General features: G+C 45.1%; 5 protein-coding genes and 1 long non-coding RNA gene across 16 annotated transcripts; 3 read left to right on the forward strand and 3 right to left on the reverse strand.

Moving 5' to 3' along the window:
- Positions 1 to 669: 669 nt before the first annotated feature.
- On the forward strand, positions 670 to 24,364 carry TMEM272 (transmembrane protein 272). Of its 2 annotated transcripts, XM_033000229.2 has the most exons (6): positions 670 to 913; positions 1,895 to 2,041; positions 4,615 to 4,694; positions 13,136 to 13,195; positions 19,599 to 19,681; positions 23,551 to 24,364. In XM_033000229.2, the coding sequence occupies exons 3-6, from the start codon at positions 4,637 to 4,639 to the stop codon at positions 23,911 to 23,913; spliced, it is 564 nt and encodes a 187-aa protein (XP_032856120.1). In that variant the 5' UTR covers positions 670 to 913; positions 1,895 to 2,041; positions 4,615 to 4,636; the 3' UTR covers positions 23,914 to 24,364. The 2 variants fall into 2 exon arrangements, with proteins under 2 accessions (XP_032856120.1, XP_032856119.1); XM_033000228.2 differs by lacking the exon at positions 1,895 to 2,041.
- A 10,781-nt stretch (positions 24,365 to 35,145) lies between these two features.
- On the forward strand, positions 35,146 to 60,144 carry DHRS12 (dehydrogenase/reductase 12). The gene is given in 10 exon segments (XM_042805830.1): positions 35,146 to 35,201; positions 35,266 to 35,399; positions 39,122 to 39,204; positions 43,418 to 43,664; positions 52,291 to 52,352; positions 53,069 to 53,176; positions 53,710 to 53,800; positions 55,577 to 55,675; positions 55,678 to 55,707; positions 59,311 to 60,144. Coding segments are annotated over 10 exon segments (1,233 nt in total). The 3' UTR covers positions 59,634 to 60,144.
- An 8,811-nt stretch (positions 60,145 to 68,955) lies between these two features.
- Positions 68,956 to 138,857, reverse strand: WDFY2 (WD repeat and FYVE domain containing 2). 3 transcript variants are annotated; one of them, XM_042806082.1, is made up of 12 exons: positions 138,600 to 138,857; positions 103,628 to 103,695; positions 98,226 to 98,299; positions 90,275 to 90,329; positions 83,364 to 83,514; positions 80,388 to 80,500; positions 79,330 to 79,456; positions 77,392 to 77,497; positions 73,006 to 73,107; positions 71,254 to 71,384; positions 70,678 to 70,786; positions 68,956 to 70,041 (listed from the first exon to the last, which is right to left on the reverse strand). In XM_042806082.1, the coding sequence occupies exons 1-12, from the start codon at positions 138,734 to 138,736 to the stop codon at positions 70,012 to 70,014; spliced, it is 1,203 nt and encodes a 400-aa protein (XP_042662016.1). In that variant the 5' UTR covers positions 138,737 to 138,857; the 3' UTR covers positions 68,956 to 70,011. The 3 variants fall into 3 exon arrangements, 2 of the variants coding, with proteins under 2 accessions (XP_042662016.1, XP_042662017.1); XM_042806083.1 differs by lacking the exons at positions 103,628 to 103,695; positions 138,600 to 138,857 and adding an exon at positions 99,712 to 99,781; XR_006166789.1 differs by lacking the exons at positions 68,956 to 70,041; positions 70,678 to 70,786 and having other exon boundaries at positions 71,273 to 71,384; positions 71,929 to 73,107.
- A 14,807-nt stretch (positions 138,858 to 153,664) lies between these two features.
- Positions 153,665 to 158,866, reverse strand: LOC116965039. Of its 2 annotated transcripts, none has more exons than XR_006166771.1 (3): positions 158,752 to 158,866; positions 158,400 to 158,506; positions 153,665 to 156,558 (listed from the first exon to the last, which is right to left on the reverse strand). It is a non-coding gene; the product is annotated as an uncharacterized LOC116965039 (long non-coding RNA). The 2 variants fall into 2 exon arrangements; XR_006166770.1 differs by having other exon boundaries at positions 158,400 to 158,510; positions 158,752 to 158,848.
- INTS6 (integrator complex subunit 6) lies at positions 157,837 to 205,078 on the forward strand. 3 transcript variants are annotated; one of them, XM_042805866.1, is made up of 19 exons: positions 157,837 to 158,014; positions 158,360 to 158,497; positions 158,778 to 158,855; positions 159,692 to 159,841; positions 178,685 to 178,774; positions 186,859 to 187,042; positions 188,067 to 188,192; positions 189,041 to 189,195; positions 192,100 to 192,252; positions 192,392 to 192,524; positions 193,042 to 193,136; positions 193,554 to 193,664; positions 195,297 to 195,512; positions 195,621 to 195,747; positions 197,039 to 197,181; positions 197,842 to 198,076; positions 198,806 to 199,177; positions 199,642 to 199,735; positions 203,851 to 205,078. In XM_042805866.1, the coding sequence occupies exons 2-19, from the start codon at positions 158,387 to 158,389 to the stop codon at positions 203,942 to 203,944; spliced, it is 2,667 nt and encodes an 888-aa protein (XP_042661800.1). In that variant the 5' UTR covers positions 157,837 to 158,014; positions 158,360 to 158,386; the 3' UTR covers positions 203,945 to 205,078. The 3 variants fall into 3 exon arrangements, with proteins under 3 accessions (XP_042661800.1, XP_042661801.1, XP_032862551.1); XM_042805867.1 differs by lacking the exons at positions 157,837 to 158,014; positions 195,297 to 195,512 and having other exon boundaries at positions 158,029 to 158,497; XM_033006660.2 differs by lacking the exons at positions 157,837 to 158,014; positions 158,360 to 158,497; positions 158,778 to 158,855 and adding an exon at positions 159,301 to 159,400.
- SERPINE3 (serpin family E member 3) lies at positions 204,407 to 228,178 on the reverse strand. Of its 5 annotated transcripts, XM_033006665.2 has the most exons (10): positions 227,922 to 228,178; positions 226,802 to 227,099; positions 222,103 to 222,336; positions 220,641 to 220,838; positions 215,251 to 215,449; positions 214,085 to 214,185; positions 210,690 to 210,776; positions 207,646 to 207,729; positions 205,133 to 205,212; positions 204,407 to 204,659 (listed from the first exon to the last, which is right to left on the reverse strand). In XM_033006665.2, the coding sequence occupies exons 1-9, from the start codon at positions 228,045 to 228,047 to the stop codon at positions 205,172 to 205,174; spliced, it is 1,368 nt and encodes a 455-aa protein (XP_032862556.1). In that variant the 5' UTR covers positions 228,048 to 228,178; the 3' UTR covers positions 204,407 to 204,659; positions 205,133 to 205,171. The 5 variants fall into 5 exon arrangements, with proteins under 5 accessions (XP_032862556.1, XP_032862555.1, XP_032862553.1 ...); XM_033006664.2 differs by having other exon boundaries at positions 204,407 to 205,212; XM_033006662.2 differs by lacking the exons at positions 204,407 to 204,659; positions 205,133 to 205,212 and having other exon boundaries at positions 205,219 to 207,729.
- Between the last annotated feature and the right edge of the window lie 27,858 nt (positions 228,179 to 256,036).

Genomic DNA, 256,036 nt, shown 5'->3' on the forward strand with positions numbered 1-256,036 from the left:
TGGGGGAAGCTGGACCTCTTTTTTGATCCATGGCTTTCAGTGCTGATATTTCTCACCATTTTATCAAAAAGTTCTAATACTATTTGGTGGCCTTCCCACGGTGCCATGCCCTGCAGCTGGTCTCCTGGAACCTGACGTTGTGTGTGAAAGATGTGACTTAAAGAGCCAAAACAGAAAAGCAAAGGCTTCGACTGCGCTGTATTTTATATATTAAAATGCTTCCACACCTGTAATTAGACCTGTGATACCAAATTGTCACCTGCTGATGGGAAGGCAACCTAGCAAGTAACCACAACAGACCTCTGCCAGGGTGACACAAGACATATAAACTACCCAACAGTTAAGGTTAAATATGTGGCAGTTTGCAAAGAGCTCTGTCAACTGTATCAATAGGAAGGGGGCGAAACTGCATGAAGAACAAACCCCAAGTACTTAACGCTCAGTACTGATTTCTGGATAATTTTTTTTTTTTTTTCTAAAATAGAAGACTGCAATTTTTTTTTTTTTTTTTTTTTTCCTCCAGCACAGTTATAGATGTGTGGGGCCCTTTGGTTCCCCCTGCTGACACCCTGAAACGACGCAGGGTGGGCTGTGGCTCCAGGCTGCCGTGGGAGTGGGGGAAACTAATGAGAATGGGCTCTGCCGGCAATCGCTCCTGCATCCCACAGCTCCCACGGTGCTGCCGCTGAGAGGCGTGTGAGCGGGCAGCCAGACAGAATAAAAACAACTGAGCCCCCCCCCGCGAACCTCACTGCCCGCTGGCAGGGTCCCGGGGAGCCGAGCACGGCTCTGGGGTCCCACTGGAGAGGACTCTCCGAGTGGAGACTTCTCACTGAAGGCTGGATTTTGCAGTTCCTCTGCCCGGTCTCCCACCCACGCAGGTGAACGGATTTGGCACCCACGGCACTCTCAGGTAAAGAGGGATTTGCTGGGAAGCGGGTGATGTGCTGCGATAAAGGGCAGCGTGGGGCTTCGTGGTTTGGTAGGAAGAAATCGGCTCTGGAGGCGGACTTGGCTCTGAGTTATTTCAGAAAAATAAAAAGAAATCATTTCCTCTAGCCGTCTTTAGAGAAAAGACCTTTCTGCGGAGGGGCTCGCTGGCCCGGGCGCACCCGCCGTGTCCCAGCAGGACACCCCAGCAGTGGGGGGCCGCTGAGAGAGAACCGGGGTCTGAGGAAGTCCCGGTGACTCCCCACGCCGCGTTCACCAGCGTGGACTGGGGCACCTGAAGCTGGGAGAGGGCAGAGCTCAGTTTGAGAAGACTGAAGGCTGGAGGACAAGCGCGGCGGTGGCTCTTGTTTGGGCTGATGTGTGGTGCTGCCTTTTGGCTTCGCTGCGGGTCAGGGACGAGCCAGTCAGTCAGTGCTCCTCTTCTTTCGACTCACGTTACCTAAACGTTTAGGGGGAGAGCAATGGCCAGGGAAAAAAAAAAAAAAAAAAAAAAGTTCAAAGCTAAAACTGGATGAAATAACAAACGAACCGGGATGCAGGGTTTGTGCTGCAAACAGATCACCGGTGCTTGGCGGGGACAAGGAGCTGAGTTACGCCAAGAAGGCAGCGGGGCACAGCGTGGGTGGCAGGAGGGCAGCAGATGTGGGGAGGGCACTGAGTGGGCAAGTGCTGGACAGGCCGGGGGAGGCACAGGGATGCCGCGGCTTTGCTGTGGCTGGGCTGCAACCTGCCACCCCGAAAAGCACCTCTGTGGAGAGGCCCCAGCCTGCTGCAAGGAGCTCAGAATCTTGCTCCCCCGCCGCCTTTGCTGGCCCTCGTAACACAAGAGCAGCTCCTCTCACCTCAGGGGAATGACCCCGGGGAAAGAGTAATGGGAGGACGTCCAGAAGTTGGTTTTGGTCTTTAGATTTTTTTTTTTTTTTTTTTTTTTTTTTTTCCCTAGTTGTGGCTGAGTTTTCCATTTTGCATGTGACTCTCCCAACTCACCAGCAAAGCGGGAGCGGGCAGGGTGCAGCAGGACACCCACGCTGCCTTTGCATGCCACCAGCCTTCGTGCTGCATTCCCGTGAGTTGCAGCGATCGCTTCCCCGTTTCAGCTGGGGAACAAAACTCTTCCCCGGCTGCCTGGCTGCTGAATTGCGCTTTAGCACCCTCATGCATCGGCACACAGGAAAATACTCACCTCTAACACCCACAGCAGCTCCTGGGGAGGAGCTGGGGGAAAGGGGCAACACCTATTTACCCAGCAAACATAATGATTTCTCTGAGGGATTTCTCAGCCCTGTAGGAGTCAAAGCCGATGCCTGAGGGAGGACTGAAACCACCGCCCGGTGCTTCTGTGTGCTGTGTCCTTGTGTGAACACTTGTGAGTCCTTGTTTTGTGCGCAGCCATCACGAATCTGCTTTCTTTATCTCACCCGTTAAAACTGCACACACAGAGCTCTGATTCACAGTCGTTTCTGGGCTCCATCACTAGATGGTGACACGCTCCCAAATACTGAGTCCTCCTTCAGTTTGTCTTTTTTCCTTTAGTGTAAAATAACAGCAAATTTAGACAAAACGTGTGTTTTACCCTCTGCTTATGGAAATACAGCATTCCCAGCCACATGCAATTCTGCTTAAGATAATTTGGTGTTCAACCAATTTTTAATATGACATCGGTTTTGTTAACAGGGTCTCTGTAAGAACTACCGCTATAAAAGTTATTCTAGCCACGAACACTTATATAAAGACTAATATTACTGATCTCTGCATAATTTGGAACGTATTTGTCAGCAGCCAGCGGCAAAATGAATGCACATTTGTGCACTTTCTAGGAACAGATCTGCACCAAAAGTTTTAAAGTTTAAAATTAATGTGTCGTTGGGTTGTGGAAACTACTAGTTTCCCTTCCTCCTGCCTGTTTTCCCTGAGCATGCAACGGTGCTCATTTCCTTCCTTAAAATGTTGGTCAATCGTTTCAGCCCAAAGGCACCGGATTTGCTCTTCTGAAGGAGGTTTGGTGGCCGGGACGAGGAGCGTGCACTCCCTGGGGGTCAGGCACTCACATGTCGTCTCCATTCCAGTCCATTGCTCGGTCTTGATGGAAATGCCCACTGGGATTTGCAAGGCTTATTACAGCAGTAACACCCACCAAATGAGGCTTGTGGCATAGCATGAAGATGCGGGCTGGAGCGGGAGAGCTAAAATTCATGGGACACCCGATGTGATGATGCACAGTAGAAACCTGGACAGGTGTATGTTGGTGGCTGGCTGCCACACGCAAGTGTTCCAGCATGGGCTACTGACCTGATGAGAGGTCTGCAAAAGCCTCAGTCCCTGCTACTTGCTCGGCTGCTCACGAACAGGTAAAGCCAGGAAATGGCTCTTCCACTGCAGTCACTGCCAGGAAATAGAAACTGCAAGGCCAAGGTGAGAAGAGCCAGCCCCAGCCCGTTCCCCACGGCAGCAGAGGATGCTGTGCTGCTGCAGCTCACGGGTCTCTGGGCTTGCGGGAGAAATCAGCCTGCCAGGAGACAGCCAGCTCTGCTCAGCCCCGTTTGGTAGGGCTCAGACAGGCTGAGGAGGGGGGGGGGATGGCCACATATTGGCTGGGTGGTACAAATCTGTATCTTCAACAGAGCTCTGGGGCCCTGTGGCCCCCAGTAGGCACTGGGCCAGGTTGGGACCAGCATTGTCTGATGAGAAATCCCCCCGGGGCGGGTTTCACATCAGCTGAGAACAGAATGAGGCTCAGCCTAAAATATTGCTCTTGAATCATTAGGAAATGCAAAGAGGCTAATTTGAGGTACGTGCGGAAATGCAGCTTCCCCCCCGCCGGCCTCCTCCGTGCACACCTCCATCGAGCACACCGCTGGTGCTGGTGGCAGACCTGTGGTGACACTGGCCAGGGGCTGAGGCTGGGAACGTGTGTGTGTGTGTGTGTGTGTGTGTTCGATGCCTAGCTGCTTGCTCATCCCTCACCCCACCTTGTAAAAACCCTTCTTGACAAAGAGCTACTTTCTAATCCAGCTACTTTTTTTTATCAAAGGCATCCTGTTCTGGGCTCCCTGTGGTTTGCAGTTTTTATTCTATATTCCTCTTCAGAATCCTTCCCGATCTTAAAGCTATTTTCGTCCTCTCTCCTCCTCTTTCCTGTAATTTATTTTCGCTCACTAAATAATTTTTGCAGTGGTCTGTGTAGTGAACCTTGCCCGTTTCACTGAGTTTTCTCACTGCAGTTAAATACACTTTGTCCTGCCCCAACCCCAATCAAAGTCAAGATAGAACCTTTTATAGATCTTAGGAAGACAGCATTAATACTTCTCCCCCAGCTTTCCCGTGACCCCAAAGCTCTACCATCATCAGCAGGCAAGCCCAAAGGTGCCTGAAGGCAAACTTGACTCTAGATATGCCACACTGATGGCTGGTGTCTGGATTTGTGGATGCTTTGAGTTTTTTAAGGGTAGTGAAAGCTTCCTGAGGGATGTGAGTGACTCTGAGTCAAGATATTTCACAGAATCATAGAACGTTCTGGGTTGGAAGGGACCTTAAAGACCATCTAGTTCCAACCCTCCTGCCGTGGGCAGGGACTCCTTCCACTACATCAGGTTGCTCAAGGTCCCATATTTAGTAAGTTAAGGGACACTTCACATAACTGTATTCATTTCTGTATCCCCACAGACACCCCAAAAGGCTCTTCACAATGACTGCCGGCCTGGAGAAAGCCTGCCACCGGTGCATATCTAAAATTGCCAGCAATGGTAAGGCAGTTCTGGAGATAACCACTTCTGTGTTTGAGCAGCCCTGTCGCTAAGCCAGGTGTATCAAGGAATTAAGATGATGCCAAGTAGTCCCAACTGAATTTTCTATGGAAGTTTCCTTTCCTTCCCTCCTTTCTGAGGTGTTCCCTGCCCTAGGCAATTTTGGGCGCCGGCGGAGCGCACCATAGTAGCTCCACCCTGACGGTGCCTGCCTGCCGCAGTATTTGGATGAAAGCAGAGCAGTGTCCCATTTCGAACAAATACAACCCCCACCAAGTATCTAAATACGGGTCGCAGCAGGCAAGCTAAGCAATATGATGTGTTTGTCTCCTGTTCCAAGGGGTACTTCACGTGCCGTCCGGCAGAAGTACCCGCAGGAAAAACCACCGCTGCCAGCCTGCGGTGCTGGCACGGGGACAAGAAGGCTGGCGACAGAGCGTGGTCAGGAATTTCCCCCCCCCCCCCTTTCACTCAGAGATGTACGGAGCACGGGCCTTCTTCCCTCCGGCCGCTGCAGACGCGGGCAGCCCCCATCAGCGCCCGCGCACGGCGGGCAGGGACCATCGGGTACCCGAACGGAGGCGTTTCGCACGCCAGCTTGCTCTCGCTCAGCATTTAAAGCAACTGGCTTGTCCCGCCAAGGGTGGAGGACGCAGAGGGGGGTAGGGAGACGACAGCTCCCTGCCTGGGCGAGCAGGCTGGTTCTTGCTCTCCGAGGAGCGACGCGGAAGAAAACTGAGCCGGGCTGGGGGCACGTCCAGGCTGTGCGGAGAGGCACGGGAGAAACACGCGTCCGGGTGGGGGGTTTGGAAGACCAGGGGATCGGTGCCGTTGGCAGGAGGTTAAAAGCCAAGGGGTTTAAAGCGGCTCACCCCCCCTGACTGAATCTCCTCTTCACCCCAAGCTGCAAGTGCCTTTCGCTTTCACTTCGAGGCGGTAGCCATTTCTGTTTGCACTCATATGCAAGAAAACCCCTTGGCCGCTCGTCAGAATTGGTCCTTCACCCACACTAATTGCTGCATTTGCCAGCCCAGGGCTGTTACCTTGGGGTCTTTTATATTCCTGCTTTTGCCTTCACTTGAAAGGCTCTCAAAGTTCGGGATGAACTTTCATTAATGATTAAGCCCCTTAACTCCTTGACGCCTTACAACCCTTCGGAGAAAACCAAGCCAGGGGGACAGCCCGCCCTGGCCTGGGTTCAAGCCAGGCTCCCCCCCAGGAACCTGGCACGGGCAGGGAAGGAGAGAACGTTTTCTGGCCCGCTTGTTTGTCCTCCCCGTTGCCCCCGGGGGGAAGGAGGGCTGGGAAGTGCTGCGGAGTGATGTGCCCCAGGGCCCCGGAGCGTGTGGTGCTCTCACTGCACCCCAGCAACACGCCCCCCCCCCCCCCCGATGCGGAGCTGGGCCGGCTTGGGCTCCCTCGCAGCCCGCAGAGAGGGCGTGCAGCGGGGGGCCCGGGCTCGCTGCTGAAGATCACGATAAAAAAAGGCAAAAGTGGAGTTTTCTCCGATTTTTGTTCCTACTGGTTACAAGCAAAATGTCGCTGTTCCCTGTTGGTATTAAATTGCCACCGGGACTTTAACGACGACAGAGAAAATAAACGATCTTTTTGAAATTTTTTTGAAAGAAAGGGATTAGTTCTGATCTCATCTATGCTCTCTTACATCAACAGCACCCTCTCGGGTACTCACAAAGTTACCCATGAGTAAGGCAACTCAGAAATACCATTACAGGAAACTCATTCTCTTCAGGTTTTCATTACATTTAAGTTCAAAATAAGCTCAGCTTTAGCTATGGATCAGCTAGTGCATCCAAAATTGATTTTCTGTTCATTAAAATGCAAACCCTCCTGAAGTGCAGTGACAGTTAATTCCACTTTTTCTCATCATCCTGCGTATATTTTTCAAAGAGCATTTCAGCACAACCCCACACCTGCACCTAAGGTCTCCTGATATTTAAATGACTCCGAAGAGTCAACCTACCTGTGCAGCATCATCTAAATTCTTTTCATTCTTGGTACAGTGATTTAAGTTCAGAACATTAGGGCAGTCTTTAATTAACTGAGCAAAAAAAAAAAAAAAAAAAAAAAAAAGAAGGCTAATCCAATCCACTACCTTGGGTTTATTGCAAAGCAAACTGGTGGCTCTTTATGTCAGGCCTAAATCTTGTTTTAAAATTACATCTGGAAATGAATCACAAGGGGCCAAATCCAGAGCCCAGACCATGGCATGGGGAGAGGCATTCAGGCACGCCACTCTGCAACACTGCCCAACTCCCTAAGCACCTACCTCTACATCTGCATTTACATCTGCATTTACATCTGCATCTACATCTGCATCTACATCTGCAACTACATCCTCCCCGTACTGAAGGTTCCCAGATTACTGGCACCTCCTTATTCTACACTTCTGATGAGAGCAGCATTGCTGGTGTCAGTGTTAGGACCTGGAACTCAAGTTTTAGATGGTGTGATGCTGGCATAGCTTAACTGGGTACCAAAGTACTATTTCACAGCAACACAGCCGTGCCTAAGCAAACAGTGGCGGCATGCAGCAAACAGCTGGTGGCTCCGAGCTTGGATTTGTTCTGCAGCTCAGTCTTCTCACGCTTTCCCTGCCTCCTACGGTGGCTTTGCACTGGGACGGCAGACCTCCATGGGAATGGCTGCTCCCTGCACTGAATCCTCCAGCTGCTGAGTATCTAGTTTGGTCAAGGGATTAAATCACCCCGGGGTGGGATTCCTGACATTCGTCACAAGAATTTATTCCATCAATATAGCTCCTTGCTATGGCACTTAGCCTCCCGGACAGAGCCATCTTTGTTTCTGCTCAAGTTCATCTCATGTCTCTACCTTCGTAGCTCTTTGGGTCACTCACAGGTCCTTTTTTGAGTGCTCAAACCTTGCTGTTATTTTCTCTCTTTTGGCCATTGGCTAGCCAAGCTGAACAGATTTAATTATTTTCCTTCAAAGTTAATTCGCTCAAGTTTTTTTTTTTGCATATCTCATCTGATATAGTGACGTTTTCCTGTCACTCAGAAGCCCAGAAAGACACACGGTATCCACAGCTACCAAACCCATGGGTGAGGAGACTGACGACACGCACTCCGATGTCAAGATCAAAGACCCTTTATTATTCAGAAAGCTGCGTTTTTATCCCCCTACCAAGTTGTCAGTCCCCCCAACATAAGTGCTTATTGGTTAACACACATTACTCACACACCTATTCTAACATTTCATTGGCTAGCTTAACTACGCATGTCTTTTTTTTTCCCTTTGTCACAATAACTTTTTTGCTTCGGGCGTTCTTCCTAAGTCCTCTGTTGTTCACTGATAACGCTCTTATGTTTCTGTTATTCCAAAACCTTATTCTTCTGTTATTCCCAAACCTTCAAGGTCTGTTGTGACCTTATTTTTCTGTTATTCAGGGTCTGTTGCTACCTTATTTTTCTGTTATTCAGAAACCCTATTTTTCTGATATTCACAAACCTTCAAGGTCTGTTGTGACCTTATTTTTCTGTTATTCAGGGTCTGTTGCTACCTTATTTTTCTGTTATTCAGAAACCCTATTTTTCTGTTATTCCCAAACCTTCAAGGTCTGTTGTGACCTTATTTTTCTGTTATTCAAAGCCCTTATTTTTCTGCTATTCCAAAGCCTTCAAGAGCATCATGGCCTTCGTTGATGTAAAATGTCTCCACACATGGGCAGACTCATCCCTGGGCCATAAAACTTGAGCTGGTTTCCCAGTAAGATCCACCAAGATTCGCTTTGCCACCGCAGCACCCCCACACGCTGCACCCTTCCTTTTCTCCACGTCCCTTTCAGTACTGCAGGGGATGTGTGAAGATGCTGGGGAGGTATAAAATGTGGGTGAAATTATCCACCCCTTACACGGCCAGTGTCCGTGCACACCGTGACACCGCGTGCTAAGCATCTGCCTCAGGGCACGATCAGTCCCGGGGCTGGACGGACTGACCCGAATTTGCTCACACCCAGCCTGCTGGGAGTCAGCTCCCCTCAGAGCAGTGTTCCCCCCGGGGTGTCCGAAGGGACTCCTGTGAGTTTACACCCGCAGTTTTGCTCCTCAGCTTGCTCATGCAGACAAATCCCGGGCTAACTGCAGAATCTGTTCGGAAGCTGGCAGCATCTCATTTTAAAAAAATCATAAATTCCTTTTTTATCAGGAACCCGACAGGCTATAGAACAAACAGCATTTGGGAGTGATGGTAATGTACACAACACCTCATTTATTACTGTATTTATTATCAGAGAGCTTGTCACACACTCTACTGGGTAGGTTGCACTACAGCCGTATCAGCATACTACCTAAGAAGAGGGGGTAGGTTGAAATTTATACTCATAAATCACTGCTGAAAACCCCATGAGGATTCTTCTTACCTGAAAAGAAAGAAACTCCTCTGTGTCTTCGAGGTAAACAGGGACAGCCTGGGCGGATCTGAAACTTCCAAGCGCTTGGAGAAATCATGGCAGCAAAATAAAATCTGAGGAGCCCGCGGGTGGATTGGCGTCACGTCCAACACTGCCTCCAGAGCCGTGCCCCCCCACCCGAGGACAACTCACCACGGGGCACACAACGGCCAGGCACACGACGGGGGGCTGGAGGGCAAGGGGGGAGCAGAGGGAGGGGGGGAGAGCTGCGGCGCCGGGGCATGGCTGCGGGGGGGTGGAAGGCCGCAGGCGTCAGCGGAGAGGCCGTGACATCGATCGTGCTAACGGCGATTGCAAGTTCATTCGCTTCTGCGAGGAGACCCTCGCAAGGAGCAGCTCAGCCAGGCAGCAGGTTTAGATCGGCGGCCCGTCCCGCCGGGCAGAAGACGCAAAACCTGCACCCACCGCTCCGATTTTTTTCGCGCCCGTAAATTTCAGGGAATGTAGAAGGTATACAGCCACTTGCTCTCCTCTTCCTCTGTTGCGATCCCGGTGTTTTGCCGATTGACGGGGTTAACACAAAGGACACAGACACCAAGCTAAAGAAATAGGCTTATTTTACTTTAGTAGAAATAGAAATTTTACTAGAGTAGAAATAGCAGAAAGAATAAGCAAGGTAATGCACCTAGACATTACTATTTAAAGCTGGCTATAGTGATTAAGAAAGATCCATCACCAGTTGCCCTCCTCCTTTACCATCATCCAGACCCGTGCATCAGCCGGGGAGCCCCGTCCCAGCGAAGGGTCGCAGAGCCTTTCCCAGAAATTGGGAATTCCCACGCAGGGCGCCCGCTCGTAGGGGAGGTCTCTGTGCTGGGAGGGGGCCCGGCTTTTATACAGTTTAACAAACAAGTCTAAACAAAACGCACAGGAGATCTCTGGTAGATTGATGTGCCTCAGTCAGGTGTGTCCGGATCTGGCAGGATCCGGGCATGTCTGAGGAGTTTCTGTTTTGCTTTACATTTGGGATTTATAGTTACTTCCAATTGTTTACTTATAGTTCCCAGGGGTTGTTCCCAGGGTTGCATTTTCACGCTGATAAGACACTGGTTGCTTCAGTCTGCTGATGAGATGCTGGTTGCTGGTTGGGGAATTCACTCAGGAGTCAACTTTGGTTTGAGGCCGATTGTTTGGGCCCCTTTTTGTTCCACCCGGGCGCGAGCTCGCCCCTTCACCCCCGGCGCGCGAGGACTCTGGCGCTACCGCCTCCCAGAGCAGGGCCCCACCGGCGCCCCCCGCCCGGCTGGTGCAGGGGGGGGGCCCCGTCTGCCTCACGCCCTGACACCAGCGTCACCGAGCAGATGTCCTCCTGAGCCACATCCAGAGACACCACCCTCATCCTGCTGTGGTTTGTTTTTTTTTTGTTGTTTTTTTTTTTTTTTTATTAGAGACTACCAGCCCTTATTTATTCCTTTTTCCAGGAATGGGTCCGGGCGCTTCTCTGACTAGTGAGGTGATATCACTGCCTTAAAAATCCCACAAGTCCCAGCCGTGAAACTGCACAGATAGCGGCACCCCCTCCGCTAGAGCTGTGCTACCCTGCGGCCCGGACCATCCTCTTGAGCAATTTGTCTTCGGACCAGAACGGGGCAGCACAACCCAGACAAATCCAGGCAGAGCGTGTGCGTGTCCCAGCTGAACAGCATTTCTGTGAAAACCCCACGCCTTTCGGGGAAAACAGTCCTCAGTGCTGCTAGCGGCATTGCGAGCGGCCGCGGAGCCCTGCCAGTTGTGTAGAGAATTGTTGAGAGTCTCACTTTGTTAAACAGGGACCTGGAAGCCTTCCCAGACCGCGCATCTGCCCCTCCAATTCGAGCCCTAAGAGGCTGGAGCTGAACGGGGAGATAATGAGTAAATACATTCCCAGCGACTGCTTTGGGAGGGGAATCAGTGAACCGTTACCTTCTTCTCTTGAGCTCCCAGTGGTCCCTATCTCCCATTTCTCCCCTCCAAAATCAGGTAGAAGCGGGACACAAGCAAACACGGCCGCCTGTGTGCCAATATGCGCAGCCCCACATACACACAGGGCCCCCCCCCCCCCCCCCCCATGAGCCTGATACATGAGCTGCCCAGGCCATGGGCGTTATTTTCGGGTGACGTTCACGGGCATGCTGGAAGCCCAACTCCGCTACAGTACCACCGCTTCCAAATATGAAAATAATAGTCTAGATAACGTAACAACTTAGCACGAAATGTGACATGTGGTGAAAAGGGAGGCTCTAGGCTGAGTGGTTCCAATGAGAGACTGTCAGCATTTGAAAGAGCTTACTCGAGTGTAGGACACTATTCAAGCAGGGGAAGAGTTTCTCTACTGTACAGCGTTCAAGAGACAGGAGAGCCTGAGCAAAAATGTGTGTGAGAGAGAGAGACCGGCCAACAGGGAGAGGAGGAGGGGGTGGCACAAAGGAACAGAAGTGCTTTCTTCAGCTCAAAATATCTTCAGTCTCTACCAATTCACAGAGATAACAAACATGCTACTTCTGAGAAAGAAAGATGTCTCTCAAGCGCCGAAGTGCAAGGTCCTCGTTCTCTGCGGAGAAAACACAAGCAGCGTGTGGGGGACGGTGCGTTCCCAGGAAAAGGGTCTGCAAGTCAGAAAGCCTGGGGGATTTGCCCGGAATTTTGATGCCGCTCCTCTGTCCCCTGTCTCGGTTTCTCCTTCTGTAAAACGGAGGCAATGACGTTTCCCTTTTTGCCCCAAGGCACCCTGAGGGTGATGGTCTGGCAGCGCTTTAGAGCTGCTTGGGGTGGCACTGTACACCGGGGGCTGGCAGTGCCCCTGCTCCTGCGTGGCGAGGAGGGTGCCACTCGCCTTGCAGAGGCTGCAGCTCCCCGGCACGGGGAACTCTGTGACACAGCTTGCCTGGGGAAGGGCTGGTCCCAAACCAGCCCCAAACGCTTGCTCCAAGATTTTTTTCATGAGCCCCCAAGGAGACATCCTACTCTTTCTCCTTACCCATGCCCTTCTCAGCCCCTCTGCGATCGATGCCCCCCTCCACTCACCGCCCTTTTGCCTCCTTAGGCATCTGCTTGCAGATGGAGCCATTTGCAGAAGCGCTCTGCAGGGACACTCGCCACAGAATGTCCTCATTATGCTCTACTCTCCTTTTGCAGGGCAGCATTTCCCTTTAATATTGCCAAGTGTTCTCGATTAGGCTCAGAGGGGACAGCTCTTGTAAGACAGGCTGCTCGCACTGTTCTTGACGCTCTTGTTTTTCACTTTCTGCCAAGGTAAGCATTCGTCCTCTGCAGCATTAGGCTGTGCTGGGAAAATACCAGGGCTCAGATGCACCAGCAGCTCTCTGGAGAGTAACTAAGCACCTCAGATCCACTCATCTGCAGGAGCAGTGTATGTGCACCCCTAAGAGCATCCTTCCAGGCAGCTCAAGCTGCTCTAATCCCGATGACAAGTCCCGCTCCTTGCAGCGGGGCCGCTGCCTTCGTGTTCACGAGCCGAGTTGGGTCAGGTTGTTGGACCAGCCAGAAACCACTCACATCTGCAACAGAGACAGTTTATTTAGCTGTCGGTGAAAACGAACTGGAATGGCATTAAAGCCGCTATTTGTTTAGCAGATACGGCTCATCAGTTGCCCTGGATTAGCTGATGCAAAGTTACTTGTTACTGCACAGTCACCTGGCAGTGCCTCTGAAGCTGATGCAGGCTAAGACAGCAGTGGCTAAGTCCTTGCTCTTGCAATAAGACAGCTGGAAGTAGTAGCAACAAAAGCAGTTTGTGTCTCTTACTGCTTTTCCACCGATACAAGGATTAACAGTGTGTAAGTTTAAAAATGGAAGCTTGAGCTCGGGCAGAGTGAGAAACCGCTTGATGGTCCCACCACCTCAAATGTGGCACCATAAACGCGATGTTCCCACGCCAGCGAGGGCACCGCGTTTCTCCCTGCACAACTTTATGGATAAACAGCACCCCTAAAGCATCGGATGGAATTGCTGGTCTCTAAACTTAATAACCCTGCTTTTCTTTTCTCATCCACAGCGTGCTTTATATTTGGGCTCCTCGCTTTCCTTGCCTTACCACTATCCATGACTTTCATAGGTAAGTTGACTACTAACGCATTTTAAAAACAAGAACTTCCCAAGGCTGCGTGGCAGGTTAACACAACTGGGGGAAGAAAGGAGTTGGAAAACGTGAAGCTTCCAACTGTTACACCTGTGTGTTGGTACTTTAGCTTCAGGCAGAATTCCAGCCCACAGTGTGTGGTGAGGAGGAAGCAGTGCTTGAATTCTGACCCTCTTTGTCTTAAATAGCCCCGCAGCGTGTCTGACCTCAGCGCAGGGCTCTGTCTGTGGGAGGAAGCTCACAGTCTGACGCATGAAAAGATTTCATTAATCAGGATCCCTCCGTATTAACTGCACCACAAAAATCTTGGAAGCGTAGGGCTGGAAGGGAAGAAGAGATGATCTAGGCTGCTATTCCTCCACCTTTTTGAAAGTGAGACCTGGTTTTGTCTGATCTGTCGCTGTATCACCTCCCAAAGGCTGGATTTGTGAGTAGCATTTCAAGATCAAATATTTAAGAAAGGAAAGGAAAATCCTTTGAGCTGCAGAATTTTATACATTTTTAAACTGCATAAGGCTCTTCTTTTCTTAGGCATCACGTTTTCCTTACCATTAATATAGATTTTTTATTATTTTTTTTTTTTTAACTGAGAACTTTCTAACACTTCACTGCTCCCTTTGGGCCTTTCATATCCTCCACATGGGTTGCGACCTCCACTTGAGAAACATTGGTAGAGACACCAGCCCACCTCTGCTTTCAGACAGGCTCACATGCTCATGGCATCCCTGACAGATGTCTGACTTGCCCTTGCTCAAGGAAATTCCACGGCTTCCCAAGGAGCCTATTTCAGCATTTTATTGCTCTCGCAGACAAAATATTTTCCCCCATATCCAACCTAAATCTCCCCTATGGCAAATTAAACAGATTACAGCCTGTCCTACCCACTGTGGTCACAAAGACAGATTGGTCACCGTCCTACTGAACAGAACCTTTGAACTGTTTGAAAGTTGCTATTATAACCCCGCTCCATCTTCTCTTTTTTTTTTTTTTTCAGAGATCTCAAAACCCTAATTCTTTCATCCTGACCTCACAGGTCACCGTTTCTGTAGCTTTTTTTTATTTGCATTTTTGCCTCCCTCCTCTGGCCTCTGGCCAATGTAACTATTTTTTTTTCCCCTCAAAAAAGAAAAAACAAAACCAAAAAAACAAACAAAGATGGAACACAGGACTCCAGCTGAGACCTGTGGAATGAGCAGTGCAGAATAATTAGCTCTTCTGTTTAACATGCAGGATTCCTGTAAACACACCTCAAAATGAAAGATGCTCTCTCTGCACCAACTCATTGGTTCCAATTTAGTTTATGGTGCATTGCATGCCCAGATGGTTTTTGGCAGCACCGCTCCCCATCAGACATTTCCCATTTTTTAATTTACTTTGAAGTTTTCTCTCCGATACGTAGCGTTCAGTTTTACCTGCTGTCATCCCCGAGATTTCGGGTGTCTTTTTCCAGCGTATCCGGATCACTTTGAATTTTACAGGCCTGCCCCCAAGAGCCCTTAGGCCCATTCCAGATGGGTGTCCTGGAGAAGCCGCTCACCCTCTGCCCCGTTATTCACGAACGGTGCTGCAAGCGGATGCTACAGGCAGACGCTGCGGGCAGGATGCGTCCCACCCAGACTGTGCGCCCGCTGCATCGCCCACAAGCGAAGTGCTGCGTGTTGCTGCCCGTGCCGGCGGTGAAGGGAAGCGGGTGTCTCGGGCTCTGGAAGCCCCACACCCAATTTTGGGGTGTCTCCATCGAGATGAGACGACTGTTGAGGGAGCCGGGACACCTCGCCCGTTGGCATGTGCAGTTGGCCAAACCCACAAAAGTTCAGCTAAAGGCTTGTGCTGCTTCCTTTACCTGGGGCCTTCCGAGTACCGGTGATGACTCTGGCAGGATTCTGATTAGGAAGGACGTCCTAATTAGGAATTAGGGAGTTCTAACGAGGGATTAAAGAGCAATTAGGAAGTAGGGAAATGGATTGAACTGTTACATCTGAACACGTAGGCTCTTATGCTTATCCATGACTTAAAATTGCTATTTATCCTTTAAGAGGATTTCAGCTTTCGCTTTTCCCCAGGCTGACTATGTCTGTGGAACAGGGGTGGGAAGGTATAATTCAAAGTGTGGTACAGCTTGCGTGCATATTGACAGCGAGCCTTCTGGAAATGAATCCAGGGCTGGAATCTGACCACTTACAAATATCATTTCCTAGGAATATTTCATAATATCATTAAGGTCACTGAGAAGTATGAAGTGTATGGTATGATATTAGCCTGGAGCTCTGGGTATCTCCTGCATCAGATATAAAGCTTTTTATTCCCACAACTTACAGAAATTAAGAGATAATGTCACTGTAATATAGTGTTGTCAGAGGATATTGGTTTCCTGCAGCTACATATCTGCAAAGACATTTTTAGGAAAATGAAATGTCAAGGAAAATGCAGATATTTATTATCCAAGAAAAAGCCTCTGATTTTCTGATAACATTCTGTTACCATGAGCTCAGAGAATAACTTGCTGTTGTGCCTCCAGTCACTATGGCTCTCGCTTTCTGCAGAGGAAAGCTGTGAGATATTTTCGAGTGTTAACAAATAAATTGTAATAATATTTGTTAAAACTCAGAGATGAATAACTGGTAGCCCCAGTAATAATGACACACTAACATTATACACTTCTAAAATCTGGTAGTACTATAAATCACAGTATAAGTCAAGACACATGAAAAGGAGTCAGCAAATTTTCCAAGCTTCAGACTTCTGACATCATTTAAGCCACAGATTGTTTAGCAGCTTTCAAACTTCTACTGGTACTGATGATCCCCTTTTTTTCAGTAAACACTCCAAAAATAGAAGGAGCTACGGAAGGACCACATAAGACTTCTTTTGAGAATGTTTTTTTAGTTTCCAGAACAGTGAAGGACTGCTCCCAATAACACATACTTGTACTCTGTCCAGACCACCTTTATATACAGTGTTCCTCAGGGGCAGCTAAATCACATTTGAAAGCTGATGACATCGTTCCCTCAATCGGCAGTCTAAATTTCCCCCTGTTAAAATTTAACCCAGTCTCGTGCTCGTATCTACACCAAATAATTCCTCAGGTCTCAAGTGCTCCCAACAGTTGGCCGAAGCCTCTCCTCATACTCTGTACCTTTACACGGGAGCCAGTCCTGCTCTTTAGTGGTTGTTGTTGTTAACATAATCTTTCCTAGCATTTCAGTGCTTTAGCCATTCACCATTTCTGTGAGTTTCCCCTGATATGCCGATACGCTTTCTGATGAAACGGTGCCCAGAAGCACGCGCTTTGAGATAAACCCTCTGCAGCACCTGGATCCTCGGGTAAAGCCCAGAGCCCAGGGCCCAGCTGAGGTCTAGGCTAAGTGATGGCAGCTGCTGTCATACACTAGGGACACCTGAAAATGCCTTGGCATTGTGTCCTCTGCCTCCTGTTACAAGAGGTGGTGGGGAACGGGCACCAGGCACCAGATCAGCGCTGCTCCGCAGCATCCTTTACTGTGGGGTGCACTTCAGCCCCTTTTTAAGCTACCTGAGAAGAGCAAAGCTACTAAACCGAGGCCAATGCTGTATGGACTTTCACTCATCCTGACCCCTCATCTCATGGGATAATTGTGAGTCACAGGGTTAGTAGTCACCTGCTGTGGGCCACGCCACCACACTGCCCAAAACAACGGTGTCCTTAGAGAAACTCATATCCTGATCGCTCCTGAGTGCTCCTTCCCCTCGGCTGGACTTTGCGTCCTGGATCCCACTGCAGTGTTGGGCTGTGCTACCCAAGAGGTAAAATGTGCAAGTCCCCCTGCTTCCCCAAGCCTCCCATCTCTTTTTTTTTTTTTTTTCCTTTGGACACTGGGCAAGCTGTTGGACATCCTTGCCGTGTCTGATCTTGCAAAGGTCGCTGTTTTTTTCAGATGGACTCCTGCGCTGGTCTGTGTCGCGGTCAGGTTCAGCCGCTCTTCACTCTAAACCCACAGGGAGCACTGAACCAGCAGCAGAGCTTTTACCTCTCATGGCCCAAATATCCCACCATGAACAAAGGAAAACACACCTTGTGCTCATGGGAAAGAAGAGCTAGCCCTGATGCTACCCTGCTAGTTTTGGTGTTCCCAAATAAACCAGGCACGTGATGTGTGTGAATTGATCGGCACGTGATGTGTGTGCCTACATTTCACTGTAGCAAATATCACTACCCATCTGTCAACAGTGGGTCCATATTTCCTATTCACCCATAGGGCTGTATTTTTCAAGATACTACTGTATTACCCCCCCCTTTCACCTTCTCTTTTACTGTCATATCTGCCTGCAATATTCTCCCAAATTCTACAGAGTACCACTGCCTGTCATTCAAATCCTTCCCAAGACTGACTGCTGTCATGTTACATATGTGAAAGGACTCCATAATAGATTTGTCTGGGAAACAGAATCATAGCACCATGAAAAAAAATTGGCATGTTTTCTTGATTTTTTTTTTTTTTGGTCTCAAATCAAAATCTCAGTAGCACACTGGAAATAGCAATTGCCTAGGTTCCTAAACTGAAATATATTCTCTGAGATCCCTGGACAGCTGCTTTTGGCAGGCTATTACAGGGCCAAGGCCTCTGGAAACCCTGGCAGCTGCTTTCTCAAAATGATATAATTCCTGACCGTTTCCCTGCTGCCCACCCCTGTAAAGCCAGGAACCTGACCAGGTCTCAGTGTTACACGGTGGCAAAGCCAAAAAATTACAGCCTTGCAATAGAGGACAAAAGGGGAGAGAGACCAAATCCATTTAAGTCCAGCTCTTTTCAATTATGAGAAGTCTGGTAATAAATACTTAGTGTAGAAGAGTCCACTGGACTCCACGGCCCGTACACACAGCAGACCACAAACCACCACCCTGTACCCTATGACTAAGATCTGCAGCAAGCAACCACAATCCAGAACACCTGTATTATCCTGTGCAAAGAGCACAGGATAGGTCCAGGACATCAGCAATTCTCTGGACCGGCAATAGCAGTGGATTTGGTGGGCCAACTGACAAACTGAAGAAGGCAGCAAAAAAAAAAAAAAAAAAAAAAAAAAGCCCCTGGTACTTCTTTCTTGATCCCTCCCGTTTGGTGTAGTTCTGAACATGGAGGCAAACCATTCCGCCTGAGAGATGTTCAGCACTGAGACCAGCACAATGCTTTCAGTATCCTGCAATAAGATAACCCCAATTATTCATAGAAAAGTCAAAATTTCTCCTTGAAAAAGACTTATACAATAAGAAGACAATGGAAAATCCTTTTTGTCCTCTGCAACTGATCAGTATAAGCCCTGAAACGTGGGATCAAGAACAGTAAAATTATAGTGTAATGAACAGTTAAAAATTGACTAAAGATGCCACTGGGTAAAGAGGCTTGGGCAGAGGATTCATCCCAGCTAACTTTAGATATCTACAGCTGGCTGTCTAAGTTCCTTGCACAGCCATGGAGAAAGAGGCACTCTCCGGGCCCGAGTCATCTGACCTATTTTAAATGCCTATCTCAGGACGAGATGAATTGAATTTTACAAGTGTCTATTTCTCCCTATTGACTCTAAAGAGAGTCTAGGAAACTGGTTCAGCTATGGATGCCTGCATTGCAGACATCTATATTTGGACAGATGAGTCTCACTGCCACAGACCTGTATCACAAGCTTCAGTGTCTACTGCCAGCAACATCCTTATACTGCCATACACTCCCTTCCCTAAAATTTACCCAGCTTTCTCTTTCTAGCAGTAGATTTGAGGGTTGCCAGGATCCCAGGCTCCATAACAACCAACGCTTTTAGCCTCCAGCAACCCAAGCAGCCTGGGAACTTGAGCTTCTGTGTGGTTCCCTGTCAGCTGCCTGGGAAGCTAAAATGGTCCAGGGACTCCCATGGGCTCTGGCTCCCAATCTTGGAGGCATCTGACTCGGGGACGTGCCACACTCAGGGGAGCTAATGATCAGGAAAGGCCTGGGAGAAGCTTATCAGAATTCCTTCTCTTCACAAACAGTTTTGATTTTCAATGATTTTTTTACTGCCGATGAAAATTTCCTGTCCAGCTCAGTCAATCATTCATTTAACAAAGATGCAGTGGCTGAAGCCAATGACCTGTGTATGTGGCTCCGATCAGTCATGACAGAACAACAGTAATGCTGATGTTATCTTTGCTTTCTCTCTTCCTTCTCCTGCCTTTTGCTTGTTCATGGCCCTCACTCCTGCAGCAGGAGATGAAAACTCCCTTTAATTCAGCCCCCCATTTCAACAGACATTGGATATAAGCCTCGGGTCTAAGCACTACACTTTACTTACAGCATCTTTAGTTTTCAGTGTACAGCTCGTTGCACTATTTGATCACTTGAGATAACAAACATTAATTTTTGCTGTTCAGGAATGAAGTTTTTGGAAGATTGCCCAGTTCAGCCACTAATTCCATTATATCTGTTGGTGGGTGGCGTGATTGGCAGCTTAAAGGTAATGTGCCTTCTGTGTGTGAAAAACATTTTGTGTGACTAGACTTTGACTTGCTAGTTAAGATGTAATGATGGGTGCAGACAGCTCTGTGCATGCAGTACTGAAGAGAGCTATCGGGATTGAACTGTGCTTGTTCCAGCACCTAAAGCACCCATCAGTCAAGTGAGACCCCAATGAGTTCAGCATTCAGCATTGTCCCACACACTGTGGTGTGACTTTCTCCTACATCACAGCATCTGTGCCCCCATCCCTACTGAGGGAAACGATTGCCTAACACGGATGCCTGTAGTAAGTGGGGCCCTATTTCCACAAGCAGTCGTCCAAGCCCGCCAGACCTTTCTCCTTTGTTTTCAGACACACGGGCTGGACAAAAAGTGAAGTTACTCTTCTAGTTTTGGGGGATGCTATAAAACCACAGGTGATTTTACATAGTCCTTCACAAGCCCGGTTTACTTCCACTCTCACCTGGCCAGAAGCAATGACTATGCAAAAGCACGGGTTCCTTCCAGAGCAAATACATCCTTGCACCACAGCAGGGCTTATTGATCTAGGCACAGTCTTTTCTAACCACAGCTACCTCTTCTAGCAGACTGTGCTCACTTACATCTTTGCTGAGCCAAAGCCTGGCTGCTTGACAAGTAGAGATACCCCCACACCCGTGTTACACCCTGATCACTATAACTCTGTGTGGCTCTAGGGTAAAGGATCGCCCCAACCTGCCAGTCCCTTTGCAGACGGTATTAACTGCCTGCTGGGGGGCACGAAGAGGCTCGCCAGAACAAACGGAAGAGCTACTTTAAGGCTTCTCAGCAGGATTAAGCAAAACTGTTCATTTGCAGTCCCAGTGACGTTCCTGCCAAAGGAAGAAAAAGGGGTGGAGCTGAAGGAAAAGCTTTGGAACCCCATCGCTGGGGCATGAGGGGCTAAGAACAGCAAGTGCTGCTGCTGGAAGGCAGGTCTGTCCTGGCAGCATTGGCTGTCCTGCACAGCTAGCGGGGGCAGCAGCAACCTGGCACCCAGCCTCCCCTCCTAGGAGCCCAGCACCGGCAGAACTGACAGGGTAGACCTGACAGGTTGTAGCCTAATATTTCAGTACAGGCAGGCCGTCCCTTGAGAGGAAACCTGCTAGTCCCCAACCTGAGAGCACTGCCTATTGCAGCCAGCAGATGCTGCAGACCGGAGCTAGCTGTGTTCCCCCTTTGGTCATGTTTCTAGCCCTTTTTCTTTGCCAGGATCGAAAGAAGGGGGAAAGAATATCCCTCTGCAGGTGTCTGCATCCCCTGAACTCTTGCACAGTGATAACCAAACTGGAATACACCACTGGGATATGAATCATCCCCCCGAAGACCTCTGGTCAGTCAATAAGTAAATGGAGAAAAACAGAAAGCGCTTAATCTTGTTATAAGGAATTTGCTATGCTATGAGTTCTACTGGCAAATGCTTAGTCATTTGTTCACACCGGTGGATTTATCTGTATAATCAAAGGTTCTTTTAATGATCGTTTAGAGAAGATTAGACAAGAATTGAAAGGAAATCTTCATGCTAATGAATCAAAGCCTTCATCAAAAATGTTGACTGTTTCTTAGCTATTTCTGGTTTTTCTCACCCTTAATAATATGGTAAGTGGGTCAGTTAATATTCCTGCTGACGTCAAATAATGGCTTGAATTTGGCTTCAGCTGACAGCAGGACTGCCTATTTTTCAGTCTGGCAATACATTTGGTCAGAATTTGACTGGCCTAACTCATGTGCCACCTCATAGTGCTTGATCTGCAGCCAAATTCCACCCGTCTCAACCCTGCCCCGTTATGTTCATCAGTCTGCACCATCTGCACTCAGCAGTACCTCTGCTTGACCTCTGTGATGCAAAAGGTCAGAGAAGGGGCACAGGATGAAGTCTGAATGAACGCTGTCCTGTGATGGACATCATTTAACGGCAAGTCATTGTGGCCCAGATCTGTGTAGATCTGTATGCCCCTCATCTGTTTCTTTACCACCTTCAGTCTTTAAAAGGCAATGGTAACCTACAGATGTTCACCAAGGCAACTGAGCCATTCTACAGCATCCGGAGAGGCCTGCTGAATTCACCTCATGCTGCTTTATAAATGTATATTCAGCAGTTATTAACAATGCGAGCAACTGCCAGAATTTGCTTCAATTACAGCTGGGCGAGGCAACATCCCTAAGAACTAGATGCACTTTCCATGAGCTGGTTAGATGCAGTTGAGATCCATACATTCGACTGGGAGGCTTCTCTGACTTCCTAAACACCAATGCTCACCTGCCATTCCACCCCATTCCCACTTCTGAGCTTCTTGAAGCTTGAACACAGTCAGCTGCCTATGTGCTGAGCTCACCTCAAAGCTGCAGAACTGCACAGAGCTTCCCGTCCAGCCGCAGGCCCCCATGCAGAAACCTCAGACCCACTGGCCAGGGAGGTTTATTCCTCCTGTGTTTCACGAGCCTGCTTAACATAGATGATCACCTGCGAAGATGATGCTCTGCTGGTTTGAACAAGCCTACCAGTTTGAGTATTCAGCTGGCTGTGAGACATCCAGTGGAAGCATCATTTTTTTTTTGCCTATGTTGGTGCTGGGACTTTAATCTCTGTTTCTCACAAACCGGTACCAACATCTGGGCTAGAAAAACAGCAGGCTTTGTGAACAAATATTTAATTGCTTATACATAATTGAACAGTTTTACAGGGAAGAGCAAGAGAATCCTCTTCCCAGGATGTCCTGGATCCTCTTGGTGAGCCTTGCCTCTAGAAAACGGGGTACCTGAACTAAAATCTGAACCAGGCAGAGCATATACCCATACGGGTTTTCCTTAGCCAGTGTTCTCACCATTAATCACTGACTAATGGAGAAGAGAGAGTGTAAAACAATGGGTGCTCTCCTCTCATTTCAAGCAGAAAAATGAGCACAGAATGTAAATTTGGGAAAGAGAACATGGCAGAGAACCCCTGCTCGGACAGTATGTCCCTCCCCATAGCCACTTATAAATCCACAGCTTTTGCCTGTCCCTCTGAATTTCATTCCTGGTTGGCCAACACAGTTTTCACAACTTTTGGCCCAAATCCTTCTTAGGCCCTGTACGTACCTCTCCTATAAATTTACCAAAATTAAGTCATTTAGGGGACAAAAATTTGAAAGCTTCTCTACATTGCAGCCAACCTACCTACAGACTTTGTATTGCCAAGGCTAAACTAGAAATCTTTTCAGCACTGCTGATGAGTCCTACTACTGCATTTCCCTGTAGACCAGACCTTCCTAACCTCATGGTACCACGGTATTCTACCTATTTCTTTGCCAGTTCTGACTGAAGGCAGGAATGGAGCAATCTATCTGAGAATATTATGCTTAACTGAAGAAAACTTGACAGAATCATTCCAAGTACCTGAAGCAATTTATTTGGGGTTTAGGTCAAAGTCTAGAGCCTTCATGATTTTATTTAAGCTGATTCACCTACACAGCCATGGAAAATAGAGTTAGGAGAGACAAATCCACCCACTACAAAGCAGGAACTACTCCACTTAAGTCATTTAGCAGTTACACTCATCTGTTCTTAAAAGTCTCCAGTGTGGGAGCTGCTGTGATCTCCCTACACAATCTGTTCTCATGCCTTTCCATTCTTACCATTGTCAAGTTTTTTCCAATGTCTGGCCTAAATCTCACCGGTGAATAAACAGTAGGGAAAAATTGCATTATGTTCCAGCAGGATCTGGGTCCTTTGTAGCTCCTCATCCTTCTCTTACATGATTTTCCCACACCTAGTTTTAATTTGGCCCAAAGGCTGGCAGTGGCCAGAACATGTTCAGACTTTCTGCAGCCAATTTACTTATTCCCTTTTCTCCCCCAATGCCTCCAGGTGACTCTCCTGCTGTACGACTCAACAAGGATGAGGCAGCTGCTTTCCAAGTCTGTTGTGATCGATGATGATGATGATGACGAATATCCCTGGAGGCAGAATGCTCACAAGTACTACATCCATCTAACCCTCAGCCTTTTCCTCTTTCTCTGGTTCATTCTTGGGAACTACTGGGTTTTTTCTGTGTATCTGCCAAATTTCATCCCACCCTTCCATCAGCCTCAGGATTACTGTGACAAAACCTTGTACATTTTTGCTGTTGGTGTTCTCATTATTAGCCATACTGTTCTCTTTCTTCTTGTCTTTTGTAGCTGCTGCATATATTGTTTTTCCAGGCAAAGGTACTCTTCTGAGGAAGACTAAATGCCACATAAATAAAGCCCCAGATATTTGGGAAAGAGTGTACAACAAAGAACAGGCAATAATTCACCCTTGTGTACACCTCTGTTGTGCTATATATATGTATGATAGCAGCCAACTGCAGGAGGAAATTGTAAAATACAGTGACATCTGGCAATAGCTAGGTTGGAATACAGCACAGTCAATGTAAAATTGCTGCTACAGATGCCAGGGTGCACTCTTGCTAACTTATACATCCTTTTTTTAACTCTTGGACATTCTGCCTGGAGTAAGCTCTTGCAGTCAGCGAACTCCTCTAAAACCAGGTCCCCTCATGTTGTTTCAGCACAGTACATCTCTGCCTACAAAAGTAGCCATGTCGGCTTCTTCACTGGGATCTGAACACCTCCGTAGCCTTGCTGAGGTATGTTACTGTCCCTGCATTATAGATGAGGGAGCTGAAACAAAGAGATAAAGGGCTCTATTCAGACCACCTTGCACGGCGCGCAGACTTTGACAGTAACTTAGATGCTTACTAGGAAGCTGATCAGGCCACTGCTAGACCAGCCAGCAAGTAGCTGTGATAGCAATACAAGCATGTAAAACAGGCAGCCTGAATACGGCCCCCAGGTCTCTCCTGAACTTGGATTAGAAAGCATTGATATCTGACTTTGGTGCTAAAACAGATAGTCTGAATATATCCATTATATCCAATACATCCAAACTCCGCCAAGGCCACTTTGCAAGTCCTTGGCAGAACAAGGAACTGAGCTATCAAGTACCAGATCAGTGCTTTAACCAGGGCATGGCATTCCCTAATCTGAGGAGACTCCTCTTCTCCACTTTTTGTATAGCAGTAATTTGTCAGTACCACACCAACACAAAGATGGTTGTCAAACCATTGTGATCAAGTTCATAGAAAAAGCGATGACGTTATGTTGGTGTTTTAAATATAAAATATAGTAAGACATGGGCAGGGATGTGGGAATTTCAGACGGATGTGTTCACTACAGCAGTTCCCTGGTTGTGGTGTGAGTGTACATTTGATTTATTCACCCTGGTGCTGTACATATGGAAACCTATACTTAATGGACAGGTGTAACACAAACAGCTTCTAAGCGAACAGCAGTGTCAGCTTTAAAAGCACCAGCATGGCCAGATACAATTGTTTTGTGACATGTAATGGAACAAGCCTATAACTAGTCCCGGTAGACTGTTTTTTTTCATGTGTTGATGAATGCAGTGTAAAAGTGCTCTTTCTGCTTTCACTTTAATGCATTTCTGTTAATACAGTCAAAATGGACGGGCTCCCCTCTATACAAGCTTGAGGGTGGCCCCAGGCACAGGAAGAGGATGTGTGTTTTGGATATTTTTTCTATTAAAACCCAAGCAGCCGAAACCTATGCTTTAGAGAAACCTAAAAGAGTTGCACAATACCTGTGGAAGAGTGAGATCTGTAAAAGAACCTTGATATGCCCCAGGTGAGCAGGCTCTGTTCAACCATCCTTCCTGGGACTGAGGCTGATGACAGTGTAACACCCGTGGGAACCACCCATCTTCAAACACCAACATTTACCTCGTGGGCTGTTGTACAGATAACTAAGGGTGCATTTGGTCCATAAGGACTTTAATTCAGGCCCTGGCTTTAAGAATCGTTTATTTTCAGAAAACTAATCTTAGAAAGAAAGTAGGATAAAGGGTGAAGGAATCTGACAAGAGGGCAGCATCAGTGTAGCATTCCCCAGCTCTGCAGCAGCCACCCAGAAGTCACAGGCAGGCTGCCCTTCCTCAGAAATCCATGGAATGGGAATTACTGACACTGCTGGCTGACTTCGGCCGTACACGGTTTTATGTAGGGAGATATGGTCAATGGAAATCTTTCCTTTCATTTGTGGGCCTCAGGTTGTGTCTGGGAGAAATCACAGGCTGTGTTTGCCCAAGAGCTGCTCCACCCCACACTCTCCACTGCCCCTCTAAAGGTACTACACATTTCTGAAACATAACTGCTGCCAATGGTGGAATGCTAAAATTCCTCCTTCCCACACCAAATACTTCACTGGCTCAGCACTTGGGCTCCTGGATTTCAGTGATCAGTTCTGAACTGATCTAAGTGTTTTTACCTTCAGTGGAGAGCATCTTTCATTCATTAAGATGCCAAAGTGTTTAAGAAATTGCCTATCAGCAGGCATAACTCCATCCATCACTCAAATGCAGCAAAGCAGCTGTTTGTCATTACAGATGAACTTTACTCAAAAGCTTGGAACAGGCATAAAAAAGAAAATCATACTCAGTTGATAATGCAAAAGAAATTTAACAAGAAAGTAGCTACAAACTCTCCACCCACAGGACTCCAGTACAAACTTCCCTGTTCTTGCAAAACACTGCTAGAATCATTCTTGGACACAAATAATTAAGGGCTCATACTCCTGATTAAGTCTGAATCGATTCCCACGTCACCGTGCATCCAGTGACCTTGCGGCAAGTGATGATGTGCGCACTCCTATCTGAACAAATATGACACGATTTCAGTTCAGCCCGGAGGGGATGTAAGCTAAGTCACATTGCCTTGCATTTTCTGTGTGCCTGTGTGAGTATAGTTGCAAGAGCTCAGCAGATGCGCAACGATTTATCAAACTTCAGCCACACAGTGGTAAGTCCGAGGCCTAGGTCTCATTCACAGCAGGCTAAGACTGACTGATTCTCTACAGTCTACCATGGAGGCTTAATGCCTTTTTCTTTAAAGGTAGTATTTACCTTTACTTGTGTACATCAATAAGCTATGGCACATGCAGGTGTGAACATCAACACCTCCAAAATTGTTGGAGCCATCAATTCTGTATCCAGAGAGATCTGAGCATGCCTTCTGCACTTTTCACTGCTGCTGCCTCCTTCAGCAAGCTGGAGTCACGCAGGTGTGGAGCAGGGACACCTGGTTTTGGGCATATGATTAAATACAACTGAGTTACAGTGACTTATTAAGTTACCACTCTTCTCCTGGCCCACCGTTATCAGCATGGTTGCTCCAACAGCTAAATAAAGCACTCGGCTTAAACCCAGATGAAAGTAGTTTAATTGAAGGCACCTCACCTCACTTTGGACTAAGCTGGGAGCACGTGAATGGTCCAGAGCACCTGAACTTGCAAGCAGCAACTTTTTAAATTCCCACAAACTGATATTGTCCCAGACATATGCTCAATCCCTGTAGAAGTAGGCACATTTCCTCAGCAAACAGCCATGGGGGAAATAAGTCATTACAGCCCAAAGGTCAAATGGCTGAAAATACAATCTAGACCTCGGTATGAAAATGTTTAATATTTGCCACTAGACTAAAATTACAAATCGAAAATGGTCTTTTTTTTCTTTTTTTTCCCCCCCACATTAATATAAATGTCTTCTGGAAATTGAACAAATTACACCCTTAAGGTAATTATTATGAATTCAAAAATGTGTTGACTACAATGCAGGAAACCAGCTGCAACTGTTCCAATTAAATAGTCTACCCTTCTTGAGAAACAAAGGTCTATTTATAGCTTTTAAAGGAAAAAATATACATTATTTCAATGGGTTAGATGGCCTGCTCACTGCTAGTTGTGGGTATGACAGAAATCTAATAATATAAATACACAAAGACATTTCTGCATGCACACACAGACTCTGGACATATATATATCATAAATGCAATGGTAGCAGACATGAAATAAATCATACTTATTACAGTTTATTGCCCACAGTATATTCCCCCTCCCACTACTCCACCTTCTTTAGCAATGAGCATAATATTTCAAACCTCTAGGGAACAGCTTCCCACAGCTATTTTAAAAGCTGCAGCCAGACAGGCAAATGCTTTGTTCCTTCATTCCAAATGTTGAACACAGACAGCTCCTACCTGCTGACCCAAAGAAGAGAGGACAGATGAGCATCAGACACATCACAGACCTCATCTCCTCGGGAGCAGAAACGGGAACGTTGTGCTACTGGAGAAGAGAAGTAGGTTTCTCTCACACAGCACTTGTTCTGAGCTTTATGAGGTCCCAAGACATCAGACTTTAAAACTACAAGGTGACTGTGCAGAAAAAAAATAAAGAAGCAGAAGCTATCGTAGGTTATGTCAAGATCTGTTTTCAATGTCTCAGATTCTGAAATGTGAACAGTTGGTATAAATGAGCCTAAATGCTTTGACTTGACAGGCAAAGGGCTACAAAGATTAAGCCGGTGACAACTTGAATACATTGCACATCACTCCAAACTAGATCAGTTTCTGTAAGTTATCTTGAATCTCATCTCTGATTATTCCTCTTCTGTAGATTCTAGTTGATAGGGCTTCTCATCATCATTACGACCCCTGTACGTTCTACATATAATACAGAAAGGATTGTTAAACCAGGATTATAATCTGAAATTGTTGCTTCTTGGTTTATGTTTCTTGAGGTTCCTGTTCACTACTGGAGTACATGAAAGTCCCACAGGTTCTAGTCATAAGAGGAAAAAGAAAACGTTTTTAGAAAGTGTAGTATTTTGAGGGAAAATAAAAAAGGCTTGCAAGTGCCATCTGATATTGCACAGTACAAGAAAACAAAGTACAAAAACTGCTAAAAGGAACAATGTTATATTGCAAGAACAGGTTTCTGAGAAAATTTTATGAAGTTCTGAGAAATCACATATACCTGTTTGTAACACTGAATTTCTACCAAATGTCTCATTTGAATGAAAACGCGGGGAGGAGGCTATTACCAGTGTAAGTGCATGAGCCTATGTGATCAGTTTAAAGACTAAGGTATTTTACGTTTACTAGTCATGCTAATTATAACCAACCCTGCTCCAATTTCACTGAGATGATTAGTTATAGCAGCAACTGATTTCACCCACAGATTTGAATCTAAGCCATACTGACTCTTCTGTAAGATCATTAATACTCAAGCAAAGGGGGAATCTGTGATACCTTTCCCGGTGCTGCAGTATAGCAGCTCAAACGTGAGAGATGCTCTGAGATGCAAACTGTGGGCCTTTTTTAACAAGGTCCATGTGAGATAGGTACCTGCATATCTTATGGATTTAATTCTCAGTCCTTTGGATAAAAATATTTAGCCTTTCGGTATCAAACTAGTACACAGAGTGCAAAGAGTAGAGAAAAAAAATCTGCTATGCATACTTATTCACAAGTTACTATAGACAACGCTTTTTTATTATCATTGTTCATTTTTGCTCTTTGTATTGCTATTCTACTTCTACATGGATGTCACATTACTAGCTCATAAATTCTATTTATTTTCAGAATATATTAGAAAAAGAGTTGCTCCGTTATTTTTAATGGACTTCTGAAATATTTGTCTAACAACAAGTGAAATAAGACTTTTAATAAACAGGTCTGGTGGTTATTTGCAGGGGAGGGTTTGGCTCATAGATTTACATGGATGAACTTTACATATCCCTGTGAGTTCTTTTAGCACAGCACAGGGATTGCTCACAGACACAAAGCTTCAGTCCATTCCTTTGGCATTTGAACACAACATACAGCAACCATACAAGCTGAGGTGTGTCTGTTGCCCTGTCTGTAGATCTCTCTTGGTGGACACATACTAATAGGTAGTATCTGCAATTCAGTAACAACTGCGCTAGAATAAACAATGCTAATAAGCTGTAAGATTTGCAGAAGAATAAGAAAAATAAGAGAAGAGAGTGGAGTATAGCAGAACTCACCTGAGTCAGTAAAAGCCCATGAGCATCCCTGTCCCACAGCTGGTAATAAGAGCAGTAAGATCCAGTGTGAGAGCAACAAAGAAGAGAAACAGGTAGCTGAAGAAAATATCAATACAGATAGCTGCATTACTGTCACAGCCTACCAACCAACACGTGTGCATTCAAGTATGTTGCTTACTGTAAGGACATGGAGATACTTTTTTGGTGATGGGAATCATAAAATTGATCTTTTATTGACTAAAAATTTTATTTTCTAAGATGAAAATCAACTATAAAGCTCCTGTTATTTTTAAAACAGATATATCCTGAAGCATGCATAAACTATTTGATCCACAGGAGATTAATTAGGTTAGCAGCAGGTTTAGCTGCTGCTCCCAGTCAATTCTTTTCACTTTGGAAGGACGTTCAGCAGCACCTCTCCTCGCCAGGACATGCCTGTCCCTGGGAGGCCCCGCAGGCTCCCAGCAACCAGGACCCTCAGCAGCTGATGGAGCAAACCTATACTTCTGAGAAGGCAAAGTAATACATTCCTTTTACTGGCCCCCGAGTAAAACGGACTGATTGAGCTGGGCTGATGACATATTGCCACGTTCGTTTCTTGAGAACAAAAGGCTATTTGGTCTGGGGAAAGCCCGGCTATTCACTGGAAACAACACTGCCGATGACAGCGGTTGGCAAACTCAGTGATGACTTGGGTATAAGAGCACACAACGAAGAAAATACCCTACTGTTCATAAAAACACCACACACGCCAAAACTGTGACCACTCCCTCTGTTCAGGATGAGCAGCTTTCGCTTCTCTTGCCCTGCTACTAGCAGAAGCACTTAAGCCACGTCCCCGAGACCTCAGGGCCTGGATGTTCCTCTTTGACCACTTGCCAAACCCTCCGCTTCAGCCAGGCGAAAAGCAGAGCGCCGACTGCCTCTCCTCAGGCTGCTGACAGCTCTTAATTGCTATTACGCTCACAGGGGCAGTGATACTTTCTAAAGCTGGAGTTTTCAAGTGTTCTGCACCCAAAGCCGAGGCCAGCATGGCAAACGCAGGGTTGGGAATGGCTCCCACAGCAACAGTGCCTTGCACGTGGTTGCCATTTCCTTTGAAAACCTGGCCCCAATTATAGACGCCAAGCTTTTCTGCAAATCTGGCCCTTAAAGCCTGCTCCTTTTCCCGCTGCAATCAGTGGTGACGTTCTGATTGATTTAATGGGGACAGGCACAGAGACTTAATTAAAAAATTGGTAACTGCAAGAAAAGGAAGGAATGAACTACAGCCTGCCAGATCTCCAGTAGGAAGCAAGCAAAGGAACCAGTTGTCCTTAAGACAGAGATTTTAGCCTCTCCAAAAAAAAAAAAAAAAAAAAAAAGTAATAAAAGAGATTGGCAAAATGGCCTTGAAGCTGCTTTTAAACATCTTGTAAAATATATAATTGCTTTTCAGATCTTGAGTACTCTATCTACCTTTCAGATCTGTCCCCTGGGAAGAAAATGCGAAACATCCTGAAACAGACAGCCCTTAACAGCAATTGGTATTTTCAACTTTTCTTTTGTGTTGGAAGGCAATTAAAACTTTGCTTAAAACTCCTTGCTGTTTGACAGATAAGATGGATCAAGTCTAAGGTGTGTTTTTCATATTAGTCCAGTTGGGGGTCAGAGTGGCATTTTTAACCAGCTCTTGTGTTTTAAGAAAATACTAAGATTCTCAATTAATTTCTGTATGAAAAACCCTAATATCTGGAGGCTTACAGACACAACACTCCAGAATTTTTACTGGCTTTGAGGATTATCTCCATTCATGGAGGGCCCGCATAACAGACTCAGGGGCTATTTCTACACTGACAAATGCATCCACCTGAAGGCAGGATCACCAGTGCCAAGAGAAGCTGTGCAGTGTTAACCCTGGTGCAGTCTCATTGATAGTGCTTGGGAACGAATTATCCCCTGAGCAAACTATCCCCCATGACGATGTCTGAGCTTGTTTTGGACAGAAGTTTGTTTGGACATGCTATGAGTTATTTGATAGGGTAGATATGCTTGAAGTGTTGTAGTCCTCAAGGGGAACAGTTAACTTGGGTATATTTGATCAAGGCTGAACACTAGGTTGTGTTCAGACAGGGTGAAGCCATTTTTTTCTGTGCTCAAATCAGGGAAATGTCAGGAGCTCAACAGGCTCTCTTGATCCCCCCCCCTTCCAGAGGGGGAGCCAGGCTACACAGATGTATCAGTTGCTGGCTGTGGTAACTTATCTGAGACATTGGCTGCCAAACCATGAGAAGAATTCCTTGTTTAAAAAAATCCCTCACATTCAGAGCAGTGTCCTATCAGAGTTTAATGCTAAGCTAGTAGCAATCAGGAAAGAAACCAAAAGCTCTAACTTTCCAAATTCCCAAAGCTCCAGAATGGATTCTAATTCAGCTAACAAGGTATACCTACCTAGAATTCAGTACAAAAGGCATCATGCAGCCAACAGAAATCAGGCAGAAATTCTGCCTGTGAGAGTACTGTGAGGCAGGTGCTTTATTAGCACCAGCCAACTCTTGGCAAAACAATGTCTTGCCTTTCTCCTGGCACAAATCCGTTCCGCCTCACCACTGTGACGCTGGGTTAGCAGAGAGCACTCATGCAATCTCTACAATCTCCTGCCTCTGGATCAATACAAATGCAAAACATCACCAGGGTTGAAATGAGGTAGCAGAAATATCTAGGTGTCAGGACAGTGTGCAACAGCTCCCTTTTCATGTGAAAGCTGTTCAGAGTGCTGCAACGATTCTTTTCTGGGTGCAAGCTTAGGCCCTTGCTATGGAAAAAGCAAGTGTTTCTAAGCAGCAATCTCTCAGCTAAGCGTGCTAACGGATTGTTGCCCTCTGGTAAGGGTACCGTTCCTCAGCATTCACAAAATCTCCTGAAAATGGCATTTGTTAGAAGGGTATGGCTAACATCACAGTAGCGGTGCTATAGTATTTATATAATATCCTCAGAGAATTTTGTGTGTACAGCAGGGTGACACTGGTTCCCAACTCTACATTAAAACGTCTTCTTAACAATCTGACCTTCTCTAATGTTAATAAGAGGAATATGCTGTAATTGCCCATTACTGCTAAAACCCCAAAACATTATGAGCTGCTCCCGCTGCCTGGCTGTCGTAATATATTTTTGCATTTGACTCACTGACAGCTTCTACCATGCATACTCACATTGGTTAGTACCTCAGGGCTGAACCATCCAGCATCTTGCTGACTACAGTCCACATAGTTTAGCCTGCAAGGAATTCTGTGCATCTGCATATACCCCATTTACTTTCAGAGGTCAGCAGACTGCAGGGATTTATCCTCCAATTTATAAGCACAGACTGAAACTACCAACAAAACACATGAGAGCCATCATTCAGTTTTGCTTGTACTAAGCCACAGTCTCAGTGCTTAAGAAATAAACAGGGTAAACAAAAATGACAAGGGAATAAAGCACAATCTGACTTACTGCATTTACTCACAGGAGCTTCCACAGGGTTTCTGTTTTGTTTGGGGTTTGCTAGTGTTTTGCAAACCGAGACTGTATTTCCTGTAAAGAACAGAGCTGATTCTGTGGCGTAAGCAACCATGGAACATTATTCTCCTAACAGCAGGAGATGTTAGGATGAGATGCACCAAGGGTTACAAAGCCCAAGGTGAGACATTCTCTAACTAGCATAAACATGTGGGGCAGCTCTGCAGTTTTCTGCCTCGATGTTCGTAACAGCAGGCATGCTCACATAATTCTCTGGTTTTCCCCTGCTGTGTATTTTCCCTGAGCCAGTGCTCTAGGAAAGTAACTACGCAGACTTGTACAAGCTGTGAGGGAAAGGGAGAAGCTGAAGGGCTAGCAGGGCAAGGGACTGAAAGTAGGAAGAGGGGCCATTATCTCAGCCTGTACACAGGACTTGCACAAGCCTAGCAGCTGCTCTGTTCACAACAAGTGTGATTATCTAACATCATTATAGCAGTCTAGGCTGTACAGTTTTGGTTGCTAATTGCACGTTGTGGGTGATGATCACAGAACTATTTCCATACAGCTCACAATTATATACTTACAGACATCATAGTACATATCTGTAGCTCAGGCTGCCATTCATCTTCCATTATAGGAAATAATGTTCTGCCACTCACATTCTTGCCAAGCTGTTCCCTTCTGGGCCAGAAGTCTCCATTTCAAGCACCAGAATCAGGATGAATTGTTTAGGAACACTTCAGTCAAAAACTCCTAGCTATTTCCAAGAACAAAATCAGTTAAAACTGACTCAGGCTGCTGGTTCAAAATAAATTCTTTCAACTGTTTTAATAAGAACAAGCATTTTCAGATTTCATGCAAAGGTACAATATCTAGCTGGATGGTCTCTGAATGGAAGAAAATACTGTGTGAAAATGTGTCCTTTTGCCCTCTGAAAACTCACATTTCACACATAATACCTACTACAAGCAGACAGTGCCGAGTTCAAAAGTTTTAACTTCATGGTGGGAAGTACCTTTTCTGTGAGTCTAATACTCACAGAACATGCTGAGAAAGTAGAGGACTTTAGTATGGGGCCTTTGCCAGAGTGAAGACATTTAAAAAACCAGAAGTATCAGGCTATCACACAGATTCAAAAAAGACAGAATATTCCCATTCCTTCTCTATCTCTGCTATTGAAACCAGGTAACTTAAGCTCTTGAAAACTTGGATAGGGTTCCCAAAGTAGCTTCTCTGCATGTGGCCCTGCACACCACATGAAATATATGAATTTATCCTACTTACACACTGAACTTTGTAAGTGCATAGTCCTTTAATGTATCTAAAACCATAATCATACCTATGATGACAATCTCCTTATGGCTAACATGGGCTGTCCAGATGTGCAATACCAAGTGATTCTCTTGGGCTTCAAAGATCCAACACACATACCAAAGGAACAGAAAACACATTTTAAATTTCACTCTCCCCTTTGCAACCGCCACTTGTGTACCCTTTCCTACTGGTACACTTTACCCTGTTAGTATGAGCCAGGAATTTCACGGGTTTGATCCATAAAATGCTACTCGCTGTGGCGCAACACAGCTGTTTACAACAGCTTCCCAGCGCAGAGGATGCAGGCCCAGGTCCTGTAGCGCGGCTCCCCGCTCCCAAAACATAACACCCCCGTTTCCAGCCCCACTTTGGTTAACAGTGGCCTCTGTCCCGAGTGGGTGCCCTGGGAAACAATCCTTCCTCCCTCTGCCACCCCCTTCGCCAGGCCCAGCGCTCTCCAGCGCGGCGAGGGCTGGCGGGAGGCACGCAGGTGGCTCCGAGCAGCCCTCCTTTCCTCGCCGGCTAACGAAGAAGGGCTGAGGAAGGGATAAGAAAAAACAACCCACACAAACCGCCGTGGCGGGGGGGGGGGGAAGAGGGCACAACTCCCCCCCCTCACAGCCACGCACTACCCTCCCTCGAAGCCCTCGCCCGGCCTCCCGGTCGTGGCCGCCCCTTAGGCCCCGACCCGGCGCCGGGCGGGCCGGGCCGGGCCGGGCCGGGCCGGGCGCCTTGCGTAAGGGCACAGGCGGGGCCGGCCCCGCCATGTCCCGGTACCGCCGCGCCCCGTGGGTCGCGAAGGGGCTGCGGGAGTACCCGAGGTGCGGGGCGGCAGCGGCCAGGTACTCGCTTCTAGTGCCTCACAGGTGCCTCCGATTTGTTTAGGGGTGGCTACGAGTCAGCTTCCAAGCACCTCAGTCCAGCCGATGTGGGGGTGAACGTGGCTGGAAGGTCCTTTCTGGTCGCCGGTGCAAGCAGCGGCGTTGGCAAGGCCGCAGCCGAAGAGGTGGCGCGGCGAGGTGAGCCGGGCTGCGGCGGGGCAGGTGGAAGGAGGCAGGTTTGGCTTGCCAGCGCTCACACACACCCCACAGCTCCTCGGGATGAGGGGTCAGGCGTGTTATTTTACGGGACTGTTAGTGTGGGTTAGAGGTTTAATGCATGATCAGCGCTGTGAAAACTGGAATAATGAAAAAAAAATCATCGGAGAGGATCTGCAAAGCGTTTCTCAAGTACGTGTTTACCAGAACTATCTGTGTTACAGTGGCATCTAAGGATGTTGCTGATGCATCAAGGTTTGTTTAAGGCTGATTTAGGGTGAGCAGCAGCCTGGCTGAATTTGAACTGTTTTGAAGAACTTACAAACGTATCATCTGATGAAATAAAGCAGTTGGCTTTGCTAAGTTGAGATGGGAGAGTATAAAAGAAGCAACATAGTTGTACTTAATGAGAATAACCTGGAGCTTGTACCCTTTAACTGATTACATGCAACCATTTTTTCTGTTGCTTTCCGTAAGCAAGGAGATGGTATGTGCTGAAACTATCTCCTGTTGAAGGATAGGCCTAATCCCTTTCAGGGTTGTCGAAATAATTCCTGTTGTGCATGACTGATAGGAGTTTTGGCATGTAGAATAAAAGGGAGGAGCTCTTTGCTCTCTGTTTGCCTGCTTAGGTTTCATAACTATCTTACGAAGGAAAATGACAACTGTTAAATTAAGCTAATTCAAAATTATTAGCATCGAAGAGCCTTTGGGTTAAAGATCCCCATCAGTGCCAGTATGTGATTGATTTCAGGTTCCCACTACTGCCATTATGTATAATAGCCTTATGTAAGTATTACTTTGTCTGGTGACTGTTTTGCTCACAAATGGATATGCCTTCCAGGTTTTACAAGCTGTCAAGCTGACTGGATCTGCACAGGATTTGGTCACCATTTCTAATATTTGGAGCCCAAAGAACAACCTGGGGCTCAGACTGCTTGTCTGATAGCTTGCGTGGGTGTTTCTGTGCATGCGACTTAACAGTGTCTTCGTGATCCTATCCTTGCACATGTTGCTCTGAAACTCAGTGTCAGCTGTTGGAGCTCTGGCTTCTAGTTGAATGCTTTAACTACACCATGACAAGAAAATAAGGAGTTTGGACCCAGCAAAAGAATAACCAAGCTATGTTGGCTTTACCTTTGTAAATGATGATGGTCCTGACAGTTTCTTTAGCCTGAGTTCAGCTTTTCTCTGAATCAGTGTCTTGTGGGTATTGCAGATTTGGGCTTTCCTGAATGACTTGTGAAATGCACTTCCAGTTTGATGCAGTCTTCTCCCAACCACTTTGACAATTCCCGTGTGTTGAAGTTCAGATGATTTCAGTCTTCACCATGGAAAATACATTTAAATCCCTTTCCTAGCCCATGGGTCACACCAAAACTTCCCTCTCTCAACAGCAAAAAAAAAAAAAAAAAGTTTGTATTCAGGGCCCTTAACCCACCTCTGTTTTCGTTGAATGTTTTCCACAGTAAACTATGAGAATGCTCCTGATCACCTTGAAGACCAGCTACTTCTTCCATGCATTTAATTTGTACCTGCACATATTACTTGTGCTGTCCCCTGCCTTTTAGGAAGAGCTCCTTAAACATCTGCAAATGCACATCCTTAACTGCCTTAAGATCTGTAATTAAAGCCCTCCTTTGCAGGGAAGCCTGTAGTCACTGTGAGAATGGCCAAAGAAGCGAGCTTGGACACTGCCCCTTCTGCTTGCTTTTTCTCTCACTCGTGAAATCTGTTCTTCCTGGGGCAAAGACTGTCTTTCATGCTGATCTGTATTTATTCAGTGCCTGTCTATGCACCGTCCCTTCCATGCATGGTATATGTGTGACACAAACTGAAGATGAAACTGTAATAATTAATGTCATTTGTAAGATTATCCCAGATTCGGGAGTTTCCTGCTGCTGCCTGCAGTTGTGCACTTGGTAAAAGTAACCCAGCCAACTCTCGCAGTGCAAGGAAGAATCAGGCCCTGTTAGAAAATTTCAGAAGAACCTTGAGACTTGTTGCCTGCATCAGCTGCATGACAGGTATACTTGCTGTAGTTGCGCTTAGTGGAAAAACCTCGCTCGCAGACAGAAAATTTCATGATCAGACCCCCCCACTGGGCTGGGCAGTGTGTGACTGCTCTGTCACTGGGGTATACTTGCTGTCTTGCATTTGGGTTCTGGGCACTAGAAGAGTGACCTGGCACCGTTGTTTCTATTATCAATCCTTTGGGATTACATTGCTTGAGCCTTCTAGTGATGGACTGCTAGCAAGCCTTAAAACACCTTTAACAATGGGTAAAGAGCGCAGGTACTCCTGGGTCGGAGATTAACACACTACTTGTAGTGATCAGAGAATACCAAGCATAAAAATAAAAAAGAATTATGCCTACCTATACTTTAGTCCTCTTTTAGAAGGCTCTCTTTAATGTGGCTAAGTTATGAGGTCACGGTAAGTATCCAGGCCTTTGAGAGGAGCCTTGCCCTGTGTATTCTTTTCATAGAAATGTCAGTTGGAAGGGGTCTCTAGAAGTCATCTCGTCCAGCATCCTACCTGAAGCAAGACTGTTGCCAACACTAGATCAAACAAGCCATTGCATTGTCTCACTGGATCGTGAAACCTGCAAGGATGGAAATTATGCATCCTCTTGGGACAGCCTGCTCTATTTAGAAAATTGGTGAAAACTTTTTTTCTTAATGCCTGACCTGAGCCTCCTAAGCTGCAATTTGTGGCCATGGTCCTTGTTGTATCTCCCACTGCTGAGAGGAATTCTGATATCTGACATTTTTATTTCCTTTTCACAGAACAATTTCAATCACTTGTGTTGTTCAAGCCCTTTACAGAACTTTCTAAGGCACGTGTCAAAAGAAGCATTTGCAATAGAGATGCCTGAGCTTCAGTTCCCAGTGTAGCTCTGGCATTTTAGCAACCCTAAATGTGATATGCAGACTTGACAGAAAATGGTTGGAGGACACAGTACATAGAGTGCGGTGGCCTTTTGCGTATGTGCAGCCTTGTGTGAGGACCTTATTACAGCATGACACTTGCTCCTTCCTGCCTGCTTTCACTGGGACCAGAGCCAAGCAGAAATTTTCCAACCTTCTAATCATATCCACTCTTGGTGTCCTGAACCTTTTGTTTGGAGGACCTTTACCTTTGTCTTTTGACAGACCCTGTGGTGATTCTTGGTGTGCCCAGTCCGCCTGATGGTACTGCTGGGTTGGTGCCATTTGGGGGGGGGATTTGTCCCTGAGAATGGCCCGAGGCTGGTGGATCTGGGTCTGCTATGGGGTGCTATGGCTCTAACCAGCTTCCTGCGCCCAGCAAGTGTCATGGGAGCCCCACAGACCCACGAGCCCCACAGACCCGAGCTTCAGCAGCCTTGATGAAAAGCCACTGCTCAGCTCTTGGCAGCAGAGAAGTGGGACTTTTGGCTGTGCACAGCTCAGGAACATTCTGCCTGCTGAGAAGCTCCCATGATTATTTCAATGACTGTCTGACCAGTATTGGCACTGCTACTAGCAGGCTATATGTTTCCCACAAGCTGGAAAGTGATCACAAAAAGTTTTCTCTGTCATTCGGATTGTATCAAAAACTAACCCCAAACAAGAGCTGCAAATTGCACATCACTTTCTGGTCCTCCCTCTTTGATGCCCCCCCCCCCCCCCAACACAGTTAGTAATTAATTATCAAATGTGTTTCTTGTCGAAATCCACCAGGTGGCATGGTTCATCTGGTTTGCTGAAATAAGGAACCGGCTGAGGTTGCCAAAGGAGAAATAGTGACAGAAACGGGTAATCAAGTGAGTTGTTTTTCAGTCTTTTGTTTACCGTCGGAAAGATTGTTAATATTAAAGACCTCAGATGCCTTGAGATACTCTGATTTGTCATTTTGCTGTTGTGTTTTTAATAGTATTTTCATGTGGACACAGAAACATCTAGTAGTTTATCATCCATATGGTTTGAAGTGATTTAATTTCACTAGGTGATGTTTTCTGTGATTAATAACGTCACCAGCAGCATGCTGTTTTATTTAATGTTTGTTGTCAGTATGTTTTGTGATGTCCTACTTACTATTCCTACTATGTGGCTGAGGCTTTTAAAAGTTAATGCATTGCAACATTCTTGCAACAACATTTATGAGTTTACAGCATTGGATTTGAAGGTTTTATGTGTCTGAGTAACATGCTCCTGATTTGCTAAGGTTGGCTGCTCTGTGAAGTCCTGCGTGTGGTCCTAGTTTCATGATCTTCATACTTTTTCATCTCTTTTTCTTATAATATTTCTTCCTTACCTCTTCCCTTCTGTTGCATATTATTTTTGCATCTGTATATATCACTCTACAATATATCCCTGTAGCTGTTACTGTTGCTTTTGCTAATTGTTCAGGTGAGTGTGCTTATGGAGAGGTGCAGTCACTGTCTTTCTATCCTGGTGTACTGGTTTTGGCTGGGATAGAGTTAATTTTCTTTACGGCAGCTCCTGTGGTGCTATGTTTTGGATTTGTGACCAAAGCAGTGTTGACAACCCATGTTTCGGTTATTGCTGAGCAGTGCTTGCACAGCATCAAGGCCTTTTCTGGTTCTCATGATGCCCCCACCAGTGAGCAGAGGGGGGGTGCACAAGGAGTTGGGAGGGGACACACTGGGACAGCTGACCAAAGAGATATATCATACCATATGATGTGGTGCTCAGCAATAAAAGCTGGGGGAAGAAGGAGGGGCATTGGCAGTTATGGTGTTGGTCTTTCCAAATCACTGTTGCGTATGATGAAGCCCTGCTTTCCTGGGGATTGCTAAATGCCTGACAATGGGAAGTAGTGAATTAATTCCTTATTTTGCTTTTTTGCACACACAGCTCTGCTTCACTTATTAAACTGTCTTTATCTCAACCCACAAGTTTTGTCTGTTTTATCCTTCCGATTCTCTCCACCATCCCACTGGGAGGGGAGTGAGCAAGCGGTTGTATGGGGCTTAACTGCCTACTGGGGGTTAACCCAAAACACTTGGTTGGAGAGCTATCTTAATTTTAAATAGCGACTTGGCTCTTGAACACAGTATTTTGATTGCAGTAATAGTTTTTAATGTGGAACAAAAATTCTGAAGACTCTGTGGTTAGAGGTACCATATTGACTAAATTTCTGCTCTTTGGTTTCAGCTCCCTAGTGTGACACAACCAGCATCAAACTTCAGTTCTTTAATGGAGGTGAATTAGATCGGTCCTTATGTAGAAATAAATACTTTCCAGCTGTGTATAAGTGTGTAATCCCATGGCTGTAGTAAGACTGGTGCTTATCTGTTACCTCCTTTTCTAACTTCAGTCAGACAGCCTGGGAAGAGGGGTGAGTTTGGTGACCTCTGAAGGTTCCTTCATGTTCTGTTTTCTGTCATTTGGTGAAACGAAACTGGAGGCAAATAATGTTCTTCCTCTGGAAGCAGCACAATTGCTGCATTCCCACTTTTTGGTAGGCTGCAAACCTGTAGTTTCTCTAGTCACGAAAGAGTATGATGGCATTGCAGAACTTGTTTGTGACTCTGGGGACAGGGCACTTGTAGAGAAAGCAGCACTCAGTGAAGTGTTAGATGAGCTGTACAAGAGGCCCTGTGGGACATGCAACTGCAAGAGTCATTTTAATAAGGAGTCCACAAGAACATCCTTCTTTATAAGTACTCATTCAGAAGCAATCCAGGGAGATAATAAAATCCTTTATCTGCAACTTCACAAGCTGTATTCAGACTTACCTTTTTCTTCCTGATCATCTGGATGGAGATCCTGTTGTAGTATAGGCCAAAATTCTTTTCCATCTTCCACATCAACACAAGTCAGAGTTCAGTGCTGAAATGGAGTTACTGTTTGGCAGGCACCCGCACCTAGACCTGGGAACTGGGAAGTTCTAATCTGTTAAAGTCACTTTTATAGGGAACAGGCCAATGTGACAGTCTTCAGCTTTTCTGTACCAGTCGATAATGGTAGTAGCTTTAAAAGTGGAAAGCTTTTATAGAGGTATCTAGTTAGAAACAGTAGAGCAGTGTCAAGTTTTTGGTCAGAAATGAACATTACCTTGAGAAAATTCTGACCTAACTCAACTAAGGAGCTGAAATCTGGTTGCTGGACAGAAAAAGTCATGTGTTTTTTATCTTCAGGGAAGCAGAATTATAGGCAGGGAATAATGCCTTATGATTTTCTCAGCTTCTTCGCTTATCTCATTGGCTTGTATAATGAGTATTTAAAGAAACAACGTGGAAAGAGAGGAGGCCCTTTAATGATTATTTGTTGTTTTGCATGAGAACACGTCCTCTGCATAATTATTTTAGTCTTATGACGGGGATACGTCATAAGACTACCTGTTGTGCATCTTTGAGACTAAGTGCTATCTAGAAGAGTAGGAGCTGACATGCCTTTTGTATGTTGATAAATGCCACTGTGCTTGTACTAGGTAGAACACAAATCTGCAAAAAGCAAGAGAATTGCCTGTAACAAACAATAAAAGGTTTTTGATGCTTTGGAGAGAGGAAATACTCCTAGCTTTAGTGGTTTAGAAAATTATAACTTTGCTCTCTGTCAAGCTTTTCCTTTTTTTTTTTTTTTTTTTTTATTCTATTACATCCACATTCCTGGCCATAGTATTTCAAAACATCGCCAGGCTGTTGTGGCATGGGGTGGCTAACAAGGACTTAGCAGTTAATGAAACAGTTAAGATGGAAGGGGGTGCAGAAGGCACCCAACACTCTGAGACAGTTGAAGTGGGCGCAGTGATGCTCCTGAAAATGTGCTCTCCTGCCCTGGTTGGAGCGACTGTGCCTGGCATGTGGGAGCCTGGCCCAGGCAGAGCTCCAGAGGAATGATGTGGCAGATGTCAGGCTGCAGGGAGCGACTGGTATTTTTTCCTGAGGCTGGAGCAGAGCATGAAGGTGGCCTCATCTGTTGGGTCCTGCTGCGGTCAAGGTGCTGGGCTGCCACGTGAAGTGACGGCAGGTGAGCAGGCTGCATAACCATAGGCAACAGAAACAGGAGATTGACAGGGTCTTTTTGAGAGTCAGAGAGCACAAACTCCACAGTGCGTGGAAGGAGGGACAGCTGGAAGCTGTGCTTGAGTAGGTGGTGGATAGAGACTCCTAAGATGGGGAGGAATGGAAGCTTGTGACTGCTGGCAACAGAAGGCAAGCTCATTCTCTGCCTGCAGATGTGCATTTATAGGATAAGTATACTGCCATGGTAACAGATGAGGAAGAATGAGCTCTGTCAGGGGAGGTGTTGGAGACAGATGAGCCTGAACTGTTGTCAGCACGGGGAGGAAGTGGTGGGTGATACTGGCTAGAGGCTCCCTCCTGTGAGGGATGGAGGCACCCAGCTGCATTCTTGGATTGGTCTCTTGAGAGGTTTTTGACTTGCTGGGGACTCAGATCTAGGGTATTGTGGAGAGTCTGATGAGGCTTATCTGGACCTCAGACTAGTACCTCTTGTTGCCCAGCCACGTGGGCACCCGTGACGTTGTGAGGGGTGACCATGATTTCATCAAGGGTGCTTGCAGACAGTGAAGGACGTGAGGGCCCAAGCAGTGCTCTCCTAAAACCTACCAGTGAAAGGGAAGGGCTTGGATAGGAGCATATGCACCCTGCAGGGTCAACACCTGAATGTTCAGCTGGTGTCAGTTTGGCCTTTGTCACTTTGTCTTTGGCCTTTATTACCTCTGACCTTCTGTGAGAAATGAGCACTGCTGAGCAGGAATGATGAAGTGGAGCAAGAGTATCTTTACCAACAGGTTTGTTGAGTTAATGAGGAGGGCTTTAAACTGTTTTCGTTGGGGGATAGTGACCAAACCCAGAGGAGTGGTGGAGTCATGGGGACAGTGAGTACATGTCTAGGGGGACAGCAAAGTGGAGGAGTCTCTCACAGTTTTCACGTGAAAGCAACATGACTGGGAGCCCATCTCAGATGCCTGTACATAAATGCACGTGGCATAGGAAACACGGGAATTCATGCATGGTTGCAGAGCTGTGATCTCACTGGTATTAGAGAGATATGACTGGCATGCCTAGAGTGCTGGAATGGATGTATACAGGCCCTTTTAGAAAGGCAAGCTGGGAGGACAAGGAGGAGGAGTTGTGCTCTATGCAGGGAAGTGGCTTGAGTGCGTGGAGCCTTGCTCTGAAATGGATAGTGAGCCAGTCGAGAGCTTATGGGGTGAGGCACAGAGGTCGGATCGGTGTGGATGATATGGTGGATGTCTGCTACACACTGCCTGATGAAGTCGAGGAAGTAGGTAGGACATTTTTAGAGGGCAAGGTTAGGTCCATGTTCACAGGTCCTGGTACTCTTGGAGCACTTGAACCACCCTGACACCTGCTGGCAACACAGCAGGGCAAAAAAAATCCAGGGGATTTCTGGAGAGTATCGAGGACAATTGTTTGATATGAGTGTAGGACAAGCCAGGTAAGGGTGATCTCTGCTGGATCTGCTGTAAATAGCAGTCTTGGTGGAAGTGGCCACCAGATTGTGGAATTTAAGATCGAGACAGGCGAGAAGGATGAGTAGTAGAATTAAAACATTTGATATCAGGAAAGCAGATTTTTTTTTTTTTTACACAAATATAAGCAGTAAGGTCTGCTTTCGCAGCTCTTAATCAGCCTCACCAGAGGTATGCAGCAGCACAGAGGAAGCTGAATTATGATTGTAGTGAACTAGGAACATGCCTGTGTTATCGCTTATGAATGTTACATATAGACCTCTTATCCATTTACGTATCACTTGATGCATGACTGTCTTAGAAGGTCAAGGAGGTGACTGCACGTTTGAGCAGATGAGGTAAAACCGGTAAGGTCATCTTCTGTTGTCCAACTTCTGGAGAGTTCAGACAAGGACTGAGTTGTTTGCTCAGACTGGTTCTCTCTAGGCAACAGTAAGGATTACATTTTGAAGCTTTTAGAACAGAGTGGGACTTGGTTGAGCTGGAAGAGGCTGTCTGTGCAAGAGAAAGCTTCTATGCTTGCAGGTCAGACACATGAAGGACCAATGCTACCAACAGTGCAGGGTTTTTTTCTTCAAAGACAGAGATGAGGTAATAAATCATATCTGCTGGAGTCACAGTAGAGCTATTTGGAGAAATGCCTGCCAGAGTAGATGCTGCGTTAAGTCATTTTGCTAAGCACTAGGTACCTTTGTGTGTTCTTTACTTTGGGGAAGTTATTTGTGTATCAGTAACTATCTGTGGTTATAGGTTCCCAGAGAAAAACTCGGCTAAATTAGTTATGGCTGGCATATAGGTTGTCTGTAAACTAGAATGGGATCTGAGAGAATGAACTGAATTCCCCTCTCTGTTTCTTTCCCTCGAAAAGCTAAAGCCTGAAGGGTGACATGGACTCAGGGCCCCTGTTTTGAAAATCTGCAGTTGTGCCCCTCATCAGCAGCATGGAATCAGTAACTCCTGACTGCCTCATTTCTGCAGAAATAAGATAGAATAATTTTTTATTGTTGTTTTTTATTTTTATTTTCAGACTGTCACATGCAGGGTGTTCCTTCCATCTTTCTTTTACTGGTTGTTTCTACCTTGGATCTTGGCTGTCATATAGTGAAGGAGTGTGTAGGTTGTAACTATGTAAGAATGCAAGACTCTGAACCATAACCATCTTTAAATGCAGGGCAAAGTCTTTGAATTCTGTATCTGACACCTGATTAACATTTATGTAAGCTGTGGAATTGTTCATTTAGGTGTTTAAAATGCTGTGGAGCTTTTAAATCCAGGCTAGGAATATTTTCCTCTTGACTGACTAGTTAGTTTGGTTTTGAGCATAAAGGGTGTTAGAGTTCAGTTCTAATTGATCGCCTGAGTTGTGAAGCATGCTGTATATCTTGATCTTTTCTTGGGCATATGTGGGACAAAAATGAATGCGTAAGTCCTGTGGTAAAGAAGATGAAGATGAACAAAAATAATATTGTTTAGAATAGAAAGGAAACTACCCTTAATATGAAACACCTGACTGGCTGATTGAGGACAGCCCACTGAAATAGGAGGCGCAGAGTCCTCTGGTGGTGTCAGCATATACAGCTGAGTGAAGGTCATGAAAATTCAAAATGTAGGTTGATAGTTCAGGCTTTGTGTGGTTTGTCTGATATTCAAGTTCAAACTGTAAACTGGTTTGAGCAGGCGGCGGCAGCTCTGTCTGTGCTGGTGCCTAGCATCCTTAAAACAGGGCTCAGGCACAAATGCGCTGTGGCTTGTCCTGGTTCTGTTGTTGCTGTCACGTGAAATACCTTACGTTTTTTTCCTGCTGGATCCCCCGTGAGTTGTTGCTGTGATTGCTGGAGCTCAGTGGAGTTGTAGAGAGCAGAGGAACTGTGGGGCACTTAGACGGGGATGCGGGAGCGCTAGGCAGACGCGGGTCCGAACTGGCTCACCGCTCACCGAATCACTCCTTCGCTATGAAATGGAGTGACTGGCCTGGGGTGAGGTGGGCAGACTTCCCGGGGAGCTGCCAGCCCCGACGGGCAGGTTTTATTTGTCTGTCCTTCAGTTTGTGTGCTGGTGCCCTTCCGTTTCCTCCAGTGGGCTGGCCTTGTACTGGGGTTGTGTCCAGGAGCAAGGCAGTGGCAAGCAGTCACTTCTTCCGATGAGACTCGAAGACTTCTGAGTCAACACTTCTCTTTTTCTTTTTTTTTTTTTTTTTTTTTTAATTGAATTTAATTTTATGTTCAGTTATTTTGGGAAAAACCTGACAGCATTGGTAGGCAAGTGGAGACAACAGCAACATGTTCTTATTAAAGCATTAGGCACTTAGCTGAAACAACCCTTGTTCCTCTATTTTATAGTCTGCCTCACTTTACTTTTACTCAACACATGTTCTTGCTTGATGTGGAAAAATGGCATGTATGTTACATTTTTATTTCTACTTACCAGCCAAGGGGATGCTGAAACACACTCAGAGATAAATAAATGATGCTCCCAGTATACATCTTTTCTTCGGTCTAATGTGCTCTCATGTTTTAATAATATAGCCATATACATTTACTCTCTGCAGGAAGGGCTAGGACCAGAGGAAATAAGATGCTTTTCCACCACAGCAGCAGTACAGCCCATCTATGGCAAATTGCCTACCCTGCCTGGATACTTGTCAGTCTCTTCCCTACACATAAACCATATCTAACTGGTGTTTCACACAAGCCAGCATTCGCTGGTGGATTGTGCTCTGAACCACTCGGAAGTCAGGCAGCTTGGATACCAGCTGTCGGTCTGCCCTAAGATCAGTGCCTGGTCTTTGGCAAGACAGCTTTACCTGTGAAAAGGAGACTAGGGTACCACTTTTCTTTCTCCAGAGCTTTGCGACTTACGGATAAGAGGTGCTGTGTGAAAGGGTAAGGTTGAATATAATTGCAAATCAACTAGCTGTACTGAGGCCTACATTCCCAGGACACAGATGAACCCTTGTTGAGCTGAGCTTTGTAATTCAAGGGAGATGTAAACGTTTGTTTTGTCTTTCATGTTCATTAGCTCTTCCCATACACTCTCAGTTACTGCTCGTGTGGTGGAATTGGCTCTCAGAGACAGCACACTGAAATCTTCGTTCCTGATCATGTGCTCAGGAAACACTCGGGGATGTTTCTTACTCGGAGCTACATAAATTGAAGGCTTGAAAAGATAACCAGGTCAAGGAAGAATGTCAGTTTGTTTTTTGGTTTTGGTGTTTTGTTGTTTTTTTTTTTTTTCTTTGTTTGTTTGCTGTTTTTTTTTTTTTTAAGACTTAGACATAAGAAAAGCAAGCCAATTTAACTGATGTTTACCAGATGAATGAGCCATTGAAATCTGTACAATAAAAGTTTGTTGGATTTTTTTTTGTTCCCACTTTTTTCACAGTTGAAATAACACTGTTTCTAATAATACTGCAGAGCTTAGGCAGATGGAAAACTTCACTGAGTATGGTGCTGGCTGCCTGCCCTTATCTGAATGTTAGCAGATTAAAAACCTCACCAACGATTTACCGCTAATTGCCAGATAGAACATCAAGCAAAAACTATTCTAGAATCCACCAAGACACTACAGTCTGCAATAATTGCATCATCAATTAATTTGATGTTATAAACAGGTAGTGGCTTCACAATATTACTTCTGCTGAAACCATAATTTTCTTTATAAATCAATTTTCAAGTACAGGTTTTGGGGTCTCTTTAAATCTGTAAGGCAGCTAGGAGTTCGTGTTCATGTACTATTATTGTATGTGATATCCTGTGGATTTCCAAGTCTGAAATACATGAATCCTAAGGAGCCTTCCAGGTTTTAGCAGGCTAAAGCTGAGTTACACCACCAGCCTTTTGGAAATCTGTCTTTGCAGTGTTTGTTTATATTTTCTGTTAGGGCTGTTCTGTTTTGCTTAGTTTCGTATTCTAGTACAGAGCGAATTGTAGCCTTCTGTGGGAGAGAGCAGTGTCTAATGCACTGTAGACTTCCGTCCCTTGCTTGGGGACAGCTTTCACTTTGGTTGTGCTGTGGTAGAGATGGTGAGATCCCCGGGCAACTAACTGTTGCAAGAAAAAGGTAGCCTAATTTTATTTAGGAGTTTATGAAGCAGACAGGCTGATTTTTGCAGTTTTCGCTTCTTTGTTTTCTTTTTTTTTTTTTTTTGAAAAAGCCCCCCACTTAGTATGCTAGTTGAATGTTTATCTTCGTAACAGCTCCTCATTTTCTACAACTGCCTCATAAGGTATCACTCTGTAATTGTGAAACCTCTGCATTACCGCTCATTCAGGCTGACAGCGGAGCTCACTGTATGGAGTTAAAAATGGGAGTTACTCATCAGAGCACAATATCAGATTACTCAACTAAATTGAGAATATATCAGACCAAGTGGAGCAATTACAAAACAGGCCACAAGGGAGTGCGTGGTGATTTAATTCTATTACTTTTTTTTTAGCAAATAAACATGAAACTTAAAAAACCATTAATGTGATCAGCACTTGGGAGGGAGGGTGTATGAACAAAGTGTGCTCTCATTAAGTGCCACGCTCGTTGCTTTTACTGGAATTACCATGTATGATGCACAGACTGACAGCCCACACTGCCTAACCTACCACGCGGTAGAGTTGGTTGAATGGTGTGTAATGGCAGAGTCGCTGTATCCATATAGGAAGGGTTTAATTACACTGTACTGTACACTGCTTCCTATTATGTGAGCTCAGCTTCAAGACATAAAACTTACAGGAGTTTTTCGAAGGAAAAGCAAATGTTGAGAGGATGTTCTTCTTTAAAAGAAATCGTGCGTCAGTCCCAGGAGCCTCTTTAACTGGAGAAAGCATGGCCAGCAAGTGCTGTGTCAAGCCTCATTACACAGAGCAGGGCTGTAGCTTGTCCTGTAGGTTTCTCTAGTCAACTTTTGAGCTCAGCAGAGTTCAGCAAGGGCAAGATGAAATCCTGTACGTGGGGGTGACACACTGCGTGGTTACTTGCCCACTGCTGCATTCCTGCTGCTTCTGAGCAAGCTCCCAAATTCATCTTGCTGGGCTCCTTTGTGTCGTGGCAAATGCTCCTTTTCAAAGGGAAGTGCTGTGTAACATTTCGCTGCAATTTTATTTTTTTTTTTTTTTCCCCCACCGTTACACCAGTGGGATTCAAGCTTTCAGGCCATGTAGACAACATCCCTTCCAGTGGCAGGAAAAGGTGGTGTGTAAGAGTCTGGCCTGTCACAGCCATAAATGCAGGGAGTGCAGCTGTCTGTCCAGCAGTGCCGTGTAGGAGTACTCGTAGCTCCCTGCCTGCTGGGTCCGAGATGCGTGTGCGAGAGAGGCTGATGCTCAGATTTCTGCCCCGTGAGTCATTTCAGAGTAGCCTGCTCTTTTCCCCAGGCACTCAGACCTGTGGAAGACATGGGCCAGAGTCCAGGAGAGCTGTTCATACAGAAAAAAACATCCTGCTCCCAGTTGCCACGTGTCCCGGAGGGCTCTCTGCTCCTCTGTCGCGGACACAGCTGCTGGGGAACAGGCACTGGGAAACGGTGGCCTCGAGGCTGAGCATCTCCACTTACAGAGTGTCTGCTTGAGACAAGGACCTGCTTTCTCCAGAATCCCCCGGGAGTAGCAGCAGTTCTTGTTTTCTGGGGAAAAAGGTCTTCCTTTGTTTCTGGCAGAACCCTCCCTGGTCCTCTCAGAGGAGGGGCAGGATCACCGAGCTACCCTGTGCTTAATGCTTTCAGTGCAAGGCACATCACAGTTGGTCATCGCCTTGCCTCCCGTGCACCTTTGTGTTCTCTCTTGGTCTTTTTAAACAATTGAAAAAAAAAAAAAAAAAATCAAAAAAAATCTGGGCAGTTTGAACACAGTGACAATTAAGCGTTAATCACATTTGATGTGCTTTACCATTTTTAAGTAAGCTCTGTTGGAGGGGCTTTCTCCTTTAGCAGACAAAACTTACTTTTATGTCAAGAAAATGTACTGGAGTGCTGAAGTCTTCATTTTGGAAAAGCACATGTCCAGTACATTGATATTAATAATCAATTCTTAGCAAAAGGACATATGATTTGGATGTTGTCTGAAGTAGGGGGAGAGCGGAATGTAGTATTTTCTACCAAATCACTCCTGGCTTCCCTTGCAAAATTTTTTTTTACTAAAAATAAGAAAATTTTCCCTTTTTATTTTTATACTGTTAATACCTATCGTGTTTTTATAAGGACTGTGGCAGGACAGCATATTCATTTGCAGCTTCCCCTTTTACTTAGAAATTAATTAATATATTACTGCGTGCTGCGGTACAGCTGTGCTTGACGAACACACGCTAGGAGGTAGATGGCTGTGCCAGGCCTCTACATTGGCTGTACCTGGCATTCCTCCTTAGTTATTTGAACACAACTATCAAACTACGCGCTAGCTTTTACGTGAATAAAAAGGTAGAGGTTTCAGTTGGTGGTGGTGTGTTCCAGCCAACAATATAGCTTATTAATAAGGTACGTCTAATCTGCTGTTATTGTACGAAATTTCTTGTCAGACCAGCTCATGCAAATAAGAATGTGTAATATCCAAGTATATTTGTTAAAGTGCCGAGGAGCTTGTGCTCAAAGACTTAAAACAGGGGCAGTAGTTGGTGAAGTACCTGGTAGTGGGAGAAATGAAACGCTGCAGTCCTAACGCCCGACGCGTCGCATCTCTGCGTGTGTTTGGAGATTCTCATGCTTGCCGTAGGAAGAAGGGATGAAAAACTAATCTTTTTGTGCTCTGTCTCAAAGCAAATGAGCAAGTGGTTTTGTGGGGCAAGAAGATGGAATGCTCTGGCTCTGTGGGATTTACAGGATTCTTAATAAACTTGAGGAAGAGAGGAGATGCTGGCATTGCAGTTAGTTCGTGGTTTTAAATAAATGCATAAACTTCTGACAAGCTGTAGTTGCTGTAAGGAAGATTTTTGGCATTGAACATTTCTCTCATCCAGCTGGAAAACAAACCAAAACTCAGTTGTTAATGAGGCAATGCATTCATCTTTGCATCCCTTTAGAATTAACAGTCAACGTGAAGCCCCTTAAAAGTGTAAATTAATCCGTGGGACAGTAAAATAAAGCACAGTCACAGCTGGCGCATTGCAGCTCTGCCTTTAGGAGATGCAGCTTTTTTAACCAAGACACGATGCCGAATCCATAACAAATCAACATTTGGTCCAGGCTCTCAGCTTGTACTGACGTGATTTTTGTACGTGTTTCTGGGTTTTTTTTACCTGGCAGCAGCCTCCCGTGACAATCAGCAGTAGTTCTTGCCCTAATGATGTTATCGTTCAGTCTCCCTGACGCTACCAGGGGAGACGTACGGGCTCTCGCTGCTCACTGGCAACTGCCTTTGCTTGCGTTTTCTGCTGAAGGCAGGCGGCACTCGCTCATCTGCTGCGCCTTCGCTTTGTTTGGTTTGCCAGGGTTTAAAATATATCGTGTGCATATGGATGTCCCTGTGATTGTATGGAGCAAACGAAGACTGCTGTGACTGACGGCAGAACCGAACAGTTTGTTCACCAAGCATGTAACACGTTTGATTTTGGTAGCGTATTTATAAACGTGCCGTATTTTAACTGGGTGGTCTCATTGCCTCTGTGGAAGAGAGGTTATAAAGACACGTGGGGAAGTCTTGATGTCTAGTGAGAAACGTGGCCTCGGTAGCTCATGGAACAAAATACGTTTGTCACCATTTGTGAAGAGATGAGAGGGAGGTATACTTAATGCAGAAACAACAGACATTAAATGGAGCTAGAATAATTTTGAATTAAACAGCATTTTAAAAATACAGTTTAAAGGGGAAAAAATTAAAAATACATCTGAAGAGATAAACAAAAATCCCTGTGTTGCACTTGAGTGGGCGAAACGTCATTAGGTGTGCCTGAATCCAATACAGCAGCAGCTGAAGAATGTTTTGAATAGCAAACTTTGCTGGTCATGGAAACAGCTGTAGTGGAATATATTTGTGTGTTGTGTATGCATCTGTGCCAAATGGACCTGGTAAAAGTGGTGAAGGACACAGTTAAGTTTCTCCAAGTAAACCTAGCTCAGCCTTGGGCATGTAACATCAATATTTCCTGCCCCAAGGATTCCTGCTCTGTTTTCTCATGGGCATCACCTCACCCCCAAGGAAATCCATACCTGAGCCAGTTTGCCTCCCGAGTCACGGCTGAATGTGGTGAGCAGTTTGTTCTGCAGGTACAAGAATAAGTTTACAGAATAAGTGATGTGCCTTTTGAGAAGTATGCAGCAACACGGACCACTACAAGTTGAGCTGGCGTATTGCAAATAAAGCAGCAAAAAAAAAAATCATCATTAAATTCAGATCGAGTTTCCAAAATAAAGAGGCTTTGGGGCTTGGGTAGTTACAGAGGGTGGGGAGAGAAGAAAGCTTTTTCTTTGAAGAAAAGTTAATGTTGGTGCCTGTCTGTCTTTTAGGCACATACATTCTGAGAGCTGCCCTGCTGCCCCTCCTGGAAAAAGAAGCTGATGCCAGAGTGGTGAGTCTGCGATGCTGTTGAAAAGTGGTGTTTTACTCTTCTTCCCTTCTGGTTTGTGACAGTATTTCTTTGCCTGTGCTAGCAACGCAGGGTTAGTTAGGGAGCTGTAGGCATCTCTAGAATCCTCTTGAATTTTACTAACCGCCTCCTTCTCCAAGGCCCAGTTTGTGCTTGCTACTCTCAACCCTTCACTGGAAATCAGAGTAAAACACCTCCTTTGGAGACTTCCCCTTTTGCTTTCCCTGGGATAAGTTATCTCATGCAGCATAGTGCAAAACGCCTATAAAAGGAGTGTGGGCTTAAAAGAACCTTACAGATCTTGGGGTAAAATAGGACGGCAGGTGCATTTTTTTTAAATGAAATTTCCCAAGTTTTTTTACAGCCTCTTGTTTTTTAATTGGCTTCTATAAATGCTAAGCATAAAAACTTCAAATAGTGCTGTTTTCTTTCTCCCGATTACTTTTCCAAAGGAAGAAGCACAAAGTTCCCTGAAGGAGGCAACGCCACTTTGAATGAAAATCACTTTCTAAAAAAAAATTCCGTTTCTTCCACCTCATCTCCAGGTGTGCTCCACGCCTGAGCACAAGCACAGTGCAGGGAGTATGCAGAGGGATTCCTAAATATGGCCTGGAGACCACATTACGTGCACGAGTGCGACTGTGGGGAGTTCCTGGTTTTGTTTTTCACTCATTTGCTTTTCCTTCGTTTGAGCACAGATCACTGTCTCTTCTGGGGGCATGCCAGAAGTTCAAAAACTAAACATATCTGACTTGCAGTCGGAAAATGGGACGTTTGATGGCACTATGGTATATGCACAAAACAAGGTACAGTCCATGGTTTTGAAAACAAATCCCAGCACTTTCTGTTAGGCAGCTTATGACATCTGTCCTGCAAGAAGCCTGTTGTTCGCTGTCGCTTTCCCGTTCCACCCAGCCCCCAGAGAGACGCACAGGCGATAATCTTCAGGAGCACGTGCACCGCTGAGTGCGTGCCGTCTCGCACGGACAGCATGGCTAGACTTCCATTTGACTTGGTAGAAGTCTCAAGGGGGGAGAATTGCCTTTAGCTGACAAACCTTTTTCTGCCTGCTTCGTTCTTACCAGTAGATGTGGTCGCTAAAAGCAGCGTAACCACTTTTAGAGAAAGTCTGTGGCCAGGATATGGTTCGCAGCGGCCAGGGTGGTCTCTGGTAAAATTACCCAGTAAATCCGATCAGGGTGAGCAAGGGTGTATTTCTGCTGTACGTAAACGCCCTGGTATTCACAGCACATTTGATGTAGTTTATCTTCCTGGCACCTAACTGGGTGGGCAGGCTGTTGAACTTGATGCTAGTCTGGCTCTTTTTGCTCTATCCTAGAGACAGCAAGTTGTCTTGACAGAGCGATGGGCCAAAGCTCACAGAAACATCCATTGCTCTGCTATGCACCCTGGCTGGGCAGACACTCCAGGCAACATCTGCTTGACACTGACTGTATTTTTTTGTTTTCCTTCTCACAATTAGTCTAAAAGCAAAGAGAAATGAAGCTTTCTGGTAGGTTTCTCCAAGGGGTGCAGTGATTCCTTGGCTCCAAACTGGTGAGTGAAGTAGTTTTGTACCCCCTTGGTAGCTCTGTTCTGCACAGCGTCCGCTCCCTGTGCCTACCCAGAGAATAATAACGGGCAATGACCGGTCCCAGCCCCACGCCGACCCGCAGCAGAGCCCTAGTGCTTTCAGCTAACCTCTAAGTTACGTTTGTAGCGGGACTGTGAAACACAAGAGACAGAGCTTCTGCCTCTGGAAGCACCAAGGTGCAGAGGTCAACGTCCAAGGGTCGCCCGGCACGCACGGTGCATGCCGCAGTGTGATGCCAAGCCTGGGACGCAGGCTAGCAACCCGATCTCTAGGTCTTTTCGAGGGACACGGTTCCCCAGATTTGCTTCTGAGGACAGAACCATTTACCCTGTCTACTTTATGCTTGAAAACTGCCCTTTCCGACTAAATATCCTAGTATTTCTTTTTCTTTAAAATCCAATTATTTTTGCGCATCCTTTGTGGATTTCAAGCCTAATGGACCATAGTTATCCCACCTTAAAGCTCAAGGACTCTCCAGCACCCAAAAATAAACCGCTGCAGGGGATAGACCTTCAATCATCGCCTGTGTCCTGGTTTAGAGCGGGATGGGATAGACCTATATTTTTTTTTTTTTTGTCCTCCTTCTTAGTAGCTAGACTAGTGCTGTGTTTTGGGTTCAGTATGGGATTTGATCTAAGAAGAATGTTGCTAATGTACCGATGTTTTTAGCTGTTGCTAAGAACTCAAGGGCTTTTCAACTTCTGATGTCCTGCGAGCGCGCAGGTACACAAGAAGCTGGGAGGGAGCACAGCCAGAGCAATGGACCCAAATTAGCCAGTGGGATATTCCACATCATCTAACATCATGCTCAAAATATAGGTAAGGGTGGATCGGGAGGCTCATGCCGGCTTCCAGGATTGTGGTTTCAGGATTCTCTCTTCTCCGGGATCGCTAGCTGGGAACGGGCTGGGCATCCATCAGCGGGTAGTGACCAATCACACCCTGCATTGCCCATTTGTATTTTCTAGTATTAATATAATTACTATTTTATTTTATTTCAAGTATTAAATTGTTTTTATCTGGACTTACGAGTCTCCTTACCCTTACCCCTCCAACTCTCTCCCCCATTCCCTGGGGGTGAGGGAGGGTGAGTGAGTGGCTGCGTGGTGTTTGGCTGCTGGCCGGGTTTAAACCACGACAACGTGTTGGACAAAAGAAAAAGAAACCAGAGGAGTTGGTTATGGTAGTTAGTTTGTTGTCGGTTGAGGTACCGTTCACCACAGAGTTTCTAAATACAGTGCTGCAACTGATTTCTTAAAGCTGGTGAGAAAATAAGACCTAAAACTCCTGGTAGAATAGCTGGGGTTTGGTATTTCTGTTTCCCTCATGTCTCACTGCTGTGCAGTTTAGAGCAAAATTGGCTCCGGAACCTCTCACCAATCCCGTTCTCAGCTCCTGCTCGCTTTGCCCCAAACAAACAACGGGTGGATCACCTGGCAGTTCAGCACCCTTGCACCACAGGTCATCGTGCTCCTAGCTATTCTTGTTCTCTTTTGTAAACTCTGAGATGCCTTCTCTTCCTCCTACACGCGCAGTGGCAATTTTAAGCTGCTCTCTTTTTTTAAAGAAAGTCTTGCGTGGCAGACCATCATTCCATTGTTATCCTCCCTAGCTGTGAGATCATCCATGCCAGCCTTCTATCAGAAGATGAAGAACACCCTGCGCACCGAGGCCCAGGGAGCTGATACTGTTTTATGGTTGGCAGTATCACCACAAAGTTACCAAGCGGCTTGTTCTTCCAAGGTAAGGCAGCAACTGTTGTTCAAAGGATAAAATATTTCTCAAGATCATTCCAAGACTAAAGGTTCCGGCGAGCATTGTGCAACCAGAGAACAACTGTGTTAAGTTGTTCTGTTCCAGGTCTTGGCCTTTAAAGTAGCTGATAGAGACTCCAAAGCATGTCTTTAGGGAGGGTTGGTTTGTTGTTTTTTTTTTTTTTTTTTTTTGTGTTTTTTTTTTTTTTTTTTAATGAAAATGGCTGTATGCAGGACTGTGCCAAGGGAAGGTGAATCACAGCAGTCTAACAGCATCTTTTATGATGCTTGGAAACTAGCATCCTTCTCACAGGGCACCGGGGGTTGGCTTTGCTTTGACAGGCTCTTCTTCCTACTCTTCCCTGCTGGTTAAAACCGCCAGTTCCCCCTTTCTGTAATGCTGGGCAGAGACTCGGGCACAGTGGCATTTTTGGCACTGTGAGCACAGGGAAAGGAAAAGCAGGGCAGAGCCTTTCTTGTCTCCCGGGCAAACGACAGGCGTCTCAGTAGGAGCAGCTGGAAGCACAGTTGCCCGAGTGGTGATGCAGGTCAGTCCAGAAGGAGGAGAGCAAAGCTCAGGGTAATTGCTTGCAAAATTACTTTTGTTGGATGTGGCACCCAAATCCTGATGCACTGAATTCCCAGGTGGGGCACGCAAGAAGTTCAGACTTCTCGGGAGTCGGGTTGGCTTTGTCCCTTCTGTCCCCTCCCAGACCGTCGGTTAACAGATCTTGAACCAGACCTTTTCCCTGTCATTCTGTGGGGCATGCAGACGCACGCCGCAGCCCAGCTGGTTAGTCTGTTTAGAACCAGGCTTTGCCTTTTGCATGTTCCTGTCGCCTTCTTCCAGTCCCAATGCTTCTGCTCAGCTGTTCTTTCTCTAAATCAGAATTCCACCAGGCCCTTGCCTTTGGCTCTTGTCTGCCCCCAGCTTTAGTAAACAGGGAGCACGCCTTGGCTCTTTCGCTGTAGCTGCTGACTTTTGAGAGCTTTGGCCTTGGCACGACTGCACTTGAGGCTGCAAGAGAAGTCCCGTGATTATCAAATAGCGATGAAGTCAGTTATTTCTCTCTCCTACTGCCTTTTGGAAGCCACAGCTTAGTATGAGCCCTCTTCCTTTCAGTGAAGGGCTTTGTGTGCACAAGCACTTCACCACAGACTCTGCCCTTCTGGTCCTAGATGGCCATTTCCTGAATCAGTCACACCTTCCCTCAATTTCCTCAGTTCTCTTTTATTCTATTCCCTTCGAGTGCAAATCAAAGCCAGCATTTTTTTTTTTTTTTTCCTGAGGAAAAAAATTGGGAAGCAAGAACATGACTTGTACAACTAGAATTCTCTGCATCTACCAAAATAAATAAAAAACGTTTGCGAGAGTCCTGCTTTCCACAGACCAGAAGCATCTTCTCCGTGATGCTGAACTTGGCTTTCACCCATAGTTCCCAAACTGCAGCACAGGCTACTGGGAGAACTAACCCTGTAGGAAGCCATTCCTTTGCAGGGATGGAGAAGGGAACGTTCCTCTGCATGTTTCCCTCCCCTCAGTCTTCCATGAGCAGAGGCTATGTGGTGTGTGCGGCCGGGTACAACATTTGTTCTTAGCAGAACAAACGTCTCTGCTCCCCTGGGAAGCCCCGTAGGTTTTCAGAGAATTCTGCTGCCCAGTGTTGCACCAACTTGTTCCTTTAGTCTCAGCTGGCTACTGCAGAAGCTGGGCCTTCTAACTGGACTGAGAGAGCTCCAGCAGTGCTGTGACAGTTGTTCCACAGACATCCGAGAGCGCTGCCATAAGGTTCCGAGGCTCTAGATACCATGTTTTTGGAGAGAAAATTCCCTTAGAATGGATGGTGATACAGCTGTATTTACACAGAGTGAGTGAGGAGGACAAGGTTTGGAAAAACCACGCAAAGCGTCGAATTGAGCAAATCTGGTCAGACGCCTTTACGTAGGAAACATGTTACTTATGGCAGCTGAGCAATTAGCTTCAGTCCTTCAGCATTTAGAACTTAACCATTCTTTTTAAGGACGTAAGGACGCATTTTAAGATTGAAAATTATCCAAGCTGTGAAGTCCCCGCTGGGGAATTCGTGTAGCGCTTAGAAACGTTGTGCAGGAGGCAAGGCAGAGCCCTGCCTCGTGCTGCAGAAGCAACCTCTGCCCGCAGCAACAATCCCAAGTTCTTGGTCTTTGTCTACAGGAGGTGTGCTGCGGCGGGGTGTTGTGGTTTGGGCCTGGTTGGCAGCCAACCACAATGCAGCAGCTCTCTCTCCCTTCCCCTCCGGCAATGAGAAGGGACAGAGAGCCAGGCTTGGGGTCCGAGATAGGACTGGGATGGGGGAAAATCCCCCTTTATGATCATGAGCAAAAGGCAGACTCGTTAGGGGAAGGAAAAAAGAACATACATTTATTACAGACACTAACAACACATAACAGAGTAGGACAGTGAGAAGCATTGCCACATCTTGAGAACACCTTCCCCCCACCCCTCCCTTCTTCCCGGGCTCAGCTCTGCTCCCGATATCTCTACCTCCTCCCCCAGGGGCGCAGGGGCAGGGAATGGGGGGTGCAGGCAGTGCTGACACTTCCTTCATGTTCGGTGAGGGGAGTGTCCAAAACTTGTTCCCCCTGCTCCATCGTGGTCCCCCTCTCACAGCAGACAGTCCTCCACAAACTTTCTCTGACTTGAATCCCTCCCATGGGCCGCAGCGTTCCCCACACTGCTCCGTCATGGGTCACTAACTTCCTCCGACTGGATTCCCTCCCACGGCTGCAGCCCTTCCCGAGCTGCTCCGGCGTGGGACTCCCCCGCATGCTGCAATCCTCCCAGCACTGAATTACAGCAGCGGGGCTGCCTTTTCCCATGAGACCCCGGCCTTCTTCGGGCACAACACCTTGATCATCTGAGCAGGAACAACAGGCCATAAATCGGTGTCTGCTCCACCATAGATCTCCATGGGTGGCAGGGGGGGCCGCCCTGCCGTCTCCCCACAGGATACAGGGGGGTCTCTGCTCTGGCACACCTCCCCCCTCCTTTCTTCCTCCGTTCCCCCACTGACCTTGGTGTTCATGCAGCTGCAGTGACTCCTCTTCACCAGTCCCACTGCCCGTCACCACGTCCCTTCTTAAATACGTTATCGCAGAGGCGCAGCTGATGGGCTCAATTTCCCAAACAGAAGTGGAGCTGACGTGGAGCTGGGGGAGCTTCGAGAAGCTTCTCACAGGGGGCCGCCCCGATAGCCCCCTCCCCTGCCACCAAAAAACTCCACCACTCACTCAACCCAGGACACGGGGGAGCGGGCACAACCCCGCAGGGGGGCCATCCTCCCTCTGTACTGTCCCCCGGCTAAGGCACGCTGTGCTAGAGAACACCCATTCCAGTTCCAGCGTGCAAATTAGTTTGATTTCTGGTTCGGAAGATACGCTTGGCTAACATTGTTTAAAGATACCTAGAAGGTAAGTTTCCCGGCTTCAAGACCGTGGGGTATGTTTGGGTAGTATAGGGCCTAGCAGAAAAGTCTCCTTTGGGCTAGAAGAGGTAGTTAGATGTACCCATAAAGGATTTATTTTTTATTTTTTTTTTTTTTTGGTCTTCCAGACAGGCAGCCAGTCCCTACCCACTTACCCCTGGCAAGCACCCACAGTCCACCGGAGGATGAGGAGAAGCTAATGGAGGTGCTGGAAGAGTTCTCCCAGAAGTTTAAATCCGCTTTTCCAGGAACTCGGTGTCGCTGCTGGCACAGAGTAACCACGAAGCTGCTCATTACACGGTACCGGCACTGTCGTGCGCCCGCGGGTGAGGGGAAGCAGGACGCCGCGGGCCAGTTAAAAATAAATTGGGTTCAGGTGTTCTCATCATGGGGAAGAGGGGTGCCTGAAAAGGTTTTTTTTTTCTGCTGCGGAGCGTCTCTCCCATTGTGAACGTGCACCTGCTGTCTCAAGACACGGTCAGGTGGCTGTGCAATTTTGAGTTGGTGTTAAACCCCCAAATCATTTCAAACCCTCCGCGCAGGGAAGGGCGGAGCAGCGTTCCCTCGAGAGGGACTTCAGGAGGGGAGCAGGGGATGCTCTAAACCCTGTTTTAACCCCCGCAGCTGGCAGGCTGGCGGCTTCCTCCGCCGCGTGAGGGTGGCTGGGCTCCAGCCTCCAGCTGGGAACGCAGAACCGCTCTGGCAGCGCCTGCTTGGTTTAACTGCGAGGCTTCCTCACGGCCTTCAGGTTCTGTAGAGCAGTGCCGGTGCGCAGAAGCGATCTGCTTCCTCCTGGTTAAACAGCAAGGATTCCGGGACACTGCCAAGTGCCTTCCATGTTACTTTATGGGGCCAGGGCTGAATATAATCCCGCTCATGTCAAGACACCGTGGAGTAGGAGGTTTCAACACGTACCACGCCCAGACATGGCTGGAGCCGGCAAAGGAGTGGCTGCGTGGCTCTAGGCATGAAAAGAAACGACATGCTGAGCAGTACGTGCCTGCCCTTTCTGTGGAAGATAAAAGGGAATTGCTTTGTCAGCATGAGTGGGTCAGGAGGGGGAAGGGAACGCTGCAGGGCGCAGGTTTGAGGGGAATCCTCCCCCTCCGGGTGAGAGGGTTGTGTTTCGCCCCGGGGCTGTTTATTTCCAGACAGAGAGGATGGGATTTGTCTTACCTGACCTGTGGGCGGTTGAATTACTCATTGGGATTCTCACTGAACATCAGCAGAGAGAAAACAGGCGCTTTCTCTCCCAGGGATTTACTGGAGCTACTTTCAGAAACGCCACCTGCGCTCCTGCATCTCTCTGCTGCTGGTGAAGACAGTCGGCTCAGGCCGAGACATTCAGGTGCAGTTGATTCCGTTTTGCCTATTTCAGATTTACCGCAAAGCCACGACTATTAACAGCACTGGTGGTAACACACTTTCTCCCGCACGGAGTCTGTGTGGCAGCGAGGGGCACACAGAGCCCAGCCAAGTTTTCACAGGTGGCTGCGGGACAGGAGGCGTGGGCACAACACACCGAGGTGTTCCGGAGCGACTGGTAGCTAAAGGCCACGCTGACGGGCAGGGCAGAACTTGTTCTGTCTGCTTTACCTAATTCAGCTTCCCAGAGGGTACCCTGCTGCCTGACGGCACCTACTCGTTATTCAGAGACAGCCTGCTAAGTATCAGTTTAGCAAAAAGCCCACCTCTGTGCAGCATCTTCTCAGTCTCCTTGGAAATAAAGGCTTTGCTGGCGACGAGGCCCTGAAAGTTCTCCCGTGAGAAGCGGCGCTGAGAGAAGCCAGGCTGTCACAGCTCTTCCCGAAGAGGCTGGATCAGCGTTCAAACCCTTCACTGGAGAAACTTAACTCCTCCTTGCACCACAGGGAGAGAAAACAACAGCAGGGCTTGGGCAGATGTTTATTTCCCAGAAGTCTGGTAATACCCTTTGACACGGTTCAAACTGTTAAATACAGTTACTGAAAAAAAAAAGCATGGCTGGAAGCATATACAGTAACTACGTTTCTCAATCCAGGAGCTGCAAGGCTGATATAAACATTTGCATACTTGAGTGTTTAAGTCAAGTTGCTTCTCAGCTCTGCAGTGGAGAAAAGTTTAATGCCTGTCATTTAAATAGTTGATGAACCAAAAGTGCACTATATATCTCTCTCTATATATATCGATATCTAACACCGAGGTTTTAGTCCACATTCTGTACTGGTGTGTTTGAGTGGCCTGTATTTTGCCTTTTAGTTGCAGCTTAAAAACGAAACGAAAGGTATGAAATCTGCTTTGATCAAAGTTTGATCCCAGTGTGGAAGAGCCGGGTAGTGTGGGTGGCTTCAGAGCACCTGTGATTTAAGAAGACTTCAACCACGGAGCGGCACTGAGCAACAAAACCCCGAGGCTGCCGCAGGCGGGCGCTGCGGTCCCGGTGCTCTTTGCTTCAGCCCTTCTCCACCAGAGCCGAGGCAGGGCCCTGGAAACACTTCTCTGTCGTGGGGGAAAATTCTGGGTCAGTGTAACAGACACCAGATGATTTGTGTAAACTGCATTTCCTCTTGTCCTAAGATTCGTTTCTGGGCCATGTTTATTATTTGTAGGAAAAAAACAACCAACCAAACAAAACCAACCAACCGAAAAAAAAAAAAAAAAAAGACAATTTGTGGTTGATTAAAGGTATAAACAATTGCTTGTTGTCTGCCTCTGAGCAGCAGGGCGTTCCCCCCTCCATACCCCACTACTTTGGAGTCAGATACCAGCATACCTGCCAGGTTCTGTGCTGCCCTGACTCGCCACGCTTGCTGACGCTGTCCCACTCGCGGGGACCAGGATGCAGGCAGGGACCCCTCTTCCCCTTAACCAAGACTCGGGTGGGGTGTTGAACACACCCTCGGCCCGGAGGAGAGTCTTGCTGGAGACTTCAGTGTAGACAGACTGTGAGTCCGTGCTGAAAAACCCAAGGTAAACCATTTCTGTGGCGGGACAGAGCCCTGGGCCAGCCATTGCAATTTTCAGTCCGGTCGCTGATTGTGTGTTTGGAATAACGGAGCGTTTTCTAAAGCCACAGCAGTAGGAGCAGTGCTAGTTCCCATTAACCAACGCTTAACTTGGTGAGTAGAGAGTGAACAGGGAGTTAACCCTTCCAGAGAACAACCAGTGAAGGAGGGCAGCTACAAACCAGTTCAGAAGTTCTTTTACCCGTGCCCTTCTTCCTTCCCTCTGTGTGTTGTGCTCTCACGCCCCTTCTCGTGACACCAGGTCCCACTTATCTAGAATTAGTGCTGCTCAGCGTCCACCCCCAGTCGCCTTAAGCAAGCTGTTCCCACTCTGACTCCCATCTCTCCTGGCTCAGCTCAGGCTTTTTCCCTGTTTGCCTGCCAAGCAGGCTCACGCCGCTGGTTTGGCTGGGAGAGGCAGTTCTGGGTGCCCGTGGGCAGACCCGGGGACTGCTTACAAGAGGTAATTTTGAAATGCAGGTGAGATGACTTGAAAACTCTCCATTGCTGCAGTGCCCCTAACAGCACCAATCTGGGCAGTGGGAGAAAGAAGGCATTGAGGCGTGATGGGGAGCAAGTGTAACCAAAACACACTTCTGGGGCTAAAAGTGACCAAATCCAAGAGCTTCAGTTCGCGAAGTAGGTCACTGTTTATGTTCCTCTCCCTAGAGGGAGCCATCAGATAAACGTTAGGGGGAAACGATGTATTCTCCTGACGGAAACTTGTCCTCTCTGAAGACAAAAGCTGGTGCCCAGCCTCACAGGGACGCGGTGTCAGCCTGGCCAGAGGCCTTCAGCAGGCCGCGTTTTCAGCCTGCCGTTGGGAGAAACAACTGAAAGCTTTGCTGTGCCCGCGGCGGTCCGCAAAGAGACTGTCAGGACGGAAGAAAAGGGGTAAAACTACCCCTGGTGCAAACTTCAGGGAGGGAGCCCCCAGGACGTGGCATTTTCCTGGGTGGCTAAAACCCATCTTCAGCATCTTCCCCTTCCGTTCCAGCTGAGGAACCTCAGGGAGCTTTGGGGCAACGCGGGAAACTCCGCGGTCCCTTCCCTGGGCGGCCGCCCCGCGCGGGCTGCCAGGCGGCGGGAGGGAGCGCCCGTCGTGGCAGAGGGATGGGCCCCGCGCGCCCGCGGAACGGCCCTCGGCTTTGTGCCAGCTCACAGGGCGGGCGGGTGGACGGGTCCAGCCAAAACTCGGCAACCCAAATCCCTCGTTGCAAGTCAACACAGGCAGAGAGAAGGAAAAGTCACAGCCAGAAGCTGGTGGAAATTAATTTGGTGAGGTTCACTAGCACGATTCATCACTGTGCTGGAGACGCTCACTAACAGGACGGAACAGAACTAGAAGATGTTACGCTACAATTGGCAGACAAGACGGTCAAATTGCTGAGCAGTATTCCTGGAAAACACTGACCAGAACAAAACCCAGGAAGAGATTTTTTAATGTAAATTCCTCTGTTCTGAAAGACAACAGAGCCCCCGAGACACTGCTGAGTATGGTGAAGCTAACTTACCAAGCAGAGAGTCGGAAGCAATGCTCAGCCTTTGGAAATCTAAATCACACCCGAATCTAGTGGTAACAACAAAGACAAATCAAGTTTCTGTAACTGATTTTTTTTCTGAAACTTCCGTGATTACTCGGTGGTGGCAACGCGGCCGAATGCTCTCGGGGCAGGAAAACACGGAGGTGTTAATGCTGGGCCGTTCAGGTCTGAGGGAGGCCCTGACCCGTCACTAAAGGTCTGCGCTCGGTTAGTTTCTGCAAAGGTGCTGAATTCCGTGAGCAGGGATGAAAAAAATTGTGTAAATAAGCCTGGAAAGCACAAAGGTGATAAAACCTTCAATGAATTCAGATTATTTAATGTCTAGGGAACCAATATCTGAAGAGAGACAAACCCCCTATCTTCATAAGGCCCGCCGCCTCCTCTGCACCGTCAGCAGTGATGGGTCTTCCCCCCCCCCCCAGGTTTAAGGTCAAAGTCCTCGCGCGTTTAACGCATTTCTCACAGCGCTACTTGAGGTGGATAAATACTATCGGGTAATTACACCAAAAACCCAAAATTTACAGTCAGATCTAGCACAGACACAGTCGACCACCCCATCACTAGAACAGCTCTGCATTTCTCGTGGCTTCTGGATCCTAACGAGGGCTTGGTGCTGGGGCAGGGCAAGGTTCAGCCCTGTACAGCTCGGAGGAATATTCATTTCTACGCTACCGGCTCTTTTTGTATGCTGATGACCTTCTCTCTTGGCATCTCTTATTGCGAAGACTTTGCCAGTAAACTCTGCTCCCTTGTTTACGTTTGGTTTTGAGTTCCATGTCCCCACACGGCACCAATTTCAAGCCCTTTAAACTCACCCACTTTCTGCTCTTAGCAGCACAATGTTGACCTGCAGCAAACAAAATTTCAGAGATGGCCCAAGACTGGTCACCAGGGAAAATCCTGCAAACTGGGAAAACACACTGAAAAGTCCTATGTGACCACACGGAGTTAACCTTAAATTCCAGAACTTCAGGTTACTGTCAAACTAGGGACCACTTTTTTCTTCTGAGGAGCAAAGACTTGCTGCCAAATCTCACATGCAATTTTGAAGAGAAAAATCTGTTTCTTCCTCCGTATTACACAAGAGGCCAACGCTGAAGAGATTTAGCTCATTAATCCATCCTGAAAGAAGGATCAAGTTTGTTGTCATTGTTGCATACTATTGTCACATATAGAAACAAAGTCTCCCAGCTCTTAATTGAAAACATGCCCTGTACTCAATGAGGTCTCCTGGAAAGGACATAAGCCTGTAAAAACACACACTGCAGACCTACTTTCCATGGGCTGTTCTTACCCAAATCCTAGTGGGCACACTGAGGACAGACATATGTAGCATTTGTTAATTTGTCAGTAGCCCTAGTATTTTCGATTTAAAGAGACATGATTTTTTTTTTTTTTTTTTAAATTTTAATAACTTTTATAAAGCACGCAGTAGACTCTAAATGACAGAATGGTTGAGGCCACGTAGAACCAATTGCGCAGGACCGTGTCCAGTCAGTTTTTTAATATCTCCAGGGATGGAGACTCCACAGCCTCCCTGGGCAACCTGTGCCAGTGCTTGGCCATCCTCACAGTGAAAAAGTGTTCCCTGATGCTCAGAGGGACCCTCCTGTGGTTCAGTTTGTGCCCATTGCCTCTGGTCCTGGCACTGGGCACCACCTATAGCGCCTGGCCCTGTCCTCTTTGCACCCTTACTTGGGGTATTTATATACACTGATGAGAGCCCCCTGAGCCTTCTTTTCTCGAGGCTGACCAGTGCCTTTACGCGTAAGAGAGATGCTCCAGTACCTTCAGCATCTTAGTGGCCTGGACTTGACGTAGTAGCTTCATCTCTCATACTAGGGAGCCCCGAACTGGACACAGTTGGGGAAAAAAAGTTGCCGTTTCCTCTAACAGTGATTTCCTCAGCAAGCATAAAGTAAACTCTTTTTTTCTTTTTCCTCTACATCTGTTTTGGATCACGCCCAACCTTTTTTGCACGTCCAACCATCCACCTCCCCGTCAGCTCCCAGCCCCAGGCGGAGGGAACGCATTCCCTCCCGCCCCGGTACCGCGGGCGCTCGCGCCGTCCTCTCGGGCAAAGCGCCGCCGTCGCTCCCGACGCTCGGCTCGATCTTCCTTCGGCCGCCCGGAAGGCAAGTGGCTCCCGCCCAACTGCGACCCACGCCGTTCCTTTTAAAGCCAAGAAGGGCAGGGGGGGGGCCGCGCTGGAGAACATCGCTTCTCCCTCCCCAACCCCCCCCCCCCCGAGGAAACACCGGCGAAGAGAAAAATGAAAATCCGTTTTTCTGAAGAGCTGAGGAAGAGCCGGTGTGGTGGGTGCGGCCCTTGGCGCAGCGGGAGAGCTCACGGAACGGCCCGGTGCTGCGCCTGGGCAGCCCGGGGAGAAAGGGGCTTCGGTGCGCTTGGGGGGGGCGGGGGGTGCTCCATAGTTTACATCTGTACCCTCCCCTCCCCGCCCCCCAGTAACGAAATTCGTAAAACCAGCTCAGCTTTGTGGTTCGGCAACTAAAATGGAAAGCAAAGGACCAGGCAACGGGGCTCCCTTTTTGTGAAGATCTAGAAGACACTGAGATTGTTGCCGTAACACGGCAGAACAGGGAGGCAGCCGTTCTAACCCTCCCAACGTCAAATTTCACTTGGGAGGCAAAGGAATTATTGTTTTAGAGACACCTATTTTCCCTTCCCGCCTCTACATTATAGCTCTTAAGGTCACAGTAAAGGGACAAACTTCCCTCCCCTGCTCAGCTTCACTTTCAGCTTCGGTAATTTTCTAAGCCAAGACCAGTTTGTCCCCAGACTGCAAGGTAAGGGGATGCTCGGCTCAAACGCAGACGGCCCCGCAGGTACTTTAGTCAGAAAGAACGGCAAGGGGAGTGGTGGTGGAGTTTTTTGGTGGCAGGGGAGGGGGCTATCGGGGCGGCCCCCTGTGAGAAGTTTCTCGAAGCTCCCCCAGCTCCACGTCAGCTCCACTTCTGTTTGGGAAATTGAGCCCATCAGCTGCGCCTCTGCGATAACGTATTTAAGAAGGGACGTGGTGACGGGCAGTGGGACTGAGGAGGAGGAGTTGCTGCAGCTGCATGAACACCAAGGTCAGTGGGGGAACGGAGGAAGAAAGGAGGGGGGAGGTGTGCCGGAGCAGAGACCCCCCTGTATCCTGTGGTGAGACGGCAGGGCGGCCCCCCTGCCACCCATGGAGATCTGCGGTGGAGCAGACATTGATTTGTAGCCTGTTGTTCCCGCTCAGATGATCAAGGGTCTGTGCCCGAAGAAGGCCGGGGTCTCATGGGAAAAGGCAGCCCCGCTGCTGTAATTCAGCGCTGGGAGGATTGCAGCATGCGGGGGAGTCCCACGCTGGAGCAGCTCGGGAAGGGCTGCAGCCGTGGGAGGGAATCCAGTCGGAGGGAGTTAGTGACCCATGACGGAGCAGTGTGGGGAACGCTGCGGCCCGTGGGAGGAACTCAAGTCAGAGAAAGTTTGTGGAGGACTGTCTCCTGTGAGAGGGGGACCACGATGGAGCAGGGGGAACAAGTTTTGGACACTCCCCTCACCGAAGATGAAGGAAGTGGCAGCACTGCCTGCACCCCCCATTCCCTGCCCCTGCGCCACTGGGGGAGGAGGTAGAGATATCGGGAGCAGAGCTGAGCCCGGGAAGAAGGGAGGGGTGGGGGGAAGGTGTTCTCAAGATGTGGCAATGCTTCTCACTGTCCTACTCTGTTAGGTGTTGTTAGTGTCTGTAATAAATGTATGTTCTTTTTTTCTTCCCCTAACGAGTCTGCCTTTTGCTCGTGATCATAAAAGGGGGATTTTCCCCCATCCCAGTCCTATCTCGGACCCCAAGCCTGGCTCTCTGTCCCTTCTCATTGCCGGAGGGGAAGGGAGAGAGAGCTGCTGCGTTGTGGTTGGCTGCCAACCAGGCCCAAACCACGACAACTGCAAAATGGATTTGTGTGCCCAGCAGCCACCCAGACGCAACGCCGACACCACGACTCCTCGGCACAGGCAGGGGGGTGGCCAGGAGCTCACTGCGGGGCCATCCAAGCGCTGCCAAGTTCAGTCTCCCCCGGAGTCAGTCCCTCACCTTTGTTCGAGCGTCACCCGCCCGGCAGCAGCAGGCAGGGAGTCCCAGGCTTGGTGCAACTGCTCCATCTCCTCAGGGACCGAGCGCTGAACTGGGATTGAAATTCGCTTTGGTGCTCCCGTGTTTCTCGACGCCGGGGGAGATAATTCCTGCAAGGAAAAGCAAGGCAGGTCTTCGGCCAAAAAAGCCCTGAGCCCAACGTAACGTGGAACAGCAGAGTCCAGCGAAGTCTCATACACCATCTTCAGCTGGAATGAAATAGTGGCAGGCGAGTTGCTCATCTGGCACGGCCTCCTCAGCCAAGAACACTTCAGCCATCAGAAAACGTGCACAAGGTGTAATGAAAAGCCTTCTGAGAGGAAACGAGCATCAAGCTTCCAGGAGAAAAAGTGGGAAGACTTAGAAAACGATCAACACTCAAGCTGGAAAAAGAGTCTTTTTGGTGCTGTGCGAATTACGTTTGAAAATATGCTTTAAAATATGCTGCCTAGAGGGGAAGCAACCCCAGGCTATAGGACCAGGAAACCGAGGGGGCATCATTTCAGAGAACACGACTGCAAAAAGCTAAAGCACAGTTTACAGGATGTTTGAAAAGAGTTTTCCCTGAAAATACGTATCAGTCCTGCAACATGCACGTGGAAGCCCACTGCCCTTTTACGGCGGCAATGCACCAGTCTGGAATTAATGCCATGGGCTGTGTTAACGTTTTTGTTTCCTCTAAAGTGAATTACTGCCGGACAAACAAAGGAGAAGGTTTATTTTCTTCCGGCGTTACCACTCCAGCAAAAGCACAAAGCTTCTCTAGGTAGCAAGGGGCTCTGTAGCAGGAAACATGACGGCCTCCCCGCTTCAGAGGGGAAAAGTAAAGTCCAAAATGGGGCAAGACCGAGCACCCCGGGCACGTGCTGGCACAGCAGCCACACGCCACGAGGCCTGCTTAAATAAGAGCTGAAGGAAAGCCCTAGGTCTGGTCTGCAGTTCTGTTCTCCACTCCAGTTTCTTCGCAGTGCATCGTCAGCGGCATGCTAAAAACTGAAATGGATTAAGGGAAAAGAGAATGGACTCTACAGAGAAGATCTCTTTGGAAAAAAGGGCTTTTTTTTTTTTTTTTTTTCCTTTATTTATCTTGACAGTGTCCTTCTACGGAGGTAATATGGGTCGATCCAGGTTTTTAAATACTTTTTATTTTTAAAAGAATCTGTAAAACGTGACAACAGGACAATGGGCATCATTCAGCAATACCAGTTTCTGGTCTATAGAGGAAATTAATAAAAACCATCAGCATTTTAAAAAATAAATATGACTAACCGTATGGAAAACAGGAGGAGTCAAATTCATCTTCAACACCACAGACAGGTATAAATGCTGAAATGTTGCTGCGCAAAGTAGAGGTAGAGGTAAACCAGACTTTTCAGACCTCGACCAGTCTCAGATCTGCGCCCCCCGCCCCAGCATGCACACGCTCCCAAAAGTTCCTCTTGCCAACGGTTTCATCTGAATCAGCCTGCCAGCCTCATCAAAGGTAAGCAGGCCTGTGTGCTCCCTGTACCGCTCTGAGCTGGAAAACTCTTGCAGTTTTTGTAGGAATTAGTTGCTAAGCAACCTGGCCCCCTGGCTTTGCAGCTTGTGCAACAAGGGAAGAGGCAGGCAGCTGGATTTTAGCTACTACAACCCAATAAAACGCTCTCCAGGTGCTGTCCGCTGGGATAAGTAGGTGGTAGAGCCCTCTGAGGAATCGCAACAGCGCGTCAGCTCCTCGGCGACGCGCCCGGGGAACACGCCTGGGGCTCCTCTGCCGGGGAGAGCGGGGCCAGCAGGGACATCCCAAACCAAACGTCGCTACCGAAAACTCGCACGGTTAAGACACAACCCAAGAACCCCCTGTACAAAGCAGCAAGTATCCTTGACGTGATGAAGTAAGAGAACTAAAAATTGCACCACAGACGGGTTTCCCGAACAACCTCAAGACAACCGGAGGCAGATTGTACAAACCACTGGTTAAAAAAATACCTTCTCGTGTATTTCGAGCGTAAGTGGAAAGAGTCTTCGTGCAAATGTTCAGCCTTGATCAAGCAGAGGATGCAAAAATCACTGTAAACGCATTAGTTCCTTTCTCATCTGCTGTATGCACCCCGCGTTACCTATCTTCTGCAGTATGATTGGGGTTAGGATAGCTGGTTCCTCCATAAATATCACCTTTCCAGCTCCACTGACGTACCATCAAGACACTACTGGTGTCATATCCCACAACTGTGAATGTAACAAAATATAACAACATGGTGAATAACGGCAAAATATATTCAAATATAGTATATAACGTTATCTCTAAATAATTTGCATCGTCTGGGTTTTTTTTTGTTTGTTTAAGAGAGGCTATGTAGTTAGAGGTGGATGCAGCAAGTCTGAAGAAGTTTAATTTGATTTTCCAGCACTCGTGTCAGACTTGTGGAGGGTTGACCAAATGACCCTCTCTGTATGTCACCACGCTTTAGCCTTACGAGCCAGGTTCACAGCTGGCCTGAAGAGAAAGCAAAAACCCCAAACTACCTTGCTAACTGGAACGATTAGCAGAATCATAACATGTTTCGAGGGTTTATTTTTTTTTTAATATTCAAGCTTTTTTTGAAACTTATTCTTTATTTTCGCTACTTCTTTATCGAGCCAAACAGAGTTTGAAATCAGTTTGTCTTCCCGGAGGGAAAGCTACAGTGAGCCCTGGTCCCAGCCCCTTCAGGCAGCAACTGCTCAGACCAAGACCTCCTTGGTCCTCCCTGGGCAGAAGCCCAGCAGCGAGTGGTCTCTTGGAGGTGGGGGGGGGGCGAGGAAAGCAGGTAGGACATCCCTGCAACCACACGGGAGAGGAAGGAGCAACCTCCTCGCTCCTACCTTAATAACCTTGTCTGTCCCTGAGGTCAACAGCCATCCCCTGGTGGCATCAAAGTGTACGTGAACGATGTTGTGCTTACTGTCGTGGAAAGTAGCTGTGGGGGCCCGCCTGAAGAAAGAAGTCCAAAAATCACCAAGGACTGCGACTACAAGGTTTCCCCCCCCCAAAAAAAAAAAAAAAAACGTTCTCCATCAAGGAAAGAAGTATTTGGATGCTGCCGTAAGCCACGAACTCGGCGACCTCTCCGCTTTGAGACCTTGGTGGCACGAGAGGAGCAGGGGTGGCAGCCCCCTCCGGCCCTCCCGGTGTGGCAGGCGCCGCGGGGGGCTCATCCTGCTGGAGGACCCCCGGGGACCACCCCCCCCCCCGGGGACCACCCCCCCCCCCCGGGCACCACCCCCCCCCCCCGGGCACCATTCCCCCCCCCCCCCCCGGGACCACCCCCCCCGGGGACCACCCCCCCCCCCGGGGACCACCCCCCCCCCGGGGACCACCCCCCCCCGGAGCCTCGCCTCTGCCCAGGACCCCCCCCAGACGCAGGAGCGGAAGGCCAGCTCAGCGCCCACACACTCAACTCTTCCTCCGTTATGGACTCGTGGCAGCTGTCGCAGACCCTCACTTCGAACTCGAAGCCCATCAGCGGGATGGAGGAGCGCTTGGAGCTGCATTTGCCGCACACGGCCTTCCCGCACTTCCGACAGTGATGCTGGTAGGAGACAACAGGCGGAAAGACATTTTCAGCCACAAACCCGCCTCACTGCTCAGGTCGCCCCCAGCTCCACCGTCTCACTTCAGCAAGACCCAGCTGGGGCTGCAGCAAACGGGAAAGTGACTCTTCCTGGGAAGGGGAAGGAAAACAGGCAAGGACTTCAGAATAAATGGCAGGGGGTGGAGAGGTGGGGGAATCTTATTTTTTTTTTTTTTTTTTTCCCCTCCTCCAGCACCTGGGGCAAGCAGCAGCTGCTCACTAGCACTGGGAAGCGGCAGGTAAATCACTGCCAAGGCCAGGCGGACTCTACCCCTCTCCCGTGCTCCGGAGTGACCCCACACACCACCCAGGAAATCATCCCCAACCCCAACCACCCGGCATCTGCGGGCAGGGCTGTGGGCCAGGGCTTCTACACAGCGTGTGGCCAGGGTAACAGGGAGTTTGCAACAGGGCAGAAGGCAGGAGAAGGGAGTCCGAGCTGTCCTCTTTTCACGAGCAAAGCTAGAGATGGGAGGACAGGACGAAGAACCTTGCCACGCACCCAGATGCGTCCCAGCCAGCCGGGCATCTGTTGCAGGGCTGGGAGCTGTAATTACCCTTCCTTGTCCCTGGAAGTCTCACTTCGGGGGGCACAGGGGATGACACCACCACGCAGCAGCACATGACACATTAAGCCATCTCCAAGTCGAGGTGGGATAGGGCTACGTTAACACAGTGTCATTCTGGGGCCCCACCCCAGCCTCTCGGCATAGCCACCCACCACCTTACACCATCCGTCGCCTCCTCTGCCCATCTGCAGCCCCACAAGCACTGGTGGTTTTGGCATTTTGACGCTACCTGCCTCACCTTCTCCTCCACGCGCTGGCCGGGCAGGGCTGCAAGGCTGCAGGACAGCCACGGGACAGCCAGGCTCCGCGGTGGTGAGCGTCACCTACAAAGCTGCAGCTCAGCCCTGCCCCAGCCACCTGCCTTCCCCACCCTCCACGAGAACATCCCTCTCAGCATTTTTACGCCCCTTCCCCAAAAGGCTGCAATCCGCAGCCCTCTCCCGCTGGGCAGGGAAACGCAGCACCGTGTTCCAAGCAGACCAAAAAGCCTTTTCCAGCACAGCCTGAGCAGTTACAGATGTTTATCCAGCTTCATTGAAAACAGCTTTGGTTCCAGCACAACCTCCAAAAATCAGCTGCAAATTTCTTTCTGCAACACATTCAACTAACAATAAGCAAATTCCCACACGGCTAAAGCCATGGAAGGCCCCAAAACAATTTACTCAGCCCAAGGCCTATTACATGCATTTGCTATTGGGACTGGCTGAAAAATAAAAAAAAAAAAAAACAAAACAACCCAAACCAAAAAAAAAAAAAAAACCCAAACAAACCAAAACAACCCAAACAAAAAAAAAAAGAAGGAAAAAACAGACGAAAGGAGAAGAGCGTACCTCCTGATGACAAAATCTAGCCTCATCAGAGGGGGGCCCACTGTCCCACTACCAAGCACTCAGTGAAAGAACAAAGTGCAAGTTCTCAAGGCTTTAGGGGAAAAAAAAAAAATACCACGTTCTATTAAGAGAGAAAAGCCTCATTGCACCATGGTCACACACCGAAGGACGCATACAAACCTGCCTGAGGCCTATTTTCTTACTGTCCCACATTTGCTTGAAGTTCCAGAAGAAAGGCTGGTCACATTTTTGACAGGAGTCACTATCCAGCCACTCTGGAGTCTGCAACACACACACACACACACACATACATATAAATGCAAAGTGGGAGTGAGCGACAAGCAGAAAAGCCTCCAATGGAGCCTAGAGGCAGGACAAGAAAGATATTCTTGGGGTACAGTAATGTGGCCAACAAAACGTGATTGGAAATCCCCATTTTCACAGATGCCAGTTTGATTGTTCCCTGGGACGTCTCTGTTGGCTCAGCTCGGAGCCCTGAAGGACGCAGGAGGAACACTTCTCACCCAAATGATCAAGCAGAGTTCGATTATAAGACCGGAAAAATTACCCAGGAACAAACAAGCCTCGCCCACCTCTCCAAGTCTGGAGTTAAGCATAAAAAAATATTCTGTCCTGTCCTGTCTGGACAGCATTTGCCATCTGCTATTGCCTCTGGTGGGAACTGGGGGCAATTAGTATTTCCAATAGCCAAGCCACTCATCTGGAGGGAAGGGAAAAGTATCTGAAATGCCGATGTGGGGTTTTTAAATTTTATTATTTTTCTTTCTTTCTTTAATACTGTAAGAGGCATTCCTACTGTCAGAGGTATCTGTGCTACAAATCACACATCGGGGTGAGAAAGGCGAGATTCGCCCAAACGGGCCTAAAGGCTGAACCAGCCCTTTTCCCTGCTTTCACACAAAGATGATGGAAGGTCTTCTATTTCCTAGCACTGTGCTGTGGCTAAAGCAGGTTAGAAGATTTAAAGAAAAGAAAGACAATATTACAGACATTTCTCTCTCCTGCAGCCAGGTTTTGTTGTGCAGAGCAGCGTGGACCAGACACCCCGTAGGGAAGCAAGCCTTGCCAGACCCCAAAAGAGCTCAGGAAACACCTGAAGTGATGGGGGGGGGTGTGTGCGTGGAGGGGGCAGACAACCTCCTCCCCGACACGTGGTTCCTCCGATGCTTCTCCTGCCCTGAGCTGCTGGGGGACACGCAGTGCGTCTCCCCACGGCGTTTTGGGGACTTTCCGGGAGATTCTGGAAGAGTCTTGGCTCCTGACGCCTTTCTAGCCGGCTCTCAGTCTGGCTGGCTGTCCTCACCCGGCCTGGCAAGAGCAACGCTCCTTCCCAGCAGATGATTTCTGCTCCCTTTCCCAGCCCACCAGGACAGGAGCCCAGCCCAGGACAGCCCTGCCAGCGCCGCCGCAGCACCCCCGCGACACGCTCCCCCCAGCCCCACCCGAGATTAAATGAACACTAAATAGCATTTAAGACTTTGTGAGGGAGCGCTGTTAGCAAACTGCAGTTGTCTTATCAGAGCTCCTGGCTTCCCGTGTGCTGCAATCTAAAGTGGTAAGAAACGCAGCTGAGGGTAAAAATTAAAAATAATGCAAAAACCAGGTGAAGATAAGGTAAGGCTGATGGAGACCCTCAGCTCCCAGGATAGCTCTGATCCCTCAGCAATAAAAGCAACCACCTGCTTCAGCTTCTTCTGCCAGCTACTCTGAGGGCCGTTCATTCTGCTGGGGCAAATCCTCCTCTTTTCTACCCACAGCAGTGTCCTTCTCTTTAATGTCTAAAGGTTTACGTCTGTGTGGGTGTAAGTTTTCATCTCTTAAGCATCTGAACTCTACAGACGAAGAAGAAATTTTGCTTGTGACAAGTAACCGCTTTGTAGTCAAATAGAAGCACAGCTTCTAGCATCTTTCAGATGATGTCGTTGTACAGCTTTTTTAAAAAAGAGATTAAAGTAAGGAATCAATGGCTAAAATGGCTTAATTCACCGCCATGCAATCTCGGAGATGTGGGAAAATCTGACAGCAGAAAAAGCAGGTTCCAAGCACGCGTGGCATGGAGAAAACCCTTAAATAAGGGCAAAAATACCGAAGCCAAAATCCAAAAGAAAATGATCTAGGACCCAAACCCAAGGCTTGATAATGAAAATCTTGAAAGTTCATGTTTTGCAGGTGGTTTAGCACCGTGAACGCCCTGTTGCCCTCCCGATAACATGCACAAGCCCACACAGCCGTGCTCAGAGAAGGCAGCGCACCCCGTTAGGACCTGCTGCTAAGCCCTCATTTAGTTAATTTTATTTTTCCTCCGCTTTTGAAGCCAGCCTTCTCAGAGCATTGCCACCTGTTTTGAGACAAGCCAGTCTTAACCCTTACTGTAGTCTTCTGAAGGCAGCAAAATAAACAAAGGTTTTCACTTCTGGATGTTCGAGTTGCAGCAAAAGGAAACATCTGCGGGGAAGGAGGAAGCCGCTCTGCTTTCATTTCGCTTTGGGAGATGATGACATAATTGGCCAGTAGATTAGCAATTAAAGAGAGCCAACTGGAATGCTAATTCACAGAAAAAACGGAGCTCCGGTTCCTGACTATGCCTACTTCAGTAGGGTTTTCTGAAATCCAATTTTCCACTTAGCTTTCCTCCTTGCTCGAGGGAGACACACGCAACCCGGGGAGGCCCAAACCCCGCGAGAACCAGCAAAGCTGGTGAAATCCCAAGGCTGCCCAAAAGCCTTGCTCAGACCTACCCACCGCGGGCCCCCAGGCTGCCTCCCTAGCCCCCCGCAGGAACACGGGTGTCCTGGGTTGAGTGAGTGGTGGAGTTTTTTGGTGGCAGGGGAGGGGGCTATCGGGGTGGCCCCCTGTGAGAAGCTTCTCGAAGCTCCCCCAGCTCTAAGTCAGCTCCACTTCTGTTTGGGAAATTGAGCCCATCGGCTGCGCCTCTGCGATAACGTATTTAAGAAGGGACGTGGTGACGGGCAGTCGGACTGGTGAGGAGGAGTCACTGCAGCTGCATGAACACCAAGGTCAGTGGGGGAACGGAGGAAGAAAGGAGGGGGGAGGTGTGCCGGAGCAGAGACCCCCCTGTATCCTGTGGGGAGACGGCAGGGCAGCCCCCCCCTGCCACCCATGGAGATCTGCGGTGGAGCAGACACTGATTTATGGCCTGTGGCTTCTGCTTGGAATAACCAAGGTGCTGTGCCCGAAGAAGGCCGGGGTCTTGTGGGAAAAGGCAGCCCCACTGCTGTAATTCAGTGCTGGGAGGATTGCAGCATGCGGGGGAGTCCCACGCCGGAGCAGCTCAGGAAGGGCTGCAGCCGTGGGAGGGAATCCAGTCGGAGGAAGTTAGTGACCCATGACGGAGCAGTGTGGGGAACGCTGCGGCCTGTGGGAGGGACTCATGTTGGAGAAAGTTTGTGGAGGACTGTCTGCTGTGAGAGGGGGACCACGATGGAGCAGGGGGTAACAAGTTCCGGAAACTCCCCTCACCGAAGATGAAGGAAGTGGCAGCACTGCCTGCACCCCCCATTCCCTGCCCCTGCGCCACTGGGGGAGGAGGTAGAGATATCGGGAGCAGAGCTGAGCCCGGGAAGAAGGGAGGGGTGGGGGGAAGGTGTTCTCAAGATGTGGCAATGCTTCTCACTGTCCTACTCTGTTATGTGTTGTTAGTGTCTGTAATAAATGTATGGGTTTTTTTCCTTCCCTTAACGAGTCTGCCTTTGCTCATGATCATAAAGGGGGATTTTCCCCCATCCCAGTCCTATCTTGAACCCCAAGCCTGGCTCTCTGTCCCTTCTCATTGCCGGAGGGGAAGGGAGAGAGAGCTGCTGCGTTGTGGTTGGCTGCCAACCAGGCCCAAACCACAACAACGGGGCAGAGGTTTGCCCTGACTGACACCACTGGGACGCGCCGGGCTGCCGAACAGGGCTGCCCCCACAGCGCCCGAGGCCCGCCGTGCGTTTCTGCACCCACTTTTACATTCTTTGGCACAAAAGCAATTAGGAGAGTGTGGGGGAAATCTTACCTTCTGGATTGGCAAAGTCATCGTCTACTCCGCTACTGTGTGGTTACACCAGAGGGAAGCAAGACCAAGTAGCGGGTGAGATGGAAGCCCTATTTAAATGTCTTTTTATCAAGAACAGAGAAAAACAACTGGGTTCCAGGTTTCCAGAGATGACAAAGAGCTTTCTTGGTTTGTTTTCTTCAAACCCCCTAATAATAATCAATCCCTCCGTTTACCTCTGAGCTGATAATATTTCTCATGATGTGCTGGAAAACAAAGCAGAGCATCTCACGACACCCTCCTCAGAGGATGTCTTTTGGCACAGCAATGTAAAGGGTAAGAGCCATTTAGCAGCCTACTTAATACACATTTTCTGCCAGCCAATTTCCCCGGTACCATATTATCAAGGGCACAGCATAATTGCTGTATAACAACTGGAGCACGTCCAAAAACATTTTTAAAGCCTGGAACGCTCTTGTTCAGGTTGAAAGTTGCACATTTTAGACAGGTCCCTTTGTTTCAGATCAAAGCGACAAGAACCGAGTACCTACCTCCTGCCTCTCAACATCCATGTTCCAGACGACGATTCCCCCGTCTGCCCCGCAGGAGATGAGCTGCCGAGTATGGTGAGCATAAGAGAGAGACTGAACTTTATCGCTGAAAGGGAAACAGAACAGTTACTGATCAACCATCTATGGCTAGTACACAAGTAAGCACAGGATGTACATCGGATGCAAATCAGTCTCTGCTGTCCAGCTGGGACCAGAACCAGGGTGTTGCTCATCTGGGCAGCAGACATGAAAGCAAAGACCCGTCCTGATAGCTGCTTTTGCTGCTCCGAAGATGGGAGGTTGGAGCCACACCAGGAAGCTGGAACAGAGCTGCAGCTCCAGGCCTCTTTGAGGATGCACGAACGCCGCCCCGGTGAGGTACCTTTCTGTCAAAATCAGTAACAACTTCGTTTTTACAAACCTCTGCAACGTCTAGGAACAAAGCACTGAAGATTTTCTTTTAGCGCTAACAAGGATAGAGAGTTTCAGAAATAATCTAGGAAGCACTAAATTGTTCCTAATCCTTCCCAAGGTAAGGTGGAAGATTTAGGTGGTTTTGCTTCTTCTTTGACGGAAAAAAAGCAACATGGGAAAAATAATTCAGTTTAAACCCCCAAAGCTGTGCTCACTCCTTCATAAAAAACAGAAAACCAGGCCTCATCTCAAGCTATTTACAACCTTGGAAACAAAGACCATACAACACTCTTCTGTAAAAAACGAAGTTATGAAGAGAGAGTAACTGAGCACACAGCGACTGGAAATAACGCACAACATCTGGTTTTCTTTGCTGCCATCACTGGTCGTGTCTATCCACAGGACTTTCATGCCAGCACACTTGCTCGAGCACGAGGCTGCCCGCCCAGAGGCGAATGTGTTTACGGGACAGTTTGGTACGACACAGCCTGCCCAGGCCAGCAGCACCAGCAGGTGGAACGTTTCTTAAATCCCTTGGGACCGAGCCTCTGTGCTGTACAGTGCCAGCCAACAGCTGCGCCCCAGATTAAGATCCAGAGGCTAACTTTGTATTAGGAGAACTAATTTTCAGAGCGATAAATCCAGCAGTGGTGCATTAGCAAGCACCACTGGTAGGGGTACGCGGGTGATCTGGGAATTTCAGCAAGAGCTCTGCAGTGCTCCGAAATCCCAGCGGCATTCAAACAGCTCAGCAGAGCGCAGCATCACTCAAAAGTAATGTATGAATAGGTAAGAAACTGTTAGACCAAAACCACTGTGTGATTTTGCCTCTCTGGACCCGAGTCTGGTGTGCAAGTCCCACATATATGTACTCCCAATACGCTGAAAAAAAAAAAAAAACTTGTTGCATTGCCAGCGTTAAGAGGCTAGGAGGTCATTGCAGCTAGAGCCCTTCTGATCTCTACTCAACACCCAGCACAGGCTTCTTCAGAGACATCTACCATGCGATGCAAATGTGAGGCCTGTACATGCAAAGATGAAGCCTCTTTGCGTTGAGGAGATGGTGAGAACCCCTGTGGGTAAAGCACATTACTTAGAATTCAGACCGTAGAATTCTGGCATGGAATGTTAGCGTGGAGGAAAAAGGCACTAATTGTCCAAGCCTGATGCTCCCTCTAGGGGAAGCAAATACCCTGACACTCAAAAAGCAAGAATTTCCCTGCAGCTGTCCTCATTTGAAGACCCTCTTTCCAACAAAGGTGCAAGCTCTGGCGTAACACATTCAGGACTGTAGATACTGCGCTTTTCTCCACCACCCTTCGCAGACCCTCCAACCAGCCTGTGGGCCCAACTCTGAAAAACTTACTATAAGCAACTTATTTTAGTTGTATATGGACTACAGGGGGTCATGCATACAAGCTGGAGGCATGTGAAGACTGTGACTTTTGGGCTGTTTGTTTCCAAACGTGGCTTCTGCCTTTAGCTTTTCTCCCGTGAAAGCAAGAGGAAGGGCTTTGAACATACTTATGTCCTTGGAGCTCGATGGCTGTTCCTTTTCTCCCTCCAATATCCCACATTATAATGGAATGATCAGAACTGCCCGAGAATAACACTCGCTGTATTGGGTCCCAACAGAGAGCAGTGACACCACCTGAAACAGAAGCATACAACAGTCATTGCATTACAGAAAGGGGAAGACAGGAACGTAGCTAAATAAAAAGACACAACCAAAAATACGGAGAGTTATTAAAACGCAGGTCTCCAGCAAAGACCACGACAGCTTGCTAGCTGAAAACAGCCCAGAAAACCGACTGAAGCCCCATCCTGCTCTTCTGTGGGCAGAGAGCTCCACTGCCACTCACACGCAGGAACCCACTGAGCAGTAAAGCCTGGTAGAAGTATGGTCATGGTGTGACTACACAGCTTTCCATCTCCATCATTCCCAGGAGATTACAAAGGAGAAGCAAGTGCGGAATGTTATGGGCATCTTCACCGTATCCTGGCACAGGGATTGAACTACCTCGTGCTACCTCGTGGCTGAGCCGTCAGTGCTCAGTCAGAGAGGAGGGATGTGGAGAGAAAATGGTGAGGAATGACCACCATTGCTTCTGTTAGGTGGCAGGATCACATCCCAGGGTTGCTGTTTTTCAAGTGTGATGGGGCACAAGTCCCAGCAGTGAAACAAGCAGTGAGTGCCTCCAAGATGTGCCCATTCCACTTGGGCAAAAGTGTATACCACTGTGGGTCTTTCCTAGAGGAGCATCCTTCTCCCCTCCTGTCCCATCCCCTCCCCTCTCCCCCTCCCCCAAATTACCACAACTCGTTCTAGTCTCACTCTGCTTTAATTAGCAACTACTGGTCGTGACACTTTCTGCTACGGAAATTTTCTGATCAGAAGTCTGATTACTCTTGTTTTTACCAATAAATGATGAACTTCCCTGAGCTGCAGTGACAGTTTGAGGTTTATCCCCCTTCTGTGCTATAGACTGACACAGTCATCGTAGCGTTTCACAGGAGACTCAGGCCAGCATGACACTGAGCACAGATGAAGAACCAGATTGGGTCTCCTCCCGAGGCCTCACCTGTGTGTCCCTTAAATGTCGTAACAAGGCTGCAGGACTCTTGCTCCAGTTTGAGTATGGTCACTTGCCCGGAATGATCACCCACGAACACGTGCCGGGTTTCCACATCAAATCTGATAGATAAATGCTGAGGAAAAGACATTGTTTATACAAGCTTTGCATTCCTTCCGTGACTCGTTAATTCTTTTAACGTGAGTATACTGCAACCTCATGAATAGTGCTCCAATCTCAAGGAGGTTTTCAGAGCATACTTTTAGGCATCAGGCTCATACCTGTTCATATTAATAGTGCAGCCTCCCTGAGTAACTCAGAGAGAGAAAAAAGGAGACTATCCAGAGGACAAAATTTGTGCTTTTGTTACGAAACACCTTTGAAATTGCCCTTTGCCATGAACAGAGGAGTCATCTACCCAGGCTCTCTAACTGTGGTGCTACAGTTGGATGGTGTCCACTCTCTCTTTCCCTTCCCAAAATTGACTAAAATAACTATTACTGGTTTTCTGTTTGTATTGGGTTTGTGTGATGAGGTTTTGGTAGCAGAGGGGCTGAAGAGGTGGCTTCTGTGAGAAGCTGCTAGAAGCTCCCCCCACGTCCGACAGAGCCAATGCAGCTGGCTCCAAGACAACCCTGCCACTGGCCAAGGCCGAGCCCACCAGTGACAGTGGTAGCACCTCTGGGATAACGTATTTAAGAAGGGGGGATGAAAAACCTGTGCAACAGTAATTGCAGCCAGAGGAAGGAGGGAGAATAAGTGAGAGGAACAACCCTGCAGGCACCAGGGTCAGTGAAGGGGGGGAGGAGGTGAGCACCAGAGCAGAGATTCCCCTGCAGCCCGTGATGAAGACCACGGTGAGGCAGGCTGTGCCCCTGCAGCCCGTGGGGGTCAATGGTGGAGCAGGTACCCACCTGCAGCTCGTGGGGGTTAACGGTGGAGCAGGTACCCACCTGCAGCCCGTGGGGGTCAACGGTGGAGCGGGTACCCACCTACAGCCCGTGGAGGACCCCACACCAGTACAGGTGGATACACCCAAAGGAGGCTGTGACCCTGTGGGAAGCCCACGCTGGAGCAGGTTTGCTGGCAGGACTTGTGACCCCATGGGGGCCCCATGCTGGGGCAGTCTGTGCCTGAAGGGCTGCACCCCATGGGAGGGACCCACTCTGGAGCAGTTCATGAAAAGCTGCAGCCTGTGGGAAGGACTCAGGCTGGAGAAGTCCATGGAGGGCTGTCACCCGTGGGAGGGACCCCACGCTGGAGCAGGGGAAGAGTGTGAGGAGTCCTCCCCCTGAGGAGGAAGGAGCAGCAGAGATTACGTGTGATGAACTGACCACAACCCCATTCCCTGTCCCCCTGCGCTGCTCGGGGGGAGGAGGTGGAGAAATCGGGAGTGAAGTTAAGCCCGGGAAGAAGGAGGGGCAGGGGAAAGGGGGTTTAAGATTTTTTATTTTCTCATTACCCTACTCTGATTTGACTGACAATAAATTAATTTTCCCCAAGTTGAGTCTGTTTTGCCTGTGACAGTAATTGCTGAGTGATCTCTCCCTGTCCTTATCTCAACCCACGAGCCTTTTGCTCTATCTTCTCCCCCTGTCCAGCTGGGGAGGGGAGTGACAGAGCGGCCTTGGTGGGCACCTGGTGTCCAGCCAGGGTCAACCCACCATACTGCTTCTTCATTCTAATTAAGTTTACAAATACAATGAAAGGGTATTATGTCATATTTGGGGAAGTGTCAGCTACATTGGGTGCAACACACGTCATATTCTAAACTGAATAAAATCTGGACCCGTTCAACCACCTACTGGAACCACCTAACTGGACAGGTTCGGACCTCTTTATCCAATTCAGTCCCACATTTAGAGTCCATACTGGATATTTAAGGAGCAACTGTTTAGTACTGATCTTATGCACACAGGACATGGAGGGGATCAGGGGGGAGAGAGGGGGAAAAAAAAAAAAAACAAACCAAAACAAAAAAACTCCCACCACATTCCTGACTCTGCCAAGCTTTTTGCAATATTTGTCAATGATTCTCCCCCTCCCCTGCCCTCTACCAGCATGATCTGATGAACCAAATTAAAGTGTCCTCCAAATTTTGACTCACTCAAAATGATCTGTTTTCTAGTTTTCTAGAGAGATTTGGGAAATACAGGACAAATTCCCACATCGCACTTTCAAAAGTATTTATCAATCATTTAGTTTTTAATTAAGTTCAGTCGTTATGCCATTTAGATTGGCTGAATGACCAGATGTAATAAAGCAAGTCCATGTTCAAACAGTAATTTTGAATCAGTCTCACTTCCCATGAACTAGCAAAACATACATCATCAATACCACATACACTACAGGGCACTAAAAATTCCATTTATGCTAACCCCTGGTTTCAGCCTAAGAGCTCTTTTCCACTTCCCTTTTCATTTGCAATGAAGCTGAATTAATATTTCTTTTATTGTCAGGCAGCTGGGGCAGCTCTAGGTGAATAAGCAACTTGAGTGCCATTTCTGGAGCCACGTACTCTTTAGTTAACCCGAATTCCCAATACATAGTGGGCTGCTCCAGAGTGAAGGACAAGTGTTCATTATTTTATATTGAAGTAATGTAATTTTTACCATGCATATGCACAGGCCCGCTGACCTGATCACCGACCTACTTTGCTACCATTAGCACTTAGAAGAAAGCATGCGCTGCATGTTTAAATGAAGGCCCTGTCCATATTTATTACAATAGAAGACCACAATAGGCTGCAGATCACCCATTGTTTCGCTCACAAGTGCTTAGACCTAAATATGCCACCGCGCATTAAGGAGACAAAGCAAGGAGAACAGGCCGTTTTTTAAAACTGGCTTGAAATAACAGTTGCTCTCACAAAGCACTGAACCTACGCAGGGCGCAAAACTTGGAGGACAACTAGGGAAAGAAACTAAAAGGGGCTGTCTGAGTGCCAAAGAGCAGAAACAAAACTGAGACCTCAGCAAAGGATACTGCAGGCCACAGGCGCCTGCGCTGGTGCGGTACCCTCCCAGCCGCTGGCCGCTCTCCGAACAGTGCCACGTGAAGTTTTTGTCTTGCCCGGTGCTTAACACCCACTCCATCTCCAGGACAAACAGAATCATCATGACCCTGCTTTGATGAGCTGAAAATTAAGCAGACAGACATATAATCGCATTGCGGAGGAGAAGACGGGGGCAGAAGGACCACTGCAAATACCAACTGCGCCCAACTCCTCCACTTCCTACTCACACCCTCCTCCTTCCCTACAGAAGCAGATGGTGTTTAATAGTCCCGTGGACACAAGCTACCACACAAGCTTGTAAGGCCCCTGCTCTGCACGAGGAAGAACAGAAGCAAGACTTCATTCCTTCCCTGCCTACTGCAATCATTTATTTCTACAGTAGCACAAGTCTTCCTTCCCTCATTGTATCATCACCAACAAAGCTGCTGCTGTGGGAAGGGGACTCCAGGCTCTACTACTCAGACCTCTTTCGAGCTGGTTTTATGACAGCAGTGCAGATGCCTACGCTGCCACTCCCCCCGCTGCGAGGGCTGGTGGATCTGGGCTGCGGATTGTGGTCCCCCAACAGAACGATGAGTTACAGCATAGGCACAACCCTGCACCAAAGGGAAGTCTTAGCATTGCATGTCAACCAGCTAAAAAGGAAATTGGAATAAAATTAAAAAAAAAAAAAAAAGGGAAAAATAAAAAGATCACAGCTGGGCAAGATGAATAAAACAGCTGAAGGAATAAATTTCTACTGCTACCTAAATAAAGCCATCAAAAGCTTTTCATTAAAACAAGGGAACCCAGGCTTGTACAGACGGGTTTTTGTATGAATGACCAGTGGGCTTGGTCATGAAGTGCTGATTGAGCCAACTTTTTAATAAAAAAAGTGGCTGGAAAGACATGCGGAATTATTCCCAGCTGTAATTTGCCAGCAAATGCCATACTCTTCAATCCACAGCCCTACTGGTTTATTACTGTTCTGAGAACTGGCAACATGTGCCGCACAAAGCAGGCTGCTTGTATTTGTTTGGATAAAAGCTGACACGCTGGAAAGATTAAATATATTTGGAAGCTTAAAAACCAGCCCGAAACCTCTGTTTGAAAGGCTGAGAAATTCCTCAGAACAGTCTGGGAAGATTGCTGCCTGCCCTATACAAATATACATCACAGATGAGAGCTGTGCTCCAACCCTACGAGGGGGAACTAGTTGTAGCAAGGAACAGGAGGCTTGCACAAGCCAACACCTGCCCCTCATCCACACTACTTTTTAGACCCAGGTTCCCCGAGGAGGAAAGTCAATAGATGCATTGACACAAGTTGCCGTAACTGCGATTGGCAGCTAGACTGGTTTACAGTGTCAGACATGAACCGTGCCCAGATGCTTTCACCCTTGCCCACAGAAGAGATCAGATTTTGGCTCTCATTTCCACATATTTTTAAACTTCAGGTCTCTCATCAAGACAGAAGGATGGGGACCACCCAGGAGTCACTTGAGCTCTTTTCAATAGATCCTCTCTCCAGATTTCTCTGGGAAGAAATTCAGTGACCCCATGGTTGACCAATGCTTGTCTTAGCTGTTGGTCTCCCCTGAAGCACCTGCACTAGCTCTTGTTTTATGTGCTGCACGGAGGGCCACGATGGGACGCACAGGGCTACAAGCACCTGATGGGCTCGTACACATGTCCCAGGGGCTTGTGTCCACCAGCAGTGTCGCAGACAGACCCACACACTTCCCCAGGACGTGCAAAGCTGGTGGAGAGCGGGCCGGTCAAAGCCTGGCGGAGATCGGGCTGCTCAAGGCCTGGCGGAGGTCGGGCCGCTCAAGGCCTGGCGGAGAGCGGGCCGCCCAGGGCCTGGCGGAGAGCGGGCCGCCCAGGGCCTGGCGGAGAGCGGGCCGCTCAAGGCCTGGCGGAGAGCGGGCCGGTCAGGGCCTGGCGGAGAGCGGGCCGCCCAGGGCCTGGCGGAGAGCGGGCCGCCCAGGGCCTGGCGGAGAGCGGGCCGGTCAGGGCCTGGCGGAGAGCGGGCCGCCCAAGGCCTGGCGGAGAGGCCTGGCGGAGAGCGGGCCGCTCAAGGCCTGCCCAGGGACGTTTACTCAACTGCTAGTGTCGGCTTCTCATGGTTTGGACTGGCCGTGGGGATAGCTGGCACTGTGCAACTCTTCTACACCTCCCAAAACCTCTTCTAAAAGGCAGGGCTTGTACCTTTTGCTCGAAGTACTGCATGTGGATGGTGGGGCAGCTCTCTGGCAAAGAGGAGTAGACATTACAGAAATGTGTACATGCCAAGGGTGTACATGATAGCTTTGCTTATCCTTTGTCCCCAAAAAGAGCTTTCAATTCAGCACTCTGTTGTCCACCTGTGAGTGCTGCACATATTAACTGGTGCCACCGCACACATGCTAAGGGCAGAAATATCTGAACCAAGTGAAAGAGCACACTGGGGGTCATCTAAGTAAGGAAGGAAAGAGAGGATAAATGCAAGTAGAAGATCACTTGTCATTTCGAGAGAGTTTGACCCATGTAAGGCTTAAAGAAGCAATATGTTGGAAGGTTGGAAGTTGATAGTGGAGCAAGGAAGAAGTCTGGGTCCTAAGATTAACACAGGAAGCAGCAAACAAAAAGCTGGTCCTTCATCCACGGAAAGTTTGACCACCATTTGTGTGCAGAAAAAAAAAAAAAAAAAAAAGTGAAGCAAACGCTTCCAAAGCTGCTCCCTGCAACAGCAGGAAGGAGAAGGGGGGATGGAGGGTGGATGTGGTCACGGTACAGAAAAAGCCACAGCAAGCACCAGGCAAAAGCAGATCTGTGTAAGCCAACATGAGAAGAGACCCCAAGTGCGGGGGAAGATTATGTCATACAGAAGGTAGAGAAGCAGCAGCCAGGAGAAGGAAGCAGGTCCATCTTCAGCTGGAGGGTGGGAGGGAGCAGGGAGAGCTGCATGAGAAAGCAGCAGCGAGCACTGTGCAAAGAGCAGGTTGGAGGGAGGATGGAAGGGCTGTGCCTAGAGAAAAGCAGCTGCAGCCAAGAGGTGCACGCCGAGATGTCAGCAGCCAGAATGCAGGGGAAAGGAGGGTCTGTGCTGTGTGTAACGGCAAAGTTTCAAGAAACAAAGCCAGAGAATGGCCACGCACAGCGCAGGGCAAGAAGCTGTGCTGGGAGAAAGGGAGAGTTACAACAGTGAAAAGCAGCAGCAAATACCGAGAGAGGTAGAAGTTAGTAGTAAGAAAGAAAAACTTAACATGTGCAAGAAAAAGCGCAAGAGAAAAGGTCACGCATAATGAAGAAGCAGAGTAAGGGCATGGCATGAGCTGGCCTGAAAGCAGGGAGACAGAGGGGCACCCCCAAAATGAGCAGGCTGCAGAAAGCATGGGGCAGAAGCAGGTCTATGAATCCTGCTCAGCAAAACAAGCACACGTTAAATAGACTAAAAAAAAAAAAAAAAAAATATATATATATATATATATATATATGTATAAAAGCAGGAGCTGTTGTATCACCCAGAGCTGGCCTGGCCTGGAAATGTGGCTCCTGGCAAGAAGGTGCAGATGCAAGGAGCAGGGTGGAGAAGGCTGTGCAGAGCGGGAAGCAGCAATGACCATGTGGCAGGACTGGCCTGTGTGGGGCTGGCAGCAGCTGGAAGCTGAGGCTGCGGAGGGGAGGCAAGGGTTTCTTCAACACCCATAGTCTTATGCAAACGTGAAAGGAGCTGCCCAGGGAAAGAGAAGGTCGCTGTGAGCGGAGGTGGTCCCTGCCTGCAGCTGGTGCTGTGGCTGAAGAAGGAGGGACAGCAATAGTTAGGAAAGACTGAAACAGAATGAAAAGTTTTAATTTCCCAGAGCAACCCAAAAGGCACCGTTCAAAGGCCTGCATGACCCCTTCATGCAAGGGAAGGGGTTAGTGCCTGCAGGAAGCCAATGTCCCAGGACCCACCCCAGAGTTCTGAGAAACACTACCACATCCCCAATCTCTGTGTTTTGATCCCTTTCAAGAAACAGCAGGCTTTGCAACTTCAGACACGTTGGAGCAAAACCTCCAGAGAGCACAGCCAGTCCGGCGGTACGCCGACGGACCTGGCCGCAGACCCCTGCCAAGACCAAAGCGCAGCCTACGCGTGTGCTGTCATTCTCCGCCACTAGCAGATCATTTGGCAAACATATGCATGGCCTTTCCAGACACAATCAATGTTCCTTTATCACTACAGCAGCTTCAGCTACTTACAATAACACCTTGTTGCGGGAGACGATCAGTAACCCACCAGTTGCTGGGTAAGCTGCTGCTTTGAAGAGCACTGCTGAACATTTACAAACAAAGCTAGCACACACAAAACCAGCCAGCACAGCTAAACTAAAGCCCCTTGGTCAGCTTAATACAGTTATTTACTCTGCCTGAAATATTTTTAAAGAATATAAAGGCTTTACTTGAAAACTTTAAACAAAACCAACACTTTTCAGAAGTAAGGTTTTTAACAAATGAACCACTAGAAGGTCACCACATCTAACAAAACGACAGGCTCCTTCATAATTATGTTTTCCCTGTCGCAGGGCCTTGCCAGGATGCGTATGCCAACCCCTACACCTTGGTACAACCGTGTGAAATTATCTCCAACATTACCTGAGGCCAAACCAAACTCTCGCCCACGTGGCTGGCAATGGGTAGGTAGTAAGCAGAACACCAGACATGATGCTTCTTTAACCCTTGCACAGAGGGGATTACTATACCCACACACACACACGAATTTGGGGGATCCCAGCAGCCTGGGATCACCACACTTTCCTTTCACACTCAAAACTAGGTCACAGGAATGCTGCCACCATTTTTTAAATTAGGGGAATACAGTTTTCATCAGATTAAACAAAGAAAAGACCAAACATCAGCCTCTGGAAGTGAGGGAGGAAAATGGAGCAGGGGGTCCATGCCCCTGAGGGACACGGCAGCAGTCGGTGTCGCGCAGACCGACTGAAGTGCCCCAAGGCAGACACCATCCGCTGCCAGTGATCGTCCTTTGAGCCAGAACAGAAATTATACCTAACCTGGGCGCAAGTATTGCTTCTCTTGCCCTAAAATAAGTCCACAGCTTCCAGATAAAATCCTCCAACACACTGCCTGAGAGTCCTGGCACAAAATGATCAGAATTGATCAAAAACCTTCCCGTGCTGAGACAGGTAGTCTAGGAAGGAAGCAACTCCGTTTGGGACTGTGGTCAGTTGTACTGCCTCTCTACTGATGTTCACGGACCCTCGCTGGAGTCCTCTCTTGTCCAACATCTGGGGGATGCCATCTGAACTCTTGGGGTTCTCCCACAGGACAACCCATGGAAGTTCTTCACTGTATCTTCCTATGCAAAGGGCTCTTCCAACACTCTGCAGCAGCAGCACATCTGGCACACTGCAGCAGAAGGCCACAAGAACAGCCTTCATTTTCCTTCTTTCTTCCCCCCCCTCTTTTTTTTTTTTTTTTTTTCATTTTATGAGGGGTGCTCCCCAGGCCTTGGATGGGCTGACACAGTCCAACTGGCTATTCTGCCATACTGACAAGATAGACGTTCCCCTCTTCCAAATTTTTCAGCCTTTTCCCTGAAGACCTTGGCAAGAAAGATGCTCATACGTATGTTGTTCTGCATACGCAGAAGAAAAGACTTCAGCTCACACTTCATAGGATGTGATTAGCCTGCGAGATTGAATCCAAGCATGCAAATGGATGAGCTAATAATAAAAGGCGTTACAGATCAGTCAGTAGGACTCTTCAGTGTAACAACCCTTAAATATGAAACATAGGTCTGTCAAACTTCAGTGATTGTGGAGGAATCACAAATTTGGATACTAAAGACTCGTACAGTTAGGCTGCAGAAATCTTGTTGAAGATTCACATATATATTTTATCATCGTTAGATATTTTTCTTCAGTTTTTACAAACTAAGAAAAAATGCAGTCATTGCAAGCTTAATTTTACAACACATTGGGCATTCATGAAAGACCTGAAGTAAAACACTCAAAAGCCAATATGTTAGCCATGCTCGTCAAAAGTCAAGATTCTCTTCATACCTTAAAATCTAAATGTTACAAAGTGATTCCCCAGAGCCTCCATTTAGAGACTGAAATTATCCTCTCAATATTTCAAAGTATAAAACTCAAAATGAGTAAATACATATTTTAAAATGTGAGAAATCTCAAGCTAACATGTCAGAGATGTCTATACAGAAACGTAATACTTGGCATATAATATGTTATGATACCACATATCATACCACCTCTTAGTCTGACAGCAAAAGAAACGTAAGAATAAATTCTTGCGTGTATTTGTTACTTTTATAAGAATACCTGTCCCAAGTGGAGTGTCCTTTAGAGGTTTGACAGGGATAAAGAGGTTTATTAAAGCATCACATTAGTAAATACTAGAATATAACTAGTAAAGGTATGGATTAGCATTTCTTGACTTTTTACTATGACAGGTATTCACCGATAATCTTGAGATTACTAGAGCCAACAGTTATTGAAATATAACCAGACTAACCCCTGAAACTATAGTCGTAAATGCCTCAGACCTCAAGAGGGTTTAGTTTCCTAAATTGTTTCATTAGATACACTGGATTACTAAAGAGTCAAAATTAATACTTGTCTTCCCCAAACATTGTCTGGATTTTGGACGGTTTGCCATCTAGTGATATTCTAAAGGAACATTTAAAAGGAAAAACAGAACATGAAACAGCTCTTTAAAAGTCTTGTAATCTCAGAACAAAGCACATTATTGACCTATTGATAAAACCAGCATTTACATTAGTATAAAAAAAAAATCCATCACTGTAACGGAAACTTCTCTCCATTCACCCTCTTTAAGAGAACATTAACAACAATTAATGACAATACAGACCAGTTAACACGGATCGTGGTTCTTACCCTGGTAACTTTTCACTAGTGTCATCTTGTTGTAATCTTCTGACAAAATGAATTCCTGAAAGAAGGGAAAGAAAAAAGGGAAGAAACAGTGCTTAGAGATGTAAAGTGTTTAAAGAGTGTTTTCATTTGAATTCATTACCAAGGTAAGCTCTCCCTTTTTTGCACCCACGGCCCTGTCTATACTTTTTCTAATTTTGAGTACCGCCATCTAAAAAACTAAGTTATTTCACCTTTTAAAGTTGCCTAAGAAACTACAGCAAGAGTGCTTCTGAACAGAATGGTGGAGATAAAAGGGCTATTATAAAAAGAAGTCATAAAAGCTGACAGAAGTGTCTGGCTGTGATCAGAGGTACGACAAAATGAGACCTGAGATCCCATATGCAGCAAACACTGCTCACAACTGTCTGGGCAGAAACCCGTATGTGCACAACAGTGATGTGTGCGCACACGTGGATGTATTTATACACCACACCCCAAATTGAACACTCGGGAAACAATATAAATATGTAAGAGCCCCTTGAAGTTGCTCAGTCCAAACTAAAGCCCAATAATCCACGATGGGAGTACACGTCAGGTTTCTGTTCAAAAGCCCCTCAGTGTTTCAGACAAACAAAACCCCAAACCTTATTCCCCCTTGATTTTATCCTGCTACTGGCTGATATTTATTCTGGTGTCTCAGCAGCAGGATTTCTTGCTTCGCTACTGCTTTGTTGTGACTAACTAGCAGTCGATGGTGGGATGGAGGGTGGCTTAGCACAGGCTGCGGCTGCCCGGGGAGAGATTCGGGGTGTGACCCAGCCGGGCTCCCTCCTGTGCCCAGGGACCAGCACACTTAGGGGGCCTGGCTCTGCAGTCCCGCTGCCTCGGTGCTGCTGTTGAACTGCCAATACGGCTTTGGCACGAGGAGGTGATGAAAACAGGGAGCCAAGAGCCTGCACAGCAGCCTCGGCTCCTGGAAAATCCCCGTGCGGTTAAACTGACTGAGCACCTGGCTGTCCCTGCCCGCTGGTTTTGAAAAGCGGGGTTGCTCAAAGCTGGGGAAACTGAGTGGCCACAACAAAACCCCTGCAACAACTCTCTAGAGGAAACACCCGGGCAGAGTAGGCTTCTGTGGCAGCACCGCGTGAAGAAAGCCAACCATACCCTGGGCTGCATGGAGAAGTGTGGCCAGCAGGTCGAGGGAGGGGATTCTCCTCAGTACTGTGCCCACCTCCGGGGCCCCAAACGTAACAAGCACATGGACCTGTTGAACCGAGTCCACAGGAGGGTCATGAAGATGAACACAGGACCGGAGCAGCTCCCCTGGGGGGCCGGGCTGAGAGAGTTGGGGGGGGTCAGCCTGGAGAAGAGAAGGCTCCGGGGAGACCTTATAGCAGCCTTCCAGTACCTAAAGGGGGTCTGCAAGAAAGCTGGAGGGGGACTTTTTACAAGGGCATGTAGCGATAAGACAAGGGGTAACAACTTTAAACTTTTAAATTTAGATGAGATATAAGGCAGAAATCCTTCCCTGGGCAGGGGGTGAGGTGCTGGCCCAGGGTGCCCAGAGCAGCTGTGGGTGCCCCCTCCCTGGAAGGGTTCAAGGCCAGGTTGGACGGGGCTGGGAGCCCCCTGGGCTGGGGGAAGGGGGCCCTGCCCGGGGCAGGGGGGCTGGGACTGGGTGATCTTTAAATTCCCTTCCAACCCAAACTGTTCTATGATCCTGTGAAATGCCAAGGAAACTTAGTGTCATAGACAACGTTGGCAAACTACCAAAAGGGTATTGGCAGCGTAAGAACAGACTCAAAGTAGATCACAGAGTTGATGTCTTTCGAGAGAATTAGCTTTCAAACTGCTGTCAGGTACCTACATGCGTATGCAATGTACTCAGAGAAACACAAAGAGAAACCACGGAGTGTAAAACCACATCATATTAATAATTTACAGCAAACTACATGAATTCCCTGAGCTTATCTACCTAGGGGACAGAAGTGAAACCTAACTCATGTAATCTGAAATAGGGTGGGGGAAAAAAAAAAAAAAAAAGAAATATTACAGACACAAGATAAGCTAAATTTTAAAGCATACATTTGTGAAATGTTCATGTATAAGAATTGCCAAAAGCATTCTGCAACAGTAGGGAAGACTGGACTTCAGGAGTCTACATACTGTACTGAAGGCAAACCAAACATTTAGCGCAAAAGAGAATGAGAGGACATTCTAACTACCAAAAAGCCAGTATTTACCCACAGTTTCCAAAATGGAATTAAAAGATAAGTCACTCTACATTTTCTGTGGGGTCACTGTAGGTAATCTGCATGGCTTTCCAGAGCCAGGATTACCCTAACACATCATATCTACTGCTTGGCACCAAGGTGGAGAGGCTACAACTGGGCAACACCTGTAGATCCCAACTTCCAGAAAAACAGCTGTGAGTGATTTGAGGCAGCTTTGTGTTTTGCTGCTTCCAGGTTTCTGTTCATCAGTTAGTTATAAATATGTTCTCTTGAATTGCTCTACTTCATCTTCCTTTCCTTAATCTGCTTCCACCTCCCATTAGCTTTCCCCAGCATATGAGGATTACAGTGGGGAGTGTTATTTAAACAGCAGTAACAAATCAATTAAGTCAGCTGGGTATCTGTACCAGGGTCACCTTAACTCTACAAATCCCAGAACATTAAAAATCTGCTATACCTCCCTGGCTCCTTACAGGGGAAGTGGTTTTCATTAACCATTTCCTGAAGAATACTAAACCACCACATGAAACGCTTTACTACAAAGCCTGCTTGAAGCAAGACCCTTTGCTGTGAATGTTAACTTTCTGCTGTCGCTACCTAAAGAGAAACGGCTTCAATTGCTACAACACATGGTAGGAAAATACGTCTGCCTTTCCCACCAATTTGGCTGTCCCCAACTTTGACTGTGGTGGCACACAGACGCTGGTGACTTCAGGTGGGATGAAGGGCATGGTTTGCATTCTCATTTTTTGTCTCGATCAATTTGATGTGGCCATTCTGTTTTGTGATCTGAACAGCCCCACACTTTCAGTGGAAGGCCGAAAAGGCTTTTGAGTCTGTCCATATATACAGTGAATGAAACACAACTGCAGTTTGTAAGGTTTACCCAAGTATTGATTAGCTCTGTAGGCTTTAATACAAACCACAGCTATGTACTACTAATACACCACTCCATCCAAAGAGATAAACAAATACAAGATAAATACAGTTCCAATTAACCTGAATAATTTTTTTTTTCCTCTTTCTCCTCCCCCCCCCAAAAAAAAAAAGATTTCTTGCTTCTCATTTTCTTCTTTGAAACTTTTGATGCATTTGAAATTTCTGATGCATTTTCTTGGTTTGCATTTTCTAATCTTTCTCCAGGTCTTTTACTCCCTGCTCCCCTTTACACTACCCTTTACATGTGTTCTTCTATTGCACTCATTCCTCTCTCCCTCTCAAGGCCAAATGCATTAGTTGCGTCAATAGACAGGTATTTTAGCACAGGGCACCTTGCTCAAGAAATTCATGCCCTACTGCACATACATTGTGTCATTTGCACTACAAAAACACTGACTACATCTCTTTAACATTGTAACAGCAGAAACGGGCTTTTTATCCCTCCATATGTAGATGTTTTGCTTCTCTCAGAGCTGCTGATGCTTAGTTCTCGTTAGGCAGCTTTTTGGCTCTTCTTAATGAGCTAGAAATGCTGGGGTCACCCACAGCTCAGTCAGTGCTCGTTAACAGGACAGAGAAAGATTTCTGAGTCCTGTGTGAGCCCTTTTGCACAGGAGGGGCTGGGGTATATCAGAGCACTCAGGATGGCAAAACCAAACCCCCTCCTTGCAGGGATTAAAACATTTCTTCTTGCAAGATCGCTCTTTGCTCTTCAGAGCTTTTTGGGGGGGGCTACTTTAGTACCTTGTTTACCATACCAAAAATGTTAGTGATCAGTCTTGGCTGTTTCAGTAAGCTTATTATTACAATAGTGACTTGGTACCATGAAAGCCTTCTCAAAGCAGAAAGGAGAATTCCTGAGCATCTGAAAAGACAGTCCAATCCAGTGCCCGCTGTTGTACAAAGACTCTCAACTATACCTTCACGGAGAACACCTCCTTCACACTGAAACATATATACCCACCAGAAACTTCTCTAGAGCCTCAAACCTCTGTGAATCCTCACCCTTGAAAATATTATCAGCATCCTGTTTCAAATGACTCTTGTTAAGGCAAACAAAACTCTTACTCAGGTGTGTGCCATTTCAGAGCCCTTGGCCGCAGGGCTGGCTGACGTGGCCCAGGGTCCAAGGAAGACTCATGCCTTTCCAGAGCTGCAGGTGGATGCCGACTGATGTATCCCAAAGTAGCACGAGACCTCTGCTTAGGCAACTCATTCAACTTCTGAGCGTTAATAATCTTTATATATTAGCTATGTGTAACCCATTCACAGCCTCGTTCCCAGTCTGTACTCTGACGGAAGATATGCCATTTTGACAGCACAAGGTGACTCCCCTTAAAGGCTTGACTTCATCCTGTTAGCCAGCGATGGACAGTACTCTCACATCTTCCAGAGAACAACAAAGCTGCCTCAGAAACAGAAGAGAATAAAGACTCTTACATCTACTGTCAGACCCTATCTGGATGTCTGTTGCAAAGCTCTATAAAACGATCACAGTGTTTTCACTTTATAAAGTACGGCTGGGAGATAGCAGGAACTATCATCTAGTTTTCTTGAAGGAAAAAATAGTAAACTTCCCACAGTGGCAGAAAGGAAAGGGAGACATCAGCAGGTCGAGCCTGACTCAGGCTCCGGTATTCAAAGTGCTGTTTATGGCCAAACTTGTAGAAACCTGCAAGATCAGATGACGTGGAAGATGAATTTATCTGAACAAGTACCATCCCCAAAGTAGAATTCTGAAGGGGTTATTCTGGTCCCCTGTTGTCCTCGTGGCCCTGCTTGAAGTATGTACCAGCCTCATCTGGACACAAGCATGGTCAGCAAAAAAAAATCCATTTCATTCAGCTTCAGCTACCTAAAAACTAAATCCCTCGTTTAAATCTCCCCAGAAATGGGGACAGAGATTTATGCCATTCTAAAACAGTTTCTAGGGTAAGTAACATGGGTGTCTCCAAAGGCAATTTACCTCTCCTCTACTGGCTGCAGAACCTAATGGTGAATTTTGTCTAGGAAGCTAACTTTTAGATGGATGAAGAAATTCAGTAAGGAGTCTCATCTTGCTGTGAAAGTCTCCTGTCTATTGCAAATCATAGACTTTTCCTCTGTTTCTTTTTGTTGTGGCATCTTGAGAGACTTGCACTCATTAAAGTATGTTTTTCTCCACTTCAGAGCCAAGGAATTTATGACCACGATAAAGTCTTTTGACTTCCAAAAGGGATCTCAGGCAGTCCCTAAGACAAAGTAACAGAAATACCACTTCTTTTCAAAAAAGGTTTGCAAAGATTTAAAAAAAGTAATTTTTTTTTTTTTAATTTCCCCACACACACACACTTTTTTTTCACTTTAGGTACTTCAAGCAAGATGCTAAATAATATTTTGCTCAAGAGAATGGTCTACTGTGCTGCACAAATGTTTTTACAGCCTTCATGTCGGGAAGTTACAAAAGGCTGAAAGCAATCTCTTCATCTCTGTAGAAGCAAAAATTGTCGCCCTGTTTCACAAGGAAAGGTGGCCATACAAGCTCACCTCCTGGGGGCTTTGCTAGAACATCTTCTCTGTGACAGTAGCATTGTTGCCCATCCTTCTCAAAATGCACCATACACATTTCTGAGGCTTATAACCAAAACCCATACAGTTTACAAACATTTCATGTAAAAATAAAAAAAGGCAGTTCTACTTTCTCATCCCCATTTACATCAGGAAGTAACAGCAGTACTTCCCTGCACTGCAAAAAGATTAGTTTGAAATGATGAGGCACTCTCATGAGCATTATATCAGTTTACAGCTCTTGCCAGGAGTCCTTTTCCTCTACACAGTCAAAGTAAAGATACAAAATGATTTTAAGCATTTTTTTTTTGGTCCTGCACCCAGCGTACACAAGGGTGCTGGGTGTTACCAAAAGTGCTAACACGGAATAGCTGATGATTTTCCAAATATTTCAAGCTGTTCAAGTACGTTGCCTGTACTTTCCCTGTGAGTGCCACGCAATTAAGGGCACTAAGATCACCTGGTTGCAGTTAAGTTCTTGTTATTTTGTGGTCAGTGTGCCCTGCCTGTATAGTCCTGTGCTAAATTGAGCATCATGGCTGTGCCCAGGAAGCAAAATTTATCCTTTCCTCCAGAGGGTGGCTGTAACCCACTTTCAAGTACCTGGAGATTTTCTCTAACACTCCAGTATTGTTGGGACTTACAATATGGGGTTAGCCTTGCTCTTCTTCTATTCCCACGTCCACCACTTCTTGTAGCACGTTACAGTTGTAGCTTCTCTTACAAGCCTTAGGTTTGCTACAGAGGGAAACATTTCATCACCTGTGGAAGTTTGTGGAGGGAGTTTTCGGCACAGTCCTCTACCACACAACTGCCTGCAGCTACAGGGGGCTAAATCAAGCAACACAGACAAGCCCTTCCCTCCTCCTATGGACTTGTATCCAGAAGACTGGGAAAAGCAAACCCCTTCTTAGCAACAAACAGAATCTGCCTGAGACATGGCAGATCTGTACCTGCAAGTACCTGAAGTCACATGCTGGTTTATCACCTGCATATCACATTTACCTGCTTTAGCTTCAGAATGGAAAATATTTGACTCTATTCAGACTCAAGCACCTTCTGACTCTTCGAGGCAAAATGCCCCGAAGACAAAAGACACATCACTTCCATCATGCCAGGGTATTTAAATGACTTATTTACAGTCCCCTTCACATTCCTCAAAGGCCTGGTGGAAACAAAAGTGCCTAGTAGGACTGGCAAATTACAGCTATTTCAGAGAGTGGGAAGGAGGGAATTTCAGAGGTGCAGGGAATTCTCTGGCAGCTGTCCCATCTCCTAGATACAAAAGCAGAAATCTCCTACAGGCCCCAAAAAATAAAAAAAAAAAAATCTCTGCTACTAGCCCTTAATAGCTGTATAGGTCAAAACCTTCACATCTTTGATACAGCTAACAGGCAACAGCTAAAAGGGTCACACACCCTTTCTCAAATACCATCTTGGCTTTAGGGCAGACAACTGCCCTTAAGTCAATCTGCAAACATTCAGCTATAAAATCCACGAAGCTGAGACAACAGCAGTAAAAATCTGGAACGATGGCAAAATGATCTTAAACTGGAAGAGGAGTCTATTGATGAGGCATAGGTGAAAAACACCTCTCTGACCCATGACTGTTCCACAGTGATACACCTCTTTACTCATCATTCCACAAGAAAATCCCAAGGAATTAAGGTCAACTGCTACCTTCTGTCCCAGATCTGAAAGACAGACTCTTGTTTTAATACCCTGTTGGCTTTTTACACACACATATCTCCGATGTTAATGAACCAAATCTTTCAGCAAGAGCACTGCCAGTTAGGAGCAACTTCTCTGAAGGAAGCAAGATGTAAACAAAATCTGAACCCTGAAGTTTGGAAAAGCAGCTAGGTACGGAGCAGAAATCCACCTTCTGCCTCTCAGAAAATGATTTGTCCCCCCTTAATTGCTGCTTTCAGAAAACTTTGGTATGGTATGATTAACAAGGCACTCAAATTTAATAAAACAACAGCTGGTTTTCTGCATTGTTATTTTTTAAGATATATGCGAATTAAGACAGTTTGTTGAGTTGCCTAATAAATATTGGAAACCCCACTCAATCTTTTTGTGGCAGTTGATATGAAATTTGTTATAATCCGCCATTTTCTACACTACAGCTTCAGTTCCACCAGCAGTAACAAACTAGCAAAATATCCTAGCAAAAATATCCTCGCCACAACATCACACATATACTTCTCAAAAGGGAAGCATTTCAACTAGAAATCTTTGGATGTACTTACTGAGATTGTACCATTGTCTAGACCTATGGACAGCCTTCTGGTTTCCGGGTTAAAAGACATGCATGAACATGGAGCTGAAAAAAATGAACATGTTGATGAAGTTAACAAAACTGTGATTCTCATTTTCTTGAAGTTCTGGAAAGCCTAAAACTAGCTAACATGCTTTATGCTGCTGTTCAGCATTTTGCCCCTTCCAATAGACAAGTGTTTAAAAAAAAAAAAAGAAAATAGTGTTCTTGCAATTCATTCAACCCTATCCTATTACGACATGGAACAGTGGCTATTTCTTGCTCCTTCATTTTTTCTTACTAGTTATCTGAAAACAGGCATGTCACACAAGAGCAGTGGTGGTGCTTTGATATAAGAGTCACCTGACATTTCAGTCTGAATCTGAGAGATTACTTATCTGAATAATTGAGGTTTTTACATTTGCCTGAACTATAATGACAATAAAATGAAATACTGTATTATGTCGGAGGCTTGCATCCTATACCTGCAGTAAGAAAGGTAACCTGTATGAATCACCATATCAGTCAATATTAAAGACTCTGGGTCCAATTGTCCCCTACTCCAGTTTCACCACAGACAACGCTATGACAGTATCACATACTATGCCCAAAATGAAAGACTATCAAAAACTAGCCATTGTTTTATTATATCAATATTACTCTAATAAACATCAGGATGTACTCTTAAATTGCACACAAGTCGGTCACACTATGGTCCCTCAAGGATCTGGAGGGGATCACATCAAGGGTAAAACCACAATTTTCTTGCAAGAATTCAAGAACCACACTTGGTTCAACTGAGAAATTGTGAGGTTGTATTCAGAAGTCTGGTACTGTTTTTACCGTTCCACACAGCAGCTTGTAGCTGGGACAAAACCTTCAGGAATTATTTTTCAGCAGCAATTACCAACTGCATCTAGATGCAGGCATTCTTGCTCCTTCGATAGTGATGAGTGGTTTTTTAAACCATATTCCTGTGATAAATATAGAGTACAGTCCGATGTGCTTTTAGTTCTGCTTTTTCCCCCCCCCCTCTCGGTTTCTACTCTTCATTGTGATTACTGACTGTTTTGGTTACTAACAAGCTTGGAGTCTTCTCTTTTGCAGTACTGTATATCTGGCATATTCTCAATTTGTGTAATGTCTCACCTAGGACTAAACAGTCCATAGCTCAGCAAACTATCCTTGATAGTTTAGCTGCCAGCAACGCTATAAAGAAGAGGAGAGTCTGTGCTGACTGTTTAACAAAACTTGTTCTCCCTGCAGTATTGACTAACCCCTTGAAACACTTCCTAAAGGACAACCAACCACAAGCAGAAAGCCTACCAGATCCACATCCAGGCAGGCACCTTGATTTATTTCTTTCCTGGAAGGGTTGACTGAATTAAATCAAAGAAAATACTTCAGTTCAAGGAAACTGCCAGAAAGGAAATACAAATTAAGTCTACTAACAGTGACAAAATTGTTCCTTCCCATACCTCTCCCTCAGAACAGGCAAACTTGGATCATCTCTTCGGATGGTGGTGTACTACTACTGTATTGAGGCTTCTAGGATTGTAGGAGAGCAAGGCAGTTGTTGGAAAAAATGGACAGGAGAAAAAAAAAAAAAAAAGGCACTTCTAAGCAGAATAAACATAAAATCCTTTTAAAAGTACTAACATAAAATCCTTTTAAAAGTACTTAATGCCAGAACAGGCATATTCTACATATCAGCTTTCAAACACTGTGCATACATTGAAAGAGCTATTAGTAACTCTGAAGGCAATAAACAGCTCGCAGAGGAAGTCTCAGGTAAATTAGCTATTTGAAGTCTGTTTTCCCAAATAGCCTGAAACACTTCATACACAAAAGGTGCAAGCAACTGCTTGACACTGACTGATGACAAAAAAAAAAGTCACTTCTAAATTCCAGACCTGTGTGTACACAGTCCTAGCAGTATATTTATTTTGCTATAATCATTTTCCTAAGGGGATTCTTCAGTAACACTTGCTCTTGGAAAAATCATTATGTCAGCACTAAAATTACATCCACACTAGTTACACTAATGTAGTTAAATTGATGCCAGTAGTAACATGACTGCAGCAGCTTACGCTTTAGTGAAAATAAGATGACATTCAGATACTTAAGCACTTAGGCTCATTAAGAAGTGGGGAAGACAAAAAAAAAAAAAAACAAACCCCAAACAAAACAAAACCCTCATCCAAACCCTAAGATTCCAAAGTATTTAATGATTCTTTACAAAATAATAGCCAGGAAAAATAACAGCACTCTGAAGGCCCTCTACTTTAGTAAGTAGCTATAATTTGGATTTCAGACTGGAAAAAGATTGATCTGAACTACTACAGAGGACAGGCAGGATATTCCTGATGAAGAAGTCCGGCTATAGTCTTTATCTTAAATACAGGGCAAATACACTCTGATTTTAGCCTTTGGAAAATGAATCCTGGAGGAAAATCCCAATTACCTACTTCATGCTCTCAACAGTGTGTCACCTCTATTAGAGGCTGACTGAAGTAGAAGAGAAATACAAACTTTGTACCTGCAGTTTCAGGGAGCTCCCTTCGAAGTGCCCCGAAGTGGCACAGTTTAAGACCGAAGGAGTACCTTTTGCTTTGAGGTTTTTTTACCCTCCTGTTCAAAGCAAAGTGTTAGCCATGAAATCCATCCTAAGACAGACAGTGTATTATCTGCCTTAGAGACTGGATATTCCAGTGTTCCTCACTACAATAAATCCTTTACTCTGTTCCACATCTGTGGTTGGTTGGGTTTTGGTATTTTTGTATGGGCTTTTTTTTTTTTTTTTTTGTGTGTGTGTATATGTGTTTTGTTGTTGCATTTTTGTTTGGGGTTTTTTTTGTTTGTTTGTTTTAGTTTTTTTGGCAAACCCTACTTCCCTTGACTACAATTCTCTTTCGTAAGTTTGTGTCTACTAAGTTGTTTCTTTCTTTTCTGTACAGACCCTGCCCAGAAGTCCCATATCTAACCATGGTTATGCAGCTGTAATCTGTGTTACACACGTGTAACCAAGGGTACACGTCTAACCATGTAAAGGGTTAAGATGTTCATCAGAGGTCTATTAATACAGTTATTGAGACAATGCTGGCGTGAATGAGACAAGTTAGCCAGGTTTCCAGCTTACCCAATTTGCCTTACTGACAATACAGCAGTGTGTGTAACACCCACAGCTCACTCTTTCTCATGGACTAGAGGAAATGATAAAAAACGCGGCTACCATGTAGTCCGGAATTTTCTAACCACAGAAACACCCATAGGCAGGGGCATAAGATTTTGCAGCTGGGGTAACCCCACCTCTGAACAGCAGCAAGTGTTCTCACTCCAGAGACCTACAGTCCGGATGTTTTTTTCCAGGAATTGACTGGGTTTCACACTCAAAATGCGCTGGTGTCCCTGCTTACATGCAGAGCTTGACCAAAGCACATGGCTGACTCGGCCCAGCTCCTCATCCTCCTCATCCCCCTGAGTGCTCAGGGCACAAACTGTTATTAAGGCTACCTGATATCAAGTCATAAAATAGCGTAGGTCACGCACCACCAAAGTAAAGAGTTGTGCTAAGGGCATATCTAGGTGGAACCTCCACTCGCAGCTTGCCAAGCAGCACGAAGGCACCCTTGTGCCTACTACATTTTTACACAGACAACCTCTGGGCAGTTGTTGTTCTCTAAACAACAAAAAACTGTATGGACCTAAAGTGGGGGACCATCAAAAAGGTGATTCCACACAGAAACAGACAAAATAGCAATTTCCAGTCAAGTGTAGACTTGTTCAGAGGCTGACTCAGAGCCCTTCCTACCATTTCCAAGCTTAAAGCCACGGCTGATAACAATGTCATTGGCATTGTTCCAGTCGTTAACTATACCAAATCATTCTTGAAATTGGTGAATAACGCAGCGTAATTTTAATATCCCATAGCTCCAAAGCTTACCAGCCTTCCAAGTGAAGGAGCAGTGTCAGGTGTTCAGATTTACAAAGGCGCTTTAAAATAGTCTCCTTTGAGTGGATCTGGATCTACTCCACCATTTCCAGTGAGGCTGTTACTACTGGCAATAATGCAGCCTTACTAACACCAGAGGAGGACCTAACAAGCCTTTAAAATGCAAATGTATGCAAAATCACCATATGGAAAAAGAGAAGTATCAGTGCCAAACTGCTAGAATAGCCATTTCATAACAGTTTGACTGGGGAAAGCAAATCTCTTAGGACAGCTCAAGGGAACTCAGGCCACTGCTAGTGATCATGACAGAACTCCACAGACAGCCACATCATTATCTGGTTTCCAGTACCTTTTTGTGCAAATTCTTGAGCTGAAAACACTTTGGAGGCTTCACGTATTCTTATGAGCTAGTCCATCATCAAAGGAAGAAGAGAGATTCTGCTCTCCACCAGCTGAATGCTTTCTTAGAGAAGGCAGGGCCACTCTAAGGTCTCAAGTTGATGTTGTTGTGGTACTAAAACTTGTATCTATTAAATATTTTACTTATCATGGAGACAAATATCTCTTCCAAACCTAGCTATCTTAGCTTATAATAATTCTTTCTCCAGGCAGTAAGGATACCTCGCTGTGACTTGATCAATGCTCCCCAAACTGTGAGTTTAAGATCAGCTTCCTCAACTTTCCAAAGACAGGCTAATCCAGCACATCTGAGGCTGACTGAGGAGCATCGGCGTACCTTTGCTGCTGGTGACCTGCAGAGTTATACTCCTGCACTCAACACAGGGGTTACGACAGACACCCCGGGGGCTGTGATTTCTTCAACTGTCTCTTGGAACAAAGGACATTGATCTGCAGGTTGTTTTAAAACACCAACGCTCTCTTTGGGAGAGGAGACATACAGCAGATCACACTGGAGGGATCCATCAGGGAGATCTGGTTTTGCGTGTTTCATTGCAGGGGTAAAATGATTCTGCTTCTCCACTGGAAGAACTGCCTTCCCTGTCTAGTATCCTCTCTATCATATTAGCTGATGCAGGATATTAAGTTCTTACCATATAAAACCATTTACCATTGTGCTCTAATGGACTGAGCACATGCAGTAGGAAGGGCAGAGTGATTTATACTGGAGTCTCACAAAGCTTTATGGGCTCCATTAGCGGCTGAATGCAAGACTACTTTTTGAGCTCCCACATTTTTTAATCTATATTTGCATTAAACGCTCACCCCTTGCCAGCACATTTGTATCCTTCTGCTGCTGCTGCCTCTCAGAAGCATTAGTGTGCAACTTGGTAAAGATTCACAGAATCCAAGAGGACTGTTCAAGTATAATATTTCACATGGAGTGGTGAGCTTACAAATGGTCATAAACATGAAGCTTCATCAAAACTAGAAAAGCCATTTTACAAATACACAGTAGATAGCAAACATTTCCTTATACTTACATGGCATTGCATGGTATATACTGGGCCAGTACTGCCCACTGTCTCTCTTCAGCCAGACACGAACTGTTCTACAAAAGAAAACACACACGTGAGGAAAAAATTAAAAAGTAACAACGAATGAAAACAAAGTAGTGATGATGAATGCACAAAACCTTCTTCAAACTTAAAGCATTTTGCTGAGAGGGAAAATAAACATGCAAACTCCTACAGCAGTCTTCTATATCAGCCTCAGATTAACCTCTGTAAGGTGATGAGGGCAGCCCATCCCTTGGTTCCATGTAGTACTCAACATCTCGGCTGAACACATCACAACAGTATTTGGAAACTGCTATGGCTTTTTGCCGGCCTGGAACGCTGCTGTTCATTAGCCCAGGGATGTACTCTTGTATCAGCCCACCCAGTCCCCTGCAGAAACCTTCTCCCTGATCTCAGGGTCCATCTGCTGCCCGTTGTTTCATTGTTCTGCTTCAGGAAACCCCCTAAGCAAAGGAATGAGGTTCTGAGACTTTCAGTTCCTATTTTCTAAGAGTATGTCCCTTTGTGCCAACAACGAGCTCTTCAATTTCAGGACCTTCCCCTCTTCTCAGTGTACTCTGAGTGCTATCAGATGCCCACTGAGCACCGGGCTGATGAAGCCAAACTCTCATCCTTCTCTGCAGAGGATGATCGAGGGGACAGGCAGACTTGCCGTCCTCCTCTGTGCCATCAGTTTGGAGTCGCCGTCCTTGAACAGAGGCACCTACAACCACACAGTGCTCCAGGCCTCCCCACAAACATGTCAGCAGTTTCTTCTCTCCTAGAAGACCTTCCTAGTGTATCTCAGGATTCCTTTTGCTTTCTCATAATCGTATTATGTTGGCAGCTCCCCCTCTCTCAATCCATGCCCTTCACACACTGGAGACACTTGTTGCTTGTTTCCTGAGCCGTGGATCTAGACTGATGTACTGTCTGGGTCATTAAATATTCATTGTTTCAGTACACATTATCATTTGCTTGTTTTGGTCCAATCTTTGAAGCCTCTTTCTAGTTGAAACTCTCTCTTAACTTCAGTTCATCAGCTAATTTCATCAAAACATACCTAGCAACAATGTCACCAGTTAAAGCAGCAGGCAACCAGTCATCTCCTGCTTGGTTTGTTCCTTCACAGCCCACTGTCATTTCAGTTACAGCCAACTGTTACCTGCCCTACTCTTCCACAAATCCTTATCATCTCCAATTTCAACTAGTAAGCTCTTCCATAATACTGCAGTCCATGTTTTACTGACGTACACCAAATACATTAGCCTCCTCGGGAAAATTTAGTTATCCAAGAGAGCATTATGTTAGTGTAGCACACTAACCCGCCACCCACTTCTATTTAGTCTTTTCCACCAAAGTTAGTATGCAATAGAAGATGCAAGAGGGATCTAAAAGAGTATTGTTAAACATAAACCTTATTTTCCTGTAACAAATCTATAACTTGCACTTGATAGTATTAAGGAAAAAAAAAAAAAAAACACCACCATAAAACCACAACGAAACAAAACCAAGCAAACAAGCAAAACAACAACAACAACCCCAAAAAAAGAAAAAATGCCAAACAAAAAACAAGCAAGAATGGCTTTTTCCAGTCCACAAAACACGTAGAAATACAGCTTATGGAGACGACTACACGGTCATTCCTACTGTCACCTCATTTTCATGGAAAAGCAGATTTCAGCCCCTTTTAGCCAGTAAAAGTTTAGAGCAACACAAATACAGCATCACACAATACGTCCAATATAATATAAATTGATCTAAGATATTACATACATAATTTGAGTCTGAACATAGATGCCATGCTATATAATAAAGCAATCCAAGAACTAGTTATCTATCCTGCAAACTTCAAGCTAAGGACTGTATCACTATGTGTTCCCGGATTGCCTACATCCAAAATCAGGTTTCTGCTCATCCTGCCCTGCATCCAAACTCATTTTTCAGCAAAGAATTCAGAGACCTGTGTATTTGGGCACTACACGAGCTGCATCATTTTAGAAATGTCTCATGACTATGCTTTGACACAATATGTCGCTCCAAAAACTAACGTTTCGCTGGGTCAACAAGTCCCATGGTTAGAAAGCTCTCACAAATTGCTCCAAACATAGACGATTTGGTATAACTACCTCCTAAGTCCAACGGCCTTTGTGCCACGAACACATCAGCAGCTCTATAGCAGATCTGAAGCAAAACCACCGATGCCTTTTCAGGGCCAATTCATCAGCTGATAACAACGCTATCGCGTTTTCTATAGCAAGAGGGTCAAATCCTTCCGTCACTTCTCACGGCAGCTAACCGTGTCCAGACCTCAGGGCACGGTTCTGGGAAGATGTCCGTAGCCACAGGGCTGCACACCGGGTTTGGGACAGGGTCCAAAACCTCTGGGTCCAGCCAAAGGGGGTCCCCCTTTGCTAAGAAGGTGGTCACTGTTAATTCTGGAAGCAGATCAGCCGCTCTGCTTTTCCAAACAGGAGAGCTCTTACTAACGTGCTCATCCTCAACAAGTGAAATTATCGTGGGAATGAATGAGCGTGCACAAAAAAAAAAAAAAAATAATGGGATGAAATAACTCAGTATGAAGCAGCCTGGGGAGGTTCACCAATATCCTGTGACCGTATCCGGACCGTACCGGTCTCTACAGTCAGTGTTACCAGTTTTGAAACTCCCAGGCTTCGTTTCTCCTCTCCACTTCGAGGCTCTGACAAATAATAAATGCAGTACAACACCTTACAGATAATTCAGCTCGTTAAAAAAGGGCGATGCACAAGAAAAGATCTTTCAAAAGCTGAAGGAAATAAATCTTATATTTATTTGCAAAAAATGGCAAACAGTTTGGATGGTTTGGCTTGTTTTTGTCATTGATTTTTGAGCTGTATCCTCCGCAGACTTACAAATGAATGTGACAGTTATGTCAACATTAAGACAGTTAGATGAGTGATACTGAAAAAAAATATTTTCTGCTTAAGCTTCAAAAAAAGACCCCAAACCAACAAAAAATCCTGGTGGAGGTTCCTAGTTAAGAGCAAAACTACTTTTACTAGTGTAGGCCTCTTCTGTAGGTATACAGTATGCTAATTTCTTTACATAGTCAAAAAAAATTTACACTCAATGACTAATTCATGCAAAATGAGAAACAAAGCATTCTAAGAATAAAAAGACTAGGAAAAGTTGTTATTTAACTCTAAGGTGTGTTAAAGGGAACGTAACCAGCAAGTCAGTTCATGTAACTCATTACAGAAATACTAATCTCCCAGTAAATTGTTTTAAATGAAGGAAAACAAAAGATCTTGTAAACAATTTATTTTAAAATTAAGGATGATTATTATGCATATGTTTAAAATAAGCATTTAAAAGTTACGTTAAGCATTGTAAAGGAATTCCAATATCTATGTGTAAGCTGATGTAAAAGGGTAAAAATTCATCCTTATGTCAGAAGCTGATGACTCACAATTTTCTTCTCTCAAAACCACTGGATTAGATTAGGCATTTTGTCAAAAGAAGAAAAACTGACCTCAGTTCATTAAACTTTTCTCGGTAACTTTTTCCTCAAAGTAGATTTGGGCTCAAGAACAAACTGTGCCAGCAACTGAACTTGGGAGAAGCCAAATGTTCTTGGAAGAGAGTGTCTGGGTTTTTTTTCAGCTGCAATTCTGTACATTTTTGTATACTTAACACAATACTACCCACTAGACGTGAAGCTCAGAGCTTCTGAAGCTTCTAAAGAACGCAAAGAAAAAGAACATGCATGAATGAAAATAAGTTTTTTTTATGGATATATAGCATGAAGAGTCCTTGCTGGTTGCATGGTTACCGGACTTAAACACAGCACCCACCCAGATCAGGCTCCATTCTTCAACTGCTCTAGAGTGATTCAGTCGGCATCACCATGGAAATGAGTTGCCCCTTCATTTTGTTGCCAGTGAATTGGCTTGGAAAGATTTTCAGAACCTGTCAAATCGATGGATACTCTTCTAGTCTCTTCATAACAGAGATGATATATTTTTTAATGAGACAGGCTACACCGAAATAATTCTGCCATGCAAAACACAGGCTACGTCTTCATCTATTAAGGGGTATGTGAAAAAATGTGTATTTTAAAAGAAAAATTGCTTCTCCCTGTTACGCTCAAGAGTGTGTCTCTCAAGTCCATGTGGTTGTGGTTGTACTGGCAGGTCCCAAACCCACTGCTAGGCTGCGCACACATGCAGGCGGTAGGCTTGATGTGAGCACCTACTGCTCACAGAGGTGAACGGCAGCACGCCCACCGTTACAGAAACTTAATTCAGTCAGCAGTACGTGCCATGGCATCTTCCTTCTGATAAAGACACTTCGCTCATACAAACCCTCGTTTGTGCATCCAGGTTGCAGTGTGCTCCAGGAAAGCCTGCACGATGCTGCTGGGCTGGGTGCAAGATCCTGTACTCAACCCCGAGTCTGGCCTGAGCAGTCACCTCACTGCTGGAAAAAAAATCGGTGTCAATTGGAGCGGTGGAGTTCAGTCTCTCTGACTGGCTCACAGTCTCTTGTCTTCCTTGGTGCCTTGCCATAAATGACAGCAAAAGGCAAATACTGGTGTTGCATACAGTACAGACATATTCGACATGCCTAAGCACTGTCCCAAGATGTTTGCGTGGTGCAATACCGTGAACCCTGTTGCGGGGAGACCCAACACCACCATTACCTCGAGAAACAAGTTACCCCCGTGCCACTCCACTCCTCCAGAAAATCCATAAAACCACCAGCTCTAGTTGTACAATGTGAGTGAAGAAATCCAGTATAGCAGTTTCCCACAACAGATCCCGCGTCTGCTGTTTGAGAACGTTTTCCTTCCTCACTCCTGCCTCTTGAAACATTTTGTCTTCGCTGAGATGCGTTGGTGTAACACGCCGTCGCCTTCGTGCCCCGGGCACGTGTCAGCTCTGTAACAGAGCAGAGGCAACCCTCAACGCGTAGAATTTACTACAATATTTTGTAGCTATTCTTGGGCTTCAGGAAATTGTTCTAAATGGCATTTTAACATACTCTTCATTATTGTTTATACCTTGAACCATATATTGTGGGGTTTTTTGATCTCCTGTCTTGCTGAGGGACAAAGAAGGTGAGCACCAAACCCAGTACAAGGTATGAAATGAGTTTTATTCCTATTTGTAGTGAGAGCAGCTGGTACAGAAATTTTCCTCTATCTACCTTCTGAAGTTGTACCAGGCTCATCCAGAGATCAACGCCTGCCCTGCGTGTATTACCGCTCCTTGGGAAAGGCAGGTAAGTCATCAGTGCAAATGACATTGCGTGGTCAAAAATACAGACAGACATCTCCTGTCAGCTGTCCTAACCACAAAACTAACCTAACAGTTACAGAACAGTTTCCAAACAGGGAAAGGAAGACACTAGACTATTCTGGAAAATTCTTTAAATGCTCATCTAGCTATTTAATTGTCAGAAGAAAGGAAAAGAGATGAGGATAATATTATATCCAGAGTTAGGGCAATCTGTGAGGTTTCAAGCATACCTAATGGAGTATTAGCACATATTCTCATCAGCAAAGTACTGAAGTCTTCTTTAGTGTTGAAACAAAAGTTTAAAAGCTCTGCATGCTCCTAAATATCCAATAATAGACAATACAGAAGTATGCAAAAGCCATATCTCTTTGAAAGCTAAATACCTGCATTGAAAAGAGCAAAAGCTTTATCTGCTGTCATTAAATAACCATGACAATAGTAGTATTTGAAGTCCAAGTAGAGCACTGACAGTTTTACTGCCTTTAACAGAGAGACACTGTCATTAGAAGTAGGATAAGGAAACTATTTAACAACTGCATTAAAGATACTACAGCACTATAAGCCCCCAACTTCTCCAGGGACTTTTGTGGTCAAGAGGTGTAAAGAGATTCGGGCTCCCACCAATTAATGACACGAGCTGCTACTAGGTTTTTCTGAAAGAAAAAAGTTTCTTTCACATTTAGTGGCAGCTCATGAACCACTGCCAGTGTACTGGAATCTGCAATGAGGAGTTTCATTTCTCTGGTAAATTTTGAAAGAAAATACATGAAACCAAAAGTCAAAACGAGAACCAATTTCTGAGCCAGCCTGTGTTTCAGAGAAAACAAAAATAAATTTAGAAGCTGAACGCCAAAACCTCGGGCACCAAGAAGACTTTATCTAACAGGTCCTCATCCTATGTCCTCCTGAAAAAAAATAAAACAAAGCAAAACCAAAGCACTCCAAAGCCCAACACTTCCACACCACCCCCAAATCCAGCCCCAAAGACCCAAAGCAGTGCATGACTCTGCCCCTCGGGGTCACCCATGCTAGTCCTCACAAATACCAAACAACTCTGACGGAGGGTTCTGCATAAAACCTACGATTTTGGGGCACATTTCGGGTTCTACCTCGTTTCCACTGGTTTTGATAAACAAACGTGAGATTTAAATGGAACTAATCAAGGGCTCACTCACTGGGTTCTTTCTAAGACTATGAGACAGAGTACAGCTAGTTATACATCACTGTAGATCTGTTCCAGGTTCTTTCATATTACAGAAGGGCAGGTTCAGTTTCTAAAACGAAAGCGCAAGAGCTACCAGTTCAGGAAGGGGGCACAACACATGGGGAAAAAGATTAAATAGTTTTGAAGAATGGGCTTTATTTCAGGGCTGTTTTAGAGTTCTCTCTCAGCAGCCATTACATAAGGGCAACTTCTAGAAGGTACGGTATCTTCATTGTAACCTCGGTCTGTAACTCAAGCATCAGGCCTCCTATAAAACAAAAAAGCCTTTTGAGCAATAATTGCATTCTTTACTCTGTATGACTCAAGCCCTGCAACAAAGCCATAGGAGCGGTAAGGTCTGGCTTCAGGAGGAAGCTGGGCCAGGTCCCAGCAGCCAGCACCTTTGGCATCCCAGTGCTGGATGTGAAATGCTGTCTTGTCACCGCTGCTGCCAGCCCAGCAGCCCTCCGGATCAAAGCTCCTAAGCACCAGAGGAGCAGGATCACTGAAAGGGAGACAAGTCACATACTGGCTGCATGCGGTCCTAGATGTGAACGACCCGGGGAGCGCACCTAAAATCACGTGAAGGCAGCTGGGCCAGGCAGCAGCAGCTCAGGAACGGTGCAGGGCAAAGGAGCCTAACGAGTCCCTGAACGTTCAAGCGCACTGTCAATCCCGCCCAGCGATATAAAACACCGCTGCTTTGGTTTATTCACGCCTAGGCTAGCAGGGAACGTTTTAGGCGAGGCTCGTCACTGCAGCAATCTCCACGATCACGATCTACAAGGCACTTGTCAGGCGTGGGTCGACACAAGTCCAGACTTCTCATTTCTCCTTCTGCAACACACCAACGATGCCAGATACAGAAGCTGCAATACAGGCACCCACCTGCTGCTGAACAGGGACCTTGGGAGCAACGCTGCAGTCTGGTGCAAAGAGGAAGGTAGGAGAGAAACGCACAGGGGGGCTCACCCATGGGCTTTTTTGGCCATCAGCTGGTAGCAATGAATCTGATTTTTGCTACCTTCAATGATTCTGCTTATTAAAATTAAATAGTCATATTTGCTCTCCTTCATAATCCTCCCCCGCAAATGTCTCTTGCCTCATTCATTCTCAGAGTCACAAGTATACTTTCTTGCCAGGGACCCCAGCAAGACCCTGGATCCTACAAAAAATCAAGTATATATCTTATATAAAACTTCTGATCATGAATAATATGATTTTGAGCCACCATCTCCAGATAAGACAGTGAATGAGCTGCTAAGGTGCTGTGCAAACTAAGCTCAGAGATTAATGATCTTTCAGAGCACTTCACTAGTTCCTTTCTGCTTAGGAAGAACATGGTGATAAAGTCTTAGAATGAAGCTCAGTGCAAAGGTACACGACGGAAGAAACTGCAGATTTGAAGTTGTAGGTTTACCACCTATCTTCAGAAAAAAAACTTTGCACAAAACAGTACACCAAGCAAGCAGGTAGATGGGCCAAAAGGCAGTAATTTTTTCACAAAAAGCTTATACAACATCTAGCACAATCTATGCTTTGTAAGTTAGTTCTACATTTAATTCATGCTGCCGTAAACTAAATGCAAATGCATATTGCATAATAGGGAAAATGTCAAAGTTCTAGTAGGTTATACACAGCTACAGAACTGCATGGGTTTGTCAGGGAAAAACTATTATAACTGTCAGCAGTACTTAGACTTGAGAGAAAGAGACACCACTTTATTTAACACAGTTTTGGTTTACATAGAAAACTTTTTGTGTATTTTGTGGGAAGTGACTAGAAAACAAAGATTCATAGGAGACAATCTCAGGATAAATGGATTTTTATAACTCAAAAAAGAAAAAAAAGCTATTAACATGACAGTTTTACTACTCAGCTGTGAAACAGTTTCCACCCATTTTTCAGTTTCCTGGACAATGAGCACCACAGTTCAGTGATTTTTCCAGTTACCCAAGCACATATGCCTGGAAGCAGTGCATGCTCTGCTGTTCAGGCACTGGACCAAAAATCAGATTCTGACCAGTTTCCACTACAGAAACTTTGTGCAAGTAAAGAGAGATCCAAAAAACGAACCCGAAGTCACAACCACAGAAGAATATTGTGTTACCCTTGAGGTTACTAGCAGAAGGTTCAGAGAGCTGAGCTGCCTCAGGTTTTCAGCAGCTCCACAAAAGCACTGCTCATCATGTATCATATGAAGCAGTGCAGTGACTACACCGCATTCCAGAATAAATACCACAGGGAAGATAATTTGACCTGCAAATGCAGGTAAATGGAGGGCTGAAGTTCTCAGTGAGCATCAGCCTACATCTCTGGAAATTATTAAACGAGTGTTATGTCACAGTAGGATATTTTTTTCAAGCAAAGTTTCAGAATGAACTCCCTTATTAAGACCTGTGCATCAGTCTTCCTTACAGAGCTTTGGGATAATAAAATGATCTGCATCCCACCCTCTTACCCGCAGACCTCCCCCCCCTGCACCCCACCGAATGATTGCCCTTCCAGAACAGATGCAGCTTTGGTGCGTCTTGTACTGACCAATTGCTGCTTGCATTCAGGAAGCATAAACACAACCTTTGGAAGGTAATCTCATTGGATGATTTAATTATTGCAATCCAATTACTTTCACCTCCCTCCCACATTCAAATGTTTCAGTAATTAAAGTTATTAGAAAGATCCTCATTAGATTAAAATACAGGCCTGATATGCAATAAGTGACTCAGTGGAACCATGCTAAAAATACCTAGCGGATCCATGATTTGCAAGAAAGCAATCCTCCAGCTCCCCTCTAAATTGCCTGTGAAACGAAGGCAAAAAAATGCAAACCTACGAGATCACCAGGCTGCTTTCAGCTGCCTGGTAGGAATGGCCATCCAGCAGATCACGACACGCTTGTTTTTTTCCAAAGCTGCTATGGGTTATCAGTGAAGTTAATGACCATTTTAAAGTTACACACGCTTCATTCTGCATAAAAATTAATCCATTACTCAACAGATAAAAAAGTAAGCTTATGTTTTTGAATCTATGAAATGAAAGCTGGACATACCCATTTTCAATATAAGTACCACCAGTATGACATTTCTAAAAAATTCTATTCATATCCTAGAATGATAGAACGGTTTGGGTTGGAAGGGACCTTACAGACCATCTAGTTCCACCCCCCTGCCCCGGGCAGGGCCCCCTTCCCCCAGCCCAGGGGGCTCCCAGCCCCGTCCAACCTGGCCTTGAACCCTTCCAGGGAGGGGGCAGCCACAGCTGCTCTGGGCACCCTGGGCCAGCGCCTCACCCCCCGCACATTAAAGGATTTCTTCCTCATATCTGATCTAAATCTCCCCTCTTTTAGTTTAAAACCATCACCCCTCACTGTCACTGCACCCCCTGACCCAGAGTCCCTCCCCCCCTCCCCTGCCCCCCCTTTAAGCCCTGGGAGGCCGCTCGAAGGGCTCCCCGGAGCCTTCTCTTCTCCAGGCTGAACAACCCCAACTCTCTCAGCCCGGCCTCGTAAGGAAGGCACTCCACCCCCCTGATCCTCTCCACCACCCTCCTCCGGAGCTGTCTGAGCAGGTCCATGCCCTTCTTATGCTGCGGGCCCCAGAGTTGAACACAGTTGTTGTTTGAGCTCAGAGGGCAACTGAGCACCACACAGCCACTCGCTCCCCCTTCACCCTGCAGCACTGAGGAGAATAAAACAGAGGCTCAGGATGCAAGATGAGGACAGGGAGAGATAAATCATCCATTATGGCCAAGGGCAAAAGACACTCATTAGGGGAAGAAAATTAAGAACATAAATTTAATACAGTCACTAACAACAACACCAAGCAGACAGAATAGGACTACGAGAAGCATTACTACATCTTGAAAACACGTTCCCCCACCCCTCCCTTCTTCCCGGGCTCAGCTCTGCTCCCGATATCTCTACCTCCTCCCCCAGGGGCGCAGGGGCAGGGAATGGGGGGTGCAGGCAGTGCTGCCGCTTCTGCCATCTTCGGTGGGGGGAGCTGCTGGAACTTCTTCCCCCTGCTCCAGCGTGGTCCCCCTCTCACAGGAGACAGTCCTCCACAACTTTTCTCTAACTTGAGTCCCTCCCACGGGCCGCAGCATTTTCCTCACTGCTCTGGCGTGGGACAACATCTTTTCTCCGACTGGATTCCCTCCCATGGCTGCAGCCCTTCTCGAGCTGCTCCGGCGTGGGACTCCCCCCCATGCTGCAATCCTCCCAGTGCTGAATTACAGCAGCAAGGCTGCCTTTTCCCTTTCCCACAAGACCCCGGCCTTCTTTGGGCACAGCACCTTGATCAACCAAGTGGAAGCCACGGGCCATAAATCGGTGTCTGCTCTACCGTAGATCTCCATGGGTGGCAGGGGGGGCCTCCCTGCCATCTCCCCACAGGATACAGGGGGGTCTCTGCTCCGGCACACCTCCCCCCTCCTTTCTTCCTCTGTTCCCCCACTGACCTTGGTGTTCAGGCAGCTGCCGCAACTCCTCCTCACAACTCCCACTCCTCCTCCCACGTCCCCTTCTTAAATATGTTATCACAGAGGCGCAGCCACCATCGCTAATTGGCTCGGACTTGGTCCAGAGGTGGGTCTGACTTAGAGCCAGGAGAGCTTTGAGAACCTTCTTAGAGGGGGCCACGGCTGTAACCCTCTCCCCTGCTACCAAAAACCCCACCACTCACTCAAACCCAGGACAACTACTCCAGGTACAGGAGTTGTACATTGGTTAATATACAGGAAAAGATTGATATTTGATCCCAAGCACTAAATTAAGTCCCTGGCTGGAATTTACAACAAACCGAAATACTAGTATGCTGGAGTAGAAAAATTTTCTCAGTTTTACTCTTCTTTCACATTCTGCTCTGAAATGATACCACAGCCTCAGTAAGAAAACGACACAGCACCTGGGAGGATAGATGAATGCAGAAGAGAAGAAAAAAATTTGTAAGTAATAAAGGGATATGGAGGAAGATGAGATATTCTGGCTCAAACAATCACACCCTTGGACCTCATTTTATTTTTCATATAAATGTTTTCCTTGGTTGACTATACAGTGTAGCATCTAGTAAATTATGCCTTTACTGCAGGGGAAGGAACCCACATTTCCACATCCATAGGATGATGCTCTCTCTCAGCACTTTCATTTCTGGATGTAAGTCATCTGCATCAGCCATTGCAAAAGACTAAATTAACTCATTAACTACTTCACTGCTTCTTGGAGGACATTTGATGTATTAAACAGGGTATAACCATTCACTGCAGATATTTTAGAATCCTAGCGTAAGGAAAATAGGGTCCTAGCTGCAAAAAAAAAAAAAAAAAAAAGCACACACAACCTGTAATAAGTGCTATTTTCCCCTGACAATCTACTTATCACATTCAGTCAGAAAGCACCTAACATTTAAATCATACAACACAAAGCTGCAGGGGAAAACCTGTGCTTCTTGGATTTTGAGATCATCAATCATAACCCAGGGCAAACGAATCCCTTTCCACGCAAGCAGCTGTTAAGTCCTAACATCCACACAGTTCCCATGAAGTTGTCACCTTTCAATTTGCACATTTATTGCTGTTGCTATATGAACTTCCACTTTAATTAATTGTTTCTCTGGTTTTGTTTTTTGTGCAAATTAAAAAAAAAAAAAAAAATCCAACCCAAAGCCCAACCCTCCAACCCTCATACCTGTATGGTATAGGTAAGTTCCTGAGTCAACAAGTATGACAATCAGCTGGTCACATGAGGCTGCAGATGCTGAAGGCTTAATGAAACACACTCTCTAAGAACAGATAGACTTTTTGTTTTCAGATATTCATGAATAATTATGGCCCTGTCTATCCAGAGAGAGCAAACACATCTACTTGGAACATATTTGCGTGCTCTGCGCCATGCCAAGATGTCTCTGGAAACGCCCTCCTTGAGCCATCAAGGACTTTTTGCAGAGGAACCCCATTTCTGGTTCCTCCAGTTTACCCCTGAACTTGAACAATGATTCAAGGGTGACAAAATGTTCCCTCAGCTTTTCTGCTCGTTACTGTTTTCCTCTCAGGGCAGCCAGACTCGGAGATATTTTCACTGTCCTCACACAAACCCAACTCCTACCTGCCTTGCTCTGCTAGAGGAGGCAAGAAGCCACTCTTGCTCTGACCCAGCAGGACAACTGTGGCTGGGGAGTCACCGTACTCTCTGGGAAGGAAAGCAGTAAGCCCAGCAGCTTTAGTGCTAGAAAAAGGGACGGAGACAGCAGGACAAAGCAATGCAAACTCAACCCTGGCTTGAAAGATTTGTTCTTCAGCTGCGAAGGAACCACGGCCCTGGAGTGCCTTGCTAGGGTTTCTCAGATTTCTTCTGATCACACACAATGAGGAGTGCCTTGTGAGGTGCCAACAAAGTGCAAACCTCTGACTCTGTAATTTAGAGGTGATCTGGCATTCCAGGGGTTTACAAAACAGTCAGTTTGTCATCTCTGAGTGCTCACGGGGGTTGCGTGGCGAGATGGAAATCAATGCAAGTGAATAGAAACTGTCTTCAAACTTGTATCGCAAGACTGAACATCACATCCTAAACTTTAGGTTTTATTATTAAAAAAAAAAAAAAAAAAATCCATCTCAAACATGCAGTGCCTCTTCACATCCAGCTACTTCTTTCATATAGCCTCATTACAACTTTCCCTTTCTTCAGCATTCAACCTCATACTGTGGTAATTTTATTCTATCGTCTTTAAGGTAGTTAACTGCAAATTTCAATGAACATCCTCTTGCTCTTGTGTTACAAGATTAGAGGTTTCTGTTGTCTTTATTTTCTCCACTGGTTAGTTGCTGTGTATACTCCTATCATTTCTTATTCCCTCTTTAAGGTAATCAATCCCTCCAGTCTCTTGGGAAAGCTGTTCTTGTGTCCTGTTCTCCCTACCTGTCTTCCAGTCTCTCTAATGAGGCAACGTCCTGTCTGAACTGGCACCTTCTGTACTGAGATGCAGCAACCCAGACACAGACAAATCTGCTGAATCATCCCTTCATTATTATTTCTTTATCCATCTTCTCCCCATACATAACCTAGCAGCATTTGCTTATTTGGCAGCAGCTGGACATGGTTTTGATTTGAAAACTTACAAAATGATTTGAAAACTTACAAAATACAGATGAGAGAAGAATGTTTATTTATCAACACTAGATTCTCTCTGTGACACTCTGCTAACCCCTTAATATGTTCTCTTGCAGTTCTTTACATCTCTCCAGACCCAATCATCTTATTTGCTAATTTGGGGTAGATGACTGGCCCAGTCTGTACTGGTAGGGGAGGAAACAGAGGATTCGTCAGCTACAGCTCCCAGGAGCAATCCCAGAGCCTCATGTTCCTGGCAAAAGAGGTGGAAAAAAAAATGATAAAGAACAACAGACAGAGGCAGTCACGTGCCAGGGAAAACTTTGACAGTATACATCACACTTTCTCCTTGTGACCACAGGGCAGGAAAGCTGTGTCTATTACATACGTGTAGGGAGGACACAAGACCAACTCTCTCCTCAGCTATGGAAAAACTTATTATCTACATATGTAAATGGTGCAATGTATTACAGTGAAGCTTTGTAAAGATGCTTACTGGAACTGTATATTGCTTAGGTGACTGCTACCCATCCACCAATCCAATCAAGCCTATAGCACACTCAGTTCATTTATCTAGTTGTTGCCTTATAGGCAGCCTCTACTTTGTAATAAGGAAGAGCTTCCAGTTCCCGGCAAAAGCATCAAACATTATTAAAACCCCTCTGCTGGCACCTTGTTACTAACTTTACTGACTTTTCTCTAGAGGGTTACAAGAAGAGTCCTTTACAATTCCTAGCCAGACGCTGTCTCGGCTTGCATTCTCCAGCTCCTCACTGCTGACATTCACAGGGGAAGTATCAGTATTATCTTAGAAGAAACAGATTTGAGGTTGTGAGATAAAAATCAGCTCTAAAGATCTGCTTCTCTGTTTTGCAGCACTTCACATTTAAATCTTATTCCAAGCTAATACCAAAGGCAACATCCTGAAGTTCAAAAATAGTCAGTTCTTACTAGGTCATGCTATTGGACATGGTGATCACAATAAAGGTGCCAATATTTACATATTCAGACAAATCAGGGATACTTTCAAAGCAAGGGCTTTCAACATCATTGCCAATTTAACCACTGAGTAACTGTACATGATCACTGGGGAAGGCTGATCAGCTTTCCCCATCCTGAATGAAGATGAAGTTCCTTACCTGGGAGCTTGCTTTCGGTAACCTCCCGCATCAGCCTGCCAAAATTCAGACAGGTAAGAATTCTTGAACTCACATAAAAGAGCACTGAGAGCTGACAGGTATGGAGATTACAACAGATGCAAAGTATTTCACGATTTGTGTGGTTTCTATCTGGGAAAGAGTAACTTGGTGTTAACTAAGACAACTACACGTCACTGATCTTTGAATTAAGTGATGTTTTCACAGTGGCCTGAGTTACTTGCAGAGGAGTTTCACGCACATGAACACAGCTTGTTCTACACCACTTCGTTCGGAGACGTTGCCTCCCAGCAGAAAACTGTTAGTTAGTATGGTCATGGACAGTCTGAAGAAAGGTGTCTGAAATAATGACTTGGGGCTATTCGAGAGCCATTGGAAGCAGAGGATGGCAGCGGATTGAAGCAGCCTAAATCTGTCACCGACCTTGGCAGGGGACACCAGTTTTTAAATGGTAATACAAGGTAGGAGACAGCTAGAGACCACCCACTGGGCCAGTAAATCCTTGCGATATTAGTTAAAGCATAAAATCAGCTCACAGCATCTGTTGGGGAAAAAGATGGGCTGAGATGGGGTAAGGGAATAAGGGAAGGGTCCTTTTTGATCCTGCTGCCTTGCAGGCTCAGCACTGCCTGAAAAATTAAATCAGGTTTGTAATTCTGGCTCAGCTATTCACAGGTCAGACAGGATTGCTTCTGACATGGAGGGCAGAAAGAAGAGGAACAGCTCTCCTTGCAGACAGTTAAGCTACTATGCAAAAAGGCTTAAATGATGTGGCCAGTTACCTCAAGCCCTGAGATACGCTTCCCACAAACTAGCACACACTCTTTTGGTTCCAAAATCCACGTGTGTTCTGCTGTGTCAAGCAGTTCCTCCTCCCACTCTCCTGTTCTGGTATCTGAGACACGCTGAAAACATCCAGGTGGAATGACCTGACAGTCCAGTAAGTCACTTCTACATGCCCTATCTAATACAAGTGAATCGAGTCCTATCAAACATCCACAGTGAGCTTTGGATTGTTATACACATTTTGTGAGCAGTTATCAAGAAATGTAAATCATTAACAATCTGCAGCAGATTAAGCAGTTTACTTAATTCAGAGATGTCCCAAACTCTGAGCATCCAGAGGGAGTCAACGCACATGTAGGGCAGTATTTTAATAATTTACTCAGAGGCCAGTGGCAGGTAACAATTTTTATAGTCAATTTTTATTTCAGTTGGAGGGGAGGAGGGAGAAGAGATTAGACAAAGTTGTCCTATAGACAGGATCTGGCCCCTAAAACAGATCAGCGGGACAGCTTGCTCTAAATAATATCAATAAACAGTAACAGGAAGTTTACAAGAAAGGTCCAGAACAATTATGACCTTGAACATTGCAGTGAACAAGTGGGTTGCTTTGGAAATACACACAAATCCTCACCATCTGCACTGCACAGTAGCAATAAATGCAAGCTAACACAGGCTCTTAGAAATGCAACAAGCAGATCATTTCACAAATGCATCTTTTACCCCCTGGCACTACACCTTTAAAACACTTGCATCACTCACATAAGCCTGAAAGATCAAGGTTTGTCTTTGCTTTTCCCACTCACCTTTTTTTTTTTTTTTTTTTTGTCCAGAGCATTTAATGGTTTTGTTTGATCAAATTCTGAAAGAAAAATATTTCTGTAGAAGGAAACAAAAGCTCACAGTATGGCAGCTACATGCTAATTAGAAGTCACTGAACGCTGAGGATCTATGTCCTAGCTTTACCCGTAGCCAGCCAGTAGCCCTGACTTAAGACACAGAAACCAAGAAGACAGTCCAATAGCCTGCTTTCAAATCTTGCACTTAAAAGCTTAGAGACATTTTTCTGTACTCCCATCAGTTCTCCCAGTCATCCCACACTGTCTGCTCCTCTGGCACCCTTCATCTTTATGCACATTTCAACCACACCATTTCTCTCCCCAGAGTTTTGGCTCCAGCAAGAGCTGACAGTGATTTACAAGTCCTGCTAGACTTGGCCTTTTAAAAATACTCACGCTATTGCAAGAACATACACTTCAGATGTGTGTGTGTGTGTGTGGGAAAGGTGCAGATAATCCCTCCATCTCCCAGTCCTCCTGTTTTCAGAAACACCCGTTAACCAGCAGGTACCAGACTACCAAGGTCACCTCTCCTTGGCAGTAAGAAGCCTTCAGCATATGTGCACCCCAGGCCACTGCAGAGGTAGCCCACATACCTGCTCAAGCAGCTGTTGTCCCTTTCCCCACCAACTCGACTGTAGCTTTGAAGCAGTAAGGCAAATGCAAATGTTGCCATTCCATCCACCTCACCGCAAAGGAAAGAATCTTTTCCCATTTGATTTCCACTTCTCTACTGCCTGTAGTGTCCCAGCCCACTCCTCGTTGCCTGAGAGGCATCACGCATTCCTTGTCTCTCAATTCCTCAAACCAATTGAATGCATTTTAATAATATTTTTAGAAATTCAATAATAATCTGGGAATTACTGCGGACTGCTGCTGGGAAAGAAGCTGCTGGAACACAGAAGGATACAGTGGGTACTTCAGGTTTTCAGAAGGCAATAAATAGCTGGCAGATAAAACCAGCAAAACACACCAAAGGCCTTTCACATCACCAATGTACAAAGTGGCTTTTACCAGATTTCTGGTGCCAGTGTTTGTCCCTGATCCAAGCTGCCCCATTTCACTTTCCTATCAGATGACTGCTGGATATTGGTATTTAACAGCCTTCCGCATCAACCAGGACATGTGGCACCTCCAAGTTCATGCAGGAAGGAGACAGCCTGCCTTTTTTTGAATTTCAAATTGATAAGAGGGGGTCACTGAAAGAATTAATAAACAGGAAGGTGAAGAATGGAGAGAGTGAGTTGAGAGGAGTTGTGTTAGAGGTAAGACATGAACGGGAAGAATAAGCAGTAGGGAACAGATTATAAAGTACAAACGATACAAAGCCTACGGAAAGAATTGCAGTGAGCATCTGGTTCAGTAGAGACAACTGAAGCAGCATAGGGTTTTGGTAATAATAGATCTATCCAAATGGAAGTAACAGGCTGAAGACAAACCCTTCAAACCCCAAGAACTCTTCCTGCACCCCAATTACTGTGGTATCAAGGCAGCTCTGGGCCTGAGGTCACCAGAAGGAAGGGAAAAGTCCAGCTCCACACATTAGGTTTATGAAGCAGCCAGCTGGTGACAGACATGGTAATGAAAACTCTTCCAGCTGCACTCAACAACTGAGCATTTCCCTGCATGTAACCTCCAAATATGTACAATGGAAAGTATTTCTCACATTAAGGCTTCTCCAGATACTGCACTTGCACTTAACCTCAGTACCTTACAGATACAAAGTTCTTGCTTTGCTACTTGGGACACTAAATCCATTAGACTGCATCAGTTTTCTCTTAACAGACAGGATATATATATATATATATATATTATTTTTTTTTTTGGCATTTAAGACAAACAAAGAGTCATTATCTACCACTGCAAAATAAGCATAAAGGAAAATAAACAATGGTTTGAAAAAGGAAGTCATGACCAACACAGACTATCTGAATTCAACTTCAAGTGATCTTTTCCCAACTGCATACTGCAAAACTTGTACTTGAAAAAAAACATTCTCACTGTGCTTTTTTTCAGGGCGAAAGTTGCGCTTCAGTTGGCTTCCTCTGCAGTGCTCATGGGAAGTTTCAAGTCTCAGCACCAGCTCTTAGCAAGTTCCTACTCCCATTTCTTCCCCACCTCAAATCAAGTTACTACTGGATCTCAAGAATAAAACATTTTTTTGTTCAAAGCAACTTAGTTTTTGAATAAACAAACACACAGAATCAAACTTGGTCTTGTTCAGAAAATAGTTACAAAAATATTAGTATTAGTCAAAAAATAAAAACCATGTGTTTTGAGATGCTTCTAAACGAATCCCAGACAGGTTGAGAAAGCAGTGCCATGACCCAGATCCACAAGAGAACTTAAGGACAGTAATGGCAAACCCCAGTGGGTCTGCGGTGAGTGCACAGGTCAGGGAGCATCGCTCCCACTCCTGCAGTCCAGGATAGGTCTGAGTAAGCACCTGGATCCCAAACTCTTGCCTTATCACACCCACTTTTACTCCGTAACAGCGCCGCTGTTGAAGGACTCAATGAGGAAGACAAGGCAGGTTGTACGATCTCCTGAGCACGAGAGGATTGACACCACCCTCCCCAGAATCTCATCTCAAACACGAGAAGGGGGCGAGAAAGGAAAATTCAATAAACAGTTGATGCTAGGTCCCCTGGTAGAATGGACGTTAGCTTGTCCATTTTCTCCCCAGGAGACTCAGAAGTCACCTGTACCTGCCAAGTTCTTAGAACAGCAACTCACCACTACACAAACTCATCAAAGACGTAGCAGTTACATTTTTACACAGCACGAAGACTGGATACACACCAGTTGAACAAGAATTGAACTTCTCTGCAAGGCCGGATGGATAATCACACATTTTCCCCATTCTCTCCCTCTACAAAGAAACATTCCACTTCAACTTTCAGCTTCAGCAATTGGATCTTTTTTTTTTTTTTACCCCCCTCCAATTGCCTAATTTTTTCAGATAATACATAACCATAACACGTTGCCAAATTGCACCACCAGTGTCATTCTGATCTGTGATTTCAGGAAACAATTTCAACTTAGTTTCATAGGAGGAAGGGGAGCCAAGTTAGACATCTTGTTCTGTTTATTTTATGTGACTTCTGCATAATTGATAGCTATTCATAATTTTAGTTTCTTTGACTCCAAATCAGCTCTTCTCTTAGTACCTGGTTAAAATTGTTTCCACAAGATTTTATGCCATGGAGGTGAAGCAGAATTTCTATTTGTGTTCAAAGTAAGAAAGTGCAATCTTTTGGTACAGCAAACGCAGCAGATTTGGTAGAAAAAAACGCTATAAACGCTGTTGTAAAACCCTTATGTCCTGGGTCTTCCAAAGACATATGATTCTAAGGAAATTTTGTTGCTTCCTTGATCCTCTGATCTTGGACCTTAAAAAGGCGATCATAATCTTATAACATTTTAGGGCTGGGCTAAAATAACCTGACACAATTTCCTCAGTATCAGAGGATAAATTCAGCTCAACCATCCCAAGAACAGTTAAAGTGGTATTAAAAACCAAACAAGAAACTTTTCAGAGAAAAGGAGCAAATACAAAAGGCTCCTACAACAAGACACTCCACGCAAGAAAGCCAAACTTGAATATATCCATTCCCTCACAGTCCAGGAGGAGCACAATAATGTGAGAGGCGAGCAAAGCCCAATGCTCCTCACCACTGGAAAGCCTGGCTCCAAGACACAGAGCAGCTTGGGTCAGGCTTAGGAGCAGAAGGAAAACGCACCGTGCCGGTGTCACAACAGCGATTCTACATTCAGCATCTGTTTTCTGAGCCCACCACTGCCTCATCCTAATCGCCGTGGCAGTGAGTGCCCAGGGATGCCTACCACCCTCCTGCCTCCCACGGCAGCTGTAGGCACACTCCTCCGGTAACGCAAGTACCGGCCCCGCTTCCGAAGCTCTCCTCTGATTCTGCTCACAGTGAGGTCAGCAGCAAAACTCTCAAGTGACACCGGAACAGGATGAAACCCATCGGGATAATTTTAGTGCTTGTTTGTAGATTGAAGCAAAAGCAAATTACTATTTCTTTCTAGTGGGGGGGGGGGACGACACAGCAGTGTCCCCACATCGGTGGGTAAAAAGGAAAAAGAAAAAAAATAAAGGACTGAAAGAAATATCGTGCGAATCCTCAACCAAATATCCAAATGGAAAGAGCTTGTATAAAAATAAGCTTTGTAAGCCTATGGAATACAGACTTTCTCTTCACAGGCCTCTGGCCCAATGACGTTTGTAACTTCAGTTACATTATAGTGGCAGGTAAACTGGACGAGGCAGAAGGACCTATGCAGTACTTACAGAACAAGCCTTTCTAGGTGTACAGTGCTTTCTATTGCAAATGTGCTTTCAAGATTAACTTAATTATTGTACATGAAGTTTCCTATGCTTTTCTCGGGTAGAGAAGCTCACAAGCTACTGAAGTAGCACAATTCCTCTTTTGATTCCTTTGTGGCATCACCAGTTTTACCAGGAAATTAAAGTTTCTTATCTTTTGTCTACCTTGAAGTTTTTATACAACCTACAAATCCTATTAACGTTTTCTGTAGTCATTTGGCAGCCACACCAAAGATCTTACTGAAGCCTCGGTTACATGCAAAGATATATGGGTGAAAAACAATGCTTGGATAAAGGTCTGTGGCAACTGTACGCTCAATTTATTTCAAGTATTTTAGGGACTCAAAGAAGCAGAAATGTCAATTTTATGACTGAAGGTCTTTCCAGGGATGAAAAGCTTAGGTAAAGCCTCCCTGCAAATGGTCCCTGGACTTCCTTGATCTTGTCCAAGCTTTGTTCTACATTTGGATTTCTCCTATGAAGAATTCTCTCTTCAGCACCTAACACCCGACTGTATGTGTGTTAAAAAAGTGGGAGATGGTCGGTGGCTTGTATTTCAAGATTGGCCATTACCACAGCTTAGCACTGTTCTACGACTTCAAAAATACAGGACCAAAGGTTCCACTTGTCCTGAAACAGTGAAGGGACCGTCCCACTTCCCAGAACTGAAGCCTGGTCTCTTCTACTGGCAGCCCATGGAGGGGCTGCAATGAAACCAGCCAAGCCCACTGGAAACACGCCACCCGGGGACAGTGTGAGTGGGAAACGAGCTGGCACGGAAAGAACAACTCACGTCCCATCTCCCAGACCTACAGGACACGATGAAGCCGCGCTCTGCTCAAACCAGTCAAACATACTTCCCTGGGTGTCAGAAGCAAAAGCTCGCGGAGACAAATTATCCTGACGGCTGCTGAGGAACGCGAGGAGGTGACCTTGCACAGGTTGCAGACCCAAGGCTCGGGTCTCTGACGGTACAAGCAAGTAAACACGGGGGGGGATGACCCCAGGACTCGGCCGCAGAGGCCGTGAGCGGCACCTCAGGGCTCCGGTGGGCTTCCAGCCCTCGCTGCGGCCCCCCGGGGCCCTGCCCACTGCCACCCGCAGGGATCTGCCAGCACGTGCACTTCTGCTCGGCGTTGCAGCCCTGGGAAACCTGCCCTCCCCCCGGACATCTGGTTGAAGTTAGCCTTAAGAACCTCAAACTATTTTTGGTCTCAATTTGTTACAGATCGCAAACCGGCAGAAATGTTTACAGGAAGACCCGTCTGAAGGGTTGCGTCTTGTTTAAGCCAGCAGCTTGGTCGGTTGATTTTTCTTTTAAATTTCAGAACCAGTTTCCCTGTAGGCAATCTGACACCCCACCAGCAGGGACAGCCGCGTGATCCGGGTGCCCCGGAGATGCAAAGCACACCTAATAAATAAAAAATATTTTGATGTTATTGATTAATATTAATATTTAGTTTATATTTATTAATTTAATATTTGGTTGATAATTAATAATTTATTATCAATAAATAACACAGGCCTGGGACCAGCCACTGGCAGTGAGGCCACATGGCAAAGAAACGAGCAGCTGCATCCACGCTGTGTCCTGGGATCCATCCCTGGTCGAAGCCGACTCCCAAACCCTGTCTGGGGACTGTCTGACACTGTGCAAATTGGCCCACGGCAAGAACAGTCCCTGGGACAAATAACTACATGGTACAGCCAGCCAAAACCCCCTGCTTGAAAATATACCCTCGAGCTATTTAATTTATTAAAAATACAGGCATTACAGCAACTGGCCCCGGCTTCAGCTGCCCCTTTCTCCCAGCTGGTTCATGCAGACATTGAAACATGAAATGATATTTATTGGTCCTGCTGAAGTCTATCCTACATACACCACCCTGTGCAATAGTGGGCTTGTTTAGAAGAATTGGAAAATCAGAACAAGAGGTTTGCTCTCTCCGCTGACAAGAATTCTCGTTTCTTGTTATATTGTACACCACAGTAATATCTCAAGGTGGTCCATATTTTCCCACTTTCCCTCCATCGTTTTTATTAGCCTGAGGTCAGAGTCAAGGCACCGGCCAGCAACAGAATAAACAGCAATTTCTGGCTTAAGAGTCATCATACACAGCAACAAAGGGAAATCAAACTCAAAACAAAAATAGGACCATTGCCAGGATAATGCTTCAGCGTTCACAACGGCTGGCTTACAAATTAGGAGCCTGCCTGCAAACACAGGCAGTATCATTTATTTCTGGAAAAATACCATTGAGGCTGAGGTGTCACACACCGTTTTTTGAATCCACTGTTTGCACTTTCTAATCCACATGTAAAACACTTCAACACAGATCACTCAGCAATTGCCCACATCATTTGCATTCCCGACATCCAGAATTTTTGTCAAAATGGTTATTTATCTACTTCTCCCATATCACTTTGCACACAAAACACTTGCCTACGTAGTTAATAGTCCAGGTTTTGAGATTAAAAGCTGAGTAACAGTTACACTTGTTTCTAAAAGAATCTGGCTCTTTAAACCATGTAAAAAATTCTGTTCGTGTCAAAAAGTGCATGTGAACACAAGCTCAGTTTTAGAGCAAAGCTAAGATCGTGGGAGACACTGACCGAGGCAGACCAAGCCATTTGTGAGGTTTATCCAAGCTTCCTGCTGGTGACCTCAACATTTGCAGCCCTTGGACCATTCATTCAGACGTGTTCACACCTCATAAAAAAACGACGAAGATGTTCACTCCCGATTCCTCAAAAAAGAGTTTTTTTAAATCATCAGATTTTTAGAAGGATGAATGTAAGATGTGACCAAAAGGATGTTGTGGATGAAACTAATTGGGGATAGAGACTTCTTGGCTTGGTTTCCTGCTAATGAAAACTTATTAAGGAAATCCTCACCAAGCTTCTCTCTTATCTACCACAGATCCTACTGGGGAGGAGGAAAATGAGGAGCAAAAGCGCCCTAAATCACAGAGGAGCTCTCATAGTTCATGCATTTTCAGCCACTACAGCACGTAAATTTTTTTTAAAACAATCAGTACATTCCTAACTCCCTTTCCCCACTGCTTTCTCTGGTACCTAATACAGGTTAGCCACCGTATTTGAGGAAAAGTTAACCGCTGGAAATGTAAGGACCACGACCGGCGGCATTTATAGCGTTTATTGTTTAACAAAAACCCCCTCCCCTTGCTTTTAATCTTACCCTCCAAACCCAACGCTTTGGAACTGAATTAGTGGTAAAGCTACTGTGGGATTTCCTACCTTCCCCGCTGGTCATGTGCCCCCCAACAATACCAGCAACCATAAAGAGTCTACAAAGGGAGAGGTGAATTGCCAAACAGCAGAAGTGCCAAATGTCCCCCAGAGCAACGTCCGCAGCCTGCAGCAGCGCGGGGAGCGTGGCTCTCCCAGCCCCTCACACTCACCAGGGCTCCCCATCCACCAGGGCTTCGCAGCTCAGGCTGCCACAGGACTCTAAGCACCACAGCAAGCCCTTCAAAATTTCATGTGCTTTTGCTTTTTGGCTACTGATGAACCTAGCAATAACAGGAATCAGAACGTGAACTGTTCAATTAAGCGTTTGTATGGGTCTGAGCTAACGTCCCTGCTGGAAGTCCTGCAGGTTCATCTACCAGTTGATATTTTGAAAGCATGATGATAGATTCATCTACTCCCACTTATGTACTGGCAGTTGCTGAAGTTAGCAAGAAGAGATTTGTTTATGAAGTCTAACTCATTTCCTGAAGGGAAGAGGCCGGGCTCTTCTTTGGAAATGGATCAGTGCCTTCACATTATATAACCAACCCTTGCTACACAGCACACTGGGCCAAGCACAGTGGTCTACCACCCTTTCCAGTTAATACTCTTAAGCTAGCTGCTTCCTCCTGCCTGAAGAAATCCAGCATACATCCACTCTTAACCAGCAATGGCAACTAAAGCAATCACAAACAACTCCCAATACTCCTGACTTCAGATGCAACACAACCTAGAAAACATGAGATAATATCAGACAGGTTTTTGCTCATCAGACAGCACTAAAAGCCTTGCAGAATGGCCCAGGCAAGGCTCTGGTAGACCCAACATGCACTGTTGGAGCTTAATTATACTTATTCTGACTGAATGGGACATAAAACAGGGATCAGCAGAACAGAATAAAGTGCATCATTTCACTGTGGCAAAGTACCAACTCCTTAATTTCAGTCATTAAATAACTTTAGTCCAGGCCTAGGGTACGATAAAGCCAAAGGTGTTGATTTTGACTTGACAGATACATTATCTTCTCAGCCTCCTCCCTCAGCACAGTTACCGTTGATCTGGCTTCAGTCCCCTCTTCCCCATGTTAGTACTACTGCATTACTTTGACGTCTAGTTTTTAATCAGTATCTGCTTCTGCCTGTGCTACAGTAAATCGTTACCATGACATATGGAAAGCACAGAGATCATTCATCTCTAGAGGCCAAATGCTGGGCTGGAGAGCAAAGGCCCTTTCACCTCCCCTCAAGCCCCTGGGCGGCTACGCTGAGGCTGCTGCCCGACCACGGGCTGCTGTGCCACAGGAGCTCAGAGCAACGGGACCAAGAGGACAAGAGCAGGCACAAGGGCTGGGTGCCTCGTGTTGCAGAACCGCACGGGCATGAGCTTTCAGTAACTGCAGAAGTGCAATCAGCTTTTGACAACAGCTTACTGCTAGCGATGCTGCTGAAACAGCCAGTGAAGCAAAGGCATGATTCTTAAGTCCAGCCGAGACACCGTGTAGAGAACCTCCCCTGCCAGCAGCATGCCACAGCTGCCTTTAGTCAATCCTGCAGGCAGTAGGAGCTAGGCTGGACCACAGGCTAGGTCTTTGCCATCAAACCAGAAAGCGTTTCCTCAGAAATTCTACTTTCACTCTATCCCACGCACATGGCGCTGCAAAACATGAGGCCTTCACAGTGTCAGTTTGAACCACTCGTCGGATGACTCCATAGCTCACATTTGTTCTAGCAAAACACAGAGCTGAGGCTGGGGACAGAATTTCTCTGTATCAAAGGGGGAAACGGGGATGAAGTATGGGAACGAGAAGATAGAGCTTAATAACACTAAGGATCGAGAAAAAAATATGTCAATTAGGATAGCTCAACAGGTAAGCAAAGTGAGTGCAAACTAGTCACAAATAAAATGTAAGCAGTCATTTCCAGTTTCATGGCACAGAATCCTAAAGTTTCCAACACACATGAAGGGGGCAAAATACGTAATAAGGACCTGTCTATTAAAAGGGATTGCATTACATGGTTTTCTGAGATAAAGGGCAATTGTATTAAATCAAAAGGCAATCCTTTCTGGATCTTTCTGTAATAAATTCGCCTAGAAACACGCATATAGACAAATGTCTTACAGAATACTGAGTTCAACATTTGGCCTTGCAGTGTCAGCTCACATCTGCAAGGAAAGAAACCTCAGTGTAGATGTTCTTGGAGAAGCATCAAAATCAGAAGAGACATCTGTAAGATAAGCTCTGCTGTACTGCTTCAGAAATGCTAAACAGCAACAAGGAGGAAAGCATCAGAACAGACTAATTCTCAGTGCCCTCCTGCTCCATCTTATCTTGCTTCACAAGAAACCTAACAGATTTCCTCTTTCAGTCACCGACTATATGTTTTTTATTCCAAGCCACAGATAAGCTAAACAGCATGGAACTTGGAGACTGTCGGTACCTACAGATCCAAACCTTGAAACCACTGTACCAGGAGGACACGTACCAATGCTCTGAACCAACACCAGAACCCTATCTCATCTCCCATCCTCTAGCATGCATTAGCTTATGTAAATGTAATTACGGTTTTACTATACCTTATTACCTTTTAAGCTAAACTAAAAGATTTAGCACCAACTCATTATTAGACCGTACTAAAGCTTTAAAAAGAAAAAAAAAAAAAGCTGCTTACTTAATACCCTAAAGTACTCCGCCAGGCAGATGCACCACCTGCTTAAGAATACAATTAAGCCTTTATTTGTTATTCTAAGTGAATTTGAAGCTTAAGATAAATTTATCAAATTTGCACTCACTGCTGGAGGTGCAAAATCTCGTTATCTGTCATGTTCTAAACACAGGCAAGGATCTTTTCTCTCCATATCCCTTCACGACAGTACACTGTATTTGCTCTGTCACCTGAATCCAGATGATTTGAATCCAGATAATTCACTCTGGTGGCAAAATAGGCCAATTCACATTAGGACAGCCTTTTCTCAGACTTCTCTCCATGGGACTCAACTCCTAAGGAAACCACGATTACAGACTTGTAAAGGTCAAAAGCATTGCCTTCTGGGGCTGATCAATCACTACTGTTATGTCAAAAAACCTGCTAAGAACATTGATCTTTTACCTCACAGTAAGAGGGAACGATACAGGATTTGGAGAATAAAAGACAACGTTAAATCAAACTTCTCAGCAAACTTGGCAGTGGAACAGAAGTGCTCTTCTACCCAGAACTATGCTTTGGCATCGCCTTTGATTCAGTGCTCAAAACTTGAAGAGTTCCCTGAAAAACTTAATTTAAGTGGTGAATACACATGGTACGACAAGCAAAGCCCATATGTTCAAAGTCTGGCCAAGGTTAGTTACACAACGCTATTTCCTGCAGCCTGACTAAGAGAAAAATTAAAACACCACTTTTTTTTTTAACCCAGCCTCCACAACCATTCTCCCTCTCATGCAGACAAAGGTTGTGCTTTGTCCATCTAAAATTTCAAGCGCAGTCTTTACTACCTGCTTTCTGATAGCCGAATATCCATTTTGACTGTTATTTATGTGCCGTTTCAAGCCATCAGGCACACAGACTGTGACATTTGAAGAACCCCGAGAAATGCATATGGTTTTGTGATTCTGTAAAGCTTCCTCCCTGAAGGGCTACCTAGTAAACTTGCCCCCTCCTGCTTTTCCTTTCGTGGAATTGTCCTTTTTCTTCTCCAGGCTTGCTCCAGCCACTCACCCAACCTATTTGCTAGGGCACTTGCCATTCCTGTGTGAATGTTTTAGAGCTTTCCCATTTACGGCACTTCGTACTTTACCTCACAAAAAGTAAAAAAAGAGGAAGTTCGATTTTTCTCTTCCCTAAAACCACCCATGCAGGACAAGGCTCTGCTGACCACGAAGCATCCCACTGCACGTGGCTATCCTCAGCACCCCACAGCCACCGCTCCCACTCCCTCCCACGCCAGCCTGCCACCTCCCGCAGCTCCACGGCTGCACCCATCACTCCCTCACGCTACCTGAAGAAGGGAAACAGCCTGGGGAGGGTTTTTTTTTTTGTGCTCCTGTCTTTGCAACAGGCCACGCTAGGGACTGCTGCCATTCTCATCAAATCCCGGGGCACACGCACGCAGACACTGGCAGAGCTTTACATAAAACCACTCACATTTGACAGCGATGGAAGCGCTGCGGGTAAGGCGATTAAACACAGCTTCTGAAGCGCTTTCATGCGAATGGCCTTCCAACATCCAAGAGGTTACGGGGCACAGAACGACAGTGATGCACAGCAGATACTTGTGCAAAAGCCAGTTGCTCTCCTTAGGGCATTGAGCATCATTTACGAAGCTTTTAGAGCTCCAAGCACAGAAATGCGTGTGCGCCTGCATTATGCCCTCCCATTCTCTCCTTTCCATTTGTCCTCTGAGCTGCCAAGTGTATTCTGACTTCTCTGAAGACTGTTACAAACAACATTTTACAAAAAACTTGTGCCACTTCCAAGCAGTTCTTTGCATGTATTATCATATGACTGAAAGATGTTGCTGGGAAACCTGTGCACGGATCACTGTCTGCAGATACCATGCAGGGAACAGTGCAGCTGGAGAGAGGGCAAGAAAAAACGAGTCTGTCTCAGTAGCCAAAACCCTATAAGGTAGCTACTGACACATTTCTATCGTGCCACAACTTCACATGCTATTTAAGACCTTTGGTTCCACTAAGTGACCCTCAATGAAAGGCCCAGCCTTACTCAACTAGCCTGGCAGCTTCCAAATTGTTGCAATTCCTTTATTTTAAGGTATCGCAGCCATTTAATGTTGCAGCATCGCTGCTTTCTCTAGCCATCTTTAGCTTTAAAAAACAAAAACAAAAACAACAAGCTTCCTGTAACAGCACGTTTTTAGTTATATGTCGGCTCTGTACTGCACATACTCCATAACCAGCATTTGTTTTTCTTTCAAGAGCCGTGGGGCACACACAGAGGTGGCATTGTGCAGTCGCCTCTTGGCGAGGAGCATTGTTCAGCTGCAGAACTGGAGAGACTGCAGGGGAAGGTCACCAAGCCTGACAAACATGAGACATGCTGATGAGAGATCCAGTCTCTGTGTAAGCAGATGCCAGTGAAATTAAGATGGGGACAGGGAAGACAAGAAGAAAAATGAGAACTGGTTATTATAGGAGGCAGATGCACCATCTTAAAACTTGCTACAACTCGAGAGCATTGTTCAGCAACTGAGAAAAAGAGGCTACCATAAGGAAAAATGAATGTGTATTAAGCAGCTCTCCGTATTCCAAATAAAGCTTGTAAGATAAGACACTATACCTTTTATATAAAGAATAATCTCTAAAACAGAGAGGCAAGTAAAAAACCACTGCATCTCTGATGCTAAATGCTCATGCACCTAATGTTCCACTCTATTTTTGATGCCTAATTGAGCTGCTGAAGCTGGGTCTGTACAAGTTGTGGTCCAAGTCACATCTCATCACAGGTTTGCAGCTGTCACCTTGGCAGTTAAGCCATGAACTTAATACAACGGCAGGAGTTGCACCAATTTGTGCATTGACCTACGTGAGCCAGAATCTGCAGGATAGTTCAAATCAGAAAGACAAGACTAAATGCTTGTGCTTTAAATCTTTAACTGATACTAAGTACTCAGGGAAGAAAACAAGGGGTATACAAGCTCTGTCAAACTTCAAGTTATCTCCTGAGGTTAAAAAAACCCCACAAACAACAAACAAACAAAACATCGCAAGGTCTCCCACAAGTTACTAAGTATAGTTTCTCACCCCCAGCAAGTACTCAGCAAAACACTTTGTGTGCTAGTCCCAGGATTTTGGCATCTCAACAGAGTACACGTTAGTCAAATCAGGAACAGTTACTTTTCAACATCTGCAACAATTTCTGATTCCAAGAGCTTTTGGACCTCCTGTCTTCTCTTAAGCCTCTTGCCAGCATCCACTTCTTTCACTCAAACAGCCAGCACTAGCCTCCACCCTGAACTTTATTCCAAACACAGTCATCGAGTTGCAACACATCCAATTAATTTAAAAAAAATTCAGACCAAACAAGTTGCATCTACAGCAATAGGTCTCTTATGAACCTTTGCACCGCTTGTGTAGAGTTCCTTCACATCTTCTCAACAATTTTATCAGTGACGGATGTTTTTATCAAAACTTAAAGAACCCCCAGGCAGGGACAAGTCTTTTTACACCTGTGAAGAGCATCAACACCTTCTACACTGCTTGAACTACTGCTCACGCGGCAATAACCTGGGTGTGAAACCTACAGGCTTAGACCAATAAACAGACACAAGCAGTTAGCATCAAAATTATTTCTCACACCGCCTACACTTCTGCTGCGAACCAACAGCCACATACAAAACAGAGCAGCCATCAGTGACATAACCCTGCGCTAAGATGAGACAGACCTGTATTGCAACCACGCTGCTGGGCAAAGCAATCTCTTTGGAGCACTCCACAACAGGAGAAGAAAAGCCCAGAGAAGTTACCCAGGGACTGCGGTTCTTTGTGTCCTGCCTAGATGCAGCACTGCGTGCAGAATCCCACCTTTTCATTAGAGGTATTTCACAGTCATAAACTATAATGCTATGTGCTTTATGCCCTGGATCTGGACAAGAAAACCACAAGGAGCAAAAGGCTGCTTTTGATATATTTAAGGATGAAAAGATAACACTTCTCCATGCTGGAAAGCACGTCAACAGGACACCAGAGAAAACCTCCACATTTCTTGTCACATATGCACATTCGCATTCCTAGTTCACCGTTAGTTTAGTGATTGAGCAGATTTTTTTCTGCTCATCTATACAAGGTCATTCGTTTTTTTGTACTCCCTAAAGAAACTGCTAGTTAGCATACCCAGAAGACAAGACTTGGACAACTGCTTAAGTGCACATCCGCTTTTTAAAATCTCTTCAGTACGTACCTGCAGTTAAAAACCTCAAACTGTAAACCAAACCTAGCAATACAAGCTCTGTAGGCTTCTCTAGGTGAGATGAAGGCACTAATAGGAATGTGCATGACAAACAGTCTGGGGTCACTGTTTATACAGTGATCCATAAAAAGAATCTAAGACAATTCAAAAGGAACTTAAGATGACACAAGGTAGAAGAGAAGATAAAGGTCTCTGTTCCCTTAATTTAAAAATAAAAAATAAAAAACCCCTATGGCATAAATATTTTTCTTCTAGGTTTTGTCACTGTCTAGGGGACTAGAATGCCTGTTTTTTAAAAAATAAAGGATTTTGATAATTTTCAGTTGACTAGGAAAGCTTTTACCTCCCCTGAAGACTCTAAGGAGTACAGTTCTTGACTGCAACACCTACACTTCCAAGGTCTGTAGCGTGGAAGTGAGCACAGAACTGCCACCCAAAAGAAGGCACAGACCAGAATTCATAGTTATCAGGAAAGTTGCCTACACCAGCACAGATCTAAGATTTTTTTCCACTAGCTATACTGTAGGTGAAGAAAAGATGGCTAGTGGCAAAGAGCAGGCTTACCATGATGACACCTAGCCCCCCTCCTGCCAGTCTTGCACAGTGACACACGACCAGTGCATCAGGGACCCAGCTGAATTAGCACTCCCATCCCTGGCAAGCTCTTGAGAAACACAGAAGTATGCCAACGCCAAGCAGAACTGCTTGCACTGAAAGCTGGGTGAGTCAGTGCGCTTCTCCCACCATATCCCCATGCTCAGGTAAGATTAATGACACTCAATCTCCTCGGGAGCACAGAGTTAGGGATGTCTGAACTTGACATGCCAGTGACCTACTTTTCAGACGCGCCCAACACCCACATCTCCCTCTGAAGGCAACAAAAGACGAGGACACTCAGCAGTTTTGAAATGGTAGCCCATGCTTGTAACACACTGAAAGCTGATGACAACTAAAGGCCATCTGTGCATATTAGAAAAATCCCACTTTATCTTCACATGTAGCACCTACAGCATTCAATGCTACGGACCACTCAAGACTCTACATGTTTGGCTGTATGTGTCTGTTAGTTCCAACTGTTTGCTGGCAGGTGAAAGAACGTGGACAAAGGCTAATAATTTCTTTCTTATATCCCCCCTGCATCAGATTTATACATTCTTGGATAACAAATGCTGCCACTCCTTTAACTCTCACCTGCCTAGACAGCTGTATCCCTTTTCCTCGGAGGGAAATAAAATATGTAGAGCATATAGGTGATGCACACTGAAACGAAACTCCAACCTTGCAGATTATGTAAAGTTTAGATAATCTAGTTAAGTATGTGACCCCCTCCTGAAATTTATTCCTTCCCTCTCTACGCTATTCTTTGAGGAATGCCCACACTTAGTTTAATTTTTTTTTTAATATGTGCATGGGTGTGCTATAAATACAACAAAATTTGAGGCTACATAATGCATAACTATGTCTGCAAGATATAGCTAAAACCACTTCCGTGTCTTTTAAAACCAGATAAAACAACTGGTAGAGACTAGAGACTGAGCTCCTGCTTTGAAGGGTTTACGGGTATAGAGCCACACCACGCACTAAAGAAAACCTTTCAAGCGGTACCTGGTGGTTTTGTATGTTAAGACTACTAGCAATTTCAGCAGTGATATGTTCAGCCATTAGACAGTTAACCAACAGAGAATTCTCTCCTCTGTCTCCAGAGGACCATCCTTCCCCAGCCCGAAGCAAGCACTGGAGATGACAAGTTGTTCCAGCAGAAGTTCTCTGCCCAAGTTTCAGAACGTTTCTCTCATAGGAGCAGTACATATCACAGGCTGGTAAATGCAGCCAAAACTCACTTATTTGACTAACAAGAAACAAATAACCTCTCCATAACTGTCCTTCGCAGCTTCCAGGAATCTCTAAAAACCCTCCACATTCCAAGACCATTAAACAACCACGTCAACGTTAGCACTAGAAACTAGGTCTGAACAAGAAAAGGTACCAACAAGGATATTCACAAGCCTAACCATGAGCCACGGGTACTGAGAGTCTGATGAACTACACTTCCATCCCAAGTAACCTGAAACCTCCAAGTTTGACTCTCACCTGCCGTTCCTTCCAAGTTTATACTCTGAACCTTTTAATTACAATAAAAATGCTAATGCTGATGGAAAATGAAAGAAAAAAAAAACCCATCAATCAATGTTTTCATGCCTAAAGAAATAAAAGGCACGATCATAGCTTATAGCATCCCCAAGACACCACAAACCAGCTCCACAAGGAGGCAAATTACCTGGTTAGTGCTTTTAAGCAGAAAATAACCTGGGAACCTCCAGACTTACTACAATATTTCAATGTCCATAGAGCTATCCTGTATTACCAGCAAGGCTTTAGACATTTACCAGCACTTCTAACAGCAGATTTCTTTACCGGTTTCATCAGTAAGTAGGACCCAAGTGACTCACACCAGGGGGTTGCTCTGGGATGGGAAGGGAGAGGGTGGTGCTCATGAACTAGCAGTTTCTTCGTGGGAACCTCCTGGCTTCTGCTTCACTGTTGGTTTCTTGAACCTGGCATCTTGATTATTAGTGAAACAAAGATCTCTCACCAATCCCTTTCTCTACAGAGAAATATTAACTTGGAGCACCAACCTATTCTCAATAATTCATACCTGCTAAAACAGCAGAGGCTACTTATTCTTTCCAAGGTGGGGGGAGAAGCAGAGACTAAGACAGACATATACAAGAGCAAATGAATTTCAGGAATACTTTCTTACAGCTACAAAGAATTGGCTGAGTAAGTCTAACAAGCTACAGTGAGTGAAACACACTCAAGCTTTACTCAGCTTCACAACAGATATGTAAAAGATGTAGAGAAAATTAAATCCTGGCAATGTAAAACTGCTTAAAGTCCCTTTTACGGCGTACTTGTTTTAAGTAGCTCAGCTGCCCTTGCTACGAGGCATGAGAGTTTACTTGGAAAGCACAGCTCATATGAACTGAAATGATCTTAAATTTACACGTATTTGACAGCTTGCTCAAAAGTAACTCACAGCGAGGACAAAGAAAAGATGAAAGGAATACTGACAGTTTTCCAGAAAGCTAGCAGAGACGTAAAAGCAGACACTCAACAGGGTAACAGGCACCCAAGAGAGAAACAGTCCACCAAAAAACCTCTGAGAATCAAGACGTATTCACAGACTGGTCAACATTTGGGGACATGTCCCCACATGGCTAGGGACGCAGGTTACACACCCTGCGCCCAATTTGCAAAGAAACTCCTCTTAAAATAATTATTTATGGACTCGACAAGAAAGACGTGCTCTTAATTTAAAGGCAGGCACCTTCAGGATGGAGTTTTGAAGCTCCAGCTGCAGGGCTGAATTAAGTTCGAGCTCTTTCAGAAGAGAAAAAGCTGCCCCTGGGCAGCCTCCGACCCCGCACAGCCCAGCTAAACGGCCTGAAAACATTCTGCTCCTTGGCAGCTTTACAACACGGGATTTAACTCCAAGATCTTATCACTGATAGATGGTATTTTTAAACAATTACCAAGAAATGTTTGGAGAGGAGGAGCGGGAACCAAAACCACTGATTTAGCCAGCGCCACAGCAATCTTTAAGCAAGGTCAAAGACCTCGGCAGCCTTCTCGGCAATTCCGGCGACGAAGGCGATCTCAAATCCCGTTTTACCCACGTTAAGAAAAGTCACTCAAGTCCTGCAAGTTTCAGCAGCGCCTCAGCCTACTCCCTGCCCTCACCCACACGGCGGTGGGGGAGAAGACGGGCACGGAGCTGGAGACCCCTGCCCCAAGCTCCTTCCTTCCCCTCCAGGACCCGATGCGGCTGCCGAAAGCGCTGTCCCCGTACCGGACCCACCCGCGACCCTGGCCACTCGCCTGGACCCCGGCGGCGGAACCCACGGTCACCCCAGCGACGGCTGGTGGTCTGTCACCCACCCGTTCTGTCCGCCGGATGATGGCGGCGGACCAACACCGCGGGACCTGCCCGCTCCCACCACCACGGGCGAGGGACAGACCGGCGCCACGGCCCCCGCAGGACCTGCGGGCGCCCCCCTCCCCGCTACCTGTCCTCGGAGACGCTGATGACCCCGTCCTCCTTGGGCACTATCGCTGCCATGTTCACCACCTCCTGCGAGCCCTCCACTTTGTTGAGCAGGAGGGGCTTGCGAGTCAGCGCCTTGGGCTGAGGCTCCGCCGCCATGGGCGCCGCGGGGGGCCGGCGGGCACCGCCGAGCGCAGGCTGCGGCCGGGGGGGAGGCGGCCGGCGCCGCCGAGGGGAAGGAGGGACTCGCCGGAGCCGGGAGGCGCCGCGGGCTCCCCGGGAAGCGGGAAGAAACGCGGGGGCGGCGGCGGCACCGCCCCCGAGCCGGGCCGGGCCGGGCGGAGCGGGGCGGGGCGGCCTGAGGGGGGGAAAATGGCGGCCGCCCGCCGCCATCTCGTAGCGGCTGCTCACGGCGTCGCGCCTTTGAGAAAGGTAAACCTGTGGGCAGACGGTGGTTTAAACGCACGTCTCTTCCCTCGGCTGCCCTCCCGGGGCAGCGGGCTGCCCGGGCCGAGCGCGGGTAAGCCTCGGGGGGGCACTTCTCACGAGTGCCTGGTGCTCCTCTCTCGGCGCGGCCAGGCCGCCCCCCAGCCATATCGTCTGTGAGCCCTTTCGCGAAGGAAAGGGGAGCAAAGATTAAAGGGGGGCGACTGCTTCCCAGTGTTTACATCACTTCTTCCTATGTGAGTTTAACTTGGGGCGGAAGGCCAGCCTGCAAGGTAGAGGCAGGATTTCTGCTGACACATCAGGCAGTGGGACCTGGTTGTATTGAACTTCCTGTAGTAATTCCCGCACCACGCAGCGTTTACATGATTGAACAATTTCTACGTGAGGTTCGGTGTTGGGTGTTGAAAATGGGTGAAATAAAATGCGGGGCCTGCCCGGACAGAGGTAACGGTGGGTACGAGCCTTGCGCGGGGTAGGAGCAGGTTTGCAAAGCGGTGGGGGCTGCTTGCGCCATGGCAGTAGAAATTCACCACCAAGACAGCTTGTTCCTAATGGAAACGCAACAGAATTCCAGCACCTCATTCTCGGCAAGATGCTGCTTTTCGCTCACTTTTCCAGATGGATGCATTGAGGTCCAAAAAGGTCAGATAGCTTACCCAAAGCTCTGTGCTAAAGCCAGTGAAAAAGCACTTCCTCCCGTGGTATATGCCAAACTTTCATAATCTGTCTCAAAAGATTCTGGAAAATCATGCTCAGTGTCTGAACTGTTGTCCTACATCGCAGAAGTCGTCAGCAGATTGGAAAGCGTTATTTCAGCTGTAACTTTAAATTTACCCACACTAAGCCAACGAGAAGCAGTTCTCCCTGAAGAAAGGTACAGTGCTCCTGCCCATCAGCAGAAAAACTGAGGAAACTTGTAAGAGTTTAGGTGTGAAAAACTCAAAGATCAGAAGTTTGCTTTTTTTTTTTTTTTTTCCTGGGAGTAACATACAGCAGAGCCAGCAACAGAACAAATTCTGGTTGCCAGCTTGGCGCTTATGTTGCCTGTGTAGTAGATACAGGCAAGAGAAAAGATATAGTGAATTATTTGGGGCAGAAACTAAATTTTCACAATGTTTAGTAATCTGTGTTATGCTAAACAAACAAGCAGTATCTGCAGGCCCACAGCAAGACATTTAAGCTTTACTTGACTAAACTGTTTGAGTTTCACAAGTGTACTGTGGAGGGAAAGGTCCAGTCAGCAAGAGCTGATGGCTGTATAATGGCTTATGGGAAATTAATCTGCAGTCTCAAACTATTTCCCAGAGAATGTGTGATTGAATTAGATAGCATCCCTTTTTCACAATTCTTAGAATGGCACTACTGCCAAAGAGGCAAAGACCAATGCTCTTACCGCTGTGGATGATCCTGCAGTCCTAGACTAGACCTACAAATAGAAATGCTTGTCTCGCTACTTGACGAGATGTGTGAGATATTCTTTGAAGATGTCACTACACTTGATAGTTTTCAGAATGGATGTGTATCTAAAAATGTCTTTTAAAACTGAAGTCTGGCAAGGTCTGCTGTCTTTGAAGTCGTTTGCATTCAAGACTGAGCACTGTGCAGTGCTGACAGATAAACAGGGGCTGAGAGTATGCTGGAGACAACAGGCTGCAGGCTCTTGGGGGACCCAGAATAGTTTTTGCCCAACAGGCCTTTAAAGAAGCAAGTAATGGAGAAAATAAGTGTCTTGATAGGCAAAGGTGTGGTTGACATGACTGGAAGTAGATCTAATATATCCCCCAAATTAGCTGGACTTTCTTCATTTGTCTATTGAGACATACTACATGTCCCTATTAAACTTGTCTCTCCTATATCCTTAAACAGGTTCAGGTCCAGCACTACTTCAGAGTTTAAGACACTCTTTGGGAGAAAAGAGTGAAAGGCTGGCATGTATTTTGGACCAAAGCCAAACAATAATATGCTGAAATAAAGTTTATACTTTATGTAAAGGTTTGATCTTTGGAAATAGTAAAAAAAAAAAAAAGATGACACAATGCAAGAAAGGGTCTGGTGGCCAGTCAAGATAGGAATCTTAAGGGCATGTTTTAAAGCTTATCTGTCATGGTGACTTGCTCTACGAGACCTGGGAAGGCACGTGAATACCAGGTGTCCTGAGGTCTAGTACATCACTTTACCAGCTGTCCAAACTTGGGGTCGATTCTCCACTCTCCCTTGTAAGATGGGGAAATATGGTTGAGAAATTACTGCACACAAAATCAGTTTTGCTATGACTGAGGGAAGAAAAAGTAATGCCTGGAAAACTGGGGAGGGGAGGAAGGCAAACAGAGAAGAAACAGAAAGATTTCAAAGTGAAACAGGAACCTGGAGCTTCCTCATGCATTGCACCCAACAGGCTAAAAGAATGTTGTCGTAATAGTGGAAGAGGCATTGAAATGACCAGCAAGACCTAAGTGTTCTCCCAGACCTACTGTTGTTACACACGGTTCGATCAAAACCTTTTAAAAAACAATTTTCCCATAAACCCAAAAACTAATGGACAAGAAGACTTCAAGTCAGAATCATGGTGGACATCAAGTTTAATGAGTACCTACAGAAGCAAAATTAGGGTAGTTTAGAAAAGTGTTTCCCCATAAAATTGAAAAAAAAAAATCAAGAAAATAAATCTTACATGTATTTATTAGCAGATTTTTAAAATGTTCTGTCATAGCTTTCAGGTCAAATTGCATGAATTAAAAATATTGCTAGGACCAAAAGGAAGTTAACTTAGTAACTGAATTTGAAGCCAAGAAAAGCAAGCTTATTCAGTTCTTTTCCTACATTCAGATGAATTGCAGGGTTAAGAATTATATGACACTCCTCTGGTATGTGCTTTTTGCAGGTAATCAAAAAAATTACAAGGAAGGATATTTATATGAGAACTTAATTTAAAGGTTCTTGTTAATATAAATTCTGAATTGGTAGAAAGTGTGGTTACTAGTATAGTATGCTTGGATTATTTCAACTTTCTTGGAAGAGTATATTTGTCAGTAGACACAGAGTGAAAAATGCAGCTTACTTTATATTAAATGAATATTACCTCATCTTTCTTTCTTAGAACCCTTCCTCTTACTCTGCGTTTTGGCGTGCCACCATGGTAAATGCAACATCCTTCCCTCTGTTAGTTTTGGCCTTTATTTTCTTGATGTGGTTTGACTCTCACTCCTTTGATTTCCATAGAGCAGAATCAGGCTAGTGGCTCCCGTGTTCATGTAGGGGATGCTGACGGAAAACCTCTGGGGAAAAGCAGTGCTGGTTTGAACCGATGCGTTCACACGCAGCGGAGCCGCCTTCCATGCCCTCATACTGCACCAGGGTCTTGGAGATGGGTCTCCAATTCCTCTTCTGTCGTCTTGTTCGAGGCTTAGGAGTTGGAGCAAGTTGAATTCCCCATCTTCTCTGGCAATTTGCTTTAATAGCTGCTCTCTGGCTCCATCTTCTGTTTTGTTTGTTGGTTTGGGGATTGTTTTTTAAAAGTGTTATTTATTTTGGTTTACCAGGGTGAGGTCCTTCTGAGTCTTACCAATTAAATTTGTTCAAAATAATAGGTAATCACATCTTGTGTGACAGTTGGGACAAGCTGGAGAGAGTCCTGAACTTCAGGAGAAACGGGTGGCCCAGAGAGGAGGCAGCTGGAGGGCCTCCAGCTCGGGGGTCAGCCCTGTGTCTAGATACTCCTGCCTGCAAAGTTGTTCCCTTTGTTACAAGAGGAGAAACAGATTCGGGCAAAAACCACAACAACATGTCCTGCTTTGGTGTGATTGCAATTCTTCTGCAAAACTGTGATCGTTCCATGATCTAGCAACGTACTGACAGCTCACATACCTTTCAGCCAAAACTGGCAAGCACTGGGGCCACGGAGTGGGAGTGGGACAGTTTGTGAAGCAGGTTGGCCTCTTTGCAGATACTAAGAAAAACAGTCTTTTTATAAAGTGCTCAACAATAATAAGAGTAATATTAATAATCCCAAGGACGGGCCTTTAATAAAGAAAAAAAATATATTTTATGGCAATTAAATTTTAGGCCCAAACTCCCCAACACTTACCCCTTCGAGCCATTAAGTAACCTGATTCCAGTTGCTCTCACTCTTCAAGAGGGGGGACTAGTGTGGGAGCAAAACTGCACTTTGACTGATGCAGTGCTTAAATTTAAAACTGCTCCGTTGACAGCGAGCCAGATTTCGGCTTCTGAGGCCTCTTCCTCAATCACCCATGCAAAACCAAAGAACGTATATACACAAAAGATAACCACATAATAAAGGTAAAACCACTTGGCAACAAGTAGAGCTGCCTCTCGATAGCTGTCAAATGTGGCAGTGTTTTATTCTCCCATGCTTTTCTGCTGTTTGTAAACTGAATGTTTTCCAGCTTTACAGCATATGGGACTTAAAATTTCTGAAAAACTTGCACTTCTATGCAACTGCAAAACTGCATGTTTAAAATTCTGTCCTTCTCTTGTTTTGTCAGCAGTGATAGCCTTCGTAAGATAGTTACTGAAAAATATTTTTAATTTCAGATGCTACATCATTCTTGGAAGCATGTGGGAAACAAATATAGTTGAGATCTTTATATAGAAAGCCAAACTTCACAGAGCACCACAAATGCTCTGTGGAAAATGCACTTGTCCATCTTGCTTAAAAATACAAAACTGGTTATAAAAATGCACCGTCAAATTTATACATTGCTCCTTATTTTGCTCCAGGTATTTATCAGTCACACAGTGAACAGTACTGCCTATCACATTTCTATTAATAATCCCTCCATGCTCATTATGACAGTTTTCTTCCATATTTCATTAGTTTTGTTTTATGTGGGCATTCAGAAAATGAGGACCTATCAGAAACAGCTGGAATCTGCTGTAGGTCAAAGTTACGGAAAAAAAGATTCGCTTTAAAAAATATGCATGGCAGTACCACTGTGTAGCACCTTACTGAGGAGGAATACACTCATTTTTAGCTGCCATGGAAGTGCTATTGGCTTTGTAACTGACTGTGAACATGTGAGAACAAAAAAAGTGATGCTGTGTCAGTGTGTGGGCTGCAAATGAGAACTCCTGGCTCATACATTTTGCCCCATAAGCAGTTCTGGCATTGTATGCAGTCTTATTGCTGTTTCCTTTGTCCTCATTGATCCTGCTATAGTATTACTCACATTCTGGGCTCCCGACTTGCTGTAAAAAAACCTCTGTAATTTAATTCACTGTCTTTTTGGTGGAACTTTCTGACCACTAATTCTTCTACGCTCATTATTCTTGTATTTTTCTAGGCCTCAGAACTTCAGAACATTTTTTTTTTTTTTCCCCACCCCTAAATTTTCCTTCCCTTTGTGATACTGAATAATCGTGGACTATCGCCGATAAATACATTTTTTCTATTTGGAAAATGCATTAAAATCACCTGCTTGAAAGGAAAATAAATTTCCCTTACATGATGCACGAACTACACGAAAGCTTTGAAGTATTTCCTTTTCTTTCACCTAAAGTGTACAATTAAGAACATGTCCAGGGAATATCAAGGAACATTTTCTTACAAGAACTTTTGTGTTTTAGCTATTTTTAAAAAAAAAATTCTCACCTTTACTACCCATGGGCTTACAGTGGATGTTGTTAGGCTGACAAAGTGCTTTCGACCATCTGAAACCTCATGAAGTTCAGGAAGGCCAAGTGCGTGTCCCGCAGCTGGGTCGGGGCAATTCCACCCCCCCCCCCCGTCAGTGCGGCCCGGGGAACTGAGAGCAACGGCGGGGGGAAGGTCTGGAGGGTGCTGGTGGATGAAAAATCAGATGTGAGCCAGCCGTGTGTGTTCGCAGCCCAGAAAGCTGATCGCATCCTGGGCTGCATCAAAAGCGGCGCGGCCGGCAGGGCCGGGGGGGGGATTGTCCCCCTCTGCTCCGCTCTGGGGAGACCCCCCTGCAGTGCTGGGGCCAGCTCGGGGGCCCCCAACAGCAGAAGGACCCGGAGCTGCTCGAGCGGGGCCAGAGGAGGCCACGGAGATGCTGGGGGGGCTGGAGCAGCTCCCCTGGGGGGCCGGGCTGAGAGAGCTGGGGGGGTTCAGCCTGGAGAAGAGAAGGCTCCGGGGGGACCTTATTGCATCTTTTCAATTATATAAAGGGGGGCTTATAAGAAAGACAGAGAGAGGCATTTTACCAAGGCTTGAAGCAACAGGACAAGTGGCAATGGTTTTTACCTGAAAGAGGGTAGATTTAAGATTAGATATAAGTAAGAAATTCTTCACTGTGAAGATGCTGGTGAGGCGCTGGCCCAGGGTGCCCAGAGCAGCTGTGGGTGCCCCCTCCCTGGAAGGGTTCAAGGCCAGGTTGGACGGGGCTGGGAACAGTCTGGTCTAAGATGGTGTCCCGGCTTGTGGCAGGGGCGTTGGAACTAGGCGATCATTAAAGGTCACTTCCAACTCAAACCATGCCGTGATTCTACGATCTGAGCATATAAAGAGAAAATAAACCAAGAAAACTACTATAAAACACTGTTTTTTTGCCTGCTAATATTGAAAATACCTCAGAAGTAAGAATGAATATTTTACCCCAAAACCCCAAAGTCTGATACAACTTACGGCCTGAAAGATCTGAACAGTGCTACTGTTAAAGCTCTAGTGTCATTTTAATATGCATTTTTCAAAAGAAGGCTTTCTGAGCTGGGCAGCTTCCTTGAAGTCAGGCCATTTTGTAGATTACCTCTTACTGCAATTACACGGAAAGCTTCATATTGTACAAAACAAGCATCTGAGTCTTTAAAAAAATGGGTAGACACTCACTAAATCTGCCAATTTTTGTCGACTCGAACCTGTGACAAAAGATTGTTTTAAAAGCTTGCCGTTCCTGAAGCAGGGTGGCTGAACTCATCCTTTCTGTGGAAAACGGTTCCTGCAAAGAAGTCCTGAGCAGCAGCTTGAGAGCAAAATTGCAGAAGTTGCAGTGTATACAGGGACTTATGACTCAGTACCATAGGGCTGTTTGAGGAGTTAAAAAAGAATCCCAGATTGTCTAATCAAACTTTTTCATGTCTTATGCTGTGCAAATGTTATGAGTCACCTTCACCTCAGCAGGTAAGTCGGGATTTCTGGCCATCGCCGCAGGAGGGGGGTTCCTCAGCCTGTCAGCACACGTCCCAGTGATGCCACATTTAGATGGGCACCATCGTGGATGGTGGTGTGGAGCATTTGGTTCCCTGATTACCTCATGGCCATTCCTGATAAGCATCATTTTTATTCTAGTTAGATAACAGCCAGAATGCCTGATTGCTTTGAACATCTTGCACAGTAGCAGGCCCATATGTCTATAGTCAGAATCTAGAGAGTGCCCTTTGGTTTTGAAGAGAGAACCGTATCTGAGACAGGTTTAGCTGCCCTGGGGAGACATCCTCTGGGACAAGAGTGGGTGTGGAAGCACTGGCCCGTTCCAGGACAGCCACTGAATGAGAAAATTCATGAAAGTGGGAGAAATACTCTTTATTTGTAAAATAGTAAATGCTCTAGAGACAAAAGGCCACACACGTCTGGAGAGGAAAACCAGTTATTCAGTCATGGCCCCCTCTGCAACTTGGTGACCTCCTTGTGTAAAAATATCATCTGACAAGGTAAATAGAAACACCTCTGTGAAGACTAAGAAACTGGTGAATGTACAACCTCTACCTCAGAAAGTGGATGAGAAAACTCCAAATGGGAAAACAAAGAAAACCCCCAAGTCAGCCCATGTGGAACTGAAAAAAAGAAGAAAGTCTGACATTCTCGGTAGTTTTGATTAGCCTTTGGTGTTGAGGCTAACTGGCCCCGGAATAGCCTCGGTACTCTATGCTTAATATGAGCACAGGACAATTTTCACACAGGGGCTTTAAAGCAGGTATCAGTGTCAAAAATAAAGGTGCTCGAAAGACTCCATGTGAGTCTGAGTGATGCTCTGGAAGTCAAAAGAACTTGTCTGGTGTGTTATATTAGTTCCCAGTAATAGGAGGGAACTAGGGCAATAGTTATTTTTCACCAAACCACAACAAGAAACGCTGTAAGAATTGGCCAGTGCTCCCAAAGTGTTGAAGTGAGAAGACATCGGAGAAGGGACAGGTAGTAATTAAGAACACGTAAGGACCCTCAGTTGTAATGAATGAGTGATGGAAATAGGTTTCTCCATCTGAAAAGCCACATGGGTAGGTATGCAAGCATGCACATACTTAAACACATTTAAAAAAACAAAAAAAAAAACAAAAAAAACCCCAAAACAAAACAAAAAAAAACAAACAAACAAACAAAAAAAAAAACAACCAACCAACCTCCCCACAAAACCAAATTAAAAAAGAAACCTTTCCCTAAAGCTAGAAAGCCCAAGGCCAAAACTGTAGCAAGAAATTCTGGTGCCTGCTCCAGGATGGGTCCAGCTCTGTTAGTTCATAAAACAGACCAGAGATTGTTCTTTGGGGTTTGAGGCCAAACGGTGCGTCTCAGCTTGTATCACAGAACTACATTTTCTTCCCCCAGGAAAGAGTGATAATGCAAAGCTGCCTTTGGGGAAGTGGTCCCTGCTCCATGCTGTCCTCCACGCCACGTCCAGCTTCCACCTGAGAGGTCGCCAGACAAAACTGCCAGGTAGGACGATTACAATGCAATTGGAAGAGCTCTGTGTAGCAGTGCTGGAGTCTTGGCCTCCGGCCCTTACCAGCGTAGCTCCAGCTGACGAATCTTTCTCCAGGGCCTTGGTACCTTCTAATCCGGTAATTCGGCCACGACGACCTGCTGCAGCAGCAGGTACCAACAAGACATCTAGCAAACCTCTTGGCGTTCAGAAGCGATGTGGTGGGGCTCCCAGGAGGCTGCCGGGAGCCCAGCTGCTACTGGAGCACTTGTGTGCAGGCAGTTCTGCTTCCCTCCTTCACAGTGGCGTACAGCGAAGTGTGAGCCATCCTCTCAAGCACTTCGCTGTGCAGGTTTATGTTCTAGGAACTTGGGCATCTGGCTTGCAGGATCCTTCCATAGGGATGTCTGACAGGATCTGTATCAAGCAGCATTCGATTCCTTGACTCCCTCTCCTGTGAGAGGGGTGGCAGATGTTAGGGACTCTCTTACCTCCTCTTTGATACAAGCCTGCCTGATAGTTTTGCTCCCCTAAGTGCCAATAACTGAAAAGAGAGGAAAAAAAAAAAAAAAAAACAAACCAAAAAAAAAAACAAGAAGAGAAACTAGGACAACTTTCCTATGAAGGGATGGGCTCAGGCCTGATCTGAATGGGGAGGAGGAAAGAGGGAATGGTTGTGCAGCTGCAGCATGATTTCATACTGTGAACACATCACTGGCCAGCAGTAATGATCTGGCTCCAGTGCCTCCAAATCCTCTTGCAAGACTACATTTGCCATATGCGTAAAAGTGACAGCTGAAGAGGCTTTCCTACCATGGGCTTTTCTAGGCATCCACCCTTTCCCCAACTACAAGGCTGGCAGTGTCAGTTCTGACTTGTATTTACGGAAGTACTTTTTCTTTGAAACGATATTCTGATTAATTTCAGGGTGTTTTATTCATGTCCTTTGTTTTTGGCCAGGAAAATGTGGAACTATGCGCATTTATGTATGCACACATTCACAAACATAAAGACTCAAAAAAGAATGAGGGAGAAAAGCCACTTCTGACTAGGCATAACAATTCTGAAGGGAAAATTTACACACATTTTATGCTTTTGTTTTTTAACAAGAGGCGACATGCTGCCCTAGCGCTGACTTGTAGCAGAAGAGATTAAAAATTCTTGGACCATCAGTAGCAAGAAATCACAGGGCTGTACTTACAGAGGTCATTAACTGTCCAGACATCTGTTGGGTAACAAATTCTGCTAAACATAGATCATGAAACGGTTCTTGAATTATGCAGAGGATAATTTCACAATCCAGAAAACAGAGAATTCAAGCAGAGAAAAAGACGTGTAAGACCTTCTTATTGCCAGTCAGGGAGGAATTTACTAGGATGCCAGAATTACAGGAAAGTTTGATGCTGGTCGTGGTGGTCTGCTGGATTGCTGTCAGTGTGATAAGGAACAGAAACAGATGATGGTCACAATATACTCCACAAGCTAACTGACATTATATCAAAATTGGCCATATTAACTAGAGGAGCGCTGACAAAAGCGTCCAGCGAACTCAACAAAGGAAAAACACCCAAAGTCTCAGTGAAAACTACCGTAAAACATGTTAAAACACAAGGAATAGATTTCAGTATAAAAAAAAGGGAGTTAGGAAACAACGAGCAGATGCAGCAGTGGAAAAAACAGTGCATTTGGTGGAAACCGGCTGGAGCATTTGAAACAAAGTATAAATTCAAGCATAACAGCCCCTAATTCCCCTTGAAGAAGGCGCCCTGTGCCATTCCCCGCATCTGCGGTAGCTGGTTGGGAGAGGGCCACAGGGAGTCCAGCCACGCTGCGCTGGACTGTAATTGGGTTAAAGGACTGTCACTTACCTCGGAAACGAGGGCTCCAGTGATACCTGCCAACCTTTGGAATCTGGAGTTATGCTGGAATCAGGAGTTACTTATTAGCTGCTGCAGAAGTCAGACACACAGCACAGCCAATCATCAAAAGCACGGACAGCGAAACACTTGTCAGGGCAAATGAGTAGTTTTGGCTTCTTTCTGCGGGCCAGCTGAGGAGAGCCATACTGAATATCTAAGCAGAGATGTCAAGAAAAACATATTGTAACTTTTTCTGAAGGAAAAGATAAGATAAAGAGAACCTGAAACGGAAGACATGAAGACAAGTAAGAATTGATCGAGGAAAACAAAATACAAACCCCAAAAAAGCCCTGCACTACCTTGAAAGTAAATGGAATGGCTATAATAGTTAAAAGCCTGATTTTTTGTCTCCTTTGCATTGTTAAGTTTCATCTTCCTTCGAGACCCCAGTTATATAAATTACTGTTAGCTGTGTATTCCCAACTCACATAAACCAGCCAGCGTGAATGCATGTAACAGTGTCAAGGCCCTCGGAAAACAGAAATAACAGAAAATAGAAATGCTTTAAAAGAGGGAAGGAGCAGGAGAATTTAAGAGAAAATGTTACATTCATCACACAACCAGTGTACACAACACACTCTGCCAAATCCGGAGAAGCGTACACTTAGTGTCAGCCTGAATTATGGGATGGACTTTCTTGGACTTTTTATTTTGGACCCATTTTTGGAAAATAACCATAAACCGTATATTGCCTTAAAAATGGCTTACCAACAGGAAAATATTAGAACTGATCCTGAAACATTCAGGGCTTTCCGATTGCAACATCATGAAATTGAAAGCCATCTCCAACAACAAAAGAACTCATCACTGACCAAAATAGCACTGCTTGGTGAAGACTGTTGTTATGAAAAAGGGTTACACTTGTAATTCAAGGTTTGTTATAAGCTGGTCTTAAGTCAGTTCTAAAATTTTCCTAATGAGAAATGCTTTTGTAATCTCATCTTGGTAAGAATTATCCTTTTGTGCTTTCCAAAGCCATGTTTTAAGTGTCCTTTCCTCCTGTTTGAAATATTTCTAAAACACTATTTTTCTGCAAGTTGGTACAAGACAGATTTGCCTACTGGGGCATCCATTCAAATTTTCTGTAACAAACAGGCCTTATATCAGGGCTTCCACGTGTGCATAAAAGAAAAAAGAAACCCCAAACCTCTCATTTAATTTTAACCGTATCTTTTGAATACCACGTTCAGCAAACAGTCCCAAACACCTTGCCAAAGGTGCTTGAAGCCAGGGAATACAGATGAACAGGTTTCTTCCCTGGATGAAAGAGGCTTTATCAGGTTTGTTTTATTCTAGAAGACCTATGTCTGTGTTTTATAGATGGCTTTTGTAGAGATTTCCAATTAGCTACTAGTTGAGATTTGATAAGTTTTCATTAACTGGCAAAAGACAGACCGACTGGTCTATATTCTGTTTGACACCAGCCATGCCAGCTGCTTTGCAGAGAGCGACCGAGTGCATCTTTCTTTTAGAGCGTATTTTGATTTGGGGCAAAAGATGGCAATGCATAATAATCACATTTGGAGTAAAAGCTGGATAATGAACTTCTACAGCGTGGCAATATTTTAAAGAAGGAGCTCCCAGCTCTCATATACCACACGCAGGTGTGATACCTCAGTGGGAAGCAATTTAGGGATGAATGAATAATTCTGTCCTCCTGTTTACCAAGACTAATCTCATTACGTTGGCCATTAAAAAAGAAAAAGAAGAAGAAAACCACACCTTATTGTTTTGCCTCCCTGGGAAGTGCTTGTAGACTATCTTTTAGCTGTAACTGCTTTATACTCCAAGCTGACTGGAGCTGGAATTGGTGTCCCTTAGCCGCTCGATTAGTGAGATAAATTCTGCACGCCTGTGTCTGGGCTCCATGGTAATGGAGTTACGTTGCTATGCTATGAAATGTGCGGGAGGGTCCAGTGCTTCAGGAAGGATATGATTTCCAGGGCTACTGAAACTTGGTAGTGTAGGCAAGGAGGAATGCTTGGAGCAACAAACAAAAGCAGCTGCTGGAATGGAGACGGGGATCGCCGGGGCCGGCGGGTATGGGCAGGGCACCGCTGCCCCGGGAAAGCTTCCCTGCCAGGGATGTAACAGCCAGCTGAAAGATCATTTAAAAGTGGCCTTGTGGGGGAGGAATATCCTAGTTCTGTTCCTGCCACCCCCAGGACAGCCTGCATGGCAACCTCGTGTGTTACAGGTATTTGTGTGGAGGACTGCGTTCACCCCTTACGCACGCACGGGAGCTTGTAACCAGGGCTGCAAGAAGAGAAAACTAAACAAAACCAGGGTGGACTGCTACAAATGCTCTCTCTCAAACTCTCTGAGAGAGATAACTATTATCTCTGGCCATCCTGACAGGAGAGGATTTTTTTTTTTTCTTCTTTCCCTGACATAATAAGAAAAGGTATCCTCAGACTTGGTTTTGGTTTTTTGTTTTTTGGTTGTTTTTTTTTTTTTTTTTTAGCAAATGCATAAGACTCCTCCTGTCCTCACGGGGGCTGGAGGGAAGCTGAGAAGTTTGCACCAGTATTTCCCTGGGCGCTCTGGTGTTATCAGGAATCAAGGGGACTGCTGCTGCCTGCTGCTACCAGCATCTCAAGGATGGAAAATAAGTTCAAGAAGATAGAAAGAAAGGTAAAATATCTTAGCTTTTGTAGGCTAGAGAGTGTTTTTTGTTCTCTTTGAGTCTTGACACACCAGCTGAGATACCCAAGAGATGGAATAAATTTAAAGGCTCAGAGCCGAGACAGGTTTTTGCTCTTGACCACAGTCCTACCTTAAGTTAAAGGAGCGACGTAACACATCAGGAAGGATATATAAGAACTGCAAATCTATTTAAATCCTTGTGTGTACTACCGTATTACAACCATAACTTTGAAATGTTTGTTTTAAGCAGCTTTCTCCATGCGAGATTTAATATTCCCCCCCCAGTACCAAACAGGAGAGGTCTTGCTGTTTTAACAGTTAGATACATCCGAAGACAACGCACAGCCTAGAAGACCCTTGGGTGCAAGGCCAGCAATACCAAAGGAGCAGCAGGTATCAAACACAGCGCTTCATTTTAATGACAAAAGCCTCCTTATCTCCTGCTCAGGTGCCTTGCAACCTCTCCATCCTTAATTGACTGACTTGTGCTGTCACAGCACAGATGGTCCTCAAAGAGATTAGTTTTTCCTCTGAAAATAATCTTACTATGCACTTCTGTCACAACTTTCTTTAGAAGAACCGAAGCACTTCACAAATATTAATGGACTTACTCTCCCAGTCCCTGTACAGTTAGAAAACAAACTCTATCAAACTACTGTAACAGCCGTTTCCTTGCATTTCCGTGTCAACTGTTCTTCCCCTGGATGGCACCCGGCTGCTCCCTGCAGTTCCAGCTCCCAAGCCAGGGAACAGCGTGGGATTTGGATGCCCGGAGGGGTGGTGGGGAATGCAAAAACCCCCAGGAAGCCTCAGAGGCCATCCTCTGGGTTCCCCGAGGGACGGAGGGGGCCAGGAGCAGCCGGAGGGCAACTTCTTTTAGAGGTCGTGGTTCCGCAAAGGGGTGTAGTTCCAGTGGGTTCCGGTGCTGGAGAAGCCGAAGTACAGACTGCTAAAAGGTGCGAGACAGTTTCAAAGGCAGGCAGCTGCCTCTGCGAATTTTAGAAAAACAGGCATCCTCAGTCCAAGTTCTAGAACATACGTAAAAAACCCGAGATCCGCTTATCTGAACGCCACTTTTCTGAAAAATTTGTGGGGTTACATCTTATCTGATCCCAGCCTTCTCAGTAATCACTCAGTCTAGGATGAGTTTTATATTTTTACCTAAGCTACCTGAATTCTAAGATTAAATGCATTTCTCTTTGATAACAATTTCAGGGAGGGGAAAAAAAAAAAAAGTAGCGTCAAACCCCACTGAACTAAAACCAGTAAAAACAACCCAAAACCTCACCAATAAAAGCTGGCATGTATGCAAGATAAGTGAAAAATAAATTTTTATTTATAAAAAAAAGCAAGCAAGTTGAATGCGCAGAACTTGGCTAAAGGAAGACTAAAAGGATTAGGGGATAAGTATTAAAAGATAATACACTGAAACTCAGAATGTTGTATAAAGATATATATTTTAATGATAAGCAGTAACATAACATTAAGCAATGGAAAATATAACACTTTTAAACAGGGAAAAATGCTTAATGGTGACAAACTACAAGACTATGGAATGGTATTCTAAAGAAAGCTCTGAAAAATATACTCATGTCATTAAAACCTGGATTGACCAAGATCTTGAAATATTTTTTGTGAAACAAGGAGAAAACCAAGTAAAAAAAAAAACCCCACACACACATATTTATACACATATATTTATACTGTCAATTTTGGCTCTCAGACCTGCTTGAAGGTCTTTAGCATGACATCTTCCATTCAAGCCTGCAGTTTAGGACAAAATAAGGCTAACACTATGTGATAATACAACAAAAATCTCACAAATATTGGCTGGGAGAAGATGATGTTTGAGGAGAAAACACAGTAACAGCAAATTATACCAAGAACACTCTCTGATTTTTTTAATACATTTTTTTTTTTTCAGGTATATTTTCATACTTATATATGAGTTTTGATGTATTGACTTAGCATTCAAATTTAAAGTGAAATTTGCATTTTTAATACCGTCTTATTTGTCCCCAAATGGACAATGCCCATTCTGAAGATCAGAATATGAGTATTCTTAGACATAAATTCATGCTCCCTCATGGATGCACGACAAATACCAAACAAAAATTCTGTGACATTCGCTGGAATCTTTGGCATCAGCTGGACAGCAGGAGTATTCCTCCAGACAGAACGGTGCTGAAATCATTCGTCTGGATTTGGGAGAAAAGGTAGGACTGGCTCATTTAGAATACGCATGGGGTACAACTTCGCCCACCGTATGAAAAAGCTGAAAGCAGAAAAAGATGAATGTTTGCAGTGACAGCCTCAAGCTCTCTCCCTGCTCAGCTGTGTCAGCTCTACCAGTAATGAGCATAAGCACTAATATCACCGGGTTTTGTTCCTTCGCAGCAAATCTCCCGTACGGATTTATAAATGTGACTCTGATGGCAGTACCAGCCATTACGACTCTCACATCAAGAGGCTGCTACACACTTAAGGCTTGGGTTGATTATCTATCTTTGAAAGAATCGTTCTCAATATTAATCAAACTGGCTGGCTCCCAGAAGAGAAGTACTAATGCCTACCACAGACAACACACCCCCCGCCTCGATTCTGACCTGGAGGGGATCTAATATGGACCCAGTAGAAATGCACAGCAGCAGGAAGAACTGAATGTTCCAAATGGCTTTCAACGTAACAGCAAAAAGCAAGGACATACAGAAAACTGCAGTAAAGTGGTTTGGCTTGTACAGATCCCATTGGAGCTGCATGTAGCTTTTTTTTGTCTGTGGGATTCTTCTACCAGTAATAGTCAGCAGGGCTGAGGGGACCAAGGGTGGAATGGGCCCAGCTGCTTCGGTCCCACCTTCCTCTTGTGCTGGTAAGAAAACTGCAGCTTGCCTACGGCTTGCAGTTTTCAAAGTTGGTTCAGAATTCATGCTGGTTTATAACCGATGCTACCACTAAGAGTTAACTCGGCTTTTTTTTCCCCCCCTCTCACTTCGTTTACTGGCAACAAAACTTAAAAATTCCAAATGACCCTCCAGGATTTATGCAAAGTCTCCACAGTACAGGCTGCCTTCCACCATGACATTTTCCTGGTATGGCAAGGGCTCTAAAATGCCTTTTTTCCAGCACTTTGGAGAAGGAACGATTCCAGAAGTTTCCCGTTTTTAGGATGCTCTCCAAGAAGATACATGATGCTTGACACGTCAAGGCGACGCTGTTTTTATTCGGACAGTCAATGAAACATCAGCAACAGGCAAACAGAAAAGATAGCATGTCTGAAGAATGTGCCTATCTCAGAGATTTAAAAGGAAGCCAATTAGCAGCCGACGGCATACACTCTCTCAACATTACTCCCCAACGAAGTTACGAATCCCAAGGCACGAGTTGTTAAAGCAGCCCCGCGGCCTTTACATAACAACTTGAACCCCACCACCTCAGGGAGACAGTTACTACCCTAGCAGCAGCAAGCCTTGCTGACCGTAGGAGCTGCAACTTTCCGCGGGGATCTGAAGGGCAGAAAGGTGTCCCAAAACACCTCTGTAGAGACAAAACGACTGCGAACCAAGCCCCTCTGACAGTCCGAACGCTGCACTGTGTAACGGGGGCTGGCATGCAGCTGGATTCCAGGACAGTCTGTGGCCTCTGCAGCACCTGCTGGTTTGCTGCCTCTGACGGCAGGGCTTCAGATTAACCAGCAAGAACCTGGAGCAGCACAGCCTTGCTGCTGGTCACGAGAGGCAGCGCCACTGGTGTGGCACTAGCACTGGACTGTTGGCAAGATGCAAGCGGCTCGAGTGCCGCTGGGTGCACACAGGCTTGGCCACTCTTACCGCCACCAGCAGGCTCCACTCTGAGAAACACTCATAGCAAAAATGTTGCTTCCAAAGAAACCCAGTCGCCGTATTTCAGCCTGCACTGACTCCCGCAATTTCCCTCCCAGCTCTCACAGGATCCTCGAGATTGGAGATTCCTGAACGGCCTTGAATGGGGAACGGGGATGAAAGGGAAGCGCCCCTGACTTCACCCCAAGGCCTGAGAAGGGATGGCACAGGTCACAGATGCTGCCCTGACAGGAAAGCCAAAAGAAGCTGCTCGCAGGCATAAGCAAGCATACCAATCTGTAATGGAAATATGACTCTAACCCTCTCTCTTCCTAGAAACTAAATGCTAATCTTTCATTAGTCTGAAAAAAAAAAAAAAAAAAAAAAAAAAAAAAGCCCAAAGCTCTTGCCTAACAACAGAAATCTTGCCTGGGAGAGCAAGATGAATCAAACCAGGCCACTGCCAATTTTATCTTGAGAGAAGGAAGGAGCACAGTGGCTTCATACCTTCTAGAGCAGTGGCTGTGGGAGCACATCAGCTGGATCAGGAAAAAAAAAAATAAAATAAATAAAAATCAGTCAGATAGGAAGCAGAGCAATCTCCTGAACAGATTATACCAAGAAATGGCTCCAGAGTTACTGCTCCAAGGCTGTGAGATCAGAAACAGCACAGACTGGACTGCTGGGGAAAAAAAAAAACAAAACCAAAACACAAACCACCAAACAAACAACTGAGAACAGAGATCTTCGTCATTAATTGGTTGGAAACACTCCACAATTATATGATTTATCGGAAGTAAATTTGGAGTGCCTTAGCGTGGATCAAAGAAACATTAGTGTTAATCTCTGCCCGTATGTAGGGGAAAAGGTCACAGCTAGGGCTAGCCAATTTTTTTTTTTTATTATTATTTTTTTTTTTTTTTTTCTCTGCTAAGCCTCGAGTGGAAGGCCAGACCATGCCTCTGGGAATTCACCCTCAAAATGGTACCGAACACCGTTTTCCACATCCTAAACCCAGCGGGTATGCCAGGCGACACAAGCACTGCCTGCCAGGAGCCCAAGTTCCCTTGAGGAACGAGACCCCCCCCCCCCCGGGCTTCAGGCTGACCTCGGGGTCCCTGGCCGCCCCCCCCCCCCCAGCCGAAGGGGCTGAGCTGGCACCCGGTACCGGCACCCCCTGACAGGGTCCCTGAGGGGGAAGGCCCCGCCGGGGCAGGAGGCGGCTCCCCGCGGCCCGGGGACCTTCCCGCAGCCTCAAGGAGAAGCCGTGGCGCCCGCCAGACGAGGCGGGGGGCAGCGCCCGCCCCTTCTTTCCACACCCCCCCCCCTCCCCTCCGCCGTGACTCACCCGCCCGCTCCCGGCTGGGGACAAAACCCCCAGCGCCGGAGTCACCGCCCCGGCCGGGCCTGCGCTCCCCCGGGGCCTACCCCCGCCGCCCGGGCTCCCGCCCGCCGCCGCGCCTCAGAAACCGGCGGGTCGGGGAGGGCGATAACCCCGGCCCCCCCCGCTCAACCGGAGGCGTCACCCTCCAAATAGCCCAGCGCTGAGGAGCAGGAGCGGCGGCGGGTCTCCCCCCGCCCGCGTTCCCCGTCACCCCTCCCCATTTCTTCTGCCCCCGGGAACGTCCATCTGAGGGCGCGGCGGCGCCCCCGCCCCGGCCCCTGTTCCCCCCCCCCCCCCCATCTCCCAACCCAGCGCCACTGCGCATGCGTGGCGGCGCTACCCCCGCCGCCCTCTCCCTCAGCGGCTCCGGCCACCCTCCCCTCCCCGCACCGCCCTTCCCCCGGCGATTTGAATATGCTAATGAGGGGTTACCGGGAGCCCTATGGTGGGGCCGGGAGGCGGTCACGTGGGGCGGGGACGTGTCCTTCGGAGGCGGGGCCCGACCTGCCCAGCCTGCCTTAAAAGCGGGCGGCGAGCGAGGAAGCGCCTCAGTCAGAGCGAGAAAGTGCCGGGGGTGGCGGGGCTGCGGCTGCTCCGCCTGAAACTTCTGAGTAACATCAACAGGGGGAGGGGGAGGGCGGGCGGCGGTGGAGGAGGAGGAAGGTGGCGGTGGGGGGGAAGGTTAGCAGCAGCGCAGCCCTATCCGCCTCTTCCCTCATAAACCAGCCTGTGTTGGGCTGAGCAGGCCCCTCACACAAAGGAGGGCAGGGCAGGCAGGGCTGCCCCCCCTTCCCCCCCGCCTCGGCAGAGGGGCAGCGGGGAGGCGCCCTTCCCCGTGCAGAGCACTCACAGCCACTTACTCCTCTCCTGTCCCCCGTCTTCTTCTTCTCTTACCCCCCCCCCCCCCCTCCCGCCCCGCGGTTCTCCCCTCAACCCCCCGCCCGCTGTCCATGTAGCCGCCCGGCCGCCGGCCCCTCCGCACTATGCCCATCTTACTCTTCCTGATAGACACGTCCGCCTCCATGAACCAGCGCACCCATCTGGGCACCACCTATCTGGACGTAGCCAAAGGCGCTGTAGAGACTTTCATGAAGGTACCGGCTCTGCCTTGCGAGAGGAGGCGAGAGAGAGCGAGAGTGACTGCGCGGGGAGGGGAAGGGGGGGGGAGGGCAGGGCGCGGGGGGCTGCCTGGGCCGGGGGGCGCGGGGCGAGGGCGGGAGTGCGTGTGTGTGCGGGCAGGGAGGGAGGGGACGGGAGGGCAGGGCCGTGCCGAGCCGAGCCCGGGCTTTTGGGGAGGGGGGGGGGCACCGGCGGCGCTCCCTCCTCCTCCTCCTCCTCTTGGGCTCACCCTCTGCTTTGTCCCCCGCGCCGCAGCTCCGAGCCCGGGACCCGGCCAGCAGAGGAGACAGGTACATGCTGGTCACTTTCGAGGAGCCTCCCTACGCTATCAAGGTAACCCCCGCTCTCACTCCCCGCCCCCCCCCCCCCCCCCCCCCGGCCTCCTTCCGGCCCCTCCGCGCTGCTGCCCCCCCCCCGCCCGCCGCGCCGGGGCTGCCGGGGGAGCTGGGCACACACACACACACACGGGCTCTGGCGGCGGCAGCGCTGACATCAACATGGCCGACATTTTTTTTTTTTTTTTTTTTTTTTTTTTTTTAATTTCATTCCCCCCCCCCCCCCCCCCCCAGTGTGGTGTGTGTTCGAGCAGCAATGAACTGTGGGGGATATTTATTCAAGTTGGGAGAAAGTGACAGCAACTCCAAGGAGAGTTGAAGCTTGGAAGGGGCGAGCGGGGGGGGGGGAAGGACGGACTTCAGCCCGGAGAATCCGGACTCGGAAGGGGACGGCACTTCCCTCGCCCCCGCCTTGGCCGGGGGGCTGGGGGGGGGGGGGGGGGGGGGAGGCGGTGGGTCCAGACGACACGGGACGATGAACCTGTTGGAGGTCGCTTCAGAGCGCGGCCGGCTTCTCTCTGGAAAGGGCTGCGGGAGAGCGAGGTAAACGGCTGTAAGGCTTGTGCGGCGGGTGACTTCGAAGAAATTCGCCCCGTGGAACAAATTCAAAATCTTGGTTGGGTAGATGGGGAGCGAAGGGGTTTAATGTGCTGGAAACTAAGGTTTAAGTACGTCCTTTCAGGCTGTATGGAATGACGCTGTTTATCAGTAACTTCAGAGGTGTTTCGTTAGCGTTTGGAGGGGGCTGCATGCAGCAAGGAGGGCACTTCGTAGCCTAACAAGCAAGCAAAGCTCATATCTGGAGAATAAGTCTTCTCACGTTTCTCTTTTCAGGCTGGCTGGAAGGAAAACCATGCAACGTTTATGAATGAACTGAAAAACCTTCAAGCTGAAGGACTTACGACTCTTGGCCAGTCCCTAAGGACAGCTTTTGATTTATTAAACTTAAATAGATTAGTAACTGGCATAGACAACTATGGGCAGGTAGGTTGACTATTCACAGGTGGAAAAATCATAAAACACAAACTTCCCAGAGTCAACAATTAGCTAGTTGTCCAAAGTGGCATCTTCGTGAAATACTCAGTATGGGGGCTTCTTCAAAAGTAAGCAGAGCTCAGATAGTTTGAAGAAATGGAGTCACTAGCTACAGTTTGGTACCCAACTTTTCTTTCTTTTTTTTTTTTTTTTTTTCTTTTTTATTTTTCTTCTAAACTTCAGTTACTCCTCTGGTTTTAAACTCTGATCTAGGCTCCAAGTTGACCTCAGTCTTTTTTTGTATCAAGTCTACGTTTCAGAACCTTAGCTGGTAAGCCTGGTGGGGTCATGGAAACTTTGCTTTCTCTATACAGTGCTGTGTAATCAATTACGTACAGTTTGGGAAATGAGCTGTTTTTCTAACAACACTACATGTCCCCAGGTACTGAATGGAGCACAACTCTTTCAAAACCCTTTATTTCCAATGAATTTCCTACAACTTGTCTCTGCATACCTGTATTTTTATAAACCTGCCTGTTGTATCAGAGCCTTGAGAAGCTGTGCTTTTCTAATGTCTGTGTTGCAGCTAGCCCTTTAGAGCAGGACCTTCTTTTGGGGCTTGGCCAGCATTCTCTTGCTCAGTAGTACGAGTTGCTAAAAGACAGAAACTCGAGGTTAAACATGTGCTTTATGAAGCATACCCTTTTCTTTCTGGCACTGGATCAAACCCTGGATTTATTTTGCATAAAGGACATCATTAGTATTGGGCGAAGTATATAGTGTATTTTTCCTGTGGGGCATACTAACGTGTATTTCCCCTTTGTGTTTGTTGTTCTCGTGTAATGCTCCCTCTGCTATCTGAGGATTAGTTACTGCTGTTGGTATTTAACATGGGAATGTGATTGTGAAAATAAGTCCCCTTTCTCCCGCCTCCTCTTTCCAGTCTTAAGCAGAGTCTATGTGATAACATGCCATGTTTGTTTGGGAAGGAAATTTCTCTCTCTCATGTTGCATTGTATGGCTTTGCCACTAGGTGATCAAGTGAGCCTAAGCATTTTTAAAATGCCAGTTTAGTGATGAAACTTAAGGAGAAAAAAAAAAAGTGCTAGTTCCACACATGGCTATTTTTTTGTCTATTACCATCTGCTGTTCTCTTCTACATCTGTGTGCTAATCTTTCCCATTTTCTGATGTTTTTGTTTAGTTACATGAGCTATACGAAGCTTTTGTGAACACTTACCACTGTAGGCACACACAGGAAATACTTGCTCTTTCCCATTGCTACTGATAATTATTCTAATTAAACCCATGTCAAATAATTTGCTCTAAGTGAGCCAGCTGTGCTCAACCACTCAGTCAAGTGGGCAGTTGAGTTGTCATGACTGTTTTGACTCACTAGTACTGTTCATTCCTGCAAATAGCTGCTCTTCTTTATGTGAAGCAATGACTTCTTCCATCTGTTTTGTTACAAGTTCGTATGGGCTTGAACCCCACCCTTGCTTACACGTGTGTTCTGCTCTGTTCCACGTGTGGAGCTGGCTGTTGAAGAGGTGTTCACATGTGCAGTCAGGTGACTGAATAGAAATTCTAACTCTCTTAGTGTCTGCAAAAATAGATGAATATATTGCGAGTGCCAGGTCATCTGCTGCTGAAGTCACAGGTTCCCGTTTTGGCTCTCCTAATCAAAGTAGCGTTTTTTTTCATAAATCAGTTAACATTCTGGAGCGCTTAACTGGTCCTTCAGCACTTGCAGGATGGGATCCAGGGCAGTTACTTTTCCTCAACTTCACACTGGCCTTTGAGCACTATGCCATGCTATCCTGTTGTTCATGTCCACTCCCCAAAATTTGCTCAAGATACATGGGTATTTAAACATACATGGTATGAGAAACTTAGAAATTCAGGATAATAAAAGTGATCAGAATGCTCAGTTGTATTTGAAATAGTTTTCACTCAGAACATAAAGTGCTGATTCACATTTTTTTAAAGCAGCTACAAATATTAAGACCATAAAATATTATTTAACTAAAATATAGCACAGGTGTTTGAAAAATCATTATCATAGAGTGGGAGGAGAAGATGATTTTACAAAAATGCAACGTGTGGATGATCTTAGGTGTGGTATTACATCAAGTAATAAATCCAAACTTTTATTAAGCTTTTCTCTGGCTTAACATCTTTTGACCATCATGCTTGTTTTTTGGTATATTGACAAGCTTCTAAGATATTTGCCATGATCCACTTGTTTCACATGTATGAATTGTAAAATGGATTTTTATTATATGTACAAATGACAAGACATGATACGAGCTTGATGGGATTGTCTAGTTATGTCATCCAGAAGGCATGATGTCCTGTCCCCCTGCTGAATATGAACTGTTTGTTTAAATGGCAGTGTGACTCACTATATTTGATTTCTTTCAAAGTAGACCAGAGTTCTCCATCAGCTGACTTCCTGAGCAAGAGTGACGGCTGAATGGTCATTCTGAAATTGAGGAAAACCTTCCGTTTCATATTTTCTTGCAACAATAATTTTCAGGTTTTTTTTTTTGATACGAGTATTTATATTACTTTTTCAGTAAATAAGTGACACAGTTGCTCGTGAAGATTGAGTTACCAAGTGTACAGCTGTAGTAGCTGATCACAGTATCTCACATTCAGATCTTAAAGGGACACTCTCAATGCATTTAGATTGTCAAGAACCTGGAAGATTTTTTCATAAGCTGTTTCTGATGTTATGGTATGGCTTTATAAACCCTTTGTCTTACCTAGGGTTGTTAGATCCGCATTTTTGTGAAGGTGTTTGTCAACAACAAGGTGTTGGAAAGTACCCATATTTTAAGGTGACTATTCCTTCGATTTTTACAGTAGTTTCAGAATGAGAAATTCTGTATGATACTGCTTGAGTGCAGTAATAGTTACAGTTTTTTTCCCCCCGTAGAATGCCTTGTGCTGATTATGATATCGGAAGAATGAACCTTCAAATAGGGTGTCAGCTTTTACTGTTTGCTAAAAACAGCGGTCCTCTTCACCTTCTGCATTTTTATAGAAAGCTTAGGGAAAAATACAGGATTTGGATGTCTTCAGGAAGAAAGCAATTTAAACACGTTCAGTAAGGGCTCGCTGTCACATCACACAAAACGTTGTACCTCATTAGCCCAGCTTGCACTTAGCTAATTGACTTATCTTTGTCGTTTTTCCCCCAATTCAGCTTCTCCATTGTTTCAGGTGTTTGGAAATACCAAGCCTTCTGCTATCAGATTTTCTGTCCTCTTGGGATACACTCCTAAGCCTTATAGCTCTGGCTCGTTCAGCAGCACATGTGTAGTCACAATTTAACTGAATAGTTTTGAGCAAGGCAAACGTGCAGCTTTTTGAAGTTGATGGAAGGGTTAAATACCAATAGATGTGTTTCTCTTTTCCTGGAAACAGAAAACATGAAAAATGCAGCAATTATAATAATACAGTAAAAATGGAAACAAATGGTTGAATTGAGCCATCTATGTACTTCAGTTATTTGCAGTTTGTAGCGAAGTTTCTAAAACAGAGCTCTGAATTGAAGGTAGGTAAAGTACCTATCGATGGTGTTTCGATACTCACGTGCAGAGGACCAACACAGCATTGCCGAAGCTTGAATCTGATGGATGTTTGAAATTGCTACAGCTTCAATTCTCTGATAGCCCTTGTGTTTCACCTTGCCTATTGTAGTTTGCGTAATGAAGGTCTCTTACTGTTTTTTTCAGCAGTATTGCATAGAACGAGGTTTGAGAGGATAAAACGTACTTATCTGAGTGGATTTCGGAGTGGTTGAGTTGATGTATCAAGGTATTTTTCCAAATTTTTTCAGGGTGAAATTTCGTTTTAATATTGTGGCTAGCAACAGCACTTTTCAATAACATAAGCTTTTTATGAGCTTTTTATCTCACTAGAGTATCTTGCACATAGTCTCCAGCATGGTAATTATTATTGATACGGTGAAACTGGCTTAGAGGTGACTCTGACTTTTAAACAAATGTGATGTAATGAAAGCACTTGCTAACTCGGTTGTTTTGAAACGGCGAAGCCAACTATAGTGCTTCTGTAAATCCAAGTGAAGTTGGAATTTGGTATTTTTCATTCACAGTGATCAGGTGCTCTCTGGATTTAGCCTGACACAAGAAACTGTTTTTCCTGCAGTCCGTTTCACGTACATACAAAAGCATAACTAAGAAATTTTGAGACAAACTAAAATCCAGATGGAATTCAACTGATTAAGAATATTTTGGGAATTTAAAAATGTGTTAGGGGCTGGAAAGACCTATTCCTGAGCTGGAAGTTAGAAGGTATCCTGCATATAGTTGCATTATTTTTAAAAACCACTTTTTTTTTTTTTTCCCCCCAAGGGTTTTGTTCATCCTATGTCCACCAAGTAATACAATCTTAGGTTAAATGCTACTTTATAGTTCTCTCCGAATATATGGTTAGACCCGTTTGTGGCTACAGTAGAAGTATTGCTGATGTGTTCACGGAGTAAAACCTGGTGTTGATCTGTAGACATCAGTTTTCCCATAATGGCTGAAATAGCCCAGTATTCAAAATACATGTAAAAAGCATACCTAGGAGATTAAGTCTAACTGTGCTTGTAGGCACACGACAACACGACAGCTTTGGTTTTAAGTCACACGTTGTAGCCTGACTCCTTGCTGATGTGCTTACCTGTGTCTTGAGATCTGCTGAGCTTAAAAAAACCCCAACAATCACACGTATGAAACATTTCCCCCAACACTGCATACATCATGCTTTTGCAGTAATATGTCCTGTTTTCTTTAATTTGTTGAGCAATTTTATTTTCCAGTCATTTTGGGGGAACTATTACTGGATGTTCTTGCTTTCAAAAGTCAAAATCCTTTGAGCATAGCTTTTTGTCTTGGCATTCTGGGGTCATGATCACTGCACTGGAATGGCCTGTGTTGGGCGTGCAGCCAAATTTGGAACCAAAGTTGAGGTGAACATTTCCTGCTTGGTCATGCTGGCATGGTTGCACAGGCAGTTTGCTTCTCATGTTGGTAGAGGCAGAGGTTTGCCCTTCCAGGGCAGCTCTCCCAGTCTCTTTTTCTTTTCCCCAACAAAACCAAATGGGACAGTTTCAGACAGTAGAAAGCAACATAGCAAGCTTAAGCACGGTAACGGCAGAAATACATATAAGAAAGGATTTCTCATAGCCTCTTGATTTCTGTGGAATGGAAATGGTTTTAACGTAAACCTATATGCATGTTAAGGTGCAAGATCTGTATGTGAAATGTTGGTGAAAGTCAATCTTCCTCAGATTCTACACGATGAGATTAAGTCTGTTGCTTCCAATGTGTATGTAGGCTGTAACCTTTTAGCGTGCCATCTTGTCCGCTCTTGAAACGCTTGTAATTTTTAGTTAGTTTTGTTTTATGGTGTCCTTGAAGGAGAGCTAAGGCAGGCATTGTTGCAAGTGTTTTTTCATGTTGTGAGGTGGAACTGCGTGCCCTTCAGCCTTCCCAGAGCAACAAAGTTCACTGAAAGTCTCAATAATAATCACATCAGACTGAAGTGTTCTTAAAATCACTTTGGCTAGTTCTAATGCAGTATATTTTTAAAGAAGAATTTAAAAGTTGAAACAAACTCACACAGAGTGCTTTGTTTTTTCCAGTGAAAATCATCTCATCAGTCTGTTTCACTAGCAGAAAGAAGTGAGATACTTCCTCATGTTCTGAATATCAAATATGCTTTGACCGCCTTGAATCTTGGAAGTGTTCAGTATTTCAATAAATTTGATTTGGAAGGGGCAGTGCCAGAACATGTTTGTTGTGGCTTTGCTTTTCAAGGATCAAGCGAGTGCATTTATTCTCCCAAAGCTTCAACAGATGATACAGATGTCTGTCTCTGGCTGATATTCTTGGATTTGCTAAAAAATCATCAGAGAAAGTCAGGACAGTTAGGATTACCAAAATTTGATCTCTTGGCTTGACTTCCTCTCTGGAACACCTGCCTCAGGTCATTATGGCCTCCTTGGATATACTAGCTTTCTTAGTTGGGCGCTTAAGGTACGTGTCCCATAGTTGAAGTATTATTGTCTTTTTAAAATACATTTGCACTTCATAACGGCCAGTTGTCAAGGAGGCAAAACAAATACGTGTAGATCGAGCTAGGAGTTTGGTTATCTTGTGAAGCATAAGCCTGTATTATTTATTTTTTTTTCCCCAGTGTCTTTGTCATTATGTTTATTCTCTTTAAGATGATTTCACTTTTCTTACCGTATAGTTACATTCAGTCTTGGATTTCTGTTGTAGACAGTCCATATCTCTGAATCCCAAAGGGAAGAACTGTTATTTGCGTATGTGTCTGAATTTGAATTCAGTTGGGGCTCAGTTGAAACTGTGGTCCTGTTGCTTGAGAGTCTTGCTTGCTGTTGCCTTTTTCTTGTAGCTCATTCCGTAGCTTTAACAACATAGTAAGTCTTCTAGTTCACAGGATATTCCCATATCTACATCTCCTGCTTAATGTGTTGTGATTTCTAGGATGATACTCTCTGGCCATTTTTTCAAGTTGTTTTCACCTGTTGTTTATCCAACAGATTGGAATTTCATCTAGTTTGTGAGTGTTAGTATCTAGCTAACACAGAACTCGACCAAATGTCCAATTTGCATTGTGTGAATATGGTGCTAATTTTAGTTATCCAAAGTGTAGACCAGTCTCATTTAAAGAATAATACTGCAGATAGGACATAATGGCTATATATGTGTTTAGGATAAATCTTCCATATGTATTAAAAGATCCTTGATTTTTTTTTTTTTTAAAGTGGACTAACCTGTGAGCCGTAAGAGATTTCTAATGATCATGTAATATATTTGTGATGTCTACAAAGGATATCACATGTTCATGAAGTATTTTCTATGTATCAGCATATTTTGACTGTTATAATTCTGAATACTGACAGCAAACAGGATTTCAGGTTTTTTACTATTGCCTGTGTATTTTATTTAAAAAAAAAAATTCAAGGGATGTATTTAATCATTTTGATACCGTAAAGCTGGCCCCTAGTAGACTAGATTTTTCAGAAATTTATGGTATAAACAATTTCGGTCTTGCATTAATGAGAAATCAAGTATCTGTTACCTAAGCACCTGTTGTTTTAATTCAAGTGACGGCGCCGCTGCCTCGGTTAATCTATTTGCCTTAGCATACAGAAATCTACAGTCCACTATATATTTAAAACTAATCTTTTCTATCAGGGAAACTAGATTAGTGCCTACAGCTAAACTAAAACAGGCAGGTAAGAAGTTGCTGGCTGCAAGATACAATGCTAACCTTAGTTAGGAGCCTTGAATGACTGTGATTGAGACACTGGTTTTATGAGAGGACAAGAAGAATTGTCAAAATCTGATCCTACTCTGGTTATTCTGATATGGGTGGTAAGTGTGGATCTTGCAGCACTGCAGTGGTAGGTAACTAGAATAGCAGATAAATAAGTGTTGATTCTGTCTAACACAGTTCCATGGTTTCAACATTGGAAGTCTTGCAGAAGGAACCTGGCAGGAACCGTGGTGTGGGTGAGGTCTCTAGTGTGGGATTTTGGCCGTGTTTTAGGGACTTAGGTATTGAAAATAATGCTTAAAGTTGTCTTGTTGACTTGGCCAGGAAGCTTTTACCTGAATAATCACATTTGGTGTCTGCTCAGCGTAGCCACTCCCATTTCCTTTAAGGTACAGGGTTTTTTTTCTGTCTACATGTAACCACTGCTGCTTGTGGAGAGCAGGGTGTGAATCTGATTTCATCCAATAATAATTGAGGATAAATTACCTGAATACAGCGTGCATTTTGTCAATGCCTCCTGGAGCCAAAAAACTACAGGAAACAAATCCTGGAATATTTGTCACTGCAATCAGTGTAGGGCACTGACATTCTTTTTTGATGCTCAGCATACAGAATAGGAGTGGAAAGCGGCCGTCTCTTGCCTCCACCGGTACGCTGCCCCCCTACCTCAGGGCTTTGGACCCCAGAATGCTGACTTAATTCTATGCACCTCTATGTCAGTTATATCCAGCCTAGCTGTTAGCTCTGCTCCTCAACTAAAGGGCCTCTCATGTGCTCATAGTTGTGCCAAACTTGCTTCAAGTTGTGAGTGTGACTTCGGGTAGTAAAAAAAAAAAATCGGTGATTGGTTTTAGAGCCTTAATAAGCTGGACTGTGAACTGTACTGGTTCAGAATCTTTGAAAACAGCGAAGTTTCTCCTGCTGAAGTGGTGATAAACTCCAGGAGGGGGTTGCGGGAGAGTCTTGGTGCAGTTATGCAGAAGAATTGCCCTATGTTCATGAGTCAATAAGCTACTTTCAGTCAGCCTGTCAGTACTCTGGATTGATAACCCACAAAAAGTTGGGGAGAATTCTGTATACAACTCCTTCTTTGGCTTTTCCTTTGGGTGTTTGTTTTGTTTAGTTTGTGTTTTCTGGTGTTTTGCTTGCTCAGTGTGCTGGCAACTGTGAGATTCGCTGCTTTTCTTCAGTATATGGAGAGCAGAGGCCTGGCTTAGCACTGTAAATTGCACTGGCAGCCAGGACCAGCTATGTAAAGCCATTGCTGTGAAGCAGAAAGGCTGCAGTAATTAGGGACTTGATCCAGGGCTGGACAAGGTCAGTTATTTTTGGAATAAAACATTCTGAAATATTTTTAGGAAATACGACCAAAATCATCTTTAGACCCAGATTCTTTGGGGCTGACTTCAAAGTTATGTTTGGTATGGATGGTCACTTTAGCCTTTTTCTTAAAAAAAAAAAAAAAAAAGTCTATAAAAGGTCAAATACAACCTATTTTTAGCAGCTTGCATTTACTATATTCAGTCAAATAAATTTGGAAACCACCAGGATTTGTTGGTTGATTTATCTGATTTCAGATGATTCCAGTAGTGATTCATTTGCTAATCTGTAACTAACTAATAAGGTGCGTATTTTTTTAAGTGACAATCTCCATTACCTTAAAATTAGTGTACGAGTTGTGACCATAGTTTCTTTTCTGCTTATATATTTCAATTAATTTAATGTAAGGAAAAGTTAAAGTTCTTCCCTTTTTGGGTTTATTATGTGTCTGTCACATCAGTGCTTACATCTTGCAAATGTTAGTGGGTTTTTGTTCTTCTTCACTGTTTAGTTACTTGCTGGAATTCACTATATATGAAATCTATGTTTGCTTGTTCTTTTTCTTGTTTTTTTTTTTTTTTGGGGGGGGGTTAGGGGGGATGGTGGTAGGGGAAGTGTCACATAATTGTGAAAGATTCAAGGACTGAATTGTTTTTGATACTTACCAGGGACCTCATCTAAACTGGAGCACTTAGAAGTTAATCACGAAGTTATTACTTATATAATATGTTATTTAGAACTCAATTAAATTTGTTCTTAGATGAAAGAAACAGGACAAGCCTTTATGCTAAGCTGGCATTTTTGAAACTCTGTGACTTCGTAATGTTGGGAACTCTGTGATTTAGGCACATGAAGACATCAATGTATCTTGAGGTTTTAAGTTTTAATGTCTTAGTAAATCCTACCATGTATTCATCATTCATTTATTGTTCACTATGAATGTGGTCTAAAAATGCTTCCTTGACACACATCCCTTCTGTTTTCAAAGTGCACTATTCAGAATGGAGATTTTTTTCTTCCAAAATGATAATTTCTTGCACTGAATCTCCTTTTTGGGCTGCTTTGGGTTGCTTCTGTGGTTTTCTCGCTGTTAGTTTTTGTTTTGTTCTTAGCACAAACTTCTTGTGTAGAATTCCAACATGACTGAAGTTGTGCAATTAAATAGTCTAAGCAGTACATTCAGTGCCAGACTTGGAAATCTAGAATGTGTAAAGTTAAGAGCATCTACAAAAATGATACTAAGTAGAGAATTTTTTTGTTGCACGTTTCAAGATGGATATGCAATGAAATCATTGCCTATAGAGCACAAACTTGCAAGCTCAGGCAAAGCAAGCAGCTGATAGGCTTAAAAATATTTCTGTGTGTGTTTGCTTGTTTTTTTGGACAAAAAGGTTTGGTGCTTCTTGTGCAATTTAGATAGCTGGTTTATCTCTAGTATTTTTTTAATTACAGAAGCGATACCTGACTGGATCTTTGATTTTTTGCTGTAGGGCTTCCAGACTGGGCAGGACAAGTATAAGATGACATAAGTTTGGAGCTTCAGTAGTTAATTGAAGCCATCAATATTATTTTTTAAAAAATAGTTAAAAAATGCCTAGGAGCAAATTACTGTTTTCATCCCATTTATTTTTCTGAGTACCTTAAATTTCCTTTTCTTAAATTGAACTTACATAGCTGACGTTATGGGGATACTGATTGTTTCAGGAATGTTCCCTTCATTCTTATATTCTGTAACTGGTGTGCTGAGGAGTTTAATTTCTGGCTTGGCTTTCGGAAAAGTCTGCTGCTGTACTTGTGCTCAGCTTTGAAAACCTTTTGCTAACTGCTAACTGTTTTGCTGGCATTGGTTTTGTTTTTTTTTTTTTTTTTTCTTTAAACCTGCAACTCATTTGTTCTGGTCACCTGAAATACAGGAAGCTTCACTTGTACCACCAAATCGGTGTCCTAACCGTGTGTGCAAAAATAATTTTATCTACTGCTAATCTGTAGTGCCAGTAGGGGAAGAAGCAAAAGCCATGTCACTACCTTGTAATCCTCCATAAACATTCCAAAGAAGAACCTGTGATTAGTGCATGTCTCGGGTGTTGTAGTAACTCTTAGGTATTAGTAATGTAGTTAACTAAAGAATTGTCTAGGACATGAAAAATTACTTGGCCTATAATAACGTTGCTGTAGCCTGTAGGGAAGGACATCTGTACATAGCTGAATTTGGGGTTTGGAATCTCCTCACCTCATGGAAGAAAGGTCTTTTTTTTGTAGACATTCTTCCTGCAAAATCATTGCCATTGATACCCCGACTTTCAGAGTGTAAATGAGTGCAGGAGAAATCATGACTGCTCGAACAGCATTTTCCATTTCTTTGGGGGAGAAGATGATGAGTTAATGGAACCATGAAACAGAACTTGATCCATTCTAGTAAGTAGACTTTCTTAAAACTTTGTTTTTATGGTCTTCTCCAAAAATTAAAATAATTTGAGATAGCATACTGTTATCTAGCTTCAAAAGAATAGGGAGTGTGTATGTGTGTGTGTAATACTGTTGAATGTTTGTGACTGAGCCTTCCAGAAGATGAGTAATTGGCAGCAAAAGTGGATGATGGTATGTGCTGTCCCTGGTGTCAGAAACCATGAGCTAATTGTTGGATTAAAGATAGAGTTAAATCAACAGATTCGAATTAGTGACTGATTACTTCTTATTTGTACTTACGCAATGATTTAGGGTTTTTTAGTTCTACACAATTTTAAAAAATAAGTATATACCTGCTTCTATGTATTTTGAGATAGTATTCAAACAGCTCATGTCTCAGGTCTCTCTTAAGCACCTCGTACAAGGGTAGATTTTATTAACTTGTGCCCCCTCTGCTGGCTAGTTTTCCAATTACAAAGTAAAAGTACAGGTTTATGGGGGTGAGGTACCCTGATACCCTATTTTGACCAAAAGTCAACCTAAAGTCCCTTTTATGGGGGTAGAACTGCACCAAAACCCATGAGCCCTAATTGGTGAGAGTCAGTGGTGGTGCTGAGAACTGGTGTTTTCACAGCGCGGAGTTACTGCCGTGGGCTCAGCCGAGACTCCTTCGGCGTTTGTCAGACCCGTTTCTTTCCCTCATCCCTCCCTGTGTGTATGTACAGCGGCACCAGCTGAAGGCTGTTGGGGCTATGGAGGACTTCCCTTTGATCCTCTAAAACCGGCTGTGATCATCTGCCTTTCCGAGAGCAGTCATCCTCCCCGTAAGTTGTAGAGCTCTCTTCTTTTGGGTATAGTAAGGGGGCTCTCTCAAATTACCTTTAACAGGTGATTAATTTACCTGTGTTCTTTCTGAAACCTGCATTTGTGGGCGAGGTAGTATTCCCAGCTGCCTAGCATGAAGGGCAGGTGGAGCATAAGTCTTGGATGCTACAGGGAGAGCTGAAAGGTTTCAGGGTTGTGACAGAGAATGTGTGTAGAGTTAATAGTAAGAATCTTCCCACTGTCCTGCAGCCCCTTCAGAAAAACACCGGGCATTTTTTCTTGGTGGTATTGTCATTTCTGGAATAGTGTGGTTCATCAGGTTGTTTCATAGGATTCCAGTCTGGCACCTAACTTTGCCATTAATCAGGCATCAAGAGAAATTTCTGGTTTATGTTAAAATTTCTTTTATGCCTTAATCACAACAGACTTCAGAACATGTATACCCTGTGTAAAGCTTAAACTGGTTAGGGTAGCTTTCATTGAACTTTCTTCTGAGGCTTCTGAAAGTGATCTTGAAATACATCTGCTGTACAAATATCTGATCATCTACTAGTGAGACAGAATTGCTACCATTGTACATCTGCGTTATCTACTGAATAATCGATAGCATCAAGGGAATATATCAAAATCTTACGGACAGCAAAACAGATGAGTTATCAGCTTGCTTTGTGCATGAAGCCTGCCTTGTCAGAGATCTTGATCCTGTACAGAATTCCAGTATGTTCTTCAGCTCTTACTCGTTCAGGCTAAAATCACCAAAGTCTCTCTGACACTTCAAGTGGTTCCCATGCATGGGGTCAGTTTCTGTTCTAAAACAGCCCATAAACAAATACATATGATTTCAGAGCTGGTTTTACCGTGCGGTTCCGTCGCCTGGCTAACAGCATGCCGCAGTTCAGAGGTGCTGTACCTTTCAGTCTGGCCACGGAATGATGGAGCTCTTGGGGCATATCCTGTGAGAAGTCAGATTTATCAAAGCAAATGTTCTGGTAGAGCCCGAGTGCCCTTCTTGCTCTTTTCCTCCTCGCAGCGTATTCTTCCTTGTGCGCTGGTAGATCACAGAGTTTCATACTGTGTTTGTGCTAAATATTAATTAGGTGATACCAGTGTAGCTTCAGCTGGGAAAGCTTCCATTTAAAGACATTTTGCTTCTTAGCAAGTAGTAGGAAAGAATTTACTGAAATAGAAAGCATACTCATTCCTGAGTACTATGGTGTGTACATATATGTGCATGGTTATGGTACGTGTCTCCATACACTGGGAAATGTAAAGGCAAAGTAGTTTTTGTGAGGTCATATTGCCAATTGTGAATTTACTAAAATGCTACTACGATGCCAGTGTATTCAGCTGTTTGTGACTTGGGAAACAATTGTGTGGACACATAAAATACAGTTGATTCTATAGGTGTTCACAACTATATTGACTGGTTCTGCAGGGGTGATAGAAAATAGTCAAAGTTGCTGAAAATGTGAGACGATTAAGAAGTTGCACAAGATGCTACAGTTCTTATGTAGCTGAGTATCAGAGCCTAGAGCAGCGAAATAGCTCTGTGTGCTTGACTGGTAGTGTTCTGCTTTGAGCAGAGAAGGGGAAAGTCTCTAATAAATGTTAAATTAATGTTTTAGACATTTCATGATTTTGTTAAAGTATAACCGAAGTTCCTAAGGTAGGAAAAGTAAATGAAAACTATGATGGGTTTGGACAATCTTGTTTTAGTTTGTTGACATTCAAGCTCAGTGTTTCGGTATTGTAAAGCTGTTATCTGTTTGTTTTTAAAAATAGCTTTAAAGCTAATAATTTGGCCATCATTCTGACTTTTAAATTTCATTTTAAACTATCATTTTTGAACAGTGGTTGCTCACAGATTCTCATGAGGATTTTTGAGAATCTTGACCTTTTAAGTTCTAAAAAACCTGATTGAATCAAAAAAAACCTGATAGTGCACTTTTGTTCCTGGTCAGATGACTAAATTTTCTGACAGTGAAGGCTGATAGTGCTGAAAATAAAAAGGCTTGGCTGAGATAATATAATGTATGATGGATGTGCAGTGCAATTTATGTTAAATTTTGTGATTTACTGAAATGAAAGCATACCTTTTAGACATTTGATTGTGATCTGAAAATTATTTTTTTTTTCCAGTGATTAGTAGTGTGTTCTGTTAAAAATATGCGCTTTATTTCAGTTTACATCTATTTTCATCTTCTGGCCTTTCTTAGGCATGAAGCTTCTGTACTACTAAATACTTTTTTTTTTTTTATAGTAGTTGCTTGTTGAACATGTAGTTTTTAGTCTCTGACTTTGCATTTTTTTTGGTCATGTTTCTACCTCGGCTATTTCTGAAGTTTTCAGCACTTCTGACTCTGCACACATTTAAATACTAATTTCATTGAGACCAAAGTAGTCTTAAATCAATTTTCTCTTCCTACATGTATAATGTAATATACACTTGCCCATCTAAAGGTCGCAATAGCTCTTGAGTTGTTTTACCTGTACACTTTGAGGAAGAAAAAAAAAAAAAAAGAATAATCCATGAACATATTAATCAGTTGTGCTGAAGCTTGTTGCTAAGCTGACTTGCCTACGAAAGTGAATTCTTAGTTTTGAGAGACTTAACCAGACAATAATGTGTCTTGATAGTTTGGTACAGTTACGGCTCTGCCTGAGGCTCCCTGGGGGGTCAGGGGGAGGCCCAGGGGTGCTCAGCTCCCCGGTGCTGCTGTGTTACCCGAGCACAGAGCGGAACGGCAGCCGGCGCGACCGCCTTGTCATTTGGAACGAGGAGTCCCGAAGCTGTCCGGCTCTTCAGAAGAAGGTGTGGTGTGTAGCAGACAAGTTAGTTTTAAGGCTTTGAATCTCCTGCTTGCTCCTTTTCAGCCTAGCGAGCTTGCATGATTGCCCTGGTATTGATGCCTTCCAAAAAGAGGTGTGTAGTTTTGTTTTTTTTTTTTTTTTTTTTGTCCTCTCGATGTGCATACGTCCTTGAAAATGCAGATTGTAGGTGAATGAAAAAACCCACTTGTACCACAATTACACTACTCGGTGGTGGAACAGGATGATCAGCCATTAAAACCTTAGGTCCTTCTTCCTCAGTACTTTTTTCAACACCGCTAGGAACCCTCAGAGGGAAAAGCATACTGTTGAAAAGAATTTGCAGTCAGATTGTTCTAGCAGCTATTTCGACTGAAAAGGATACCAAATGAGCCAGCTTGCCTACATGAGGCAAATAGCTGAAGTCCTTGTGGGAGCTAGTTGCCACTGAATTTTCAGCTGGAAAAATAAGTAATACTTAGTCTTTTCAAAGTACTTGTTTATAATCAAATCTATTTAAAAACCAAGAGTTTAAAATAAAGCTCGAAAATACTTTTCAATTTACTGTAGCCTGAGTAGTAAATTGGGACTCCAACTGCCATAGTTTAAATATAGCAGTTGAGTTTCTAGCCTTAAAAATGTTTACCCACCGTCGGGGGTTATAACCTGTCTGAAAACAGGTAACACAAGAACAGAAGTATCTTTGCTTGTGTGCTTGTTCGAATAGACCTATGTAGTGCTGTTTGAAATGGTGAGCGATGCCCTTATGTTTCCCAAAGTATTGGTGCTGAGGCTGAGCTGATCTTTACCCTATTCCTTAAAGACCTCTGGGTTTCACACTGTCCTGCGCGGGAATGTCAAGTGATAACTCAAATTAGCTGCTGGATTATTTTTGCTTTGGAAATGAACAGAACCCCATGGTGACTAGGTAGTTGTCAGAGTAAATTGTAAACAGGTTTATTGTTTACACCTTGGCAAGCTGAGCCGCTTTCCAGTGCATTTCAGCATACCTGTAAGCTGCCAGAGAGCTGGTAATGCATGCTCTGTCACTCACTGCTTCACTGTGTAACTAAAATAATTGAGCTGTGCTGAATTGATTTCCTGTGCATTCAGTCACTGGTGCTGCTGTATGTTTCGAGGACTATGGTATTTCTAAGATGTGTGAATTTGTAGTCTTTTAACAGCATATTTCTAAGGGAAGAGCAATAGAAAATAATTTTATTATCGTAGAGTTGGTTTCATTGGTTTGAAATAAGGTTCTAAAACAGTAATTGACAAAACTGCTGCAGTTCAGTTAAAGTGGTAACTGCAAGTCTTCTGGAATTCCATTTTGCAAAACTGGCTAAAACATCTCTGAGTTTTGAGAGCTTATGTAAATGAGTGTTGTGTGTGTGGTGGGTTGTTGTTGTTGGTTTGTTTTTGTTTTTTTTTTTTTTCTTTGATGGGAGTACCTGACCTAGTACTGGTTGTGTATGCCTTATATCGCTAAGGTGAGAAGGGAGGTCAGAAGAGTCAGTGGTGTTCTTTAAGAATTAATGACATGGAAATTTTCAGTCCAAATTAGTAAACCTCAATAATAGGCATTTTGTCTGAAATTCTTCCTTGATATATTTTTGTTTTGCTCCTTTAGGTGGAACGTAGATTTCATGTTTCTAAATTTCATGGACCTGTGAACCTAAGTGAACTCTGCTCTGTTCTCTTGTCTTCAAATAATGCAGTGGTGAATTGTGTTCCCCGCAACTTGATTTCATAAATCCTTTCTAGAAAGGGTCATGTTTATAGCTCTATTGGAGAGTTAATGAACTCAAGATTACTGTATTTTAGTCTCTAGCTAATGAAGAAGAGATTTCGGGGGGGTGGGGGGGGTGGAACTTTCCCTTCTAACTTAAACAGGGGTGAAGTATTCTGCAGCAGTGCGCTGCTAGTGTTTGCACAGTTACCCTGGACGTGATACATGTGGAAATGTGAGTTACTTCGTTTTTGCGGTCAGAGAGTCGCAAATCAGTTGTTACTCTGGCTGCAAATTAATGTAGTTGTGGTAAAAAAGAGATTCTTGCTTTTGTAAATATGTTGCTATACGAGGTGATACTTGACTGGATCGGTATGTTGGTGATCATCCATTGTACAGGTAAAATGCTTGTGAAATTATAAAAGGTAGACTGCAGATGAAGGAATTGCTCCTCCGACGTTTTTCCGGGGGGTGGGATGGGGGGGTGGAGCTCAAGCTTAAGCTTAGAAACTCTTATTTTCTTCCTTACAATTTCATAATCATTCTGGGCTCAAAGTGTTTAAATTTAAGGCTTAAATTTTAGAGGTGTGAAATTGAGAAAGATTATAATTGAGGTACACAAAATTGGTTAAGATCATGAAGATAGCTGGATAATAGGTGTTGTCAGTGACTACATTTTTAATACTTCAAAATATAAGTATTTGAATGATATCTGGACTAGAATATTGACCTAAAGAGCATTGCTTATGACATTGTAAATCTAAAACATTGTTATTTTTATCAATTGTCAATTTATTATTGCAATGATCTGTTAGCAGTAGGATTAAAGTATTGTTATGTTCAGTATTCATGAGAACAATATCCTTTTCCTCTTGTAAGAAACCCTGCTTTCAGTATTATTTCAGTGCAATGCAATTGGCTTCCAGCTGATGTTTTGCAGTTGTGGTGAACTGTTAGCTGGCAAAATAGCATACTATCACTGTTCTTCAGAATTAAATAAGGCTAATTCTTAGGAATTGATTTTAATTAAAATTGCGTGTATTTTGAGAGTCCTTAAATTCTTTTGAGTAATTGTTTAGACTGGGTTATGAACTAGCTTACCTTTTGTGGGAGAGATTGATCTTCACTGTTTAATTTTTTTTTTTGCATATTTTTTTTTGTCTGTAATAATGGCATTTTTTTTAAAGGAAAATTTTGGGGTTTTCACTAAGGTTTGAGAAAATACTGAGCGAATACTTTTTAACCTTTCTGTTGACCTATAGTAAAGTGACCACTGTAATTGTGGTGTTGCCACTTCAAACTGGACACCCCTCACCTAATATATTGAAAGTTATTAGCTGCTATTTCTGTTCCAAACACACAAGCAGTAGACGATCCTTTATATTAACTGGGTTCTAAAAAAATGGACTTGGAAAGTCTTTTTTTTTTTTTTCTAAAACCTATTAGTTCTCTCTCCATATTTTTAGAGTAAATTGTAAACATTCATGAGGCAGTTTGTCTTTATAAACAGAACTAGGCTGTCAGTCTACTGGTATTTTTCTTTGTTGTTTTCTGAAGAAGAAAAATGAGGCCTTAAGCTTGGCAATAGAAGGAGAATAGGACCCACTGAACAAAATCTTGTGGTGGCTTTTATCCAGTCCGTTGTTAACCCTAGCTAGAGTGGAATGTGGGGCCTTGGCTTGGAGGTGATCTGTGCCTGGATTACTTTGGGATCCTCCTTTTCCTACTGCCAGTGAGCTAGGAGCCTTCTGTCCCTCCTGAAAAAGAAGTGCCAATAACAAACCAATTTTTTTTTTTTTTTTCTTACAGCTAGACTAGTTGAATGTCTGGTGGGATCACAGAACGTCTTGCCTTTTCTATGTTTCTGTCTTAAATGATTCATACGGAAAGTTTATCTGTTTCTCAGGTGTTTATTTCTGATGTCTTTCAGACATGGTTGAACCACTTTGGTTAAAACGTAACCGGTACTATTCATGCTAGAGTTTTCCTTAATACATAGAGTATTAGTTTTTAGCCTGGATCTCATGATCGCAAGGTACTATGCAAATGTTTTAGCTGGTCACACAGTAGTGAAATAACACATAAAATCACCCCTGGAATAGGGGGAATTGGAAGTATCTTTGGTTTGAAAAACCAGTTACTCCTCTAATCAGCTGCTAGTTTGTCAGAATGCTACAGTGCACATGGCTCTTGAAGTCCTATGTTAACCGCTTTTGCCACGTTTTTGTATGTATTTGATGAATACAGATATATTAAGTGTAATAACCATACATGGCCTAACTGCAGACTCAGAAACTGATAGCACTGTACTGTATAGTACATGAGAATAAATACCTCAGGCCTCACTGTTGTGTCGGTGGGTATCAGTGGCCACTTAATGGCTGAACAGAAGCGTATGAATTTGTTACAGCATTTTAAATGAAATTGTTTCTTTTCCCTTAGGGACGAAACCCTTTTTTTCTGGAGCCAGCAATAATTATAACAGTTACTGATGGAAGTAAATTAACTACTACCAGTGGGATACAGGAAGAGGTAAGATCTGACCCCTGATTACAATGATGTGTACTAAACATTATGCTAGAATACTTCTTACAGGAGGAGCATAAATGATTCCTCAAAGGTATGCTCACAAGTACCTTAAACTTACGCGTTTTCTCATTTTAATTTAAGGTAGTTTTATGCAATAGTACTACAAAAATCTGAATAGCTTTTTCCTTACTGCATGTGACAGAAGCATATAATACAACTGTTGGTCTGCTTGGTAGACTCAGTTTGCTATTTCTGTCCGGGGAGTTCATGCCTTATCAAATATGTTAGCAGAAGAAAATGATTTCTGTAAAACATGCATGTCTGTAACTGGTCTAGATATAAGTTCTTTATGCATAGACCCAAATTAACAGAGTGATTTCCCAAAGGTTGTGATCACTAGGGAGCATGTGAAATATGTACTTCTTTCACACTGGGCTCTTAAAGTGTTTATAATCAAATCAGTAGTGTCCTTATAATCTAAGGTAAGACCTGAAGAAATTTATTTCAAATTAAATTTGTAGAGCAGTTTAAAACACCGGATCTTAATATACTGGAGTACCTGCTCAGACAACTCAGAGCTGTAGCAAATGCAGAGGCACTGAACTGTTGTAACTTACTGGCTGTTGCAAATTCTTTCCTTAAAACGATGAAAATGGTCACTAGGGATAGGGTTGGTCTGACCAGCTGAGTGCCCATTCCATGCAATAGTAAAAAACCCAAACAACAACAAAAAATAATGTATAAGCTCATTCCCTTTTTGGGTAAAATGTTAATATCTGAAGGTCTGTCCTAAAGTTTAAGGGAAGGATTCAGACTTCTCCAAGTGGTATGCCACATTTGACTATGCAGATTAACTTGTCATACATTGCTTTTATTAGTTACTCAAATTTCTCCTAATACTCTATTACTACATCGCATTCTTACAGCACTTAGACAAGTTGTTTGTATGGGAAGTGGTATTTGAATGTTTTTGTAATGTATCTGACTTAAAGGAAGAAAGGCGAATGATGTGATAGTTCTATGTGGACTACTAAAACACCAGCCATAGCCTGTAACTGAAAGGGAATGCCTGGATCCATGATACTAAGTAGGTTATCTGTATAAAATTTCTCTTCCATCATATTTTTTTTACTCAATAATCCATTTCCAGCTTTCCAGTGATTGGTTGGGCGTGCTCCAAAATGCTGAGTAGAATTGCAGCCTCGTATTTACAGTGGTTGTCAGTGAGAAGATGTTAATTACACAGAGGGTAGTGTGACACTTTCAGACCCTTCTACAACATCTAGCGCTGTGAGCAGTGGAATGCTGTTTGGGGTTTTTAAGAGCTAATTGGGTAATTACTTAGCTGTGTGAGTCCTTTCTTGAGAAGAAGCAACTTCTCTGCTGTCAGATGACTAACTCGTAAAATCTGACATGGATGTCCTGGAGTGAAGGACACCAGGATGCTCAGGGGGTGAAGGAAATGCCCTCTGGGTCGGGGCTGAGAGCTGGGTTTGTTCAGCCTTTAGAAGAGAAGCCTGTGGGGTGTGTGTGGGGGGGTGTCTTACCACCATCTGCAGCACTGGGGGAGAGAGCCAGGGCTGAGGTGAGAGGCAACAGCTGCAAATTGTACCTTGGGAAATTCTGATTGAATAGCAAGACAGATTTTAACTGTGTGGGTGATTGAACACTGACATAGGTTATCCAGTGGTTGTGAGATCTCCATCACTGGAAATGCTCAAAACTGGGTTGGACAAGATCCTGAGCAATCAGAAGGCTCTGGACTATATAACCTTCACATGTCTCTTCTATAACGTACACAGTTCCGTGATTCCACATTACATTTCCTTTCATCTTGTTCATTTATGCAAAATGATTTAGGTAAGAAAGTTCTGTTGGCTCTCATGAGCTCTTTTTCTTACAGCAAGAGTCAGAATTTTTTTATAGCCAGAAAGTTTGCGTTCCTTTTCCTTCAAATGTGGGTACAACTTTTTCACCTTTAGTCTTCATAAGAAGACATTTTCTTACAGTCAGGCAATCGTTTGGTCACATACTCACATACTTAAATTGTTGTAATTTACGTTGAGAAAATGGGTTTTCTGGTGGCTGCTTTAATCTAGTAAATTTAGGCTTGGCTCAGGGGTGGTGCTGGCTGATAAGCGTCTGCCGAGAGTTAGTGTCGTGATCATGTCACTGGGCCAAATTTGACATTTACATGATTTGATGGTTGTTAAACTACGTTCTAGAGACGCATAATCTGCTCTACTCATGATAGTGAACTAATGATATCTTGGTAGATGAGCAAATTTAAAGGTATTGCCTTTTGGAGGAAGTGAAAGTGACCACTGCTCCTACTTCCTGTAAGACAAAATGCAAGTTTCTTAGAGTACTGTTCCATATGTATTTACAGGGTATATATTTCATACCCAGCAATGGATGTGATGGGGTTTTTTGTTTTGGTGTTTTTTTTTTTTTTTTTTTTCTGTTTTGCCTTAGCTGTACTGGTAAGAACATTCTTAATGCTATCAAAGAGCAGGGGAACAAAGCATCCAAGGGTGCTTCTGCCTTTCAGGGATGATCTTTTGCTTTTGATAATGGGTCCTGTTGGTCAGAATTTTTCTTAATGTAGCTTAGGCAACCTTTACAGTTACCTCTTAAGTTGGACATGCAGAAACGAAGCAGAACTAATACAATAACACCAGCCTGCAGATACGGAAGTCCGTTCCTGCTTCAATGCATTCAATAACAAAGCTTTTCCGTCACTTTCAAATGTCTCTTCTGTTCTTTGGATGTGACTTTGGAGAGGCTTTGCAGAGTTGGTGTTGGAAGTGATCATATCCCACTGGCTATGACAACCGTGTTTTTACTTCCTGTGTAAAGTTCTTATCTTGGACTAAGGCAGTGCATTTTTAGTTCTTTTAAAACTTACGTACGAGAGAACTGACAGAACGTTGTTTTTTGGAAAGCCTGTGAAGCCAGCATGGAACCTGGAGGCAAGTTTTCTCAAAGCTTTGTCATTCAGATGAACATTTGCATTTTTACCAATGAAATCAGCTTTATCACTATGGGAACACTGTCATTTGCCCTAGTGTGAAGCAGTCGAGCTTAAAACCCATTTCAGAGCTCTTGCTGAATTCTTCAGATGTCCTGTTCCTTTGTGGAATTTCATAGGGGTTTTTCAGATAAAGAGCCTTACTCATTCAGCACTGCTTTGTCTCTGATGGATGTGGTTCCTCAGACTGAAGGCAGAAATGATGCAGTCTATGCAATTATCATCTCCATCAGCACAAGTTAGTAGGATTTTCAGTCCTGTCCCTTCTGGCACTGACTTCTAATGCACCAGTGTCAATATACTGAAGAGGGCCAGTGTCAGTTCTACATTCATCGTGGCATCTTGACCAGGTTCTTCCCTGGATTCACTTGTCCCAGACAGAACTGGAGGAAGGGATGGGCTTGTCCTGTTGGAATACCGTCATTAGTTATCGGTTACGTGCTATGGATTCCTCCTGGAGTGGCTTTCACTTATAGCCTGATCCCTCAAATTTGGTCTTAGCCTTTTCCCGATCTTTCCTTTTCTAAGTGTTTAATTGCTTGAGGGGGGTTCTCTTATTCCTCTTTATATTATGAAATAAAGTGTCATACTTCCCCAATTCTGCAGCTGCTGAGCTATGGTCCCTTGTCTTCCTTCTACATACCCTCTGTTTTAAGAGGAAGCATTAAACTGTTTGCAAGTATAAAACTGGGTTATTGACCTGTTGATACATTCTGATGAATGATTATGCAAACACAAAGCATGAGCAATGCTGCTTGGCTTCTGTATGTTGCCATTCTGATCTTCCAGTTGAGAGAGACTTAGAGGAGGAGTTGGTATCTTTTTTCATTGCTCATCCTAGAACTGGATGGCGTTGTCACACCGATCCTTCCCAGGCTTGATCATCTTGTATCCCTGCTGTAATAACTGTAACAAGTAGCAAGGTCCTGTTTAATTTCAAGAGTGATCAGGAACTGTAAATGCCCCATAATATTTTTAATTTTAGTTCCTCCTGCTAAAAAATCTTGATTTCTAAAAAAATTCTTCAAGAAATACGTGGCAGATCTCATTACATGTATGTTCCCATCCTTCCTTATCCATGTTATTCCTGTTGGTATCAGATGTCAGGATGACAGCATTTGGCCCTGAGCCCCGGAGCTCTTGATGTGTGAGTTTTGTGTAACTATCAGCTCAGTGTGCGCTTGCTGATGGTTAAAGATAGCATCAGAATGGCCAGATATATATGGTGTGTCAGTTTTTTCCTATGGAAAAACAATTTGTGGCTTTCTGTCTCTGTGTTATAACTTCGTACAATTGGATGGAAAAAGATAGGGAAACATAATGCTACTGTTAACTCTAAGTAGAGTTTCTCAGTCTACCGAGGGCTTGTTTTCTCAACTGGGCTTGTATCTTGTTGCCCATCCTTAGTCCTTCGGTCCTCTAAGGATGCAGTGCTACCTTTGCTTGGAATGTTCGATGTGTCTTGTCTTTTTATGGGTACCAGAAAAGCCTGCAAGGAAGGTTACTTACAGATAGATTTTTTTTTTTTTAGTATTTTTTTTTTTTAGATACAGGAAGACAGAGAAGTTGACTGTCTCTGTATGGATATTTTTATCGAGTACCTAATCAAAGGTAACAACCTTTTATGAGATTTCCCAAGATGGAGCTGCCTGTAATTACCTTGGTACTAAAGCTTACGCAGTGCTAGCGCTGCCCAGTGTGATGTATGAGCCTGTATGTGCAGTCACTCCCAGAAGAGCATTGCTCTCATTCACCAGCTACCATGCCACTGCAGAGTTCTCTAGTGCTTGCCTAGGTTTTATCCAACCTGGCGTCTCTAGCATCCTCTGATGTTTTTTGAGGATTTCAGACTGTGCTGCTGCTGATGCTTGCATAAATGTGTGTAGAAGCCAGGACTCAGAATAAACGAAAGACCTGCTTACCAATAACAGGGTTCTTCCAGATCTCTTCAGTAAAAAGGTGGTCTTCCAACCCCTCTTGGTTCTTGAACGTGTTCGTGGATTTAAGGGCAGGGAAAGAGGGGCAATAAGACACACACTGCTGTCGTGTTGTAGCATTATGCCATTTGGGAATGGTAGGGTTTGTGTGGGCTCCTACCAACTAGTGTTGAGACAAAACAGCTGCTTTTTAGTACTAAGCTGGTAGGACACTTGTGTGTGATTATAAATAGACACCATGTTGAAGAGCATAGCTGATAAATCACCTCCCTTTAAACTGTTGGGTCTATCAGTTTCTTAACAACTGATACGAAGGACAAAGAGGAAAAGATGTGCATGCCTTCATATACAGATATGTGTGGGGAATGAGAAACTAAATGCAAGAGGTACATTTCTAGGCAACATCTTGTTTTCTGCTAGGTGTACAGTTGCTATGGTAATACAATACCAGTTTAAAAAAAAAAAAAAAAAAAGTAACTGGAGGTGAGAAGACCAAGTTACTAATGTCTGTGAAGAATGAGGCACGGTGTGAATCTGTAACTTCTCCAGTAACATGGATGTTAAACTTAACTGGAATTAAACTGTGGGAAAGGAAGTGAGGACGTTTGACTTGATGCTGATGGCTTTGCCTGTCATCTCACAGCTTGAAAACGCTTCTGATAGTAATATGTACATAATACAATATCATTCTCCTGAGTAATGTTTGGTTTTGGGGTTCTCTCAATATAATCAGCTGAGCCAAAGAAAGGTTTTGTAGTTCGAGGTAGACTGAACTCAGGATAGTGTTGGTACAGGGTCCAATGGGATACTTATATATAGAAATGTATTTAAAAATATGTATTTATGCTGCCTGAAGGAAAATAGTGCTGTCACATAAGTATGTTTTGCAGATGAAATGTACTCTTCAGAGCTAGTAGATCTTCTGTTCAGTCAGATCTAAACAGGAAAGTTTGGTGAATGGCATTCCTTAATAATATCCCCAAGTGAGGATGGGGTAGTGCTGGCACCTGAGTCCTCTTACAGTCAAGATTTTAGGCTGTTTACGAGGAATGTGGCTGTTCTTTTAACTGGGTTTCCTTTGCCAGGCAGGCATTGCTGGCCCTTTGTGTGAAAAGGGGCAAGACATGCCTGTAAATCAGTAATAAACCAGGTACATAGCTGAGTGTCCTTTGACCAATTTCATGTGAAACATTTGGGGAAAACAGTGCTCTTCTCCCATGGGCTCTCAGCTTGCATCAGCAAAAGCAGAAATTCAGGAGAAAGCATCAGGTGTGCTGAAAAGTCCAGCGTGTTCTGATTCTTGCTCACGTGTTACCAGAGTGGGTTTGTTGTGTTTGTTCCTGACCTTCAGATTGTATCAATAAATTGATTTATCTTTCAAACATATATACATGTATTTTTCCTGATATGTGATGCTTGCAATTACATAAAAAGAAATAGCTGACGTTTCCAATTTGGAAATTAGGTTTAATGCTTTCAAGTTAATCTCTTAAAAATAAGCAAATAAGAAAGCTTTTTCAACAGCTTGTTGCAAACTCCTTAAGTAACCACTATGAACTCACAAAGAAGGCTGTTTCTAATGGGTGCTTTTGGGGACTCGCATCAAGTTCTGGAACAGACTAGTAATTCCCTTTGCGAACGCTGAATTGAGATTGAGAATTGAGATTTTTTTGAATGCTGCATGAGAAGGAAAGTGTTTGAGGAAGAGTCGAGTTTGCTTCAGCTTCTGGGTTTAACCCTTGTATTTAGCTAGGTAATGGAACTGTTTCCACCACTTGAGTCATTACTTCAGGGATTTTTTTCTTCCCCTTTATGGCTGTAGAGCTCCAGGTGAAATGAGAATTTTTCTTGTACTGATGGTGATATCAGCAGGGGATCTATTAAATTTTTCTGAAACTTGTAGAATCTTGTAATTACCAGTTAGAAGTATAGTCTCTCTGTTCAGAGCTCCTGTAGTTGAATGTTTTGATAAGCTTTCTTTTTCCCCACTAGTCTTGGTGTGAGGTATCTGGATGCAAAAAGAGAGGCTAGAGTCTTCTGCATGTCTTGTGCATCCCTTAGAAGCTAATGCATTGGTGTTTCATGTGTTTTGTTTTTTTTTTTTTTTTTTTTCTTGTTTCAGTTAACTAGTTATAAAACTGGCAGCCCTGGGAATTTTAGAAGTTCAGTAGTTGGTTTCTCTGGCTGCTGCTGTTAGTGGTTAATAAATGATGTCCTGACCATTGCTGTATCTTTAGTGCAGCATGTTTGAAGTCTGAAACTTGAATCTCTTTCCTGTCTCTTCTGGGAGTTAAAGTGGAAAGAAATGCTCCCATGTAGCGCACGTCCCTGGATGGCATCTTCAATATTTTGAACTAAAACTTTTGTGTAGTTCTTCCCAGACAGAGGCCACACAGTGGCACATGGCAAGCAATTGTCCCTTGTATGAGTACCCGTGGCTACTGTTATCTATTACCTAAAAGTAAGAACTCATTTTGCATTTCAGTTTTGATTTTAATCTTTGTTTTTCACTTAAACAGTCATGAGTTTAGTTGCAGGATATACCTAAGTTATATAAAATGTCTGCCTTCTGATTCTATAACATAGCTACCACGTTAGTAAACTTGGTGAAGCTGAGTTATTTGGAGTAGGTGATCCTGGCAGCTAGATTTTTTTCTTCTTTTGGAACTATACCCAAGTTATAATTTTTTTCTGCAGGAGTCTTAGATTAACATTACCTTTTCATTCAATTGTGCGTTTTATCTTGAAGAATCAAGGGAGAGACTGAGATGAGAATGGGCATGTTCTGCAGAAAACTGAACAAAAGAACACTGCAGTGAAGCAGTTCTTACTGCTGAAATTCTAAAGAAAATATTCTATTGATTCTGAAGTTTAGATCAGTTTTAAAAAGTGGTTGTTCCCACTTGGTTTGTAACTCTCAACTTTGTGCATCGTGTTGCCTTGAAATGTTTGAAGTGTTCATTAAATGATGGATGTCTTGCCTGTAATGAATCAAATTATAAATACCCGGGTAGAGGTTATAAGTGTGGTGATGTAGAGTGCATTGCCATCGCTGTGTAACCTGAATTGATTTTTTGAATTCAAAAGCCATATAGTCACAGCTTTAAATTCCTTTTCAGCTCCATTTACCTCTCAATTCCCCTCTACCTGGGAGCGAGTTGACTAAGGAACCCTTCCGATGGGATCAGAGGTTATTTGCTTTGGTTCTCCGTTTACCTGGTATCACAGCACCGGAATGCGAGCAGATGACGGGGGTACCCGTGGATGACTCTGCAATCACACCCATGTGTGAAGTCACAGGAGGTGAGTGCCCTGTTTCCTTCAACAAGTCAATACCTTTGAAAATGAAAACGAATTCAATTCAGCTCTATTAATTCTGTACATGTGGTGGAATAAGTATTTCTAAGTTCTTATGTTACTTGTGAGAACTCAGAAATCTGATATAATAAAACTGAAGACACTTATGGCATTAGATACAGATAATTTAAAGTAACTTGTCTTGGAACAGTAGGAATCTACTTTCTTTAGCAGTTTTTTAGAAGATAAAACTCACTTTTTTCTAACGCACCTTGGTATCATAATTAGGGATTGTAAGAATTGAGTCCGTTCTGCAGTATGATTTTGCTAAATTCCTGGCATACTCTGATATAAAGCAAAAAGTGAAGGAAATGTTGTTGGTTGTTTTTTTCTTTTTTTTTTTTTTCCCTTTCCTCCAGAGCATGTGGAATGCAATGCAGAAGTTATACAACACAGAATGTATAATTATTGTGCAAAATTGATGCTTCTCTATCCATCATAACTCATATTTTTAATCTCTTGGAAATTATGTTCCAGATCAAACTCGGGTATTAATTTTATAATTTCTTTGTAAAAGCGCTTGATTGCGTCACATTAGAAACAACAATTCTGCTGATGCCTCAGAGGGGATGTGATAGGAACCGGGCAAAGAAATTGAAAAAGGATTGGATTCCACTGCTTCCTGACTGTAGTGTAGGCTGCACCAACACTGCTTTGACTGAAATTGGTGAACAGTTAAATGTTGCTCTCTGTCACAAGGGGGAGCCCATTTTCCATGAATGCAGCCAAGAGTTTGAGTTAAAGTGATCAAGGAGCGAAAACCCAGACGTTTCCAATGAGGTGCATGTAACTGTCACTTCTTCACTAGGCTGCCTTGCTGCTTAAACAAAGCGGGAGTGTTTGGAAGAAGCTTTAAATCCCTGATCCATACGTAAATCAATGTGTGTGGCCGGTGAACATTATTGAGTGATCCAAGTTAAAAGAAGGGCAGAAACGCTGAACAGTCTTAACCTTGACTGGTTTGTTCTAGGTCGATCATACTGTGTGTGCTCTCCAAGAATGCTGAATCAGTGTCTTGAGTCATTGGTGCAAAAAGTGCAAAGTGGAGTGGTAATAAACTTTGAAAAAGCTGGACCGGATCCCTCACCAATTGATGGTACTTGAATTTTTTTTACACTGTGATAGCAAGTAGCAGCAGTGGCTATCAATAGCATTTAGTGACCTTAATGTAGTAGTTGCCAAAACAATAGGAAAACTGTTGCAATGTGAAAGACGTTACTGCAGTAAGAACCTCCCACATCTGAAATTTTGTTGTACTTTTTCAAAATACTGGCTGCAGCTCCTGGGCACTAGGTAAAACCTCTACATTTGATCGTAGTACTAAGGTAGTCTTAAACGCAGTTATTCACATCAGTTAAATGGATTCATGAGTTTTAAGCAGTAGCTTTTGCCCAGCTAGAAATGTAAATAGCTTGATATGGAAATACCGGGGGTTTATACACTTACCCTTTTTTGCTTAATATAGTCAAGTGGCTGCATTAAGAGTTAAAATAGCAAATGCAACTGTGCAGCCTTAACCTTGTTCGAAATGGCTTAGCTAGGTCCCTCTTGTGGGATTTTTTTAATCCTGCTTTGCTGCAATAAAAAGTTAGTCTAGCAGTATTAGTCATGTGTATATTATTTTTTTTTCTTTTTTAATGCATGGAAATTTGAAGGTTATCTGGTAATAAGTGGGAGGAGAGAGAAACTGATCATTATGAAGGAGTCTAGATAACTGGCTTTCTCAGCTCAGATCCTGTAAAGATTGAATGCTTATTTGGTTTCTCATCGCTTCTGGGTTTTTGCAGAAATGCTTCCTGACCACTGTCTGCTATTCTTAGAAATAATATTAACTGCAGGAAGAGCTTCCCTGGGGGGTGTAGTTCTTAAACTCTTCACAGAAGTTAATACTTGTTTTTTTAGTTTTAACGCTATTTTGACTGATAAAGCCTTTTTCTTCTGTAGATGGGCAGGTGGATATATCCAGACCTTTTGGACCCCAACCTTGGCACAGCTGTCACAAACTTATTTATGTTAGACCAAACCCTAAAACTGGGGTTCCAATTGGTCATTGGCCTGTTCCTGAATCTTTTTGGCCAGATCAGAATTCTCCAACGCTGGTACGTACTGAAGCTAGATAAAGCAAAGGGTTTGTGCGTGGTGGAATATTCCAGGATTTCCTACTCACTGGTTTTTAAACCTTGAGATACCTATTTCATTGTAGCTACTGTAAAGTCAGTGTGACCCAAGAAGGAATGACACGTGTAAACCTGTGTTGCACTTCCCTCGGATAAATTAGGGATGATCAGATAATACCCTGGGCTTTGTTTTTTAGTAACTTTGAAGCGTTAAGAAACTGCCTGCAACAGATTGATTTGTCAACCTAGTACGCGCAGGTGGTGTTTCTGTTTGAACTCTGTTAAAATACCAAACCAGAAATAAGGTGACACTTGGATAATATGCCATCAAATTCTGTTGCCTTGCAGAGGGTATTAATAGAAGATAGTATGATCTTCCCAATTCTGAATCCTTGTGATAGTTCCGTCTTCATTCTAGCAGGTGAATGTAATTTCATCGGCTCTTGTTCATGTAGCCATACCTTCAATTTATCCCGAGTAGAGAAACTCACTTTATTTTTTTTTTTTAATATGCAACCCACAGAATGAATTTTATTTGTTCTTTTTCATAAAGGAATGCATGCCACTTCCTTTTGTTTGGTCTGAGAACTAATCATGAGCGAACTACTGTGTATTTTTGTATTTCTGCTAATCTTTGAGAATCATGAAAGGAGAAATAATGCAGTTGTATAACTGTTTCCTACATTTCATGATGACTTTTATTGAATTTTTGTGGTTCTGTTTGATAGGAAGCTAGTGTGCTGACTAGCAAATCATTGAACTTCTCGTAAATTTTGTCTCCTTTGTTTGAAAAATATATGAAGTCCTTTGAAATACAGGTTGTTGAGGAGTGGTACAAATATGAAGTCTTAGTCATATTTACGGGTTTGATGCTGGTGGCGTCTGTGAGCACGTTCATTGAAGGATGTGGATGCCCTTCTGAACTACAAAGCAAGCTAGTGTATATGAAGAAAAGTAAATCATCTGTAGTCATTTAAAACCAAAATGTCATTGTGTACTGGATAGTAAAAAGTTGCTCTGTAGGAAAACTATCCTGTGTACTCCTTGTAGTCACTATCAATGACACATCTACCTCCAGTCACTATAGAAAGTCAGTACAGTTTGCTACTGCAGTTCTTGACTGAGATTGCTAAAATAGATCTTGCCAAGTGAAGAGTTTTGGAACTAAATCTGCTAAAAACATGAGGTTGACTTGCTCAAGTGGTGAGAAGATGAGAGAGAATTCTTCTCTCGGCTGTAGCATATCTAACTCAGAACTGCATAAAGCACTGGGATTATTGCACGTGCAGGTAAATTCCTGGTGATGTCAATTGGAATTCCACATTGGACCTTCCTCATGTAATGTTGGGGAGCTAAGTTTGCTGATACTGTTTCAAGACTTGTATTTCCTTATTGTTCTGAAAAAACAGTGTTAAAATTTATCATATATTGTAACTCTTGTCTACTTGAGAGTTCATAGTTAGATATTTTTCTTTTCCTCCCTGTTACCTGAGCCACAGTGGAGTTGTCTCAAACATTCCTATCCCAACAACTGTTTCAAGTACTGTAGGTCATGATACTGCCAAGGCTTTCTTAAATGTATATGTAGGTCTGCTGATAATTATGATGGCAGATCAATATGTAAATGGCCGCTCCCACTTCTCCAAGGTAAAAGTAGTTCCGCCGTCCAGCCAAGGGTTATTGGACTTATCAAGTCTTAGCATTCAACTTCTTTTGCAGCCTTTAATTCCTACTGTAAGTGCTACGTGGCTTGGTCACAAACTCCACCACAACTCTTTACTGGAGGCATCTTCTTTGAAGAGAAATGCAGTTCCTTCAGTTGGTTGGGCCTCCTGTGTTGTGTGCACTGGGACAGTACACCTTCCTCAGAGTGGAGACACTCAAGGCAAGACCAGCTTGGTGGGCAGTTGATATTTGGGTGGCTCATCCTAAAAGGAAGAGATTAGACCTTATAGATGTAGAAAAATTGCTTGCAGGGTGAGGTGGTAGGGAGGTCCAAGAAACCCTGTGTTTCCCTGGTTCATTTTATGTATTTATTAGTTACCTTCTTGTAAAGAGAGTAAATGGAAGGAGGCTTCCCAGTTGAGCTCTTCCCCAGATTCTAGTGGCCTTGGAGGAGGCTCAGGGTAAGTATAAGAGCGTACGTTCCTCTCCTGAAAACACTTCAGTGGAAGGCGTACAGCTTCAGTTTTCCTCACACACAAAATGACAGCTTTCCAGCAAAAGAAATTTCAGATATGTTGTTAACTTACACTTGAAACTCAAGGCACAAAGGCCTTTTCCCTGTGATTAATAAAATGGAAAAAAAAAAAAATAAAAATCCAAACACTTAAATTGCTTCCATTGAAATAATTTTTCACAGGCCCAGTTACAGTGTGAGTTCTTCTAAAGCTTGTTTTTTTTCTGAAATCATGTTGCTTTTGGTCATTATAATTCAGTTTGAATTTTGTAGCTGTTAAATTTGCTAAGAAGGAAAAGTGCTGGAGGAAGTTGGCAAATACAAAAGTAAAGCGCCTGCTTCTGTAGGGAATAAAAAATGGGCATGCCCCAGAGTAACATTGAAGACTTTTTTTGTCCCCACTGGGATTTAGTTCCATTTGCAAAGTTTTTGTGTATGTGCAAGAAGTGTTACTTGTATTTGGTTCCAGACTTACTAGGTAAAATAATTAGCGTTTATCTAGAAAATAAGATTCCTTCAGATTTGAAGACAGTGCTGACATCCTGAATTAGTTGCTTAGGACTTGCATACAATAAATATGACTACTGTATTGATTAGGATCCTTAAATATGCGTGTTTACAAAGAACCTATATTACTTCAGTTGTTATAGCACATTTGCATTTTAATCGTTGTGCAGACTTATTAACAGTGGAATGCTTACATTTAGCCACCTCGCACATCTCATCCTGTGGTGAAATTTTCCTGTACTGACTGTGAACCGATGGTCATTGACAAACTGCCTTTTGATAAATACGAGTTAGAACCTTCACCACTGACCCAGTTTATCCTGGAAAGAAAATCCCCTCAGACCTGCTGGCAGGCAAGTAGAGTGCATGCTGAATTGAAGTTACTTATCGAATGCTGTTTTTCATAGACCTTATTCTATAATCAAAATAGGATATAAAATTTCAGCATAAAATATTTGGGATTTACGTGCAATATAATGTGTTTTCTTGCAGGTATATGTGAGCAATAGTGCAAAATACAGTGAACTTGGTCACCCTTTTGGTTACTTGAAAGCTAGTACAGCGCTGAATTGTGTGAATTTATTTGTGATGCCTTACAATTATCCAGTCCTCCTTCCACTGCTAGGTAAATACCACTTCAGAAGAGTTTTCCTAGGTGATAAACAGTTCAAAAATGATCTCCTCTAAATAGATTACTGCAGTTAATGCCAGTATTAATCACACACCTGTAGAAAGGTAGCATGTTGAGCAGTGCATTTGTAATCAGTAACTTTCACTTGTCACCGCTTGGCTGGCCTTCACGGCTCAGACTCAATGTGTAAGATTATTTACTTAATCATCATTCTTTCAGATATGTTCTGGTCTTGCTTTTTTCATTATTTTAGGAGTAATTTCTCCCAATCTCTTGTTCCAATTCATCAATTCAATTTGATAAATAATTTACCAGGTTCCATCTTTTGGCTGCAACATTAATCGTGCGTGTGTGTATATTTAGTTTAGTTGTATATATGTTAAAATACACACATTAGTTTGTGCATTGAGGAATTGACATTTCTTTGACAATTTCTTTTACTAGAAAAAAAAGATGCAATGCTGTCTAGACATGCTTTTCATTTTGGCTCTCTTCTTTTTATAATCATCAGATGACTTGTTCAAAGTGCACAAGGCAAAGCCTACACTGAAATGGCGACAGTCATTTGAAAGCTATTTGAAGACAATGCCTCCTTATTATCTTGGGGTAAGACTGCTTACCGTGTTAAAATTTATATTTTATTATGTAATTACAGTTTTTCCGCTATGTATGTATGTGTTCCCTATTTCAAGTGGAATACGTATTAATTTAAGAGCGAATAGCTAAACTTCTTGCATAATGATACTGTTTTCACTGGAGTCCTGTGGAAGGCTTGAGACCTGAATGTTACGAAAATTTCATCAGCTGTGACTCGTATATAAATGGTATCTCTGTTAATCAATTCCTGTATGAATAGAACAATGCTTTTAAACACCCCAAAAATGCTGCCCTGGAAGTCTTTATTTTTCTTCTTTTCTAACTTGGAGAACCTCAGGTTCTATTTGAAATAGATACAGTTAGTTGAAGTATGTAGACGATGCTTATAAAGTTAAATATGACTATCCACTATATTCTGTGTTTCAGCCTTTGAAGAAAGCTGTGAGAATGATGGGAGCACCAAACCTTATAGCTGACAATGTGGAATATGGACTTAGTTACAGTGTCATTTCATATCTCAAAAAGTTGAGTCAGCAGGTAATGTTGAAGCAAAAGAGCAGTCAAAACTTATTCTAATATCAGGATAATCTTAAAATGCTCAAGTTCAATGGCTTTGAAGGAAAAAAGAGCAGAGAGGTCAAGTTGATACCTTCCCATAAGCAATTAACGAAAAAGCAAGCGTTTTGGTTTTCTGAATTGAAGGGAAACTTAACGTTTAAATATGAACTTCATAGTCTGGACTATAAAGATAAATATGGAGGCACAAACTGAGATTTTTTTTTGTATTTAAAGAGCATTTTTACTTGTACAGACAGTAACGTACTTTTGTCCAAAAGAAAACATGTTGTCTTACCTTAGATATTAAAGATGTTGTAGCATTTTTTCAGAAAAGAGAGATTTGTGCTTTGCGCATCTGAATCAAAAGGTGTCCTTTCTTTGGCTTGTGAAATGAAATGGAAAGTCTTCAGTAAATATGAAGTAAACCGATGTAATTCAGAATCTCAAGTAAGGATACAGACGTGGCAAGTGACCTTTTGAAATTGTTGACTGTGTTCAGAATAGTGCCCGTATCTTTGACTAGTCTCCTGCACCAGCTAAAGCATTTCTGCCCTGCTACCTCCCACTTCTATTTTGTTGAACTGTGCATGTTAAGCTTTCTTGTCCAAGCTAATAAAATGATGCAGTAGGCTTGAAACTTTAAGAAACAGTAGTGCAAGTCTTTATAAGTTAGCTAATGAGTCCTTCTGGACCAGCTTTTTCTTAAAGCATTAATATCGATTACTCTTTGAGGAAGCAAACCTCTTGAAGTTTACAGTATATCCTATGAAATTATAGTCACACTGCTCAATGACTGTGAACTGATCTCTCAACCTAGACGTCTGAGACTCCTAAAGTGTAATGACATGCACTGCAAATTGTACTTGAAGCTTTTCTGACTTCTGAAAGGTACTGCCGGTAGAGACGCAGTATTCCTAATAGCTACAGCCTCAAATTTTGAGTAGTCTATAAATTTATGGGAAACTGCAAAGCCAACATTGGCAGGTGTATCACTAAATTGCTTTTGGCTCTTTGTCCAACTGTATTTTGCCAAAAAAGCTGGCATTTATGAACATGTTTAATTTTGGTACAAATCTAACATAATATTGGGGGTTAGGTCTGTCTAGTCAAACAGAATTGGGTATTATGTATTTAATATTTGATAACGTTTTGACTATTCATATTGGGCTTTTAAAAAGCTGATACCACTGTGTGACTGATCGCAACTATAGTTGTCGGAGAATCGGTCTTTTGGGAGTTCTAGCGTTCAGCTGTAATCATAGAAAACAGTGTATGTGAGTACAGATAGATTTGCAGATAATTACTAGTCCAATTATGATAATTTATGAAAATAAAAGCATTGCATGCATATTGGTGCTTAGATGCCATAATGGGCAGCAGAGGAGAAATATGCAGAAGACCTAGGCACAAACTGTTGGCTGTATTTAAAATTGTAGTAATCATTAAGTGGTTATGTATTAAGCACTCCTTAAGCACTCATCCTGGTAATGGTCGTCATAGTGTATTAGCACATTGTTGAATCTTCTAGGTAGGAATTTAAAATGAATAAGTCTGACTAATCCTTTTAAGAGCATATTGTCAATTTTATTTATTTATTTATTTCAAATTAAGGCCAAAATAGAGTCCGATAGAGTCATTGGCTCTGTAGGCAAAAAGGTAGCGCAAGAGACTGGAATTAAGGTCAGAAGCAGATCACACAACCTGTCTATGGCACATAGGAACGATTTTCAACATCTGCTACAGGGGATTACTGGGGAAATTCCTCATAGACCTCTAGACCTCAATATGAAGGAGTATGCTGGGTTCCAAATAGCTTTGCTGAATAAGGTAAGCACCACTGTGTGTAATGTTGTTATTTTCAATATACTTCCATTGAAATGCTAGATATTGTTTCATACATGGTATTAATTGGGACTTTATTTACTGGAACCGTAGGATTTGAAACCTCAAACTTTTAGAAATGCTTATGACATACCCAGAAGAAATCTTTTGGATCAGTTAACACGAATGAGATCTAATTTACTGAAGAGTACTCGCAAGTTCCTCAAAGGACAAGATGAAGGTCAGATAACAGTTTATTTTTTTTGTCTACTCATGATATGATTGGTATTAAAAAAAATGAAGTCTTTAACGAATAGTGTAGTTCTTGAAAACTTAGTGGATGTCTGATACTGCCATTAAACTGTATGTGGTTTTAGATTTTTTTTTTCCTGAACTCCCTTGAAGAAAAAATGGTGAGGATAGAGAAGATTGCCCATTCACTGCTCTGTCCTTTAGTTCCGTGTGAGGAGACTTGGGCTTTTACATCAGATCCTTTGTTCACTGTTTCTTTCTGACTTCCATGATGTTTCTGAGAAAAACAAAAAACAAAACAAAAAAAAAAATCAAAGAGCAGTTCCGACCATCATAATGTCTCTCCATAGAAGTGGATTGTGAGAAGTAGAAAAGTAAGCTTGCTCACTGGGTGCTGCCAGTATGATTCTTTTGCCCTTTAGCTCGACAATAAATAGTTCAGTAGTCTGCTCATTTATTCCTTTACCTGTGTCTTCTGGCACTGTTCTATGGCATCTAGCAAAAAATGATGAAATAGGTGGAGAAGCGAGTAGGACAATGCAAGTGAAAGTACATGTTACATTAGGCCTGCCACTACTTAGGTCAGATTAACATCTGTGATCAAGTAATGTGAAACGCAGAAAAGTTGCTCTTTGGAGAGGGGATTAAACCACATGAAAACTAATGTTGTGGGTTTTTTGGTGTTTTTTTTTTTTTTTTTTTTTCCTTGCTATTTCTGCCAACGTATGATTTGCTTGATCAAAGGCTTGGCAACTTTAAATCCACACCAAGTCTAGAATCAGATCCGTATTGATTGCAGTGGTCAAAAACCACCAGTGCTTTGGGAAAATGCCAGTCTCAACAATTACGTTTTGGGTGGCTGAAATTGGGTAGGGTTATGTCAAAGCTGTATGCAGCATTGCATTACTACTTCAGGTTAATGTGCCTTTTGTTTGTAGTAATGTTGTAGCAATAATTTGTTCCCAGTCTAAGTTTCTTCACCCATCTACCCTGTTGAAAAGTTACAGGACACATTGGAAAACTAACATCTATGCATGACAACTATTGCTTATTTCCCTGTCCTGATAAATACACAAGACATGTACTGATTCACTTAAGTTTCCTGCGCTCAAAACATGATGTTAGAAATACCAGTTGTGCAAAACTTACCGTTACTCTTTGCCTATCTATTTTGTTAATGCATCTGAGGAAAGGTGGAAAGCTAGGTGTGAAGTGGGTATAGACTAAATTCTCATAAGGTGAGCAGTATCATATATTAATAAGCCCTTTTGTTATGGTAGATCAAGTTCACAGCGTACCTATAGCACAAATGGGAAACTACCAGGAGTATCTAAAACAAATACCTTCTCCCCTCCGAGAGATTGATCCTGATCAACCACGAAGGCTTCATACATTTGGCAATCCATTCAAGCTGGACAAAAAGGTGACTTCTGTTTAAAGCTTTTTTAAAAATGTGCTCTTGTGTGAGTGTGTGTGTGCTGCTGAGTTAGACCCTTCAAAGAGCAATGTATTGGATAAAGACTTTCAAGTATTTGGGAAAGTACTGCTTACAAGAAAGCATCTCGGATGGTTTTCCCTCAGTAGTATCCTATGGAGGGCAGTCTTTACTGGAAAACCAATATTATGCCTCGGAATGGTGTTATAAATGAAATATGTTTGTCACTGTAGTATAGCTAATACCTGATCATGTTTCCTTTAGCGAACTTCCCCCGCAGGAAGCTTCCCATAACTTTGAGAGCATGGACTCTCTTTCGTCCAAAGCTGTCTCGGACTTCAGCAAATTCCCAATATCGTTTAGAGCTGTTATTTTAAATGTTTGAGTCATTTTGCAATTACCAAAATGGAAGTTTGGCAGCCCACTCAGTTGTCTTGCTGGGCGGACTGTTGGATAAGGACCTTAAGCATATTGATACAGTCTAGAAAGAATTTGGTCAACACCTGAGAATTCAGTACCTAGTGGCACGTTGTATATAGTTGCCTTATATGTGGCCATCATCATCACAGCATCAAAGCATTAATTGTATTTTCTATTGTGGGGTTTGGGTGTAAAGCTTAAGAATTTTCCCCATTAAATTAATTTCAGGGAATGATGATAGACGAAGCGGATGAATTTGTATCAGGACCTCAGAATAAACATAAAAGACCTGGAGAACCAAATATGCAAGGGATTCCGAAAAGACGACGTTGCATGTCCCCCCTGCTCCGAGGCCGACCACAAACTCCTCCGGTTGTGAATAACCACATTGGAGGAAAAGGGCCACCGACACCCGTCACGCAAGCACAGCCTGACCTTGTTAAACCTATTCCTATTCACAAAAGTAAGTGAATCTTCATCTTTAGAGAGCTCATTTTTAATTTATGCAAAAAACCTCCTTGCTTACGTAGAAATACCATTGGCTGATTTCCCAAACACGGCAATTTTATCCCTCGCTTTTGAAAATGACGCATTTAAGGGTGCATCTGGGGTTAATAAGAGAAAGAGTTAACGTAGTCCTTCCCACAGAAGTCTTTCATGTGAACTTCCCAGTATAAACCTTGTATTTCCTGTATTAGATGAGGAGATAATGTAAACAGTCAGAAGGGTGTTCTTCCTTTGCTTGGCAATTCACATGCTCCAGGAGTGTCACAACATGAAGTTAATCTGATCTTTGCTGTAGGGCAGTGAAATCGCTTCCCTTAGTGTGGAGCTGAGGTGCTGTGTAACAGCCTTGCTCACTGCTGAGCACTAAAGTAAACTTGGTCAGTTCAATTTAATGGGGAAAGACATTTTACAGGTGCTTTTTCTTCTGTCGGTAGGTCCATATAGCAACTTCCCTTTTCACATAAAGAATATACCTGTGACTTTTTTTTAAGCCGTTAATTGCCAGGAAATATAGTCATGTGCTCAGTGTTACAACCCAGAAAAACATTTTCCTATGCCTGGCATCTACGTTAGACTACACAAGCTGGAGCATAGCCTTGCAAGAGTTTAATACGGAACTGACTCGTTGACTTCTATCAAATGATAAAGAATCTGAAACTGTCAAGTGTAATCTTTGTTTTTTCAGCATCAGAAACAAATAACGAGGTTGCAATGGATGATGTGGTTGAGAATCATGTTACAGACCCACTCTCATCAGACATTTTCCCAAATTCTGTGGATCCAGAGTTTTCAATGTCCTCTTCTTCGTTCAATTCGTTGGATCGACCGGCAGCTCATACAGAAGATGTAGTCCATGAACATTTAGGGAATAACTTGAATGTTGATGGGTTTTTGGAGAATCATGAGGAATCAGGTAGTAAAGAACAAAGTACCGATGAGAACTTGCCAATGTCTTCACCCAGCAAAGGGAAAAAACCAGTGCATTGCAGAAGTTCCCGAGAGGTGAATATAGAGCTAAGAGCACAAATTATGAAAGAGATCCGAAAACCAGGAAGGAGTAAGTATGCCTGATCTGTCTTTCAGTTGATTGGCACGAGAACTAGACAAAGAATTCATATTAGATCACTATTTCAGAAACGTACTGAACCATGAGACTGAGGCAAAATAAATATAAAGATGAAAAGATTTGTTTTAAAACTGCTGCTAAAAGCTTTCTGGATGAGTGATTAAAACATCGCTATACCTATCAGTGTTCATGAAAGTCAGGTTTTTTACATTATCAGTATTACAATTAACTTGTTAGGTGTTCAGTAATGTCCTCAGCTGCAGTATCCTGTGGTTTTTAATGTTAGTGTTCATTAAGCAGTATGTCATTGCTGCAGGCCTAGTTGATAGGAGGTACATCCTAACAGCTTACAAAAGCTGGATGCAGTCTGTTGCATCTGACTCAGATCTATTACAACAGGTACCTGTATAGGCATTTCTTAAGTAACTGATTTTGCTCTTCTCTGTATCTTTAAGAATATGAAAGAATCTTCTTTTTACTGAAGCATGTACAAGGAAGCTTACAAACCCGACTGATATTTTTACAAAATATTATCAAAGAAGCTTCAAGGTAGGTAACTGAATCGTATTAATCTTATAAAACTGAACCATGTACTGCCATACATAACTGCTTGACAGCTATGCAGCTCTTTGTTTGAAACTTGCCACATGATACTTTGCATTGCAAGTAAATAATTCCCTAGAAAAAAACAGAAAGGCATCAATTTCCCGATGTGTGTTGTTTGCCCAAGCTTACCTTTTTACCTCAGATTTTGTCTTTTAGAAGATCATTCAGGTTCCAAGGTTCAGGTGTGAGCGTACTGCTAATTTGAAATGCTGATGAACCTGCATATTACTGTGAATTAGGCTTTCAGAAGCCGCTGAAATTCCTTATTCTGCATCAACTCAAAATCTCACCCTAAAAATAGTTTTGAGAGCCAGGTATGCTCCATAAAGATAGATCTCTGCTCTTCAGATTTATTTCCTTCGTAGATACTGTAGTCCTGTCCGAGGCTGTGGAAATGGAAGGTAATTTGTCACTGGAGTAGAGAGACTTGCTGAGGATTTAAACCCTGTGCTGTTAATCCAGGTGGAAACTGTTCCTTACAGCATCCTTAGACTGACCATACTTGCTTAGCCTTCTACGTGTTTACTTAGAGGAAAGAAAGGAGAAACATATAATTATCATTGGAAACTATTGTATTTGAGTCAAAGTGAACTAATCATTCCAGCATTCCTCCTTGGATCATAAATATAGCTGTAACTCTGAGCCATATTTCAGAAGCCTCAAAGAATAGTTGATTTTTTTTTTTCCCCTCTAATCCACTTTTGTATTAGTGTTTTTCCTGTGTCATTATCAAACATATTTTATGATTAAATTAAAAAGTGATTTTTGGATAAAGATACGTTGAGAGTTGAAGGTACGCTGGACGTTGAACATGCATACAGCTCCTCTACCCTTCTACTGCCAGCACAGCAGGGCGTGTGGATTTATATAGATCGTGTTCTTCCTATAGCAACAATTCCTTTATCATGCTTTTGCTTGATCTGTCTTTATATCATCACCTGTCAGAGTTGTTCCACAGCCTGTGGTTTATACATGCTTCCTCACTGTCCCAGCACACCAAAACGTTACTGTTGCTCCTGGAGTCTGTGGCAGCCCTTGGTGGGATTGGAGTATTTGTGTCTCTGAGATTAGGGTCTCCAGATCACCTGCCGTTCTTATTTCTGTTGCACAGCCTCTCCACTCCAGTTACCTTGAGTTGACTCTTTCCATAGAAAATTTGGCAGTGGTTGAGTGTTGCGGTTGGATGTGTCAGAATTCAGTCCTGTCTCCCATCACAGACAACAGTTTTCTGTATCTACTGGTGGAAGAGGTTGGAAATGCTGATTCTGTTGACTGTTGTTAAACTTGAATTTTTATTGGTTTGTGTGTAGGGACAGCTTGTTACCTCCCGCTTCCCTCCTAGGTGAGATTTTTGTTAGCGTGGTCATTTTAGCCACCCGGATAACACTGCCTATAATCCCTATGCAGTTTTCTGCTTCTTCCCTTATCTAGGCAAGCTATCACACTTACCCAAGGTTCCCTGCCCCCTGCAGGAAACACCTCTAGGCTCTCCACAGTTGTCAAGAGAGTCTTGTTTTGTTAACTGATAGCTGACATTTGCAGTGCCATGGAATGCAATTAAAATTAGGGATGCCTGCTCTCCTCCCCTGCTCCAAGCAGCGCTGACCCTGAACACAGACATCAAGCTCTTGAGCATTTCCACAACACAAAGCGTGTGCTTAAAAACAGTCCCCGTTCAAGTCTGGAGGTTAATTGACTAGAGAGTTGTGAGGGGAGAGGAAGATTTCTAAACCAATCCAGTTTTCATCTTCCTTTGAAAACGGACTGCCCCACAGTTCCTCTTCTGATAGCAGAAATTTGAGAGGCAGAAATCAGGATGAGGTAGATAATGGATTTCTTTTTTTTTTACTCTTTCTGTCGGTTGTGAAAATATTAAGGATGAGGAGATACCACATCTCAATTTCAAATCCTTAGCTATTTCTGTTCTGACAAAGATTCTTTTTATGCTTAGTGATACACATTGGCTCAGCCTGGACGGGTGGTAGTAGTGCTTATAAGGAGTCCTTGCTGAATGCAAGAGATGTGACTTCCCAATAGATGGCTATGATTTTGGATGCAAAGTGAAGAGATTTATTTAGGAAAGGGCTAAAAGGAATTAGTCTATGTAGTGAAGAGATCTTCAGTATTTCTGGAGTTGGCATAGCCATCCATTTGTGGTCCTAGTGCTAAGAATAAGTGTGCTTTTAATTCTCTGCTAAAATAGTCTAGAGCAAAAGCTGACAAAACACAGATCAACATTCTCTAAATCAACCAACTTATCGGTATGACAAATTCATTTCTCTTTTTTTTTTATTCTCCAAATTAAAAGCTTTAAGCTACTAATACACATAGAAAAGCCCAAAGTGTGTACCTAGGCAAAATGCTGAACAACACCTACTTGTGATAAAAGTCCTGGCAAGAATACGTACAACCAGTTACAAAATAATAATGGAGCTTCATGCTCAATAGCTAGAACTACTCAAGGAAGTTTTATTGTTAAGGGTACTAATATTCCTAGCAGAGTGAACAACTGAATTAGTCAATGCTTAATTATGGTGATTACAACATTAATTAGTGTGGTAAACTGTTTCTGTTGCCTTGGAAAAAAAAAAAAAAATGTTTGCTCTAGGGTTCAGCATTTGGAAAAGAACTTTTGGTGAGATGTACTGAAGGGCTTGACATAGTGCGCTGTAAACATGAATTTTTGTGCTAACAGTAATGTGAGAATAGTTAGCAATGTGGTTTTTTCCCCACCTTCCACCAGGGACGGTCTAGGAAATGTCTGCTGTTAACTTGAAAAGCTTCTCCAGAGGGGCTTGAAGATATTTTGAAAAGTGACGTTGCCCAGTCACTTGCACAGAATACGAGCGTGTTAAATTTTCACTGGGGTTGCATTAAAGTACTTTGCTATTAGTTTGAATAATTTGACTTTTACTAGAGGGAATGAGGAGGAGTAATTATCGATTTCCCCAGTCAATACTCTTCAACGAACGAGGAGGAGTTGTGAAAGCACGGGGGAAGGATGGAGGGGAAGCAGTACTTGGCGTGGGGGGGTTACTGGGGAGAACTGGGATGAGGAGGATGGGCGAGGGCCCAGAACGTGGGTGTTCAATGAGAGGGGACGTGGGTGGGAATGGGGGCTGGGTTCCCTTAGTCAGGCTGGGGTTGTGGGGAGGCTCGTGGTCTGGGAATTAGGGCAGGTGCCATGTTTCTGTGAGCCAAGAGCATGGACCGGGAGGCCTGGCCAGGACGAGAGGCTTTTGCTGGATTTTAGTAAGGTGGTAGGACTGAAGCTGGTGTGTAGGTCAGAAGGGTACTGCGTTGAGATAAGCGTGTGATCTTTTCATCACTGCTTATCTTGGAGCATGTGTACGGCTGCCAAAGCATCTGTCAGAAGTGGCTCCTGGGATGCAGAATTATTGCAGGGGGGGGTGGCTAGCTGGAAACAGCTAGAAGCTGCGTGTGCCGAGGCAGGGGTGTAAGCAAAGGTGGCAAAAGGGTCTGCTGTTCAAATCTATGTAGTCGATGCGGAAAAGAACTGCAGGGACTCCAGGTATGGATTGCATCTGTATTTCCTTTTAATTTCTTGCTCAGACTTTTAACTTGTATTTTCTTGTCGGGAAATCTGCTCCGCGCTGTGTAGTGGCTATTATTTCACCAGTACCAACTTCACTTAACTTTTGTGAGTGTGGCATGAAGGCATGCAATAATCCCTAAAAGCTGTTGCCAGCTTTAGGATTATAGTTCTGTTGACATATATTTGTGTACTTCAGAATTTTACTTCTGCAAACAGCAAACTCTTAATGCTCTTTTTCGTGGCTTTCTGAGGGCTCAGTGATGTTCAGCGACATGCTAGAACAGATTGTAGTAAGCGTAGTTTTGTATTTTCCCATTAAAACCAAGTTAGTAGTTTACCATAACTTCAGGAGAGAGTGTATATACATATGAGGTATACATAACCTCATTATGCACTGGATTTAAAATAATAACTGAAGTTTCCAGGGTTCAGTAAAACTTTTGTGAAGAATGCTTCATGTATTATTGTGTGTATCCATTTTTATGCTTTCTTTTAAATACAGGTTTAAAAAACGAATGCTGATAGAACAGCTTGAGAGTTTTCTGGAAGAAATCCACCGCAGATCCAATCAGGTCAACCATATCAACAGCAGCTAAGAAACCCTGCACACGAGAGAAGCCACAGCAGGGCACTGCTGCCCCTACTTGCGTTCATTTTTGACGTGCACTCTTATCTCAAGTTCCTGTACCTGAAAGAATGAGAAGCTGCTCTACGAAATGATGAGAAAAGTATCCATCATCATTTTTTTTTTTCTTCTGTTATTTTTGTAATGTGAAAAATATTACAAAAACATTTTTATTTAACTAAATGGAGAACTTCTTGCTTGCCATGGACTTAAGCATCACTTTCCCTCAGGTTCTATTTTTCTTAATCCAACCTTCAAAACTATCACCTCTTAAGGTTGAACTTTGCCAAAAAGTTACTTTGTAGTTTTGAAAAATAAAAAAAAAAAAAAAGCACATACATTAAACAAGGTAATGTTTTGTATATACAGTTATTTTGGATATATTATTGTAAGTTGTATAAATGTATTTTGAAAAAATATTTAAGAAAAGCACTTTTGTTATTCCATCAATAAAAGCTCTATTTTAATCTTTGTGTAGGATCGAGTACAGTCTTCATTGGAATTTTGCCTTCCCTTTCCAGGGCTTTATATGTTCTGGTATCAGCGTTAAAGAATGAAGAGCAGTTTTGTGTCGCCGGGTGTTCTGTTCTTAATCAGAAGAGGCGTGAGTGGAAGCTCGTGCTGAATCACAGCCGTGGGAGGAGGGTACCACAGCCTGGTGTGCTTGGCTTGTCGCTTGGAGTGGCCTGGCAGACAAACCCCACGGTGTTAGGAGGGTGGGTGGGTGGTCACAAAGCAGGGGCCAGCAGCCTTACAGGACCTGCTGCACAGAGTTTTTCTGTGTCGGAAGTTTTTACGTGTTTACAGGTGTGGGAACAGGCAGGTGGGGCTTCTGCTCGGACACAAGATGTGACTCGGCAGCAGTCAAGCTGACTTCAGCCGTGGCGAAACTGAGCAGAAGCGGTTGGCCCATATTCTTAAACATTTACATGGCAAAACCTGTTCGGTTTTTCCTCAAACGTTTATGTGCTTACTCTCTTTGCTGTAGTTGTGGTGCTAAGGATTCCTGGAGAGCTGTTAGGTTTCCAACAGTGTATGTAAGGTATAAAAGTAGTGGAGAGCCTCCTTACTCTTATTTTTGCAAAACTGATATTGTTTAAAACAATGTTTTAATAAATACAGATAACATAGACTTTAATTTCTTTGAAGGGAAGCTCACCTAGGAGGAATAGAAGACAGTGTATTTGTCTAGTGCTTATCATGAAGGATTTGTAACTCTTCCTATAAAGAGTACTGAACCTGTAAATGAAAATAATATTAACATTATTTCAGTTTGGGACATATATTTCCAGTGTAATAAGAGTTTAAATACATAAATTAAGCATGGAACTAGCAGATTTGTAATCATTCATTGCTTGTGTAGAAAAAATCAACTGCAGTTGCCTGCTGCCTTGGAGTGATTTGACTATTTCTGTATTAAAAACAAAAAAAGCCTTTCCAAATAGTCGGTAGCCCAAGCCAGAAATTTGCGAAAACCTGAAGCTTACCCAAACCATTGGCTAAAGAATCACTTTTGAACTGAGCAAAACAGTGCCTAAATTAATTCCCTTTTGCTGGTATTGTGGCTACAGAAGAGATTATCACAACCCATTGAATGAAATCACTGCCTCAGATTCGTTGAATTTGTAGTTCAGTTGTTTGTACTGCTGTTACCTTGCCTGTGCTTCAAAGGGAATATGTTCAAACCTGAAATACATACTAAAAAGCCCCCAATTTTTTCAATTATTTCAGGCAGAACTTTGCTATTTTAAGTCTTGGAAAATATTTCTGCTATTACTAGAAGACTGATTCGAAGAAGACTACGTAAAGAGTCCTTGTGAACTTTGTGGGGATAGTAAGTTTTAAGTACCTCTAGTTAGGTTATAATAAATGTATTAAAAGCAGATCTTGTTTACCCTTTCTCCTTTACATACCTGAACAGCTTCAGTCACTAAGTCTGAACAAGCAAAATGACTGTTTTCAGTTTTCACTTTTTGCATTAAAAAGTTTGAATTGGAAATGTACTTCTGGCTTTTAGTAGATTGGAAGGTGTGTATTTTGTTATGCTTCATATAAAAATCCTCTTTTACAATCTGTTTTCCTTCCTATTTATATGATTTCCCATACACTGTAAACTGAGCAATTTTATTCACCCAAATCAGTTTGTTCTTAATCCCGACGAGTTTGTGGCTCAGATTTCATAGATCAGCTTTTAGTGCCTTTGCCAAGCAAAAACAGTTTTATTTAGCGAGTGGCAACGATTGCCCAAGCGGATTTCAAACCACCCCCCCACCAAAGTGGTGCTTTTCCCTTTAGAAAGATGGGTGTGCGTTGTGGTCAGAATGCAAGGTGCAGGTTTTTAAAGCAGAATGTAAGGTGCATAGGTATTCCCTGAGAGAACAGTAGGTGTTGCTTGGAAGCAGACAAGGAAAATAATTCTCCTCAGTCTTCTTGCCAGGCCCCACCGTTTTACTGAACCCTATAAATGGCTATATGTTCCCTGGAAATCTAAATGGACATGACCCCAGTTATGAGAGAAACGTGGTGGTTTGAAAGATTTTTTTTTCTTTTTTTTTTTTTTTTTTCTGGAAAAAAGGTGGAAATGTACTGCACTGCTATGAATGGTGAGCATTGTTGGAGCTGGCCTGGTGCTTTGGAGGAGCAAACACCTGCTAAATGGTGCACAATGCAATTCTTCTGTATTACTGCCAGAGAGCTGTATGGTAGTTTCCTTTGGCAGAAACTGTGGAGTAACTGATGTGATTGGGCATGACTGAAATGAGACTCATGGTCTAATACTGAATCCGAAGGAGCACTGTGGTGTTTCACTCTTTCAGATGTGCTCTGCAATTTTGTTTGGTTGGTTGTTTTTTTTCAGGGGGCTGGGGGATTTCATTTGCAAGAAAAAGAGTTATTGGTTGCAAAAGAAATGTGGGGTTTGGTGGTTTCTTGCAAAAGTTAGATTTTTTTTTTTTGCAGAGCTAAGTTACCTGATTACATATAGTGACTCTCCACGGCCGTTGATGACCTGAATGTCTGATGGGGATGCAAAGTGGTGAAGAGTCCAGATGTGCAAAACTGACTCCTCCAAGGTGGGTGTTATTCAACATACGAGGGAAGAGGAATTTGCACCTGCATATTCTGCGCGATAGCTGGGCAAAAGATTGTTGGTCTTGAGAACTTCTGAGCTATCCCCCCCCAAACTCCTGAGGTAGGAATTAGCACGGGGTGTTTCAGGCCTTGGAGTCCAGGTGCCCACAGGCAGAAGTCAGCTGCGTGCTGCCTGTGTCGGCGTGAATAAGTTTAATTTATAGGGGAAAGATTTTTATTTTAACTTTTTTTCAGATATTAGTCCACTTGATCCAGCCCATTTGGAATTGGAGTCGCCCTGTGAAGATTGGTCCCAAATCCCAGGGTGTTTAGGATCAGTAAGATCTTTCTAGTACCTATAAGTGCGGTAGAAATCTTTTTGAGCATATTGCGTATACACAGAATAGGTTAATCTGACTTCTATAACTATCATGCATTCTTTCTTACGAAATTAAACCATATTCTTTATGCTGTAAGAGCCCTAAACCCGTTGTTTCCACAGTGGTGGGAATTTTCTGGACTGAAGAATGGCACGCTGTTTGCAAGGAACTTGTTAATGACTGCAGTGCAGGATCCCGCTGCTGAAACGCAGAGCCCGCGTACCTGTATTAGCTTCTCTCAGGAAAAAGGTGAAAGGTCTGTCTGCTTTGAAAACGGGCGTTCGAGATCTTTTTAGTAACACCATTGCTGTGATGCAACAAAGAAAACATTAGTAAAATGCGTCCACTTTCTTTCCATCTTCTGTACAGTGCCCTCAGGTTCTGATGTTCAGTACCTTGAGCTTTGCGTTCCTCCTCTGCCTTGAGAATAAAACCACTATTTTTTTCCAACAGTGAAATCAGTCTGGGTGAATGAAGAGATCACGTACTGTGGGACTCCACGCGGGTGATTCACGTGTGTTTCGTTGCTGAAAGGAGTCTGCCTGGCTTTGTATTTCAAAGGTAATGTAATTTTTGTTGTTATCACAGCCCTGACCCTGCTGAAGTCCCATGCTGTCGCCTAACCTGTTAGCCAATTCCCAGCTCTGCTGTCCCGGTAAAAAAAAGATAAACGAGGCACAAATGTCCCTTTTCTAAATGGGAGACAAACAGCAGGGAAATATCTACATCGTCCCAGAATTTCCCTGTCAGAACTCTTAACAAAACCTAAGTTTCCTTGATCTCAATTTATGACTCTTTCCCCTCTCTGGCTGTGGGTTAATTATTAGATTCAATAAAGAGCCCTTAAGAATTAATGATGGCTCAGCTATTATTAAAATACATACTATTTAAAGAAATTCTTCATGATAGCTAGATAGCATTAAGAACACATTGTCAAAAAACCCCCGCAGTACTAAAAACCCCAGAATTGGATTGTTTTTTAATGAGCAATTAAAACAATGGAATTCAACTGAAAATTCAAGACTTGGTAAAATCAGTTTCAGTGGCACTATTTCAGTGCTCCTAAAAAAGTCCCTACTTTAGCTTTCAAGCCACTGGGTGACTAGGTCCAGAGCTGTTAAAGTAAACAATAATAAACATAATTATACTTTTTAAAATCAGCTTCTTAGCTTGGTCTGACTGGAGTTAAGGAAAGTTTTGGCATTGGTTTCAATTGGATAAAGGTCTGATGTCTGATTTCTATTACCCTTAGTCTTTAAGTCAAGCCACCTAAAAGCTTTTATTTTGTATGGAAAACACCAGAAAAAAAATACTAAAAATATTATACCCCCCCACAGAGATGAAAGTTGTCATAAGATTTAAAACTCTGCAGCTCAGCTCAAAGGTTAACTTGGCTATGTCAAATTTTCACCGTACTCCCACGTATGTACAGCATGTGTCTTATTCCAGGCCGTTGCCGGAGGAGTACTTGACAAAATCAGGTGTGCTCGGGTTTGGTTTGGCATTGTGGCCGTGGGATGCCTGCAGTGAGGGGAGGCTCTTGGATTCCTTGGTTTTCAGATTTCTACCTGAAAGCACGTAAGGCAAAGAGGAGAAATGGAAGAGGCCCCGATCTGCACTGGAGGCCCACCGGTGTTCGCGACGCGCACGTGGGTCGCGCCTGCAGGTGGCACAGCCCAGGGAAGCAGAAAGGGGAGACGTGGCTTAACGATCAACCTCCTGCTCTGCTGGTGTTTGAACAACTCGAAGACCCGTCTGGCCTCTCCAAAGAAGCAAGCAAGTGGGGGTAATGCCTCCATAAACCCCGCGGGGGCCTGGGGCTGCCATCGCCTTTCGCATCTCTGGAACACCTGAGGCTTCCAACAGGGAAACAAAAAATCAGGGGCCACCTTTGGTGAGGCTCATGTGCCCCCCCCCCCAAAAAAAAAAAAAAGAGGGGGGATTGCACAGTTTATTTATTCCCTTCTTTTATGTAAATTGTGATGGAGGATTTCTACTGAGATGTCATTCAGCTCGTGAAGGACATTTACCGACTCTCTAGTCCATAGCTGAGATTTTACTCTGAATCTCCCCACTCAGCTGGTTCCAGCTGCTCATGTGGAAATGATCTGTTAGCAGAAGCTACTGCACATGATGGTCATGCTTCAAAACAAGTCTGCCTTCATCTTCACTGGGAGCAGCCCTGACAATAAGGACTTGGTGGTGTTGGTTGATGAGAAGCTCAACGTGAGCTGGTGATGTGTGTTTGCAGCCCAGAAAGCCGACTGGCCCCTGGGCTGCACCAAGAGAAGCGTGGCCAGCAAGGCGAGGGAGGGGATTCTCCCCCTCTGCTCTTGTGAGACCCTGTCTGGAGCCCCGTTAAAGCGAGTCCAGAGGAGGGAACAAATGATCAGAGCCCCTCTCCTTCAAAGACAGGCTGAGAGAGTTGGGGGGGTTCAGCCTGGAGAAGAGAAGGCTCCGGGGAGCCCTTCGAGTGGCCTCCCAGGGCTTAAAGGGGGGGCAGGGGAGGTGGGGGGGGACTCTGGGTCAGGGGGTGCAGTGACAGTGAGGGGTGATGGTTTTAAACTAAAAGAGGGGAGATTTAGATCAGATATGAGGAAGAAATCCTTTAATGTGCGGGGGGTGAGGCGCTGGCCCAGGGTGCCCAGAGCAGCTGTGGGTGCCCCCTCCCTGGAAGGGTTCAAGGCCAGGTTGGACGGGGCTGGGAGCCCCCTGGGCTGGGGGAAGGGGGCCCTGCCCGGGGCAGGGGGGTGGAACTAGATGGTCTGTAAGGTCCCTTCCAACCCAAACCGTTCTATCATTCTACAATTCATGAAGACAAAACTTTCCCGTCATTACCTTCGATGCTATCAAAGAGATCATCCTCAAAAACTAACCCCGTAACAGTTCAGGAGCTATAGATAAAACATTAGTAACCTTTTTTCATTCTTTGCTTTTATGATCTGAGCAGGCAGATTTAACCAACAGAAAAATAGTGGTTTATTTCCTGAAGCTGGATTTTCCCTGAGTTGGTAGAACTGGTTTTCACTTGAGCCTTTACATGTTAGTGTGAGATCAAAAATTAAAAGAGTTCTTATGAACAGTCTCAAAGGTAAACTGGAAGTGTTTTACATACAAAAGTTTATATTTAGGTTAGGCATACATTTAAATGCTATCATGCTTTTCTTATTTTTTTTAAGGGGAAAAAAAAAAAAAAAGACGACTGGTAGTTATTTCTGTAGCGATACACTCCAGAAGTGAGAAGTCAAGTCTGTATATTTGATTTACCTGTAGCTCCTGATGCCTTCGTACCATCTTCTGTGATTTCAATCTCTGCTTTGTGGATAGCCTCTGAAATATAAAGACTATCTTGGTCTGGAAAAAAAAAAAAAAAAAAAAAAAAACAAACCCAAAAATGAATATTAGTAGTTATTTTCTGAATTTCATTGAGAACGCTTTTTTTTTTTTTTTTTTTTTTTTTTATTCAGTATGCTTGTACGTGTTTTATTCTGCAGAATCTAGGGATCACATAACTGTTAGCTATTTCAGCTGGGCGACTGTTTCAATGACTGAAACGGAGCTGCCCTAAAGGTTGGCTGGGCCAAAGGATTCCAGTCCCTTGGTATTTTGCTGGAGCAGCACTAACTGTATCATTACCTGATGCTGTTGGACAAATAGTGGTGTATGCCTGTCCCCTGCTCTATTCCATTTCTAAAAAATTAAACAAAAATTTCTAAAATATTTTTCTTACGGTAACACTACTTACAAAATACTTAATGCTTAGTAGAAGGAATATAATTTTAGACAGTGTTTAGCTGTCAAGGAATTTACTGCAATAACATAAAGCACATGCTCTCCATCTAACTACACGTGAACTAATGCTGAGGACGTTTCACATTCTTACCGTTTCTTCTGTCAGCAATTCCTTTCACCGGTTCCTTTGGCACAGCATGTTCAGAAAGACGGCACAGTATAAAACCACCTTTTTCTGTATCTGCCTTCCACATTAGAAGATCCTCAGTTCTAATTCTGACGTGACTGTGATTTTTCATATGTGTCCCTCATATGGATGAGCGCAGACAGCCCAAACATCTAAGCTAGCTTCATATTACAGACTTTTTAGCTCAGCGTGTAGCTGAGTTAGTATGACTACTTTGTGTTTGGAACGGTGTGGGTTTATATGCAGGGAACTTAGAGAATAAGCTAAAACACTCGTGTGTCTTGAATTTATCTACCCAAACGTGTCCTTTGTCACAGAGCGCAGCTTGCTTGGCGGCCCAAGTGCCTCTTGACTTTCCTGTGAAACGTGGCTCCTGCGTTCGGGTGAGCGGTGAAGTTCTTAGGAAAGCATCACTACTGTGAACGCAAAGGTGGGGTGTTTTCCTGCTTTAGGAGGTCTTGCTTTAGGAAGTTTCCTGCTTTAAGAAGTCCTGCTTTAACTTATTTCTGCTACTGACTTCATTCAGCTCTGCTTTCTAGTCGGGGGTAGGAGGAATGACAAGATTTTGACTGTGTGTGGATTGGTGTAAACCTGGAGGAGCTGTGAGGGACCCTCACGTGTATGGTGATGGAGCCAGCTGCAATCTGGCTCGTTTCCACTCATGTCCTGTGGGGGGTAGCCGGGTTTGGGCTATGGGAAAACATCACTTTGGCACAATATGGGAACATCTTTGGAGCGAGAGAACGCATGAGAAAGGCAAGATCAAGTTACTTTACTGCAGGGAAGACGTTACGTCTGACACCGCTGTACTGCTGACAGAGGGAAGCAGGTCCCTTGGCAGCGTGAGTGGGAATGCACACATTTGAGTGCCTCTGACCACGGAGGGAGCCTTATATCACCATTGCAAATACCCTCCTCCTCCCTCGTTTCTACCCATGTTTACCTGTTCTCTCACCCTCGAGTGTTTCCCCACTATGTGTACAACAGCGGGCAGAATGCCGAATGGGAATTACGAATCTGAGAGGTCTGTGACTTAGAGTACATGGTGAGAGGCAGAATTTTTTTTTTAATTACGTATATGTAATATTGTGGAGGAAAGAAATACAAACTTTCAGATATAAAAAAGCCATTCAAGGTCTGAAATTAAGTAACACGTTTGCTAAGCGTGATCTGAGGGTAAATATTCTGAGGATTATGGCTTCTGCTTCATCTGGAAGAGGAACTGAAAACTTAGCTGTTCTTTTTCCAACTGTATCTATTGGTTAAAAAAAAAAAAGATAAACCTTCTTTATAAACTCTGCTTCATGTGACTCTTAGACCATCATTGCTATGACCCTACTATTGCAATACATGACTGAGTAGTGTAAGAGGAGAACTGGGAAGGGCCTCAACCCATGTTTAGTCCATAACCTCACCGCAGGCAGGATCAAATACTTCTACAAGCCTTACCCTGGATGACGAAAGCCCCTGAGTTGCATACATAGGAAAGAAGCTGCTAAATAAGATTGTTTATGATGGAGTTCATTCCCCCAAAGTATTTACTTTATTTAAATAGATGTCAACTTCATAAAATACATCGTAGAATCATAGAATACCAGGTTGGAAGGGACCTCAAGGATCATCTGGTCCGAGCCCCCCGTTCAGCTGAATCATAAAAGTGTCTAATGTTGGGGACTCCACCAGTTCCCTGGGGAGGTTATTCCAATGGCTGAGGGTTCTCACTGTGAACATCCTCATGTACTTTATCAGTATATTAACATTTGTTTGCAATAAACAAAGCAGCAGGCTTTAACAAAAAAAAAAAGTGGGCAGTAACAAATTATTTGAATACGCATCTCTGCAGTTTGAGATCTATACTGCAATAGAACAAAGCTATGCTCAATTTTAAAAACGGCATAAAACCCCCCGTAAGTAATGTGCCTTTTGAGGTTCAGCCTAGGAAAGCAACTTTTCGGTAAAAGCAAGTTTGTCTGAATTGGAGGAATCTTATTTATTCACTCACACACACAAGAATGGCATGAAATCTCTGCATCTCTCTGGGCAACTATTGGTCTGAGCCTTCGCTATGTGAAGAAATTACTAAATTGAAATAATTTGTATTGCTGGAAGTAGTCAAAAGAAAAACAAAATAGATAATTTGGATTCTTTTTGTATTTCATATTAAATAGGATAAAAATTTTCCAAGGCGAGGAATGATTTCAGACTTCCAAAACCAGGACAGTTTACAATAGTAAGACTAGTATTTTAGTGAAAGGAAAGTATAATTTAGTCCACTGGTGAGTGGATTAGCGAGACAATGTGGCATGGACATATGCCAATATTGTTTGCAGTGTCAGGAGCTGGAATACAGACTTGTTGGACCAACATCCTTAACTGTTAAATGACTATTTAAAAACACAAATAGGGGTGCAAGTTGTGCTAAAGCATCCAAAATTTCTGAATAAATAACCATTTTCCATACCCACACTGTCTTGACAGTTTTAATCTTAAAGAAAGAAGACGAAAAAAAGAAAGCAAGACCAAAACCAACCCCTTCAGATTCTTATTTCTTACAAAACAGCAGCTCAAAATACAGTTGTCATTAATAAAGTAGAACAGTTGAGTGTGAATTGTGTTTTAGAGTTTCACAGAGGAAGAAATACAATCAATCAATTCAGAAGGCCCCGGTCTACCAAATGATTCAAATGTAAGAGTCTACTACTATTGGGTTAGTGATCATTTTTTATTCAGTCAAGCCTCTTACCTGAAATGCCTTTAAAATTAGCAGTGATGGGATTAAACGCGTCTCTAATTCCGAAGGCAGAAAAAACTGTCTTTAGGTCAAAAAGGCTTTGAATACTGAACCTGAAATTAATATGATGGATTTTATTTAAATGCTGGAATTGTAGTTTCATAGAGCTAAAAGGTGCAATTCATTTCAAGCCTTTCCATTTCATCCATCTCTTTCTGTATGAGCCCAATGCGTTCTGACTGATTAAATGTTCTTTGCAGAAAAGCAACTCCTCTTCACCCGAAGATGTTAACAGAAGGAATCCCTCGCCTCCATGAATCGCAATCAGAGCGCCTCTCGCTCTTCTTGTCACACGGAACTCTGCTTTTCCCCAGCGGTCTCTTTTTAACAATCTTTTTTTGCTGTAGCAAAGGGCCCTTTGAAACATTTGCCAAAGTTTAGCTTGGCTAAAAAAGAATATTAATGCACAAATTGTTTCCCAGGGCTTTGTTAGCATGAGGAATGCATCGTAAGAGCTGTGTAACGCAGCCCTTCCGTGGTGACCCATACGATAGGTACAGCCACAAAAGGCCCTTCTGCACCTGATTCCTCCTGCTATGCAATTTCATTTGAATAGATTATAGAAAATACCTCCAGGATATGTGCATTTGCTGGCGACAGCGAATGACTAATGTAGAAAACAGATGGCTGAAACTTGCTCTGTGGACAGAAAGATGGGTATGACTGGTGGGGGGCCCCCAAGTTCTTTATAGAGTACTTCTGTAGTACACTAGCAAGTTGTAAAAATAAGCAATTGCATCTTTTTTTTAAAGGTTATATATTTATTCTTCCTTAAGAAAAGAGAAAAAGGGAATGTGGGAAAGGACCAGGAACATTTCTCTCTTTTAGTTCCTTAAAGGATTTTTATACCCCAGACAAATTTTAAGTAGAAGCTGTAGGTTCAACTGAAATACTTGTGTTTTTTAAAACAGCACAGAGCACACCATAAAGTTTTGGCATTCCCAGCTCACCTCTTTGTGGCTTGAGGAAGGGTTAGATCTTTTCTAATCATGTGAGGGATAATAAAACCGAAAGCATCTCCTTTGATTTTGCCTCATGCGTGGCTTGTGTCAGCGCTATCACATAGAATTCTGACAACTCAACTATTGCAGCCGTCTTGGAGTACTGACATTACTTACCTAGGTAGAAAAATGTCCATCTTTGTTCTCTTTAAGCTGTTGGCCCAGAGGGTCATGGTTTTGGCAGAAAGGTGAGACTCAATCTGGGACAAAGACGTCCTTTTGTGGCTGGGAAGCACTAGGAACATGCTGAGTTTCTCCCCCAGGTAGGGTAACTCGACCACGCTGAAACCCTCCAGAGCTTCAGTCTGGAACTGGCCTGTGGGTGGGCAAATACAGATCTTATTTCATTATTCAAGTGGGGAAAAAAAAAAACAAAACAAACCCCAAACCCCGCGACCCAAGCCTGGGTCAGCAGATGGTTCAGAACCCCGGTGATGGGATGTAAGGGGCTGTCTCTAACGCGTGGGCTCTTGCAGCCACCTCAGGTGGCTCTGGACCCACAGCAGCAGCTCATCTCAACGGAGCTGATTGCGTCAAAACAAACATACAAACCAATAAATAGAAATATCTCTCTCTATATCTTGGCAGAAAAATGCCAACGACAGTAATAGTACCTGAAGCTCCGTCTCAGCAGAGCGTGGATGTTTTATTACTTGCTCAGATAATAACTGTCCTCCTTGCTCAGTTTAAAAACCATTACCGAGGCAATGCCAGGAACTTTATGGTGACTGTTCCTGCAATGCTTGCTCTTTGAATAAGGTAACCATTTTCTCTGTGTTTTCCGTCTAGTATCTTTCACTAAAAATTCACTACTGAAAGAAATTACAAAACCAAACCGAGGAATATCCTATCGAATTAATTGAAACCCGACTTTGTCTCATGTTTCTTCTTTACTACCTTCAAAAATCAGTTTTAACCTTATTTCAAGAAACAAATAACTACATGAAACAATAGTTAGGCTTATGCTTATTTAAGCATCAAATTTCTTATTGTTGAAAGTCTAGGCCTAAAACATATCAAAACCAGATGAAGGTTATAAAACCAGTCTCAAATGTAAGGGGTGGTAGGCTTCGGAACTTGTAGTTAGTTATGCAACAATTTGTGACGGTCATTAAAAGTATCATTTTACTTCCATATTTCAATGCAACAATTAGTCCAGGCATTTCTAATGGATTGTGTCATATAGTAGAACAGATTTGATTATCACAGTTTTACTTCCTTATTTTTTCATCTGTTAATCCAATAAATAACATTTCAGAAACATTCATCAATAGTTACCAGGCCAAGAGTTACATACAAGTTGCAAGCAAATGGCTTATCGTTGCCGTCACTGCAGGCCATCCAAAATATTTAACGTACTCCCTCTTCACCCAGCTGTAGGAGTTGTATCTTCAAGGGTAGACACTCATGCTTTTTGAGTCAGTGATTACAAATAACTGAATATAGGTTGCTCGTCTTCATAATACATAAATATTTGCCAATAACTAAGTAGCTATAGGGTGTCTCAACTGTTTAGCGTACAACACCTGTCAGTTTTGCAGATCTAGATTAGGTAGGATTCATTAAGTGTTGATTATTCTAACCGATTTGGTTTTAGGTTCTCAGATTAGCCCTCCTGCCATGCAACGTGGAGGGGGAACTGCGCTGCTAAGGCCACCTCCCAGCACGTGGGTCGCTTTGCCGGGAGGAGACCTTCTGGTTTGTAATGGGCAAGCAGGGAAGACTGACACGTGTAGCACACGGGACACGGGTGGTTTAATCTGTGGTAATGCCCGTGTTTTGAAGTCAGCACATTGTGCTCAAAGGTTATACAGATCTTATTTGTGAATTAAAAAGACAATCAAAGACTTGAGATTAGTGCGTCCGAACATTTAGTGTTCCTAGCTCGGGCTGCTTTTGAGCATCCCATAAGAGTTGTAGATATGCTAAGTCAGTATTCAGATGTAGTTAACAAATTGCTTGAAGAAATTAATACGTAAAATAGCTGCAGTGTTTATAAGACTTGTGTAAATAGTGATGCTGACATTTTCTCGGAGCAGGGTTAATTGTCCCCAGGCTGGTTTGCTCTGCGTGGCCTTGCTAGAAGGCTACAGTGTTGTAAATGCTGAGATTGATAACAGCCCACAGCTTATTTCTTCCAGCTCTGTATGTTCATCCCGATGGCAGACAGCTGCTATGGTTTGATGATGAAGGAAAGTTTTCTCATGCCTCTGTTTTCGCTGTAGTAAACCTGCCTTTTGTATTAATTTCAACCTGATTTGCTGGAAACGTTTCTAGCGCTTCTAGGGACAAAGACAGAATCGGCCCTAGAAAATCTGACAATCAGCAAATTTTAAATGATCCCTCTCATTTCAGTTCCCTCAAAAGTCTCTCCAGCTGCAGAGAGCCCACACATTTCAGACTGGATGAAAAGTCAGTTCCAGTATTTTGGTTAACTTTCTTTTTCTGTGCAAATACCTAATGCTCCAGCTACCTACTTAAGGATGACAGGACGGAGTTCTTGTGTTTAGGTAAATGTGCAGAAGAGTACAACTAACGATTTCACATCAAGCTTGCAAGGGATCAGGAGCAAGTGTATGGTCAGTCTGCAGCTCAGCTGCTGAATTTCCGATCCCTGGTCTTTACCCAAGTTTTCCACTTGCATAAGCACTGGCAGCCTTCTACCTTTCGTCATCTTAGACCTCTCATTTCTTTATCTCACTCTGCTAAAAGATGAAGTGTGGAGGAAAGGTTTGTTCCTGAGCTAATAGCTCTGTGTTAGTCCCAAGAAACCTGTTTGCTTAACGGAATGACTTGTGAAACAACAAAGTGTGATGCTCTTCCAGATTTCACGAGTAGCAAAGACCTTGCAATGAGCTGGTGATACAAAATCAGGGGGCTGAAAGATCACCAGCTGATGTCCTAGTTTGTTACTCGACAGCAAGGATGATAAAGTGTGGGGTTTTGGAGAGGGAAACTGTACTCCTGAGTAAAGTCAGTTATCTTATAAAAGATTCAGATGCAAAGAGGATGGGAGCTCTCCAAGTCAGAGGTGTGAAGGCACTCGGGAACTGGCAGTCCCAGCGGGAGGAAGCAGCACGGCGGGCACACCATGGATGTCCCAGGAGAAGAAACCTCACGAAGAAAGATGTAAGAGTAAGGACAAACTTGGAAAAAAGTGATTCCTTAGCCAGGTGAGTTATGGTTCGGAGATAAATAGGCATTGAAATAATGAGTGGCCAATGGCCTGTATGATGTGACTGTTGCACAGAAAAGGAAAATATTTTCACCGTATAAACAAGAGAAAAAGGAAGGAAGAATAGTGCTGCTGAACAATGTGAATTTAATTTTTTTAGATTCATCCCAATTATTTGCGGGAACTGATGGGAAAGAACTAATCTCATGATATAGCAAAGGATAACGGTGAGGTTCCTAAAAATGGGGAAAGAACAGGAGGTATTACAACACCAGAGACAGAAACAAAGTTTAAACTACTTGAGAGATACAAATACTAATCTGGGGCCCGGATAATCACCACCCCAGAACACGAAAAGAACTTGGATGTGAAATTGCAAATGTGTCTGCAAAGATTTTTAATAGACCCGTAGATTCAGTTGTGTTCCATGACTGGAAAACAGGAGTATATTAATAAAGAAAAAGGAAGTGATCTGGGAAATTTTGGGTCTTTCTTTGAGAAGTTTTAGAACACATGCTGGAGAAAAGAATAATCAAATCACAGAAGGAAAGTAGCAAAGTGAGATAAATTGCAACATCAGGTCTAGACCCTAGCAAACAAATCTATAAGCTTGTTTGACTTGATAACTAATATGATGAAAAGGCAGAGATCCAGCCATCTAGTTTTGAGTAAAACATTAAACAGTTTCACTACGGCACTATTTACAGGTCGAAGTGATGGGGATTAGAGCAACAAATGGAAGGCAGCAAGCAGCCACCTGAAGGGAAAACTACGATGAGCCAAGATAAAAGTGGGGTTCCCAGGCTGGGAGGAAGTTATCAGCGGCTGCCCAAAGCACTGCCAGCACTCAGGACTTTCATCAAAGACAAACAGTGAAGTTATCGTGGTGGCTGGAGCGGTGGAAATCAAATGATGGTTCAAAACCACAAAAAAAAAGTATGTACCTGTGATTTTCCTCCCCTTGATATACCTAGGGCTCAGCAGCTGGAAAAAAATGGAGAAAGGAAAAAGGCCCAGGTGAGGTCAACCTTGAAGAACCCCCCTGAGCTGATTCTGCGGTGCACTACACAGGTATTTTTAGCAAGTCATAGAAATACTAAGAGCATTTTACTGAGTGTGGATATGACCTTATTACATGCATTATGTACATTCCTGGTCCCTTATTTTCAAGAAATAACAATTGAAATTGGAAAAGGACTAACAGAGAATTGGAGTATCTGGTATTTTTAGTAGATTAAAAGAGCCTGGCTTCTTCAGCTTAGCTAACAGGAAATTGAGAGGCAATTTGGTGACTGGCAAATACATTTGGGAGTAAATATCAAAGCTGAAGAGAAACTATTTAACTTAAGGGATAAAGCTGCCACGATGCTAAGAGATATAAATTAGTCTTGAAAAAATTTAGACTTGGAATTAGGGAAGGTTTTTACCCAAGTCCGTTTCTAAAATTTAGGGTAGAAGGGAAAGGAGCTTTTTATATTTTGAAAGAGTTTGTAGTGCTAAATGGAAGAATTCCTGGTAGTAGAAAAGTAAGCCTACAGCATGGGTCCTGTCGGTAACCCACATGCTCCAGGCCTTCGGAAGGAGCATACGCTGTAATCATGTAGTATACAAGTGTTTGATCTGTATTTATACTGTTTTAAGCCCATGTTGAGAGCATCCACTGACTGGCTGTAAAGGCCATGAAAACGTCTCTCCACTTTGTTTCAGTTTTACCCTAAAGCTGGGAAGAAAGGCTGCAACTGGAGACAGGAGAGATGGGTGTGTTGTGCTGGGGCTCCTGGTAATATTATCCTCTTTCTGGTGCTTCTGGGCCCAGAAGTTTCTTGACCCCCTCCCCAGATCAAACGTGTAGGAGCTTGATCTTGTTTTGCTTTTAACTGCCCCTCTGCCATGGGATCAGACGTGGTTCTTAGGGTCCTCCCTTCCTAGGCAGTTTTACTTAAGGAGCTCCCTGCTATTGCAAAGGACTTTGAATAGCAAGGTACCTCCAGTTTCTTCTGTTCCCTGGCACGTCGTCTCGGTACCTTCTGGTTGTTTGCTGTGGCTGACAAGTGTTTTTATGGAGTGTTGGGAGATGTTGGTCTGTGAAGAATGGGGCATGGACTGTAGATGTTTTAGAAACCCTTCCGAGCCCAGGATTTCTTTCATGATTGCCTGGGATTGTGAGGGGTCAATTCAGTCACCCAGGTGGTCTCTTTGTTTAGTGGGATTTCTCTCGAGACTTCTCCAAGCTGGGAAAATAACAGATCTTAGTGCAGGTCGCTGTGGAAATTAAACAAATAAAACTGTTCCGTGTTATGCAATAGAGCAAATCTGGATCAAGGGCAGTTACCGTAGTTAGCTTCGGCTGTGTGATGCATCGTTGGCACTTTCAGGGTTGAGCCCTCCACCGTGGTGAAAGGCAACATCTGGGTATCCATGAAGGAAAACTTCTTTTGCCACGTGCTTTTGAAGTACACGGTGCTCACCAGGGCGATCTGGCCGAGCGGCGACTCAGCTCTCTCCAGCAACTTGCCACGCACATCCCCATCTGCACAGGAGAGAGGGGTGGAGGGGACACACACACTGTCCGGTTCATCCAGGCCTAAAGGCCGGGTCCGTGTGAGTAAATAAAGCAGGTTGGAACTGCTCCCTGTCCCCGAGGGCAAGCAGCACAATCCAGAAGGCACTGCTAAACCCCCTACCTTCTTCTCCCCACCTGCCCACGGACCTCATCGGGGTTGCCCGTTGGTCCAGTGCTCTCCCCTGAGCCGAGCTCAAACGAGCCAGCGCCGGGGGCCAGAGTGGTTCCAGGGCTGTGCTACTCGCTGGAGAGCGTGGGTGACAGCAGCCTGGTGCTCAGTACCATGCCTCGGCCCTAACTGGTTTTCTAGCTTAAATGTGCCCACGTGCACTTTGCAGAAACCCCTCATGAAATGGGTTCATGGTTACAGGTTGCTTTATGAAGTAACTAAGTCAACTGAGGCTCGTATCCTACTTCTCCCTCTCATTTAACTGGCAGTTCAACTGGTCCTGCTGTGAGTATCTCGAAGATTTTTGAAAGTGAGATCCGCTTTTAATTCGTTGATGCTCATAAGAGTACCACAGTATGAACTCCCATTTTAGTTCCTGCATCTAGAGCAATACTTTTCTATCATGAAGCTGGATCACTCATTACAGTTAATTTGAGAAGGATAGAATTTCTTTTTGATAGCAGCTTTAATGTGTGTGTTTAACATCACTTTACATGTTGATGGCCAGATTAGCACTCATGTAACTCAAGTCAATGGGGCAAACTGGGGACTGATTTGGTTTGCTGCTTCTAAGGACTTACTTTTTCAACTATTTTTGCATTAACATGGATTTTAATTTCATTGCTTTTCTTGTTTGCGTGAAAAGTAAGTTCATTTTATTTCCTATTTTGACTTTTTAAACTCAGACTCTGACTGCTGAGCTTAAGGCCCTACTTGTTCCCCATGGCAGCATGAAAGCATTCAACGCAGCCAACTCAGTCTCTGGGGAAATTGCCTGCTCCTCATTAAAGCTGAAAACACTGCAGAGGATTGACATCTTAAAAATTAGAGGAAGAAGGCCAAGTGATTACCAGCTTGATATTGCAAACTTACAGATTCAGGCCTATTCCATCTCTTTCCTCACACTGGAAGTGAACATCAGCACAAGAACCCAACATCAGTCCTGGTTTGGACAACACTGAGCGTGGCAAAAGCTTCGGACTCGGTTAGATGCACGTTCTCTCATTACTCTTATTTTACATTTTACTCACGTGCAGTCATCCTCATGGGCTGTTCCATTACCTCCAAGGTTGCCAGTGATCCGTTCCTGTACGTGGGTTGCGGTTCTGTCGGGGTCGGGGGAGTTGGTTTGCTGAAGGCTGCCGTTTGCCCAGCGCACAGTGTGTGCAGCAAAGGCTGGCGAGAGCTTCACGCTGGCGTCCGTGAAGAGAGAGCAAGACAGCTGAACCGCCGTGCCTCGGCTGGAGCCAGCTGCTCCTTCGTACACCCCGTGCAAGAAATCCTGCACGCTTTGATCTGCCAGGCGAGAGAGAGGGAGAGACTGCGATTATCGTGTCGAGGCCACGAGCAGCAGAGACCGAACCGGGGCTCGGCGGCTTTCAACTCCAGTCCTGACACCGGTATCCTCTGAAAGTTAAAGCCCTGTAACAACTGAAACGCCCTTGACTTTACAGGGTGTTACTGTCAAGCACTACTCTCAAGGACGGTGACGCCCTGGGCACGGGCAAAGTGCTCCCCATGCTGCTGTATAAATCGCTCCAGTGCAGATACGTCGAGCGGCCGGTTTCGCGCCAGGCTCACGCCTCGATGCAAACACAGCTCTTGCAGTTCATAAGGAATTTTATTTTCTTTTGGGAACTGCCTGGGTTCCCGTGAGCGAGGCTGTGACTGGCTGAGCTGCGGATCTTGCCGTACCGCCGCCTTCTCCTGCCACTGCCCATGCCACCCACTCCAGGAGAGGGGATCTCCCGGACTGCCCCAGCTCTGTCTCTGCTACCCTTGGCCCTCGTGTTGTTTTGTTTCTCGACGGGTGGTGCCCCAAACTGGCCCCGTATTGCAGATGGGCCCTGGCAACGCTAAGTAGAGCTGATAGGTTGCTTCATGTGTGTTACAAGCAACTCTTCTCTTTATACAGCCCACAACAGTGTCTGCTTTTTCTGAAGTACAATTATATTACCCATTCCATATACTTCTTTTTTTTTTTTTTTTTTTTTTTTTAATTACTAAGAGCCTTCAGGTCATTCCCTAAAAATGTATTAGTTGGCTCATTGTCCTCTCATTTGAATGGCTGATCATTCCTTCCAAACGTAGAATTTTGCACTTGTCCTTACTGAGTTGTGTCCTATTCACTTCACACATTTCCCCGATTTGCTAGGAGCCTTTTGAATTTTATTCTCATCTTCCAAAATGCTTGTAGCAACTATGAGCTCAGTGTCATTGAAAAAGTCAGTAATGTATTCTCTAGTTTGTGCTCTACTGATGGAAATAATAGTTGAATAGTGCTCCAGTCTCCCGTTCCTGAGCATTTCATGGTAGTTCACAGAATCATGGAATCGTAGAATGGTTTGGGTTGGAAGGGACCTTTAAAAGTCATCTAGTCTGACCCCCCCCTGCAATGAGCAGGCACGTCTTCAACTGGATCAGGATGGTGGTGGTTTCTGTGATGGATACAGGGTTGGGATGTGGGCCCAACAGGAACATGTGTCCTGCAAAACAGAGGATCTCGGGGCTTTAAAATCACAAAGTTTCTAGCAGGCTCCCCTGAAGGGTGATTTAGCAGCTGTTCCTGGCTGTTGTTACTTTGCTTACTGGTTTATGAGGGGATGGTTCATGCCAAGGTGACCTCCTGAGGTCTGGGACTTGCACCCAATCTGAATGATGTTTGTGGATTCTGGTGTCAAACCTTCTCAAATTTCTCATGTTCGCAGTTCAGCCCCTTTCTCATATCTCTTGTTGCGCTTTGGAGGAGACTGGCCTATATCCAGCTGACAAAAGTCTTGTTGAGATTGTTACTTGCCTTTCAGACGTTTTCAGCAGGTTCTTCCTCCCTTAAATAAGCTTCCCCTGAGGACTGGAAAATGTCCTGGAGCTTTCTCTTCTGCAGCAAGACACCAGCGCCCCTTGGCTCTGCAGGACCGCCGGGACCTCTGCCAGGGAAGAGGCACCATGTGTTCCAATCTCTGTGTGACACTTAAGCAACAAATTGTTGTCCCCCATCGCCAAGACGGGTCTGTACCGTACCCCTCGCTTCTCCAGGGTGCCGTACTCACCGCAGGCGCTCCTCTGCCTTGGCCTGAAACCCCCCCGGGTGCCCTGGGCAGCCCTCGGCTACGCGGCTCCCCGCGGGCACGGCTGGGCTTGCCAGTATGGCCCTGGCTGGAAATCTTGGGTTTGACTCCAGGGAGACCTTAGGCAAAGGAAGGTGTCACCCAGGTTTCTTCAGACGCCTGTGGGTGTGGGCAGTGCTGGAGGGAAGTCAGGCTGGGCTGCCAGCCGGGGCGCGGGTGGTTTGGGGCAGCTCGCTGGGGAAGGATCCGTCCTGCCTGGACCCACCTGTCCCGGGCTGAGTGTTGGATCAAGGGCAGGATCGCCACCAGCCTCCAGCTGCCGGCCAGGACCCTGATCTCATCTACTGCATTCATTCAGATTCTTGCTGGGGTAGAAGGGGAGTTTCACATCTGCCGATTTCTGCCACCTGCGAATCCACCTGTGCGTGTTTTCTGCCCCAATAGTGTTCCTTTGATAACCTGGAGGACCACTGATCGCCTATGGGAAGTTTGGTATGAACATTTAGTTCTATTACTCTTTAAGGGATAAAATACTGAACTCCTTGAGCAGATGTCGAGAAAACTTGCATGGTCTGAGGCGCGAAGCGCTTTTCTTGTGTGTTTTGCATTAGTGAGGGAGCATCTGGCAAGTTCTCCTGGGGATGTGAGAAATCAAAGGTTGTAAATTGGAGGCAGATGTTAATGTGAGGTGTGGTATCCTGAGCTTGTAACTTCAGTCATATCAAAGTGCTTAGCTAACCAAAGTCCTGAATTCTTATGTGGAAAACAGTTCAAAATTGCTTTAAAATACTCTACTGTTGATCGAATAGAACAGCAAGGAGAAAGCATTTTGAAGCAAGTCATTTTGTCTGTGCTGTCTAGAGAGACATCGCTTTATACACTGTTTTTCTTAGTACTAGAATAAAGGTGAACAAATCTTCCAAACATTGAAAGAAGATTACAGGTGCATGTAAGAGCGGATTCTCTGTGAATAGTGAGTGAGCCATCAATGTTTTCATTGTTTTCAGCCTGCTAAGGTTTTAGCCACGTCCTTCATTCATTGTTTAGGACAGACCAACAGAAACGTTAATGCAGGCATCTAATGGAAGAAAGGAATTTTATCAGATATGCATACATATGTGATTTGGCTTTACTAATCTGATAGGAAATTTGATCGAAATACTTGATTTAAACTGTTGGAGAAAGTGGTTTCCTTCTCTGTCACTGGAGATGCGCTGTTATAACCAATGGCGCTAGATCCCATCCTACTTTATTTTAACATTCATGCATTAATTCACGCATTAATATTACTGAAAGCCAAAGCTCAAGTGGCTTGTGCCACAGACAACTAAAATGGAGGTAAAATATCTGCTTGATACGGTGTGCCACATGAGAAGAAGTAAAGCAGCACAGAAGAGCTAAGAGGTCATTAAACAGCCTCTGCAATTCTCTTCGTTACGTTTTGTGTGGAGATCTGTGCCTGAATTTCACTGTGCAATATTATTCTTAAGGTTCTTTCCTAATAACTGTGCCCCTAGTGATCAGAAGTGTCCAGCAAGTTATGCTCCTTGTATGAATTAATGTTGTTTAAAATCACCCTACTGAAGGTACGGAAACAGGAGACTTATAGGCAGGACTTCATTCTCTCAGCTGCTTGTACTATAGATACAGCGTTCTGGTGCCAGGACATGCAGCCACGTGTACATATCAGCCAGGGCTAGCTCTTACTGCTGTGCTGGTTTTGAGCATCACTGCTGTGGAGAATGGTAATGGTGGCTAAGATAGGTTACACCACAGGAGAATGAAATTGCTCTAGGCTTTCTCTTCAGTCTCCAGTAGGCTGAAATTAAATTTTACGCTGAGAAATAGCAGCATCATCTCTATACATAAGTCTTGTCTGTAAGCTGCAAATTTTGAGAACGAGGCAGTCGTCTGCTTTCCATAAACATTGTGCCCATAATGTAAAATAGTTTTTGACATGTGATGTGAGATGATAGGATAATCCAGAGCTCAAATGAAAACAGCATCCTTAAATTCAGCTAACAATGTTAGATTTTAAGACATCTGCCTTTTCCATATCCCTTCCAGATTCCCAGCGAGTTTTTATTTTAACTTGCTTTCAGGGAAAGATGCGATTGCACCATCCATCTGTCAATGTATATATCTCTCTGCCAGTCTCCCTCTAATAACTTTTCGTCTTTTTGGCCAGTTGTAATAACATTAGAAAAAGGTGCAAAGTCTTAAAGACAGTTAAATTTCTATAGGTTTCATAAAATTTGTTAACGGTGTAGGAGAAAAAAATGTAAGTGGGATAGGAGAGAAAATGGCTGTTGTCTGCCCAGTGCCTCCTTGCAGAGGACATAAGGGAGGCCAGGACATAAAGGACACAGTGAACCTCTGGGAAATCAGAAGCAATTCTGCTGTTCATGGAAGTAGTTTTTCTAGATGTAGTTGTATTTTGGTGCAGTAACAAAGCAAACACTGATTAAGAAAGAAGAGCAATACTAACATGCATATCAAATACTCCCTTGAGTTTTCTTTGTCTCGCTGATACCTGGCTATCAAAGATGCAGAAAACACCCCTAAGCTACATCTTGCAGTGAGACAGAAGAGAGAAGTTTAGTATGATGTGTGCAATTGCTGTGTCCTTAGAAAAGCTGAGAATTTATTGCAAAACGCAAGACAAGAAGTATTGTTTTTAAGCAGTACATTACCATGAATGTTGTATCCTAGGGCACCCTGCAGCTCCGTAAAGGTATTTCCTTGAGCTCCAAACTGCAGCAGCTCCAAAGAAACAGCCACGCTTGCTGGAGAGATTACCAGGTTGGTTCTGTTCTCTATTTCGGATACATGCCGGTAGAGATTGATGGCAAATTCAGTCTTCAGCTCTTTCAGCTCATCATAGGAGCTGCAGTTTCCTTTGGTTAAGCAGCAAGCAGACAGGGTGAACGCAGAGAAGAAAATGGGCAACATGAAGGCGAGCTGGGAACACTCTTCACCAGATAATCGTACCTGCAATTAATAATAAAGATAGATTTAGCAAAGCAATAGGCTGAGTTGACAGAGGAACTTTCTCTTTCCATCAGTGTTTAGAGATCACTTGCAATAGTAATGATCACTGTTAAAATACTTGCCCGGGTCTACCCAGTAACTACTGTCAGAAGAAATAAACAGATGTAGGGACGTGCTGGTGACTGTTGACTAACCAGAACCGAGTTTTCCAAAATGCTGTACCCGTATAGGATGCTTGGCCATTGCAATGCACGGAGGCACAGAGCCCCTTGGTTAAAAATTTAGCTACCTGCACGCAGGAGGGGACACTGTAGTGCGATCTCTGTGCTGCTGAGCCCCCACAGCCCCTTTCTGTTCCCAGCAGGAAGGGGGTCACGTCCAGCAGTCCCAGAAGGAAGGCCACTCCTGTGGGGTGCAGGTATCTAACCGGGGGCTCCAGGCTGGGCTTTAGATCCAAGTTTGTAAGAGGCTGCCTTCAATTTTTCCCCCCCCCAGATATTCCTTCTATGAAATTTATCCCAGTGAAAAAAAAGTTGTATTTGCAAAAGGCTCCAGTTCTTGCAGCACAGAATCACTGCTTTGGATTTTTTTGGGGGAAATCAAGCATCGGTCAACGTTATATTAAGAAACACTTTGATTCATATTTAAAGGAATAATGCTAAAATGACAGAATAGCTTTCTTCACAGGATTTTGCCTTTTGAACGTTGTATGCAAGTATATTTTAAAAAATACTGCACCTTCTTTCACTTCAGGATTTCCTACAAATCTTTCTCCATGCCCTTTGCTCTAGAGAGCACCTCTAATGCCTCGTATTTACTCACAGTTAGCTCTGTTAAATTGTCTTGCCTTTCTGTGTCCTTCTGGGTGTCTGAAGGGAAGCTGTCTATGTACTTCTTGTCTCCTTCTTTAATAGGGAGTGGAGTAAAGGCTAAGTCATGAGACTGCATTCAAAGGGATAGACAGTGATCAGAGTCTCTGTCGGCGATGTCTGTACCACTCTGTCCAAATTCCTGTGGGCTACAAGCTCTATGGAGAGCCAGGCAAAGCAGCATGCCACTGACCAGCAAATCCAAGGCAAGGAACAAAAAGGCACACATGAAGATACAGCCAGCAACTTCCTTGCAAGCCCTGCCTGAGCCTCGTGAGACTTGTGACCCTCTGGTACCGAGAAAGGCATCTCCTATCTCTCTTCCCACCCCCCTCCTTCTTTTATATGAATTCCATTGATTCCTCCGCCACAAAGGAGAAGAGAAAGGGCTCTCTGTGTACCAGGCACACAGTTATTTCCCCCCCCCCCCCCCCCACTTTGAAACCTTATTCAGAAATCCCACGCAATTAAAATGTCTTTATTTGCCTTTATTTTTTTTTTTTTTTTTAATGCCATCCCAAACAGCAAGATTTTTATTCACTCTTTAGTTTCCAGGAGGAAAGAAATAACAAAGCGGTGCGGTTGAAGGAAATCGAATGAGGAAGGGATTGCTTTGAATGAACCAGAAGCAGAAGAGCCGTGGTTGTGACTGCTTTTAAAGCAGTTACAGCTGCTTGTGGCTTTCTTCATGTGATAGGATCCATTCCTGACCATCATATTCACAGGTTCAGCCTCACAGTTTCACAATGGCACCTCAGGCAGATGAGGTTTCAGCTTAAAAATGTGTGTAAAACTGCGTCTTGCTGCTATTCATAGAGTTTGACATTATATATATGCTTAGTTATTTTACAGCATACATTCCTATTGCAACTGAGACAGAAGACGTGGGGAAAAAGGCCATTACGGACAAGCAATAGTGCTTAGGTGCTACTGTTTCATCCTTACAGGGAAGGAGCAGCCGCGCAATTGAATTAGGGCCCAAATGAGAATGAAGCAATGGGCCCCCCTTCATCTGCACTTGTGCTCTTCCTCTTTCTGATGCTTGGAGCAGATGGCAGAGTAGACACTGCTACTGGGGTCTGATCCTGGGGTTTAGACCACATTCCTTCTAGGACAGACGAAGGGCAAGAGTTTGGCCAGCTGCAGTCTGGTACAACAGGCAGAGATGTAGCTTTTGCCATGGATTGTGATGGCTGAATCCTCATGCTGAGAATTACATTTGGGTGTAGGAGTTTTGCTGAATGAGGACCTCTCCGTTGAAGTTATCATTTATAGTGTCAACTGGAGAGGTATTCAGAGGGAATGAAACAGACACCACCAAGCGATTTCTCGAAGGGCTTGGAACCGTCAATAGATAAATTAACTCTGGTCTCTAGTGAGGACTGTACAGCTGGGCTTGATGTTATGTTCACAGAGGCTCCAGACCCAACAAGACATTTCCTCTGTGCCCTGCTCGGTACTTTCCTGTGGATTTATTAAGATTTGGAAGAAAGATAGGGAACCCCTGAAGGTTTTAGACATTATTGTCAAAAATTGACATTCGATTCCCACCCGGCAAAAATAGTGCTATTCAGATTTGGGTGGGTATTTATGGAAGATGTAATTGAAAAATGGGCCCTGTATAAATGTGGTGTAGGACAGCATAGTTTCTGTGAGAAAGGGGGAAAAAAATAAGTCTGGGTCACGTTTCAGCACAGTGGGGGCTTAGAAATCGGGGTATTTGTTCAAAAAAATGTGTTGTTCGTCTCTGCACCTGATTTAGGAAAGGAAGGCTGTGGAGGAATCTTAGCTGTGAAAACTGTATCTGCAGACAAGGAGAGAGGAGTTAAGAAAACTAAAAATGTACCAATGCTGTTCTGAGCAGCCATGGGGAATAAGAAATGTGCTTTACATATAATGACTGTGTTATGGTTTAACCCCAGCCAGCAGCTAAACACCACACAGCTGCTCACTCATTCCGCCCCAGGTGGGATGGGAGAGAGAATCAGAAGAGTAAAAGTGAGAAGACCCACGGGTTGAGATAAAGACAGTTTAACAGATAAAGCAAAAGCCGCGCACACAAGCAAAGCAAAATAAGGAATTAATTCCCCCCTTCCCGTTGGCAGGCAGGTGCTGAGCCATCTCCTGGAAAGCCGGGCTCCAGCACGTGTAACCGTTACTTGGGAAGACAAAACACCACCGGTCCAAATGTTTCCCCCTTCTTTCTGCTCTGCCCAGCTTTATAGGCTGAGCGTGATGCCGTGTGGTACGGCAATAATGAAAACATCTCTGTAATATCAACACTGTTGTCAGCACAAATCCAAAACACAGCCCCATACCAGCTACTATGAAGAAAATTAACTCCATTGCAGCCAAAACCAGCACAGAATAAAAAAGAAAATCCATTAGTGAATGGTCAGAAAGATGAAAGTCAGTAGAGCGGGGAAGAAGAAAGAATCAGTGAAACTAGCTGTGGCTAAAAAAGAAGTGATTTTATACTGGGGGGAGAGTATGAATATTTATCACGATCAAGGCCAGACCCAAAATTCTCATGTCCCTTCGGTTTAGCAGCCTAAGTTTTAAGTTGCTACTCCCCAAACTGGGATCTGAAGCTGAGAACTGGATGTGCAGGGAGAAGCTGGTGCCGTGGGGGGGGGCGAGTCAGAAAGCTGGGCTTGCCAAGGGAGCCCGGGGAGCCAGGGGCTGAGCTGGCCAAGTCAGGGTAGTTTGGGGCATAACCCTGGGGCTGCAAACCAAAGTAGGCCAATTCCAGAAATTCCAGGTCAGGAAGAGGTGTCCTGGACCTACAGAAGCCAGAAGGATTGGGCCACTGTGGAGAAAGGGAGTTTCTGGCTCTTTTTTAGCATTATTTTTTTAGAGTCTTTAAACTTGCCTGTGTCCTAGTTTAGGCACCGCCTAAACTAAGATTGGGTCCTAATCTGGCTGTGCATCACAAGGTGCTGAGGAAAGTACCGATAAATTTGCTGGCGATCGTTTTATTTTTAAGCTGCTGGAAACGCATTCAAAAAGAAATTTAATGGATTGGTCCCCAAGATAATGCCTCAAAGACAGAAAGGGCCAGAGGTAGCAGCTGGATTTTGAGAAACGCTTCTTGACATTGAGATAACTTAGACTGCCTGGGAGGGAAGTGAGGAAAGGCGCAGACCAAGGAGGCCTGGAGAAAATACAGGGCTGCGTGGGCAGGAGGCTGGAGCACAGGATGCTCCGTCTCCATGGAGCAACTCCGAACATCTACGGGACCAGCTCTGAAAGCTCCAGAGGGAGCCCAACCTCTCTGTCCCCTCCCTGAGCGGGGAGAGGGCCGGCTCTTTGAGACCAGCAAAGAGCTCTCCCGGTGCGTGAGCAAACCGCCAAACGGGGAGCAAAACTGCTGGAGCGTGCCGGCTGGAAGCGGGGAGGTGGTGGCTGCTCTCACCAACGGATCGGCTCCTGCCTGCCTCGGCGGCGTGGCTGTGCTGTTACTGCGTGGGCTCTCGATGTCCTGCTGTGTGACTGCCGTGGGGGGCCGGGCTGCTGAAGCACCCCCTCTGCCCAGCGCCGACAGATGCCATGGCAGGCCGGGCTCTACAGCGAAAAGAGAAAACGAGGGAAACCGCTCAGGGGTAGCAAAGGTTGACGAGCGAAATCGAAGGGGTCGGACACAGCTGTTCGCCAGAACTTCGTCTGCAAGGTCTTCGTGGGCCAGATTCTGCTCTCAGGTACAGGAGTGTGAATGCAGAGCAGCCACGTGGACTTGGGTTCCGGAGCAAATGGGGAGCTGCTGGGGGAGCGTGGGCTGGGAGGCTCCTCTGGGGGATGGGGTGCTCCCTGGCTGTGGGAAACAGACTCAGGGTTGAGCTTCCACGGTGGTGGCACTGGGGGAGGAAGGTGAGGAACTCCTTCAGCCCTGGAAGCAGCTAGAAGTCACGGGACCAAAATAAGAAACTGGAGGGACAGGCACAACCCGCATGAGCACTACAGGCAGAGGGAGATTTCTTTCTAGGCCTTTTTTTCCCCCCCGAAATTTTTCTCCCAGGAGACTGAAGTTTTCTCTGATTTATTCATCTGTGTTCTAAAAAACCTGAGCCCTGGTTTCATGTGGCTGCTGAGAAGAAAGCGGGGGCAGTTCTGCTCTGGGGCCCTGGCCGGTCTGGGCTCCTGCTGTATAGATTTTAGACAGCAATTTGGAGCAGAATTTGGCCCAGGAAAAGGCTGGAAGATAAAAAGATGAGAGGACTGGGTGAGAAGCAGGTTTTCCTCTTCAAAACTCTCTTGTTTGCTTTCCTGTGTCAGGTCAGCCTCCAGCAGTCTCCTTTCACTCTCGCACAACCCAGGTATTAGTGGGATTATTGTACATTTACCCCTTCATAAAAGAGAATGGAATTTAGCCTTCTATCTGCATCTGGGTTTTATATGCTTGCTCTCTTTAAGATATATAACCCTGGGGAAATGAATACAAACCAGCCTCCTTCCTGCTAACACCTCTCCTCCAGGAGAGAGTCTGCACTGCAAGATACCAACACGTTTGCTCAATCGGGAAGAAGGTTTTGCTGAATTTCAGGAGAAGAAAAATTTGCATCATCGTTTCATACAAAGCTTATTCTATGGGGAGGTGGTTGGCTGCGGAGCCGTGAAACAGCCAGCTGAGCAAGTTCAAGTGAGTTTGCTTACTGCTCTCCGCATGCCATGTGAAAACCACCACTGCCTCTGCCCCACCCTGGGCCATGAAGCCAAAATCTGGCTCTTCGAAGGATGCCCACTGTAGAGGACCGCCTTCAAAGAGAAGTCCAGTGAAGTGAATAATTTCCACGGCGCTTTATAAACCGGCCAGCTGACCCTGCGATGGCACCTCAGACCAAATCCTGCCCGCTGGCACGGCAGCAGACCCCTCCTCGGGGCACGGCCTCGATGACTTCAGTGCCAGCGCCGGTCCGTCCAGGACCTGGTGGGGAGGACACGCGGTGCAGAGCCCCGCAAAGGGGCTCCATCCTGCCAGACCTCTCAGGTGCTGAGACTGGCAAGGAGCCCCATCGCCACTCGGGGCTTAAAAGGTTTTCTTTGCACGTGGGTTGTGGCAGGTCCCGGCTCCCGTCCCTGCACGGTGCAGATGGGGAGTGGGGAACTGGCAGGCACGGCCGTGGGGACTGCTTCACTCACACCCTCCTGCCCAGCTCCAGGGGGTAAGAAGCACTTTTAGGTGCAATAAGGCTTTTGGGCAGCTCTCACAGCTGGAGGTAGCTGCAGGACAAGTAGCATGGGGGGGGGGGGGGGTGGGAAACAGCACAGACCAAACAGCACAGATCTGGGTCTTCTGCAACCTCTGTGAATATCATGTTTTTTTTTTTTTTTTTGTGGCTTTGTCTTCCCGTTTCACTAATACTTCGAGTGGAATAAGAGAGCAGTGGTTTCACAGCGTGACGCTGAGAACTAGTGTTTTGTGCCCTGCGAGGTGCCCAAGGGCGTGCGGGCGCCCTTGGGGGCTGTAGGGGCTGGGGGGCTGGCACTGGAGCACGGCGTGCGGCCCAGGATCGGGGCAGGCTCGGCCACGGGGGCTTTGGGATGAGCCCTGCAATAAATGACCCCTGAAATGTATTCACGGGCGGTTTTGGAGGCAAGGAGCTACCCAAAACCTATCCAGGCAGTAAGTTAACGAGCAGCGTGAGCTACCAGTGGTGGAGTAAACTCCTGCTTGAAATCGCGGGGTAGGTATTTCTAATGTGTTGTGTGATGTCTTCTGCCGTGGGCTGAAGGGTGCCTTTGGTGGAGAGCAAAGCAAACAGGAGTTCCTCTTTCACTGAATGAATTAAACATCACAACACTGACGAAGCAACGCGTGTTTCCACATGCAGAGAAAAAAAAAAAAAAATGAAGAAAAGCTGATTGAGGAGAGTAAAGATTTTGTACATCCTTATTGTAATCCAAGTAGTTCTCTTATACACGTCTCGTAGGGGAAGAAGACTTAAGAAACTCTGGGAAAAATGATGCACGAGCTCCAAAGAGATAACCTCAACTCGTATATATTTCCTGCAGGGTTATATGAAGATCTTAGCATTAAAGCCCCTTCCCTGTGGACGCTGAATGTATGATGAGAGCCTTTTTCTCAGGGGACAGCTGACCTGTGGCAGCGGCTGTCACAGATCAGCTACTTCGCTGCCTGCAGTAGCTCGGAGGTGCTGCATCAGCACGGACCAGAGTCGACGTGCCGGTCTGTGAAATGCCACCTCTGCCCCTAAAAGTCCCCTTTTTTGGTATCTGCAGATTTAAAGTGCTTCTGGGAGAGAGTCAATAACTTGCGTGGGGCCTGGTAGAAATCCACACTCAGACAAGACACGCTAGCGAGCCAAAAGCAGGAGTGGGGAGCAACACTGTGGCAACGCATTTTCCTCCCAGATGACTACATGAACTGGCAATTTAGATACTGTTGACAGGGAATATAAAAGTATGATAAAAGCTGGTTTTAATTCAGATACCCCCAAATGCTTATCTAACTGACTATCACAGTCTTCTACGCTGCCAAATAAATGATGCCAAGTAAATGACACTGGAGGAGGTCTTCGTGCGAGCATGTCGCCGACTGCAATTTCTGCTACCGATCTGGCTGCAACGACAGGGAACCAAACAGAAGATGAAAACACGAAGATGTTTGTGAAGTTGCGGAGCTGACTTCCCACAAGAAGCCTGGTTTTCAGAAGGAGGTACTTGGTTGCGTAGGCGAGAGATGTGAGATGAAACGGGAACATTCAGAGCGGATGGTGTGGAAGGATGTTATTTACAGGGCAGCTCTGCATCGGCCAGTTCATCAGCTGTGGTTTTACCTCTCCCGTGGCCTGAACTGGTTCAGGTGGATCCACGTTGAAAGCCAGATTGTCTGACTGGCTTCACGCAGCTTTTGTATCCTGCCTGTCCCCCCCCCCGCAGATACTCTCCCTTCAGCCTGGGGATGAGCAGGACCCAAGCGAGCAACATTCGCCTGGGGCTGCTGGGCCCCCCCCCGCAGCAGGATCAGCCCATCTGCAGCTTGCCCCACTGCGCCTTTCCTCCCTTCCCTCCCGTGCTCCCTGAAGTTTTGCAGCGAGCTGCCCTCCCGGCCTCTCGCCCCAGGTTGCGACGTACCCCCGGGCTGGGCCGAGAGGCGAGCTCGTGTGCATACGTCGCACAGATTTTCTCACGCCCCCCGCTTTGGCGCCCGAAAGCCAACCCAAGCTAAGCAAACCCTGCCACCCAGCCAGCCTCCACCTTCCTCCCTGGAGGGGGGGTCCGTCCCCGTCCCCCCCCCCCCCCCCCCCCCCCCGGGCATTCACAGTGCTCCTTCGCCCGCGCATTAACAGCCGGGGGGGAAAGCTCAGGGGTAGTTCCCACATCCAGCCCGAAGCAGGTTTCCCTGTTTGTGCCATCCCAACGCTGGCGTGGCAGCACTGAAGAGCAGCGGTGCGGCGGGGGGGGGGGTCCCAGCTCGGGGAGGGGGGGCTGATCCAGCTCCCTTGCCAGCCTTGCTCCACCGGAGCTCACGGGAGAGCCTTGGGGGGTTTCGGTGGCCCCACCAGCCGGCGCTGCTTGGAAGAGTGGGCCCGCTCTACCACGAAAGGAGGAGAAGAAAGGGTGGGTGGGCTGCTTCCTTCCCCCTCTGCTAGCAGGGCAAAACAAACCCCTTCCTTCTTTCGGAGCTGATCTGCTCTTGAAGCTTATTCCCCACTTCAGGTCATAATCCCTTCTGGTGACAGCACAGGTACTGCTGTGGCCGCCGAGGTGATGTCACCACGAGAAGCTTATGACTGTAAACGGGTAATAAGTCACAAGAACAGGTGACCTCAAAAGGAGCTAATATCCTGCTATTATGTAAATGTCCCTAATACTTACAGAAATGTGCCAGTAATGGAAAATAAGAAAGAAACCCGGTCCGATGGTCTATCAGTATATGCGAGGATGTGTGTAAATGTGACATCTGATCACACACCTGTAGATCCTTTATTAGCCTGTCTTGCCTCGAAAAAGCTTTCCACTGTTATCTCCATTTATATAGCTGCTCGACTGTTTAAATCAACCTCAGGATCCTTCCTCATTTAAAAGGGCTTTTACATTTAAAATTAAGAGAAAAGCACAGAAGTTCTCCATATTTTGACATGTCCAATAACCACTTACATGCTTAGGGATAGGTAAGCGTCTCAACAAAATATAATCTACATTTTAGTACCAGGAATATATTAAATAATTTGAACATACAAGAGCAAGGAAATTTTTTTTTTTTTCTGTTAAGCCCCCTGGGCTCCATAGGGAGTGCCGCAGACTGGGTGTAAATATGAAGCTATCTAATTATTAGCTGTTGTATTTTTATGATAAATAGGAATTAATAAAATGGAAAACTAGGTACAGTTGTATCCTGGGAAAAGCTTTATTGCAGCTATAAAAATTATATTTCATATGCTGAACTAAGTTCTTAGACATTGGAAATAATGTTCAGAATCTCTAAGGACTTTTTTTGTAGATGTCTCGTCTCCATTGTGATGTTGATTTATTATTTTCTATAGTAAAATATTTCTTACATTTCCTCCTGGAAATTTTTTGATGCGTTTTCTTGCTTTGATAGGATCGGATGCATGTTTAAATGCCTCTAGTGGGTAAATAATTTCACATCTACTCTTCCAAGCACAAAGTCTGGATCTTCAGTAGGTTTTTACATTATGCAAGCAGACGTTTAAGGTACTTAATACTTTCTGACCTCTAGTGCCCTTTTTACACAGAGACAGGCAGTCAGCCGGGATTAATCCGGTCCTAATTAACCGCAAACTCTTCTGATATTTGGTCACCGCACAGTAGCGTGCTGCCAGGTACACAGAGCTAAACGGATCTGGATTATCTGCTGGTGCCTGCGCTTCGGGGAGGGAGGTCCAGCGCCCCGCGCTGTGGGGGAGTTACGGGCAGACACGGCTTCAAACGCCGGGCGGGGAGACCGCTGGACGGAGCTGGAGCGCGGAGCGGCGGAGGAGCAAAATGCCGAGACAGGCTCAGCGTGTGTCAGAAAGCATAGTCCTCTGTATCGGTCCAGGGTGCATATATTTATACAGACAACGCTAATTATTACGCCTACTAGTCACTAGCCAATTGGCTTAGGCTCTAAAGGTCGTGTTCGCACGGTCCACCTACTTGCGGTTAGCTAGCAGCACAAGCTTCTCATCACACTAAGTTTCTCAGGCCACTATTTCAAATTCCTCTTATCTTGTTTTTGATACACAGCGGTACCATAACACGAAGTTTCTCAGGCCACTATTCCTAATTCCCCTTAACCTGTTTTCGACACACCACGGTACCCAAGGCCGAAGCATCCTTGACATTCCTCCTGTATCAGCAGCTGCAGGCAAACCCTAGTGTCCTGAGTTGAGTGAGTGGTGGAGTTTTTTGGTAGCAGGGGAGGGGGCTATCGGGGCGGCCCCCTGTGAGAAGCTTCTCGAAGCTCCCCCAGCTCCACGTCAGCTCCACCTCTGCACCAAAACTGAGCCCATCAGCTGCGCCTCTGCGATAACGTATTTAAGAAGGGACGTGGTGACGGGCAGTGGGACTTGTGAGGAGGAGTTGCGGCAGCTGCATGAACACCAAGGTCAGTGGGGGAACGGAGGAAGAAAGGAGGGGGGAGGTGTGCCGGAGCAGAGACCCCCCTGTATCCTGTGGGGAGACGGCAGGGCGGCCCCCCCTGCCACCCATGGAGATCTACGGTGGAGCAGACATTGATTTACAGCCTGTTGTTCCTGCTCAGATGATCAAGGTTCTGTGCCTGAAGAAGGCCGGGATCTCATGGGAAAAGGCAGCCCCGCTGCTGTAATTCAGTGCTGGGGGGATTGCAGCATGCGGGGGAGTCCCACGCCAGAGCAGCTCGGGAAGGGCTGCAGCCGTGGGAGGGAATCCAGTCGGAGGAAGTTAGTGACCCATGACGGAGCAGTGTGGGGAACGCTGTGGCCCGTGGGAGGGACTCATGTTGGAGAAAGTTTGTGGAGGACTGTCTCCTGTGAGACGGGGACCACGATGGAGCAGGGGGAACAAGTTTTGGACACTCCCCTCACCAAACATGAAGGAAGTGTCAGCACTGACTGCACCCCCCATTCCCTGCCCCTGTGCCCCTGGGGGAGGAGGTAGAGATATCGGGAGCAGAGCTGAGCCCGGGAAGAAGGGAGGGGTGGGGGGAAGGTGTTCTCAAGATGTGGCAATGCTTCTCACTGTCCTACTCTGTTATGTGTTGTTAGTGTCTGTAATAAATGTATGTTCTTTTTTTCTTCCCCTAACGAGTCTGCCTTTTACTCGTGATCATAAAGGGGGATTTTTTTCCCCATCCCAGTCCTATCTCGGACCCCAAGCCTGGCTCTCTGTCCCTTCTCATTGCTGGAGGGGAAGGGAGAGAGAGCTGCTGCGTTGTGGTTTGCTGCCAACCAGGCCCAAACCACAACACCTAGTGAGGCCCAGCATCAGCCCCGAGAACAGGCTCTGATCGTACAACTGCTGGGTGGGCTCAGGACCCTTGTCTCGGAGCCATTCTCCAACACTGGAGTTGCAAGGAGAGGGGGAAGCACTAACGGGGAGGCCTCGTCCTCACGGCTCGCTATCGAGGTTTCCTTTTCACAAATAGCACTTGCCGGTGCCGCACTGCAACAGGACAGAGAGCAAAAAGCATGAAATTTCAAGGAGAAGAAGAGTTTCTCCCTCTTTCTCAGCAGTGAAGGAGCACGGCTGGGTGGGTGCAAGTCCTGTCCCTTTTTCTTCCCTGTCTGATGTAGCCTCAGGAAGGTGCACGTGGGTCTGTTTTACATGCGCGCTGCCCACTCTCGTCTTCCCTTACCGTGCAGCTGAGCTCTGCCCTCCTCGCGTGACGCAAAAAACGGAGGGCTGAAGGTCTTCCCCAGCCTTGCGGCAGCCCATAAAGCAAACAACACGCAGCAGAGCGAGCAAGGTGGGTGCGAGGAGACCCGCTCGTTGGCGGTGGGGAGAAGCAGCTGTGGGAGCCCTGCGCGGCCGTGGCACTGCAGGCGGCAGGAGCCCCTGGGGCAAGAGGGACGTGCCTGCTCGAGGCACGAGGGAGACTGGTGTGAAGCACGGAGAGCACAGCGAAGCTCCCAGGCTGCCACAGTCCAGGTGTCCTGGCGCGGACCAAAAGCCCAAGGCAGCCTCCCTGAGAGCAGGCTCCTGCTCTCGCAGCCCTCCCGACGCAGGATCAGTGCTAGCCCGTGGCTAGCCCGTGCTCCAGGAAAGGCAGAGCCTTTGGCTTACTCTCTCCATAGAGGAACTGTGATGCCTAGTTGTCGTGGTTTAGGCCTGTTTGGCAGCCAACCACAATGCAGCAGCTCTCTCTCCCTTCCCCTCCGGCAATGAGAAGGGACAGAGAGCCAGGCTTGGGGTTCGAGATAGGACTGGGATGGGGGAAAATCCTCCTTTTATGATCACGAGCAAAAGGCAGACTCGTTAGGGGAAGAAAAAAAGAACATACATTTATTACAGACACTAACAACACATAACAGAGTAGGACAGTGAGAAGCATTGCCACATCTTGAGAACACCTTCCCCCCACCCCTCCCTTCTTCCCGGGCTCAGCTCTGCTCCCGATATCTCTACCTCCTCCCCCAGGGGCGCAGGGGCAGGGAATGGGGGGTGCAGGCAGTGCTGCCACTTCCTTCATGTTTGGTGAGGGGAGTGTCCAAAACTTGTTCCCCCCTGCTCCATCGTGGTCCCCCTCTCACAGCAGACAGTCCTCCGCAAACTTTCTCCGACATGAGTCCCTCCCACGGGCCGCAGCGTTCCCCACACTGCTCCATCGTGGGTCACTAACTTCCTCCGACTGGATTCTCTCCCACGGCTGCAGCCCTTCCTGAGCTGCTCTGGCGTGGGACTCCCCCGCATGCTGCAATCCTCCCAGCGCTGAATTACAGCAGCGGGGCTGCCTTTTCCCATGAGATCCCGGCCTTCTTCGGGCACAGCACCTTGATCATCTGAGCAGGAACAACAGGCCACAAATCAATGTCTGCTCCACCGTAGATCTCCATGGGTGGCAGGGGGGGCCGCCCTGCCATCTCACCACAGGATACAGGGGGGTCTCTGCTCCGGCACACCTCCCCCCTCCTTTCTTCCTCTGTTGCCCCACTGACCTTGGTGTTCATGCAGCTGCAGCAACTCCTCCTCACCAGTCCCACTGCCCGTCACCACGTCCCTTCTTAAATACGTTATCGCAGAGGTGCAGCCGATTGGCTCAATTTCCCAAACAGAAGTGGAGCTGACATGGAGCTGGGGGAGCTTCGAGAAGCTCCTCACAGGGGGCCGCCCCGATATCCCCCTCCCCTGCCACCAAAAAACTCCACCACTCACTGAACCCAGGACACTATTATTTCTACCTAGCGGTCTGGGCAATGGGCTCAGCCTGTCCCAGTGACAGCTGAGCAGACCTGAACAGCCAGCCCCACACAGGGACAAAGGATCCTGCTGGAGAAAAATCAAGGTTCATTTACAGCTGTAAGGATACGAGCAGCTGGAAAGTGCAAAGTTGGATCCATAAACACATTCACACCGGCATTGGGATCCTCTTTCCAGTGGAAATATCCCTCTGGAAACTGAAGTCAGTCCATGTCAGTGCAGAAGAGAGCGTTAAGAGGTTGATTTACAGTGGGGTGGATGGGTTGCACCTCCTGCTGGTATCCAATTTAATGGGGCCTGTCTGCTGTGGCTGAGAAATGAACCATCACGCTCTTTGTGAACATGTTCCCACCAGTTACACACCGTTGTTTTCCTGCTGACAGTTTTCTACAAAAATTTATGCATTTATAGCAGTTCTTCTTTTGTTTTTCCAGCAAGGCAACTGCCCTAGCACCCATCCTTCACAGGCCTGAGTGGGTCTCTACCAACTCAGACCTGGACCTGGCAATCGGTTCCTCTACAAGGACATGGAGCAGCTGAGGCTAGAGTGTCCTTTCCCCCCCAGGGGATTATCCGAGGGTACCACCAGTCTCCTGGAAAGAAGGGTCCTAATTCTTTCTGCTGTGCTTGCGGGAGAGCCAGCTCCTAAGAATAAGCCAGTGGCTTTTCTCACTGGGAGGCAAAGAAGTTTTCTTTACTCTTCAGGGAAGAGCTCAGGAAATCATCATCCACCTGATTCTGTGGCTGGCCCCGTGTCACTGGTTTCCCCTCCCCTGCCATGGACCGGCACTGTCTGCTGGCCATTCCTCAGCCCCCTCCCTCTCACCCCCCTCATAACATGAGGCCTTGGGCAGCTTTCTTGGACCCTGGCACACGTGTCTTACCCATGGCAGCTGCATTTCTCTCCTGCTAGGTGTGAAAGAGCATGCAAGGATAAAGGTGCAATGAAGTGTTGGACCTGAAGATGATCCATGGTTTTCTTTTCCGTAGGAACAAGTAGTAATTTGTAGTTGCCCACTTGTACCCACTGGTGTTGGGAGATGATGGTGCTCAGGTCTACCAGGGTTGGCCTACTATTTGCTAAGGCAGCAGCGAAAACTGAGTACACGAGATGGCAAGGAAAGCTTGTTGCAGAGCCAAAATAGCCCCTACACAGTGTTAATGCTGGGTGTTACCAGCTCTGGCCCTTGATCTTCATGACAGCGACAATAGCCAGACCAGCACTTGAACGGGGAGCCAGTACGTCAATATAAAAGTTTTCTCAGAAGGGTTGGTCATGGACAAACCACAATCCTGTTGCCTTGCTTCCTGCAGGCTCTTGCAGATCCTCAGCCCTGCTGGGATGTTGCCTCTGTCATGTTGCTTCATTTGTGATGGCTGGTCAAGAACTCTGCATCATGCCAAGGCAGGCTGATAGGGTCACCCTTATGGCTCAGGGAAAAAATTATTTTTTTTTTTCCCCTATATTGTTGAAGATGTTCCTACAGATGGAGAAAGAGAGGAAGCAGTAGAAGAAAGGTCAGGGGAGAACAATCTCCCAGAAATGAAATCCTGAAAAGTAACTTGCTGATCCTGAAGTGGCTAACATTAAGCAAATTCACCAAGGAGATCCCTGGTAGCTCTTTGGAGCTGGGGCACCTCTGATTCTCTGTGCACAGCATGATTCACTGCCCGGGGTTTACCTTTGTTCAGCTGGCCCCAAAAAAAAAGAAACAAAAACCAGCTCAAGCCATACAAGCAGGCGAACAGATACTCGCATGATCAAGTGCTGGTTTCCAATGTGAAGTTTTTCTGCTTGCCGTGCCCTTTCTTTTTTTTTCCCCCCCTTAACTCTGAAGCATTATCCCTGGGCCATAGTGGTTCTTGGAGATCAAGAGAGCAAAAATAACAGCCAGAGTAGCAGTGATTTTGGGAAGTTGCCCTCTCTCGTATCGGTGTGCAGCCTGTTTCCTACCCAGCCATAAGCTCTTTCCAACACAACTGGAGTCTGGCAGGAGAAGAGAGCTGGTTCCAAGCTGAGCTTTCAGGGCTCAAATGTGGCCTCAGCTCTTACAAAAAACATGCACCGCCTTCTCCTCCTTTAAAGTGAAGTCTGCTGGAATATGCATCTAGCAAAATAATATTGTTGTGCTTAAGTTCCTCTCTAGCAAGCAGCTCTACATTAGATCTGGGTTTGGTAACAAGATGTCATTCTGAATTTTTCTCTGGGGAGACTGAGGCACCGTGTGGCTGAGGGTCTTGTGTGAAGTCATGCAGAAGGCATGTGCCATTAACCACAGGGTGGCTGCTGGTGTTTCACCCAGCGTTGTTCTCTGTGCCCTTTCTGCCCTGAGATGCTGGTCGAGCTGGGACCCTCAGCCCCCGAGGTTGTACGTTTGGAAATATAAACATGGCAAATCTGGGTTCTGGAAGAAGACAAAATTAAACTGTTCAGCTATCTCGTTTTATCAAAAACTTTACTAGTAATAGAAAAGAAAAAGTGTTAAAAAGCAAATTGCTCTTTCTAAAGGTCACTTCTTCAAGGACACAATTATGTGCTGATTCTGCTTGAGATGTGGCATAGCACATATGCTCACTGCATGGCTGTTGTAATTAAATATAAAACATTTATTTCTCAATGGAGTTTTTTTTTTCCTTGTTTAATGTGTCTCTCTTGCTGCTTTGTCTCATAACAACTCTATTAATTAAGAAAAAGTGTCAAAGGACCAGCTGATGAATGAATGAATCATGAAATTAAGAAATTGCCGTTTTTCGATGTTTTCTTTCTTTTAGAGATAGAACAGCTACATCCGCCTGTAAGTGCTCTTGTCAAATATGGGGACATTTAATATTGCAGTTCCTTGGAAAATAAGACTCTCTGGCATTTCAAGAGGAGAAAAAGCATTCATAGTTTGTTTAGAGGAAAAAAGAAACAGCTATCAGTTGTCAGAGTGTCAAAATTAATTATTTTGGATTGATCCGTTTGCCTTGATCTTTATGACCCTCAAGAATTCCAAATACTTCTCAGTCAATCATTTAAATGCCTCAGCTAAACCCTGGACTTCATTAAAGAAAGAAATAAGGAGGGTCTTGATATGTTTTTCTTTTGGCCTGTCACTCCACAGTATGAAAATACAGATCACGGCATCTTAAAGTATTCTCAGGAGTTTCCTTTTCAAATAACAAAAGAGCCTTATGTTTCTCTATACAGACCATTATATTCTCATCTGTGACTCTTTCTTGCTGGTCCTTCTAAGGACTGACTTCAAGTACCACCTTCAGTGGTGGAAGGAGACCATGGGACATTAAATTTACTGGTGACTGCGCTAATGTCACCAAGCAACAAAAGATTGTTGAGTGTTGTGCTGGCCTAATAAAAGGCACGAGGAAAGAGAAAAAGGGTGTATTTAGAAGACACATACGGAAATATTTAAGGTATGTGTGAACCTTTTTGTGGGTGTATTGGCTTCTTAAAGACATTGGGGTCTAATGGGAATATTGCAAAATGGAAAGAGCGACTCAGAATATCAGACCATAGGGCTGTACGCCCCAGGTTCTGTGCTTTCTTCATTCTGGGTGCAAAGCAGTAGAAAGGTTGGCAATTCTGCAGCATGTACCCTGCTGGGATACAAACCACCCTAGAGAAAAGCAGAAAACATCTCGGAGCATTATGGGTGAGATGGAAAATGGCTTGAAGTGCAAAAAACCTGAATGTATTCCCCCCCTAAACCCTGTTAGTGGTGCTCGGTGTGGAACAAGCTGTCCATCCCCGCCGTGTCCCAGCTGCTCGCAGGGCTCAGCGTGATTACCGAGGTCGCAGCACTGGCGCTGTGCGATGGCTGCCATCCCCCTCACCCCCTTGCAGCTCTGTCCAAGCTGGGGCTCCTGGGATACCTCAGCGATGGGACCCCCCATAGCTGGGCTGCGAGGGACACACACGCACATCCCTGGAAACGTCCGAGGTCAGGCTGGACAAGGCTCTTGTTGCAATCGTGAATAGAACTGATCTACACCCAGCAGATAAGGAGGCACTTCTTCATTCCAGCGCTGGGGAACACGGGGGAGTGCTCCACCAAAGACGTGTTCACCGACAGGTACAAAGCACAACACATTTATACACTTTTTCAGCAGAGTCATAGTTACGTAAGATCAACAAAATTCATAAAGTTTAAGCTGACCTTAATAACAATTGGCTTTCAGTTACCTCACCTGACCTCTGTTCCTATTCTACAGAGATCACTGGGCATCTTTACTGCTTGATTTAAATAGAATGGGGGGAGGGCAGTGATTAGCATATTCATGTTATTTCCTGGGAATTATTATCATATGCAAATGTCTCTAATGCATGCGTGGTTATACTGGACGGGGGTCCTCCGGTGCTCGTCGATAGTCTTCCTCACTGTGTCGGCTGATTGAACTCCATCCTTGCTCATGCTCATTTATCTTTGGCTAATGCTCATTTCTCCTTTGGCCGATCTTCCCAACCAAAACCAGTTTTCCTCTGGTACCTATTGTTTCAAGCCAAGATCCATAACCAGCACCTATTGTGTTAATTCAGAGTCCATAAGATTGTTGTAGTGTTCAAGGCACACAGCATACTAGTTGCTTACTCCTAAGGGCCTCAGTGTACTTTATATTCTTATAGCTACTGTAGCTACGTGTTAAATCAAAATCATACTTTTAAACGAAAATAAAAATAATATTCTAGGATTCAAACTGTTTTATTAAGGTAACTGCCACACTCTGAGCCACCTGATCTAGTTGAAGACGCCCCTGCTCGTTGCAGGGGGTTTGGCCTAGGTGACCTTTAAAGGTTCCTTCCAGCCCACGCTATTTTATGATTCTCCCCTGTCTGATCTGCTGGGCGGTTGCAAAGCTTGGATCTCCCAGGCGCTCCTCCTTCCCCACCTCCCACCACCTTCCCCAGGCAGCCCAGGCAAGCTGCTCTGCACCCCTCCTGCTGAAACTTTCCACTTTGTGTAAAACCAGTGAAGTCTGTAGGGAGGCAAGATATCTGTTCATGGATGTAGCCAAGAGAAGCTGCTGGGCACGCAAGCAGATGGCTGTGGCCGCGGTAATGAACCAGCCACGTAAGAAATTTTTAACTGCTTCTTAGAGATCTGCGTCCTGAAGCTGTCGCATGAGTGTCTGGCTATATGCCATATCACACAGGGGCGTTTTGTTTTCTCTGGGGCCCGGGGAATATTTGCTACTGATGGAGAAGGAGCAGCCACTGCCACACGCAGGTTAGAAGCACTTGTCAGTTTGCAGGAAGAAGAAATGATCGTTACTAAATTTCACACACCTTTGCTGAGCCAGATGAACACACGTTTTACAGGGCTTCCAAAATCACCTAAGTGCTCCCTTGAGAGATCAGTTCGGATCTTTCCGTTGATTCTGGGCTCCCCTATATTATTCATCTTTCCATTTCTTTGGGTGAAGATCCCAGTGCTTTGGTGAGCTGCAGTAACATGCATTACAGTATTCGTGGGTAAAATAAGTCTCCTATTTCCAAACCAAAGTAACTTCACATCCAAAGTTCTGCTGATATATCAGATCCAATGTCCAAACTATGTCAATAGCAGCATTTCATGTATATAATCCATTTCATTCCATCATACATCTCTATCAATACATGAAAGCTAGTTTTTGCCCTGATCTGTGTTTCTCATGACAGGTCATTTCTCCTCTGAGCATTCAGCCTACTTCTGTTCCTGCTTCTTTACGATGGCACAGCTGGTTTGTTTTCCGCTTTCAGTTTTTCACCTTTCATCCACCTTTCCCACCCTCTCAGGGTGCGATGAGCATTACAACCCAGTATCAGGACCTGGACTGCTGCCAGAGGGAAAGCTGAAATCCGAGGCAAATCAGAGCCATTTATAAATCAAACCTGAATAGATTTTTGCTGCAATTTATGTTTCACGGTATTGTGCACTATGATAACTTGAAGGGGAAAGGCATCAAACGCTCAGGGTGTAAAGAGGCTCAGGGTGGAACTTAGTCCCCCAGAGAGAGCCCAGACTTCTCAAGTTTCTCTCCTCCTAGAAGGGAAGATCTCACGCATTGTGGTGGCCCTTGTCCACATCTGACGAGTCGCCCCTGCCAATAGCCCCCATTTCCCCAAGGCGTCAGAGCAGCAAATAACTCTTCTCCTGGTGTGTGGGTGACTTCATATCATGAATTTCATCTGTCAGGCCCCGTGGCCCATGGAGATGTCCCCACCATGTACACATGGAGCGTGTATGGGGATGTGCTACTCCGAAGTCACAAAATTTGCAAATCTGCTTTCTTGTCCTCTTACCTGCCTCTCAGGTGCAATGCCTGCACCTCTCGAGCTCTGGGGTAAGAAGTGATGATGTTCACTCTCTTGATCAGCATCAGGGGACAAACCGAGTGCTGTCACATTAGTTACTGGACTCAGAGGAAACATCCTTATGCCCTTCAGCAGAACCTGCTCTCTTGTACCTGTAGTTTCTGCAAAATCCAGGTTACATGTGGCATCTTCAGTGAAGCTTCCCAGGAAAACAATCCATTTAATGGAAAAATTGTTGATCAGTCCCTGAGACTGCAGTTCCCTAAAGAGACTAGTTCTAAGAACCAGCAATAAGAAATAGGACTGACTGTTATTCCTACCACCTTTGGGAGAATTCTCTTATGTAACTTTAATTTAAGTGAATTTAATGTATATATTTTTTTCTATATAGCATACTTTTCACGTACTCAGAATCTTAACTCCTGTATCACAGATTGCAGTCCCCTGTCTATATTGCTCATCCATCCATATCTTGTCTTTTTTTTTCATGCCAGTCTCTACATGATTGCATATCATTTTCAAAAGATTTCACACTTCTGAAAGTCCATATGGTTGTCAAATTCTTTTCTGATGCCACTTGTTTATGGCTTCAAAATAATCAACATGGATTCACACATCCTTTTTTTCCTCCCCTCAGTCTCTTCTGTACACAACTCCAACAAGACTAACTCACTTCTTCTCCAAATGATGCTGCCAAACTTAACACATCAGCAGAGAAGGCCTGGGGCAAAAATCTGTTCCATTTTGCTATGCTATTCATTTTGTGTCAGGCCGCAAGCTAGCTGTCACTCCAGAGAGAAGCCAGGTTCTCTTTGGACCATCTACCAAAAATTGCAACATCAGAAAAGGCACGTTCTGGTGACCTGGTATGTCTGACAGAACACAAACCTCCATGCACAGAGAAAAGCAGGGTATTCCTGCAGCTGCATCCTCACGGTGTCCCTGAGTGATTCCCAGCGACGCCGAGGGCAGAGGTTCATGCCCTGCAGCGTCCTTGGTATAAGGTGGGTACCAAATCCCATTGATTCATTAAGGAGATGCTACGGAGAGGAGTGGGCAGAAGGAAAGGAGCCTGGGGCCTGTCCTGCTTTGTTCTGAGCACAGAGCCACAGGCGCAGCCCCAAACTTGTGTCCTATCCGAAGAGGGGTCGGGAGGGATTGAAACTAGATGATCTTTAAGGTCCCTTCCAACCCATCCCATTCTGTGATTCTACGAGAGAGGGGATGTGTCAGGGAACCAGGGGACGGGAGGAGCAGGGGCACTTCCAGGCTCAAGTTGGCCAAGGAGGGGTTAGTGGTGTTCTGAGTGTGAGTTTGATGAGCCTGGGGTTTTTTGAAGGAGAGGGCTGAGGTGCAGGGGAAGAGAAAGAGAAGAAAAGAGAAGAAAAAAGAAGAAAAGAGAAGAAAAGAGAAGAAAAGAGAAGAAAAGAGAAGAAAAGAGAAGAAAAGAAAAGAAAAGAAAAGAAAAGAAAAGAAAAGAAAAGAAAAGAAAAGAAAAGAAAAGAAAAGAAAAGAAAAGAAAAGAAAAGAAAAGAAAAGAAAAGAAAAGAAAAGAAAAGAAAAGAAAAGAAAAGAAAAGAAAAGAAAAGAAAAGAAAAGAAAAGAAAAGAAAAGAAAAGAAAAGAAAAGAAAAGAAAAGAAAAGAAAAGAAAAGAAAAGAAAAGAAAAGAAAAGAAAAGAAAAGAAAAGAAAAGAAAAGGGAAGGTTAAGAGAAGGAAGGGAAGGACAGGGAAGAGGAGGGCCTGTGGGGACAGGCAGCGACAATCCAAGGGAACTCATCTGTGAAAGAAGGGGTTGAAACAGCAAACCAGCCTGTCGGCTCAGAGCAAAGGTTGTCCTGGAAACCTGGAACCCACCGTGCGGGCTCAGGCCCTGCTGGGAACCTGACAGCTCCAGCATCTTCAGCCCCTGGGGCTGACAGCTGCCCTCCACCAGCCCCCCTGTCCCATCCGTCCCACGCAGGGACTCGCATGGCCCCATGTCTGGAGCTGATGCACCACCTGTGACTAGTAAAAGGGAGGAAGCTCGCAGATGGATCCTGACTTTCTGCTCCTCTCCTGTTGTTTGGTTTGTCCCCGCACCCCCCCGACCCAATTACCAGCTCTTGCCTCCCCCTCAGCTCTGCCTATTGCTGCCACAGGCAGCCCCGAAACTCCTTGCTTCAACATTTCTGCACAGTCTTTAAAAATGTGGCAGGGTGGGAATGAGCATACTCAGCCCTCCTGTGGGAGAACCACAGAGCAACCAGCTCTCAAAAGAAAGCAAGGTCGCAAAGTGCTGGAAGAGAAACTTAAGGTCAGGGACTGCATTTCTGCGGATTATTTACACGGCACAACGAGCGAACGCTCGCAACTAGTCAAAATCCATGAGCAGAGCCGCTGAGTAATTAGTTAAAGATTTGCTTTCTTGTGAGCCAAAGAACCCCAACACAGAGTAGGAAAAAGTGGGAGTCATGGCCATGGCATGGCAAACCATGTAAAAACCCCACCTGCTCCAAATAATGACCGGGGTTTGGAAAAAAAAAAACCTCTGTCCATTCAATAGCACAGGTGCACTGCAAAAAGATGGCTGTTAATTCACTGAAGTATAAAATCGGTGTTATGTGTTGCATTCTTAAACCATATCTGTTCCAGGAGGCCCTGTCCCTGAATTCGTCACACCTAAGGAGCAGGAGCTCTCTGGTGGCACCTCGCAGGAAGCATTGCCTTGGCAGGATTTGGGTCGTACTTAGCAGATTACCTCCGTACCAGGGCGGGGCTAAAATCTTCATCAAAGCAAATAGCAGAATTTGTGAGAGCCGGCTGGCTTCCCGCGTTGTGCTCAAGGGCTTTTGTTGGCAGCAGATGCTCGGCTCCATCCCGGGCGCAGCTCAGCGTGGTCCCCCCATGGGCTGTGGCCACGTCCTCGCTGGCGGCCGAAAGACACGGCAGAGCCTTTTGGGTCCTCAAGCTGTTGAGTTATTCTTCTCCCCAGCTTTGCGGTGGACGGGAGGGGAGGTAAGGCTCAGCAGTGGGGTGGAAGCCCGGCTTGGGCACTGCCAGGGGCTTGATAACGAAAGGGAGGGCACGAGGGCAGGCAGGTCAGGTTGGTGGAGGTGGCGGGAGCTGAGGCGCGATTTCTAACACCCTGCGAAGCGAACGCCGGCGCGTTCACCCCCTGCTCTTTGGGGGGGGGTGCTTGGCTGCAAAGCGCCCGGCGGATCCCGGGGACGGGGACGCGCCTGAGGCAGCTCTGCAAGGTGGGGAGGCCACCGTGGCAGGGCCCGCAGGGGCCCCGTCCCCCCCCCCCCCCTTGCCCCCGGGTGCCCCACGGGTGTCACCCTCTTGGGCCGGCGGCTCCTTGCGCTGCCACGCGTGTGCATGGAAGCCACGAGATGGCACTCGCAACTCTTGCGGGCTAGTGGCTTCCACGGCGAGGTGCACCAAAAAAAAAAAAAAAACCCAACAAAAAAAAAATAGCATACTGCATTGCTGTGATCCTGTCGCAAAATACAGGTACTCTGCAGTCGCGGAGACGTGAATGGGGTATTGCTCACACTGACCGCTCAGCTTCGGCTAAATCCATTTCCACTGCCATTTCATTACACACTAGTTTTCAGCAGTTTTTATTCGCAGTGGGCGGATTGGATGAATGACTTCCACCTACCAAGCTATTTTGTATTTTATGCCTCATATATTCAGGAGAAAAGTGATTAAAAAGGACAACTGATTCTACGGTGAACCATGCTTAATGCAAAAGGCTGAGCCAAAGCAGAGTCGGGGTGCGCCTGTCCGGTTGTGAAGCTTTCTAAGACTCCAGATGCCCTTTCTGTGGCCAGACTGAAGCAACACCCTGTCTGTGAATTGCTAAATAAAAGCGAGCCGATCTCCAGCTCCAAGGGCAGTCCAGCACCGTTTGACTCATGTCCACACCCTTCAGAGCTGGCCCCTTGGTCCCAGGCATACCACAGAGCAGCTGGCTTGGCTTCCCTCCTGCTCTGCTCTGGGATCCTTACGACTCCAGGGCACAATCATCCCATTTTGCAAGGGACGTTGTTGTCCTAAATGAAGTGAGGACTGTGTTGCAGCCCAGCTGAGAGGTGTTTTTACAGCAGGACCCCGAGGGGCTGTGTTCCATGCCTGGTGGGATGCCCAAGGGCAGGTGGGCACACAGGAGGATGCGAAGTCTGACGGGACGTTGTTTTGGACACAAATGGGTCCAGGCTTGCTGTAGCCTCTTCCACAGTGGGGACAGTCCTTAGGGTGAAGAGCATCAGGTAGCGTCTTGGAGAAAGCTGCTTGAGGAGCTGCAAAACGGAGCCAACAAGCAGCCAAACCATCCCGTGTCTGAAGCTTCTCCCTGTCCCTCTTCCATTTACTATTGGAGACATTTCCCATCGCAGGATTTACAAGGTCTAGCAAGGCTCTCCGCCTCGAGCAGTTGGATTCCTCCCCCGCACGGACATGTGCAGGATGTTTCCTCCCAGTTATCTCACAGCCTGTTTGTTCCTGGGCTCAGGGTGACAGGATCCTCCCAGGGTTCTGAAGTAACGTTGCCCAGAGCACTGCATTGACCTCTCCTGGAACAGGAAGCACTCAGTGAAATAATCTGGGCGAAGGCTGCAAATAAATGTGACTATCTTCTCATGCACAGCATGAATTCAGCGACGTTCATTGCCATGAACTGCTGTGGAAATCTGAGGAACGAAAAGAGATTCAACAGGAAGTTTGACAAATTGACGGAGGATAAAGCCATCGGTAGCGTGGTGTAGCAGTTGGTCACACAGTGATCTGAACACAGATTTTTGGCTCGGGAAGTCTGGATTCAGTGTAAATTTAGCAATTTACACTATGTGGAATCCTGGAAGCTGGGGAATGATGCCACGGGGAGGATTGCTCTGTACCCAAATGACACTTTGGCTCAGATGAGAGAGAATTCATTATCGGAACAGAAATAATTTTGAGTTAGTTTGGGGAAGAGTCAACATGGTTTTATAAAAGGAAATCACACCTCATAAATCTATTAGAGGCTTCAGAAGACGTCAACAAATAGGTGTACAGCTAAGAATGGTCTTCCAAAGTCCTTCATCAAAGCCTCTTAAAGAAACCATGCTGTGATGGCTTAAGAGGTAAGGTTATATGAATAAGGGACTGATTAAAAGGCAGGAAACATAAGGTAGAAATAAATAACCAGTTCTGACAGTGGAAGGAGGTTGGCAGTGGAGTCATGCAGGGATTTGTACTCAAGCTTATGTTGTTCAGTATGACTTAAACCTGGAAAAAGGGAGGGATTTCGTGAGGTGGGAGTTTGTTGAGGTTATTAAGCAGCCAAGATAGTAAAGATGATGGACAACTGGGAAGTTTCAGAGAAGTCTCACAATACACAGCAACTGGGAAATAAAAAGGCAGATGAAATTCAATGTAGCTAATTCTGAAATTAGTTACATATATATATATATAAAAACTATCTAATTTTACATATAAGATAGCAGGCTCTGAACTGACTTTTACTGCTTGGGAATTGGACCTTGGGGCTATATAAAGATCTATGAGAAGGGCAGCTCAGTAGTCAGCCGCAGTCAAAGCAGCGAGTCACATTACTAGAAAAGGAACAGAGAATAAAATGGAAAACACCTTCAAGCCATTCTGTAAATCCACACTGCATCTACAATTCCAAAGCTATGTGTGACTACAGACCTCCTAGTTCAAAAAGCACGTAGCAGGATAGAAAAAAATGCAGAAGGGTAAGAAGAATGAACAAAGGCATGGAATGCTTTTCCCTCGAAAAATAACTAACTCTATTAGGACTTCTCCACTTGAAAGGAGAAAACAGAAGAGAAGGATGTTTTATAAGAAATCTATAAAACTATCAGCGATCTGAAAAGGTGAACAAGAAATGGTTATTGACTGTCTCTCCATAGAGCAAACCTAGTGGGTATCAAATAAAGCTAGCAGGTGACAGGTTTGGGAGATAACCCTTCCTGTACAACAGGTAGTAGCGCCACATGAAGCAGCGAAACTCCCTGCCACAGGATGCTGCAGATGATAAATGGTCTCAGAAAGCAAGTGGACAAATTCAACAGAGGAAAACCATTTACAAAAGTGCCATCTCTGGCACTTCAGACCTTCCTAAGTAACACAATCATTCATATAGCCTTCTGATAGGTTCTTACAAAGGCAGCCCAGGTGTCCAAGCCAGCTCACTGCAGCCATTGCTACATAGGCATGAAACTGCACACCTCAAAAACCTTCTGTATGGAATCACAAGAGCTCACCTCCTTGCTGATACCAGCCACTGAAAACACCAATGTGTTCCAGTCTTCTGGTTGCATCAATAGTTAATGCATCCACAGTTTTAGTCTGCTTCCACAGCCCTTTGTGAGATAGGATTGTCTTATCAAGACCAGGGTGGTTCCATTCTCCTGCTCAGGCTGATGAACCTGGAAATGATTCCTGAAAGGCCTCAGCACCCTCAGGAAGTAAATCCAGATGATTAGAGAGGCAATGAGACAGCTGTGAAACTAGACCTGCCATGGCTAGATGTGTGCTCTTCAGGAAAAGATGGCAGATGGTGATGGGGTTTGTGCTCTGGGCAACTGAGTGGCACGAACGCACGTACATTTGTGAGGAAACAGAGAATGAGACAATCAAGAGCTCACAGGTCAGGAGTAGTTAACGAAAGGGCTATTGTTGTGGGCATCTCCTACAACTCAATCAAGAAACGAAGAAAGATAAAGCCTTCTTTGAACAAACAGGTTCAGAACAGACTAGAACAGTTCCCATCTTCTGTAACTGGAAAACCCTCCATCTTCACTCACAAGGTCTGCTGTCAGGCCTGACAGGTGTCTGTATCTAGTAACAAAGGTTGGAGGACAAGGTACTATCACACTAGAGAAGGACTGGGTAGGGATGCAGTCAGCTGAACATACACAGGTCCATGGGCTCGGATCAGCTACATCTGACAGCGCTGAAGGAACTTGCCAATGTCATTGCGAGACTGCTTCCAACCGATTTTGAAAGGCTGTGGCAATTGGTGAAGTCCCAGGAAGCTGGAAGAAAGAAAATGTCATGCCCCACTTCAAGAAGGGCAAGAAAGACAATTTGGAGAGCTCCAGGCTGATCAGTCTAAATTGAGAACCCTGGAAGATTATGAAGAAAGCCTCCTCAAAACCATTTCCAGGCACAAGATGGACAAGAAGGTGATTTGGAACAGCCAGCATGTATTTACTAACATTAAATCACACCTGGCTGATCTGATTGCCACCTTTGATGAGATGACTTCCTTGGTGGGTGAAGAAGGAGCAGCAGATGTCATTTTGCTTAACTTCAGCAAGGCTTTCAGCAGTCTCCCACAGAATCCTTGCAGGCAAATCAAGGAAACATGGACTCTATGGGTGGACTACAAAGTTGGTGAATAACTGACTGAACTGTCAGGCTTGAAGGATGCTGGACAACGGTTTAAAGCCTTACTGGCTGCCAGCTGCAAGTGGCATTCTTCTGAGGTCAACACTAGGGGCCTGTGCTGTTCAATGCTTTTGTCTATGTCTTGCATAAGGGGATGATGAAGTGCACCCTCGGTAAGTTTGCAGCCGAGCTCCAGCTGGGGGGAGTGACTGATACACTGAAGAGAAGGCTTGCCATTCACAGAAACCTTCGCTAGCTGGAGGAAGGTGCCAACGAGAACCTCACAAAGTTCAACAAACGCAAGTCCTGCATCTCGTGTGGATTAATCCTCTACGACAGCACAGGTTGGGCACCTGCTGGCTACGGATGAGCTCTGTAAAAAAGGGACCTTGGGGTCCCGGTGAAGAGCAAGTTGAACATGAGGAGCAGTGCACCTTTACAGCGATAAGGCCAGCAGCATACTGCGTGGTGTAAGCAAGGGAGTTGCCGTCAGGCTGATGGAAAAAATTCTTCCCGCCCACTCAGAACTCTTCAAACCTGTCGTGGTTTAGGCCTGGTTGGCAGCCAACCACAATGCAGCAGCTCTCTCTCCCCTTGGGGTTCGAGATAGGACTGGGATGGGGGAAAATCCCCCTTTTATGATCACGAGCAAAAGGCAGACTCGTTAGGGGAAGAAAAAAAGAACATACATTTATTACAGACACTAACAACACATAACAGAGTAGGACAGTGAGAAGCATTGCCCCATCTTGAGAACACCTTCCCCCCACCCCTCCCTTCTTCCCGGGCTCAGCTCTGCTCCCGATATCTCTACCTCCTCCCCCAGGGGCGCAGGGGCAGGGAATGGGGGGTGCAGGCAGTGCTGCCACTTCCTTCATCTTCGGTGAGGGGAGTGTCCGAAACTTGTTCCTCCTGCTCCAGCGTGGTCCCCCTCTCACAGGAGACAGTCCTCCACAAACTTTCTCTGACTTGAATTCCTCCCACGGGCCGCAGTGTTCCCCACACTGCTCCGTCATGGGTCACTAACTTCCTCCGACTGGATTCCCTCCCACGGCTGCAGCCCTTCCCGAGCTGCTCCAGCGTGGGACTCCCCCCCATGCTGCAATCCTCCCAGCGCTGAATTACAGCAGCGGGGCTGCCTTTTCCCATGAGATCCCGGCCTTCTTCGGGCACAGAACCTTGATTATCCGAGCAGGAACAACAGGCTGTAAATCAATGTCTGCTCCACCGTAGATCTCCATGGATGGCAGGTGGGGCCGCCCTGCCGTCTCCCCACAGGATACAGGGGGGTCTCTGCTCCGGCACACCTCCCCCCTCCTTTCTTCCTCCGTTCCCCCACTGACCTTGGTGTTCATGCAGCTGCAGCAACTCCTCCTCACAAGTCCCACTGCCCGTCACCACGTCCCTTCTTAAATACGTTATCGCAGAGGCGCAGCCGATGGGCTCAATTTCCCAAACAGAAGTGGAGCTGACGTGGAGCTGGGGGAGCTTCGAGAAGCTTCTCACAGGGGGCCGCCCCGATAGCCCCCTCCCCTGCCACCAAAAAACTCCACCACACACTCAACCCAGGACAAAACCACATCGAGAGTGCCGCAGACAATTGTGGGCTCCCCAGTATGAGAGAGATCTTGACAGACTGGGGGGAGTTCAGAGGGGCTGCCACCGTTGAGACAGTCAGCGAGCTAGAGTATATGATGTGCAAGGAGGGGCTGTGGAAGTAACGGCAGTCTTCCACGACCTAAAGGGGGATTATAGAGAAGACCAAGCCAGAGTTTCTCAGAGGTACACAGCAAAACAACAAGAGGGAAAGATCAGAAGTTTGAACATGGGAAATTCTGACTGCAGTTTAGGAAGTGATTCTTGCCCAGGTGCCCAGAGACACTGGGAAATTGCCACCTTTGGGTATTTTCAAACCCGACCAGACAAGGTCCTAAACAACCTGATTTATCTTCAAAGCTTTGAGGTTTGAGCAGCTTTGTGCCTGCTTTCTAGATTACCTCCAGAGGCCTCTTCCAACTCCTGATGTTTCTG

This window comes from Tyto alba, unplaced genomic scaffold (assembly GCF_018691265.1).
Source record: "Tyto alba isolate M040663 unplaced genomic scaffold, T.alba_DEE_v4.0 Super-Scaffold_45, whole genome shotgun sequence".
Classification (NCBI taxonomy): domain Eukaryota; kingdom Metazoa; phylum Chordata; class Aves; order Strigiformes; family Tytonidae; genus Tyto; species Tyto alba.

Bases quoted from the DNA above. Each gene is read 5' to 3' on its own strand.
- WDFY2 (XM_042806082.1), bottom strand. From the start codon at position 138,736: ATGGCGGCGGAGCCTCAGCCCAAGGCGCTGACTCGCAAGCCCCTCCTG. The intron at 77,498-79,329 runs GTATGTTCAAAG...TTTCCCTTTCAG, and splicing joins ATCGAGCTCCAAGGACATAA to CGATAAAGTTCAGTCTCTCT. The intron at 73,108-77,391 runs GTAGGTACTCGG...TGTGTGTTGCAG, and splicing joins TGGATGTTGAGAGGCAGGAG to ACTCCAGAGTGGCTGGATAG.
- SERPINE3 (XM_033006662.2), bottom strand. From the start codon at position 228,047: ATGCAGTCTCATGACTTAGCCTTTACTCCACTCCCTATTAAAGAAGGA. The intron at 227,100-227,921 runs GTGAGTAAATAC...TATTAATTGCAG, and splicing joins ACAATTTAACAGAGCTAACT to GTACGATTATCTGGTGAAGA. The intron at 207,730-210,689 runs GTAAATCAAATA...GTTGCATCACAG, and splicing joins GAAGGCATCAGGAGCTACAG to CAATGGTGTTACTAAAAAGA.
- TMEM272 (XM_033000229.2), top strand. From the start codon at position 4,637: ATGACTGCCGGCCTGGAGAAAGCCTGCCACCGGTGCATATCTAAAATT. The intron at 13,196-19,598 runs GTAAGTTGACTA...TTTGCTGTTCAG, and splicing joins ACTATCCATGACTTTCATAG to GAATGAAGTTTTTGGAAGAT. The intron at 19,682-23,550 runs GTAATGTGCCTT...CAATGCCTCCAG, and splicing joins GCGTGATTGGCAGCTTAAAG to GTGACTCTCCTGCTGTACGA.
- INTS6 (XM_042805866.1), top strand. From the start codon at position 158,387: ATGCCCATCTTACTCTTCCTGATAGACACGTCCGCCTCCATGAACCAG. The intron at 187,043-188,066 runs GTGAGTGCCCTG...GGTTTGTTCTAG, and splicing joins CATGTGTGAAGTCACAGGAG to GTCGATCATACTGTGTGTGC. The intron at 192,525-193,041 runs GTAAATACCACT...TATAATCATCAG, and splicing joins AGTCCTCCTTCCACTGCTAG to ATGACTTGTTCAAAGTGCAC.